Source organism: Phaethon aethereus, assembly GCF_964289735.1.
Source record: "Phaethon aethereus genome assembly, chromosome: W".
NCBI classification, from domain to species: domain Eukaryota; kingdom Metazoa; phylum Chordata; class Aves; order Phaethontiformes; family Phaethontidae; genus Phaethon; species Phaethon aethereus.
In genome coordinates, this window is record NC_138581.1 from 15892527 (window position 1) to 16173807 (window position 281281).

Below are 281281 nucleotides of genomic sequence, written 5' to 3' on the forward strand. Positions count from 1 at the left end.
ACTGAGGTGGCATCCAGATTGCGATGACACCTGATAGTGTCATGATGTGTCCAACGATGACGATGGTGACTGCCCCACCCATGGCCTCACCCACTTCGAGGCACCTGCAAAGTGGGTTACCCATGGTTTTACCCATGGTTTTAAACAGCCACCACCGTCAACCTCGTCCCCTGGTTAGCAGTTGAAAAGGTCCTTTCTCCTTCCGCAAATAATTTAACACATATAAGGCTTTATTCAAACGTTCTTAGGGTAATGTGGTAGCCTCTCCCCCTTTTTGTTTTGAGCGTGATTATCTAACAAAGCTCATTCATTGGGTGTGTAAGATACTTGTTTGAGTTATTAGCTAGCCAAGCATTCTTTACTACCTTTTGAACCATTCCTTGTAGACAATGCAATAAACATGGTACAATAAGCATTAGTATTAAGATAACAAGTACTATAACAACTGCCCCTTTTATTAAGTCTTGTAACCATCCACTTAGGCCCAAACTTGACAGCTATGATTCGAGGTTTAGTGAACTTGTCTGTAACCTGTCCGTTAAGTCCTTCAGTTTTTGTAATTGTTGAGTTACCGACTGTGATGTATCTGTTAAATTCATACAACACGTGCCATCAAACTCCTCACACCCGTGCCCTTGGGCCAAAAGTAGGAAGTCGATAGCTGCCCTATTTTGCAATGTCGCATGCCTTATTGAGTCAGTTTCCATTAACAAAGCACTGAGTGTTGCAGAAGTAGCATTGGTTTGTTTCGCTAGCCAACATCCCAATTTATTTAAAGTGGTTAAGCCTTGGGCAGCAGCGACCCCAGGGGCAAGGAAAGAGGTTAGTATGGTTTTGTCTGCAGTCCAAAAATCCAGTTGGTCATTGCACTCTTCCTGATATTTTCAAATCTGTCATCTTATTCTATGCCGTCGGGTAAGGTTCAATATCATAGAAGTGTTGGGAGTTAACAATGTTAGGTGCCCCAATGTGTAAGGACCACCTCTCAAATGGGAGGGAACACCTTGCCATGCACGATCACCACAAATCAAGAATATTCCTTTAGGGAGTCTCATTGGGACAATAGTAGAGCGTGAGATGTTGCTCGTTGTATAATTACACCAATTGGTAGCATTCTGAAAAATGGCTAACGTGGGGTTTACATCCTGTGACCTGGCTATCTTCTCAGTAATTTTCTGCAAAGCTTGGTGTTGATCCTCATTCAGTTGACGTCGCTCTGGAGCCTCCACCGAAGACTCCAGGAGCGGCATCAATGGCCTTAGATCATCATTAGTAATTCCGCAAATATTGCGAACCCACTGTATATCCCCCATTAATTTTTGGACATCAGAAAGATTTTCTCTTTTCGCCTTAATCTTTATTTTTTGTGAGTGGACCGCTGCCCTGGTAATAATCCAGCTCAAATATTGCCATGGTCCCTTCTTTTGCCTTTTTTTTTTTTTTTTTTTTGGTGCTATTTTTAAACCCCGTTTTCCTAAATAGTGCTCTAAGTGCTGTAAAATGTGGTCTGCATTCAATTGTGTCCCTGCTATTAATATATCAACTATATAATGATACATTATTAAATCTGGATACTTTTTCCACACCGGTTCTAGAGCCCATGCCACAAATGTCTGACACATCGTAGGTGAATTTTGCATTCCTTGTGGTAACACTACCCAATGATACTTTTTGCTAGCTCTCCTTTATTTACCGATGGTACCGTAAAGGCAAACTTCTCCGCATCCTCAGCTGCTAAGGGAATGGTAAAAAAGCAATTGAAATATACTCTTCGATTCCCTGCAAAAGAAATGATACATTTGTGACAATAATTACAACGACATAGAACAAACCCACAACACCGTTTTACAAATATGGCATATTGAAGTTCCTGCTCTTGACCGTCCGGGGAGAGCCGCTGAGACAGTCAACGAGCCATCATTCCGCATACAAAAGAGTGAAAGCATCAGCTGGTGGTACGACGGAGTTGACTGCGTCCGTGGGACGTGTGACAAGATCTTCAGGTCTTACTGCCGGCCGTACCGACCTGGCCGGTACCTGCTTCACTCCGTCCCCTCCCTCTCTGCCAAAGTCTCTTGTCTCATGCCTCGCCAATGTTGGGCAGGGTCGTATCTTGACTTGGGGGAAGGATCATCCCAGGCAGCCCCCTCCTGTTGCGGCACGGGTCAGGAGGCGGGGGCCAAGGAGGACTCGCCACCTCCGTTGGTTGCGTTAGCGGGGGGGCGGGGCGGGGGGGGGCGGGGGGGGCGGGCGGGGGTTGCTCGTTCTCACCATCCCCAGCTCGGCCTCCCTTCTCTCCCAAGGCTGTGGCAGCGGCAGCTGCTGCCGCCGTCCGCTCTGATTTTATCGTCTTTATAGAGTCTCTGACTAATCGCCAGGTTGTTAACACTTTCATAGCCGTATGATCCTCTTTAGAGGCTGCCTCAAACACCAATTTCCCTGCTTTCTCCCAGGTAGGTAACTCAAAAGCTGTTGCAGAGTCTGCTGCTAGCCCCTGGCTCTTCAAAACAGTCTCCAATAGCAATTGCCATGTTGTTGCTAGCTCCGCTGCTTGCCCATCTCCTTTCGAGACTCGCCCCATTGATCTTTCACATGGGCACACAGGGGAACACTGAGTACATTGTTCTGGGCAACGTTGTCCCGTCTTGCCCTCACATACATCATCGTAGATCTGTTTCTCTGACTTATCTATGCAGCCGGTTTACTCGGTGCATCTGGCACCTCAGGAGGTGCAGTCGGAGTCGCTGAAGGTCCTGGACCCTCTGACTCAGTTAAAAAGGGATTGGTTGAAGATGGTTTAACAGCCTCCTCCATATCAGCTGCAGCTTTTCTCTCTGCCTTTAAGGCTTTTAATGTGTTTAACATCAACTTCCATGTCGTCACTAACTCTGCGGTGGTTTTATCTCCATTCCCAATATGTTCCTATAACATTTTTCCTATCTCCTCCCACGTCTCTGCCTTAAACGCCACAGGCGCATCGGGGGGGTACCCTTTTTGGCACCAAATTAGAAGCCTTCTAAGTGTATATTCATCATATTTCAGTCCTCTCTTAGAGAGCATATGCAGCAGGAGTCTGACCATCGCCCCTTCTTCATGCGATGCGTTCTGCCTTTAGTTCTTTTAATGTCTCTAGGATCAACCTCTAGAGCGTCGTAGATTTTATACTGTCTTTGTTGCCTGTGCTATTCGCTTTTCAGTTTTATATCTTTTCATGCAATGAATAACATCTCTCCAAGATTTCATTAATTTTTTGCTGATTTTTCATCATCGATTACTAGATCCCACAAACAATCTCCATAAGAACGCCACTCGTCTACTTCAAACATACTTTCAGGGTCTTTAAAAAACCCTTTCGCTTTCCCTAACGCAATTAACCCAGCCAGATCTTTTAATTGGCTTACTCCCCGCTTTTCTAAAAAGCATTTTAAGATTTCGAATGCTACCTCTATTTCCATTGCGCGCTACGTTGACCTTCTTAATTATCCGGTCAATTATTTTTGCAGCCTTTTCCCTTGGTTAGCCTTCTTTCGGACGGCGAACCCCTTCTTAATTATCCTGGGTTCAAGCACGGATCAGGCGCGCCGCGGCAGCGTCCGCCGATCTTCTGCTCCCTGGTCGCTGCTACCAGTGCTTCTCCGATCTCGCTGTCCGGTGAAAAACAAGGATGGGGGTCCCTGTTCGGGCGCCACTTGCGACGAGCGAGGGAAGGCATGCAGTCGACTCAATATGAGTGATAAAGCAAGCTTCAACTTTATTGCAAAACCTTACACATATTTATACACTAAGTTCTACCTTATGCATACTTGTCTTACAATCATTGGCTTAGCTCTAAAGAGTGCATTATCATACTCCTCCTACTTGCGCTTACTGCTACGTGGTCCGGGTTCCATCCTGTTTTTCTTATACAGTGCTGCTTCTTAGCTGTTTACCACAGCTCCTTCTCCTCAAGGCCGAGCCCTGCAGATGTCCAGCTGTTTACCAGCTTCTCAATGCTGCAGCTCCTTCTCCTTAAGGTCGAGCCGTGCAGAATGATCCCAACAGGAAGGAGCAGAGCCCCAGTCTTGCTGCTCATCTGCAATGACTGCAAGGGAAAGTGAGGACCAGCAAGACAATTCCTTCCTAGCCCCTTCCTTGGAGGAGAGGGAGTGCAACGTTGCAATCTCGCAGTTCGGAGCGCGAGAGGGAGAAAAAGCAGACTGCCTGTTTGCAAGGCTAGGAAAGAGCAGAGCCCCAGTCTTGCTGTTTATCTGCAATGACTGCAAGGGATAGTGAGGAGCAGCAAGACAATTCCTTCCGAGCCCCTTCCTTGGAGGAGAGGGAGCGCAACGTTTCAATCTCGAAGTTCGGAGCGCGAGAGGGAGAAAAAGCAGAGTACTTGTTTGCAAGGCTAGGAAAGAGCAGAGCCCCAGTCTTGCTGTTTATCTGCAATGACTGCAAGGGCTAGTGAGGAGCAGCAAGACAATTCCTTCCTAGCCCCTTCCTTGGAGGAGAGGGAGTGCAACGTTTCAATCTCGCAGTTCGGACAGCGAGAGGGAGAAAAAGCAGAGTACTTGTTTGCAAGGCTAGGAAAAAGCAGAGCCCCAGTCTTGCTGTTTATCTGCAATGACTGCAAGGGCTAGTGAGGGCCACCAAGACAATTCCTTCCTAGCCCCTTCCTTGGAGGAGAGGGAGTGCAACGTTTCAATCTCGCAGTTCGGAGCGCAAGAGTGAGAAAAAGCAGAGTGCCTGTTTGCAAGGCTAGGAAAGAGCAGAGCCCCAGTCTTGCTGTTTATCTGCAATGACTGCAAGGGCTAGTGAGGACCAGCAAGACAATTCCTTCCTAGCCCCTTCCTTGGAGGAGAGGGAGTGCAACGTTTCAATCTCGCAGTTCGGAGCGCGAGAGGGAGAAAAATCAGAGTGCCTGTTTGCAAGGCTAGGAAAGAGCAGAGCCCCAGTCTAGCTGTTTATCTGCAATGACTGCAAGGGCTAGTGAGGACCAGCAAGAAAATTCCTTCCTATCCCCTTCCTTGGAGGAGAGAGAGTGCAACGTTTCAACCTCGCAGTTCGGACCGCGAGACGGAGAAAAAGCAGAGTGCCTGTTTGCAAGGCTAGGAAAGAGCAGAGCCCCAGTCTTGCTGCTCATCTGCAATGACTGCAAGGGATACTGAGGACCAGCAACACAATTCCTTCCTAGCCCCTTCCTTGGAGGAGAAAGAGTGCAACGTTTCAATCTCGCAGTTCGGAGCGCGAGAGGGGGAAAAAGCAGAGTGCCTGTTTGCAAGGCTAGGAAAGAGCAGAGCCCCAGTCTTGCTGTTTATCTGCAATGACTGCAAGGGCTAGTGAGGAGCAGCAAGACAATTCCTTCCTATACCCTTCCTTGGAGGAGAGAGAGTGCAACGTTTCAACCTCGCAGTTCGGAGCGCGAGAGGGGGAAAAAGCAGAGTGCCTGTTTGCAAGGCTAGGAAAGAGCAGAGCCCCAGTCTTGCTGTTTATCTGCAGTGACAGCAAGGGATAGTGAGGACCAGCAAGACAATTCCTTCCTATCCCCTTCCTTGGAAGAGAGGGAGTGCAACGTTTCAATCTCGCAGTTCGGAGCATGAGAGTGAGAAAAAGCAGAGTGCCTGTTTGCAAGGCTAGGAAAGAGCAGAGCCCCAGCCTTACTGTTTATCTGCAATGACTGCAAGGGCTAGTGAGGACCAGCAAGACAATTCCTTCCTAGCCCCTTCCTTGGAGGAGAGGGAGTGCAACGTTTCAATCTCGCAGTTCGGAGCGCGAGAGGGGGAAAAAGCAGACTGCGTGTTTGCAAGGCTAGGAAAGAGCAGAGCCCCAATCTTGCTGCTCATCTGCAATGACTGCAAGGGCTAGTGAGGACCAGCAAGACAATTCCTTTCTAGCCCTTTCCTTGGAGGAGAGGGAGTGCAACGTTTCAATCTCGCAGTTCGGAGCGCGAGAGGGGGAAAAAGCAGAGTGGCTGTTTGCAAGGCTAGGAAAGAGCAGAGCCCCAGTCTTGCTGCTCATCTGCAATGACTGCAAGGGCTAGTAAGGACCAGCAAGACAATTCCTTCCTATCCCCTTCCTTGGAGGAGAGAGAGTGCAACGTTTCAATCTCGCAGTTCGGAGCGCGAGAGGGGGAAAAAGCAGACTGCGTGTTTGCAAGGCTAGGAAAGAGCAGAGCCCCAGTCTTGCTGTTTATCTGCAATGACTGCAACGGATACTGAGCACCATCAAGAGAATTCCTTCCTAGCCCCTTCCTTGGAGGAGAGGGAGTGCAACGTTTCAATCTTGCAGATTGGAGCACGAGAGAGAGAAAAAGCAGAGTGCCTGTTTGCAAGGCTAGGAAAGAACATAGCCCCAGCCTTGCTGTTTATCTGCAATGACTGCAAGGGCTAGTGAGGAGCAGCAAGAAAATTCCTTTCTAGCCCCTTCCATGGAGGAGAGGGAGCGCAAGGTCACAATCTCGCAGTTCGAAGCACAAAAGTGAGAAAAAGCAGAGTGCCTGTTTGCAAGGCTAGGAAAGAGCAGAGCCCCAGTCTTGCTGTTTATCTGCAATGACTGCAAGGGCTAGTGAGCACCAGCAAGACAATTCCTTCCTAGCCCCTTCCTTGTAGGAGAGAGTGCAAAGTTTCAATCTCGCAGTTCGGAGCACGAGAGGGAGAAAAAGCAGAGTGCCTGTTTGCAAGGCTAGGAAAGAGCAGAGCCCCAGTCTTGCTGTTTATCTGCAATGACTGCAAGGGCTAGTGAGGACCAGCAAGACAATTCCTTCCTAGCCCCTTCCTTGGAGGAGAGAGAGTGCAAGGTCTCAATCTCGCAGTTCGAAGCACAAGAGTGAGAAAAAGGATTCGAGCCTGTTTGCAAGGCTAGGAAAGAGCAGAGCCCCAGTCTTGCTGTTTATCTGCAATGACTGCAAGGGCTAGTGAGGAGCAGCAAGACAATTCCTTCCTAGCCCCTTCCTTGGAGGAGCGGGAGCGCAAGGTCATAATCACGCTGTTCGGAGCACGAGAGGGAGAAAAAGCAGAGTGCCTATTTGCAAGGCTAGGAAAGAGCAGAGCCCCAGTCTTGCTGTTTATCTGCAATGACTGCAAGGGCTAGTGAGCACCAGCAAGACAATTCCTTCCTAGCCCCTTCCTTGGAGGAGAGGGAGTGCAACGTTTCAATCTCGCAGTTCGGAGCGCGAGAGGGGAAAAAGCAGACTGCCTGTTTGCAAGGCTAGGAAAGAGCAGAGCCCCAGTCTTGCTGTTTATCTGCAATGACTGCTAGGGCTAGTGAGGAGCAGCAAGACAATTCCTTCCTAGCCCCTTCCATGGAGGAGAGGGAGCGCAAGGTCACAATCTCGCAGTTCGAAGCACAAAAGTGAGAAAAAGCAGAGTGCCTGTTTCCAAGGCAAGGAAAGAGCAGAGCCCCAGTCTTGCTGTTTATCTGCAATGACTGCAAGGGCTAGTGAGGAGCATCAAGACAATTCCTTCCTAGCCCCTTCCTTGGAGGAGAGGGAGTGCAACGTTTCAATCTCGCAGTTCGGAGCGCAAGAGTGAGAAAAAGCAGAGTACTTGTTTGCAAGGCTAGGAAAGAGCAGAGCCCCAGTCTTGCTGCTCATCTGCAATGACTGCAAGGGCTAGTGAGGAGCATCAAGACAATTCCTTCCTAGCCCCTTCCTTGGAGGAGAGGGAGCGCAATGTCTCAATCTCGCAGTTCGGAGCTCAAGAGTGAGAAAAAGCAGAGTGCCTGTTTGCAAGGCTAGGAAAGAGCAGAGCCCCAGTCTTGCTGTTTATCTGCAATGACTGCAAGGGCTAGTGAGGACCATCAAGACAATTCCTTCCTAGCCCCTTCCTTGGAGGAGAGGGAGTGCAACGTTTCAATCTCGCAGATTGGAGCGCGAGAGAGAGAAAAAGCAGAGTGCCTGTTTGCAAGGCTAGGAAAGAACAGAGCCCCAGCCTTGCTGTTTATCTGCAATGACTGCAAGGGCTAGTGAGGACCAGCAAGACAATTCCTTCCTAGCCCCTTCCTTGGAGGAGAGAGAGTTCAACGTTTCAATCTCGCAGTTCGGAGCGCGAGAGGGGGAAAAAGCAGACTGCCTGTTTGCAAGGCTAGGAAAGAGAAGAGCCCCAGTCTTGCTGTTTATCTGCAGTGACTGCAAGGGCTAGTGAGGAGCATCAAGACAATTCCTTCCTAGCCCCTTCCTTGGAGGAGAAGGAGTGCAACGTTTCAATCTCGCCGTTCGGAGCACGAGAGTGAGAAAAAGCAGAGTGCCTGTTTGCAAGGCTAGGAAAGAGCAGAGCCCCAGTCTTGCTGTTTATCTGCAATGACTGCAAGGGCTAGTGAGGAGCAGCAAGACAATTCCTTCCTAGCCCCTTCCTTGGAGGAGAGGGAGCGCAATGTGTCAATCTCGCAGTTCGGAGCGCGAGAGGGAGAAAAAGCAGAGTGCCTGTTTGCAAGGCTAGGAAAGAGCAGAGCCCCAGTCTTGCTGTTTATCTGCAATGACTGCAAGGGCTAGTGAGGAGCAGCAAGACAATTCCTTCCTAGCCCCTTCCTTGGAGGAGAGGGAGTGCAACGTCTCAATCCCGCAGTTCAGAGCGTGAGAGTGAGAAAAAGATTGGAGCCTGTTTGCAAGGCTAGGAAAGAGCAGAGCCCCAGTCTTGCTGTTTATCTGCAATGACTGCAACGGATACTGAGAACCATCAAGACAATTCCTTCCTATCCCCTTCCTTGGAGGAGAGAGAGTGCAACGTCTCAATCCCGCAGTTCAGAGCGTGAGAGTGAGAAAAAGATTGGAGCCTGTTTGCAAGGCTAGGAAAGAGCAGAGCCCCAGTCTTGTTGTTTATCTGTAATGACTGCAAGGGCTAGTGAGGAGCAGCAAGACAATTCCTTCCTAGCCCCTTCCTTGGAGGAGAGAGAGAGCAACGTTTCAATCTCGCAGTTCAGAGCACGAGAGGGAGAAAAAGCAGAGTGCCGGTTTGCAAGGCTAGGACAGAGCAGAGCCCCAGTCTTGCACTTTATCTGCAATGACTGCAAGGGCTAGTGAGCACCAGCAAGACAATTCCTTCCTAGCCCCTTCCTTGGAGGAAAGAGTGCAAAGTTTCAATCTCGCAGTTCGGAGCACGAGAGGGAGAAAAAGCAGAGTGCCTGTTTGCAAGGCTAGGAAAGAGCAGAGCCCCAGTCTTGCTGTTTATGTGCAATGACTGCAAGGGCTAGTGAGGACCAGCAAGACAATTCCTTCCTAGCCCCTTCCTTGGAGGAGAGAGAGTGCAAGGTCTCAATCTCGCAGTTCGAAGCACAAGAGTGAGAAAAAGGATTGGAGCCTGTTTGCAAGGCTAGGAAAGAGCAGAGCCCCAGTCTTGCTGTTTATCTGCAATGACTGCAAGGGCTAGTGAGGAGCAGCAAGACAATTCCTTCCTAGCCCCTTCCTTGGAGGAGCGGGAGCGCAAGGTCATAATCACGCTGTTCGGAGCACGAGAGGGAGAAAAAGCAGAGTGCCTATTTGCAAGGCTAGGAAAGACCAGAGCCCCAGTCTTGCTGTTTATCTGCAATGACTGCAAGGGCTAGTGAGCACCATCAAGACAATTTCTTCCTAGCCCCTTCCTTGGAGGAGAGTTCAACGTTTCAATCTCGCAGTTCGGAGCGCGAGAGGGGGAAAAAGCAGACTGCCTGTTTGCAAGGCTAGGAAAGAGCAGAGCCCCAGTCTTGCTGTTTATCTGCAATGACTGCAAGGGCTAGTGAGGAGCAGCAAGACAATTCCTTCCTAGCCCCTTCCTTGGAGGAGAGGGAGTGCAAGGTCATAATCACGCTGTTCGGAGCACGAGAGGGAGAAAAAGCAGAGTGCCTATTTGCAAGGCTAGGAAAGAGCAGAGCCCCAGTCTTGCTGTTATCTGCAATGACTGCAAGGGCTACTGAGGACCAGCAAGACAATTCCTTCCTAGCCCCTTCCTTGGAGGAGAGAGAGTGCAAGGTCTCAATCTCGCAGTTCGAAGCACAAGAGTGAGAAAAAGCAGAGTGCCTGTTTGCAAGGCAAGGAAAGAGCAGAGCCCCAGTCTTGCTGTTTATCTGCAATGACTGCAAGGGCTAGTGAGCACCAGCAAGACAATTCCTTCCTAGCCCCTTCCTTGGAGGAGAGGGAGCGCAACCTTTCAATCTCGCAGTTCGGAGCGCGAGAGGGGGAAAAAGCAGAGTGCCTGTTTGCAAGGCTAGGAAAGAGCAGAGCCCCAGTCTTGCTGTTTATCTGCAATGACTGCAAGGGCTAGTGAGCACCAGCAAGACAATTCCTTCCTATACCCTTCCTTGGAGGAGAGAGAGTGCAACGTTTCAACCTCGCAGTTCGGAGCGCGAGAGGGGGAAAAAGCAGAGTGCCTGTTTGCAAGGCTAGGAAAGAGCAGAGCCCCAGTCTTGCTGCTTATCTGCAGTGACAGCAAGGGATAGTGAGGACCAGCAAGACAATTCCTTCCTATCCCCTTCCTTGGAAGAGAGGGAGTGCAACGTTTCAATCTCGCAGTTCGGAGCATGAGAGTGAGAAAAAGCAGAGTGCCTGTTTGCAAGGCTAGGAAAGAGCAGAGCCCCAGCCTTACTGTTTATCTGCAATGACTGCAAGGGCTAGTGAGGACCAGCAAGACAATTCCTTCCTAGCCCCTTCCTTGGAGGAGAGGGAGTGCAACGTTTCAATCTCGCAGTTCGGAGCGCGAGAGGGGGAAAAAGCAGACTGCGTGTTTGCAAGGCTAGGAAAGAGCAGAGCCCCAATCTTGCTGCTCATCTGCAATGACTGCAAGGGCTAGTGAGGACCAGCAAGACAATTCCTTTCTAGCCCCTTCCTTGGAGGAGAGGGAGTGCAACGTTTCAATCTCGCAGTTCGGAGCGCGAGAGGGGGAAAAAGCAGAGTGCCTGTTTGCAAGGCTAGGAAAGAGCAGAGCCCCAGTCTTGCTGATCATCTGCAATGACTGCAAGGGCTAGTAAGGACCAGCAAGACAATTCCTTCCTATCCCCTTCCTTGGAGGAGAGAGAGTGCAACGTTTCAATCTCGCAGTTCGGAGCGCGAGAGGGGGAAAAAGCAGACTGCGTGTTTGCAAGGCTAGGAAAGAGCAGAGCCCCAGTCTTGCTGTTTATCTGCAATGACTGCAACGGATACTGAGCACCATCAAGAGAATTCCTTCCTAGCCCCTTCCTTGGAGGAGAGGGAGTGCAACGTTTCAATCTTGCAGATTGGAGCACGAGAGAGAGAAAAAGCAGTGTGCCTGTTTGCAAGGCTAGGAAAGAACATAGCCCCAGCCTTGCTGTTTATCTGCAATGACTGCAAGGGCTAGTGAGGAGCAGCAAGACAATTCCTTTCTAGCCCCTTCCATGGAGGAGAGGGAGCGCAAGGTCACAATCTCGCAGTTCGAAGCACAAAAGTGAGAAAAAGCAGAGTGCCTGTTTGCAAGGCTAGGAAAGAGCAGAGCCCCAGTCTTGCTGTTTATCTGCAATGACTGCAAGGGCTAGTGAGCACCAGCAAGACAATTCCTTCCTAGCCCCTTCCTTGTAGGAGAGAGTGCAAAGTTTCAATCTCGCAGTTCGGAGCACGAGAGGGAGAAAAAGCAGAGTGCCTGTTTGCAAGGCTAGGAAAGAGCAGAGCCCCAGTCTTGCTGTTTATCTGCAATGACTGCAAGGGCTAGTGAGGACCAGCAAGACAATTCCTTCCTAGCCCCTTCCTTGGAGGAGAGAGAGTGCAAGGTCTCAATCTCGCAGTTCGAAGCACAAGAGTGAGAAAAAGGATTCGAGCCTGTTTGCAAGGCTAGGAAAGAGCAGAGCCCCAGTCTTGCTGTTTATCTGCAATGACTGCAAGGGATAGTGAGGAGCAGCAAGACAATTCCTTCCTAGCCCCTTCCTTGGAGGAGCGGGAGCGCAAGGTCATAATCACGCTGTTCGGAGCACGAGAGGGAGAAAAAGCAGAGTGCCTATTTGCAAGGCTAGGAAAGAGCAGAGCCCCAGTCTTGCTGTTTATCTGCAATGACTGCAAGGGCTAGTGAGCACCAGCAAGACAATTCCTTCCTAGCCCCTTCCTTGGAGGAGAGAGTTCAACGTTTCAATCTCGCAGTTCGGAGCGCGAGAGGGGAAAAAGCAGACTGCCTGTTTGCAAGGCTAGGAAAGAGCAGAGCCCCAGTCTTGCTGTTTATCTGCAATGACTGCAAGGGCTAGTGAGGAGCATCAAGACAATTCCTTCCTAACCCCTTCCTTGGAGGAGAAGGAGTGCAACGTTTCAATCTCGCCGTTCGGAGCGCGAGAGTGAGAAAAAGCAGATTACTTGTTTGCAAGGCTAGGAAAGAGCAGAGCCCCAGTCTTGCTGTTTATCTGCAATGACTGCAAGGGCTAGTGAGGAGCATCAAGACAATTCCTTCCTAGCCCCTTCCTTGGAGGAGAGGGAGTGCAACGTTTCAATCTCGCAGTTCGGAGCGCAAGAGTGAGAAAAAGCAGAGTACTTGTTTGCAAGGCTAGGAAAGAGCAGAGCCCCAGTCTTGCTGTTTATCTGCAATGACTGCAAGGGCTAGTGAGGAGCATCAAGACAATTCCTTCCTAGCCCCTTCCTTGGAGGAGAGGGAGTGCAACGTTTCAATCTCGCAGTTCGGAGCTCAAGAGTGAGAAAAAGCAGAGTGCCTGTTTGCAAGGCTAGGAAAGAGCAGAGCCCCAGTCTTGCTGTTTATCTGCAATGACTGCAAGGGCTAGTGAGGACCAGCAAGACAATTCCTTCCTAGCCCCTTCCTTGGAGGAGAGAGAGTGCAACGTTTCAATCTTGCAGTTTCGACAGCGAGAGGGAGAAAAAGCAGAGTACTTGTTTGCAAGGCTAGGAAAGAGCAGAGCCCCAGTCTTGCTGTTTATCTGCAATGACTGCAAGGGATAGTGAGCACCAGCAAGACAATTCCTTCCTAGCCCCTTCCTTGGAGGAGAGGGAGTGCAACGTTTCAATCTCGCAGATTGGAGCGCGAGAGAGAGAAAAAGCAGAGTGCCTGTTTGCAAGGCTAGGAAAGAACAGAGCCCCAGCCTTGCTGTTTATCTGCAATGACTGCAAGGGCTAGTGAGGACCAGCAAGACAATTCCTTCCTAGCCCCTTCCTTGGAGGAGAGAGAGTTCAACGTTTCAATCTCGCAGTTCGGAGCGCGAGAGGGGGAAAAAGCAGACTGCCTGTTTGCAAGGCTAGGAAAGAGAAGAGCCCCAGTCTTGCTGTTTATCTGCAGTGACTGCAAGGGCTAGTGAGGAGCATCAAGACAATTCCTTCCTAGCCCCTTCCTTGGAGGAGAAGGAGTGCAACGTTTCAATCTCGCCGTTCGGAGCACGAGAGTGAGAAAAAGCAGAGTGCCTGTTTGCAAGGCTAGGAAAGAGCAGAGCCCCAGTCTTGCTGTTTATCTGCAATGACTGCAAGGGCTAGTGAGGAGCAGCAAGACAATTCCTTCCTAGCCCCTTCCTTGGAGGAGAGGGAGCGCAATGTGTCAATCTCGCAGTTCGGAGCGCGAGAGGGAGAAAAAGCAGAGTGCCTGTTTGCAAGGCTAGGAAAGAGCAGAGCCCCAGTCTTGCTGTTTATCTGCAATGACTGCAAGGGCTAGTGAGGAGCAGCAAGACAATTCCTTCCTAGCCCCTTCCTTGGAGGAGAGGGAGTGCAACGTCTCAATCCCGCAGTTCAGAGCGTGAGAGTGAGAAAAAGATTGGAGCCTGTTTGCAAGGCTAGGAAAGAGCAGAGCCCCAGTCTTGCTGTTTATCTGCAATGACTGCAACGGATACTGAGAACCATCAAGACAATTCCTTCCTATCCCCTTCCTTGGAGGAGAGAGAGTGCAACGTCTCAATCCCGCAGTTCAGAGCGTGAGAGTGAGAAAAAGATTGGAGCCTGTTTGCAAGGCTAGGAAAGAGCAGAGCCCCAGTCTTGTTGTTTATCTGTAATGACTGCAAGGGCTAGTGAGGAGCAGCAAGACAATTCCTTCCTAGCCCCTTCCTTGGAGGAGAGAGAGAGCAACGTTTCAATCTCGCAGTTCAGAGCACGAGAGGGAGAAAAAGCAGAGTGCCGGTTTGCAAGGCTAGGACAGAGCAGAGCCCCAGTCTTGCACTTTATCTGCAATGACTGCAAGGGCTAGTGAGCACCAGCAAGACAATTCCTTCCTAGCCCCTTCCTTGGAGGAAAGAGTGCAAAGTTTCAATCTCGCAGTTCGGAGCACGAGAGGGAGAAAAAGCAGAGTACCTGTTTGCAAGGCTAGGAAAGAGCAGAGCCCCAGTCTTGCTGTTTATGTGCAATGACTGCAAGGGCTAGTGAGGACCAGCAAGACAATTCCTTCCTAGCCCCTTCCTTGGAGGAGAGAGAGTGCAAGGTCTCAATCTCGCAGTTCGAAGCACAAGAGTGAGAAAAAGGATTGGAGCCTGTTTGCAAGGCTAGGAAAGAGCAGAGCCCCAGTCTTGCTGTTTATCTGCAATGACTGCAAGGGCTAGTGAGGAGCAGCAAGACAATTCCTTCCTAGCCCCTTCCTTGGAGGAGCGGGAGCGCAAGGTCATAATCACGCTGTTCGGAGCACGAGAGGGAGAAAAAGCAGAGTGCCTATTTGCAAGGCTAGGAAAGAGCAGAGCCCCAGTCTTGCTGTTTATCTGCAATGACTGCAAGGGCTAGTGAGCACCATCAAGACAATTTCTTCCTAGCCCCTTCCTTGGAGGAGAGTTCAACGTTTCAATCTCGCAGTTCGGAGCGCGAGAGGGGGAAAAAGCAGACTGCCTGTTTGCAAGGCTAGGAAAGAGCAGAGCCCCAGTCTTGCTGTTTATCTGCAATGACTGCAAGGGCTAGTGAGGAGCAGCAAGACAATTCCTTCCTAGCCCCTTCCTTGGAGGAGAGGGAGTGCAAGGTCATAATCACGCTGTTCGGAGCACGAGAGGGAGAAAAAGCAGAGTGCCTATTTGCAAGGCTAGGAAAGAGCAGAGCCCCAGTCTTGCTGTTATCTGCAATGACTGCAAGGGCTACTGAGGACCAGCAAGACAATTCCTTCCTAGCCCCTTCCTTGGAGGAGAGAGAGTGCAAGGTCTCAATCTCGCAGTTCGAAGCACAAGAGTGAGAAAAAGCAGAGTGCCTGTTTGCAAGGCAAGGAAAGAGCAGAGCCCCAGTCTTGCTGTTTATCTGCAATGACTGCAAGGGCTAGTGAGCACCAGCAAGACAATTCCTTCCTAGCCCCTTCCTTGGAGGAGAGGGAGCGCAACCTTTCAATCTCGCAGTTCGGAGCGCGAGAGGGGGAAAAAGCAGAGTGCCTGTTTGCAAGGCTAGGAAAGAGCAGAGCCCCAGTCTTGCTGTTTATCTGCAATGACTGCAAGGGCTAGTGAGGAGCAGCAAGACAATTCCTTCCTATACCCTTCCTTGGAGGAGAGAGAGTGCAACGTTTCAACCTCGCAGTTCGGAGCGCGAGAGGGGGAAAAAGCAGAGTGCCTGTTTGCAAGGCTAGGAAAGAGCAGAGCCCCAGTCTTGCTGCTTATCTGCAGTGACAGCAAGGGATAGTGAGGACCAGCAAGACAATTCCTTCCTATCCCCTTCCTTGGAAGAGAGGGAGTGCAACGTTTCAATCTCGCAGTTCGGAGCATGAGAGTGAGAAAAAGCAGAGTGCCTGTTTGCAAGGCTAGGAAAGAGCAGAGCCCCAGCCTTACTGTTTATCTGCAATGACTGCAAGGGCTAGTGAGGACCAGCAAGACAATTCCTTCCTAGCCCCTTCCTTGGAGGAGAGGGAGTGCAACGTTTCAATCTCGCAGTTCGGAGCGCGAGAGGGGGAAAAAGCAGACTGCGTGTTTGCAAGGCTAGGAAAGAGCAGAGCCCCAATCTTGCTGCTCATCTGCAATGACTGCAAGGGCTAGTGAGGACCAGCAAGACAATTCCTTTCTAGCCCCTTCCTTGGAGGAGAGGGAGTGCAACGTTTCAATCTCGCAGTTCGGAGCGCGAGAGGGGGAAAAAGCAGAGTGCCTGTTTGCAAGGCTAGGAAAGAGCAGAGCCCCAGTCTTGCTGCTCATCTGCAATGACTGCAAGGGCTAGTAAGGACCAGCAAGACAATTCCTTCCTATCCCCTTCCTTGGAGGAGAGAGAGTGCAACGTTTCAATCTCGCAGTTCGGAGCGCGAGAGGGGGAAAAAGCAGACTGCGTGTTTGCAAGGCTAGGAAAGAGCAGAGCCCCAGTCTTGCTGTTTATCTGCAATGACTGCAACGGATACTGAGCACCATCAAGAGAATTCCTTCCTAGCCCCTTCCTTGGAGGAGAGGGAGTGCAACGTTTCAATCTTGCAGATTGGAGCACGAGAGAGAGAAAAAGCAGTGTGCCTGTTTGCAAGGCTAGGAAAGAACATAGCCCCAGCCTTGCTGTTTATCTGCAATGACTGCAAGGGCTAGTGAGGAGCAGCAAGACAATTCCTTTCTAGCCCCTTCCATGGAGGAGAGGGAGCGCAAGGTCACAATCTCGCAGTTCGAAGCACAAAAGTGAGAAAAAGCAGAGTGCCTGTTTGCAAGGCTAGGAAAGAGCAGAGCCCCAGTCTTGCTGTTTATCTGCAATGACTGCAAGGGCTAGTGAGCACCAGCAAGACAATTCCTTCCTAGCCCCTTCCTTGTAGGAGAGAGTGCAAAGTTTCAATCTCGCAGTTCGGAACACGAGAGGGAGAAAAAGCAGAGTGCCTGTTTGCAAGGCTAGGAAAGAGCAGAGCCCCAGTCTTGCTGTTTATCTGCAATGACTGCAAGGGCTAGTGAGGACCAGCAAGACAATTCCTTCCTAGCCCCTTCCTTGGAGGAGAGAGAGTGCAAGGTCTCAATCTCGCAGTTCGAAGCACAAGAGTGAGAAAAAGGATTCGAGCCTGTTTGCAAGGCTAGGAAAGAGCAGAGCCCCAGTCTTGCTGTTTATCTGCAATGACTGCAAGGGATAGTGAGGAGCAGCAAGACAATTCCTTCCTAGCCCCTTCCTTGGAGGAGCGGGAGCGCAAGGTCATAATCACGCTGTTCGGAGCACGAGAGGGAGAAAAAGCAGAGTGCCTATTTGCAAGGCTAGGAAAGAGCAGAGCCCCAGTCTTGCTGTTTATCTGCAATGACTGCAAGGGCTAGTGAGCACCAGCAAGACAATTCCTTCCTAGCCCCTTCCTTGGAGGAGAGAGTTCAACGTTTCAATCTCGCAGTTCGGAGCGCGAGAGGGGAAAAAGCAGACTGCCTGTTTGCAAGGCTAGGAAAGAGCAGAGCCCCAGTCTTGCTGTTTATCTGCAATGACTGCAAGGGCTAGTGAGGAGCATCAAGACAATTCCTTCCTAACCCCTTCCTTGGAGGAGAAGGAGTGCAACGTTTCAATCTCGCCGTTCGGAGCGCGAGAGTGAGAAAAAGCAGATTACTTGTTTGCAAGGCTAGGAAAGAGCAGAGCCCCAGTCTTGCTGTTTATCTGCAATGACTGCAAGGGCTAGTGAGGAGCATCAAGACAATTCCTTCCTAGCCCCTTCCTTGGAGGAGAGGGAGTGCAACGTTTCAATCTCGCAGTTCGGAGCGCAAGAGTGAGAAAAAGCAGAGTACTTGTTTGCAAGGCTAGGAAAGAGCAGAGCCCCAGTCTTGCTGTTTATCTGCAATGACTGCAAGGGCTAGTGAGGAGCATCAAGACAATTCCTTCCTAGCCCCTTCCTTGGAGGAGAGGGAGTGCAACGTTTCAATCTCGCTGTTCGGAGCGCGAGAGGGGGAAAAAGGAGAGTACCTGTTTGCAAGGCTAGGAAAGAGCAGAGTCCGAGTCTTGCTGCTCATCTGCAATGACTGCAAGGGCTAGTGAGGACCAGGAAGACAATTCCTTCCTAGCCCTTTCCTTGGAGGAGAGGGAGTGCAACGTTTCAATCTCGCAGTTCGGAGCACGAGAGTGAGAAAAAGCAGAGTGCCTGTTTGCAAGGCTAGGAAAGTGCGACGAGCGAGGGAAGGCATGCAGTCGACTCAATATGAGTGATAAAGCAAGCTTCAACTTTATTGCAAAACCTTACACATATTTATACACTAAGTTCTACCTTATGCATACTTGTCTTACAATCATTGGCTTAGCTCTAAAGAGTGCATTATCATACTCCTCCTACTTGCGCTTACTGCTACGTGGTCCGGGTTCCATCCTGTTTTTCTTATACAATGCTGCTTCTTAGCTGTTTACCACAGCTCCTTCTCCTCAAGGCCGAGCCCTGCAGATGTCCAGCTGTTTACCAGCTTCCCAGTGCCACAGCTCCCTCTTCTCAAGGCCGAGCCGTGCAGATATCTAGCTGTTTACCAGCTTCTCAATGCTGCAGCTCCTTCTCCTTAAGGTCGAGCCGTGCAGAATGATCCCAACATCTCCCCCTTTTTGTTTTTGTATAAACAAAACCTGATGGATCATTCGCAACCCGAGGACTGTGAGAAAGATGGACCCTCTGTACATTCTTGTATCATCCTGTGCCGCGAACTCAGCCCAGCAGTTGGTAGGTGCCAGCTTTACGTGGGCGTCCCCACGGAGGCAACGGTGGCCTTGCTGTACACCAGCCCACTGCCCTTCAGGAATTCCCGGTATTACACATTTGTAGAGGAACGAGTTTCGACACACGTGGCCAGCGAGTGTCGGAACTCACCTCAGTTGTCAGCTTTTAACACAGGGAGCCTATGGCGTATGCACCCGCTGGCCAGACGTGCTGCACGCGCCACAGCCATCCCGTCTATTGGTTCGTAGGCTTTGTTGACACGGCATTTTTTCATAACTCAGCAGTCACATATCAACTTATGCTTAAGTCAATAGCAGAATATTACAAAGCAAAACAATTCTAGCTGTACTACTTCTAGTGATATAAACTACTCCTAGTGATAGAAAAAAGGTACTTGTATAAGGCTATGAAGACCAATATTATATCTTACCAAAGCATTTGTAGTTATAGAACACTTTGCCTCAAAAGCTTTCCACGTTCATCTCATGATACTGCAAATTTCAGTGTGATTTACCCCTACATTTTCTTTTGACTGAGGTGGCATCCAGATTGCGATGACACCTGATAGTGTCATGATGTGTCCAACGATGACGATGGTGACTGCCCCACCCATGGCCTCACCCACTTCGAGGCACCTGCAAAGTGGGTTACCCATGGTTTTACCCATGGTTTTAAACAGCCACCACCGTCAACCTCGTCCCCTGGTTAGCAGTTGAAAAGGTCCTTTCTCCTTCCGCAAATAATTTAACACATATAAGGCTTTATTCAAACGTTCTTAGGGTAATGTGGTAGCCTCTCCCCCTTTTTGTTTTGAGCGTGATTATCTAACAAAGCTCATTCATTGGGTGTGTAAGATACTTGTTTGAGTTATTAGCTAGCCAAGCATTCTTTACTACCTTTTGAACCATTCCTTGTAGACAATGCAATAAACATGGTACAATAAGCATTAGTATTAAGATAACAAGTACTATAACAACTGCCCCTTTTATTAAGTCTTGTAACCATCCACTTAGGCCCAAACTTGACAGCTATGATTCGAGGTTTAGTGAACTTGTCTGTAACCTGTCCGTTAAGTCCTTCAGTTTTTGTAATTGTTGAGTTACCGACTGTGATGTATCTGTTAAATTCATACAACACGTGCCATCAAACTCCTCACACCCGTGCCCTTGGGCCAAAAGTAGGAAGTCGATAGCTGCCCTATTTTGCAATGTCGCATGCCTTATTGAGTCAGTTTCCATTAACAAAGCACTGAGTGTTGCAGAAGTAGCATTGGTTTGTTTCGCTAGCCAACATCCCAATTTATTTAAAGTGGTTAAGCCTTGGGCAGCAGCGACCCCAGGGGCAAGGAAAGAGGTTAGTATGGTTTTGTCTGCAGTCCAAAAATCCAGTTGGTCATTGCACTCTTCCTGATATTTTCAAATCTGTCATCTTATTCTATGCCGTCGGGTAAGGTTCAATATCATAGAAGTGTTGGGAGTTAACAATGTTAGGTGCCCCAATGTGTAAGGACCACCTCTCAAATGGGAGGGAACACCTTGCCATGCACGATCACCACAAATCAAGAATATTCCTTTAGGGAGTCTCATTGGGACAATAGTAGAGCGTGAGATGTTGCTCGTTGTATAATTACACCAATTGGTAGCATTCTGAAAAATGGCTAACGTGGGGTTTACATCCTGTGACCTGGCTATCTTCTCAGTAATTTTCTGCAAAGCTTGGTGTTGATCCTCATTCAGTTGACGTCGCTCTGGAGCCTCCACCGAAGACTCCAGGAGCGGCATCAATGGCCTTAGATCATCATTAGTAATTCCGCAAATATTGCGAACCCACTGTATATCCCCCATTAATTTTTGGACATCAGAAAGATTTTCTCTTTTCGCCTTAATCTTTATTTTTTGTGAGTGGACTGCTGCCCTGGTAATAATCCAGCTCAAATATTGCCATGGTCCCTTCTTTTGCCTTTTTTTTTTTTTTTTTTTTTTTGGTGCTATTTTTAAACCCCGTTTTCCTAAATAGTGCTCTAAGTGCTGTAAAATGTGGTCTGCATTCAATTGTGTCCCTGCTATTAATATATCAACTATATAATGATACATTATTAAATCTGGATACTTTTTCCACACCGGTTCTAGAGCCCATGCCACAAATGTCTGACACATCGTAGGTGAATTTTGCATTCCTTGTGGTAACACTACCCAATGATACTTTTTGCTAGCTCTCCTTTATTTACCGATGGTACCGTAAAGGCAAACTTCTCCGCATCCTCAGCTGCTAAGGGAATGGTAAAAAAGCAATTGAAATATACTCTTCGATTCCCTGCAAAAGAAATGATACATTTGTGACAATAATTACAACGACATAGAACAAACCCACAACACCGTTTTACAAATATGGCATATTGAAGTTCCTGCTCTTGACCGTCCGGGGAGAGCCGCTGAGACAGTCAACGAGCCATCATTCCGCATACAAAAGAGTGAAAGCATCAGCTGGTGGTACGACGGAGTTGACTGCGTCCGTGGGACGTGTGACAAGATCTTCAGGTCTTACTGCCGGCCGTACCGACCTGGCCGGTACCTGCTTCACTCCGTCCCCTCCCTCTCTGCCAAAGTCTCTTGTCTCATGCCTCGCCAATGTTGGGCAGGGTCGTATCTTGACTTGGGGGAAGGATCATCCCAGGCAGCCCCCTCCTGTTGCGGCACGGGTCAGGAGGCGGGGGCCAAGGAGGACTCGCCACCTCCGTTGGTTGCGTTAGCGGGGGGGCGGGGCGGGGGGGGCGGGGGGGGCGGGCGGGGGTTGCTCGTTCTCACCATCCCCAGCTCGGCCTCCCTTCTCTCCCAAGGCTGTGGCAGCGGCAGCTGCTGCCGCCGTCCGCTCTGATTTTATCGTCTTTATAGAGTCTCTGACTAATCGCCAGGTTGTTAACACTTTCATAGCCGTATGATCCTCTTTAGAGGCTGCCTCAAACACCAATTTCCCTGCTTTCTCCCAGGTAGGTAACTCAAAAGCTGTTGCAGAGTCTGCTGCTAGCCCCTGGCTCTTCAAAACAGTCTCCAATAGCAATTGCCATGTTGTTGCTAGCTCCGCTGCTTGCCCATCTCCTTTCGAGACTCGCCCCATTGATCTTTCACATGGGCACACAGGGGAACACTGAGTACATTGTTCTGGGCAACGTTGTCCCGTCTTGCCCTCACATACATCATCGTAGATCTGTTTCTCTGACTTATCTATGCAGCCGGTTTACTCGGTGCATCTGGCACCTCAGGAGGTGCAGTCGGAGTCGCTGAAGGTCCTGGACCCTCTGACTCAGTTAAAAAGGGATTGGTTGAAGATGGTTTAACAGCCTCCTCCATATCAGCTGCAGCTTTTCTCTCTGCCTTTAAGGCTTTTAATGTGTTTAACATCAACTTCCATGTCGTCACTAACTCTGCGGTGGTTTTATCTCCATTCCCAATATGTTCCTATAACATTTTTCCTATCTCCTCCCACGTCTCTGCCTTAAACGCCACAGGCGCATCGGGGGGGTACCCTTTTTGGCACCAAATTAGAAGCCTTCTAAGTGTATATTCATCATATTTCAGTCCTCTCTTAGAGAGCATATGCAGCAGGAGTCTGACCATCGCCCCTTCTTCATGCGATGCGTTCTGCCTTTAGTTCTTTTAATGTCTCTAGGATCAACCTCTAGAGCGTCGTAGATTTTATACTGTCTTTGTTGCCTGTGCTATTCGCTTTTCAGTTTTATATCTTTTCATGCAATGAATAACATCTCTCCAAGATTTCATTAATTTTTTGCTGATTTTTCATCATCGATTACTAGATCCCACAAACAATCTCCATAAGAACGCCACTCGTCTACTTCAAACATACTTTCAGGGTCTTTAAAAAACCCTTTCGCTTTCCCTAACGCAATTAACCCAGCCAGATCTTTTAATTGGCTTACTCCCCGCTTTTCTAAAAAGCATTTTAAGATTTCGAATGCTACCTCTATTTCCATTGCGCGCTACGTTGACCTTCTTAATTATCCGGTCAATTATTTTTGCAGCCTTTTCCCTTGGTTAGCCTTCTTTCGGACGGCGAACCCCTTCTTAATTATCCTGGGTTCAAGCACGGATCAGGCGCGCCGCGGCAGCGTCCGCCGATCTTCTGCTCCCTGGTCGCTGCTACCAGTGCTTCTCCGATCTCGCTGTCCGGTGAAAAACAAGGATGGGGGTCCCTGTTCGGGCGCCACTTGCGACGAGCGAGGGAAGGCATGCAGTCGACTCAATATGAGTGATAAAGCAAGCTTCAACTTTATTGCAAAACCTTACACATATTTATACACTAAGTTCTACCTTATGCATACTTGTCTTACAATCAATGGCTTAGCTCTAAAGAGTGCATTATCATACTCCTCCTACTTGCGCTTACTGCTACGTGGTCCGGGTTCCATCCTGTTTTTCTTATACAGTGCTGCTTCTTAGCTGTTTACCACAGCTCCTTCTCCTCAAGGCCGAGCCCTGCAGATGTCCAGCTGTTTACCAGCTTCCCAGTGCCACAGCTCCCTCTTCTCAAGGCCGAGCCGTGCAGATATCTAGCTGTTTACCAGCTTCTCAATGCTGCAGCTCCTTCTCCTTAAGGTCGAGCCGTGCAGAATGATCCCAACAGGAAAGAGCAGAGCCCCAGTCTTGCTGCTCATCTGCAATGACTGCAAGGGATAGTGAGGACCAGCAAGACAATTCCTTCCTATCCCCTTCCTTGGAGGAGAGGGAGCGCAACGTTGCAATCTCGCAGTTCGGAGCGCGAGAGGGAGAAAAAGCAGACTGCCTGTTTGCAAGGCTAGGAAAGAGCAGAGCCCCAGTCTTGCTGTTTATCTGCAATGACTGCAAGGGATAGTGAGGAGCAGCAAGACAATTCCTTCCGAGCCCCTTCCTTGGAGGAGAGGGAGCGCAACGTTTCAATCTCGAAGTTCGGAGCGCGAGAGGGAGAAAAAGCAGAGTACTTGTTTGCAAGGCTAGGAAAAAGCAGAGCCCCAGTCTTGCTGTTTATCTGCAATGACTGCAAGGGCTAGTGAGGAGCATCAAGACAATTCCTTCCTAGCCCCTTCCTTGGAGGAGAGGGAGTGCAACGTTTCAATCTCGCAGTTCGGAGCGCAAGAGTGAGAAAAAGCAGAGTGCCTGTTTGCAAGGCTAGGAAAGAGCAGAGCCCCAGTCTTGCTGTTTATCTGCAATTACTGCAAGGGCTAGTGAGGACCAGCAAGACAATTCCTTCCTAGCCCCTTCCTTGGAGGAGAGGGAGTGCAACGTTTCAATCTCGCACTTCGGAGCGCGAGAGTGAGAAAAAGCAGACTGCCTGTTTGCAAGGCTAGGAAAGAGCAGAGCCCCAGTCTTGCTGTTTATCTGCAATGACTGCAAGGGCTAGTGAGGACCAGCAAGAGAATTCCTTCCGAGCCCCTTCCTTGGAGGAGAGGGAGAGCAACGTTTCAATCTCGCAGTTCGGACCGCGAGACGGAGAAAAAGCAGAGTGCCTGTTTGCAAGGCTAGGAAAGAGCAGAGCCCCAGTCTTGCTGCTCATCTGCAATGACTGCAAGGGCTAGTGAGGAGCAGCAAGACAATTCCTTCCTATCCCCTTCCTTGGAGGAGAGGGAGTGCAACGTTTCAATCTCGCACTTCGGAGCGCGAGAGTGAGAAAAAGCAGACTGCCTGTTTGCAAGGCTAGGAAAGAGCAGAGCCCCAGTCTTGCCGCTCATCTGCAATGACTGCAAGGGCTAGTGAGGACCAGCAAGACAATTCCTTTCTAGCCCCTTCCTTGGAGGAGAGGGAGTGCAACGTTTCAATCTCGCAGTTCGGAGCGCGAGAGTGAGAAAAAGCAGAGTGCCTGTTTGCAAGTGTCCTGGTTTCAGCCAGATAGAGCTGGTTTTCTTCACAGAAGCCAGTGTGAGACTGTGTTTTGGATTTGGGATGAGAAACTCTTGATAATGTGCTGATGTTTTGGGTTGCTGCTGAGCAGTCAAGGACAGTCCAGCTTCTTGTGCTGGCCTGCCAGCGAGCAGGCTGGGGGTGCACGGGGAGCTGGGAGGGGACACAGCCGGGACAGCTGACCCAGACTGGCCAAAGAGATATTCCCTACCATACGACGTCATGCCCAGTACATAAACTGGAGTTGGCCGGGGGGCGGAAATCGCTGCTCGGGGACGGGCTGTCGATCGCCGGGTGGTGAGCAATTGCTGTATTGGGCATCACTTGTTCTTGTACATTCCTTTGTCGGTATTATCATTGTTGTTTCCTTCTTTCTTTCTGTCCTATTAAACTGTGTTTATCTCAACCCACAAGGTTTTTTTTCCTAATTCTCTCCCCCACCCTACTGTGGGAGGGGGAGTGAGCGAGCGGCTGCGTGGTGCTTAGTTGCCGGCTGGGGCTAAACCACGACAGTCCTTTTTGGCGCCCAACGTGGGGCCCGAGGCTTGAGATAATAACAGTTGCAGGTCACAATATCAGTTTATTTGATTTGCATGATGCTCTCGTCTTTGTTGTACATGTTAAGGATCGGTGTTGGTCTCTGCGGGCTGCTGTACTCGCCTGCGAGTTTTGTTTTTAGAGCACTGACCTTGAGCTTAATGTGGTATCATCTGAACTCTGTACTAAAGCCGTTACTGTATTTTGGCTACAGTCTTGTGGAGACGATTAGCAATTATACTTCTGCCTCTGAAAGGCTTTCTATGGAGGAAATGCAGAATGATACCTTTGCTACCCTCTATCATAACGTTTCCTCCTTCATCACAGTAATTTTTCCGTATTTTGAACACCCTTGGGTAGTTATAATACCTCTATTGCTACTTCTGGGGAACATTGTTTCGGTTTTGTCTAAGGTTGGCAAGCGATTTAAGAATATCACCCGGAGATCTGCCCCAAGGCTGGATAGTTATGAATGGCAGGGCGTGTGGAACAGCATGGGCAAATGCCTGGGGCGGTGGGCACCTCCGGTGTTTTGGAACTTCTCTCCCAAACAAGTGCAGAATCCTGATAAACTAGCAGAATATCTGGAAGAAGTATGCTGTCAGCCTGGCCGCTCCAAGGAGACACAAATCATTGCAATGTGCTGGGGCCTGGCCCATGCCTACCGAGCTCTATTTAACACTGTGCAAAGGGGAGAGAGGGTCTCTGGGTCTGATGGCAATGTGGCAGGCACTGTGACTACTCCAACCCCTGCAACAGGCACTGTAGCTACTCAAACCCCTGCGGCGGCCACTGTGACTACTCCAACCCCTGCAACAGGCACTGTAGCTACTCAGACTGTTGCAGCTGAACCAGAGAACCAGCCCATCCCAGTATCAGTTGCCCCTGTACAAAAGAAGAAATCTTGGAAGCGGAAGTCAGCTCGTTTAGTAAGGGAGGAGGAAGATTCTGCTAAGAGGGAGGCAGAGGAAGCGAGTGAGGAGGCAGAGTGCTCTGAAGCAGGGCCATCACAAGGACTGAAGAGGGAAGAGAGCAGGTCATCGCTTGAAGAGGAGGAAGAGGAAGAACTCATAAAAGAGACGGTAACTACCCGATCTCTATCACTGAGTGAACTGCGAGATATGCGAAAGGATTTCAGCCGTCGTCCAGGTGAGCACATTGTCACCTGGCTGCTCCGATGCTGGGATAATGGGGCCAGTAGCCTGGAATTAGAGGGTAGGGAAGCCAAGCAGCTGGGATCCCTTTCTAGGGAAGGGGGCATTGACAAAGCAATTGGAAAAGGTGCACGAGTCCTCAGCCTCTGGAGACGACTCCTGTCGGGTGTGAAGGAAAGGTACCCCTTCAAGGAAGATGTTCTATGTCACCCAGGCAAGTGGACCACCATGGAGAAAGGTATCCAGTACCTGAGGGAGCTAGCGGTGCTGGAAGTGATTTATGGTGACTTGGACAATGGACAATCATCCAAAGATCCAGATGAAGTCAATTGCACGCGACCTATGTGGCGGAAGTTTGTACGGAGTGCACCATCATCATATGCCAACTCATTAGCAATAATGGCCTGGAAAGACGGAGAGAGACCAACGGTGGATGAATTGGCTGGCCAACTCCGGCAATACGAAGAAAGTCTCTCTTCCTCCCTACGGGCCTGCGTCTCTGCTGTAGAGAAACTGTCCCAGGAGTTCCGGCAATTCAAAGAGGATATGCCCTACCCTCCACCCGTACGGACCAGTGTCTCAGCCATTAGGAGTAAGCACTCTTCTGTTCAAGAGAGAGGATATAGAGGATACACACCGCGAGCCACCCTGTGGTTTCAATTGCGTGACTACGGAGAGGACATGAGGAGGTGGGATGGAAAACCTACCTCGACCCTAGAGGCACGAGTACGTGAGCTGCAAGGGAAAATAATTACAAAAGGGCGTTCATGTTCCTCCAGAAAAATCGTCGCTCCACTTTCCAGTGGGCAGTTCCCCAGAAAGAATAGAAGAGCTGATCTCACCTCTGATCCTCTTGAGGGGACTTCTGATTCCTATTTACAAGAAGTGGGTAACGAGTACTATGAGCAGGATTAGAGGGGCCCTGCCTCCAGCCAGGCGGAGGAGAGGGATAACCGAGTTTATTGGACTGTGTGGATTAGATGGCCTGGCACATCAGACCCACAGGAATATAAGGCTTTAGTGGATACTGGTGCACAATGTACCTTAATGCCATCAAGCCATATAGGGGCAGAACCCATCTGTATTTCTGGAGTGACAGGGGGATCCCAACAGCTGACTGTGCTGGAGGCCGAAGTGAGCCTAACTGGGAATGAGTGGCAGAAGCACCCCATTGTGACTGGCCCAGAGGCTCCGTGCATCCTGGGCATAGACTATCTCAGGAGAGGGTATTTCAAGGACCCAAAAGGGTACCGGTGGGCTTTTGGTATAGCTGCCTTGGAGACGGAAGAAATTAAACAGCTGTCCACCTTGCCTGGTCTCTCAGAGGACCCTTCTGTGGTGGGGTTGCTCAGGGTCGAAGAACAACAGGTGCCGATCGCTACCACAACAGTGCACCGGCGGCAGTATCGCACCAACAGAGACTCCCTGATCCCCATCCATGAGCTGATTCGTCGGCTGGAGAGCCAAGGAGTGATCAGCAAGACTCGCTCACCCTTTAACAGCCCCATATGGCCAGTGCGAAAGTCTAATGGAGAGTGGAGACTGACAGTAGACTATCGTGGCCTGAATGAAGTCACGCCACCACTGAGTGCTGCCGTGCCAGACATGCTAGAACTTCAATATGAACTGGAGTCAAAGGCAGCCAAGTGGTACGCCACCATTGATATTGCTAACGCGTTTTTCTCGATCCCTTTGGCGGCAGAGTGCAGGCCACAGTTTGCTTTCACCTGGAGGGGTGTCCAATACACCTGGAATCGACTTCCCCAGGGGTGGAAACACAGCCCTACCATTTGCCATGGGCTGATACAAACTGCACTGGAACAGGGTGAAGCTCCAGAGCATCTGCAATACATTGACGACATCATCGTATGGGGCAACACAGCAGAAGAGGTTTTTGAGAAAGGGAAGAAAATAATTCAAATCCTTCTGAAAGCTGGTTTTGCTATAAAACAAAGTAAGGTCAAAGGACCTGCACAAGAGATCCAGTTTTTAGGAATAAAATGGCAAGATGGACGTCGACAGATCCCAACGGATGTGATCAACAAAATAACAGCTATGTCTCCACCAACTAGCAAAAAAGAAACACAAGCATTTCTGGGCGTTGTGGGTTTCTGGAGAATGCATATTCCAAATTACAGTCTGATTGTAAGCCCTCTTTATCAAGTGACCCGGAAGAAGAATGATTTTAAATGGGGCCCTGAGCAACGACAAGCCTTCGAGCAAATTAAGCAGGAGATAGTTCATGCTGTAGCCCTCGGGCCAGTCCGAGCAGGACAAGATGTTAAAAATGTGCTCTACACGGCAGCCGGGGAGAATGGCCCTACCTGGAGTCTCTGGCAGAAGGCACCAGGAGAGACTCGAGGTCGACCTCTCGGGTTTTGGAGTCGAGGATATAGGGGATCTGAGTCCCGCTATACTCCAACTGAAAAGGAGATACTGGCAGCATATGAAGGAGTTCGAGCTGCCTCAGAAGTGGTTGGCACTGAAGCACAGCTCCTCCTGGCACCCCGACTGCCGGTGCTGGGCTGGATGTTCAAAGGGAGGGTCCCCTCTACACATCATGCGACTGATGCTACGTGGAGTAAGTGGGTCGCGCTTATTACACAGCGGGCTCGAATAGGAAACCTTAATCGCCCGGGAATCTTGGAAGTGATCATGGACTGGCCAGAAGGCAAAGATTTTGGAATATCACCAGAAGAGGAGGTGGCGCGTGCTGAAGAGGCTCCACCATATAATGAACTGCCAGAGAATGAAAGGCAATATGCCCTATTTACTGATGGGTCCTGTCGTATTGTAGGCAAACATCGAAGGTGGAAAGCTGCTGTATGGAGCCCTACACGACGAGTCGCAGAAGCCGCTGAAGGACAAGGTGAATCAAGTCAGTTTGCAGAGGTGAAAGCCATCCAGCTGGCTTTAGATATTGCTGAACGAGAAAAATGGCCAGTACTCTATCTCTATACTGATTCATGGATGGTGGCAAATGCTCTATGGGGGTGGCTACAGCAATGGAAGCAGAGCAACTGGCAACGCAGAGGCAAGCCCATCTGGGCTGCTGAATTGTGGCAAGATATTGCTGCCCGACTAGAGAATCTGGTCATAAAAGTACGCCATGTAGATGCTCACGTACCCAAGAGTCGGGCCACCGAAGAACATCAAAACAACCATCAGGTGGATCAGGCTGCTAAGATTGAAGTGGCTCAGGTGGATCTGGACTGGCAACATAAGGGTGAATTATTTATAGCTCGGTGGGCCCATGACACCTCAGGCCATCAGGGAAGAGATGCAACATATAGATGGGCTCGGGATCGAGGGGTGGACCTGACCATGGACGCTATTGCACAGGTTATCCATGAATGTGAAACGTGTGCTGCGATCAAACAAGCCAAGCGGTTAAAGCCCCTCTGGTATGAAGGACGATGGTTGAAATATAAATATGGCGAGGCCTGGCAGATTGACTATATCACACTTCCACAAACTCGCCAAGGCAAGTGCTATGTGCTTACCATGGTGGAAGCAACCACCGGATGGCTGGAAACATACCCTGTGCCCCATGCCACCGCCCGGAACACTATCCTGGGCCTTGAAAAGCAAGTCTTATGGCGACATGGCACCCCCGAAAGAATTGAGTCGGACAACGGGACTCATTTCCGAAACAACCTCATAGACACCTGGGCCAAAGAGCACGGCATTGAGTGGGTGTATCACATCCCCTATCATGCACCAGCTTCCGGAAAAATTGAACGATACAACGGACTGTTAAAGACTACACTGAGAGCAATGGGTGATGGGACATTCAAACATTGGGATAAACATTTAGCAAAAGCCACCTGGTTAGTCAACACTAGGGGATCTACTAATAGAGCCGGCCCTGCCCAATCAAAACTTTTACGTACTGTAGAAGGGGATAAAGTCCCTGTGGTGCATGTGAGAAATATGCTGGGGAAGACAGTCTGGGTTACTCCTGCCTCAGGCAAAGGTAAACCCGTTCGTGGGATTGCCTTTGCCCAGGGACCTGGGTGCACTTGGTGGGTAATGCGGAAGGATGGGGAAGTCCGATGTGTACCTCAAGGAGACTTGATTTTGGGTGAAAATAGTCAATGATTTGAATTGTATTATGTTAATTGTTACACAATACAGTATGTCATTACTACTATGGTTGCTATCTACCATATCGATGGTATTACAGTAAGAATCACCCAGACTGATGAAGAATGAGCTTCACCGAAACCAAGCAACGTGCAGCAGTGATGGAACCAGAACTGGCTTCAGCAGCTTGCGCCCAACAATTCCCTCGAGACCGACATCTTCGACCTGCAGATCATGGACATGGACCGTGCCAGATAACGATCCAACACCACATACCATCTCCCCTACCCTGAGAGACTGCTATGATGGATGAAGCCCAGAGTCATGGACTGAATGAACTACACAGACATTTTAAAGTGATGGCCCATGGACTAAGAAAGTGATATCTGTGTGTATATATTAAAAGACAGGAAGAGTAATAATGAATAATTGGAATGTATTGAAAGTACAGGACCTGGGCATGACGTAAATGGTATGGAATAAGGGGTGGATACTGTCCTGGTTTCAGCCAGGATAGAGCTGGTTTTCTTCACAGAAGCCAGTGTGAGACTGTGTTTTGGATTTGGGATGAGAAACTGTTGATAATGTGCTGATGTTTTGGGTTGCTGCTGAGCAGTCAAGGACAGTCCAGCTTCTTGTGCTGGCCTGCCAGCGAGCAGGCTGGGGGTGCACGGGGAGCTGGGAGGGGACACAGCCGGGACAGCTGACCCAGACTGGCCAAAGAGATATTCCCTACCATACGACGTCATGCCCAGTACATAAACTGGAGTTGGCCGGGGGGCGGAAATCGCTGCTCGGGGACGGGCTGTCGATCGCCGGGTGGTGAGCAATTGCTGTATTGGGCATCACTTGTTCTTGTACATTCCTTTGTCGGTATTATCATTGTTGTTTCCTTCTTTCTTTCTGTCCTATTAAACTGTGTTTATCTCAACCCACAAGGTTTTTTTTTCCTAATTCTCTCCCCCACCCTACTGTGGGAGGGGGAGTGAGCGAGCGGCTGCGTGGTGCTTAGTTGCCGGCTGGGGCTAAACCACGACAGCAAGGCTAGGAAAGAGCAGAGCCCCAGTCTTGCTGTTTATCTGCAATGACAGCAAGGGATAGTGAGGACCAGCAAGACAATTCCTTCATAGCCCCTTCCTTGAAGGAGAGAGAGTGCAACGTTTCAATCTCGCAGTTCGGAGCGCGTGAGTGAGAAAAAGCAGAGTGACTGTATGCAAGGCTAGGAAAGAGCAGAGCCCCAGTCTTGCTGCTCATCTGCAATGACTGCAAGGGCTAGTGAGGACCAGCAAGACAATTCCTTCCTAGCCCCTTCCTTGGAGGAGAGGGAGTGCAACGTTTCAATCTCGCAGTTCGGAGCGCGAGAAGGGGAAAAAGCAGAGTGCCTGTTTGCAAGGATAGGAAAGAGCAGAGCCCCAATCTTGCTGCTCATCTGCAATGACTGCAAGGGATAGTGAGGAGCAGCAAGACAATTCCTTCCTAGCCCCTTCCTTGGAGGGGAGAGAGTGCAACGTTTCAATCTCGCAGTTCCGAGCGCAAGAGGTGGAAAAAGCAGAGCGCCTGTTTGCAAGGCTAGGAAAGAGCAGAGCCCCAGTCTTGCTGTTTTTCTGCAATGACTGCAAGGGATAGTGAGGAGCAGCAAGACAATTCCTTCCCAGCCCCTTCCTTGGAGGAGCGGGAGCGCAACGTCTCAATCTCGCAGTTCGAAGCAATAGAGTGAGAAAAAGCAGAGCGCCTGTTTGCAAGGCTAGGAAAGAGCAGAGCCCCAGTCTTGCTGTTTTTCTGCAATGACTGCAAGGGATAGTGAGGACCAGCAAGACAATTCCTTCCTAGCCCCTTCCTTAGAGGAGAGGGAGTGCGACGTTTCAATCTCACAGTTCGGAGCGTGAGAGGGAGAAAAAGCAGAGTGCCTGTTTGCAAGGCTAGGAAAGAGCAGAGCCCCAGTTTTGCTGTTTATCTGCAATGACTGCAAGGGCTAGTGAGGACCAGCAAGACAATTCCTTCCTAGCCCCTTCCTTGGAGGAGAGGGAGTGCAACGTTTCAATCTCGCACTTCGGAGCGCGAGGTTGAGAAAAAGCAGAGTACTTGTTTGCAAGGCTAGGAAAGAGCAGAGCCCCAGTCTTGCTGTTTAACTCAAATGACTGCAATGGATACTGAGCACCATCAAGACAATTCCTTCCTGGCCCCTTCCTTGGAGGAGCGGGAGCGCAACGTCTCAATCTCGCAGTTCGAAGCAATAGAGTGAGAAAAAGCAGAGTGCCTGTTTGCAAGGCTAGGAAAGAGCAGAGCCCCAGTCTTGCTGTTTATCGCAATGACTGCAAGGGATAGTGAGCACCAGCAAGACAATTCCTTCCTAGCCCCTTCCTTGGAAGAGAGAGAGTGCAACGTTTCAATCTCGCAGTTTGGAGCGCGAGAGGGAGAAAAAGCAGAGTGCCTGTTTGCAAGGCTAGGAAAGAGCAGAGCCCCAGTCTTTCTGCTCATCTGCAATGACAGCAAGGGATAGTGAGGAGCAGCAAGACAATTCCTTCCTAGCCCCTTCCTTGGAGGAGAGAGAGTGCAACGTTTCAATCTCGCAGTTCAGAGCGCGAGAGGGAGAAAAGGCAGAGCCTGGGGAAGGCAGGTGAGGCCAGTCCTGGGTGCTGGGGGAGGGTCTGCGCCAACGCTGGCCCCCTGTGCTCTCTCCAGCTCCTGGAGGACGGTGGCAGACTGGAGGAGCACCTGCAGCAGAGCCTGCAGTACCTGCAAAGCCCACAGGAGCCCTTGCGTGAGGCAGCCATCAGGTTCATTGGTGAGCCACAACCCCGCCGGGGGTGCGTCTCTGCCCCGCGACAGCTTATCCCCAGCCACAGTGGCTGCTGAATCCAGCGAGCGGCTGCAGAGCCCGGACTGCCCGATGCTTGAGCTCACGGGCTCCCTGGTGCCCTCTCACACCCCTGCCCGGTCGCAGTGACTGGTGGGAGCCTTCTTGGGTCCCTCGCAGCCGCCGTGGCCTTCACGCTCAGGGGACCGCCCTGGGCTCAGCCTTGCCCAGTGGGAGGAGGCCACGTGGCCTGGCCTGTGGGGCTGGTGGCAGGGAGCCGGGCTGCTGGGGCAGGCAGGCCAGTGGGATCTGTAACGGACTGTGTGTGCCTAGGGCTCGCCGAGCTGCAGCTGAGGGATGGGTACCCGGAGAAGCTCCATGTCATCTACAGGGGTGAGTGAGGGCAGTGGGGTGTCCGCAGGGGCTGGCGGAGAGGGGGAAAGACCCTGGGAGGAAATCTCCAACGCCTGCCCCAGCTGGGCAGGGCACTGCTCCCTGCACACATGAGGTGCGGCGTGGGCAGAGCAGAGAGAGATTTCAGGGGGATGTGGGGCATTGGTGGCAGCACCTTCCCGCTCATCCCGGCACCCCTGCCTCCCTCCTGGCCATGGGAAGAGCTGGGGGGTTGGGGGGGCGCTGGCCAGAGGGGCTCTGCAGATGCCCTGCAGATGCGGGCTCTGACCTCGGCTCTGCTCCTTTCCGTGCCAGCCCTTCAAGACAAGGCAAGAGACAGCAGCGCCTGCATCTCTTCCCTGGCAACTCAAACCCTGCTGGTCCTGGACGCTGCAGCGAAAAAGCCTCCCTCCGGATCCCACCTGCAAGCGCTGTGCTCCTGGCTCCGGAGGGCATGGAGGAGGAGGACCCCGGCCCCAGGAGGCGGCTGACTGTGCTGCTGGAGCTGTGGGCAGAGCTGATCCCGGGGTGCTCTGCGCACGGGCACCCCCTGAGCAGCTGGACCTGCCCCCTTGCCAGCAGCCCGGGGCCGTGCAGGACGCACCATGCCCTGCGTCGTGGCCCCAAGGCACCAGCTGCTCTGCCAGGCTGTGAAACCCAGAGGAACGGTGAAGGAAAGCTTTTGCCTGCTCTGCCCTCTCCAGGGAGATCCCAGCCTGGATGGTGCCCGCCCTCTGCACCGCTCCCATTTCGTGGCGAAGGGGACAGGTGGGCCGTGGCTCTAGTGGGCGTGCTGGCCATCAAGCCTGAAGAAGCAGCCAAAGGGCAGCGAGAGGATCGCTTCAGATGGCGACCCAGGATGGAAACGGGCGTTCTGCAGGCCGCAGGCAGAGGCCTTAGCACAGCCGGCCTGCCTGTGCCTCCCAGCCATCGATAAAGGCTGCAGAACTTGACGTGCTGTTTTGAGCTCTTCTTCCCCGCCCCGCGCTGCCCTGCTGCCCCTCAGACACCCGGAGGGTTCCTATTCTGACAGGCCCCCCACGCACCCCTGCGGACCCTGCCGCCCCCCAGGCAGCTGTGGGGGCCGCGTTGGGTCCCGCTTGCGCCCCTGGGGAGCCCTGCTGCCCCCCAGGCCCCCCCAAGGGCCCCGGGAGGGCCTGTACATAGCCCCGTGGAGCCTTGCTGTTCCCCAGACAGCTGGAGGGGCTCTGCTGCGCCCCGCGCGGAGCCCTGCTGCCCCCCAGGCCCCCCCAAGGGCCCCGGGAGGGCCTGTACATAGCCCCGTGGAGCCTTGCTGTTCCCCAGACAGCTGGAGGGGCTCTGCTGCGCCCCGCGCGGAGCCCCAGGTAGCCGTGCTGCTCCCCAGGCCTTCGCAGTGGCCCTACAGCGCCTTCCACGGTGCCCTGCGAGGCCCGGGAGAACCCCTGGGGCTCTCTGGAGGGGCTGCTTGGCCCCACGTGTGCCCCTGGGAGGCCTGTCAGAGGCCCTGGGGTTCTCTGGAGGGCAGCAGGGCCCTGCCCGGGCCCCGGCCAAGCCCGGCAGCTCTATCCGGGTAGGAAATGGGCCATGACGGAGCCTGTCCCTTCTCCACCTTCTGCTGCCCAGGGCGGCAGTTCCTCCTTCAATTTCAGTTGATCAGTTGAGCAGAATACAGATGGTCTTGGGTGGCCAGGGGCTGAACAAAGGGGGCACAAGGATAGCCTCAGAAGGCATGACGATGAGAGCTAAGAGTGAGAGACAGAAGACGACTCTGGGGCACAATGCAAAACTCAAAAGGGTGTCCCAGCAATGTACAGATGTCCTCATGGAATGAGTGACTGGATAGACTAGATGTCCTAGATGGCAGTGAATAAAGGTAAGAGAGCTCTGGGGCACAGAGAAAGCCCGAGGAATGGATCTGGCTGAATAAGAGAGAGACAAAGAGGGCTGCAGAGCTTGAAGGGTGCCATGGCACACCAGAACAGTCTCAGGAGGTATCATGACAGAGATGAGAGGACTCTGGGGGTGGGGGATGTTGGGGAAGAGGGAGACAAACAAAAGATTGGTGACACAATGAGGTGTTCAGGAGGGGATAGGAACAGAGTACAGATACCCTCAGGAGAGCAGGGACCAAACAAAGGCATTGTAGATGGCAGACAGGAAGGTAAGAGTGCTCTGGGGCACAATGAAAGCCTGAGGGCTTCTGGAGGAAGGAGAGCGCTACAAAGCTTGCTATAGACCCTGAAAAGAGCTGTGGGGCTATTGTGGTTTAGCCTCAGCTGGCAACTAAGCACCACGCAGCCGCTTACTTGCCTCCCGCCCATCCCAGGTGGGATGGGGGAGAGAGCTGGAAAAAAATACTCATGGGTTGGGTTAAAAACGGTTTAATAGGACAGCAAAGGCAGAGGAAATCATCATCATCATCATCATCATCATAATATTCCGTCTGGGCAGCTCTCCAGCCACTCCTCCCCAAGCCTGTAGCATTGCATGGAGTTGTTGTGACGGAATTGCAGGACCCGGCACATGGCCTTATTTTCGAGAGTTTTAGGAACTGCATTGGCTGTTTGCAAGGCTAGGAAAGAGCAGAACCCCAGTCTTTCCTTTTATCTGTAATGACTGCCGAGCTGCAGTACCTAAGTTCGCGCACAGGGAGGCAGCACCGAGCGCGGGGAGGAGGCGCGCCACCACGCATGCCTGGGAGGCCAGGTCGCAAAACCTACATCTCCCGGCATGCACTGGCAAGCACAGCATGGCCGCCCGCCAGCCCCCTGCCACAAGACTACGCTTCCCGGCATGCGCGGGGGAACGACCGTCGCCGGCCCTAAGCCCCGTGCCTCAGGGCTACGGCTCCCGCCGTGCCGCCAGGCGCAGCCTGCCCTGCTGGCTGACCCTGCGCAGACACCGGCTCCCCCTTTTCCCCCGCAAGACCCGCCGAGACGCGAGCGCTAAACCCGCGCTCCGCCGCGCGGCTCCGGGCAGCCCCCGCCGCCGGCTCCCACACGCCCCTGCTCCGTGCCTCCGACGCGGACCCCGCCGCCCCGCCTCGGGGCTTTCCCCGGCACCTGCTGGTCCATGGGGCGTACCTCGCTCACGTTCTTCCTCGCTGCAGCCGCAGCCCGGTCACACCGGGCGACCGCTCCGCCCCGCCTCTCTCCCTCTACCCGGCTCCCTTTCTCCGTTTTTTTGTTTGGTGTTTTTTGTTTGGTTCCCCTCCCCCCCCGTATTTCTCACACCCCACCGCTACCTAATTTCTCCTTCAACGATTCCCTTTATCCAGCTTCCCTTTCCCGTACTTTTAACTCCTCCCTTTTTTCCGTATACCCTGTCACTTTTTAAATTTTGTTTCAGTATTTCCTTCTATCCTCATTCCTGTTCCTATTTTTTTAATTCTTTCCTGCTTTTCTCGTAGCCTGTCGCTTCTTAAAACGTCCTTCCGTCCCTCTACCCGATTCCTTGCCCCTGTTTTTTATCTCCGCCTCTGTCCCGCACCCAGTCATATTAATAACTTTCTTTCTATGTCTCCATTTATTTAGCTTCCTGTCCGCCGTTTTATTTTTTTTTCCTGTCTGTATCATACTCCCTCCATTTTAACTTGTGTTTCGATGGCTACTTTTCTGCGGTTCGCTGCCTGCGTTTTGTAATTCTCCCCCGTCTGTCCTGTACCCTGGCGCTGCTTCAAGTTCCCATGTCTGCTTTTGTCGAGCTCCCTATCCGTGTCTTTTAACTCTTTCCCGTGTCGTGTACCCCGTTGCTTTTTACATTTTTATGTGTCTGTTTTTCCACAGTCTTATTTTTAATTTATTCTCGTCTTTGCTAAAGGCCGTCGCGTTTTAAATTAATTTTCTTTCTACATCAAAGTTTATCCACCTCACTGTCCCTGTTTTTTGTTTTCCCATCTACGCTGTACCCCATCGCTTCTAAAATTTTCTTTCCTTGTCTACTTTAACCAATTCGCTGTCTATATTTTTTATTTGTTTCTCATCCGTGCTGTACCCCGTCGCTTTTGAAATTTTCTTCCTATGTCTCTCTGTATTTTTCTGTCTGTTGTCATTTTTAACTTTTTCTTGTTTTTCCTCAATGCTTCCGCTTTTATAATTTTCTTCCTATGTCACTCTCCATCACCCTACACTTATTTTACTTTTTTTTTCCCTTGCCTTTCCTTAATGCCTTGGCTTTCAAAATTTCCTTTTTACATCAACTTTTATCCAGTTTTCTGTCCCCTTCCCCCCCCCCAGCTTCTCCTTTACCCAGCTGCTTTTTACATGCTCTCTCCATGTCCGCTTTAACCAATTCACCGTCTTTCATTTTTATTTTTATTCCTGTCTGTCCCGAGCCCTGTCGCTCTTTCAGTTTCTGTTCTAGGTCTACTTTTATCAAGCTCCCTATCCATATTTTTTAATTTATTCCTGTCCGTTGTGTACCCTGTCGCTTTTAGAACTGTATTTTCGTTTGTGGCTCTGTTATTTACCATCTCCTTGGGGTTTTTTAATTGTTTCTTGTCTTTTCTTAATGCCATTGCTTATTCCATTTTTCTTTCTCGACAACATTTGTGAGGTTTGCTGTCCCTAGTTTTTAGTGCTTTCCCGTACCCCGCTGCTTTTTAAATCTTCTTTCTATATCTCTCTTTATCTGGATTCCTGTCCCCAGTCTTAAATTTTTTCCCGCGTTTCTAGTACCGCGCTCAACTTTTTAAAACTGTATTCCCGCGCGCGCTAGTTTGGGCTCAGATGTAGAGTTAGTTTTATTTGCGGTAGCTGGCGCAGGGCTACGTGTTGGATTTGCGCCGACACCCGGCGTCGATGACGCGGGGACACGCGCCGGGTCTCGCCGAGCGGCGCTTGCGCGGCGTCAAGGGCTGTTCTGCTGCTCCCGCGGCCCCGCCAGCGAGTAGAGCGGGGGTGCGCGCGGGGTTGGGAGGGGACGCAGCCGGGACAGCTGACCCCCAGCTGCCCAAAGGGATGTTCCCGACCGTACGACATAGCGCTCGGCCAGCAAACCGGGGCTGGAGGTCGCGGGGGCGAGGGGGGCCTTAACGTCTTGACGTAACCCTGTCACGTACCACGTCGCTTTTAAAATTTTATTTCTACGTCTCCATTTATCCGGTTCCCTGTCCCGTGGTTTCGTTTTTTTGTTTTTCTTCCCCGTGTTTCCTGCCGCCCGTCGCTTTTTCTTTTCTCTTCCGCATCCCCCTCCGCATCGCTCCCTTTGACGGGGTTTTAATGCCCTGACTCTGCATCCTGTCCCCTTTCTATTCTTATGGCTCTGTCCAGCTGATGGTCTCTAATTTTTAATTCTTTCCCGTGTTTGTCCCTTTTCCCTTTCTCTTTCCATGACTGCCTCTATCTGCCTTCCTGTCCCTTCACACACACACCCCCCACCCCCTTTTTTTCTTAATTCCTTCTGCTCTGGTCCCCTCGTGCAGTTTTCTCTCTGTCTCCCGATACCCAGCTCCCTGTCGCGGTACCCGCCGCTCCCAGGCCGGGCGCCGCTCGTTCTCGCTGTCCCTCTCCGCTGTCCCTCTCCGCTGTCCCCGCTGCCCCGCTCGGTCCCACTCAGCTCTCTCCCCCGCTCCCTCCCCCTTTTCTTTATCGCTTCATCTCCCCCCTCCCCACGCTGCAGTTCTCCCTCTTCCTCCGCCTCGACACCCACGTCCGGCTCCCGCCCCCCCGGGCCTGGCTCCCCGTCCCTCGCCTCTTCTCTCCCCGCCTCTGCGCTTCCTCCCGCTTCCCTCTCCCCTCTTCCCCCTCCGCCCGGCCGCCGTCGGGCACCGAGCCTGGGCGGCAGCTCCCGGTGCGCCCGAGGGAACAAACCTGCGCTGCCCGCTTTGCGCGCCCGGGTGCGTTCCTCCGCTGCGGGGCCGGGCCCAGGCCCAGGGCAGGGGCTCCCGTGCCGTTGGGGGGGGTGGCGGCCGCCTGCTCCCGAGGGGTTGCAGCTGCGGGCCCGACGCTCGAAGCGGGCTGCAGGTGCGGCTGAGGCCGGCGCTGGCCCTGCGGTGCCCCGGGGGCGCCGCCCGGGCCCGCCCGCCGGCGGGAGCCGGCTGAGGAGCGGCGCGAGGGCCGTTCCGCAGGCAGCCGCCTGCAGCGAGGAAGGGCCGGGCCCCGCGGCGAGGCGGGAGTCCTCCCGCCCCCGCGGGAGCGCGACCCCAGCACGCGGCGCCGGGAGCGCGCGTGAGCGGCCGCGCGTCCCTATAGCCTCGCGGGACAGGCGCCGCGAGGTACCGCCCGGAGGGCGGGGGGGGGGGGGGGGCGCGCAGGCAGAGACGCCTCACGGCGCACGCGCGCGCCTCGCTCCGCCGGGTCTCTGCCCGCCTCCGGGGCGGGCCCCGTCCCCGCGGGGCGGTGCTGTTGTCCCACACACGGTTCTTCCGCCGGTGCGCGGGCAGGCGGCGAACGTGCGGAGCCGGGGTGTTGGCTTTTCTTCCGGCTGCGTGCAGAGCTGGGTGCGAGGTGGTAGCGCACAGAGCTCGCACCCCTCGGGCCACACTCGGACCGCGTGGCTACGCTCCGCGCAGCGGTTACCGGTGTTTTCAACAGTTGGCTCCGTCGCCCTTGTTCCCCTCGGTTCTCGCCAGCCTCGTCTCCGCTTAAAGTCGCAGCGTCCTTCTTTCTTCCCGGGCATGCTGAGCGAGGAGGGGGCTTTCCCCGCCCGGGGGCAGGTTGCTATTATGCCAATTAGATGTTAATTAGGACAGTTCCCTCAAGGTTCCGGAGCTGTGCTGCTTTTGTGATTATCTTGTTCCTCCCCTCAAGGTTGCACCTCGCAGTTAACTGCTCACAGAGACTAAACGATGCCCCCAGCTTCGTTACTCGCGCACCTCGAGCAGTGCGGGCGGGAGCGTTGCTGCCGCGGTGTCGGGTCAGAGCCGCGCTCTCGAACGGCGGCGCGTAAGTTCCGCCTGCCCGGCTCTGCCTCGAGCGCGTGATGGCGTGTGCTCTGCCTGAGCAGCCGGGAAAATGCCTCGGAAACGACCCGCTTGTTGCAGGCAAAGCAGATGTGACGCAAGTGGGGCGTTCGGGCGGCTTTTGTAGCCTGACGTCAGCCTGCGTTCTGAGTCACGCTTGCACGTGCGCGCGCAAAACGAACGCGTGCCTGTGCAACAAACTCCTGCTGCAGCAGAGGGATCGGGAGTCCGTGGCAGCGGTCAGCTGGGCCTGGGCGCGGCAGCTTCAGCCGGTGGTCGCGTACCGGTGTTCTTCCTGCCACCCTATGCCGGCGGGTTTCTTTAGACGTACGCGGTGCTTAGGCGTCCTCGGCCGTCACTTAGGCCGGGCTACCGGAGCAGGCGTCCCGAGTGACCCTTCCCCACACCGTTCCCTGCTCTCCCGCCCACGCCAGCGCTGCTGCGCCCGGTGTCCCTGTCCCCTGCTTCTACTTCTGCCTCTGCCCACCCCCGGCCCAGCGCGGGCGTCATCGGGCTCGTTAATCGTGGCTGCCTCGGGGCTCGCGAAACAGATCGCGTGCAGGAGCGCCCGGCCTTGCGGCGAGTCCCTGCAACCGCCTGGCTGCGGGGAGGGGCCGCTGCCTCGCGCCCGCCGTTCGAGTGCGCCGAGGGCTCCCCTCGTGCCTTCCGGTCCTAATCCGTCGCAGACGGCCAGGATCTTCTTTCCCAGGTGTGCTTCTAACGACAGGCCCAGGAAAGGACAGGGCCACGTGAGCGATGGACGCTGTCGCTCCCAGGTGCGCCGCACCTGACGTACACAGGCAGTCGAATGTGCAGGGTCTGCATGCATCACCGGAAGCGGCCGTGTGGCGCACGAGCGAGGCTACGTGCGTAGGGAGCCTCGTCTTGTACGAGCTGTAAGACACCCCGGTATTCTCTTGGGTGGAGGACAGCCAAGCGACAGGAGTTACAGAAGGCGAAGGGAGGAGAGGAGGAAGAAGCGTCTGAACTGGCAAACTCTCCCAGCAGTGCAGGGAGTGAAAGCTGCGGTGAGTCCCAGGCCCTCGGGGCCCTGTTGCCCCTATTCTGCATCCCGGGCCCTCGCTGCCCCTCCCCTGGCCCCCTCTCTTTCCCACGCTGATGTGGTATCCGTCCGTGTACCCCCATACCTCCTTTCTCCATCTCACTCTGACCAGCTCCCCGTCCCTGTCTTTTAGGTCCTCTCTCTCCCTAGCTTGTAGCCCGCGGCTATTTTTCCTTCCTCTGCCTCTCCCAGTCTGGCTCCCTGTCCCTGCTTTTCCATTCCTCCCTCTCTGCCGTGTAGCGTGTTGCTGCTCTTTTCTTTCGCAGTCTCTCTCTGTCTGGCTCCCAGCCACCATGTTTGCCTTCCTCCCGCTCTGTCCTGTAGCCCGTCGGTATTTTTGCTGTCTCTGGCGCTCTCTGCCCGGCCCCGTGTCCCTGGTGTTCAAAGTCTTCCTTCTTGGCCCTGTAGCACAGCACAAGTGTCTCTCTTCCTCTGTCTCCCTCTATCCTGCTCCCTGTCCCTGTTTTGCAATTTCGTCCTTGTCAGCCCTGAGCCACGCTGCAGTTTCATTTCTTTCGCCGTCTTGCCCTGTCCGGCTCCCTGCCGGGATCTTTCAATTCCTCTCTATCTGTCTTGAAGCCCGTCGCTGTTTTCTCTTTCTCTCTGTCTCTCTGTCCATCTCTCTGTCTCTGTCTTTACTTACACTTTTAAATTCCTCCCTCTCTGCCCAGCGGCCCATCGCTATTTTGCCGTTCTCTGTCCCGTGTCTTGAATCGCTCCCTCTCTGCCCTGTAGCCTGTCACAGTGGTGGTTTTTTTTCCTTCTCTGCCATTCGCTCTCTGTCTGGCTCCCTGTCCCTACTGCAGGGAAATGAAGTTGGTTAAGCAGGACTTTCCCCTCATGAACCTGTGCTGGCTATGACCAATGACTGCGTTGTCTCTCAAGTGTTTTTCAACAACTCCCAGAATAGCGTTCTCCATAATTTTACTGGGCTCTGAAGTGAGACTGACAGGCCTGTAATTACCAGGGTCTTCCTTCTTACCCTTCTCAAAAACTGGGACAACATTTGCCAGCTTCCAGTCAACTGGGACCTCTCCAGACTCCCAAGAGAGAGGTCCCGCAATGACATTGGCCAACGCTTTCAGTACCCTGGGATGAATCCCATCAGGCCCCATAGACTTATGTGCATCCAGCTGGAGCAGCAAGTCTCAAACCAGTTCAGAGTCAGCTGGGAGTTTATCATCCCTCCCAGTCACAGTCTTCCAACACAGGGCTCCAGGGGTCCCAGAGCCCATCATCAGTGTTGAAGACAGAGGCAAAGAAGGCATTATACGTCCCTGCTTTGTCTCTGTCCCTACTTGTGAGGTGACAACCTCGTCAAGCAACAGCCCAATGTTATCTCTGATCCTCCGTTTGCTGTTAAGATATTAAAAAAAGCCCTTTTTGTTGTCCTTCACAGTGCTGGCCAGCTTGAACTCTAATCAAGCTTTGGCTGCACAAATTCTCTCCCTACAAAGCGGACAGCATCTCTGTAGTCCTCCCATGTCACCTGTCCTTGCTTCCAATGTCTGTACACTTTCCTTTTCCACCTATTTTCTAGAAGAAGATCCCTGTTCAGCCAAGCCGGCCTTCTGCCCCACTTGCTTGACTTTCAACACTTTGGAATTACCTGCTCCTGTGCTCTTAAGAGATGGCTCTTAAAAAGTGACCAGCATTCGTGGATCCCAATACCTTCAAAAGCAGATTCCCAGGGAGCCTTACAAACTAGCTCCAGCAGCTCAAAGTCTGCTCTCCTCATATCCAGGGTTGAATTTTTGTTGTCAGTTTTTCTCCTATCGCCAACAATTTGAAACTCAACTACTTTATGGTCACTGTGACCAAGACAGCCACCAATCACCACTTCACCCGTGAGTCCCTCTGTCTACAAACAACAAGTCTAGGAGAGCACCTTTCCTAGTCAGCTCCCTTAGTACCTGCACCAAGAAGGTATCTTCAACATGCTTCAGGAATTTCATGGACCTGTTTGTGTCCACTGTATGATATTCCTAGTTAATGTCTGGGAAGTTAAAATCACCCGTAAGGACAAGGGCAACCGATCTAGAGATATTCCTTAATTCTTTGTAGAATAATTCATCAGTGTCATCATACTGGCTGTCTGGTCGATAGTAGATTCCCACAACAACTTGTCCAACAAATTGGACATACAACCCAAACCCTCTGGATAAATGAATTCAGCCTAAAACCAAGAAAGATTTAGTTCAAAAGCACTTGTTCTACAACAACCTTAAGCTTAATTAGATGGGTATATTAATATCTACATTATACGTCACATTTGTGATCTACTAAGACACTAAAAATAAAGGCCAACTAATCCCAGAATGGTTGAGGTTGGAAGGGACTTCTGGAGGTCATCTTGTCCACACACGCCCTGCTCAAGCACAGCCACCTAGAGTCAGTTGCCCAGGACCATGTCCAAATGGCTTTTGAATATTCACAAGGAGGGAGACTCAAAAAGCTCTTTGAGCAACCTGTTTGTGGTGGGTTGACCTTGGCTAACCATCAGGTGCCCACCAAGCTGCTCTGTCTCTCCCCCTGCTCAACAGGACATGCTCCTGAGCTTGGAAGAAGTGATCCTCAAATATTAACCAGCTTTCTTGGGCCCCTCTTCCCTCCAGGGCCTTATCCCACAGGATGCTTCCGAGGTCAGTCAGCTCTCCTCAAGTCCAGGGTTGTGAGCTTGCTTTTTGCCCTCCTTTCTCCCCTCAGGATCCCGAACTCCGCCACCTCATGGTCACTGTAGCCAAGGCTGCCTTTGACCTTCACATCCCCAACCAGCCCCTCCTTGTTGGTCAGTAGGAGGTCCAGCAGAGCACCTCTCCTCTATCACTTAGAGGAGGAAGTTGTCATTGATGCACTCCATGAATGTCCTGGATTGTTTATGCCATGCTATGTTGTCCCTCCAGCAGATATCAGGGTGGTTGAAGTTCCTCGTGAGGACCAGGGCCTGCGAACATGAGGCTGCTCCTATGTGTCTGTAGAGGTCCTGAACCACTTGTTCTTCCTGGACAGGTGGCCTATAGCAGACACCCACTATAAGGTCAGATACTAATGTTTTATATAGTGTATTTGCAATGCAAACTTTGCATAATGGAGCCTGATCCTGAAATTTTTTTTATGAAGAGTATATCCTACAGAAGTTTAGACACATTCCTAAGTAAACATGCTAGCCAGTTGATTTTATCTGTTTAAGTTTAAGTGCTTTCTATATTGAAGCCTTGAATGGCCCACTGCTCAGTTACTGGTGTGGCTATCAGTTAATACGACTAAATACTTTTATTTCTGAGATTACACGTGTCAAAATTTTGCAATTTTCCTTTTTGACTAAAGCATGTGAATTTTATTTTTCTAATTGAATTCAGGCATGAATTTGGAGAATTATCATTATTTTGGTGCATATTTGGCAGAATGACAAATATAAACAATGCAGTGCCCAAATATACTTCACAACTTGGACTTCAGCCTTGGTATTGTTGTGTAACATGAGCTGAGTTGGACACAATAGCAGAGACAAGAAATTATCTCCCTTCTTCCCCCACTACCTCTAAACATTTTCATGACATGAGGGAATGTTCATGCAATCAGTAGTGACAATATACAATGGAGACCCTGGTATACATATGCTACCCAAGAAAATCAGACTGCTGCTGCTTGTCAGCATATATTTGCATTTAATGCCAATGTTTTTTTTCATGTTGAAAGAATGCAATTAAACACTGATACGATCCTGATTTGAGATACCATCAGCTAGTTTGTGTCACAGAACTCCTTAATGAAAATAAATTTCCTTCATAGTGAGCCCTAAATATTAATCAAAACCCAGTTGACTATGGATGTGGATACCCTTCAAAATAATATGCTATCATCAGGATAAATAAGGACACTTCCATTTCTCAGTGTCAATGGAAAAGCGCTCAAAGCTTTTGGCTGTCTATTTATGAATTTTAATGAGACCTGGATTTGTCTCAGAAGGAGGCAGCCTTAATTTTCAAAGTGATTCAAACAAGTCAGTACAATATTAGAAAGCAGTACAAAAGCATGAGTGACAATGTAATAAAACACCTTGATGAAACTATATTGGGGAGGGGAAAACTGCTTATAGTAAACCACCCCCACTATTTCTCCTCATAAACTACAAAATTGACAACTTTGGAACTCAGTTTCCAATGTCATTTTCACCTTCTCTTGCTAAATATTTTGTGTTATGGAATGACCTGTTAAACTAGAGGCCGATTGTTATATTTTAGTTTCATACGGAGAACAACTGACACTTCTCAGCCATCAGACAGTGCACCGTAAGAAGGGTGGTGCAGTCTGCCGGTTATCTTCAGGATCTCTGAAGGCAGATTCCTATAATCCTAAATGCAACATCAGATGGGAATCCCAGGCTTGTTGGGAGCCTGTGTGAGTTTTCATGTGTTCAAAAATATCTCAGTTCCTCCTTTGCCCTCACTCCCAAGAACATATAAAAAAACCATACTGTTCTGAAAAAATAAATTTGAATCAAGTAAACTCAGTGCTGCTGCTGTTGTGATTTTCTTTTAATTTCTTTATCCTCATTTCCTTCCATCTCCTTGTTTTATTCTCAGTTTTGTTGGGATCACCCTGCAAGGGCTCGACCTTGAGGAGAAGGAGCTGTGGCATTGAGAAGCTGGTAAACAGCTGGACACCTGCAGGGCTCAACCTTGAGGAGAAGGAGCTGTGGTAAACAACTAAGAGGAAGCAAAGGAGCGCGTGGACATACAGAGGTGACCAATCCTGCCTCTGTGAGAGTCGCGTGGACTTAAAGCAATAGCCAACCGGGTAGCACTTCTAGGCGCGTGAACGGGCTGTATTTGTATAAAAAGCAAGCTTTGCTAACAATAAAGGTCTTTGGCTTGAATCCCCGCCAGAGTCCGTGCCTTATTACTCCACACATTTTTAAATACTGAATCGTTTTCTTCTCCAACTTCATTGTGTTTTCTCATATTCCTTTTTCATGTGTCTGTCTTAGGTTGCTTTTCCAAAACAACGTATTTGTTCTCATTTTCTTTTACCTTTCGTGTTCATTCTGCCACCTCTTTCTTCAAACTGCTTACCTATATTGGGGTCAAACTTTCTTTCAAATTACTTTTAATTCCTCTGCACTTTTTCTTAGCAACATCCTCAAGCTATTCTTTTTTGTCCTTGTTGCATTTCCATCACTGCTCCTATACTTTTGCTTGTGATGAAAGAGAAAGGAAGCAGTATTCTTAGCATGGCAAAGACGTAATAGAGCTTCCGTGCATTTGAAAAAATCAGTTCATTATAGCCAGGGATGGCAGACTTGAAGACAAGTTAAACATCCTTCAAAAATATGTGGTAAGTAGGTGGGAGAAATTCAGTTCAATCCCAAACTCATCACCAGTTACTGTTATATGAGAGCACATGATATGTTGTATTCATTAATCTCAGTTAATCAAATCAGTCGATTATATTGAAACAAGGATCTAAAACAATTATGAAGTTTTAGCATGCATCGCTAATCAACTGTAAGTTTTGCAAATTTCTTAACATATGGAAGGTTATTGATTACATGATTAGTTTAACTTCAGTATAGAATTCTTTAGCCTAATAACTGTGTGATTATGTTTAACGGCCTACTCTCATAGTCCTTAGGCTGTATTTGCCTCAATGCTAACATTGTAACTATGTGTAAACGGTTAATCACGAGGAAAGCAGGCCTCATGAAAATTAAAACACAAGTAGAAACGGAGAAGACAGGTGGAGAGAACCAATAGGAGAAGAGTTAAGAGCAAGGACTGAGAGATTAAAGAGAACAGAGAAGATATCTTAACCTTGAGCATAGAGACAGACTGGCAGGAGTGCTCAGACAAGGATGATAAGAAGGAACTGCTTGGCTGGACAACAGAAGGGGTGAACATTCAAGGAGAAGAATTATCCTCGAGAGACCTGTGACCATAAAAGGGAAAAAGGAGTAGGGGACTAACTCCCCAAACGACCACCGACGACCACCCGAGACCCCCGTGCATGCGTAGTGTAGTTTTGCAACACCAGCATTATGTAAATGTAGTAGATAAGCAAGGAGGCGGAGATTTCTTGGAAAATGTGTGAATATTCATGTCTTGAAGGTATATAAAGGATGAACTTTTGTTTCAGCGCACGCATGTTAGGAGGAGATATCCCCCATGCGTCCAGCGCTGCAATAAAGATGTCCGCTGAATAACACTTTCATGTTATTGAGTCTAAATTTCTTAAGTTTGGATTTCTTTGAATCATAACATTTCCCTGGAAGCGGCAGAAAATAGTCTGGAAGTCTGAAACTTTTCCCTGGTTAAGGGCTAAGGCATTGTTACAGGCACACACAGAATAAATCCAGATCGTTACCAAAAAAGCATGATCTCCCAAAGCCACAACACCTGTAACAGGAAAATAGATGCATTAGGACTCACCGAAGAACCACAAACTCAGTCACAAAGGTGTGAAGCATCATATCCAGTTATCAGCTGGACAATATCATGAAAAAGACACTTTTAGATGTAATCCAGTAGGTAGATGGACTTTATTTTATTTTCATTGCTGCTCACTTCCTTCTATAACCTTTGGCACTTTGGATTCTGTCAGAGAAATTAATTATTTTAACTTATCTTTTTTTTAAAGCAATTTTAGGGTAACTAGCAAATGCAAAGGTCTTGTAATACTTTGCAGCAGTGAGTCTTTCAACATGTAGTAGTGGGCCAGTCTTTCAGAAAGTGCAGAACCCTGGCACATTACTTCAGGACATCCAAAGAATAGGACTGAATTTCTTGAATTTGCAGTGTTCAGACTGTAGAGAATAGCCACATCTCTGCCACATTTTTAATTCCCATTATTATTTGCCTTACTCTGGTGCCTAGGAGTCACAGTCATGGAGTTGGGTCACCCACATGCTGGCTTGATGTCCCGGTTTAGGCTGGGATAGAGTTAATTTTCTTCCTGATGGCTGGTATAGTGCTGTGTTTTGGATTTCATATGAGAATAATGTGGATAACACACTGATGTTTTTAGTTGTTGCTAAGTAGTTGTAGTGCTTATACTAAGTCAAGGACTTTTCATCTTCGCATGCTCTGCCAGTGAGGAGCTGCACAAGAAGCTGGGAGGGGGCACAGTCAGGACAGCTGATCCAGACTGACCAAAAGGATATTCCCTACCTTTACCTGCAATAACTGCAAGCGATAGTGAGGACCAGCAAGACAATTCCTTCCTAGCCCCTTCCTTGGAGGAGAGGGAGTGCAACGTTTCAATCTCGCAGTTCGGAGCGTGAGAGCGAGAAAAAGATTAGTGCCTGTTTGCAAGGCTAGAAAAGAGCAGAGCCCCAGTCTTGCTGTTTATCTGCAATGACTGCAAGGGCTAGTGAGGAGCAGCAAGACAATTCCTTCCTAGCCCCTTCCTTGGAGGAGAGTGCAACGTCTCAATCTCACAGTTCGGAGCGCGAGAGGGGGAAAAAGCAGAGTGCCTGTTTGCAAGGCTAGGAAAGAGCAGAGTTCTAGTCTTGCTGTTTATCTGCAATGACTGCAAGGGATAGTGAGGACCAGCAAGACGATTCCTTCCTATCCCCTTCCTTGGAGGAGAGGGAGTGCAACGTTTCAATCTCGCAGTTCGGAGCGCGAGAGGGAGAAAAAGCAGAGTGCCTGTTTGCAAGGCTAGGAAAGAGCAGAGCCCCAGTCTTGCTGTTTATCTGCAATGACTGCAAGGGCTAGTGAGGACGAGCAAGACAATTCCTTCCTAGCCCCTTCCTTGGAGGAGAGGGAGCGCAACGTTTCAATCTCGCACTTCGGAGCGCGAGAGGGAGAAAAAGCAGAGTACTTGTTTGCAAGGCTAGGAAAGAGCAGAGCCCCAGTATTGCTGTTTATCTGCAATGACTGCAACGGATAGTGAGGAGCAGCAAGACAATTCCTTCCCAGTCCCTTCCTTGGAGGAGAGGGAGTGCAACGTTTCAATCTCGCAGTTCGGAGCGCGAGAGGGAGAAAAAGCAGAGTGCCTGTTTGCAAGGCTAGGAAAGAGCAGAGCCCCAGTCTTGCTGTTTAACTCAAATGACTGCAATGGATACTGAGCACCATCAAGACAATTCCTTCCTAGCCCCTTCCTTGGAGGAGAGGGAGTGCAATGTTTCAATCTCGCAGTTCGGAGCGTGAGAGCGAGAAAAAGATTAGTGCCTGTTTGCAAGGCTAGAAAAGAGCAGAGCCCCAGTCTTGCTGTTTATCTGCAATGACTGCAAGGGCTAGTGAGGAGCAGCAAGACAATTCCTTCCTAGCCCCTTCCTTGGAGGAGAGTGCAACGTCTCAATCTCACAGTTCGGAGCGCGAGAGGGGGAAAAAGCAGAGTGCCTGTTTGCAAGGCTAGGAAAGAGCAGAGTTCCAGTCTTGCTGTTTATCTGCAATGACTGCAAGGGATAGTGACGACCAGCAAGACGATTCCTTCCTATCCCCTTCCTTGGAGGAGAGGGAGTGCAACGTTTCAATCTCGCAGTTCGGAGCGCGAGAGGGAGAAAAAGCAGAGTGCCTGTTTGCAAGGCTAGGAAAGAGCAGAGCCCCAGTCTTGCTGTTTATCTGCAATGACTGCAAGCGATAGTGAGCACCAGCAAGACAATTCCTTCCTAGCCCCTTCCTTGGGGGAGAGGGAGTGCAACATTTCAATCTCGCAGTTCGGAGCGCGAGAGGGAGAAAAAGCAGAGTGCCTGTTTGCAAGGCTAGGAAAGAGCAGAGCCCCAGGCTTGCTGTTTATCTGCAATGACTGCAAGCGATAGTGAGCACCAGCAAGACAATTCCTTCCTAGCCCCTTCCTTGGAGGAGAGGGAGTGCAACGTTTCAATCTCGCAGATTGGAGCGCGAGAGAGAGAAAAAGCAGACTGCCTGTTTGCAAGGCTAGGAAAGAGCAGAGTCCCAGTCTTGCTGTTTATCTGCAATGACTGCAACGGATACTGAGCACCATCAAGACAATTTCTTCTTAGCCCCTTCCTTGGAGGAGAGAGAGCGCAAAGTCTCAATCTCGCAGTTCGGAGCGCAAGAGGGAGAAAAAGATTAGAGCCTGTTTGCAAGGCTAGGAAAGAGCAGAGCCCCAGTCTTGCTGTTTATCTGCAATGACTGCAAGGGCTAGTGAGGAGCAGCAAGACAGTTGCTTCCTAGCCCCTTCCTTGGAGGAGAGCGAGCGCAACGTTTCAATCTCGCAGTTCGGAGCGCGAGGGGGGAAAAAGCAGACTGCCTGTTTGCAAGGCTAGGAAAGAGCAGAGCCCCAGTCTTGCTGTTTATCTGCAATGACTGCAAGGGCTAGTGAGGACCAGCAAGACAATTCCTTCCTAGCCCCTTCCTTGGAGGAGAGGGAGTGCAACGTTTCAATCTCGCAGTTCGGAGCGCGAGAGGGAGAAAAAGCAGAGCGCCTGTTTGCAAGGCTAGGACAGAGCAGAGCCCCAGGCTTGCTGTTTATCTGCAATGACTGCAAGGGCTAGTGAGGACCATCAAGACAATTCCTTCCTAGCCCCTTCCTTGGAGGAGAGGGAGTGCAACGTTTCAATCTCGCAGTTCGGAGCGCGAGAGTGAGAAAAAGCAGAGTGCCTGTTTGCAAGGCTAGGAAAGAGCAGAGCCCGAGTCTTGCCTTTTATCTGTAATGACTGCAAGGGCTAGTGAGGACCAGCAAGACAATTCCTTCCTAGCCCCTTCCTTGGAGGGGAGAGAGTGCAACGTTTCAATCTCGCAGTTCGGAGCGCGAGGGGGGAAAAGCAGAGTGCCTGTTTGCAAGGCTAGGAAAGAGCAGAGCCCCAGTCTTGCTGCTCATCTGCAATGACTGCAAGGGATACTGAGGACCAGCAAGACAATTCCTTCCTAGCCCCTTCCTTGGAGGAGAGAGAGTGCAACGTTTCAATCTCGCAGTTCGGAGCGCGAGAGGGAGAAAAAGCAGAGTGCCTGTTTGCAAGGCTAGGAAAGAGCAGAGCCCCAGTCTTGCTGTTTATCTGCAATGACTGCAAGGGCTAGTGAGGAGCATCAAGACAATTCCTTCCTAGCCCCTTCCTTGGAGGAGAAGGAGTGCAACGTTTCAATCTCGCCGTTCGGAGCGCGAGAGTGAGAAAAAGCAGAGTGCCTGTTTGCAAGGCTAGGAAAGAGCAGAGCCCCAGTCTTGCTGTTTATCTGCAATGACTGCAAGGGCTAGTGAGCACCAGCAAGACAATTCCTTCCTAGCCCCTTCCTTGGAGGAGAGAGAGTGCAACGTTTCAATCTCGCAGTTCGGACCGCTAGAGTGAGAAAAAGATTGGAGCCTGTTTGCAAGGCTAGGAAAGAGCAGAGCCCCAGTCTTGCTGCTCATCTGCAATGACTGCAAGGGATACTGAGGACCAGCAAGACAATTCCTTCCTATCCCCTTCCTTGGAGGAGAGAGAGTGCAACGTTTCAATCTCGCAGTTCGGAGCGCGAGAGGGAGAAAAAGCAGAGTGCCTGTTTGCAAGGCTAGGAAAGAGCAGAGCCCCAGTCTTGCTGTTTATCTGCAATGACTGCAAGGGCTAGTGAGGAGCATCAAGACAATTCCTTCCTAGCCCCTTCCTTGGAGGAGGAGTGCAACGTTTCAATCTCGCCGTTCGGAGCGCGAGAGTGAGAAAAAGCAGAGTGCCTGTTTGCAAGGCTAGGAAAGAGCAGAGCCCCAGTCTTGCTGTTTATCTGCAATGACTGCAAGGGCTAGTGAGGAGCAGCAAGACAATTCCTTCCTAGCCCCTTCCTTGGAGGAGAGAGAGTGCAACATTTCAATCTCGCAGTTCAGAGCGCGAGTGGGGGAAAAAGCAGAGTGCCGGTTTGCAAGGCTAGGAAAGAGCAGAGCCCCAGTCTTGCTGTTTATCTGCAATGACTGCAAGGGCTAGTGAGCACCAGCAAGACAATTCGTACCTAGCCCCTTCCTTGGAGGAGAGAGAGTGCAACGTTTCAATCTCGCAGTTCGGAGCGCGAGAGGGAGAAAAAGCAGAGTGCCTGTTTGCAAGGCTAGGAAAGAGCAGAGCCCCAGTCTTGCTGTTTATCTGCAATGACTGCAAGGGCTAGTGAGGAGCATCAAGACAATTCCTTCCTAGCCCCTTCCTTGGAGGAGAGGGAGCGCAAGGTCTCAATCTCGCAGTTCGAAGCGCAAGAGTGAGAAAAAGCACAGTGCCTGTTTGCAAGGCTAGGAAAGAGCAGAGCCCCAGTCTTGCTGTTTATCTGCAATGACTGCAAGGGCTATTGAGGACCAGCAAGACAGTTCCTTCCTATCCCCTTCCTTGGAGGAGAGGGAGAGCAACGTTTCAATCTCGCAGTTCGGAGCGCGCAAGGGGGAAAAAGCAGACTGCCTGTTTGCAAGGCTAGGAAAGAGCAGAGCCCCAGCGTTGCTGTTTATCTGCAATGACTGCAAGCGATAGTGAGGAGCATCAGGACAATTCCTTCCTAGCCCCTTCCTTGGAGGAGAGAGAGTGCAACGTGTCAATATCGCAGTTCGGAGCGCGAGAGGGAGAAAAAGCAGAGTGCCTGTTTGCAAGGCTAGGAAAGAGCAGAGCCCCAGTCTTGCTGTTTATCTGCAATGACTGCAAGGGCTAGTGAGCACCAGCAAGACAATTCCTTCCTAGCCCCTTCCTTGGAGGAGAGAGAGTGCAACGTTTCAATCTCGCAGTTCGGAGCGCGAGAGGGGGAAAAAGCAGACTGCCTGTTTGCAAGGCTAGGAAAGAGCAGAGCCCCAGTCTTGCTGTTTATCTGCAATGACTGCAAGGGCTAGTGAGGAGCAGCAAGACAATTCCTTCCTAGCCCCTTCCTTGGAGGAGAGGGAGCGCAAGGTCTCAATCTCGCAGTTCGAAGCGCAAGAGTGAGAAAAAGCAGAGTGCCTGTTTGCAAGGCTAGGAAAGAGCAGAGCCCCAGTCTTGCTGTTTATCTGCAATGACTGCAAGGGCTAGTGAGGACCAGCAAGACAGTTCCTTCCTATCCCCTTCCTTGGAGGAGAGGGAGAGCAACGTTTCAATCTCGCAGTTCGGAGCGCGCAAGGGGGCAAAAGCAGAGTGCCTGTTTGGAAGGCTAGGAAAGAGCAGAGCCCCAGTCTTGCTGTTTATCTGCAATGACTGCAAGGGCTAGTGAGGAGCATCAGGACAATTCCTTCCTAGCCCCTTCCTTGGAGGAGAGGGAGTGCAACGTTTCAATCTCGCCGTTCGGAGCACGAGAGTCAGAAAAAGCAGAGTGCCTGTTTGCAAGGCTAGGAAAGAGCAGAGCCCCAGCCTTGCTGTTTATCTGCAATGACTGCAAGGGCTAGTGATCACCAGCAAGACAATTCCTTCCTAGCCCCTTCCTTGGAGGAGAAGGAGTGCAACGTTTCAATCTCGCAGTTCGGAGCGCGAGAGGGAGAAAAAGCAGACTGCCTGTTTGCAAGGCTAGGAAAGAGCAGAGCCCCAGTCTTGCTGTTTATCTGCAATGACTGCAAGGGCTAGTGAGCACCAGCAAGACAATTCCTTCCTAGCCCCTTCCTTGGAGGAGAGAGAGTGCAACGTTTCAATCTCGCAGTTCGGAGCGCTAGAGTGAGAAAAAGATTGGAGCCTGTTTGCAAGGCTAGGAAAGAGCAGAGCCCCAGTCTTGTTGTTTATCTGTAATGACTGCAAGGGCTAGTGAGGAGCAGCAAGACAATTCCTTCCTAGCCCCTTCCTTGGAGGAGAGAGAGTGCAACGTTTCAATCTCGCAGTTCAGACCGCGAGTGGGGGAAAAAGCAGAGTGCCGGTTTGCAAGGCTAGGAAAGAGCAGAGCCCCAGTCTTGCTGTTTATCTGCAATGACTGCAAGGGCTAGTGAGGAGCATCAAGACAATTCCTTCCTAGCCCCTTCCTTGGAGGAGAGGGAGCGCAAGGTCTCAATCTCGCAGTTCGAAGCACAAGAGTGAGAAAAAGCAGAGTGCCTGTTTGCAAGGCTAGGAAACAGCAGAGCCCCAGTCTTGCTGTTTATCTGCAATGACTGCAACGGATAGTGAGCACCAGCAAGACAATTCCTTCCTAGCCCCTTCCTTGGAGGAGAGAGAGTGCAACGTTTCAATCTCGCAGTTCGGAGCGCGAGAGGGAGAAAAATCAGAGTACTTGTTTGCAAGGCTAGGAAAGAGCAGAGCCCCAGCCTTGCTGTTTATCTGCAATGACTGCAAGGGCTAGTGAGCACCAGCAAGACAATTCCTACCTATCCCCTTCCTTGGAGGAGAGAGAGTGCAACGTTTCAATCTCGCAGTTCGGAGCGCGAGAGGGAGAAAAAGCAGAGTGCCTGTTTGCAAGGCTAGGAAAGAGCAGAGCCCCAGTCTTGCTGTTTATCTGCAATGACTGCAAGGGCTAGTGAGGAGCAGCAAGACAATTCCTTCCTAGCCCCTTCCTTGGAGGAGAGGGAGCGCAACGTTTCAATCTCGCAGTTCGGAGCGCGAGAGGGAGAAAAAGCAGACTGCCTGTTTGCAAGGCTAGGAAAGAGCAGAGCCCCAGTCTTGCTGTTTATCTGCAATGACTGCAAGGGCTAGTGAGGAGCATCAAGACAATTCCTTCCTAGCCCCTTCCTTGGAGGAGAGGGAGCGCAAGGTCACAATATCGCAGTTCGGAGCGCGAGAGGGAGAAAAAGCAGAGTGCCTGTTTGCAAGGCTAGGAAAGTGCGACGAGCGAGGGAAGGCATGCAGTCGACTCAATATGAGTGATAAAGCAAGCTTCAACTTTATTGCAAAACCTTACACATATTTATACACTAAGTTCTACCTTATGCATACTTGTCTTACAATCATTGGCTTAGCTCTAAAGAGTGCATTATCATACTCCTCCTACTTGCGCTTACTGCTACGTGGTCCGGGTTCCATCCTGTTTTTCTTATACAGTGCTGCTTCTTAGCTGTTTACCACAGCTCCTTCTCCTCCAGGCCGAGCCCTGCAGATGTCCAGCTGTTTACCAGCTTCCCAGTGCCACAGCTCCCTCTTCTCAAGGCCGAGCCGTGCAGATATCTAGCTGTTTACCAGCTTCTCAATGCTGCAGCTCCTTCTCCTTAAGGTCGAGCCGTGCAGAATGATCCCAACATCTCCCCCTTTTTGTTTTTGTATAAACAAAACCTGATGGATCATTCGCAACCCGAGGACTGTGAGAAAGATGGACCCTCTGTACATTCTTGTATCATCCTGTGCCGCGAACTCAGCCCAGCAGTTGGTAGGTGCCAGCTTTACGTGGGCGTCCCCACGGAGGCAACGGTGGCCTTGCTGTACACCAGCCCACTGCCCTTCAGGAATTCCCGGTATTACACATTTGTAGAGGAACGAGTTTCGACACACGTGGCCAGCGAGTGTCGGAACTCACCTCAGTTGTCAGCTTTTAACACAGGGAGCCTATGGCGTATGCACCCGCTGGCCAGACGTGCTGCACGCGCCACAGCCATCCCGTCTATTGGTTCGTAGGCTTTGTTGACACGGCATTTTTTCATAACTCAGCAGTCACATATCAACTTATGCTTAAGTCAATAGCAGAATATTACAAAGCAAAACAATTCTAGCTGTACTACTTCTAGTGATATAAACTACTCCTAGTGATAGAAAAAAGGTACTTGTATAAGGCTATGAAGACCAATATTATATCTTACCAAAGCATTTGTAGTTATAGAACACTTTGCCTCAAAAGCTTTCCACGTTCATCTCATGATACTGCAAATTTCAGTGTGATTTACCCCTACATTTTCTTTTGACTGAGGTGGCATCCAGATTGCGATGACACCTGATAGTGTCATGATGTGTCCAACGATGACGATGGTGACTGCCCCACCCATGGCCTCACCCACTTCGAGGCACCTGCAAAGTGGGTTACCCATGGTTTTACCCATGGTTTTAAACAGCCACCACCGTCAACCTCGTCCCCTGGTTAGCAGTTGAAAAGGTCCTTTCTCCTTCCGCAAATAATTTAACACATATAAGGCTTTATTCAAACGTTCTTAGGGTAATGTGGTAGCCTCTCCCCCTTTTTGTTTTGAGCGTGATTATCTAACAAAGCTCATTCATTGGGTGTGTAAGATACTTGTTTGAGTTATTAGCTAGCCAAGCATTCTTTACTACCTTTTGAACCATTCCTTGTAGACAATGCAATAAACATGGTACAATAAGCATTAGTATTAAGATAACAAGTACTATAACAACTGCCCCTTTTATTAAGTCTTGTAACCATCCACTTAGGCCCAAACTTGACAGCTATGATTCGAGGTTTAGTGAACTTGTCTGTAACCTGTCCGTTAAGTCCTTCAGTTTTTGTAATTGTTGAGTTACCGACTGTGATGTATCTGTTAAATTCATACAACACGTGCCATCAAACTCCTCACACCCGTGCCCTTGGGCCAAAAGTAGGAAGTCGATAGCTGCCCTATTTTGCAATGTCGCATGCCTTATTGAGTCAGTTTCCATTAACAAAGCACTGAGTGTTGCAGAAGTAGCATTGGTTTGTTTCGCTAGCCAACATCCCAATTTATTTAAAGTGGTTAAGCCTTGGGCAGCAGCGACCCCAGGGGCAAGGAAAGAGGTTAGTATGGTTTTGTCTGCAGTCCAAAAATCCAGTTGGTCATTGCACTCTTCCTGATATTTTCAAATCTGTCATCTTATTCTATGCCGTCGGGTAAGGTTCAATATCATAGAAGTGTTGGGAGTTAACAATGTTAGGTGCCCCAATGTGTAAGGACCACCTCTCAAATGGGAGGGAACACCTTGCCATGCACGATCACCACAAATCAAGAATATTCCTTTAGGGAGTCTCATTGGGACAATAGTAGAGCGTGAGATGTTGCTCGTTGTATAATTACACCAATTGGTAGCATTCTGAAAAATGGCTAACGTGGGGTTTACATCCTGTGACCTGGCTATCTTCTCAGTAATTTTCTGCAAAGCTTGGTGTTGATCCTCATTCAGTTGACGTCGCTCTGGAGCCTCCACCGAAGACTCCAGGAGCGGCATCAATGGCCTTAGATCATCATTAGTAATTCCGCAAATATTGCGAACCCACTGTATATCCCCCATTAATTTTTGGACATCAGAAAGATTTTCTCTTTTCGCCTTAATCCTTATTTTTTGTGAGTGGACCGCTGCCCTGGTAATAATCCAGCTCAAATATTGCCATGGTCCCTTCTTTTGCCTTTTTTTTTTTTTTTTTTTTTTGGTGCTATTTTTAAACCCCGTTTTCCTAAATAGTGCTCTAAGTGCTGTAAAATGTGGTCTGCATTCAATTGTGTCCCTGCTATTAATATATCAACTATATAATGATACATTATTAAATCTGGATACTTTTTCCACACCGGTTCTAGAGCCCATGCCACAAATGTCTGACACATCGTAGGTGAATTTTGCATTCCTTGTGGTAACACTACCCAATGATACTTTTTGCTAGCTCTCCTTTATTTACCGATGGTACCGTAAAGGCAAACTTCTCCGCATCCTCAGCTGCTAAGGGAATGGTAAAAAAGCAATTGAAATATACTCTTCGATTCCCTGCAAAAGAAATGATACATTTGTGACAATAATTACAACGACATAGAACAAACCCACAACACCGTTTTACAAATATGGCATATTGAAGTTCCTGCTCTTGACCGTCCGGGGAGAGCCGCTGAGACAGTCAACGAGCCATCATTCCGCATACAAAAGAGTGAAAGCATCAGCTGGTGGTACGACGGAGTTGACTGCGTCCGTGGGACGTGTGACAAGATCTTCAGGTCTTACTGCCGGCCGTACCGACCTGGCCGGTACCTGCTTCACTCCGTCCCCTCCCTCTCTGCCAAAGTCTCTTGTCTCATGCCTCGCCAATGTTGGGCAGGGTCGTATCTTGACTTGGGGGAAGGATCATCCCAGGCAGCCCCCTCCTGTTGCGGCACGGGTCAGGAGGCGGGGGCCAAGGAGGACTCGCCACCTCCGTTGGTTGCGTTAGCGGGGGGGCGGGGCGGGGGGGGCGGGGGGGGCGGGCGGGGGTTGCTCGTTCTCACCATCCCCAGCTCGGCCTCCCTTCTCTCCCAAGGCTGTGGCAGCGGCAGCTGCTGCCGCCGTCCGCTCTGATTTTATCGTCTTTATAGAGTCTCTGACTAATCGCCAGGTTGTTAACACTTTCATAGCCGTATGATCCTCTTTAGAGGCTGCCTCAAACACCAATTTCCCTGCTTTCTCCCAGGTAGGTAACTCAAAAGCTGTTGCAGAGTCTGCTGCTAGCCCCTGGCTCTTCAAAACAGTCTCCAATAGCAATTGCCATGTTGTTGCTAGCTCCGCTGCTTGCCCATCTCCTTTCGAGACTCGCCCCATTGATCTTTCACATGGGCACACAGGGGAACACTGAGTACATTGTTCTGGGCAACGTTGTCCCGTCTTGCCCTCACATACATCATCGTAGATCTGTTTCTCTGACTTATCTATGCAGCCGGTTTACTCGGTGCATCTGGCACCTCAGGAGGTGCAGTCGGAGTCGCTGAAGGTCCTGGACCCTCTGACTCAGTTAAAAAGGGATTGGTTGAAGATGGTTTAACAGCCTCCTCCATATCAGCTGCAGCTTTTCTCTCTGCCTTTAAGGCTTTTAATGTGTTTAACATCAACTTCCATGTCGTCACTAACTCTGCGGTGGTTTTATCTCCATTCCCAATATGTTCCTATAACATTTTTCCTATCTCCTCCCACGTCTCTGCCTTAAACGCCACAGGCGCATCGGGGGGGTACCCTTTTTGGCACCAAATTAGAAGCCTTCTAAGTGTATATTCATCATATTTCAGTCCTCTCTTAGAGAGCATATGCAGCAGGAGTCTGACCATCGCCCCTTCTTCATGCGATGCGTTCTGCCTTTAGTTCTTTTAATGTCTCTAGGATCAACCTCTAGAGCGTCGTAGATTTTATACTGTCTTTGTTGCCTGTGCTATTCGCTTTTCAGTTTTATATCTTTTCATGCAATGAATAACATCTCTCCAAGATTTCATTAATTTTTTGCTGATTTTTCATCATCGATTACTAGATCCCACAAACAATCTCCATAAGAACGCCACTCGTCTACTTCAAACATACTTTCAGGGTCTTTAAAAAACCCTTTCGCTTTCCCTAACGCAATTAACCCAGCCAGATCTTTTAATTGGCTTACTCCCCGCTTTTCTAAAAAGCATTTTAAGATTTCGAATGCTACCTCTATTTCCATTGCGCGCTACGTTGACCTTCTTAATTATCCGGTCAATTATTTTTGCAGCCTTTTCCCTTGGTTAGCCTTCTTTCGGACGGCGAACCCCTTCTTAATTATCCTGGGTTCAAGCACGGATCAGGCGCGCCGCGGCAGCGTCCGCCGATCTTCTGCTCCCTGGTCGCTGCTACCAGTGCTTCTCCGATCTCGCTGTCCGGTGAAAAACAAGGATGGGGGTCCCTGTTCGGGCGCCACTTGCGACGAGCGAGGGAAGGCATGCAGTCGACTCAATATGAGTGATAAAGCAAGCTTCAACTTTATTGCAAAACCTTACACATATTTATACACTAAGTTCTACCTTATGCATACTTGTCTTACAATCATTGGCTTAGCTCTAAAGAGTGCATTATCATACTCCTCCTACTTGCGCTTACTGCTACGTGGTCCGGGTTCCATCCTGTTTTTCTTATACAGTGCTGCTTCTTAGCTGTTTACCACAGCTCCTTCTCCTCCAGGCCGAGCCCTGCAGATGTCCAGCTGTTTACCAGCTTCCCAGTGCCACAGCTCCCTCTTCTCAAGGCCGAGCCGTGCAGATATCTAGCTGTTTACCAGCTTCTCAATGCTGCAGCTCCTTCTCCTTAAGGTCGAGCCGTGCAGAATGATCCCAACAGGAAAGAGCAGAGCCCCAGTCTTGCTGCTCATCTGCAATGACTGCAAGGGATAGTGAGGACCAGCAAGACAATTCCTTCCTAGCCCCTTCCTTGGAGGAGAGGGAGCGCAACGTTGCAATCTCGCAGTTCGGAGCGCGAGAGGGAGAAAAAGCAGACTGCCTGTTTGCAAGGCTAGGAAAGAGCAGAGCCCCAGTCTTGCTGTTTATCTGCAATGACTGCAAGGGATAGTGAGGACCAGCAAGACAATTCCTTCCGAGCCCCTTCCTTGGAGGAGAGGGAGCGCAACGTTTCAATCTCGCACTTCGGAGCGCGAGAGGGAGAAAAAGCAGACTGCCTGTTTGCAAGGCTAGGAAAGAGCAGAGCCCCAGTCTTGCTGTTTATCTGCAATGACTGCAAGGGCTAGTGAGGACCAGCAAGAGAATTCCTTCCTAGCCCCTTCCTTGGAGGAGAGGGAGTGCAACGTTTCAATCTCGCAGTTCGGACCGCGAGACGGAGAAAAAGCAGAGTGCCTGTTTGCAAGGCTAGGAAAGAGCAGAGCCCCAGTCTTGCTGTTTATCTGCAATGACTGCAACGGATAGTGAGCACCAGCAAGACAATTGCTTCCTAGCCCCTTCCTTGGAGGAGAGGGAGTGCAACGTTTCAATCTCACAGTTCGGAGCACGAGAGTGAGAAAAAGCAGAGTGCCTGTTTGCAAGGCTAGGAAAGAGCAGAGCCCCAGTCTTGCTGTTTATCTGCAATTACTGCAAGGGCTAGTGAGGACCAGCAAGACAATTCCTTCATAGCCCCTTCCTTGGAGGAGAGTGCAACGTCTCAATCTCACAGTTCGGAGCGCGAGAGGGGGAAAAAGCAGAGTGCCTGTTTGCAAGGCTAGGAAAGAGCAGAGTTCCAGTCTTGCTGTTTATCTGCAATGACTGCAAGGGATAGTGAGGACCAGCAAGACAATTCCTTCCTATCCCCTTCCTTGGAGGAGAGAGAGTGCAACGTTTCAATCTCGCAGTTCGGAGCGCGAGAGTGAGAAAAAGCAGAGTGCCTGTTTGCAAGGCTAGGAAAGAGCAGAGCCCCAGTCTTGCTGTTTATCTGCAATGACTGCAAGGGCTAGTGAGGACCAGCAAGACAATTCCTTGCTAGACCCTTCCTTGGAGGAGAGAGAGTGCAACGTTTCAATCTCGTAGTTCGGAGCACGAGAGGGAGAAAAAGCAGAGTGCCTGTTTGCAAGGCTAGGAAAGAGCAGAGCCCGAGTCTTGCTGTTTATCTGCAATGACTGCAAGGGATACTGAGCACCATCAAGACAATTCCTTCCTAGCCCCTTCCTTGGAGGAGAGGGAGTGCAACGTTTCAATCTCGCAGTTCGGAGCGCGAGAGGGGGAAAAAGCAGAGTGCCTGTTTGCAAGGCTAGGAAAGAGCAGAGCCCCAGTCTTGCTGTTTATCTGCAATGACTGCAAGGGCTAGTGAGGAGCAGCAAGACAATTCCTTCCTAGCCCCTTCCTTGGAGGAGAGGGAGTGCAACGTTTCAATCTCGCAGTTCGGAGCGCGAGAGGGAGAAAAAGCAGAGTGCCTGTTTGCAAGGCTAGGACAGAGCAGAGCCCCAGCCTTGCTGTTTATCTGCAATGACTGCAACGGATAGTGAGCACCAGCAAGACAATTCCTTCCTGGCCCCTTCCTTGGAGGAGAGGGAGTGCAACGTTTCAATCTCGCAGTTCGGAGCGTGAGAGGGAGAAAAAGATTAGTGCCTGTTTGCAAGGCTAGGAAAGAGCAGAGCCCCAGGCTTGCTGTTTATCTGCAATGACTGCAAGGGATAGTGAGCACCAGCAAGACAATTCCTTCCTAGCCCCTTCCTTGGAGGAGAGAGAGTGCAACGTGTCAATCTCGCAGTTCGGAGCGCGAGAGGGAGAAAAAGCAGAGTGCCTGTTTGCAAGGCTAGGAAAGAGCAGAGCCCCAGTCTTGCTGTTTATCTGCAATGACTGCAAGGGCTAGTGAGGACCAGCAAGACAATTCCTTCCTATCCTCTTCCTTGGAGGAGAGAGAGTGCAACGTTTCAACCTCGCAGTTCGGAGCGCGAGAGGGGGAAAAAGCAGAGTGCCTGTTTGCAAGGCTAGGAAAGAGCAGAGCCCCAGTCTTGCTGCTCATCTGCAATGACTGCAAGGGATACTGAGGACCAGCAACACAATTCCTTCCTAGCCCCTTCCTTGGAGGAGAGAGAGTGCAACGTTTCAATCTCGCAGTTCGGAGCGCGAGAGGGGGAAAAAGCAGAGTGCCTGTTTGCAAGGCTAGGAAAGAGCAGAGCCCCAGTCTTGCTGTTTATCTGCAATGACTGCAAGGGCTAGTGAGGAGCAGCAAGACAATTCCTTCCTATCCCCTTCCTTGGAGGAGAGAGAGTGCAACGTTTCAACCTCGCAGTTCGGAGCGCGAGAGGGGGAAAAAGCAGAGTGCCTGTTTGCAAGGCTAGGAAAGAGCAGAGCCCCAGTCTTGCTGTTTATCTGCAGTGACAGCAAGGGATAGTGAGGACCAGCAAGACAATTCCTTCCTATCCCCTTCCTTGGAGGAGAGGGAGTGCAACGTTTCAATCTCGCAGTTCGGAGCATGAGAGTGAGAATAAGCAGAGTGCCTGTTTGCAAGGCTAGGAAAGAGCAGAGCCCCAGCCTTACTGTTTATCTGCAATGACTGCAAGGGATAGTGAGGACCAGCAAGACAATTCCTTCCTAGCCCCTTCCTTGGAGGAGAGGGAGTGCAACGTTTCAATCTCGCAGTTCGGAGCGCGAGAGGGGGAAAAAGCAGACTGCGTGTTTGCAAGGCTAGGAAAGAGCAGAGCCCCAGTCTTGCTGCTCATCTGCAATGACTGCAAGGGCTAGTGAGGACCAGCAAGACAATTCCTTTCTAGCCCCTTCCTTGGAGGAGAGGGAGTGCAACGTTTCAATCTCGCAGTTCGGAGCGCGAGAGGGGGAAAAAGCAGAGTGGCTGTTTGCAAGGCTAGGAAAGAGCAGAGCCCCAGTCTTGCTGCTCATCTGCAATGACTGCAAGGGCTAGTGAGGACCAGCAAGACAATTCCTTCCGAGCCCCTTCCTTGGAGGAGAGAGAGTGCAACGTTTCAATCTCGCAGTTCGGAGCGCGAGAGGGGGAAAAAGCAGACTGCGTGTTTGCAAGGCTAGGAAAGAGCAGAGCCCCAGTCTTGCTGCTCATCTGGAATGACTGCAAGGGCTAGTGAGGACCAGCAAGACAATTCCTTCCTATCCCCTTCCTTGGAGGAGAGAGAGTGCAACGTTTCAATCTCGCAGTTCGGAGCGCGAGAGTGAGAAAAAGCAGAGTGCCTGTTTGCAAGGCTAGGAAAGAGCAGAGCCCCAGTCTTGCCGCTCATCTGCAATGACTGCAAGGGCTAGTGAGGACCAGCAAGACAATTCCTTTCTAGCCCCTTCCTTGGAGGAGAGGGAGTGCAACGTTTCAATCTCGCAGTTCGGAGCGCGAGAGTGAGAAAAAGCAGAGTGCCTGTTTGCAAGGCGAGGACAGAGCAGAGCCCCAGTCTTGCTGCTCATCTGCAATGACTGCAAGGGCTAGTGAGGACCAGCAAGACAATTCCTTTCTAGCCCCTTCCTTGGAGGAGAGGGAGTGCAACGTTTCAATCTCGCAGTTCGGAGCGCGAGAGTGAGAAAAAGCAGAGTGCCTGTTTGCAAGGCTAGGAAAGAGCAGAGCCCCAGTCTTGCCGCTCATCTGCAATGACTGCAAGGGCTAGTGAGGACCAGCAAGACAATTCCTTTCTAGCCCCTTCCTTGGAGGAGAGGGAGTGCAACGTTTCAATCTCGCAGTTCGGAGCGCGAAAGGGGGAAAAAGCAGAGTGCCTGTTTGCAAGGCTAGGAAAGAGCAGAGCCCCAGTCTTGCTGTTTATCTGCAATGACTGCAAGGCATAGTGAGGACCAGCAAGACAATTGCTTCCTAGCCCCTTCCTTGGAGGAGAGGGAGTGCAACGTTTCAATCTCGCAGTTCGGAGCATGAGAGTGAGAAAAAGCAGAGTGCCTGTTTGCAAGTGTCCTGGTTTCAGCCAGATAGAGCTGGTTTTCTTCACAGAAGCCAGTGTGAGACTGTGTTTTGGATTTGGGATGAGAAACTCTTGATAATGTGCTGATGTTTTGGGTTGCTGCTGAGCAGTCAAGGACAGTCCAGCTTCTTGTGCTGGCCTGCCAGCGAGCAGGCTGGGGGTGCACGGGGAGCTGGGAGGGGACACAGCCGGGACAGCTGACCCAGACTGGCCAAAGAGATATTCCCTACCATACGACGTCATGCCCAGTACATAAACTGGAGTTGGCCGGGGGGCGGAAATCGCTGCTCGGGGACGGGCTGTCGATCGCCGGGTGGTGAGCAATTGCTGTATTGGGCATCACTTGTTCTTGTACATTCCTTTGTCGGTATTATCATTGTTGTTTCCTTCTTTCTTTCTGTCCTATTAAACTGTGTTTATCTCAACCCACAAGGTTTTTTTTCCTAATTCTCTCCCCCACCCTACTGTGGGAGGGGGAGTGAGCGAGCGGCTGCGTGGTGCTTAGTTGCCGGCTGGGGCTAAACCACGACAGTCCTTTTTGGCGCCCAACGTGGGGCCCGAGGCTTGAGATAATAACAGTTGCAGGTCACAATATCAGTTTATTTGATTTGCATGATGCTCTCGTCTTTGTTGTACATGTTAAGGATCGGTGTTGGTCTCTGCGGGCTGCTGTACTCGCCTGCGAGTTTTGTTTTTAGAGCACTGACCTTGAGCTTAATGTGGTATCATCTGAACTCTGTACTAAAGCCGTTACTGTATTTTGGCTACAGTCTTGTGGAGACGATTAGCAATTATACTTCTGCCTCTGAAAGGCTTTCTATGGAGGAAATGCAGAATGATACCTTTGCTACCCTCTATCATAACGTTTCCTCCTTCATCACAGTAATTTTTCCGTATTTTGAACACCCTTGGGTAGTTATAATACCTCTATTGCTACTTCTGGGGAACATTGTTTCGGTTTTGTCTAAGGTTGGCAAGCGATTTAAGAATATCACCCGGAGATCTGCCCCAAGGCTGGATAGTTATGAATGGCAGGGCGTGTGGAACAGCATGGGCAAATGCCTGGGGCGGTGGGCACCTCCGGTGTTTTGGAACTTCTCTCCCGAACAAGTGCAGAATCCTGATAAACTAGCAGAATATCTGGAAGAAGTATGCTGTCAGCCTGGCCGCTCCAAGGAGACACAAATCATTGCAATGTGCTGGGGCCTGGCCCATGCCTACCGAGCTCTATTTAACACTGTGCAAAGGGGAGAGAGGGTCTCTGGGTCTGATGGCAATGTGGCAGGCACTGTGACTACTCCAACCCCTGCAACAGGCACTGTAGCTACTCAAACCCCTGCGGCGGCCACTGTGACTACTCCAACCCCTGCAACAGGCACTGTAGCTACTCAGACTGTTGCAGCTGAACCAGAGAACCAGCCCATCCCAGTATCAGTTGCCCCTGTACAAAAGAAGAAATCTTGGAAGCGGAAGTCAGCTCGTTTAGTAAGGGAGGAGGAAGATTCTGCTAAGAGGGAGGCAGAGGAAGCGAGTGAGGAGGCAGAGTGCTCTGAAGCAGGGCCATCACAAGGACTGAAGAGGGAAGAGAGCAGGTCATCGCTTGAAGAGGAGGAAGAGGAAGAACTCATAAAAGAGACAGTAACTACCCGATCTCTATCACTGAGTGAACTGCGAGATATGCGAAAGGATTTCAGCCGTCGTCCAGGTGAGCACATTGTCACCTGGCTGCTCCGATGCTGGGATAATGGGGCCAGTAGCCTGGAATTAGAGGGTAGGGAAGCCAAGCAGCTGGGATCCCTTTCTAGGGAAGGGGGCATTGACAAAGCAATTGGAAAAGGTGCACGAGTCCTCAGCCTCTGGAGACGACTCCTGTCGGGTGTGAAGGAAAGGTACCCCTTCAAGGAAGATGTTCTATGTCACCCAGGCAAGTGGACCACCATGGAGAAAGGTATCCAGTACCTGAGGGAGCTAGCGGTGCTGGAAGTGATTTATGGTGACTTGGACAATGGACAATCATCCAAAGATCCAGATGAAGTCAATTGCACGCGACCTATGTGGCGGAAGTTTGTACGGAGTGCACCATCATCATATGCCAACTCATTAGCAATAATGGCCTGGAAAGACGGAGAGAGACCAACGGTGGATGAATTGGCTGGCCAACTCCGGCAATACGAAGAAAGTCTCTCTTCCTCCCTACGGGCCTGCGTCTCTGCTGTAGAGAAACTGTCCCAGGAGTTCCGGCAATTCAAAGAGGATATGCCCTACCCTCCACCCGTACGGACCAGTGTCTCAGCCATTAGGAGTAAGCACTCTTCTGTTCAAGAGAGAGGATATAGAGGATACACACCGCGAGCCACCCTGTGGTTTCAATTGCGTGACTACGGAGAGGACATGAGGAGGTGGGATGGAAAACCTACCTCGACCCTAGAGGCACGAGTACGTGAGCTGCAAGGGAAAACAATTACAAAAGGGCGTTCATGTTCCTCCAGAAAAATCGTCGCTCCACTTTCCAGTGGGCAGTTCCCCAGAAAGAATAGAAGAGCTGATCTCACCTCTGATCCTCTTGAGGGGACTTCTGATTCCTATTTACAAGAAGTGGGTAACGAGTACTATGAGCAGGATTAGAGGGGCCCTGCCTCCAGCCAGGCGGAGGAGAGGGATAACCGAGTTTATTGGACTGTGTGGATTAGATGGCCTGGCACATCAGACCCACAGGAATATAAGGCTTTAGTGGATACTGGTGCACAATGTACCTTAATGCCATCAAGCCATATAGGGGCAGAACCCATCTGTATTTCTGGAGTGACAGGGGGATCCCAACAGCTGACTGTGCTGGAGGCCGAAGTGAGCCTAACTGGGAATGAGTGGCAGAAGCACCCCATTGTGACTGGCCCAGAGGCTCCGTGCATCCTGGGCATAGACTATCTCAGGAGAGGGTATTTCAAGGACCCAAAAGGGTACCGGTGGGCTTTTGGTATAGCTGCCTTGGAGACGGAAGAAATTAAACAGCTGTCCACCTTGCCTGGTCTCTCAGAGGACCCTTCTGTGGTGGGGTTGCTCAGGGTCGAAGAACAACAGGTGCCGATCGCTACCACAACAGTGCACCGGCGGCAGTATCGCACCAACAGAGACTCCCTGATCCCCATCCATGAGCTGATTCGTCGGCTGGAGAGCCAAGGAGTGATCAGCAAGACTCGCTCACCCTTTAACAGCCCCATATGGCCAGTGCGAAAGTCTAATGGAGAGTGGAGACTGACAGTAGACTATCGTGGCCTGAATGAAGTCACGCCACCACTGAGTGCTGCCGTGCCAGACATGCTAGAACTTCAATATGAACTGGAGTCAAAGGCAGCCAAGTGGTACGCCACCATTGATATTGCTAACGCGTTTTTCTCGATCCCTTTGGCGGCAGAGTGCAGGCCACAGTTTGCTTTCACCTGGAGGGGTGTCCAATACACCTGGAATCGACTTCCCCAGGGGTGGAAACACAGCCCTACCATTTGCCATGGGCTGATACAAACTGCACTGGAACAGGGTGAAGCTCCAGAGCATCTGCAATACATTGACGACATCATCGTATGGGGCAACACAGCAGAAGAGGTTTTTGAGAAAGGGAAGAAAATAATTCAAATCCTTCTGAAAGCTGGTTTTGCTATAAAACAAAGTAAGGTCAAAGGACCTGCACAAGAGATCCAGTTTTTAGGAATAAAATGGCAAGATGGACGTCGACAGATCCCAACGGATGTGATCAACAAAATAACAGCTACGTCTCCACCAACTAGCAAAAAAGAAACACAAGCATTTCTGGGCGTTGTGGGTTTCTGGAGAATGCATATTCCAAATTACAGTCTGATTGTAAGCCCTCTTTATCAAGTGACCCGGAAGAAGAATGATTTTAAATGGGGCCCTGAGCAACGACAAGCCTTCGAGCAAATTAAGCAGGAGATAGTTCATGCTGTAGCCCTCGGGCCAGTCCGAGCAGGACAAGATGTTAAAAATGTGCTCTACACGGCAGCCGGGGAGAATGGCCCTACCTGGAGTCTCTGGCAGAAGGCACCAGGAGAGACTCGAGGTCGACCTCTCGGGTTTTGGAGTCGAGGATATAGGGGATCTGAGTCCCGCTATACTCCAACTGAAAAGGAGATACTGGCAGCATATGAAGGAGTTCGAGCTGCCTCAGAAGTGGTTGGCACTGAAGCACAGCTCCTCCTGGCACCCCGACTGCCGGTGCTGGGCTGGATGTTCAAAGGGAGGGTCCCCTCTACACATCATGCGACTGATGCTACGTGGAGTAAGTGGGTCGCGCTTATTACACAGCGGGCTCGAATAGGAAACCTTAATCGCCCGGGAATCTTGGAAGTGATCATGGACTGGCCAGAAGGCAAAGATTTTGGAATATCACCAGAAGAGGAGGTGGCGTGTGCTGAAGAGGCTCCACCATATAATGAACTGCCAGAGAATGAAAGGCAATATGCCCTATTTACTGATGGGTCCTGTCGTATTGTAGGCAAACATCGAAGGTGGAAAGCTGCTGTATGGAGCCCTACACGACGAGTCGCAGAAGCCGCTGAAGGACAAGGTGAATCAAGTCAGTTTGCAGAGGTGAAAGCCATCCAGCTGGCTTTAGATATTGCTGAACGAGAAAAATGGCCAGTACTCTATCTCTATACTGATTCATGGATGGTGGCAAATGCTCTATGGGGGTGGCTACAGCAATGGAAGCAGAGCAACTGGCAACGCAGAGGCAAGCCCATCTGGGCTGCTGAATTGTGGCAAGATATTGCTGCCCGACTAGAGAATCTGGTCATAAAAGTACGCCATGTAGATGCTCACGTACCCAAGAGTCGGGCCACCGAAGAACATCAAAACAACCATCAGGTGGATCAGGCTGCTAAGATTGAAGTGGCTCAGGTGGATCTGGACTGGCAACATAAGGGTGAATTATTTATAGCTCGGTGGGCCCATGACACCTCAGGCCATCAGGGAAGAGATGCAACATATAGATGGGCTCGGGATCGAGGGGTGGACCTGACCATGGACGCTATTGCACAGGTTATCCATGAATGTGAAACGTGTGCTGCGATCAAACAAGCCAAGCGGTTAAAGCCCCTCTGGTATGAAGGACGATGGTTGAAATATAAATATGGCGAGGCCTGGCAGATTGACTATATCACACTTCCACAAACTCGCCAAGGCAAGTGCTATGTGCTTACCATGGTGGAAGCAACCACCGGATGGCTGGAAACATACCCTGTGCCCCATGCCACCGCCCGGAACACTATCCTGGGCCTTGAAAAGCAAGTCTTATGGCGACATGGCACCCCCGAAAGAATTGAGTCGGACAACGGGACTCATTTCCGAAACAACCTCATAGACACCTGGGCCAAAGAGCACGGCATTGAGTGGGTGTATCACATCCCCTATCATGCACCAGCTTCCGGAAAAATTGAACGATACAACGGACTGTTAAAGACTACACTGAGAGCAATGGGTGATGGGACATTCAAACATTGGGATAAACATTTAGCAAAAGCCACCTGGTTAGTCAACACTAGGGGATCTACTAATAGAGCCGGCCCTGCCCAATCAAAACTTTTACGTACTGTAGAAGGGGATAAAGTCCCTGTGGTGCATGTGAGAAATATGCTGGGGAAGACAGTCTGGGTTACTCCTGCCTCAGGCAAAGGTAAACCCGTTCGTGGGATTGCCTTTGCCCAGGGACCTGGGTGCACTTGGTGGGTAATGCGGAAGGATGGGGAAGTCCGATGTGTACCTCAAGGAGACTTGATTTTGGGTGAAAATAGTCAATGATTTGAATTGTATTATGTTAATTGTTACACAATACAGTATGTCATTACTACTATGGTTGCTATCTACCATATCGATGGTATTACAGTAAGAATCACCCAGACTGATGAAGAATGAGCTTCACCGAAACCAAGCAACGTGCAGCAGTGATGGAACCAGAACTGGCTTCAGCAGCTTGCGCCCAACAATTCCCTCGAGACCGACATCTTCGACCTGCAGATCATGGACATGGACCGTGCCAGATAACGATCCAACACCACATACCATCTCCCCTACCCTGAGAGACTGCTATGATGGATGAAGCCCAGAGTCATGGACTGAATGAACTACACAGATATTTTAAAGTGATGGCCCATGGACTAAGAAAGTGATATCTGTGTGTATATATTAAAAGACAGGAAGAGTAATAATGAATAATTGGAATGTATTGAAAGTACAGGACCTGGGCATGACGTAAATGGTATGGAATAAGGGGTGGATACTGTCCTGGTTTCAGCCAGGATAGAGCTGGTTTTCTTCACAGAAGCCAGTGTGAGACTGTGTTTTGGATTTGGGATGAGAAACTGTTGATAATGTGCTGATGTTTTGGGTTGCTGCTGAGCAGTCAAGGACAGTCCAGCTTCTTGTGCTGGCCTGCCAGCGAGCAGGCTGGGGGTGCACGGGGAGCTGGGAGGGGACACAGCCGGGACAGCTGACCCAGACTGGCCAAAGAGATATTCCCTACCATACGACGTCATGCCCAGTACATAAACTGGAGTTGGCCGGGGGGCGGAAATCGCTGCTCGGGGACGGGCTGTCGATCGCCGGGTGGTGAGCAATTGCTGTATTGGGCATCACTTGTTCTTGTACATTCCTTTGTCGGTATTATCGTTGTTGTTTCCTTCTTTCTTTCTGTCCTATTAAACTGTGTTTATCTCAACCCACAAGGTTTTTTTTTCCTAATTCTCTCCCCCACCCTACTGTGGGAGGGGGAGTGAGCGAGCGGCTGCGTGGTGCTTAGTTGCCGGCTGGGGCTAAACCACGACAGCAAGGCTAGGAAAGAGCAGAGCCCCAGTCTTGCTGTTTATCTGCAATGACAGCAAGGGATAGTGAGGACCAGCAAGACAATTCCTTCATAGCCCCTTCCTTGAAGGAGAGAGAGTGCAACGTTTCAATCTCGCAGTTCGGAGCGCGTGAGTGAGAAAAAGCAGAGTGACTGTATGCAAGGCTAGGAAAGAGCAGAGCCCCAGTCTTGCTGCTCATCTGCAATGACTGCAAGGGCTAGTGAGGACCAGCAAGACAATTGCTTCCTAGCCCCTTCCTTGGAGGAGAGGGAGTGCAACGTTTCAATCTCGCAGTTCGGAGCGCGAGAAGGGGAAAAAGCAGAGTGCCTGTTTGCAAGGATAGGAAAGAGCAGAGCCCCAATCTTGCTGCTCATCTGCAATGACTGCAAGGGATAGTGAGGAGCAGCAAGACAATTCCTTCCTAGCCCCTTCCTTGGAGGGGAGAGAGTGCAACGTTTCAATCTCGCAGTTCCGAGCGCAAGAGGTGGAAAAAGCAGAGCGCCTGTTTGCAAGGCTAGGAAAGAGCAGAGCCCCAGTCTTGCTGTTTTTCTGCAATGACTGCAAGGGATAGTGAGGACCAGCAAGACAATTCCTTCCTAGCCCCTTCCTTAGAGGAGAGGGAGTGCGACGTTTCAATCTCACAGTTCGGAGCGTGAGAGGGAGAAAAAGCAGAGTGCCTGTTTGCAAGGCTAGGAAAGAGCAGAGCCCCAGTTTTGCTGTTTATCTGCAATGACTGCAAGGGCTAGTGAGGACCAGCAAGACAATTCCTTCCTAGCCCCTTCCTTGGAGGAGAGGGAGCGCAACGTCTCAATCTCGCAGTTCGGAGCGCGATAGGGAGAAAAAGCAGACTGCCTGTTTGCAAGGCTAGGAAAGAGCAGAGCCCCAGTCTTGCTGTTTATCGCAATGACTGCAAGGGATAGTGAGCACCAGCAAGACAATTCCTTCCTAGCCCCTTCCTTGGAGGAGAGGGAGCGCAACGTTTCAATCTCGCAGTTCAGAGCGCGAGAGGGAGAAAAATCAGAGTGCCTGTTTGCAAGGCTAGGAAAGAGCAGAGCCCCAGTTTTGCTGTTTATCTGCAATGACTGCAAGGGCTAGTGAGGAGCATCAAGACAATTCCTTCCTAGCCCCTTCCTTGGAGGAGAGGGAGCGCAACGTCTCAATCTCGCAGTTCGAAGCAATAGAGTGAGAAAAAGCAGAGTGCCTGTTTGCAAGGCTAGGAAAGAGCAGAGCCCCAGTCTTGCTGTTTATCGGCAATGACTGCAAGGGATAGTGAGGACCAGCAAGACAATTCCTTCCTAGCCCCTTCCTTGGAGGAGAGGGAGTGCAACGTTTCAATCTCGCACTTCGGAGCGCGAGGGTGAGAAAAAGCAGAGTACTTGTTTGCAAGGCTAGGAAAGAGCAGAGCCCCAGTCTTGCTGTTTATCTGCAATGACTGCAAGGGCTAGTGAGGAGCAGCAAGACAATTCCTTCCTAGCCCCTTCCTTGGAGGAGAGGGAGCGCAACGTCTCAATCTCGCAGTTCGGAGCGCGAGAGTGAGAAAAAGCAGAGTGCCTGTTTGCAAGGCTAGGAAAGAGCAGAGCCCCAGTCTTTCTGCTCATCTGCAATGACAGCAAGGGATAGTGAGGAGCAGCAAGACAATTCCTTCCTAGCCCCTTCCTTGGAGGAGAGAGAGTGCAACGTTTCAATCTCGCAGTTCAGAGCGCGAGAGGGAGAAAAGGCAGAGCCTGGGGAAGGCAGGTGAGGCCAGTCCTGGGTGCTGGGGGAGGGTCTGCGCCAACGCTGGCCCCCTGTGCTCTCTCCAGCTCCTGGAGGACGGTGGCAGACTGGAGGAGCACCTGCAGCAGAGCCTGCAGTACCTGCAAAGCCCACAGGAGCCCTTGCGTGAGGCAGCCATCAGGTTCATTGGTGAGCCACAACCCCGCCGGGGGTGCGTCTCTGCCCCGCGACAGCTTATCCCCAGCCACAGTGGCTGCTGAATCCAGCGAGCGGCTGCAGAGCCCGGACTGCCCGATGCTTGAGCTCACGGGCTCCCTGGTGCCCTCTCACACCCCTGCCCGGTCGCAGTGACTGGTGGGAGCCTTCTTGGGTCCCTCGCAGCCGCCGTGGCCTTCACGCTCAGGGGACCGCCCTGGGCTCAGCCTTGCCCAGTGGGAGGAGGCCACGTGGCCTGGCCTGTGGGGCTGGTGGCAGGGAGCCGGGCTGCTGGGGCAGGCAGGCCAGTGGGATCTGTAACGGACTGTGTGTGCCTAGGGCTCGCCGAGCTGCAGCTGAGGGATGGGTACCCGGAGAAGCTCCATGTCATCTACAGGGGTGAGTGAGGGCAGTGGGGTGTCCGCAGGGGCTGGCGGAGAGGGGGAAAGACCCTGGGAGGAAATCTCCAACGCCTGCCCCAGCTGGGCAGGGCACTGCTCCCTGCACACATGAGGTGCGGCGTGGGCAGAGCAGAGAGAGATTTCAGGGGGATGTGGGGCATTGGTGGCAGCACCTTCCCGCTCATCCCGGCACCCCTGCCTCCCTCCTGGCCATGGGAAGAGCTGGGGGGTTGGGGGGGCGCTGGCCAGAGGGGCTCTGCAGATGCCCTGCAGATGCGGGCTCTGACCTCGGCTCTGCTCCTTTCCGTGCCAGCCCTTCAAGACAAGGCAAGAGACAGCAGCGCCTGCATCTCTTCCCTGGCAACTCAAACCCTGCTGGTCCTGGACGCTGCAGCGAAAAAGCCTCCCTCCGGATCCCACCTGCAAGCGCTGTGCTCCTGGCTCCGGAGGGCATGGAGGTGGAGGACCCCGGCCCCAGGAGGCGGCTGACTGTGCTGCTGGAGCTGTGGGCAGAGCTGATCCCGGGGTGCTCTGCGCACGGGCACCCCCTGAGCAGCTGGACCTGCCCCCTTGCCAGCAACCCGGGGCCGTGCAGGACGCACCACGCCCTGCGTCGTGGCCCCAAGGCACCAGCTGCTCTGCCAGGCTGTGAAACCCAGAGGAACGGTGAAGGAAAGCTTTTGCCTGCTCTGCCCTCTCCAGGGAGATCCCAGCCTGGATGGTGCCCGCCCTCTGCACCGCTCCCATTTCGTGGCGAAGGGGACAGGTGGGCCGTGGCTCTAGTGGGTGTGCTGGCCATCAAGCCTGAAGAAGCAGCCAAAGGGCAGCGAGAGGATCGCTTCAGATGGCGACCCAGGATGGAAACGGGCGTTCTGCAGGCCGCAGGCAGAGGCCTTAGCACAGCCGGACTGCCTGTGCCTCCCAGCCATCGATAAAGGCTGTGGAACTTGACGTGCTGTTTTGAGCTCTTCTTCCCCGCCCCGCGCTGCCCTGCTGCCCCTCAGACACCCGGAGGGTTCCTATTCTGACAGGCCCCCCACGCACCCCTGCGGACCCTGCCGCCCCCCAGGCAGCTGTGGGGGCCGCGTTGGGTCCCGCTTGCGCCCCTGGGGAGCCCTGCTGCCCCCCAGGCCCCCCCAAGGGCCCCGGGAGGGCCTGTACATAGCCCCGTGGAGCCTTGCTGTTCCCCAGACAGCTGGAGGGGCTCTGCTGCGCCCCGCGCGGAGCCCTGCTGCCCCCCAGGCCCCCCCAAGGGCCCCGGGAGGGCCTGTACATAGCCCCGTGGAGCCTTGCTGTTCCACAGACAGCTGGAGGGGCTCTGCTGCGCCCCGCGCGGAGCCCCAGGTAGCCGTGCTGCTCCCCAGGCCTTCGCAGCGGCCCTACAGCGCCTTCCACGGTGCCCTGCGAGGCCCGGGAGAGCCCCTGGGGCTCTCTGGAGGGGCTGCTTGGCCCCACGTGTGCCCCTGGGAGGCCTGTCAGAGGCCCTGGGGTTCTCTGGAGGGCAGCAGGGCCCTGCCCGGGCCCCGGCCAAGCCCGGCAGCTCTATCCGGGTAGGAAATGGGCCATGACGGAGCCTGTCCCTTCTCCACCTTCTGCTGCCCAGGGCGGCAGTTCCTCCTTCAATTTCAGTTGATCAGTTGAGCAGAATACAGATGGTCTTGGGTGGCCAGGGGCTGAACAAAGGGGGCACAAGGATGGCCTCAGAAGGCATGACGATGAGAGCTAAGAGTGAGAGACAGAAGACGACTCTGGGGCACAATGCAAAACTCAAAAGGGTGTCCCAGCAATGTACAGATGTCCTCATGGAATGAGTGACTGGATAGACTAGATGTCCTAGATGGCAGTGAATAAAGGTAAGAGAGCTCTGGGGCACAGAGAAAGCCCGAGGAATGGATCTGGCTGAATAAGAGAGAGACAAAGAGGGCTGCAGAGCTTGAAGGGTGCCATGGCACACCAGAACAGTCTCAGGAGGTATCATGACAGAGATGAGAGGACTCTGGGGGTGGGGGATGTTGGGGAAGAGGGAGACAAACAAAAGATTGGTGACACAATGAGGTGTTCAGGAGGGGATAGGAACAGAGTACAGATACCCTCAGGAGAGCAGGGACCAAACAAAGGCATTGTAGATGGCAGACAGGAAGGTAAGAGTGCTCTGGGGCACAATGAAAGCCTGAGGGCTTCTGGAGGAAGGAGAGCGCTACAAAGCTTGCTATAGACCCTGAAAAGAGCTGTGGGGCTATTGTGGTTTAGCCTCAGCTGGCAACTAAGCACCACGCAGCCGCTTACTTGCCTCCCGCCCATCCCAGGTGGGATGGGGGAGAGAGCTGGAAAAAAATACTCATGGGTTGGGTTAAAAACGGTTTAATAGGACAGCAAAGGCAGAGGAAATCATCATCATCATCATCATCATCATCATCATAATATTCCGTCTGGGCAGCTCTCCAGCCACTCCTCCCCAAGCCTGTAGCATTGCATGGAGTTGTTGTGATGGAATTGCAGGACCCGGCACATGGCCTTATTTTCGAGAGTTTTAGGAACTGCATTGGCTGTTTGCAAGGCTAGGAAAGAGCAGAACCCCAGTCTTTCCTTTTATCTGTAATGACTGCCGAGCTGCAGTACCTAAGTTCGCGCACAGGGAGGCAGCACCGAGCGCGGGGAGGAGGCGCGCCACCACGCATGCCTGGGAGGCCAGGTCGCAAAACCTACATCTCCCGGCATGCACTGGCAAGCACAGCATGGCCGCCCGCCAGCCCCCTGCCACAAGACTACGCTTCCCGGCATGCGCGGGGGAACGACCGTCGCCGGCCCTAAGCCCCGTGCCTCAGGGCTACGGCTCCCGCCGTGCCGCCAGGCGCAGCCTGCCCTGCTGGCTGACCCTGCGCAGACACCGGCTCCCCCTTTTCCCCCGCAAGACCCGCCGAGACGCGAGCGCTAAACCCGCGCTCCGCCGCGCGGCTCCGGGCAGCCCCCGCCGCCGGCTCCCACACGCCCCTGCTCCGTGCCTCCGACGCGGACCCCGCCGCCCCGCCTCGGGGCTTTCCCCGGCACCTGCTGGTCCATGGGGCGTACCCCGCTCACGTTCTTCCTCGCTGCAGCCGCAGCCCGGTCACACCGGGCGACCGCTCCGCCCCGCCTCTCTCCCTCTACCCGGCTCCCTTTCTCCGTTTTTTTGTTTGGTGTTTTTTGTTTGGTTCCCCTCCCCCCCCCGTATTTCTCGCACCCCACCGCTACCTAATTTCTCCTTCAACGATTCCCTTTATCCAGCTTCCCTTTCCCGTACTTTTAACTCCTCCCTTTTTTCCGTATACCCTGTCACTTTTTAAATTTTGTTTCAGTATTTCCTTCTATCCTCATTCCTGTTCCTATTTTTTTAATTCTTTCCTGCTTTTCTCGTAGCCTGTCGCTTCTTAAAACGTCCTTCCGTCCCTCTACCCGATTCCTTGCCCCTGTTTTTTATCTCCGCCTCTGTCCCGCACCCAGTCATATTAATAACTTTCTTTCTATGTCTCCATTTATTTAGCTTCCTGTCCGCCGTTTTATTTTTTTTTCCTGTCTGTATCATACTCCCTCCATTTTAACTTGTGTTTCGATGGCTACTTTTCTGCGGTTCGCTGCCTGCGTTTTGTAATTCTCCCCCGTCTGTCCTGTACCCTGGCGCTGCTTCAAGTTCCCATGTCTGCTTTTGTCGAGCTCCCTATCCGTGTCTTTTAACTCTTTCCCGTGTCGTGTACCCCGTTGCTTTTTACATTTTTATGTGTCTGTTTTTCCACAGTCTTATTTTTAATTTATTCTCATCTTTGCTAAAGGCCGTCGCGTTTTAAATTAATTTTCTTTCTACATCAAAGTTTATCCACCTCACTGTCCCTGTTTTTTGTTTTCCCATCTACGCTGTACCCCATCGCTTCTAAAATTTTCTTTCCGTGTCTACTTTAACCAATTCGCTGTCTATATTTTTTATTTGTTTCTCGTCCGTGCTGTACCCCGTCGCTTTTGAAATTTTCTTCCTATGTCTCTCTGTATTTTTCTGTCTGTTGTCATTTTTAACTTTTTCTTGTTTTTCCTCAATGCTTCCGCTTTTATAATTTTCTTCCTATGTCACTCTCCATCACCCTACGCTTATTTTACTTTTTTTTTCCCTTGCCTTTCCTTAATGCCTTGGCTTTCAAAATTTCCTTTTTACATCAACTTTTATCCAGTTTTCTGTCCCCTTCCCCCCCCCCAGCTTCTCCTTTACCCAGCTGCTTTTTACATGCTCTCTCCATGTCCGCTTTAACCAATTCACCGTCTTTCATTTTTATTTTTATTCCTGTCTGTCCCGAGCCCTGTCGCTCTTTCAGTTTCTGTTCTAGGTCTACTTTTATCAAGCTCCCTATCCATATTTTTTAATTTATTCCTGTCCGTTGTGTACCCTGTCGCTTTTAGAACTGTATTTTCGTTTGTGGCTCTGTTATTTACCATCTCCTTGGGGTTTTTTAATTGTTTCTTGTCTTTTCTTAATGCCATTGCTTATTCCATTTTTCTTTCTCGACAACATTTGTGAGGTTTGCTGTCCCTAGTTTTTAGTGCTTTCCCGTACCCCGCTGCTTTTTAAATCTTCTTTCTATGTCTCTCTTTATCTGGATTCCTGTCCCCAGTCTTAAATTTTTTCCCGCGTTTCTAGTACCGCGCTCAACTTTTTAAAACTGTATTCCCGCGCGCGCTAGTTTGGGCTCAGATGTAGAGTTAGTTTTATTCGCGGTAGCTGGCGCAGGGCTACGTGTTGGATTTGCGCCGACACCCGGCGTCGATGACGCGGGGACACGCGCCGGGTCTCGCCGAGCGGCGCTTGCGCGGCGTCGAGGGCTGTTCTGCTGCTCCCGCGGCCCCGCCAGCGAGTAGAGCGGGGGTGCGCGCGGGGTTGGGAGGGGACGCGGCCGGGACAGCTGACCCCCAGCTGCCCAAAGGGATGTTCCCGACCGTACGACATAGCGCTCAGCCAGCAAACCGGGGCTGGAGGTCGCGGGGGCGAGGGGGGCCTTAACGTCTTGACGTAACCCTGTCACGTACCACGTCGCTTTTAAAATTTTATTTCTACGTCTCCATTTATCCGGTTCCCTGTCCCGTGGTTTCGGTTTTTTGTTTTTCTTCCCCGTGTTTCCTGCCGCCCGTCGCTTTTTCTTTTCTCTTCCGCATCCCCCTCCGCATCGCTCCCTTTGACGGGGTTTTAATGCCCTGACTCTGCATCCTGTCCCCTTTCTATTCTTATGGCTCTGTCCAGCTGATGGTCTCTAATTTTTAATTCTTTCCCGTGTTTGTCCCTTTTCCCTTTCTCTTTCCATGACTGCCTCTATCTGCCTTCCTGTCCCTTCACACACACACCCCCCACCCCCTTTTTTTCTTAATTCCTTCTGCTCTGGTCCCCTCGTGCAGTTTTCTCTCTGTCTCCCGATACCCAGCTCCCTGTCGCGGTACCCGCCGCTCCCAGGCCGGGCGCCGCTCGTTCTCGCTGTCCCTCTCCGCTGTCCCCGCTGCCCCGCTCGGTCCCACTCAGCTCTCTCCCCCGCTCCCTCCCCCTTTTCTTTATCGCTTCATCTCCCCCCTCCCCACGCTGCAGTTCTCCCTCTTCCTCCGCCTCGACACCCACGTCCGGCTCCCGCCCCCCCGGGCCTGGCTCCCCGTCCCTCGCCTCTTCTCTCCCCGCCTCTGCGCTTCCTCCCGCTTCCCTCTCCCCTCTTCCCCCTCCGCCCGGCCGCCGTCGGGCACCGAGCCTGGGCGGCAGCTCCCGGTGCGCCCGAGGGAACAAACCTGCGCTGCCCGCTTTGCGCGCCCGGGTGCGTTCCTCCGCTGCGGGGCCGGGCCCAGGCCCAGGGCAGGGGCTCCCGTGCCGTTGGGGGGGGTGGCGGCCGCCTGCTCCCGAGGGGTTGCAGCTGCGGGCCCGACGCTCGAAGCGGGCTGCAGGTGCGGCTGAGGCCGGCGCTGGCCCTGCGGTGCCCCGGGGGCGCCGCCCGGGCCCGCCCGCCGGCGGGAGCCGGCTGAGGAGCGGCGCGAAGGCCGTTCCGCAGGCAGCCGCCTGCAGCGAGGAAGGGCCGGGCCCCGCGGCGAGGCGGGAGTCCTCCCGCCCCCGCGGGAGCGCGACCCCAGCACGCGGCGCCGGGAGCGCGCGTGAGCGGCCGCGCGTCCCTATAGCCTCGCGGGACAGGCGCCGCGAGGTACCTCCCGGAGGGCGGGGGGGGGGGGCGCGCAGGCAGAGACGCCTCACGGCGCACGCGCGCGCCTCGCTCCGCCGGGTCTCTGCCCGCCTCCGGGGCGGGCCCCGTCCCCGCGGGGCGGTGCTGTTGTCCCACACACGGTTCTTCCGCCGGTGCGCGGGCAGGCGGCGAACGTGCGGAGCCGGGGTGTTGGCTTTTCTTCCGGCTGCGTGCAGAGCTGGGTGCGAGGTGGTAGCGCACAGAGCTCGCACCCCTCGGGCCACACTCGGACCGCGTGGCTACGCTCCGCGCAGCGGTTACCGGTGTTTTCAACAGTTGGCTCCGTCGCCCTTGTTCCCCTCGGTTCTCGCCAGCCTCGTCTCCGCTTAAAGTCGCAGCGTCCTTCTTTCTTCCCGGGCATGCTGAGCGAGGAGGGGGCTTTCCCCGCCCGGGGGCAGGTTGCTATTATGACAATTAGATGTTAATTAGGACAGTTCCCTCAAGGTTCCGGAGCTGTGCTGCTTTTGTGATTATCTTGTTCCTCCCCTCAAGGTTGCACCTCGCAGTTAACTGCTCACAGAGACTAAACGATGCCCCCAGCTTCGTTACTCGCGCACCTCGAGCAGTGCGGGCGGGAGCGTTGCTGCCGCGGTGTCGGGTCAGAGCCGCGCTCTCGAACGGCGGCGCGTAAGTTCCGCCTGCCCGGCTCTGCCTCGAGCGCGTGATGGCGTGTGCTCTGCCTGAGCAGCCGGGAAAATGCCTCGGAAACGACCCGCTTGTTGCAGGCAAAGCAGATGTGACGCAAGTGGGGCGTTCGGGCGGCTTTTGTAGCCTGACGTCAGCCTGCGTTCTGAGTCACGCTTGCACGTGCGCGCGCAAAACGAACGCGTGCCTGTGCAACAAACTCCTGCTGCAGCAGAGGGATCGGGAGTCCGTGGCAGCGGTCAGCTGGGCCTGGGCGCGGCAGCTTCAGCCGGTGGTCGCGTACCGGTGTTCTTCCTGCCACCCTACGCCGGCGGGTTTCTTTAGACGTACGCGGTGCTTAGGCGTCCTCGGCCGTCACTTAGGCCGGGCTACCGGAGCAGGCGTCCCGAGTGACCCTTCCCCACACCGTTCCCTGCTCTCCCGCCCACGCCAGCGCTGCTGCGCCCGGTGTCCCTGTCCCCTGCTTCTACTTCTGCCTCTGCCCACCCCCGGCCCAGCGCGGGCGTCATCGGGCTCGTTAATCGTGGCTGCCTCGGGGCTCGCGAAACAGATCGCGTGCAGGAGCGCCCGGCCTTGCGGCGAGTCCCTGCAACCGCCTGGCTGCGGGGAGGGGCCGCTGCCTCGCGCCCGCCGTTCGAGTGCGCCGAGGGCTCCCCTCGTGCCTTCCGGTCCTAATCCGTCGCAGACGGCCAGGATCTTCTTTCCCAGGTGTGCTTCTAACGACAGGCCCAGGAAAGGACAGGGCCACGTGAGCGATGGACGCTGTCGCTCCCAGGTGCGCCGCACCTGACGTACACGGGCAGTCGAATGTGCAGGGTCTGCACGCATCACCGGAAGCGGCCGTGTGGCGCACGAGCGAGGCTACGTGCGTAGGGAGCCTCGTCTTGTACGAGCTGTAAGACACCCCGGTATTCTCTTGGGTGGAGGACAGCCAAGCGACAGGAGTTACAGAAGGCGAAGGGAGGAGAGGAGGAAGAAGCGTCTGAACTGGCAAACTCTCCCAGCAGTGCAGGGAGTGAAAGCTGCGGTGAGTCCCAGGCCCTCGGGGCCCTGTTGCCCCTATTCTGCATCCCGGGCCCTCGCTGCCCCTCCCCTGGCCCCCTCTCTTTCCCACGCTGATGTGGTATCCGTCCGTGTCCCCCCATACCTCCTTTCTCCATCTCACTCTGACCAGCTCCCCGTCCCTGTCTTTTAGGCCCTCTCTCTCCCTAGCTTGTAGCCCGCGGCTATTTTTCCTTCCTCTGCCTCTCCCAGTCTGGCTCCCTGTCCCTGCTTTTCCATTCCTCCCTCTCTGCCATGTAGCGTGTTGCTGCTCTTTTCTTTCGCAGTCTCTCTCTGTCTGGCTCCCAGCCACCATGTTTGCCTTCCTCCCGCTCTGTCCTGTAGCCCGTCGGTATTTTTGCTGTCTCTGGCGCTCTCTGCCCGGCCCCGTGTCCCTGGTGTTCAAAGTCTTCCTTCTTGGCCCTGTAGCACAGCACAAGTGTCTCTCTTCCTCTGTCTCCCTCTATCCTGCTCCCTGTCCCTGTTTTGCAATTTCGTCCTTGTCAGCCCTGAGCCACGCTGCAGTTTCATTTCTTTCGCCGTCTTGCCCTGTCCGGCTCCCTGCCGGGATCTTTCAATTCCTCTCTATCTGTCTTGAAGCCCGTCGCTGTTTTCTCTTTCTCTCTGTCTCTCTGTCCATCTCTCTGTCTCTGTCTTTACTTACACTTTTAAATTCCTCCCTCTCTGCCCAGCGGCCCATCGCTATTTTGCCGTTCTCTGTCCCGTGTCTTGAATCGCTCCCTCTCTGCCCTGTAGCCTGTCACAGTGGTGGTTTTTTTTCCTTCTCTGCCATTCGCTCTCTGTCTGGCTCCCTGTCCCTACTGCAGGGAAATGAAGTTGGTTAAGCAGGACTTTCCCCTCATGAACCTGTGCTGGCTATGACCAATGACTGCGTTGTCTCTCAAGTGTTTTTCAACAACTCCCAGAATAGCGTTCTCCATAATTTTACTGGGCTCTGAAGTGAGACTGACAGGCCTGTAATTACCAGGGTCTTCCTTCTTACCCTTCTCAAAAACTGGGACAACATTTGCCAGCTTCCAGTCAACTGGGACCTCTCCAGACTCCCAAGAGAGAGGTCCCGCAATGACATTGGCCAACGCTTTCAGTACCCTGGGATGAATCCCATCAGGCCCCATAGACTTATGTGCATCCAGCTGGAGCAGCAAGTCTCAAACCAGTTCAGAGTCAGCTGGGAGTTTATCATCCCTCCCAGTCACAGTCTTCCAACACAGGGCTCCAGGGGTCCCAGAGCCCATCATCAGTGTTGAAGACAGAGGCAAAGAAGGCATTATACGTCCCTGCTTTGTCTCTGTCCCTACTTGTGAGGTGACAACCTCGTCAAGCAACAGCCCAATGTTATCTCTGATCCTCCGTTTGCTGTTAAGATATTAAAAAAAGCCCTTTTTGTTGTCCTTCACAGTGCTGGCCAGCTTGAACTCTAATCAAGCTTTGGCTGCACAAATTCTCTCCCTACAAAGCGGACAGCATCTCTGTAGTCCTCCCATGTCACCTGTCCTTGCTTCCAATGTCTGTACACTTTCCTTTTCCACCTATTTTCTAGAAGAAGATCCCTGTTCAGCCAAGCCGGCCTTCTGCCCCACTTGCTTGACTTTCAACACTTTGGAATTACCTGCTCCTGTGCTCTTAAGAGATGGCTCTTAAAAAGTGACCAGCATTCGTGGATCCCAATACCTTCAAAAGCAGATTCCCAGGGAGCCTTACAAACTAGCTCCAGCAGCTCAAAGTCTGCTCTCCTCATATCCAGGGTTGAATTTTTGTTGTCAGTTTTTCTCCTATCGCCAACAATTTGAAACTCAACTACTTTATGGTCACTGTGACCAAGACAGCCACCAATCACCACTTCACCCGTGAGTCCCTCTGTCTACAAACAACAAGTCTAGGAGAGCACCTTTCCTAGTCAGCTCCCTTAGTACCTGCACCAAGAAGGTATCTTCAACATGCTTCAGGAATTTCATGGACCTGTTTGTGTCCACTGTATGATATTCCTAGTTAATGTCTGGGAAGTTAAAATCACCCGTAAGGACAAGGGCAACCGATCTAGAGATATTCCTTAATTCTTTGTAGAATAATTCATCAGTGTCATCATACTGGCTGTCTGGTCGATAGTAGATTCCCACAACAACTTGTCCAACAAATTGGACATACAACCCAAACCCTCTGGATAAATGAATTCAGCCTAAAACCAAGAAAGATTTAGTTCAAAAGCACTTGTTCTACAACAACCTTAAGCTTAATTAGATGGGTATATTAATATCTACATTATACGTCACATTTGTGATCTACTAAGACACTAAAAATAAAGGCCAACTAATCCCAGAATGGTTGAGGTTGGAAGGGACTTCTGGAGGTCATCTTGTCCACACACGCCCTGCTCAAGCACAGCCACCTAGAGTCAGTTGCCCAGGACCATGTCCAAATGGCTTTTGAATATTCACAAGGAGGGAGACTCAAAAAGCTCTTTGAGCAACCTGTTTGTGGTGGGTTGACCTTGGCTAACCATCAGGTGCCCACCAAGCTGCTCTGTCTCTCCCCCTGCTCAACAGGACATGCTCCTGAGCTTGGAAGAAGTGATCCTCAAATATTAACCAGCTTTCTTGGGCCCCTCTTCCCTCCAGGGCCTTATCCCACAGGATGCTTCCGAGGTCAGTCAGCTCTCCTCAAGTCCAGGGTTGTGAGCTTGCTTTTTGCCCTCCTTTCTCCCCTCAGGATCCCGAACTCCGCCACCTCATGGTCACTGTAGCCAAGGCTGCCTTTGACCTTCACATCCCCAACCAGCCCCTCCTTGTTGGTCAGTAGGAGGTCCAGCAGAGCACCTCTCCTCTATCACTTAGAGGAGGAAGTTGTCATTGATGCACTCCATGAATGTCCTGGATTGTTTATGCCATGCTATGTTGTCCCTCCAGCAGATATCAGGGTGGTTGAAGTTCCTCGTGAGGACCAGGGCCTGCGAACATGAGGCTGCTCCTATGTGTCTGTAGAGGTCCTGAACCACTTGTTCTTCCTGGACAGGTGGCCTATAGCAGACACCCACTATAAGGTCAGATACTAATGTTTTATATAGTGTATTTGCAATGCAAACTTTGCATAATGGAGCCTGATCCTGAAATTTTTTTTATGAAGAGTATATCCTACAGAAGTTTAGACACATTCCTAAGTAAACATGCTAGCCAGTTGATTTTATCTGTTTAAGTTTAAGTGCTTTCTATATTGAAGCCTTGAATGGCCCACTGCTCAGTTACTGGTGTGGCTATCAGTTAATACGACTAAATACTTTTATTTCTGAGATTACACGTGTCAAAATTTTGCAATTTTCCTTTTTGACTAAAGCATGTGAATTTTATTTTTCTAATTGAATTCAGGCATGAATTTGGAGAATTATCATTATTTTGGTGCATATTTGGCAGAATGACAAATATAAACAATGCAGTGCCCAAATATACTTCACAACTTGGACTTCAGCCTTGGTATTGTTGTGTAACATGAGCTGAGTTGGACACAATAGCAGAGACAAGAAATTATCTCCCTTCTTCCCCCACTACCTCTAAACATTTTCATGACATGAGGGAATGTTCATGCAATCAGTAGTGACAATATACAATGGAGACCCTGGTATACATATGCTACCCAAGAAAATCAGACTGCTGCTGCTTGTCAGCATATATTTGCATTTAATGCCAATGTTTTTTTTCATGTTGAAAGAATGCAATTAAACACTGATACGATCCTGATTTGAGATACCATCAGCTAGTTTGTGTCACAGAACTCCTTAATGAAAATAAATTTCCTTCATAGTGAGCCCTAAATATTAATCAAAACCCAGTTGACTATGGATGTGGATACCCTTCAAAATAATATGCTATCATCAGGATAAATAAGGACACTTCCATTTCTCAGTGTCAATGGAAAAGCGCTCAAAGCTTTTGGCTGTCTATTTATGAATTTTAATGAGACCTGGATTTGTCTCAGAAGGAGGCAGCCTTAATTTTCAAAGTGATTCAAACAAGTCAGTACAATATTAGAAAGCAGTACAAAAGCATGAGTGACAATGTAATAAAACACCTTGATGAAACTATATTGGGGAGGGGAAAACTGCTTATAGTAAACCACCCCCACTATTTCTCCTCATAAACTACAAAATTGACAACTTTGGAACTCAGTTTCCAATGTCATTTTCACCTTCTCTTGCTAAATATTTTGTGTTATGGAATGACCTGTTAAACTAGAGGCCGATTGTTATATTTTAGTTTCATACGGAGAACAACTGACACTTCTCAGCCATCAGACAGTGCACCGTAAGAAGGGTGGTGCAGTCTGCCGGTTATCTTCAGGATCTCTGAAGGCAGATTCCTATAATCCTAAATGCAACATCAGATGGGAATCCCAGGCTTGTTGGGAGCCTGTGTGAGTTTTCATGTGTTCAAAAATATCTCAGTTCCTCCTTTGCCCTCACTCCCAAGAACATATAAAAAAACCATACTGTTCTGAAAAAATAAATTTGAATCAAGTAAACTCAGTGCTGCTGCTGTTGTGATTTTCTTTTAATTTCTTTATCCTCATTTCCTTCCATCTCCTTGTTTTATTCTCAGTTTTGTTGGGATCACCCTGCAAGGGCTCGACCTTGAGGAGAAGGAGCTGTGGCATTGAGAAGCTGGTAAACAGCTGGACACCTGCAGGGCTCAACCTTGAGGAGAAGGAGCTGTGGTAAACAACTAAGAGGAAGCAAAGGAGCGCGTGGACATACAGAGGTGACCAATCCTGCCTCTGTGAGAGTCGCGTGGACTTAAAGCAATAGCCAACCGGGTAGCACTTCTAGGCGCGTGAACGGGCTGTATTTGTATAAAAAGCAAGCTTTGCTAACAATAAAGGTCTTTGGCTTGAATCCCCGCCAGAGTCCGTGCCTTATTACTCCACACATTTTTAAATACTGAATCGTTTTCTTCTCCAACTTCATTGTGTTTTCTCATATTCCTTTTTCATGTGTCTGTCTTAGGTTGCTTTTCCAAAACAACGTATTTGTTCTCATTTTCTTTTACCTTTCGTGTTCATTCTGCCACCTCTTTCTTCAAACTGCTTACCTATATTGGGGTCAAACTTTCTTTCAAATTACTTTTAATTCCTCTGCACTTTTTCTTAGCAACATCCTCAAGCTATTCTTTTTTGTCCTTGTTGCATTTCCATCACTGCTCCTATACTTTTGCTTGTGATGAAAGAGAAAGGAAGCAGTATTCTTAGCATGGCAAAGACGTAATAGAGCTTCCGTGCATTTGAAAAAATCAGTTCATTATAGCCAGGGATGGCAGACTTGAAGACAAGTTAAACATCCTTCAAAAATATGTGGTAAGTAGGTGGGAGAAATTCAGTTCAATCCCAAACTCATCACCAGTTACTGTTATATGAGAGCACATGATATGTTGTATTCATTAATCTCAGTTAATCAAATCAGTCGATTATATTGAAACAAGGATCTAAAACAATTATGAAGTTTTAGCATGCATCGCTAATCAACTGTAAGTTTTGCAAATTTCTTAACATATGGAAGGTTATTGATTACATGATTAGTTTAACTTCAGTATAGAATTCTTTAGCCTAATAACTGTGTGATTATGTTTAACGGCCTACTCTCATAGTCCTTAGGCTGTATTTGCCTCAATGCTAACATTGTAACTATGTGTAAACGGTTAATCACGAGGAAAGCAGGCCTCATGAAAATTAAAACACAAGTAGAAACGGAGAAGACAGGTGGAGAGAACCAATAGGAGAAGAGTTAAGAGCAAGGACTGAGAGATTAAAGAGAACAGAGAAGATATCTTAACCTTGAGCATAGAGACAGACTGGCAGGAGTGCTCAGACAAGGATGATAAGAAGGAACTGCTTGGCTGGACAACAGAAGGGGTGAACATTCAAGGAGAAGAATTATCCTCGAGAGACCTGTGACCATAAAAGGGAAAAAGGAGTAGGGGACTAACTCCCCAAACGACCACCGACGACCACCCGAGACCCCCGTGCATGCGTAGTGTAGTTTTGCAACACCAGCATTATGTAAATGTAGTAGATAAGCAAGGAGGCGGAGATTTCTTGGAAAATGTGTGAATATTCATGTCTTGAAGGTATATAAAGGATGAACTTTTGTTTCAGCGCACGCATGTTAGGAGGAGATATCCCCCATGCGTCCAGCGCTGCAATAAAGATGTCCGCTGAATAACACTTTCATGTTATTGAGTCTAAATTTCTTAAGTTTGGATTTCTTTGAATCATAACATTTCCCTGGAAGCGGCAGAAAATAGTCTGGAAGTCTGAAACTTTTCCCTGGTTAAGGGCTAAGGCATTGTTACAGGCACACACAGAATAAATCCAGATCGTTACCAAAAAAGCATGATCTCCCAAAGCCACAACACCTGTAACAGGAAAATAGATGCATTAGGACTCACCGAAGAACCACAAACTCAGTCACAAAGGTGTGAAGCATCATATCCAGTTATCAGCTGGACAATATCATGAAAAAGACACTTTTAGATGTAATCCAGTAGGTAGATGGACTTTATTTTATTTTCATTGCTGCTCACTTCCTTCTATAACCTTTGGCACTTTGGATTCTGTCAGAGAAATTAATTATTTTAACTTATCTTTTTTTTAAAGCAATTTTAGGGTAACTAGCAAATGCAAAGGTCTTGTAATACTTTGCAGCAGTGAGTCTTTCAACATGTAGTAGTGGGCCAGTCTTTCAGAAAGTGCAGAACCCTGGCACATTACTTCAGGACATCCAAAGAATAGGACTGAATTTCTTGAATTTGCAGTGTTCAGACTGTAGAGAATAGCCACATCTCTGCCACATTTTTAATTCCCATTATTATTTGCCTTACTCTGGTGCCTAGGAGTCACAGTCATGGAGTTGGGTCACCCACATGCTGGCTTGATGTCCCGGTTTAGGCTGGGATAGAGTTAATTTTCTTCCTGATGGCTGGTATAGTGCTGTGTTTTGGATTTCATATGAGAATAATGTGGATAACACACTGATGTTTTTAGTTGTTGCTAAGTAGTTGTAGTGCTTATACTAAGTCAAGGACTTTTCATCTTCGCATGCTCTGCCAGTGAGGAGCTGCACAAGAAGCTGGGAGGGGGCACAGTCAGGACAGCTGATCCAGACTGACCAAAAGGATATTCCCTACCTTTACCTGCAATGACTGCAAGCGATAGTGAGGACCAGCAAGACAATTCCTTCCTAGCCCCTTCCTTGGAGGAGAGGGAGTGCAACGTTTCAATCTCGCAGTTCGGAGCGCGAGAGGGAGAAAAAGCAGAGTACTTGTTTGCAAGGCTAGGAAAGAGCAGAGCCCCAGTCTTGCTGTTTATCTGCAATGACTGCAAGGGCTAGTGAGGAGCAGCAAGACAATTCCTTCCTAGCCCCTTCCTTGGAGGAGAGGGAGCGCAACGTTTCAATCTCGCAGTTCGGAGCGCGAGAGTGAGAAAAAGCAGAGTGCCTGTTTGCAAGGCTAGGAAAGAGCAGAGTCCGAGTCTTGCTGCTCATCTGCAATGACTGCAAGGGCTAGTGAGGACCAGGAAGACAATTCCTTCCTAGCCCTTTCCTTGGAGGAGAGGGAGTGCAACGTTTCAATCTCGCAGTTCGGAGCGCGAGAGTGAGAAAAAGCAGAGTGCTGTTTGCAAGGCTAGGAAAGTGCGACGAGCGAGGGAAGGCATGCAGTCGACTCAATATGAGTGATAAAGCAAGCTTCAACTTTATTGCAAAACCTTACACATATTTATACACTAAGTTCTACCTTATGCATACTTGTCTTACAATCATTGGCTTAGCTCTAAAGAGTGCATTATCATACTCCTCCTACTTGGCCTACTTCTCCTCAAGGCCGAGCCCTGCAGATGTCCAGCTGTTTACCAGCTTCCCAGTGCCACAGCTCCCTCTTCTCAAGGCCGAGCCGTGCAGAATGATCCCAACAGGAAAGAGCAGAGCCCCAGTCTTGCTGCTCATCTGCAATGACTGCAAGGGCTAGTGAGGAGCAGCAAGACAGTTTCTTCCTAGCCCCTTCCTTGGAGGAGAGGGAGCGCAACGTTTCAATCTCGCAGTTCGAAGCACAAGAGTGAGAAAAACCAGAGTGCCTGTTTGCAAGGCTAGGAAAGAGCAGAGCCCCAGTCTTGCTGTTTATCTGCAATGACTGCAAGGGCTAGTGAGGACCAGCAAGACAATTCCTTCCTAGCCCCTTCCTTGGAGGAGAGAGAGTGCAAGGTCTCAATCTCGCAGTTCGAAGCAGAAGAGTGAGAAAAAGCAGAGTGCCTGTTTGCAAGGCAAGGAAAGAGCAGAGCCCCAGTCTTGCTGTTTATCTGCAATGACTGCAAGGGCTAGTGAGGACCAGCAAGACAATTCCTTCCTAGCCCCTTCCTTGGAGGAGAGGGAGCGCAACGTTTCAATCTCGCAGTTCAGAGCGCGAGAGGGGGAAAAAGCAGACTGCCTGTTTGCAAGGCTAGGAAAGAGCAGAGCCCCAGTCTTGCTGTTTATCTGCAATGACTGCAAGGGCTAGTGAGGAGCAGCAAGACAATTCCTTCCTAGCCCCTTCCTTGGAGGAGAGGGAGTGCAACGTTTCAATCTTGCAGTTCGGACAGCGAGAGGGAGAAAAAGCAGAGTACTTGTTTGCAAGGCTAGGAAAGAGCAGAGCCCCAGTCTTGCTGTTTATCTGCAATGACTGCAAGGGATAGTGAGCACCAGCAAGACAATTCCTTCCTAGCCCCTTCCTTGGAGGAGAGAGAGTGCAACGTGTCAATATCGCAGTTCGGAGCGCGAGAGGGAGAAAAAGATTGGTGCCTGTTTGCAAGGCTAGGAAAGAGCAGAGCCCCAGTCTTGCTGTTTATCTGCAATGACTGCAACGGATACTGAGCACCATCAAGACAATTCCTTCCTAGCCCCTTCCTTGGAGGAGAGGGAGTGCAACGTTTCAATCTTGCAGATTGGAGCGCGAGAGAGAGAAAAAGCAGAGTGCCTGTTTGCAAGGCTAGGAAAGAACAGAGCCCCAGCCTTGCTGTTTATCTGCAATGACTGCAAGGGCTAGTGAGGACCAGCAAGACAATTCCTTCCTAGCCCCTTCCTTGGAGGAGAGAGAGTGCAACGTTTCAATCTCGCAGTTCGGAGAGCGAGAGGGGGAAAAAGCAGACTGCCTGTTTGCAAGGCTAGGAAAGAACAGAGCCCCAGTCTTGCTGTTTATCTGCAATGACTGCAAGGGCTAGTGAGGAGCATCAAGACAATTCCTTCCTAGCCCCTTCCTTGGATGAGAAGGAGTGCAACGTTTAAATCTCGCCGTTCGGAGAGTGAGAGGGAGAAAAAGCAGAGTGCCTGTTTGCAAGGCTAGGAAAGAGCAGAGCCCCAGTCTTGCTGTTTATCTGCAATGACTGCAAGGGCTAGTGAGGAGCATCAAGACAATTCCTTCCTAGCCCCTTCCTTGGAGGAGAGGGAGTGCAACGTTTCAATCTCGCAGTTCGGAGCTCAAGAGTGAGAAAAAGCAGAGTACTTGTTTGCAAGGCTAGGAAAGAGCAGAGCCCCAGTCTTGCTGTTTATCTGCAATGACTGCAAGGGCTAGTGAGGAGCAGCAAGACAATTCCTTCCTAGCCCCTTCCTTGGAGGAGAGGGAGTGCAACGTTTCAATCTCGCAGTTCGGAGCTCAAGAGTGAGAAAAAGCAGAGTGCCTGTTTGCAAGGCTAGGAAAGAGCAGAGCCCCAGTCTTGCTGTTTATCTGCAATGACTGCAAGGGATAGTGAGCTCCAGCAAGACAATTCCTTCCTAGCCCCTTCCTTGGAGGAGAGAGAGTGCAACGTGTCAATATCGCAGTTCGGAGCGCGAGAGGGAGAAAAAGATTGGTGCCTGTTTGCAAGGCTAGGAAAGAGCAGAGCCCCAGTCTTGCTGTTTATCTGCAATGACTGCAACGGATACTGAGCACCATCAAGACAATTCCTTCCTAGCCCCTTCCTTGGAGGAGAGAGAGTGCAACGTTTCAATCTCGCAGTTCTGAGCGCGAGAGTGAGAAAAAGCTGAGTGCCTGTTTGCAAGGGTAGGAAAGAGCAGAGCCCCAGTCTTGCTGTTTATCTGCAATGACTGCAAGGGCTAGTGAGGAACAGCAAGACAATTCCTTCCTAGCCCCTTCCTTGGAGGAGAGGGAGCGCAAGGTCACAATGTCGCTGTTCGGAGCACGAGAGGGAGAAAAAGCAGAGTGCCTGTTTGCAAGGCTAGGAAAGAGCAGAGCCCCAGTCTTGCTGTTTATCTGCAATGACTGCAAGGGCTAGTGAGGACCAGCAAGACAATTCCTTCCTAGCCCCTTCCTTGGAGGAGAGAGAGTGCAAGGTCTCAATCTCGCAGTTCGAAGCACAAGAGAAAAAGCAGAGTGCCTGTTTGCAAGGCAAGGAAAGAGCAGAGCCCCAGTCTTGCTGTTTATCTGCAATGACTGCAAGGGCTAGTGAGCACCAGCAAGACAATTCCTTCCTAGCCCCTTCCTTGGAGGAGAGGGAGCGCAACGTTTCAATCTCGCAGTTCAGAGCGCGAGAGGGGGAAAAAGCAGACTGCCTGTTTGCAAGGCTAGGAAAGAGCAGAGCCCCAGCCTTGCTGTTTATCTGCAATGACTGCAAGGGCTAGTGAGGAGCATCAAGACGATTCCTTCCTAGCCCCTTCCTTGGATGAGAAGGAGTGCAACGTTTCAATCTCGCCGTTCGGAGCGCGAGAGTGAGGAAAAGCAGAGTGCCTGTTTGCAAGGCTAGGAAAGAGCAGAGCCCCAGTCTTGCTGTTTATCTGCAATGACTGCAAGGGCTAGTGAGGAGCATCAAGACAATTCCTTCCTAGCCCCTTCCTTGGAGGAGAGGGAGTGCAACGTTTCAATCTCGCAGTTCGGAGCGCAAGAGTGAGAAAAAGCAGAGTACTTGTTTGCAAGGCTAGGAAAGAGCAGAGCCCCAGTCTTGCTGTTTATCTGCAATGACTGCAAGGGCTAGTGAGGAGCATCAAGACAATTCCTTCCTAGCCCCTTCCTTGGAGGAGAGAGAGTGCAACGTGTCAATATCGCAGTTCGGAGCGCGAGAGGGAGAAAAAGATTGGTGCCTGTTTGCAAGGCTAGGAAAGAGCAGAGCCCCAGTCTTGCTGTTTATCTGCAATGACTGCAACGGATACTGAGCACCATCAAGACAATTCCTTCCTAGCCCCTTCCTTGGAGGAGAGAGAGTGCAACGTTTCAATCTCGCAGTTCTGAGCGCGAGAGTGAGAAAAAGCAGAGTGCCTGTTTGCAAGGGTAGGAAAGAGCAGAGCCCCAGCCTTGCTGTTTATCTGCAATGACTGCAAGGGATAGTGAGGACCATCAAGACAATTCCTTCCTAGCCCCTTCCTTGGAGGAGAGGGAGTGCAACGTTTCAATCTCGCAGATTGGAGCGCGAGAGGGGGAAAAAGCAGACTGCCTGTTTGCAAGGCTAGGAAAGAGCAGAGCCCCAGTCTTGCTGTTTATCTGCAATGACTGCAAGGGCTAGTGAGGAGCAGCAAGACAATTCCTTCCTAGCCCCTTCCTTGGAGGAGAGGGAGTGCAACGTTTCAATCTCGCAGTTCGGAGCGCAAGAGTGAGAAAAAGCAGAGTACTTGTTTGCAAGGCTAGGAAAGAGCAGAGCCCCAGTCTTGCTGTTTATCTGCAATGACTGCAAGGGCTAGTGAGGAGCAGCAAGACAATTCCTTCCTAGCCCCTTCCTTGGAGGAGAGGGAGTGCAACGTTTCAATCTCGCAGATTGGAGCGCGAGAGAGAGAAAAAGCAGAGTGCCTGTTTGCAAGGCTAGGAAAGAGCAGAGCCCCAGTCTTGCTGTTTATCTGCAATGACTGCAAGGGCTAGTGAGGACCAGCAAGACAATTCCTTCCTAGCCCCTTCCTTGGAGGAGAGGGAGTGCAACGTTTCAATCTTGCAGTTCGGACAGCGAGAGGGAGAAAAAGCAGAGTACTTGTTTGCAAGGCTAGGAAAGAGCAGAGCCCCAGTCTTGCTGTTTATCTGCAATGACTGCAAGGGATAGTGAGCACCAGCAAGACAATTCCTTCCTAGCCCCTTCCTTGGAGGAGAGAGAGTGCAACGTGTCAATATCGCAGTTCTGAGCGCGAGAGTGAGAAAAAGCAGAGTGCCTGTTTGCAAGGGTAGGAAAGAGCAGAGCCCCAGCCTTGCTGTTTATCTGCAATGACTGCAAGGGCTAGTGAGGACCAGCAAGACAATTCCTTCCTAGCCCCTTCCTTGGAGGAGAGAGAGTTCAACGTTTCAATCTCGCAGTTCGGAGCGCGAGAGGGAGAAAAAGCAGACTGCCTGTTTGCAAGGCTAGGAAAGAGCAGAGCCCCAGTCTTGCTGTTTATCTGCAATGACTGCAAGGGCTAGTGAGGAGCAGCAAGACAATTCCTTCCTAGCCCCTTCCTTGGAGGAGAGGGAGTGCAACGTTTCAATCTCGCAGTTCGGAGCACGAGAGGGAGAAAAAGCAGAGTGCCTGTTTGCAAGGCTAGGAAAGAGCAGAGCCCCAGTCTTGCTGTTTATCTGCAATGACTGCAAGGGCTAGTGAGGAGCAGCAAGACAATTCCTTCCTAGCCCCTTCCTTGGAGGAGAGGGAGCGCAATGTGTCAATCTCGCAGTTCGGAGCGCGAGAGGGAGAAAAAGCAGAGTGCCTGTTTGCAAGGCTAGGAAAGAGCAGAGCCCCAGTCTTGCTGTTTATCTGCAATGACTGCAAGGGCTAGTGAGGAGCAGCAAGACAATTCCTTCCAAGCCCCTTCCTTGGAGGAGAGGGAGCGCAAGGTCACAATCTCGCAGTTCGGAGCACGAGAGGGAGAAAAAGCAGAGTGCCTGTTTGCAAGGCTAGGAAAGAGCAGAGCCCCAGTCTTGCTGTTTATCTGCAATGACTGCAACGGATACTGAGAACCATCAAGACAATTCCTTCCTATCCCCTTCCTTGGAGGAGAGAGAGTGCAACGTCTCAATCCCGCAGTTCAGAGCGTGAGAGTGAGAAAAAGATTGGAGCCTGTTTGCAAGGCTAGGAAAGAGCAGAGCCCCAGTCTTGTTGTTTATCTGTAATGACTGCAAGGGCTAGTGAGGAGCAGCAAGACAATTCCTTCCTAGCCCCTTCCTTGGAGGAGAGAGAGAGCAACGTTTCAATCTCGCAGTTCAGAGCACGAGAGGGAGAAAAAGCAGAGTGCCGGTTTGCAAGGCTAGGACAGAGCAGAGCCCCAGTCTTGCACTTTATCTGCAATGACTGCAAGGGCTAGTGAGCACCAGCAAGACAATTCCTTCCTAGCCCCTTCCTTGGAGGAGAGAGTGCAAAGTTTCAATCTCGCAGTTCGGAGCGTGAGAGGGAGAAAAAGATTAGAGCCTGTTTGCAAGGCTTGGAAAGAGGAGAGCCCCAGTCTTGCTGTTTATCTGCAATGACTGCAAGGGCTAGTGAGGAGCAGCAAGACAATTCCTTCCTAGCCCCTTCCTTGGAGGAGAGGGAGCGCAATGTGTCAATCTCGCAGTTCGGAGCGCGAGAGGGAGAAAAAGCAGAGTGCCTGTTTGCAAGGCTAGGAAAGAGCAGAGCCCCAGTCTTGCTGTTTATCTGCAATGACTGCAAGGGCTAGTGAGGAGCAGCAAGACAATTCCTTCCAAGCCCCTTCCTTGGAGGAGAGGGAGCGCAAGGTCACAATCTCGCAGTTCGGAGCACGAGAGGGAGAAAAAGCAGAGTGCCTGTTTGCAAGGCTAGGAAAGAGCAGAGCCCCAGTCTTGCTGTTTATCTGCAATGACTGCAACGGATACTGAGAACCATCAAGACAATTCCTTCCTATCCCCTTCCTTGGAGGAGAGAGAGTGCAACGTCTCAATCCCGCAGTTCAGAGCGTGAGAGTGAGAAAAAGATTGGAGCCTGTTTGCAAGGCTAGGAAAGAGCAGAGCCCCAGTCTTGTTGTTTATCTGTAATGACTGCAAGGGCTAGTGAGGAGCAGCAAGACAATTCCTTCCTAGCCCCTTCCTTGGAGGAGAGAGAGAGCAACGTTTCAATCTCGCAGTTCAGAGCACGAGAGGGAGAAAAAGCAGAGTGCCGGTTTGCAAGGCTAGGACAGAGCAGAGCCCCAGTCTTGCACTTTATCTGCAATGACTGCAAGGGCTAGTGAGCACCAGCAAGACAATTCCTTCCTAGCCCCTTCCTTGGAGGAGAGAGTGCAAAGTTTCAATCTCGCAGTTCGGAGCGTGAGAGGGAGAAAAAGATTAGAGCCTGTTTGCAAGGCTTGGAAAGAGCAGAGCCCCAGTCTTGCTGTTTATCTGCAATGACTGCAAGGGCTAGTGAGGACCAGCAAGACAATTCCTTCCTAGCCGCTTCCTTGGAGGAGAGAGAGTGCAAGGTCTCAATCTCGCAGTTCGGAGCGCGAGAGTGAGAAAAAGCAGACTGCCTGTTTGCAAGGCTAGGAAAGAGCAGAGCCCCAGTCTTGCTGTTTATCTGCAATGACTGCAAGGGCTAGTGAGGAGCAGCAAGACAATTCCTTCCTAGCCCCTTCCTTGGAGGAGCGGGAGGGCAAGGTCATAATCACGCTTTTCGGAGCACGAGAGGGAGAAAAAGCAGAGTGCCTATTTGCAAGGCTAGGAAAGAGCAGAGCCCCAGTCTTGCTGTTTATCTGCAATGACTGCAAGGGCTAGTGAGCACCATCAAGACAATTTCTTCCTAGCCCCTTCCTTGGAGGAGAGAGAGTTCAACGTTTCAATCTCGCAGTTCGGAGCGCGAGAGGGGGAAAAAGCAGACTGCCTGTTTGCAAGGCTAGGAAAGAGCAGAGCCCCAGTCTTGCTGTTTATCTGCAATGACTGCAAGGGCTAGTGAGGAGCAGCAAGACAATTCCTTCCTAGCCCCTTCCTTGGAGGAGAGGGAGTGCAAGGTCATAATCACGCTGTTCGGAGCACGAGAGGGAGAAAAAGCAGAGTGCCTATTTGCAAGGCTAGGAAAGAGCAGAGCCCCAGTCTTGCTGTTATCTGCAATGACTGCAAGGGCTACTGAGGACCAGCAAGACAATTCCTTCCTAGCCCCTTCCTTGGAGGAGAGGGAGCGCAATGTGTCAATCTCGCAGTTCGGAGCGCGAGAGGGAGAAAAAGCAGACTGCCTGTTTGCAAGGCAAGGAAAGAGCAGAGCCCCAGTCTTGCTGTTTATCTGCAATGACTGCAAGGGCTAGTGAGCACCAGCAAGACAATTCCTTCCTAGCCCCTTCCTTGGAGGAGAGAGTGCAAAGTTTCAATCTCGCAGTTCGGAGCGCGAGAGGGGGAAAAAGCAGAGTGCCTGTTTGCAAGGCTAGGAAAGAGCAGAGCCCCAGTCTTGCTGTTTATCTGCAATGACTGCAAGGGCTAGTGAGGAGCAGCAAGACAATTCCTTCCTAGCCCCTTCCTTGGAGGAGAGAGAGTGCAAGGTCTCAATCTCGCAGTTCGAAGCACAAGAGTGAGAAAAAGGATTGGAGCCTGTTTGCAAGGCTAGGAAAGAGCAGAGCCCCAGTCTTGCTGTTTATCTGCAATGACTGCAACGGATACTGAGCACCATCAAGACAATTCCTTCCTAGCCCCTTCCTTGGAGGAGAGAGAGTGCAACGTTTCAATCTCGCAGTTCTGAGCGCGAGAGTGAGAAAAAGCAGAGTGCCTGTTTGCAAGGCTAGGAAAGAACAGAGCCCCAGCCTTGCTGTTTATCTGCAATGACTGCAAGGGCTAGTGAGGACCAGCAAGACAATTCCTTCCTAGCCCCTTCCTTGGAGGAGAGAGAGTTTAACGTTTCAATCTCGCAGTTCGGAGCGCGAGAGGGGGAAAAAGCAGACTGCCTGTTTGCAAGGCTAGGAAAGAGCAGAGCCCCAGTCTTGCTGTTTATCTGCAATGACTGCAAGGGCTAGTGAGGAGCATCAAGACGATTCCTTCCTAGCCCCTTCCTTGGATGAGAAGGAGTGCAACGTTTCAATCTCGCCGTTCGGAGCGCGAGAGTGAGGAAAAGCAGAGTGCCTGTTTGCAAGGCTAGGAAAGAGCAGAGCCCCAGTCTTGCTGTTTATCTGCAATGACTGCAAGGGCTAGTGAGGAGCATCAAGACAATTCCTTCCTAGCCCCTTCCTTGGAGGAGAGGGAGTGCAACGTTTCAATCTCGCAGTTCGGAGCGCAAGAGTGAGAAAAAGCAGAGTACTTGTTTGCAAGGCTAGGAAAGAGCAGAGCCCCAGTCTTGCTGTTTATCTGCAATGACTGCAAGGGCTAGTGAGGAGCATCAAGACAATTCCTTCCTAGCCCCTTCCTTGGAGGAGAGAGAGTGCAACGTGTCAATATCGCAGTTCGGAGCGCGAGAGGGAGAAAAAGATTGGTGCCTGTTTGCAAGGCTAGGAAAGAGCAGAGCCCCAGGCTTGCTGTTTATCTGCAATGACTGCAACGGATACTGAGCACCATCAAGACAATTCCTTCCTAGCCCCTTCCTTGGAGGAGAGAGAGTGCAACGTTTCAATCTCGCAGTTCTGAGCGCGAGAGTGAGAAAAAGCAGAGTGCCTGTTTGCAAGGGTAGGAAAGAGCAGAGCCCCAGCCTTGCTGTTTATCTGCAATGACTGCAAGGGATAGTGAGGACCATCAAGACAATTCCTTCCTAGCCCCTTCCTTGGAGGAGAGGGAGTGCAACGTTTCAATCTCGCAGATTGGAGCGCGAGAGGGGGAAAAAGCAGACTGCCTGTTTGCAAGGCTAGGAAAGAGCAGAGCCCCAGTCTTGCTGTTTATCTGCAATGACTGCAAGGGCTAGTGAGGAGCAGCAAGACAATTCCTTCCTAGCCCCTTCCTTGGAGGAGAGGGAGCGCAATGTCTCAATCTCGCAGTTCGGAGCGCGAGAGGGAGAAAAAGCAGAGTGCCTGTTTGCAAGGCTAGGAAAGAGCAGAGCCCCAGTCTTGCTGTTTATCTGCAATGACTGCAAGGGATAGTGAGGACCATCAAGACAATTCCTTCCTAGCCCCTTCCTTGGAGGAGAGGGAGTGCAACGTTTCAATCTCGCAGATTGGAGCGCGAGAGGGAGAAAAAGCAGAGTGCCTGTTTGCAAGGCTAGGAAAGAACAGAGCCCCAGCCTTGCTGTTTATCTGCAATGACTGCAAGGGCTAGTGAGGACCAGCAAGACAATTCCTTCCTAGCCCCTTCCTTGGAGGAGAGAGAGTTCAACGTTTCAATCTCGCAGTTCGGAGAGCGAGAGGGGGAAAAAGCAGACTGCCTGTTTGCAAGGCTAGGAAAGAGCAGAGCCCCAGTCTTGCTGTTTATCTGCAATGACTGCAAGGGCTAGTGAGGACCAGCAAGAGAATTCCTTCCGAGCCCCTTCCTTGGAGGAGAGGGAGAGCAACGTTTCAATCTCGCAGTTCGGACCGCGAGACGGAGAAAAAGCAGAGTGCCTGTTTGCAAGGCTAGGAAAGAGCAGAGCCCCAGTCTTGCTGTTTATCTGCAATGACTGCAAGGGCTAGTGAGGAGCAGCAAGACAATTCCTTCCTAGCCCCTTCCTTGGAGGAGAGGGAGCGCAATGTGTCAATCTCGCAGTTCGGAGCGCGAGAGGGAGAAAAAGCAGAGTGCCTGTTTGCAAGGCTAGGAAAGAGCAGAGCCCCAGTCTTGCTGTTTATCTGCAATGACTGCAAGGGCTAGTGAGGAGCAGCAAGACAATTCCTTCCTAGCCCCTTCCTTGGAGGAGAGGGAGCGCAAGGTCACAATCTCGCAGTTCGGAGCACGAGAGGGAGAAAAAGCAGAGTGCCTGTTTGCAAGGCTAGGAAAGAGCAGAGCCCCAGTCTTGCTGTTTATCTGCAATGACTGCAACGGATACTGAGAACCATGAAGACAATTCCTTCCTATCCCCTTCCTTGGAGGAGAGAGAGTGCAACGTCTCAATCCCGCAGTTCAGAGCGTGAGAGTGAGAAAAAGATTGGAGCCTGTTTGCAAGGCTAGGAAAGAGCAGAGCCCAGTCTTGCTGTTTATCTGCAATGACTGCAAGGGCTAGTGAGGAGCAGCAAGACAATTCCTTCCTAGCCCCTTCCTTGGAGGAGCGGGAGCGCAAGGTCATAATCACGCTGTTCGGAGCACGAGAGGGAGAAAAAGCAGAGTGCCTATTTGCAAGGCTAGGAAAGAGCAGAGCCCCAGTCTTGCTGTTTATCTGCAATGACTGCAAGGGCTAGTGAGCACCATCAAGACAATTTCTTCCTAGCCCCTTCCTTGGAGGAGAGAGAGTTCAACGTTTCAATCTCGCAGTTCGGAGCGCGAGAGGGGGAAAAAGCAGACTGCCTGTTTGCAAGGCTAGGAAAGAGCAGAGCCCCAGTCTTGCTGTTTATCTGCAATGACTGCAAGGGCTAGTGAGGAGCAGCAAGACAATTCCTTCCTAGCCCCTTCCTTGGAGGAGAGGGAGTGCAAGGTCATAATCACGCTGTTCGGAGCACGAGAGGGAGAAAAAGCATAGTGCCTATTTGCAAGGCTAGGAAAGAGCAGAGCCCCAGTCTTGCTGTTATCTGCAATGACTGCAAGGGCTACTGAGGACCAGCAAGACAATTCCTTCCTAGCCCCTTCCTTGGAGGAGAGAGAGTGCAAGGTCTCAATCTCGCAGTTCGAAGCACAAGAGTGAGAAAAAGCAGAGTGCCTGTTTGCAAGGCAAGGAAAGAGCAGAGCCCCAGTCTTGCTGTTTATCTGCAATGACTGCAAGGGCTAGTGAGCACCATCAAGACAATTCCTTCCTAGCCCCTTCCTTGGAGGAGAGGGAGCGCAACCTTTCAATCTCGCAGTTCGGAGCGCGAGAGGGGGAAAAAGCAGAGTGCCTGTTTGCAAGGCTAGGAAAGAGCAGAGCCCCAGTCTTGCTGTTTATCTGCAATGACTGCAAGGGCTAGTGAGGACCAGCAAGACAATTCCTTCCTAGCCCCTTCCTTGGAGGAGAGAGAGTGCAAGGTCTCAATCTCGCAGTTCGAAGCACAAGAGTGAGAAAAAGCAGAGTGCCTGTTTGCAAGGCAAGGAAAGAGCAGAGCCCCAGTCTTGCTGTTTATCTGCAATGACTACAAGGGCTAGTGAGGAGCAGCAAGACAATTCCTTCCTAGCCCCTTCCTTGGAGGAGAGGGAGTGCAACGTTTCAATCTCACAGTTCGGAGAGCGAGAGGGGGAAAAAGCAGACTGCCTGTTTGCAAGGCTAGGAAAGAGCAGAGCCCCAGTCTTGCTGTTTATCTGCAATGACTGCAAGGGCTAGTGAGGAGCATCAAGACAATTCCTTCCTAGCCCCTTCCTTGGAGGAGAGGGAGTGCAACGTTTCAATCTCGCAGTTCGGAGCGCGCAAGGGGGAAAAAGCAGAGTGCCTGTTTGCAAGGCTAGGAAAGAGCAGAGCCCCAGTCTTGCTGTTTATCTGCAATGACTGCAACGGATACTGAGAACCATCAAGACAATTCCTTCCTATCCCCTTCCTTGGAGGAGAGAGAGTGCAACGTCTCAATCCCGCAGTTCGGAGCGTGAGAGTGAGAAAAAGATTGGAGCCTGTTTGCAAGGCTAGGAAAGAGCAGAGCCCCAGTCTTGTTGTTTATCTGTAATGACTGCAAGGGCTAGTGAGGAGCAGCAAGACAATTCCTTCCTAGCCCCTTCCTTGGAGGAGAGAGAGAGCAACGTTTCAATCTCGCAGTTCAGAGCACGAGAGGGAGAAAAAGCAGAGTGCCGGTTTGCAAGGCTAGGACAGAGCAGAGCCCCAGTCTTGCACTTTATCTGCAATGACTGCAAGGGCTAGTGAGCACCAGCAAGACAATTCCTTCCTAGCCCCTTCCTTGGAGGAGAGAGTGCAAAGTTTCAATCTCGCAGTTCGGAGCACGAGAGGGAGAAAAAGCAGAGTGCCTGTTTGCAAGGCTAGGAAAGAGCAGAGCCCCAGTCTTGCTGTTTATCTGCAATGACTGCAAGGGCTAGTGAGGACCAGCAAGACAATTCCTTCCTAGCCCCTTCCTTGGAGGAGAGAGAGTGCAAGGTCTCAATCTCGCAGTTCGGAGCGCAAGAGTGAGAAAAAGCAGAGTACTTGTTTGCAAGGCTAGGAAAGAGCAGAGCCCCAGTCTTGCTGTTTATCTGCAATGACTGCAAGGGCTAGTGAGGAGCATCAAGACAATTCCTTCCTAGCCCCTTCCTTGGAGGAGAGAGAGTGCAACGTGTCAATATCGCAGTTCGGAGCGCGAGAGGGAGAAAAAGATTGGTGCCTGTTTGCAAGGCTAGGAAAGAGCAGAGCCCCAGTCTTGCTGTTTATCTGCAATGACTGCAACGGATACTGAGCACCATCAAGACAATTCCTTCCTAGCCCCTTCCTTGGAGGAGAGAGAGTGCAACGTTTCAATCTCGCAGTTCTGAGCGCGAGAGTGAGAAAAAGCAGAGTGCCTGTTTGCAAGGCTAGGAAAGTGCGACGAGCGAGGGAAGACATGCAGTCGACTCAATATGAGTGATAAAGCAAGCTTCAACTTTATTGCAAAACCTTACACATATTTATACACTAAGTTCTACCTTATGCATACTTGTCTTACAATCATTGGCTTAGCTCTAAAGAGTGCATTATCATACTCCTCCTACTTGCGCTTACTGCTACGTGGTCCGGGTTCCATCCTGTTTTTCTTATACAGTGCTGCTTCTTAGCTGTTTACCACAGCTCCTTCTCCTCAAGGCCGAGCCCTGCAGATGTCCAGCTGTTTACCAGCTTCCCAGTGCCACAGCTCCCTCTTCTCAAGGCCGAGCCGTGCAGATATCTAGCTGTTTACCAGCTTCTCAATGCTGCAGCTCCTTCTCCTTAAGGTCGAGCCGTGCAGAATGATCCCAACATCTCCCCCTTTTTGTTTTTGTATAAAGAAAACCTGATGGATCATTCGCAACCCGAGGACTGTGAGAAAGATGGACCCTCTGTACATTCTTGTATCATCCTGTGCCGCGAACTCAGCCCAGCAGTTGGTAGGTGCCAGCTTTACGTGGGCGTCCCCACGGAGGCAACGGTGGCCTTGCTGTACACCAGCCCACTGCCCTTCAGGAATTCCCGGTATTACACATTTGTAGAGGAACGAGTTTCGACACACGTGGCCAGCGAGTGTCGGAACTCACCTCAGTTGTCAGCTTTTAACACAGGGAGCCTATGGCGTATGCACCCGCTGGCCAGACGTGCTGCACGCGCCACAGCCATCCCGTCTATTGGTTCGTAGGCTTTGTTGACACGGCATTTTTTCATAACTCAGCAGTCACATATCAACTTATGCTTAAGTCAATAGCAGAATATTACAAAGCAAAACAATTCTAGCTGTACTACTTCTAGTGATATAAACTACTCCTAGTGATAGAAAAAAGGTACTTGTATAAGGCTATGAAGACCAATATTATATCTTACCAAAGCATTTGTAGTTATAGAACACTTTGCCTCAAAAGCTTTCCACGTTCATCTCATGATACTGCAAATTTCAGTGTGATTTACCCCTACATTTTCTTTTGACTGAGGTGGCATCCAGATTGCGATGACACCTGATAGTGTCATGATGTGTCCAACGATGACGATGGTGACTGCCCCACCCATGGCCTCACCCACTTCGAGGCACCTGCAAAGTGGGTTACCCATGGTTTTACCCATGGTTTTAAACAGCCACCACCGTCAACCTCGTCCCCTGGTTAGCAGTTGAAAAGGTCCTTTCTCCTTCCGCAAATAATTTAACACATATAAGGCTTTATTCAAACGTTCTTAGGGTAATGTGGTAGCCTCTCCCCCTTTTTGTTTTGAGCGTGATTATCTAACAAAGCTCATTCATTGGGTGTGTAAGATACTTGTTTGAGTTATTAGCTAGCCAAGCATTCTTTACTACCTTTTGAACCATTCCTTGTAGACAATGCAATAAACATGGTACAATAAGCATTAGTATTAAGATAACAAGTACTATAACAACTGCCCCTTTTATTAAGTCTTGTAACCATCCACTTAGGCCCAAACTTGACAGCTATGATTCGAGGTTTAGTGAACTTGTCTGTAACCTGTCCGTTAAGTCCTTCAGTTTTTGTAATTGTTGAGTTACCGACTGTGATGTATCTGTTAAATTCATACAACACGTGCCATCAAACTCCTCACACCCGTGCCCTTGGGCCAAAAGTAGGAAGTCGATAGCTGCCCTATTTTGCAATGTCGCATGCCTTATTGAGTCAGTTTCCATTAACAAAGCACTGAGTGTTGCAGAAGTAGCATTGGTTTGTTTCGCTAGCCAACATCCCAATTTATTTAAAGTGGTTAAGCCTTGGGCAGCAGCGACCCCAGGGGCAAGGAAAGAGGTTAGTATGGTTTTGTCTGCAGTCCAAAAATCCAGTTGGTCATTGCACTCTTCCTGATATTTTCAAATCTGTCATCTTATTCTATGCCGTCGGGTAAGGTTCAATATCATAGAAGTGTTGGGAGTTAACAATGTTAGGTGCCCCAATGTGTAAGGACCACCTCTCAAATGGGAGGGAACACCTTGCCATGCACGATCACCACAAATCAAGAATATTCCTTTAGGGAGTCTCATTGGGACAATAGTAGAGCGTGAGATGTTGCTCGTTGTATAATTACACCAATTGGTAGCATTCTGAAAAATGGCTAACGTGGGGTTTACATCCTGTGACCTGGCTATCTTCTCAGTAATTTTCTGCAAAGCTTGGTGTTGATCCTCATTCAGTTGACGTCGCTCTGGAGCCTCCACCGAAGACTCCAGGAGCGGCATCAATGGCCTTAGATCATCATTAGTAATTCCGCAAATATTGCGAACCCACTGTATATCCCCCATTAATTTTTGGACATCAGAAAGATTTTCTCTTTTCGCCTTAATCTTTATTTTTTGTGAGTGGACTGCTGCCCTGGTAATAATCCAGCTCAAATATTGCCATGGTCCCTTCTTTTGCCTTTTTTTTTTTTTTTTTTTTTGGTGCTATTTTTAAACCCCGTTTTCCTAAATAGTGCTCTAAGTGCTGTAAAATGTGGTCTGCATTCAATTGTGTCCCTGCTATTAATATATCAACTATATAATGATACATTATTAAATCTGGATACTTTTTCCACACCGGTTCTAGAGCCCATGCCACAAATGTCTGACACATCGTAGGTGAATTTTGCATTCCTTGTGGTAACACTACCCAATGATACTTTTTGCTAGCTCTCCTTTATTTACCGATGGTACCGTAAAGGCAAACTTCTCCGCATCCTCAGCTGCTAAGGGAATGGTAAAAAAGCAATTGAAATATACTCTTCGATTCCCTGCAAAAGAAATGATACATTTGTGACAATAATTACAACGACATAGAACAAACCCACAACACCGTTTTACAAATATGGCATATTGAAGTTCCTGCTCTTGACCGTCCGGGGAGAGCCGCTGAGACAGTCAACGAGCCATCATTCCGCATACAAAAGAGTGAAAGCATCAGCTGGTGGTACGACGGAGTTGACTGCGTCCGTGGGACGTGTGACAAGATCTTCAGGTCTTACTGCCGGCCGTACCGACCTGGCCGGTACCTGCTTCACTCCGTCCCCTCCCTCTCTGCCAAAGTCTCTTGTCTCATGCCTCGCCAATGTTGGGCAGGGTCGTATCTTGACTTGGGGGAAGGATCATCCCAGGCAGCCCCCTCCTGTTGCGGCACGGGTCAGGAGGCGGGGGCCAAGGAGGACTCGCCACCTCCGTTGGTTGCGTTAGCGGGGGGGCGGGGCGGGGGGGGGCGGGCGGGGGTTGCTCGTTCTCACCATCCCCAGCTCGGCCTCCCTTCTCTCCCAAGGCTGTGGCAGCGGCAGCTGCTGCCGCCGTCCGCTCTGATTTTATCGTCTTTATAGAGTCTCTGACTAATCGCCAGGTTGTTAACACTTTCATAGCCGTATGATCCTCTTTAGAGGCTGCCTCAAACACCAATTTCCCTGCTTTCTCCCAGGTAGGTAACTCAAAAGCTGTTGCAGAGTCTGCTGCTAGCCCCTGGCTCTTCAAAACAGTCTCCAATAGCAATTGCCATGTTGTTGCTAGCTCCGCTGCTTGCCCATCTCCTTTCGAGACTCGCCCCATTGATCTTTCACATGGGCACACAGGGGAACACTGAGTACATTGTTCTGGGCAACGTTGTCCCGTCTTGCCCTCACATACATCATCGTAGATCTGTTTCTCTGACTTATCTATGCAGCCGGTTTACTCGGTGCATCTGGCACCTCAGGAGGTGCAGTCGGAGTCGCTGAAGGTCCTGGACCCTCTGACTCAGTTAAAAAGGGATTGGTTGAAGATGGTTTAACAGCCTCCTCCATATCAGCTGCAGCTTTTCTCTCTGCCTTTAAGGCTTTTAATGTGTTTAACATCAACTTCCATGTCGTCACTAACTCTGCGGTGGTTTTATCTCCATTCCCAATATGTTCCTATAACATTTTTCCTATCTCCTCCCACGTCTCTGCCTTAAACGCCACAGACGCATCGGGGGGGTACCCTTTTTGGCACCAAATTAGAAGCCTTCTAAGTGTATATTCATCATATTTCAGTCCTCTCTTAGAGAGCATATGCAGCAGGAGTCTGACCATCGCCCCTTCTTCATGCGATGCGTTCTGCCTTTAGTTCTTTTAATGTCTCTAGGATCAACCTCTAGAGCGTCGTAGATTTTATACTGTCTTTGTTGCCTGTGCTATTCGCTTTTCAGTTTTATATCTTTTCATGCAATGAATAACATCTCTCCAAGATTTCATTAATTTTTTGCTGATTTTTCATCATCGATTACTAGATCCCACAAACAATCTCCATAAGAACGCCACTCGTCTACTTCAAACATACTTTCAGGGTCTTTAAAAAACCCTTTCGCTTTCCCTAACGCAATTAACCCAGCCAGATCTTTTAATTGGCTTACTCCCCGCTTTTCTAAAAAGCATTTTAAGATTTCGAATGCTACCTCTATTTCCATTGCGCGCTACGTTGACCTTCTTAATTATCCGGTCAATTATTTTTGCAGCCTTTTCCCTTGGTTAGCCTTCTTTCGGACGGCGAACCCCTTCTTAATTATCCTGGGTTCAAGCACGGATCAGGCGCGCCGCGGCAGCGTCCGCCGATCTTCTGCTCCCTGGTCGCTGCTACCAGTGCTTCTCCGATCTCGCTGTCCGGTGAAAAACAAGGATGGGGGTCCCTGTTCGGGCGCCACTTGCGACGAGCGAGGGAAGGCATGCAGTCGACTCAATATGAGTGATAAAGCAAGCTTCAACTTTATTGCAAAACCTTACACATATTTATACACTAAGTTCTACCTTATGCATACTTGTCTTACAATCATTGGCTTAGCTCTAAAGAGTGCATTATCATACTCCTCCTACTTGCGCTTACTGCTACGTGGTCCGGGTTCCATCCTGTTTTTCTTATACAGTGCTGCTTCTTAGCTGTTTACCACAGCTCCTTCTCCTCAAGGCCGAGCCCTGCAGATGTCCAGCTGTTTACCAGCTTCCCAGTGCCACAGCTCCCTCTTCTCAAGGCCGAGCCGTGCAGATATCTAGCTGTTTACCAGCTTCTCAATGCTGCAGCTCCTTCTCCTTAAGGTCGAGCCGTGCAGAATGATCCCAACAGGAAAGAGCAGAGCCCCAGTCTTGCTGCTCATCTGCAATGACTGCAAGGGATAGTGAGGACCAGCAAGACAATTCCTTCCTATCCCCTTCCTTGGAGGAGAGGGAGCGCAACGTTGCAATCTCGCAGTTCGGAGCGCGAGAGGGAGAAAAAGCAGACTGCCTGTTTGCAAGGCTAGGAAAGAGCAGAGCCCCAGTCTTGCTGTTTATCTGCAATGACTGCAAGGGATAGTGAGGAGCAGCAAGACAATTCCTTCCGAGCCCCTTCCTTGGAGGAGAGGGAGCGCAACGTTTCAATCTCGAAGTTCGGAGCGCGAGAGGGAGAAAAAGCAGAGTACTTGTTTGCAAGGCTAGGAAAGAGCAGAGCCCCAGTCTTGCTGTTTATCTGCAATGACTGCAAGGGCTAGTGAGGAGCAGCAAGACAATTCCTTCCTAGCCCCTTCCTTGGAGGAGAGGGAGTGCAACGTTTCAATCTTGCAGTTCGGACAGCGAGAGGGAGAAAAAGCAGAGTACTTGTTTGCAAGGCTAGGAAAAAGCAGAGCCCCAGTCTTGCTGTTTATCTGCAATGACTGCAAGGGCTAGTGAGGAGCATCAAGACAATTCCTTCCTAGCCCCTTCCTTGGAGGAGAGGGAGTGCAACGTTTCAATCTCGCAGTTCGGAGCGCAAGAGTGAGAAAAAGCAGAGTGCCTGTTTGCAAGGCTAGGAAAGAGCAGAGCCCCAGTCTTGCTGTTTATCTGCAATTACTGCAAGGGCTAGTGAGGACCAGCAAGACAATTCCTTCATAGCCCCTTCCTTGGAGGAGAGGGAGTGCAACGTTTCAATCTCGCAGTTCGGAGCGCGAGAGGGGGAAAAAGCAGACTGCCTGTTTGCAAGGCTAGGAAAGAGCAGAGCCCCAGTCTTGCTGTTTATCTGCAATGACTGCAAGGGCTAGTGAGGACCAGCAAGAGAATTCCTTCCGAGCCCCTTCCTTGGAGGAGAGGGAGAGCAACGTTTCAATCTCGCAGTTCGGACCGCGAGACGGAGAAAAAGCAGAGTGCCTGTTTGCAAGGCTAGGAAAGAGCAGAGCCCCAGTCTTGCTGCTCATCTGCAATGACTGCAAGGGCTAGTGAGGAGCAGCAAGACAATTCCTTCCTATCCCCTTCCTTGGAGGAGAGGGAGTGCAACGTTTCAATCTCGCACTTCGGAGCGCGAGAGTGAGAAAAAGCAGACTGCCTGTTTGCAAGGCTAGGAAAGAGCAGAGCCCCAGTCTTGCCGCTCATCTGCAATGACTGCAAGGGCTAGTGAGGACCAGCAAGACAATTCCTTTCTAGCCCCTTCCTTGGAGGAGAGGGAGTGCAACGTTTCAATCTCGCAGTTCGGAGCGCGACAGTGAGAAAAAGCAGAGTGCCTGTTTGCAAGGCGAGGACAGAGCAGAGCCCCAGTCTTGCTGCTCATCTGCAATGACTGCAAGGGCTAGTGAGGACCAGCAAGACAATTCCTTTCTAGCCCCTTCCTTGGAGGAGAGGGAGTGCAACGTTTCAATCTCGCAGTTCGGAGCGCGAGAGTGAGAAAAAGCAGAGTGCCTGTTTGCAAGGCTAGGAAAGAGCAGAGCCCCAGTCTTGCCGCTCATCTGCAATGACTGCAAGGGATAGTGAGGACCAGCAAGACAATTCCTTTCTAGCCCCTTCCTTGGAGGAGAGGGAGTGCAACGTTTCAATCTCGCAGTTCGGAGCGCGAAAGGGGGAAAAAGCAGAGTGCCTGTTTGCAAGGCTAGGAAAGAGCAGAGCCCCAGTCTTGCTGTTTATCTGCAATGACTGCAAGGCATAGTGAGGACCAGCAAGACAATTGCTTCCTAGCCCCTTCCTTGGAGGAGAGGGAGTGCAACGTTTCAATCTCGCAGTTCGGAGCATGAGAGTGAGAAAAAGCAGAGTGCCTGTTTGCAAGTGTCCTGGTTTCAGCCAGATAGAGCTGGTTTTCTTCACAGAAGCCAGTGTGAGACTGTGTTTTGGATTTGGGATGAGAAACTCTTGATAATGTGCTGATGTTTTGGGTTGCTGCTGAGCAGTCAAGGACAGTCCAGCTTCTTGTGCTGGCCTGCCAGCGAGCAGGCTGGGGGTGCACGGGGAGCTGGGAGGGGACACAGCCGGGACAGCTGACCCAGACTGGCCAAAGAGATATTCCCTACCATACGACGTCATGCCCAGTACATAAACTGGAGTTGGCCGGGGGGCGGAAATCGCTGCTCGGGGACGGGCTGTCGATCGCCGGGTGGTGAGCAATTGCTGTATTGGGCATCACTTGTTCTTGTACATTCCTTTGTCGGTATTATCATTGTTGTTTCCTTCTTTCTTTCTGTCCTATTAAACTGTGTTTATCTCAACCCACAAGGTTTTTTTTCCTAATTCTCTCCCCCACCCTACTGTGGGAGGGGGAGTGAGCGAGCGGCTGCGTGGTGCTTAGTTGCCGGCTGGGGCTAAACCACGACAGTCCTTTTTGGCGCCCAACGTGGGGCCCGAGGCTTGAGATAATAACAGTTGCAGGTCACAATATCAGTTTATTTGATTTGCATGATGCTCTCGTCTTTGTTGTACATGTTAAGGATCGGTGTTGGTCTCTGCGGGCTGCTGTACTCGCCTGCGAGTTTTGTTTTTAGAGCACTGACCTTGAGCTTAATGTGGTATCATCTGAACTCTGTACTAAAGCCGTTACTGTATTTTGGCTACAGTCTTGTGGAGACGATTAGCAATTATACTTCTGCCTCTGAAAGGCTTTCTATGGAGGAAATGCAGTATGATACCTTTGCTACCCTCTATCATAACGTTTCCTCCTTCATCACAGTAATTTTTCCGTATTTTGAACACCCTTGGGTAGTTATAATACCTCTATTGCTACTTCTGGGGAACATTGTTTCGGTTTTGTCTAAGGTTGGCAAGCGATTTAAGAATATCACCCGGAGATCTGCCCCAAGGCTGGATAGTTATGAATGGCAGGGCGTGTGGAACAGCATGGGCAAATGCCTGGGGCGGTGGGCACCTCCGGTGTTTTGGAACTTCTCTCCCAAACAAGTGCAGAATCCTGATAAACTAGCAGAATATCTGGAAGAAGTATGCTGTCAGCCTGGCCGCTCCAAGGAGACACAAATCATTGCAATGTGCTGGGGCCTGGCCCATGCCTACCGAGCTCTATTTAACACTGTGCAAAGGGGAGAGAGGGTCTCTGGGTCTGATGGCAATGTGGCAGGCACTGTGACTACTCCAACCCCTGCAACAGGCACTGTAGCTACTCAAACCCCTGCGGCGGCCACTGTGACTACTCCAACCCCTGCAACAGGCACTGTAGCTACTCAGACTGTTGCAGCTGAACCAGAGAACCAGCCCATCCCAGTATCAGTTGCCCCTGTACAAAAGAAGAAATCTTGGAAGCGGAAGTCAGCTCGTTTAGTAAGGGAGGAGGAAGATTCTGCTAAGAGGGAGGCAGAGGAAGCGAGTGAGGAGGCAGAGTGCTCTGAAGCAGGGCCATCACAAGGACTGAAGAGGGAAGAGAGCAGGTCATCGCTTGAAGAGGAGGAAGAGGAAGAACTCATAAAAGAGACGGTAACTACCCGATCTCTATCACTGAGTGAACTGCGAGATATGCGAAAGGATTTCAGCCGTCGTCCAGGTGAGCACATTGTCACCTGGCTGCTCCGATGCTGGGATAATGGGGCCAGTAGCCTGGAATTAGAGGGTAGGGAAGCCAAGCAGCTGGGATCCCTTTCTAGGGAAGGGGGCATTGACAAAGCAATTGGAAAAGGTGCACGAGTCCTCAGCCTCTGGAGACGACTCCTGTCGGGTGTGAAGGAAAGGTACCCCTTCAAGGAAGATGTTCTATGTCACCCAGGCAAGTGGACCACCATGGAGAAAGGTATCCAGTACCTGAGGGAGCTAGCGGTGCTGGAAGTGATTTATGGTGACTTGGACAATGGACAATCATCCAAAGATCCAGATGAAGTCAATTGCACGCGACCTATGTGGCGGAAGTTTGTACGGAGTGCACCATCATCATATGCCAACTCATTAGCAATAATGGCCTGGAAAGACGGAGAGAGACCAACGGTGGATGAATTGGCTGGCCAACTCCGGCAATACGAAGAAAGTCTCTCTTCCTCCCTACGGGCCTGCGTCTCTGCTGTAGAGAAACTGTCCCAGGAGTTCCGGCAATTCAAAGAGGATATGCCCTACCCTCCACCCGTACGGACCAGTGTCTCAGCCATTAGGAGTAAGCACTCTTCTGTTCAAGAGAGAGGATATAGAGGATACACACCGCGAGCCACCCTGTGGTTTCAATTGCGTGACTACGGAGAGGACATGAGGAGGTGGGATGGAAAACCTACCTCGACCCTAGAGGCACGAGTACGTGAGCTGCAAGGGAAAACAATTACAAAAGGGCGTTCATGTTCCTCCAGAAAAATCGTCGCTCCACTTTCCAGTGGGCAGTTCCCCAGAAAGAATAGAAGAGCTGATCTCACCTCTGATCCTCTTGAGGGGACTTCTGATTCCTATTTACAAGAAGTGGGTAACGAGTACTATGAGCAGGATTAGAGGGGCCCTGCCTCCAGCCAGGCGGAGGAGAGGGATAACCGAGTTTATTGGACTGTGTGGATTAGATGGCCTGGCACATCAGACCCACAGGAATATAAGGCTTTAGTGGATACTGGTGCACAATGTACCTTAATGCCATCAAGCCATATAGGGGCAGAACCCATCTGTATTTCTGGAGTGACAGGGGGATCCCAACAGCTGACTGTGCTGGAGGCCGAAGTGAGCCTAACTGGGAATGAGTGGCAGAAGCACCCCATTGTGACTGGCCCAGAGGCTCCGTGCATCCTGGGCATAGACTATCTCAGGAGAGGGTATTTCAAGGACCCAAAAGGGTACCGGTGGGCTTTTGGTATAGCTGCCTTGGAGACGGAAGAAATTAAACAGCTGTCCACCTTGCCTGGTCTCTCAGAGGACCCTTCTGTGGTGGGGTTGCTCAGGGTCGAAGAACAACAGGTGCCGATCGCTACCACAACAGTGCACCGGCGGCAGTATCGCACCAACAGAGACTCCCTGATCCCCATCCATGAGCTGATTCGTCGGCTGGAGAGCCAAGGAGTGATCAGCAAGACTCGCTCACCCTTTAACAGCCCCATATGGCCAGTGCGAAAGTCTAATGGAGAGTGGAGACTGACAGTAGACTATCGTGGCCTGAATGAAGTCACGCCACCACTGAGTGCTGCCGTGCCAGACATGCTAGAACTTCAATATGAACTGGAGTCAAAGGCAGCCAAGTGGTACGCCACCATTGATATTGCTAACGCGTTTTTCTCGATCCCTTTGGCGGCAGAGTGCAGGCCACAGTTTGCTTTCACCTGGAGGGGTGTCCAATACACCTGGAATCGACTTCCCCAGGGGTGGAAACACAGCCCTACCATTTGCCATGGGCTGATACAAACTGCACTGGAACAGGGTGAAGCTCCAGAGCATCTGCAATACATTGACGACATCATCGTATGGGGCAACACAGCAGAAGAGGTTTTTGAGAAAGGGAAGAAAATAATTCAAATCCTTCTGAAAGCTGGTTTTGCTATAAAACAAAGTAAGGTCAAAGGACCTGCACAAGAGATCCAGTTTTTAGGAATAAAATGGCAAGATGGACGTCGACAGATCCCAACGGATGTGATCAACAAAATAACAGCTATGTCTCCACCAACTAGCAAAAAAGAAACACAAGCATTTCTGGGCGTTGTGGGTTTCTGGAGAATGCATATTCCAAATTACAGTCTGATTGTAAGCCCTCTTTATCAAGTGACCCGGAAGAAGAATGATTTTAAATGGGGCCCTGAGCAACGACAAGCCTTCGAGCAAATTAAGCAGGAGATAGTTCATGCTGTAGCCCTCGGGCCAGTCCGAGCAGGACAAGATGTTAAAAATGTGCTCTACACGGCAGCCGGGGAGAATGGCCCTACCTGGAGTCTCTGGCAGAAGGCACCAGGAGAGACTCGAGGTCGACCTCTCGGGTTTTGGAGTTGAGGATATAGGGGATCTGAGTCCCGCTATACTCCAACTGAAAAGGAGATACTGGCAGCATATGAAGGAGTTCGAGCTGCCTCAGAAGTGGTTGGCACTGAAGCACAGCTCCTCCTGGCACCCCGACTGCCGGTGCTGGGCTGGATGTTCAAAGGGAGGGTCCCCTCTACACATCATGCGACTGATGCTACGTGGAGTAAGTGGGTCGCGCTTATTACACAGCGGGCTCGAATAGGAAACCTTAATCGCCCGGGAATCTTGGAAGTGATCATGGACTGGCCAGAAGGCAAAGATTTTGGAATATCACCAGAAGAGGAGGTGGCGCGTGCTGAAGAGGCTCCACCATATAATGAACTGCCAGAGAATGAAAGGCAATATGCCCTATTTACTGATGGGTCCTGTCGTATTGTAGGCAAACATCGAAGGTGGAAAGCTGCTGTATGGAGCCCTACACGACGAGTCGCAGAAGCCGCTGAAGGACAAGGTGAATCAAGTCAGTTTGCAGAGGTGAAAGCCATCCAGCTGGCTTTAGATATTGCTGAACGAGAAAAATGGCCAGTACTCTATCTCTATACTGATTCATGGATGGTGGCAAATGCTCTATGGGGGTGGCTACAGCAATGGAAGCAGAGCAACTGGCAACGCAGAGGCAAGCCCATCTGGGCTGCTGAATTGTGGCAAGATATTGCTGCCCGACTAGAGAATCTGGTCATAAAAGTACGCCATGTAGATGCTCACGTACCCAAGAGTCGGGCCACCGAAGAACATCAAAACAACCATCAGGTGGATCAGGCTGCTAAGATTGAAGTGGCTCAGGTGGATCTGGACTGGCAACATAAGGGTGAATTATTTATAGCTCGGTGGGCCCATGACACCTCAGGCCATCAGGGAAGAGATGCAACATATAGATGGGCTCGGGATCGAGGGGTGGACCTGACCATGGACGCTATTGCACAGGTTATCCATGAATGTGAAACGTGTGCTGCGATCAAACAAGCCAAGCGGTTAAAGCCCCTCTGGTATGAAGGACGATGGTTGAAATATAAATATGGCGAGGCCTGGCAGATTGACTATATCACACTTCCACAAACTCGCCAAGGCAAGTGCTATGTGCTTACCATGGTGGAAGCAACCACCGGATGGCTGGAAACATACCCTGTGCCCCATGCCACCGCCCGGAACACTATCCTGGGCCTTGAAAAGCAAGTCTTATGGCGACATGGCACCCCCGAAAGAATTGAGTCGGACAACGGGACTCATTTCCGAAACAACCTCATAGACACCTGGGCCAAAGAGCACGGCATTGAGTGGGTGTATCACATCCCCTATCATGCACCAGCTTCCGGAAAAATTGAACGATACAACGGACTGTTAAAGACTACACTGAGAGCAATGGGTGATGGGACATTCAAACATTGGGATAAACATTTAGCAAAAGCCACCTGGTTAGTCAACACTAGGGGATCTACTAATAGAGCCGGCCCTGCCCAATCAAAACTTTTACGTACTGTAGAAGGGGATAAAGTCCCTGTGGTGCATGTGAGAAATATGCTGGGGAAGACAGTCTGGGTTACTCCTGCCTCAGGCAAAGGTAAACCCGTTCGTGGGATTGCCTTTGCCCAGGGACCTGGGTGCACTTGGTGGGTAATGCGGAAGGATGGGGAAGTCCGATGTGTACCTCAAGGAGACTTGATTTTGGGTGAAAATAGTCAATGATTTGAATTGTATTATGTTAATTGTTACACAATACAGTATGTCATTACTACTATGGTTGCTATCTACCATATCGATGGTATTACAGTAAGAATCACCCAGACTGATGAAGAATGAGCTTCACCGAAACCAAGCAACGTGCAGCAGTGATGGAACCAGAACTGGCTTCAGCAGCTTGCGCCCAACAATTCCCTCGAGACCGACATCTTCGACCTGCAGATCATGGACATGGACCGTGCCAGATAACGATCCAACACCACATACCATCTCCCCTACCCTGAGAGACTGCTATGATGGATGAAGCCCAGAGTCATGGACTGAATGAACTACACAGACATTTTAAAGTGATGGCCCATGGACTAAGAAAGTGATATCTGTGTGTATATATTAAAAGACAGGAAGAGTAATAATGAATAATTGGAATGTATTGAAAGTACAGGACCTGGGCATGACGTAAATGGTATGGAATAAGGGGTGGATACTGTCCTGGTTTCAGCCAGGATAGAGCTGGTTTTCTTCACAGAAGCCAGTGTGAGACTGTGTTTTGGATTTGGGATGAGAAACTGTTGATAATGTGCTGATGTTTTGGGTTGCTGCTGAGCAGTCAAGGACAGTCCAGCTTCTTGTGCTGGCCTGCCAGCGAGCAGGCTGGGGGTGCACGGGGAGCTGGGAGGGGACACAGCCGGGACAGCTGACCCAGACTGGCCAAAGAGATATTCCCTACCATACGACGTCATGCCCAGTACATAAACTGGAGTTGGCCGGGGGGCGGAAATCGCTGCTCGGGGACGGGCTGTCGATCGCCGGGTGGTGAGCAATTGCTGTATTGGGCATCACTTGTTCTTGTACATTCCTTTGTCGGTATTATCGTTGTTGTTTCCTTCTTTCTTTCTGTCCTATTAAACTGTGTTTATCTCAACCCACAAGGTTTTTTTTTCCTAATTCTCTCCCCCACCCTACTGTGGGAGGGGGAGTGAGCGAGCGGCTGCGTGGTGCTTAGTTGCCGGCTGGGGCTAAACCACGACAGCAAGGCTAGGAAAGAGCAGAGCCCCAGTCTTGCTGTTTATCTGCAATGACAGCAAGGGATAGTGAGGACCAGCAAGACAATTCCTTCCTAGCCCCTTCCTTGAAGGAAAGAGAGTGCAACGTTTCAATCTCGCAGTTCAGAGCGCGAGAGGGAGAAAAGGCAGAGCCTGGGGAAGGCAGGTGAGGCCAGTCCTGGGTGCTGGGGGAGGGTCTGCGCCAACGCTGGCCCCCTGTGCTCTCTCCAGCTCCTGGAGGACGGTGGCAGACTGGAGGAGCACCTGCAGCAGAGCCTGCAGTACCTGCAAAGCCCACAGGAGCCCTTGCGTGAGGCAGCCATCAGGTTCATTGGTGAGCCACAACCCCGCCGGGGGTGCGTCTCTGCCCCGCGACAGCTTATCCCCAGCCACAGTGGCTGCTGAATCCAGCGAGCGGCTGCAGAGCCCGGACTGCCCGATGCTTGAGCTCACGGGCTCCCTGGTGCCCTCTCACACCCCTGCCCGGTCGCAGTGACTGGTGGGAGCCTTCTTGGGTCCCTCGCAGCCGCCGTGGCCTTCACGCTCAGGGGACCGCCCTGGGCTCAGCCTTGCCCAGTGGGAGGAGGCCACGTGGCCTGGCCTGTGGGGCTGGTGGCAGGGAGCCGGGCTGCTGGGGCAGGCAGGCCAGTGGGATCTGTAACGGACTGTGTGTGCCTAGGGCTCGCCGAGCTGCAGCTGAGGGATGGGTACCCGGAGAAGCTCCATGTCATCTACAGGGGTGAGTGAGGGCAGTGGGGTGTCCGCAGGGGCTGGCGGAGAGGGGGAAAGACCCTGGGAGGAAATCTCCAACGCCTGCCCCAGCTGGGCAGGGCACTGCTCCCTGCACACATGAGGTGCGGCGTGGGCAGAGCAGAGAGAGATTTCAGGGGGATGTGGGGCATTGGTGGCAGCACCTTCCCGCTCATCCCGGCACCCCTGCCTCCCTCCTGGCCATGGGAAGAGCTGGGGGGTTGGGGGGGCGCTGGCCAGAGGGGCTCTGCAGATGCCCTGCAGATGCGGGCTCTGACCTCGGCTCTGCTCCTTTCCGTGCCAGCCCTTCAAGACAAGGCAAGAGACAGCAGCGCCTGCATCTCTTCCCTGGCAACTCAAACCCTGCTGGTCCTGGACGCTGCAGCGAAAAAGCCTCCCTCCGGATCCCACCTGCAAGCGCTGTGCTCCTGGCTCCGGAGGGCATGGAGGAGGAGGACCCCGGCCCCAGGAGGCGGCTGACTGTGCTGCTGGAGCTGTGGGCAGAGCTGATCCCGGGGTGCTCTGCGCACGGGCACCCCCTGAGCAGCTGGACCTGCCCCCTTGCCAGCAGCCCGGGGCCGTGCAGGACGCACCACGCCCTGCGTCGTGGCCCCAAGGCACCAGCTGCTCTGCCAGGCTGTGAAACCCAGAGGAACGGTGAAGGAAAGCTTTTGCCTGCTCTGCCCTCTCCAGGGAGATCCCAGCCTGGATGGTGCCCGCCCTCTGCACCGCTCCCATTTCGTGGCGAAGGGGACAGGTGGGCCGTGGCTCTAGTGGGCATGCTGGCCATCAAGCCTGAAGAAGCAGCCAAAGGGCAGCGAGAGGATCGCTTCAGATGGCGACCCAGGATGGAAACGGGCGTTCTGCAGGCCGCAGGCAGAGGCCTTAGCACAGCCGGCCTGCCTGTGCCTCCCAGCCATCGATAAAGGCTGCAGAACTTGACGTGCTGTTTTGAGCTCTTCTTCCCCGCCCCGCGCTGCCCTGCTGCCCCTCAGACACCCGGAGGGTTCCTATTCTGACAGGCCCCCCACGCACCCCTGCGGACCCTGCCGCCCCCCAGGCAGCTGTGGGGGCCGCGTTGGGTCCCGCTTGCGCCCCTGGGGAGCCCTGCTGCCCCCCAGGCCCCCCCAAGGGCCCCGGGAGGGCCTGTACATAGCCCCGTGGAGCCTTGCTGTTCCCCAGACAGCTGGAGGGGCTCTGCTGCGCCCCGCGCGGAGCCCTGCTGCCCCCCAGGCCCCCCCAAGGGCCCCGGGAGGGCCTGTACATAGCCCCGTGGAGCCTTGCTGTTCCCCAGACAGCTGGAGGGGCTCTGCTGCGCCCCGCGCGGAGCCCCAGGTAGCCGTGCTGCTCCCCAGGCCTTCGCAGTGGCCCTACAGCGCCTTCCACGGTGCCCTGCGAGGCCCGGGAGAGCCCCTGAGGCTCTCTGGAGGGGCTGCTTGGCCCCACGTGTGCCCCTGGGAGGCCTGTCAGAGGCCCTGGGGTTCTCTGGAGGGCAGCAGGGCCCTGCCCGGGCCCCGGCCAAGCCCGGCAGCTCTATCCGGGTAGGAAATGGGCCATGACGGAGCCTGTCTCCACCTTCTGCTGCCCAGGGCGGCAGTTCCTCCTTCAATTTCAGTTGATCAGTTGAGCAGAATACAGATGGTCTTGGGTGGCCAGGGGCTGAACAAAGGGGGCACAAGGATAGCCTCAGAAGGCATGACGATGAGAGCTAAGAGTGAGAGACAGAAGACGACTCTGGGGCACAATGCAAAACTCAAAAGGGTGTCCCAGCAATGTACAGATGTCCTCATGGAATGAGTGACTGGATAGACTAGATGTCCTAGATGGCAGTGAATAAAGGTAAGAGAGCTCTGGGGCACAGAGAAAGCCCGAGGAATGGATCTGGCTGAATAAGAGAGAGACAAAGAGGGCTGCAGAGCTTGAAGGGTGCCATGGCACACCAGAACAGTCTCAGGAGGTATCATGACAGAGATGAGAGGACTCTGGGGGTGGGGGATGTTGGGGAAGAGGGAGACAAACAAAAGATTGGTGACACAATGAGGTGTTCAGGAGGGGATAGGAACAGAGTACAGATACCCTCAGGAGAGCAGGGACCAAACAAAGGCATTGTAGATGGCAGACAGGAAGGTAAGAGTGCTCTGGGGCACAATGAAAGCCTGAGGGCTTCTGGAGGAAGGAGAGCGCTACAAAGCTTGCTATAGACCCTGAAAAGAGCTGTGGGGCTATTGTGGTTTAGCCTCAGCTGGCAACTAAGCACCACGCAGCCGCTTACTTGCCTCCCGCCCATCCCAGGTGGGATGGGGGAGAGAGCTGGAAAAAAATACTCATGGGTTGGGTTAAAAACGGTTTAATAGGACAGCAAAGGCAGAGGAAATCATCATCATCATCATCATCATCATCATAATATTCCGTCTGGGCAGCTCTCCAGCCACTCCTCCCCAAGCCTGTAGCATTGCATGGAGTTGTTGTGACGGAATTGCAGGACCCGGCACATGGCCTTATTTTCGAGAGTTTTAGGAACTGCATTGGCTGTTTGCAAGGCTAGGAAAGAGCAGAACCCCAGTCTTTCCTTTTATCTGTAATGACTGCCGAGCTGCAGTACCTAAGTTCGCGCACAGGGAGGCAGCACCGAGCGCGGGGAGGAGGCGCGCCACCACGCATGCCTGGGAGGCCAGGTCGCAAAACCTACATCTCCCGGCATGCACTGGCAAGCACAGCATGGCCGCCCGCCAGCCCCCTGCCACAAGACTACGCTTCCCGGCATGCGCGGGGGAACGACCGTCGCCGGCCCTAAGCCCCGTGCCTCAGGGCTACGGCTCCCGCCGTGCCGCCAGGCGCAGCCTGCCCTGCTGGCTGACCCTGCGCAGACACCGGCTCCCCCTTTTCCCCCGCAAGACCCGCCGAGACGCGAGCGCTAAACCCGCGCTCCGCCGCGCGGCTCCGGGCAGCCCCCGCCGCCGGCTCCCACACGCCCCTGCTCCGTGCCTCCGACGCGGACCCCGCCGCCCCGCCTCGGGGCTTTCCCCGGCACCTGCTGGTCCATGGGGCGTACCCCGCTCACGTTCTTCCTCGCTGCAGCCGCAGCCCGGTCACACCGGGCGACCGCTCCGCCCCGCCTCTCTCCCTCTACCCGGCTCCCTTTCTCCGTTTTTTTGTTTGGTGTTTTTTGTTTGGTTCCCCTCCCCCCCCGTATTTCTCACACCCCACCGCTACCTAATTTCTCCTTCAACGATTCCCTTTATCCAGCTTCCCTTTCCCGTACTTTTAACTCCTCCCTTTTTTCCGTATACCCTGTCACTTTTTAAATTTTGTTTCAGTATTTCCTTCTATCCTCATTCCTGTTCCTATTTTTTTAATTCTTTCCTGCTTTTCTCGTAGCCTGTCGCTTCTTAAAACGTCCTTCCGTCCCTCTACCCGATTCCTTGCCCCTGTTTTTTATCTCCGCCTCTGTCCCGCACCCAGTCATATTAATAACTTTCTTTCTATGTCTCCATTTATTTAGCTTCCTGTCCGCCGTTTTATTTTTTTTTCCTGTCTGTATCATACTCCCTCCATTTTAACTTGTGTTTCGATGGCTACTTTTCTGCGGTTCGCTGCCTGCGTTTTGTAATTCTCCCCCGTCTGTCCTGTACCCTGGCGCTGCTTCAAGTTCCCATGTCTGCTTTTGTCGAGCTCCCTATCCGTGTCTTTTAACTCTTTCCCGTGTCGTGTACCCCGTTGCTTTTTACATTTTTATGTGTCTGTTTTTCCACAGTCTTATTTTTAATTTATTCTCGTCTTTGCTAAAGGCCGTCGCGTTTTAAATTAATTTTCTTTCTACATCAAAGTTTATCCACCTCACTGTCCCTGTTTTTTGTTTTCCCATCTACGCTGTACCCCATCGCTTCTAAAATTTTCTTTCCTTGTCTACTTTAACCAATTCGCTGTCTATATTTTTTATTTGTTTCTCGTCCGTGCTGTACCCCGTCGCTTTTGAAATTTTCTTCCTATGTCTCTCTGTATTTTTCTGTCTGTTGTCATTTTTAACTTTTTCTTGTTTTTCCTCAATGCTTCCGCTTTTATAATTTTCTTCCTATGTCACTCTCCATCACCCTACACTTATTTTACTTTTTTTTTCCCTTGCCTTTCCTTAATGCCTTGGCTTTCAAAATTTCCTTTTTACATCAACTTTTATCCAGTTTTCTGTCCCCTTCCCCCCCCCAGCTTCTCCTTTACCCAGCTGCTTTTTACATGCTCTCTCCATGTCCGCTTTAACCAATTCACCGTCTTTCATTTTTATTTTTATTCCTGTCTGTCCCGAGCCCTGTCGCTCTTTCAGTTTCTGTTCTAGGTCTACTTTTATCAAGCTCCCTATCCATATTTTTTAATTTATTCCTGTCCGTTGTGTACCCTGTCGCTTTTAGAACTGTATTTTCGTTTGTGGCTCTGTTATTTACCATCTCCTTGGGGTTTTTTAATTGTTTCTTGTCTTTTCTTAATGCCATTGCTTATTCCATTTTTCTTTCTCGACAACATTTGTGAGGTTTGCTGTCCCTAGTTTTTAGTGCTTTCCCGTACCCCGCTGCTTTTTAAATCTTCTTTCTATATCTCTCTTTATCTGGATTCCTGTCCCCAGTCTTAAATTTTTTCCCGCGTTTCTAGTACCGCGCTCAACTTTTTAAAACTGTATTCCCGCGCGCGCTAGTTTGGGCTCAGATGTAGAGTTAGTTTTATTTGCGGTAGCTGGCGCAGGGCTACGTGTTGGATTTGCGCCGACACCCGGCGTCGATGACGCGGGGACACGCGCCGGGTCTCGCCGAGCGGCGCTTGCGCGGCGTCAAGGGCTGTTCTGCTGCTCCCGCGGCCCCGCCAGCGAGTAGAGCGGGGGTGCGCGCGGGGTTGGGAGGGGACGCGGCCGGGACAGCTGACCCCCAGCTGCCCAAAGGGATGTTCCCGACCGTACGACATAACGCTCGGCCAGCAAACCGGGGCTGGAGGTCGCGGGGGCGAGGGGGGCCTTAACGTCTTGACGTAACCCTGTCACGTACCACGTCGCTTTTAAAATTTTATTTCTACGTCTCCATTTATCCGGTTCCCTGTCCCGTGGTTTCGGTTTTTTGTTTTTCTTCCCCGTGTTTCCTGCCGCCCGTCGCTTTTTCTTTTCTCTTCCGCATCCCCCTCCGCATCGCTCCCTTTGACGGGGTTTTAATGCCCTGACTCTGCATCCTGTCCCCTTTCTATTCTTATGGCTCTGTCCAGCTGATGGTCTCTAATTTTTAATTCTTTCCCGTGTTTGTCCCTTTTCCCTTTCTCTTTCCATGACTGCCTCTATCTGCCTTCCTGTCCCTTCACACACACACCCCCCACCCCCTTTTTTTCTTAATTCCTTCTGCTCTGGTCCCCTCGTGCAGTTTTCTCTCTGTCTCCCGATACCCAGCTCCCTGTCGCGGTACCCGCCGCTCCCAGGCCGGGCGCCGCTCGTTCTCGCTGTCCCTCTCCGCTGTCCCTCTCCGCTGTCCCCGCTGCCCCGCTCGGTCCCACTCAGCTCTCTCCCCCGCTCCCTCCCCCTTTTCTTTATCGCTTCATCTCCCCCCTCCCCACGCTGCAGTTCTCCCTCTTCCTCCGCCTCGACACCCACGTCCGGCTCCCGCCCCCCCGGGCCTGGCTCCCCGTCCCTCGCCTCTTCTCTCCCCGCCTCTGCGCTTCCTCCCGCTTCCCTCTCCCCTCTTCCCCCTCCGCCCGGCCGCCGTCGGGCACCGAGCCTGGGCGGCAGCTCCCGGTGCGCCCGAGGGAACAAACCTGCGCTGCCCGCTTTGCGCGCCCGGGTGCGTTCCTCCGCTGCGGGGCCGGGCCCAGGCCCAGGGCAGGGGCTCCCGTGCCGTTGGGGGGGGTGGCGGCCGCCTGCTCCCGAGGGGTTGCAGCTGCGGGCCCGACGCTCGAAGCGGGCTGCAGGTGCGGCTGAGGCCGGCGCTGGCCCTGCGGTGCCCCGGGGGCGCCGCCCGGGCCCGCCCGCCGGCGGGAGCCGGCTGAGGAGCGGCGCGAGGGCCGTTCCGCAGGCAGCCGCCTGCAGCGAGGAAGGGCCGGGCCCCGCGGCGAGGCGGGAGTGCGACCCCAGCACGCGGCGCCGGGAGCGCGCGTGAGCGGCCGCGCGTCCCTATAGCCTCGCGGGACAGGCGCCGCGAGGTACCGCCCGGAGGGCGGGGGGGGGGGGCGCGCAGGCAGAGACGCCTCACGGCGCACGCGCGCGCCTCGCTCCGCCGGGTCTCTGCCCGCCTCCGGGGCGGGCCCCGTCCCCGCGGGGCGGTGCTGTTGTCCCACACACGGTTCTTCCGCCGGTGCGCGGGCAGGCGGCGAACGTGCGGAGCCGGGGTGTTGGCTTTTCTTCCGGCTGCGTGCAGAGCTGGGTGCGAGGTGGTAGCGCACAGAGCTCGCACCCCTCGGGCCACACTCGGACCGCGTGGCTACGCTCCGCGCAGCGGTTACCGGTGTTTTCAACAGTTGGCTCCGTCGCCCTTGTTCCCCTCGGTTCTCGCCAGCCTCGTCTCCGCTTAAAGTCGCAGCGTCCTTCTTTCTTCCCGGGCATGCTGAGCGAGGAGGGGGCTTTCCCCGCCCGGGGGCAGGTTGCTATTATGCCAATTAGATGTTAATTAGGACAGTTCCCTCAAGGTTCCGGAGCTGTGCTGCTTTTGTGATTATCTTGTTCCTCCCCTCAAGGTTGCACCTCGCAGTTAACTGCTCACAGAGACTAAACGATGCCCCCAGCTTCGTTACTCGCGCACCTCGAGCAGTGCGGGCGGGAGCGTTGCTGCCGCGGTGTCGGGTCAGAGCCGCGCTCTCGAACGGCGGCGCGTAAGTTCCGCCTGCCCGGCTCTGCCTCGAGCGCGTGATGGCGTGTGCTCTGCCTGAGCAGCCGGGAAAATGCCTCGGAAACGACCCGCTTGTTGCAGGCAAAGCAGATGTGACGCAAGTGGGGCGTTCGGGCGGCTTTTGTAGCCTGACGTCAGCCTGCGTTCTGAGTCACGCTTGCACGTGCGCGCGCAAAACGAACGCGTGCCTGTGCAACAAACTCCTGCTGCAGCAGAGGGATCGGGAGTCCGTGGCAGCGGTCAGCTGGGCCTGGGCGCGGCAGCTTCAGCCGGTGGTCGCGTACCGGTGTTCTTCCTGCCACCCTACGCCGGCGGGTTTCTTTAGACGTACGCGGTGCTTAGGCGTCCTCGGCCGTCACTTAGGCCGGGCTACCGGAGCAGGCGTCCCGAGTGACCCTTCCCCACACCGTTCCCTGCTCTCCCGCCCACGCCAGCGCTGCTGCGCCCGGTGTCCCTGTCCCCTGCTTCTACTTCTGCCTCTGCCCACCCCCGGCCCAGCGCGGGCGTCATCGGGCTCGTTAATCGTGGCTGCCTCGGGGCTCGCGAAACAGATCGCGTGCAGGAGCGCCCGGCCTTGCGGCGAGTCCCTGCAACCGCCTGGCTGCGGGGAGGGGCCGCTGCCTCGCGCCCGCCGTTCGAGTGCGCCGAGGGCTCCCCTCGTGCCTTCCGGTCCTAATCCGTCGCAGACGGCCAGGATCTTCTTTCCCAGGTGTGCTTCTAACGACAGGCCCAGGAAAGGACAGGGCCACGTGAGCGATGGACGCTGTCGCTCCCAGGTGCGCCGCACCTGACGTACACGGGCAGTCGAATGTGCAGGGTCTGCACGCATCACCGGAAGCGGCCGTGTGGCGCACGAGCGAGGCTACGTGCGTAGGGAGCCTCGTCTTGTACGAGCTGTAAGACACCCCGGTATTCTCTTGGGTGGAGGACAGCCAAGCGACAGGAGTTACAGAAGGCGAAGGGAGGAGAGGAGGAAGAAGCGTCTGAACTGGCAAACTCTCCCAGCAGTGCAGGGAGTGAAAGCTGCGGTGAGTCCCAGGCCCTCGGGGCCCTGTTGCCCCTATTCTGCATCCCGGGCCCTCGCTGCCCCTCCCCTGGCCCCCTCTCTTTCCCACGCTGATGTGGTATCCGTCCGTGTACCCCCATACCTCCTTTCTCCATCTCACTCTGACCAGCTCCCCTTCCCTGTCTTTTAGGTCCTCTCTCTCCCTAGCTTGTAGCCCGCGGCTATTTTTCCTTCCTCTGCCTCTCCCAGTCTGGCTCCCTGTCCCTGCTTTTCCATTCCTCCCTCTCTGCCGTGTAGCGTGTTGCTGCTCTTTTCTTTCGCAGTCTCTCTCTGTCTGGCTCCCAGCCACCATGTTTGCCTTCCTCCCGCTCTGTCCTGTAGCCCGTCGGTATTTTTGCTGTCTCTGGCGCTCTCTGCCCGGCCCCGTGTCCCTGGTGTTCAAAGTCTTCCTTCTTGGCCCTGTAGCACAGCACAAGTGTCTCTCTTCCTCTGTCTCCCTCTATCCTGCTCCCTGTCCCTGTTTTGCAATTTCGTCCTTGTCAGCCCTGAGCCACGCTGCAGTTTCATTTCTTTCGCCGTCTTGCCCTGTCCGGCTCCCTGCCGGGATCTTTCAATTCCTCTCTATCTGTCTTGAAGCCCGTCGCTGTTTTCTCTTTCTCTCTGTCTCTCTGTCCATCTCTCTGTCTCTGTCTTTACTTACACTTTTAAATTCCTCCCTCTCTGCCCAGCGGCCCATCGCTATTTTGCCGTTCTCTGTCCCGTGTCTTGAATCGCTCCCTCTCTGCCCTGTAGCCTGTCACAGTGGTGGTTTTTTTTCCTTCTCTGCCATTCGCTCTCTGTCTGGCTCCCTGTCCCTACTGCAGGGAAATGAAGTTGGTTAAGCAGGACTTTCCCCTCATGAACCTGTGCTGGCTATGACCAATGACTGCGTTGTCTCTCAAGTGTTTTTCAACAACTCCCAGAATAGCGTTCTCCATAATTTTACTGGGCTCTGAAGTGAGACTGACAGGCCTGTAATTACCAGGGTCTTCCTTCTTACCCTTCTCAAAAACTGGGACAACATTTGCCAGCTTCCAGTCAACTGGGACCTCTCCAGACTCCCAAGAGAGAGGTCCCGCAATGACATTGGCCAACGCTTTCAGTACCCTGGGATGAATCCCATCAGGCCCCATAGACTTATGTGCATCCAGCTGGAGCAGCAAGTCTCAAACCAGTTCAGAGTCAGCTGGGAGTTTATCATCCCTCCCAGTCACAGTCTTCCAACACAGGGCTCCAGGGGTCCCAGAGCCCATCATCAGTGTTGAAGACAGAGGCAAAGAAGGCATTATACGTCCCTGCTTTGTCTCTGTCCCTACTTGTGAGGTGACAACCTCGTCAAGCAACAGCCCAATGTTATCTCTGATCCTCCGTTTGCTGTTAAGATATTAAAAAAAGCCCTTTTTGTTGTCCTTCACAGTGCTGGCCAGCTTGAACTCTAATCAAGCTTTGGCTGCACAAATTCTCTCCCTACAAAGCGGACAGCATCTCTGTAGTCCTCCCATGTCACCTGTCCTTGCTTCCAATGTCTGTACACTTTCCTTTTCCACCTATTTTCTAGAAGAAGATCCCTGTTCAGCCAAGCCGGCCTTCTGCCCCACTTGCTTGACTTTCAACACTTTGGAATTACCTGCTCCTGTGCTCTTAAGAGATGGCTCTTAAAAAGTGACCAGCATTCGTGGATCCCAATACCTTCAAAAGCAGATTCCCAGGGAGCCTTACAAACTAGCTCCAGCAGCTCAAAGTCTGCTCTCCTCATATCCAGGGTTGAATTTTTGTTGTCAGTTTTTCTCCTATCGCCAACAATTTGAAACTCAACTACTTTATGGTCACTGTGACCAAGACAGCCACCAATCACCACTTCACCCGTGAGTCCCTCTGTCTACAAACAACAAGTCTAGGAGAGCACCTTTCCTAGTCAGCTCCCTTAGTACCTGCACCAAGAAGGTATCTTCAACATGCTTCAGGAATTTCATGGACCTGTTTGTGTCCACTGTATGATATTCCTAGTTAATGTCTGGGAAGTTAAAATCACCCGTAAGGACAAGGGCAACCGATCTAGAGATATTCCTTAATTCTTTGTAGAATAATTCATCAGTGTCATCATACTGGCTGTCTGGTCGATAGTAGATTCCCACAACAACTTGTCCAACAAATTGGACATACAACCCAAACCCTCTGGATAAATGAATTCAGCCTAAAACCAAGAAAGATTTAGTTCAAAAGCACTTGTTCTACAACAACCTTAAGCTTAATTAGATGGGTATATTAATATCTACATTATACGTCACATTTGTGATCTACTAAGACACTAAAAATAAAGGCCAACTAATCCCAGAATGGTTGAGGTTGGAAGGGACTTCTGGAGGTCATCTTGTCCACACACGCCCTGCTCAAGCACAGCCACCTAGAGTCAGTTGCCCAGGACCATGTCCAAATGGCTTTTGAATATTCACAAGGAGGGAGACTCAAAAAGCTCTTTGAGCAACCTGTTTGTGGTGGGTTGACCTTGGCTAACCATCAGGTGCCCACCAAGCTGCTCTGTCTCTCCCCCTGCTCAACAGGACATGCTCCTGAGCTTGGAAGAAGTGATCCTCAAATATTAACCAGCTTTCTTGGGCCCCTCTTCCCTCCAGGGCCTTATCCCACAGGATGCTTCCGAGGTCAGTCAGCTCTCCTCAAGTCCAGGGTTGTGAGCTTGCTTTTTGCCCTCCTTTCTCCCCTCAGGATCCCGAACTCCGCCACCTCATGGTCACTGTAGCCAAGGCTGCCTTTGACCTTCACATCCCCAACCAGCCCCTCCTTGTTGGTCAGTAGGAGGTCCAGCAGAGCACCTCTCCTCTATCACTTAGAGGAGGAAGTTGTCATTGATGCACTCCATGAATGTCCTGGATTGTTTATGCCATGCTATGTTGTCCCTCCAGCAGATATCAGGGTGGTTGAAGTTCCTCGTGAGGACCAGGGCCTGCGAACATGAGGCTGCTCCTATGTGTCTGTAGAGGTCCTGAACCACTTGTTCTTCCTGGACAGGTGGCCTATAGCAGACACCCACTATAAGGTCAGATACTAATGTTTTATATAGTGTATTTGCAATGCAAACTTTGCATAATGGAGCCTGATCCTGAAATTTTTTTTATGAAGAGTATATCCTACAGAAGTTTAGACACATTCCTAAGTAAACATGCTAGCCAGTTGATTTTATCTGTTTAAGTTTAAGTGCTTTCTATATTGAAGCCTTGAATGGCCCACTGCTCAGTTACTGGTGTGGCTATCAGTTAATACGACTAAATACTTTTATTTCTGAGATTACACGTGTCAAAATTTTGCAATTTTCCTTTTTGACTAAAGCATGTGAATTTTATTTTTCTAATTGAATTCAGGCATGAATTTGGAGAATTATCATTATTTTGGTGCATATTTGGCAGAATGACAAATATAAACAATGCAGTGCCCAAATATACTTCACAACTTGGACTTCAGCCTTGGTATTGTTGTGTAACATGAGCTGAGTTGGACACAATAGCAGAGACAAGAAATTATCTCCCTTCTTCCCCCACTACCTCTAAACATTTTCATGACATGAGGGAATGTTCATGCAATCAGTAGTGACAATATACAATGGAGACCCTGGTATACATATGCTACCCAAGAAAATCAGACTGCTGCTGCTTGTCAGCATATATTTGCATTTAATGCCAATGTTTTTTTTCATGTTGAAAGAATGCAATTAAACACTGATACGATCCTGATTTGAGATACCATCAGCTAGTTTGTGTCACAGAACTCCTTAATGAAAATAAATTTCCTTCATAGTGAGCCCTAAATATTAATCAAAACCCAGTTGACTATGGATGTGGATACCCTTCAAAATAATATGCTATCATCAGGATAAATAAGGACACTTCCATTTCTCAGTGTCAATGGAAAAGCGCTCAAAGCTTTTGGCTGTCTATTTATGAATTTTAATGAGACCTGGATTTGTCTCAGAAGGAGGCAGCCTTAATTTTCAAAGTGATTCAAACAAGTCAGTACAATATTAGAAAGCAGTACAAAAGCATGAGTGACAATGTAATAAAACACCTTGATGAAACTATATTGGGGAGGGGAAAACTGCTTATAGTAAACCACCCCCACTATTTCTCCTCATAAACTACAAAATTGACAACTTTGGAACTCAGTTTCCAATGTCATTTTCACCTTCTCTTGCTAAATATTTTGTGTTATGGAATGACCTGTTAAACTAGAGGCCGATTGTTATATTTTAGTTTCATACGGAGAACAACTGACACTTCTCAGCCATCAGACAGTGCACCGTAAGAAGGGTGGTGCAGTCTGCCGGTTATCTTCAGGATCTCTGAAGGCAGATTCCTATAATCCTAAATGCAACATCAGATGGGAATCCCAGGCTTGTTGGGAGCCTGTGTGAGTTTTCATGTGTTCAAAAATATCTCAGTTCCTCCTTTGCCCTCACTCCCAAGAACATATAAAAAAACCATACTGTTCTGAAAAAATAAATTTGAATCAAGTAAACTCAGTGCTGCTGCTGTTGTGATTTTCTTTTAATTTCTTTATCCTCATTTCCTTCCATCTCCTTGTTTTATTCTCAGTTTTGTTGGGATCACCCTGCAAGGGCTCGACCTTGAGGAGAAGGAGCTGTGGCATTGAGAAGCTGGTAAACAGCTGGACACCTGCAGGGCTCAACCTTGAGGAGAAGGAGCTGTGGTAAACAACTAAGAGGAAGCAAAGGAGCGCGTGGACATACAGAGGTGACCAATCCTGCCTCTGTGAGAGTCGCGTGGACTTAAAGCAATAGCCAACCGGGTAGCACTTCTAGGCGCGTGAACGGGCTGTATTTGTATAAAAAGCAAGCTTTGCTAACAATAAAGGTCTTTGGCTTGAATCCCCGCCAGAGTCCGTGCCTTATTACTCCACACATTTTTAAATACTGAATCGTTTTCTTCTCCAACTTCATTGTGTTTTCTCATATTCCTTTTTCATGTGTCTGTCTTAGGTTGCTTTTCCAAAACAACGTATTTGTTCTCATTTTCTTTTACCTTTCGTGTTCATTCTGCCACCTCTTTCTTCAAACTGCTTACCTATATTGGGGTCAAACTTTCTTTCAAATTACTTTTAATTCCTCTGCACTTTTTCTTAGCAACATCCTCAAGCTATTCTTTTTTGTCCTTGTTGCATTTCCATCACTGCTCCTATACTTTTGCTTGTGATGAAAGAGAAAGGAAGCAGTATTCTTAGCATGGCAAAGACGTAATAGAGCTTCCGTGCATTTGAAAAAATCAGTTCATTATAGCCAGGGATGGCAGACTTTAAGACAAGTTAAACATCCTTCAAAAATATGTGGTAAGTAGGTGGGAGAAATTCAGTTCAATCCCAAACTCATCACCAGTTACTGTTATATGAGAGCACATGATATGTTGTATTCATTAATCTCAGTTAATCAAATCAGTCGATTATATTGAAACAAGGATCTAAAACAATTATGAAGTTTTAGCATGCATCGCTAATCAACTGTAAGTTTTGCAAATTTCTTAACATATGGAAGGTTATTGATTACATGATTAGTTTAACTTCAGTATAGAATTCTTTAGCCTAATAACTGTGTGATTATGTTTAACGGCCTACTCTCATAGTCCTTAGGCTGTATTTGCCTCAATGCTAACATTGTAACTATGTGTAAACGGTTAATCACGAGGAAAGCAGGCCTCATGAAAATTAAAACACAAGTAGAAACGGAGAAGACAGGTGGAGAGAACCAATAGGAGAAGAGTTAAGAGCAAGGACTGAGAGATTAAAGAGAACAGAGAAGATATCTTAACCTTGAGCATAGAGACAGACTGGCAGGAGTGCTCAGACAAGGATGATAAGAAGGAACTGCTTGGCTGGACAACAGAAGGGGTGAACATTCAAGGAGAAGAATTATCCTCGAGAGACCTGTGACCATAAAAGGGAAAAAGGAGTAGGGGACTAACTCCCCAAACGACCACCGACGACCACCCGAGACCCCCGTGCATGCGTAGTGTAGTTTTGCAACACCAGCATTATGTAAATGTAGTAGATAAGCAAGGAGGCGGAGATTTCTTGGAAAATGTGTGAATATTCATGTCTTGAAGGTATATAAAGGATGAACTTTTGTTTCAGCGCACGCATGTTAGGAGGAGATATCCCCCATGCGTCCAGCGCTGCAATAAAGATGTCCGCTGAATAACACTTTCATGTTATTGAGTCTAAATTTCTTAAGTTTGGATTTCTTTGAATCATAACATTTCCCTGGAAGCGGCAGAAAATAGTCTGGAAGTCTGAAACTTTTCCCTGGTTAAGGGCTAAGGCATTGTTACAGGCACACACAGAATAAATCCAGATCATTACCAAAAAAGCATGATCTCCCAAAGCCACAACACCTGTAACAGGAAAATAGATGCATTAGGACTCACCGAAGAACCACAAACTCAGTCACAAAGGTGTGAAGCATCATATCCAGTTATCAGCTGGACAATATCATGAAAAAGACACTTTTAGATGTAATCCAGTAGGTAGATGGACTTTATTTTATTTTCATTGCTGCTCACTTCCTTCTATAACCTTTGGCACTTTGGATTCTGTCAGAGAAATTAATTATTTTAACTTATCTTTTTTTTAAAGCAATTTTAGGGTAACTAGCAAATGCAAAGGTCTTGTAATACTTTGCAGCAGTGAGTCTTTCAACATGTAGTAGTGGGCCAGTCTTTCAGAAAGTGCAGAACCCTGGCACATTACTTCAGGACATCCAAAGAATAGGACTGAATTTCTTGAATTTGCAGTGTTCAGACTGTAGAGAATAGCCACATCTCTGCCACATTTTTAATTCCCATTATTATTTGCCTTACTCTGGTGCCTAGGAGTCACAGTCATGGAGTTGGGTCACCCACATGCTGGCTTGATGTCCCGGTTTAGGCTGGGATAGAGTTAATTTTCTTCCTGATGGCTGGTATAGTGCTGTGTTTTGGATTTCATATGAGAATAATGTGGATAACACACTGATGTTTTTAGTTGTTGCTAAGTAGTTGTAGTGCTTATACTAAGTCAAGGACTTTTCATCTTCGCATGCTCTGCCAGTGAGGAGCTGCACAAGAAGCTGGGAGGGGGCACAGTCAGGACAGCTGATCCAGACTGACCAAAAGGATATTCCCTACCTTTACCTGCAATGACTGCAAGCGATAGTGAGGACCAGCAAGACAATTCCTTCCTAGCCCCTTCCTTGGAGGAGAGGGAGTGCAACGTTTCAATCTCGCAGTTCGGAGCGCGAGAGGGAGAAAAAGCAGAGTGCCTGTTTGCAAGGCTAGGAAAGAGCAGAGCCCCAGTCTTGCTGTTTATCTGCAATGACTGCAAGCGATAGTGAGGAGCATCAAGACAATTCCTTCCGAGCCCCTTCCTTGGAGGAGAGAGAGCGCAACGTTTCAATCTCGCAGTTCGGAGCGCGAGAGGGAGAAAAAGCAGAGTGCCTGTTTGCAAGGCTAGGAAAGAGCAGAGCCCCAGCCTTGCTGTTTATCTGCAATGACTGCAAGGGCTAGTGAGGAGCATCAAGACAATTCCTTCCGATCCCCTTCCTTGGAGGAGAGGGAGTGCAACGTTTCAATCTCGCAGTTCGGAGCGTGAGAGGGAGAAAAAGATTAGAGCCTGTTTGCAAGGCTAGGAAAGAGCAGAGCCCCAGTCTTGCTGTTTATCGGCAATGACTGCAAGGGCTAGTGAGGAGCAGCAAGACAATTCCTTCCGAGCCCCTTCCTTGGAGGAGAGGGAGTGCAACGTTTCAATCTTGCAGTTCGGACCGCAAGAGGGAGAAAAAGCAGAGTACTTGTTTGCAAGGCTAGGAAAGAGCAGAGTTCCAGTCTTGCTGTTTATCTGCAATGACTGCAAGGGCTAGTGAGGACCAGCAAGACAATTCCTTCCTAGCCCCTTCCTTGGAGGAGAGGGAGTGTAACGTTTCAATCTCGCAGTTCGGAGCGCGAGAGTGAGAAAAAGCAGAGTGCCTGTTTGCAAGGCTAGGAAAGAGCAGAGCCCCAGTCTTGCTGTTTATCTGCAATGACTGCAAGGGCTAGTGAGGACCAGCAAGACAATTCCTTCCTAGCCCATTCCTTGGAGGAGAGGGAGTGCAACGTTTCAATCTCGCACTTTGGAGCGCGAGAGTGAGAAAAAGCAGAGTGCCTGTTTGCAAGGCTAGGAAAGAGCAGAGCCCCAGTCTTGCTGTTTATCTGCAATGACTGCAAGGGCTAGTGAGGACCAGCAAGACAATTCCTTCCTATACCCTTCCTTGGAGGAGAGGGAGTGCAACGTTTCAATCTCGCACTTTGGAGCGCGAGAGTGAGAAAAAGCAGACTGCCTTTTTGCAAGGCTAGGAAAGAGCAGAGCCCCAGTCTTGCTGTTTATCTGCAATGACTGCAAGGGCTAGTGAGGACCAGCAAGACAATTCCTTCCTAGCCCCTTCCTTGGAGGAGAGGGAGTGGAACGTTTCAATCTCGCAGTTCGGAGCGCGAGAGGGAGAAAAAGATTAGTGCCTGTTTGCAAGGCTAGGAAAGAGCAGAGTTCCAGTCTTGCTGTTTATCTGCAATGACTGCAAGGGATAGTGAGGACCAGCAAGACAATTCCTTCCTAGCCCCTTCCTTGGAGGAGAGGGAGTGCAACGTTTCAATCTCGCAGTTCGGACCGCGAGAGGGAGAAAAAGCAGAGTGCCTGTTTGCAAGGCTAGGAAAGAGCAGAGCCCCAGTCTTGCTGTTTATCTGCAATGACTGCAAGGGCTAGTGAGGAGCATCAAGACAATTCCTTCCTATCCCCTTCTTTGGAGGAGAGGTAGTGCAACGTTTCAATCTCGCAGTTCGGAGCGTGAGAGGGAGAAAAAGATTAGAGCCTGTTTGCAAGGCTAGGAAAGAGCAGAGCCCCAGTCTTGCTGTTTATCTGCAATGACTGCAAGGGCTAGTGAGGACCAGCAAGACAATTCCTTCCTATACCCTTCCTTGGAGGAGAGGGAGTGCAACGTTTCAATCTCGCAGATCGGAGCGCGAGAGGGAGAAAAAGATTAGAGCCTGTTTGCAAGGCTAGGAAAGAGCAGAGCCCCAGTCTTGCTGTTTATCTGCAATGACTGCAAGGGCTAGTGAGGACCAGCAAGACAATTCCTTCCTATACCCTTCCTTGGAGGAGAGGGAGTGCAACGTTTCAATCTCGCAGATCGGAGCGCGAGAGGGAGAAAAAGCAGAGTGCCTGTTTGCAAGGCTAGGAAAGAGCAGAGCCCCAGTCTTGCTGTTTATCTGCAATGACTGCAAGGGCTAGTGAGGACCAGCAAGACAGTTCCTTCCTAGCCCCTTCCTTGGAGGAGAGGGAGTGCAACATTTCAATCTCGCAGTTCTGAGCGCGACAGAGAGAGAAAGCAGAGTGCCTGTTTGCAAGGCTAGGAAAGAGCAGAGCCCCAGTCTTGCTGTTTATATGCAATGACTGCAACGGATAGTGAGCACCAGCAAGACAATTCCTTCCTAGCCCCTTCCTTGGAGGAGAAGGAGTGCAACGTTTCAATCTCGCAGTTCGGAGCGTGAGAGGGAGAAAAAGATTAGAGCCTGTTTGCAAGGCTAGGAAAGAGCAGAGCCCCAGTCTTGCTGTTTATCTGCAATGACTGCAAGGGCTAGTCAGGAGCAGCAAGACAATTCCTTCCTAGCCCCTTCCTTGGAGGAGAGGGAGTGCAACGTTTCAATCTCGCAGTTCGGAGCGCGAGGGGGGAAAAAGCAGACTGCCTGTTTGCAAGGCTAGGAAAGAGCAGAGCCCCAGTCTTGCTGTTTATCTGCAATGACTGCAAGGGCTAGTGAGGACCAGCAAGACAATTCCTTCCTAGCCCCTTCCTTGGAGGAGAGGGAGTGCAACGTTTCAATCTCGAAGTTCGGAGCGCGAGAGGGAGAAAAAGCAGAGTGCCTGTTTGCAAGGCTAGGAAAGAGCAGAGCCCCAGGCTTGCTGTTTATCTGCAATGACTGCAAGGGCTAGTGAGGACCAGCAAGACAATTCCTTCCTATCCCCTTCCTTGGAGGAGAGGGAGTGCAACGTTTCAATCTCGCAGTTCGGAGCGCGAGAGGGAGAAAAAGCAGAGTGCCTGTTTGCAAGGCTAGGAAAGAGCAGAGCCCCAGTCTTGCTGTTTATCGGCAATGACTGCAAGGGCTAGTGAGGACCAGCAAGACAATACCTTCCTAGCCCCTTCCTTGGAGGAGAGGGAGCGCAACGTTTCAATCTCGCACTTCGGAGCGCGAGAGGGAGAAAAAGCAGAGTGCCTGTTTGCAAGGCTAGGAAAGAGCAGAGCCCCAGGCTTGCTGTTTATCTGCAATGACTGCAAGGGCTAGTGAGCACCAGCAAGACAATTCCTTCCTAGCCCCTTCCTTGGGGGAGAGGGAGTGCAACGTTTCAATCTCGCAGTTCGGAGCGCGAGAGGGGGAAAAAGCAGACTGCCTGTTTGCAAGGCTAGGAAAGAGCAGAGCCCCAGTCTTGCTGTTTATCTGCAATGACTGCAAGGGCTAGTCAGGAGCATAAAGACAATTCCTTCCTAGCCCCTTCCTTGGAGGAGAGGGAGTGCAATGTTTCAATCTTGCAGTTGGGAGCGCGAGAGTGAGAAAAAGCAGAGTACTTGTTTGCAAGGCTAGGAAAGAGCAGAGCCCCAGTCTTGCTGTTTATCTGCAATGACTGCAACGGATAGTGAGCACCAGCAAGACAATTCCTTCCTAGCCCCTTCCTTGGAGGAGAGGGAGTGCAACGTTTCAGTCTCGCAGTTCGGAGCGCGAGAGGGAGAAAAAGCAGAGTGCCTGTTTGCAAGGGTAGGAAAGAGCAGAGCCCCAGTCTTGCTGCTCATCTGCAATGACTGCAAGGGCTAGTGAGGAGCAGCAAGACAATTCCTTCCTAGCCCCTTCCTTGGAGGAGAGGGAGTGCAACGTTTCAATCTCGCAGATTGGAGCGCGAGAGAGAGAAAAAGCAGAGTGCCTGTTTGCAAGGCTAGGAAAGAGCAGAGCCCCAGCCTTGCTGTTTATCTGCAATGACTGCAACGGATACTGAGCACCATCAAGACAATTCCTTCCTAGCCCCTTCCTTGGAGGAGAGAGAGCGCAACGTTTCAATCTCGCAGTTCGGAGCGCGAGAGGGAGAAAAAGCAGAGTGCCTGTTTGCAAGGCTAGGAAAGAGCAGAGCCCCAGTCTTGCTGTTTATCTGCAATGACTACTATGGCTAGTGAGGAGCATCAAGACAATTCCTTCCTAGCCCCTTCCTTGGAGGAGAGAGAGTGCCATGTTTCAATCTCGCAGTTCGGAGCGCGAGAGGGGGAAAAAGCCGAGTGCCTGTTTGCAAGGCTAGGAAAGAGCAGAGCCCCAGTCTTGCTGTTTATCTGCAACGACTGCAAGGGCTAGTGAGGAGCAGCAAGACAGTTCCATCCTAGCCCCTTCCTTGGAGGAGAGGGAGCGCAACGTTTCAATCTCGCAGTTCGGAGCGCGAGAGGGAGAAAAAGCAGAGTGCCTGTTTGCAAGGCTAGGACAGAGCAGAGCCCCAGTCTTGCTGTTTATCTGCAATGACTGCAAGCGATAGTGAGGAGCATCAAGACAATTGCTTCCTAGCCCCTTCCTTGGAGGAGAGGGAGTGCAACGTTTCAATCTCGCAGTTCGGAGCGCGAGAGTGAGAAAAAGCAGAGTACTTGTTTGCAAGGCTAGGAAAGAGCAGAGCCCCAGGCTTGCTGTTTATCTGCAATGACTGCAAGGGCTAGTGAGCACCAGCAAGACAATTCCTTCCTAGCCGCTTCCTTGGGGGAGAGGGAGTGCAACATTTCAATCTCGCAGTTCGGAGCGCGAGAGGGGGAAAAAGCAGACTGCCTGTTTGCAAGGCTAGGAAAGAGCAGAGCCCCAGTCTTGCTGTTTATCTGCAATGACTGCAAGGGCTAGTCAGGAGCATAAAGACAATTCCTTCCTAGCCCCTTCCTGGGAGGAGAGGGAGTGCAATGTTTCAATCTTGCAGTTGGGAGCGCGAGAGTGAGAAAAAGCAGAGTACTTGTTTGCAAGGCTAGGAAAGAGCAGAGCCCCAGTCTTGCTGTTTATCTGCAATGACTGCAACGGATAGTGAGCACCAGCAAGACAATTCCTTCCTAGCCCCTTCCTTGGAGGAGAGGGAGTGCAACGTTTCAGTCTCGCAGTTCGGAGCGCGAGAGGGAGAAAAAGCAGAGTGCCTGTTTGCAAGGGTAGGAAAGAGCAGAGCCCCAGTCTTGCTGCTCATCTGCAATGACTGCAAGGGCTAGTGAGGAGCAGCAAGACAATTCCTTCCTAGCCCCTTCCTTGGAGGAGAGGGAGTGCAACGTTTCAATCTCGCAGATTGGAGCGCGAGAGAGAGAAAAAGCAGAGTGCCTGTTTGCAAGGCTAGGAAAGAGCAGAGCCCCAGCCTTGCTGTTTATCTGCAATGACTGCAACGGATACTGAGCACCATCAAGACAATTCCTTCCTAGCCCCTTCCTTGGAGGAGAGAGAGCGCAACGTTTCAATCTCGCAGTTCGGAGCGCGAGAGGGAGAAAAAGCAGAGTGCCTGTTTGCAAGGCTAGGAAAGAGCAGAGCCCCAGTCTTGCTGTTTATCTGCAATGACTACTATGGCTAGTGAGGAGCATCAAGACAATTCCTTCCTAGCCCCTTCCTTGGAGGAGAGAGAGTGCCATGTTTCAATCTCGCAGTTCGGAGCGCGAGAGGGAGAAAAAGCAGAGTGCCTGTTTGCAAGGCTAGGACAGAGCAGAGCCCCAGGCTTGCTGTTTATCTGCAATGACTGCAAGGGCTAGTGAGGACCAGCAAGACAATTCCTTCCTAGCCCATTCCTTGGAGGAGAGGGAGTACAACGTTTCAATCTCGCAGTTCGGAGCGCGAGAGTGAGAAAAAGCAGAGTGCCTGTTTGCAAGGCTAGGAAAGAGCAGAGCCCGAGTCTTGCCTTTTATCTGTAATGACTGCAAGGGCTAGTGAGGACCAGCAAGACAATTCCTTCCTAGCCCCTTCCTTGGAGGGGAGAGAGTGCAACGTTTCAATCTCGCAGTTCGGAGCGCGAGGGGGGAAAAAGCAGAGTGCCTGTTTGCAAGGCTAGGAAAGAGCAGAGCCCCAGTCTTGCTGCTCATCTGCAATGACTGCAAGGGATACTGAGGACCAGCAAGACAATTCCTTCCTATCCCCTTCCTTGGAGGAGAGGGAGTGCAACGTTTCAATCTCGCAGTTCGGAGCGCGAGAGGGAGAAAAAGCAGAGCGCCTGTTTGCAAGGCTAGGAAAGAGCAGAGCCCCAGTCTTGCTGTTTATCTGCAATGACTGCAAGGGATAGTGAGGAGCAGCAAGACAATTCCTTCCTATCCCCTTCCTTGGAGGAGAGAGGGTGCAACGTTTCAATCTCGAAGTTCGGAGCGCGAGAGTGAGAAAAAGCAGAGTGCCTGTTTGCAAGGCTAGGAACGAGCAGAGCCCCAGTCTTGCTGTTTTTCTGCAATGACTGCAAGGGATAGTGAGGACCAGCAAGACAATTCCTTCATAGCCCCTTCCTTGGAGGAGAGAGAGTGCAACGTTTCAATCTCGCAGTTCGGAGCGCGAGAGGGAGAAAAAGCAGAGTGCCTGTTTGCAAGGCTAGGAAAGAGCAGAGCCCCAGTCTTGCTGTTTAACTCAAATGACTGCAATGGATACTGAGCACCATCAAGACAATTCCTTCCTGGCCCCTTCCTTGGAGGAGAGGGAGTGCAATGTTTCAATCTCGCAGTTCGGAGCGTGAGAGCGAGAAAAAGATTAGTGCCTGTTTGCAAGGCTAGAAAAGAGCAGAGCCCCAGTCTTGCTGTTTATCTGCAATGACTGCAAGGGCTAGTGAGGAGCAGCAAGACAATTCCTTCCTAGCCCCTTCCTTGGAGGAGAGTGCAACGTCTCAATCTCACAGTTCGGAGCGCGAGAGGGGGAAAAAGCAGAGTGCCTGTTTGCAAGGCTAGGAAAGAGCAGAGTTTCAGTATTGCTGTTTATCTGCAATGACTGCAAGGGATAGTGAGGACTAGCAAGACGATTCCTTCCTATCCCCTTCCTTGGAGGAGAGGGAGTGCAACGTTTCAATCTCGCAGTTCGGAGCGCGAGAGGGAGAAAAAGCAGAGTGCCTGTTTGCAAGGCTAGGAAAGAGCAGAGCCCCAGTCTTGCTGTTTATCGGCAATGACTGCAAGGGCTAGTGAGGACCAGCAAGACAATTCCTTCCTAGCCCCTTCCTTGGAGGAGAGGGAGCGCAACGTTTCAATCTCGCACTTCGGAGCGCGAGAGGGAGAAAAAGCAGAGTGCCTGTTTGCAAGGCTAGGAAAGAGCAGAGCCCCAGGCTTCCTGTTTATCTGCAATGACTGCAAGCGATAGTGAGCACCAGCAAGACAATTCCTTCCTATCCCCTTCCTTGGAGGAGAGGGAGCGCAAGGTCGCAATCTCGCAGTTCGGAGCGCGAGAGGGAGAAAAAGCAGAGTGCCTGTTTGCAAGGCTAGGAAAGAGCAGAGCCCGAGTCTTGCCTTTTATCTGCAATGACTGCAAGCGATAGTGAGGACCAGCAAGACAATTCCTTCCTAGCCCCTTCCTTGGAGGGGAGAGAGTGCAAAGTTTCAATCTCGCAGTTCGGAGCGCGAGGGGGGAAAAAGCAGAGTGCCTGTTTGCAAGGCTAGGAAAGAGCAGAGCCCCAGTCTTGCTGCTCATCTGCAATGACTGCAAGGGATACTGAGGACCAGCAATACAATTCCTTCCTATCCCCTTCCTTGGAGGAGAGGGAGTGCAACGTTTCAATCTCGCAGTTCGGAGCGCGAGAGGGAGAAAAAGCAGAGCGCCTGTTTGCAAGGCTAGGAAAGAGCAGAGCCCCAGTCTTGCTGTTTATCTGCAAGGACTGCAAGGGATAGTGAGGAGCAGCAAGACAATTCCTTCCTATCCCCTTCCTTGGAGGAGAGAGAGTGCAACGTTTCAATCTCGAAGTTCGGAGCGCGAGAGTGAGAAAAAGCAGAGTGCCTGTTTGCAAGGCTAGGAACGAGCAGAGCCCCAGTCTTGCTGTTTTTCTGCAATGACTGCAAGGGATAGTGAGGACCAGCAAGACAATTCCTTCATAGCCCCTTCCTTGGAGGAGAGAGAGTGCAACGTTTCAATCTCACAGTTCGGAGCGCGAGAGGGAGAAAAAGCAGAGTGCCTGTTTGCAAGGCTAGGAAAGAGCAGAGCCCCAGTCTTGCTGTTTAACTCAAATGACTGCAATGGATACTGAGCACCATCAAGACAATTCCTTCCTAGCCCCTTCCTTGGAGGAGAGGGAGTGCAATGTTTCAATCTCGCAGTTCGGAGCGTGAGAGCTAGAAAAAGATTAGTGCCTGTTTGCAAGGCTAGAAAAGAGCAGAGCCCCAGTCTTGCTGTTTATCTGCAATGACTGCAAGGGCTAGTGAGGAGCAGCAAGACAATTCCTTCCTAGCCCCTTCCTTGGAGGAGAGTGCAAAGTTTCAATCTCGCAGTTCGGAGCGCGAGAGGGAGAAAAAGCAGAGTGCCTGTTTGCAAGGCTAGGAAAGAGCAGAGCCCCAGTCTTGCTGTTTATCGGCAATGACTGCAAGGGCTAGTGAGGACCAGCAAGACAATTCCTTCCTAGCCCCTTCCTTGGAGGAGAGGGAGCGCAAAGTTTCAATCTCGCACTTCGGAGCGCGAGAGGGAGAAAAAGATTAGTGCCTGTTTGCAAGGCTAGGAAAGAGCAGAGCCCCAGGCTTGCTGTTTATCTGCAATGACTGCAAGCGATAGTGAGCACCAGCAAGACAATTCCTTCCTAGCCCCTTCCTTGGGGGAGAGGGAGTGCAACATTTCAATCTCGCAGTTCGGAGCGCGAGAGGGAGAAAAAGCAGAGTGCCTGTTTGCAAGGCTAGGAAAGAGCAGAGCCCCAGGCTTCCTGTTTATCTGCAATGACTGCAAGCGATAGTGAGCACCAGCAAGACAATTCCTTCCTAGCCCCTTCCTTGGGGGAGAGGGAGTGCAACATTTCAATCTCGCAGTTCGGAGCGCGAGAGGGAGAAAAATCAGAGTGCCTGTTTGCAAGGCTAGGAAAGAGCAGAGCCCCAGCCTTGCTGTTTATCTGCAGTGACTGCAACGGATACTGAGCACCATCAAGACAATTCCTTCCGAGCCCCTTCCTTGGAGGAGAGAGAGTGCAACGTTTTAATCTCGCAGTTCGGAGCGCGAGAGGGAGAAAAAGCAGAGTGCCTGTTTGCAAGGCTAGGAAAGAGCAGAGCCCGAGTCTTGCCTTTTATCTGCAATGACTGCAAGGGCTAGTGAGGACCAGCAAGACAATTCCTTCCTAGCCCCTTCCTTGGAGGGGAGAGAGTGCAACGTTTCAATCTCGCAGTTCGGAGCGCGAGGGGGGAAAAAAGCAGAGTGCCTGTTTGCAAGGCTAAGAAAGAGCAGAGCCCCAGTCTTGCTGCTCATCTGCAATGACTGCAAGGGATACTGAGGACCAGCAAGACAATTCCTTCCTATCCCCTTCCTTGGAGGAGAGAGAGTGCAACGTTTCAATCTCGAAGTTCGGAGCGCGAGAGGGGGAAAAAGCAGAGTGCCTGTTTGCAAGGCTAGGAAAGAGCAGAGTTCCAGTATTGCTGTTTATCTGCAATGACTGCAAGGGATAGTGAGGACTAGCAAGACGATTCCTTCCTATCCCGTTCCTTGGAGGAGAGGGAGTGCAACGTTTCAATCTCGCAGTTCGGAGCGCGAGAGGGAGAAAAAGCAGAGTGCCTGTTTGCAAGGCTAGGAAAGAGCAGAGCCCCAGTCTTGCTGTTTATCGGCAATGACTGCAAGGGCTAGTGAGGACCAGCAAGACAATTCCTTCCTAGCCCCTTCCTTGGAGGAGAGGGAGCGCAACGTTTCAATCTCGCACTTCGGAGCGCGAGAGGGAGAAAAAGCAGAGTGCCTGTTTGCAAGGCTAGGACAGAGCAGAGCCCCAGGCTTGCTGTTTATCTGCAATGACTGCAAGGGCTAGTGAGGACCAGCAAGACAATTCCTTCCTAGCCCCTTCCTTGGAGGAGAGGGAGCGCAACATCTCAATCTCGCAGTTCGGAGCGCGAGAGTGAGAAAAAGCAGAGTGCCTGTTTGCAAGGCTAGGAAAGAGCAGAGCCCGAGTCTTGCCTTTTATCTGCAATGACTGCAAGGGCTAGTGAGGACCAGCAAGACAATTCCTTCCTAGCCCCTTCCTTGGAGGGGAGAGAGTGCAACGTTTCAATCTCGCAGTTCGGAGCGCGAGGGGGGAAAAAAGCAGAGTGCCTGTTTGCAAGGCTAGGAAAGAGCAGAGCCCCAGTCTTGCTGCTCATCTGCAATGACTGCAAGGGATACTGAGGACCAGCAAGACAATTCCTTCCTATCCCCTTCCTTGGAGGAGAGAGAGTGCAACGTTTCAATCTCGAAGTTCGGAGCGCGAGAGGGGGAAAAAGCAGAGTGCCTGTTTGCAAGGCTAGGAAAGAGCAGAGTTCCAGTATTGCTGTTTATCTGCAATGACTGCAAGGGATAGTGAGGACTAGCAAGACGATTCCTTCCTATCCCCTTCCTTGGAGGAGAGGGAGTGCAACGTTTCAATCTCGCAGTTCGGAGCGCGAGAGGGAGAAAAAGCAGAGTGCCTGTTTGCAAGGCTAGGAAAGAGCAGAGCCCCAGTCTTGCTGTTTATCGGCAATGACTGCAAGGGCTAGTGAGGACCAGCAAGACAATTCCTTCCTAGCCCCTTCCTTGGAGGAGAGGGAGCGCAACGTTTCAATCTCGCACTTCGGAGCGCGAGAGGGAGAAAAAGCAGAGTGCCTGTTTGCAAGGCTAGGAAAGAGCAGAGCCCCAGTCTTGCTGTTTATCTGCAATGACTGCAAGCGATAGTGAGCACCAGCAAGACAATTCCTTCCTAGCCCCTTCCTTGGGGGAGAGGGAGTGCAACATTTCAATCTCGCAGTTCGGAGCGCGAGAGGGAGAAAAAGCAGAGTGCCTGTTTGCAAGGCTAGGAAAGAGCAGAGCCCCAGTCTTGCTGTTTATCTGCAATGACTACTATGGCTAGTGAGGAGCATCAAGACAATTCCTTCCTAGCCCCTTCCTTGGAGGAGAGGGAGTGCAACGTTTCAATCTCGCAGTTCGGAGCGCGAGAGGGAGAAAAAGCAGAGTGCCTGTTTGCAACGCTAGGACAGAGCAGAGCCCCAGGCTTGCTGTTTATCTGCAATGACTGCAAGGGCTAGTGAGGACCAGCAAGACAATTCCTTCCTAGCCCCTTCCTTGGAGGAGAGGGAGCGCAACATCTCAATCTCGCAGTTCGGAGCGCGAGAGTGAGAAAAAGCAGAGTGCCTGTTTGCAAGGCTAGGAAAGAGCAGAGCCCGAGTCTTGCCTTTTATCTGCAATGACTGCAAGGGCTAGTGAGGACCAGCAAGACAATTCCTTCCTAGCCCCTTCCTTGGAGGGGAGAGAGTGCAACGTTTCAATCTCGCAGTTCGGAGCGCGAGGGGGGAAAAAAGCAGAGTGCCTGTTTGCAAGGCTAAGAAAGAGCAGAGCCCCAGTCTTGCTGCTCATCTGCAATGACTGCAAGGGATACTGAGGACCAGCAAGACAATTCCTTCCTATCCCCTTCCTTGGAGGAGAGAGAGTGCAACGTTTCAATCTCGAAGTTCGGAGCGCGAGAGGGGGAAAAAGCAGAGTGCCTGTTTGCAAGGCTAGGAAAGAGCAGAGTTCCAGTATTGCTGTTTATCTGCAATGACTGCAAGGGATAGTGAGGACTAGCAAGACGATTCCTTCCTATCCCGTTCCTTGGAGGAGAGGGAGTGCAACGTTTCAATCTCGCAGTTCGGAGCGCGAGAGGGAGAAAAAGCAGAGTGCCTGTTTGCAAGGCTAGGAAAGAGCAGAGCCCCAGTCTTGCTGTTTATCGGCAATGACTGCAAGGGCTAGTGAGGACCAGCAAGACAATTCCTTCCTAGCCCCTTCCTTGGAGGAGAGGGAGCGCAACGTTTCAATCTCGCACTTCGGAGCGCGAGAGGGAGAAAAAGCAGAGTGCCTGTTTGCAAGGCTAGGACAGAGCAGAGCCCCAGGCTTGCTGTTTATCTGCAATGACTGCAAGGGCTAGTGAGGACCAGCAAGACAATTCCTTCCTAGCCCCTTCCTTGGAGGAGAGGGAGCGCAACATCTCAATCTCGCAGTTCGGAGCGCGAGAGTGAGAAAAAGCAGAGTGCCTGTTTGCAAGGCTAGGAAAGAGCAGAGCCCGAGTCTTGCCTTTTATCTGCAATGACTGCAAGGGCTAGTGAGGACCAGCAAGACAATTCCTTCCTAGCCCCTTCCTTGGAGGGGAGAGAGTGCAACGTTTCAATCTCGCAGTTCGGAGCGCGAGGGGGGAAAAAAGCAGAGTGCCTGTTTGCAAGGCTAGGAAAGAGCAGAGCCCCAGTCTTGCTGCTCATCTGCAATGACTGCAAGGGATACTGAGGACCAGCAAGACAATTCCTTCCTATCCCCTTCCTTGGAGGAGAGGGAGTGCAACGTTTCAATCTCGCAGTTCGGAGCGCGAGAGGGAGAAAAAGCAGAGCGCCTGTTTGCAAGGCTAGGAAAGAGCAGAGCCCCAGTCTTGCTGTTTATCTGCAATGACTGCAAGGGATAGTGAGGAGCAGCAAGACAATTCCTTCCTATCCCCTTCCTTGGAGGAGAGAGAGTGCAACGTTTCAATCTCGAAGTTCGGAGCGCGAGAGGGGGAAAAAGCAGAGTGCCTGTTTGCAAGGCTAGGAAAGAGCAGAGTTCCAGTATTGCTGTTTATCTGCAATGACTGCAAGGGATAGTGAGGACTAGCAAGACGATTCCTTCCTATCCCCTTCCTTGGAGGAGAGAGAGTGCAACGTTTCAATCTCGCAGTTCGGAGCGCGAGAGGGAGAAAAAGCAGAGTGCCTGTTTGCAAGGCTAGGAAAGAGCAGAGCCCCAGTCTTGCTGTTTATCGGCAATGACTGCAAGGGATAGTGAGGAGCAGCAAGACAATTCCTTCCTAGCCCCTTCCTTGGAGGAGAGGGAGCGCAACGTTTCAATCTCGCACTTCGGAGCGCGAGAGGGAGAAAAAGCAGAGTGCCTGTTTGCAAGGCTAGGAAAGAGCAGAGCCCCAGTCTTGCTGTTTATCTGCAATGACTGCAAGCGATAGTGAGCACCAGCAAGACAATTCCTTCCTAGCCCCTTCCTTGGGGGAGAGGGAGTGCAACATTTCAATCTCGCAGTTCGGAGCGCGAGAGGGAGAAAAAGCAGAGTGCCTGTTTGCAAGGCTAGGAAAGAGCAGAGCCCCAGGCTTCCTGTTTATCTGCAATGACTGCAAGCGATAGTGAGCACCAGCAAGACAATTCCTTCCTAGCCCCTTCCTTGGGGGAGAGGGAGTGCAACATTTCAATCTCGCAGTTCGGAGCGCGAGAGGGGGAAAAAGCAGAGTGCCTGTTTGCAAGGCTAGGAAAGAGCAGAGCCCCAGTCTTGCTGTTTAACTCAAATGACTGCAATGGATACTGAGCACCATCAAGACAATTCCTTCCTGGCCCCTTCCTTGGAGGAGAGGGAGTGCAATGTTTCAATCTCGCAGTTCGGAGCGTGAGAGCGAGAAAAAGATTAGTGCCTGTTTGCAAGGCTAGAAAAGAGCAGAGCCCCAGTCTTGCTGTTTATCTGCAATGACTGCAAGGGCTAGTGAGGGGCAGCAAGACAATTCCTTCCTAGCCCCTTCCTTGGAGGAGAGTGCAACGTCTCAATCTCACAGTTCGGAGCGCGAGAGGGGGAAAAAGCAGAGTGCCTGTTTGCAAGGCTAGGAAAGAGCAGAGTTCCAGTATTGCTGTTTATCTGCAATGACTGCAAGGGATAGTGAGGACTAGCAAGACGATTCCTTCCTATCCCCTTCCTTGGAGGAGAGGGAGTGCAACGTTTCAATCTCGCAGTTCGGAGCGCGAGAGGGAGAAAAAGCAGAGTGCCTGTTTGCAAGGCTAGGAAAGAGCAGAGCCCCAGGCTTCCTGTTTATCTGCAATGACTGCAAGCGATAGTGAGCACCAGCAAGACAATTCCTTCCTAGCCCCTTCCTTGGGGGAGAGGGAGTGCAACATTTCAATCTCGCAGTTCGGAGCGCGAGAGGGAGAAAAATCAGAGTGCCTGTTTGCAAGGCTAGGAAAGAGCAGAGCCCCAGCCTTGCTGTTTATCTGCAGTGACTGCATCGGATACTGAGCACCATCAAGACAATTCCTTCCGAGCCCCTTCCTTGGAGGAGAGAGAGTGCAACGTTTTAATCTCGCAGTTCGGAGCGCGAGAGGGAGAAAAAGCAGAGTGCCTGTTTGCAAGGCTAGGAAAGAGCAGAGCCCCAGTCTTGCTGTTTATCTGCAATGACTACTATGGCTAGTGAGGAGCATCAAGACAATTCCTTCCTAGCCCCTTCCTTGGAGGAGAGGGAGTGCAACGTTTCAATCTCGCAGTTCGGAGCGCGAGAGGGAGAAAAAGCAGAGTGCCTGTTTGCAACGCTAGGACAGAGCAGAGCCCCAGGCTTGCTGTTTATCTGCAATGACTGCAAGGGCTAGTGAGGACCAGCAAGACAATTCCTTCCTAGCCCCTTCCTTGGAGGAGAGGGAGCGCAACATCTCAATCTCGCAGTTCGGAGCGCGAGAGTGAGAAAAAGCAGAGTGCCTGTTTGCAAGGCTAGGAAAGAGCAGAGCCCCAGTCTTGCTGCTCATCTGCAATGACTGCAAGGGATACTGAGGACCAGCAAGACAATTCCTTCCTATCCCCTTCCTTGGAGGAGAGGGAGTGCAACGTTTCAATCTCGCAGTTCGGAGCGCGAGAGGGAGAAAAAGCAGAGCGCCTGTTTGCAAGGCTAGGAAAGAGCAGAGCCCGAGTCTTGCTGTTTATCTGCAATGACTGCAAGGGATAGTGAGGAGCAGCAAGACAATTCCTTCCTATCCCCTTCCTTGGAGGAGAGAGAGTGCAACGTTTCAATCTCGAAGTTCGGAGCGCGAGAGTGAGAAAAAGCAGAGTGCCTGTTTGCAAGGCTAGGAACGAGCAGAGCCCCAGTCTTGCTGTTTTTCTGCAATGACTGCAAGGGATAGTGAGCACCAGCAAGACAATTCCTTCCTAACCCTTCCTTGGAGTGGAGGGAGTGCAACGTTTCAATCTCGCAGTTCGGAGCATGAGAGGGAGAAAAAGCAGAGTGCCTGTTTGCAAGGCTAGGAAAGAGCAGAGCCCCAGTCTTGCTGCTCATCTGCAATGACTGCAAGGGATAGTGAGGAGTAGCAAGACAGTTCCTTCCTAGCCCCTTCCTTGGAGGAGAGGGAGTGCAACGTTTCAATCTCGCAGTTTGGAGCGCGAGAGTGAGAAAAAGCAGAGTGCCTGTTTGCAAGGCTAGGAAAGAGCAGAGCCCCAGTCTTGCTGCTCATCTGCAATGACTGCAAGGGATAGTGAGGAGTAGCAAGACAGTTCCTTCCTAGCCCCTTCCTTGGAGGAGAGGGAGTGCAACGTTTCAATCTCGCAGTTCAGAGCGCGAGAGGGAGAAAAGGCAGAGCCTGGGGAAGGCAGGTGAGGCCAGTCCTGGGTGCTGGGGGAGGGTCTGCGCCAACGCTGGCCCCCTGTGCTCTCTCCAGCTCCTGGAGGACGGTGGCAGACTGGAGGAGCACCTGCAGCAGAGCCTGCAGTACCTGCAAAGCCCACAGGAGCCCTTGCGTGAGGCAGCCATCAGGTTCATTGGTGAGCCACAACCCCGCCGGGGGTGCGTTTCTGCCCCGCGACAGCTTATCCCCAGCCACAGTGGCTGCTGAATCCAGCGAGCGGCTGCAGAGCCCGGACTGCCCGATGCTTGAGCTCACGGGCTCCCTGGTGCCCTCTCACACCCCTGCCCGGTCGCAGTGACTGGTGGGAGCCTTCTTGGGTCCCTCGCAGCCGCCGTGGCCTTCACGCTCAGGGGACCGCCCTGGGCTCAGCCTTGCCCAGTGGGAGGAGGCCACGTGGCCTGGCCTGTGGGGCTGGTGGCAGGGAGCCGGGCTGCTGGGGCAGGCAGGCCAGTGGGATCTGTAACGGACTGTGTGTGCCTAGGGCTCGCCGAGCTGCAGCTGAGGGATGGGTACCTGGAGAAGCTCCATGTCATCTACAGGGGTGAGTGAGGGCAGTGGGGTGTCCGCAGGGGCTGGCGGAGAGGGGGAAAGACCCTGGGAGGAAATCTCCAACGCCTGCCCCAGCTGGGCAGGGCACTGCTCCCTGCACACATGAGGTGCGGCGTGGGCAGAGCAGAGAGAGATTTCAGGGGGATGTGGGGCATTGGTGGCAGCACCTTCCCGCTCATCCCGGCACCCCTGCCTCCCTCCTGGCCATGGGAAGAGCTGGGGGGTTGGGGGGGCGCTGGCCAGAGGGGCTCTGCAGATGCCCTGCAGATGCGGGCTCTGACCTCGGCTCTGCTCCTTTCCGTGCCAGCCCTTCAAGACAAGGCAAGAGACAGCAGCGCCTGCATCTCTTCCCTGGCAACTCAAACCCTGCTGGTCCTGGACGCTGCAGCGAAAAAGCCTCCCTCCGGATCCCACCTGCAAGCGCTGTGCTCCTGGCTCCGGAGGGCATGGAGGTGGAGGACCCCGGCCCCAGGAGGCGGCTGACTGTGCTGCTGGAGCTGTGGGCAGAGCTGATCCCGGGGTGCTCTGCGCACGGGCACCCCCTGAGCAGCTGGACCTGCCCCCTTGCCAGCAACCCGGGGCCGTGCAGGACGCACCACGCCCTGCGTCGTGGCCCCAAGGCACCAGCTGCTCTGCCAGGCTGTGAAACCCAGAGGAACGGTGAAGGAAAGCTTTTGCCTGCTCTGCCCTCTCCAGGGAGATCCCAGCCTGGATGGTGCCCGCCCTCTGCACCGCTCCCATTTCGTGGCGAAGGGGACAGGTGGGCCGTGGCTCTAGTGGGTGTGCTGGCCATCAAGCCTGAAGAAGCAGCCAAAGGGCAGCGAGAGGATCGCTTCAGATGGCGACCCAGGATGGAAACGGGCGTTCTGCAGGCCGCAGGCAGAGGCCTTAGCACAGCCGGCCTGCCTGTGCCTCCCAGCCATCGATAAAGGCTGCGGAACTTGACGTGCTGTTTTGAGCTCTTCTTCCCCGCCCCGCGCTGCCCTGCTGCCCCTCAGACACCCGGAGGGTTCCTATTATGACAGGCCCCCCACGCACCCCTGCGGACCCTGCCGCCCCCCAGGCAGCTGTGGGGGCCGCGTTGGGTCCCGCTTGCGCCCCTGGGGAGCCCTGCTGCCCCCCAGGCCCCCCCAAGGGCCCCGGGAGGGCCTGTACATAGCCCCGTGGAGCCTTGCTGTTCCCCAGACAGCTGGAGGGGCTCTGCTGCGCCCCGCGCGGAGCCCTGCTGCCCCCCAGGCCCCCCCAAGGGCCCCGGGAGGGCCTGTACATAGCCCCGTGGAGCCTTGCTGTTCCCCAGACAGCTGGAGGGGCTCTGCTGCGCCCCGCGCGGAGCCCCAGGTAGCCGTGCTGCTCCCCAGGCCTTCGCAGCGGCCCTACAGCGCCTTCCACGGTGCCCTGCGAGGCCCGGGAGAGCCCCTGGGGCTCTCTGGAGGGGCTGCTTGGCCCCACGTGTGCCCCTGGGAGGCCTGTCAGAGGCCCTGGGGTTCTCTGGAGGGCAGCAGGGCCCTGCCCGGGCCCCGGCCAAGCCCGGCAGCTCTATCCGGGTAGGAAATGGGCCATGACGGAGCCTGTCCCTTCTCCACCTTCTGCTGCCCAGGGCGGCAGTTCCTCCTTCAATTTCAGTTGATCAGTTGAGCAGAATACAGATGGTCTTGGGTGGCCAGGGGCTGAACAAAGGGGGCACAAGGATGGCCTCAGAAGGCATGACGATGAGAGCTAAGAGTGAGAGACAGAAGACGACTCTGGGGCACAATGCAAAACTCAAAAGGGTGTCCCAGCAATGTACAGATGTCCTCATGGAATGAGTGACTGGATAGACTAGATGTCCTAGATGGCAGTGAATAAAGGTAAGAGAGCTCTGGGGCACAGAGAAAGCCCGAGGAATGGATCTGGCTGAATAAGAGAGAGACAAAGAGGGCTGCAGAGCTTGAAGGGTGCCATGGCACACCAGAACAGTCTCAGGAGGTATCATGACAGAGATGAGAGGACTCTGGGGGTGGGGGATGTTGGGGAAGAGGGAGACAAACAAAAGATTGGTGACACAATGAGGTGTTCAGGAGGGGATAGGAACAGAGTACAGATACCCTCAGGAGAGCAGGGACCAAACAAAGGCATTGTAGATGGCAGACAGGAAGGTAAGAGTGCTCTGGGGCACAATGAAAGCCTGAGGGCTTCTGGAGGAAGGAGAGCGCTACAAAGCTTGCTATAGACCCTGAAAAGAGCTGTGGGGCTATTGTGGTTTAGCCTCAGCTGGCAACTAAGCACCACGCAGCCGCTTACTTGCCTCCCGCCCATCCCAGGTGGGATGGGGGAGAGAGCTGGAAAAAAATACTCATGGGTTGGGTTAAAAACGGTTTAATAGGACAGCAAAGGCAGAGGAAATCATCATCATCATCATCATCATCATCATCATAATATTCCGTCTGGGCAGCTCTCCAGCCACTCCTCCCCAAGCCTGTAGCATTGCATGGAGTTGTTGTGACGGAATTGCAGGACCCGGCACATGGCCTTATTTTCGAGAGTTTTAGGAACTGCATTGGCTGTTTGCAAGGCTAGGAAAGAGCAGAGCCCCAGTCTTTCCTTTTATCTGTAATGACTGCCGAGCTGCAGTACCTAAGTTCGCGCACAGGGAGGCAGCACCGAGCGCGGGGAGGAGGCGCGCCACCACGCATGCCTGGGAGGCCAGGTCGCAAAACCTACATCTCCCGGCATGCACTGGCAAGCACAGCATGGCCGCCCGCCAGCCCCCTGCCACAAGACTACGCTTCCCGGCATGCGCGGGGGAACGACCGTCGCCGGCCCTAAGCCCCGTGCCTCAGGGCTACGGCTCCCGCCGTGCCGCCAGGCGCAGCCTGCCCTGCTGGCTGACCCTGCGCAGACACCGGCTCCCCCTTTTCCCCCGCAAGACCCGCCGAGACGCGAGCGCTAAACCCGCGCTCCGCCGCGCGGCTCCGGGCAGCCCCCGCCGCCGGCTCCCACACGCCCCTGCTCCGTGCCTCCGACGCGGACCCCGCCGCCCCGCCTCGGGGCTTTCCCCGGCACCTGCTGGTCCATGGGGCGTACCCCGCTCACGTTCTTCCTCGCTGCAGCCGCAGCCCGGTCACACCGGGCGACCGCTCCGCCCCGCCTCTCTCCCTCTACCCGGCTCCCTTTCTCCGTTTTTTTGTTTGGTGTTTTTTGTTTGGTTCCCCTCCCCCCCCCGTATTTCTCGCACCCCACCGCTACCTAATTTCTCCTTCAACGATTCCCTTTATCCAGCTTCCCTTTCCCGTACTTTTAACTCCTCCCTTTTTTCCGTATACCCTGTCACTTTTTAAATTTTGTTTCAGTATTTCCTTCTATCCTCATTCCTGTTCCTATTTTTTTAATTCTTTCCTGCTTTTCTCGTAGCCTGTCGCTTCTTAAAACGTCCTTCCGTCCCTCTACCCGATTCCTTGCCCCTGTTTTTTATCTCCGCCTCTGTCCCGCACCCAGTCATATTAATAACTTTCTTTCTATGTCTCCATTTATTTAGCTTCCTGTCCGCCGTTTTATTTTTTTTTCCTGTCTGTATCATACTCCCTCCATTTTAACTTGTGTTTCGATGGCTACTTTTCTGCGGTTCGCTGCCTGCGTTTTGTAATTCTCCCCCGTCTGTCCTGTACCCTGGCGCTGCTTCAAGTTCCCATGTCTGCTTTTGTCGAGCTCCCTATCCGTGTCTTTTAACTCTTTCCCGTGTCGTGTACCCCGTTGCTTTTTACATTTTTATGTGTCTGTTTTTCCACAGTCTTATTTTTAATTTATTCTCATCTTTGCTAAAGGCCGTCGCGTTTTAAATTAATTTTCTTTCTACATCAAAGTTTATCCACCTCACTGTCCCTGTTTTTTGTTTTCCCATCTACGCTGTACCCCATCGCTTCTAAAATTTTCTTTCCGTGTCTACTTTAACCAATTCGCTGTCTATATTTTTTATTTGTTTCTCATCCGTGCTGTACCCCGTCGCTTTTGAAATTTTCTTCCTATGTCTCTCTGTATTTTTCTGTCTGTTGTCATTTTTAACTTTTTCTTGTTTTTCCTCAATGCTTCCGCTTTTATAATTTTCTTCCTATGTCACTCTCCATCACCCTACGCGTATTTTACTTTTTTTTTCCCTTGCCTTTCCTTAATGCCTTGGCTTTCAAAATTTCCTTTTTACATCAACTTTTATCCAGTTTTCTGTCCCCTTCCCCCCCCCCAGCTTCTCCTTTACCCAGCTGCTTTTTACGTGCTCTCTCCATGTCCGCTTTAACCAATTCACCGTCTTTCATTTTTATTTTTATTCCTGTCTGTCCCGAGCCCTGTCGCTCTTTCAGTTTCTGTTCTAGGTCTACTTTTATCAAGCTCCCTATCCATATTTTTTAATTTATTCCTGTCCGTTGTGTACCCTGTCGCTTTTAGAACTGTATTTTCGTTTGTGGCTCTGTTATTTACCATCTCCTTGGGGTTTTTTAATTGTTTCTTGTCTTTTCTTAATGCCATTGCTTATTCCATTTTTCTTTCTCGACAACATTTGTGAGGTTTGCTGTCCCTAGTTTTTAGTGCTTTCCCGTACCCCGCTGCTTTTTAAATCTTCTTTCTATGTCTCTCTTTATCTGGATTCCTGTCCCCAGTCTTAAATTTTTTCCCGCGTTTCTAGTACCGCGCTCAACTTTTTAAAACTGTATTCCCGCGCGCGCTAGTTTGGGCTCAGATGTAGAGTTAGTTTTATTCGCGGTAGCTGGCGCAGGGCTACGTGTTGGATTTGCGCCGACACCCGGCGTCGATGACGCGGGGACACGCGCCGGGTCTCGCCGAGCGGCGCTTGCGCGGCGTCAAGGGCTGTTCTGCTGCTCCCGCGGCCCCGCCAGCGAGTAGAGCGGGGGTGCGCGCGGGGTTGGGAGGGGACGCGGCCGGGACAGCTGACCCCCAGCTGCCCAAAGGGATGTTCCCGACCGTACGACATAGCGCTCGGCCAGCAAACCGGGGCTGGAGGTCGCGGGGGCGAGGGGGGCCTTAACGTCTTGACGTAACCCTGTCACGTACCACGTCGCTTTTAAAATTTTATTTCTACGTCTCCATTTATCCGGTTCCCTGTCCCGTGGTTTCGGTTTTTTGTTTTTCTTCCCCGTGTTTCCTGCCGCCCGTCGCTTTTTCTTTTCTCTTCCGCATCCCCCTCCGCATCGCTCCCTTTGACGGGGTTTTAATGCCCTGACTCTGCATCCTGTCCCCTTTCTATTCTTATGGCTCTGTCCAGCTGATGGTCTCTAATTTTTAATTCTTTCCCGTGTTTGTCCCTTTTCCCTTTCTCTTTCCATGACTGCCTCTATCTGCCTTCCTGTCCCTTCACACACACACCCCCCACCCCCTTTTTTTCTTAATTCCTTCTGCTCTGGTCCCCTCGTGCAGTTTTCTCTCTGTCTCCCGATACCCAGCTCCCTGTCGCGGTACCCGCCGCTCCCAGGCCGGGCGCCGCTCGTTCTCGCTGTCCCTCTCCGCTGTCCCCGCTGCCCCGCTCGGTCCCACTCAGCTCTCTCCCCCGCTCCCTCCCCCTTTTCTTTATCGCTTCATCTCCCCCCTCCCCACGCTGCAGTTCTCCCTCTTCCTCCGCCTCGACGCCCACGTCCGGCTCCCGCCCCCCCGGGCCTGGCTCCCCGTCCCTCGCCTCTTCTCTCCCCGCCTCTGCGCTTCCTCCCGCTTCCCTCTCCCCTCTTCCCCCTCCGCCCGGCCGCCGTCGGGCACCGAGCCTGGGCGGCAGCTCCCGGTGCGCCCGAGGGAACAAACCTGCGCTGCCCGCTTTGCGCGCCCGGGTGCGTTCCTCCGCTGCGGGGCCGGGCCCAGGCCCAGGGCAGGGGCTCCCGTGCCGTTGGGGGGGGTGGCGGCCGCCTGCTCCCGAGGGGTTGCAGCTGCGGGCCCGACGCTCGAAGCGGGCTGCAGGTGCGGCTGAGGCCGGCGCTGGCCCTGCGGTGCCCCGGGGGCGCCGCCCGGGCCCGCCCGCCGGCGGGAGCCGGCTGAGGAGCGGCGCGAAGGCCGTTCCGCAGGCAGCCGCCTGCAGCGAGGAAGGGCCGGGCCCCGCGGCGAGGCGGGAGTCCTCCCGCCCCCGCGGGAGCGCGACCCCAGCACGCGGCGCCGGGAGCGCGCGTGAGCGGCCGCGCGTCCCTATAGCCTCGCGGGACAGGCGCCGCGAGGTACCTCCCGGAGGGCGGGGGGGGGGGGCGCGCAGGCAGAGACGCCTCACGGCGCACGCGCGCGCCTCGCTCCGCCGGGTCTCTGCCCGCCTCCGGGGCGGGCCCCGTCCCCGCGGGGCGGTGCTGTTGTCCCACACACGGTTCTTCCGCCGGTGCGCGGGCAGGCGGCGAACGTGCGGAGCCGGGGTGTTGGCTTTTCTTCCGGCTGCGTGCAGAGCTGGGTGCGAGGTGGTAGCGCACAGAGCTCGCACCCCTCGGGCCACACTCGGACCGCGTGGCTACGCTCCGCGCAGCGGTTACCGGTGTTTTCAACAGTTGGCTCCGTCGCCCTTGTTCCCCTCGGTTCTCGCCAGCCTCGTCTCCGCTTAAAGTCGCAGCGTCCTTCTTTCTTCCCGGGCATGCTGAGCGAGGAGGGGGCTTTCCCCGCCCGGGGGCAGGTTGCTATTATGCCAATTAGATGTTAATTAGGACAGTTCCCTCAAGGTTCCGGAGCTGTGCTGCTTTTGTGATTATCTTGTTCCTCCCCTCAAGGTTGCACCTCGCAGTTAACTGCTCACAGAGACTAAACGATGCCCCCAGCTTCGTTACTCGCGCACCTCGAGCAGTGCGGGCGGGAGCGTTGCTGCCGCGGTGTCGGGTCAGAGCCGCGCTCTCGAACGGCGGCGCGTAAGTTCCGCCTGCCCGGCTCTGCCTCGAGCGCGTGATGGCGTGTGCTCTGCCTGAGCAGCCGGGAAAATGCCTCGGAAACGACCCGCTTGTTGCAGGCAAAGCAGATGTGACGCAAGTGGGGCGTTCGGGCGGCTTTTGTAGCCTGACGTCAGCCTGCGTTCTGAGTCACGCTTGCACGTGCGCGCGCAAAACGAACGCGTGCCTGTGCAACAAACTCCTGCTGCAGCAGAGGGATCGGGAGTCCGTGGCAGCGGTCAGCTGGGCCTGGGCACGGCAGCTTCAGCCGGTGGTCGCGTACCGGTGTTCTTCCTGCCACCCTACGCCGGCGGGTTTCTTTAGACGTACGCGGTGCTTAGGCGTCCTCGGCCGTCACTTAGGCCGGGCTACCGGAGCAGGCGTCCCGAGTGACCCTTCCCCACACCGTTCCCTGCTCTCCCGCCCACGCCAGCGCTGCTGCGCCCGGTGTCCCTGTCCCCTGCTTCTACTTCTGCCTCTGCCCACCCCCGGCCCAGCGCGGGCGTCATCGGGCTCGTTAATCGTGGCTGCCTCGGGGCTCGCGAAACAGATCGCGTGCAGGAGCGCCCGGCCTTGCGGCGAGTCCCTGCAACCGCCTGGCTGCGGGGAGGGGCCGCTGCCTCGCGCCCGCCGTTCGAGTGCGCCGAGGGCTCCCCTCGTGCCTTCCGGTCCTAATCCGTCGCAGACGGCCAGGATCTTCTTTCCCAGGTGTGCTTCTAACGACAGGCCCAGGAAAGGACAGGGCCACGTGAGCGATGGACGCTGTCGCTCCCAGGTGCGCCGCACCTGACGTACACGGGCAGTCGAATGTGCAGGGTCTGCACGCATCACCGGAAGCGGCCGTGTGGCGCACGAGCGAGGCTACGTGCGTAGGGAGCCTCGTCTTGTACAAGCTGTAAGACACCCCGGTATTCTCTTGGGTGGAGGACAGCCAAGCGACAGGAGTTACAGAAGGCGAAGGGAGGAGAGGAGGAAGAAGCGTCTGAACTGGCAAACTCTCCCAGCAGTGCAGGGAGTGAAAGCTGCGGTGAGTCCCAGGCCCTCGGGGCCCTGTTGCCCCTATTCTGCATCCCGGGCCCTCGCTGCCCCTCCCCTGGCCCCCTCTCTTTCCCACGCTGATGTGGTATCCGTCCGTGTCCCCCCATACCTCCTTTCTCCATCTCACTCTGACCAGCTCCCCGTCCCTGTCTTTTAGGTCCTCTCTCTCCCTAGCTTGTAGCCCGCGGCTATTTTTCCTTCCTCTGCCTCTCCCAGTCTGGCTCCCTGTCCCTGCTTTTCCATTCCTCCCTCTCTGCCGTGTAGCGTGTTGCTGCTCTTTTCTTTCGCAGTCTCTCTCTGTCTGGCTCCCAGCCACCATGTTTGCCTTCCTCCCGCTCTGTCCTGTAGCCCGTCGGTATTTTTGCTGTCTCTGGCGCTCTCTGCCCGGCCCCGTGTCCCTGGTGTTCAAAGTCTTCCTTCTTGGCCCTGTAGCACAGCACAAGTGTCTCTCTTCCTCTGTCTCCCTCTATCCTGCTCCCTGTCCCTGTTTTGCAATTTCGTCCTTGTCAGCCCTGAGCCACGCTGCAGTTTCATTTCTTTCGCCGTCTTGCCCTGTCCGGCTCCCTGCCGGGATCTTTCAATTCCTCTCTATCTGTCTTGAAGCCCGTCGCTGTTTTCTCTTTCTCTCTGTCTCTCTGTCCATCTCTCTGTCTCTGTCTTTACTTACACTTTTAAATTCCTCCCTCTCTGCCCAGCGGCCCATCGCTATTTTGCCGTTCTCTGTCCCGTGTCTTGAATCGCTCCCTCTCTGCCCTGTAGCCTGTCACAGTGGTGTTTTTTTTTCCTTCTCTGCCATTCGCTCTCTGTCTGGCTCCCTGTCCCTACTGCAGGGAAATGAAGTTGGTTAAGCAGGACTTTCCCCTCATGAACCTGTGCTGGCTATGACCAATGACTGCGTTGTCTCTCAAGTGTTTTTCAACAACTCCCAGAATAGCGTTCTCCATAATTTTACTGGGCTCTGAAGTGAGACTGACAGGCCTGTAATTACCAGGGTCTTCCTTCTTACCCTTCTCAAAAACTGGGACAACATTTGCCAGCTTCCAGTCAACTGGGACCTCTCCAGACTCCCAAGAGAGAGGTCCCGCAATGACATTGGCCAACGCTTTCAGTACCCTGGGATGAATCCCATCAGGCCCCATAGACTTATGTGCATCCAGCTGGAGCAGCAAGTCTCAAACCAGTTCAGAGTCAGCTGGGAGTTTATCATCCCTCCCAGTCACAGTCTTCCAACACAGGGCTCCAGGGGTCCCAGAGCCCATCATCAGTGTTGAAGACAGAGGCAAAGAAGGCATTATACGTCCCTGCTTTGTCTCTGTCCCTACTTGTGAGGTGACAACCTCGTCAAGCAACAGCCCAATGTTATCTCTGATCCTCCGTTTGCTGTTAAGATATTAAAAAAAGCCCTTTTTGTTGTCCTTCACAGTGCTGGCCAGCTTGAACTCTAATCAAGCTTTGGCTGCACAAATTCTCTCCCTACAAAGCGGACAGCATCTCTGTAGTCCTCCCATGTCACCTGTCCTTGCTTCCAATGTCTGTACACTTTCCTTTTCCACCTATTTTCTAGAAGAAGATCCCTGTTCAGCCAAGCCGGCCTTCTGCCCCACTTGCTTGACTTTCAACACTTTGGAATTACCTGCTCCTGTGCTCTTAAGAGATGGCTCTTAAAAAGTGACCAGCATTCGTGGATCCCAATACCTTCAAAAGCAGATTCCCAGGGAGCCTTACAAACTAGCTCCAGCAGCTCAAAGTCTGCTCTCCTCATATCCAGGGTTGAATTTTTGTTGTCAGTTTTTCTCCTATCGCCAACAATTTGAAACTCAACTACTTTATGGTCACTGTGACCAAGACAGCCACCAATCACCACTTCACCCGTGAGTCCCTCTGTCTACAAACAACAAGTCTAGGAGAGCACCTTTCCTAGTCAGCTCCCTTAGTACCTGCACCAAGAAGGTATCTTCAACATGCTTCAGGAATTTCATGGACCTGTTTGTGTCCACTGTATGATATTCCTAGTTAATGTCTGGGAAGTTAAAATCACCCGTAAGGACAAGGGCAACCGATCTAGAGATATTCCTTAATTCTTTGTAGAATAATTCATCAGTGTCATCATACTGGCTGTCTGGTCGATAGTAGATTCCCACAACAACTTGTCCAACAAATTGGACATACAACCCAAACCCTCTGGATAAATGAATTCAGCCTAAAACCAAGAAAGATTTAGTTCAAAAGCACTTGTTCTACAACAACCTTAAGCTTAATTAGATGGGTATATTAATATCTACATTATACGTCACATTTGTGATCTACTAAGACACTAAAAATAAAGGCCAACTAATCCCAGAATGGTTGAGGTTGGAAGGGACTTCTGGAGGTCATCTTGTCCACACACGCCCTGCTCAAGCACAGCCACCTAGAGTCAGTTGCCCAGGACCATGTCCAAATGGCTTTTGAATATTCACAAGGAGGGAGACTCAAAAAGCTCTTTGAGCAACCTGTTTGTGGTGGGTTGACCTTGGCTAACCATCAGGTGCCCACCAAGCTGCTCTGTCTCTCCCCCTGCTCAACAGGACATGCTCCTGAGCTTGGAAGAAGTGATCCTCAAATATTAACCAGCTTTCTTGGGCCCCTCTTCCCTCCAGGGCCTTATCCCACAGGATGCTTCCGAGGTCGGTCAGCTCTCCTCAAGTCCAGGGTTGTGAGCTTGCTTTTTGCCCTCCTTTCTCCCCTCAGGATCCCGAACTCCGCCACCTCACGGTCACTGTAGCCAAGGCTGCCTTTGACCTTCACATCCCCAACCAGCCCCTCCTTGTTGGTCAGTAGGAGGTCCAGCAGAGCACCTCTCCTCTATCACTTAGAGGAGGAAGTTGTCATTGATGCACTCCATGAATGTCCTGGATTGTTTATGCCATGCTATGTTGTCCCTCCAGCAGATATCAGGGTGGTTGAAGTTCCTCGTGAGGACCAGGGCCTGCGAACATGAGGCTGCTCCTATGTGTCTGTAGAGGTCCTGAACCACTTGTTCTTCCTGGACAGGTGGCCTATAGCAGACACCCACTATAAGGTCAGATACTAATGTTTTATATAGTGTATTTGCAATGCAAACTTTGCATAATGGAGCCTGATCCTGAAATTTTTTTTATGAAGAGTATATCCTACAGAAGTTTAGACACATTCCTAAGTAAACATGCTAGCCAGTTGATTTTATCTGTTTAAGTTTAAGTGCTTTCTATATTGAAGCCTTGAATGGCCCACTGCTCAGTTACTGGTGTGGCTATCAGTTAATACGACTAAATACTTTTATTTCTGAGATTACACGTGTCAAATTTTTGCAATTTTCCTTTTTGACTAAAGCATGTGAATTTTATTTTTCTAATTGAATTCAGGCATGAATTTGGAGAATTATCATTATTTTGGTGCATATTTGGCAGAATGACAAATATAAACAATGCAGTGCCCAAATATACTTCACAACTTGGACTTCAGCCTTGGTATTGTTGTGTAACATGAGCTGAGTTGGACACAATAGCAGAGACAAGAAATTATCTCCCTTCTTCCCCCACTACCTCTAAACATTTTCATGACATGAGGGAATGTTCATGCAATCAGTAGTGACAATATACAATGGAGACCCTGGTATACATATGCTACCCAAGAAAATCAGACTGCTGCTGCTTGTCAGCATATATTTGCATTTAATGCCAATGTTTTTTTTCATGTTGAAAGAATGCAATTAAACACTGATACGATCCTGATTTGAGATACCATCAGCTAGTTTGTGTCACAGAACTCCTTAATGAAAATAAATTTCCTTCATAGTGAGCCCTAAATATTAATCAAAACCCAGTTGACTATGGATGTGGATACCCTTCAAAATAATATGCTATCATCAGGATAAATAAGGACACTTCCATTTCTCAGTGTCAATGGAAAAGCGCTCAAAGCTTTTGGCTGTCTATTTATGAATTTTAATGAGACCTGGATTTGTCTCAGAAGGAGGCAGCCTTAATTTTCAAAGTGATTCAAACAAGTCAGTACAATATTAGAAAGCAGTACAAAAGCATGAGTGACAATGTAATAAAACACCTTGATGAAACTATATTGGGGAGGGGAAAACTGCTTATAGTAAACCACCCCCACTATTTCTCCTCATAAACTACAAAATTGACAACTTTGGAACTCAGTTTCCAATGTCATTTTCACCTTCTCTTGCTAAATATTTTGTGTTATGGAATGACCTGTTAAACTAGAGGCCGATTGTTATATTTTAGTTTCATACGGAGAACAACTGACACTTCTCAGCCATCAGACAGTGCACCGTAAGAAGGGTGGTGCAGTCTGCCGGTTATCTTCAGGATCTCTGAAGGCAGATTCCTATAATCCTAAATGCAACATCAGATGGGAATCCCAGGCTTGTTGGGAGCCTGTGTGAGTTTTCATGTGTTCAAAAATATCTCAGTTCCTCCTTTGCCCTCACTCCCAAGAACATATAAAAAAACCATACTGTTCTGAAAAAATAAATTTGAATCAAGTAAACTCAGTGCTGCTGCTGTTGTGATTTTCTTTTAATTTCTTTATCCTCATTTCCTTCCATCTCCTTGTTTTATTCTCAGTTTTGTTGGGATCACCCTGCAAGGGCTCGACCTTGAGGAGAAGGAGCTGTGGCATTGAGAAGCTGGTAAACAGCTGGACACCTGCAGGGCTCAACCTTGAGGAGAAGGAGCTGTGGTAAACAACTAAGAGGAAGCAAAGGAGCGCGTGGACATACAGAGGTGACCAATCCTGCCTCTGTGAGAGTCGCGTGGACTTAAAGCAATAGCCAACCGGGTAGCACTTCTAGGCGCGTGAACGGGCTGTATTTGTATAAAAAGCAAGCTTTGCTAACAATAAAGGTCTTTGGCTTGAATCCCCGCCAGAGTCCGTGCCTTATTACTCCACACATTTTTAAATACTGAATCGTTTTCTTCTCCAACTTCATTGTGTTTTCTCATATTCCTTTTTCATGTGTCTGTCTTAGGTTGCTTTTCCAAAACAACGTATTTGTTCTCATTTTCTTTTACCTTTCGTGTTCATTCTGCCACCTCTTTCTTCAAACTGCTTACCTATATTGGGGTCAAACTTTCTTTCAAATTACTTTTAATTCCTCTGCACTTTTTCTTAGCAACATCCTCAAGCTATTCTTTTTTGTCCTTGTTGCATTTCCATCACTGCTCCTATACTTTTGCTTGTGATGAAAGAGAAAGGAAGCAGTATTCTTAGCATGGCAAAGACGTAATAGAGCTTCCGTGCATTTGAAAAAATCAGTTCATTATAGCCAGGGATGGCAGACTTGAAGACAAGTTAAACATCCTTCAAAAATATGTGGTAAGTAGGTGGGAGAAATTCAGTTCAATCCCAAACTCATCACCAGTTACTGTTATATGAGAGCACATGATATGTTGTATTCATTAATCTCAGTTAATCAAATCAGTCGATTATATTGAAACAAGGATCTAAAACAATTATGAAGTTTTAGCATGCATCGCTAATCAACTGTAAGTTTTGCAAATTTCTTAACATATGGAAGGTTATTGATTACATGATTAGTTTAACTTCAGTATAGAATTCTTTAGCCTAATAACTGTGTGATTATGTTTAACGGCCTACTCTCATAGTCCTTAGGCTGTATTTGCCTCAATGCTAACATTGTAACTATGTGTAAACGGTTAATCACGAGGAAAGCAGGCCTCATGAAAATTAAAACACAAGTAGAAACGGAGAAGACAGGTGGAGAGAACCAATAGGAGAAGAGTTAAGAGCAAGGACTGAGAGATTAAAGAGAACAGAGAAGATATCTTAACCTTGAGCATAGAGACAGACTGGCAGGAGTGCTCAGACAAGGATGATAAGAAGGAACTGCTTGGCTGGACAACAGAAGGGGTGAACATTCAAGGAGAAGAATTATCCTCGAGAGACCTGTGACCATAAAAGGGAAAAAGGAGTAGGGGACTAACTCCCCAAACGACCACCGACGACCACCCGAGACCCCCGTGCATGCGTAGTGTAGTTTTGCAACACCAGCATTATGTAAATGTAGTAGATAAGCAAGGAGGCGGAGATTTCTTGGAAAATGTGTGAATATTCATGTCTTGAAGGTATATAAAGGATGAACTTTTGTTTCAGCGCACGCATGTTAGGAGGAGATATCCCCCATGCGTCCAGCGCTGCAATAAAGATGTCCGCTGAATAACACTTTCATGTTATTGAGTCTAAATTTCTTAAGTTTGGATTTCTTTGAATCATAACATTTCCCTGGAAGCGGCAGAAAATAGTCTGGAAGTCTGAAACTTTTCCCTGGTTAAGGGCTAAGGCATTGTTACAGGCACACACAGAATAAATCCAGATCGTTACCAAAAAAGCATGATCTCCCAAAGCCACAACACCTGTAACAGGAAAATAGATGCATTAGGACTCACCGAAGAACCACAAACTCAGTCACAAAGGTGTGAAGCATCATATCCAGTTATCAGCTGGACAATATCATGAAAAAGACACTTTTAGATGTAATCCAGTAGGTAGATGGACTTTATTTTATTTTCATTGCTGCTCACTTCCTTCTATAACCTTTGGCACTTTGGATTCTGTCAGAGAAATTAATTATTTTAACTTATCTTTTTTTTAAAGCAATTTTAGGGTAACTAGCAAATGCAAAGGTCTTGTAATACTTTGCAGCAGTGAGTCTTTCAACATGTAGTAGTGGGCCAGTCTTTCAGAAAGTGCAGAACCCTGGCACATTACTTCAGGACATCCAAAGAATAGGACTGAATTTCTTGAATTTGCAGTGTTCAGACTGTAGAGAATAGCCACATCTCTGCCACATTTTTAATTCCCATTATTATTTGCCTTACTCTGGTGCCTAGGAGTCACAGTCATGGAGTTGGGTCACCCACATGCTGGCTTGATGTCCCGGTTTAGGCTGGGATAGAGTTAATTTTCTTCCTGATGGCTGGTATAGTGCTGTGTTTTGGATTTCATATGAGAATAATGTGGATAACACACTGATGTTTTTAGTTGTTGCTAAGTAGTTGTAGTGCTTATACTAAGTCAAGGACTTTTCATCTTCGCATGCTCTGCCAGTGAGGAGCTGCACAAGAAGCTGGGAGGGGGCACAGTCAGGACAGCTGATCCAGACTGACCAAAAGGATATTCCCTACCTTTACCTGCAATGACTGCAAGCGATAGTGAGGACCAGCAAGACAATTCCTTCCTAGCCCCTTCCTTGGAGGAGAGGGAGTGCAACGTTTCAATCTCGCAGTTCGGAGCGCGAGAGGGAGAAAAAGCAGAGTGCCTGTTTGCAAGGCTAGGAAAGAGCAGAGCCCCAGTCTTGCTGTTTATCTGCAATGACTGCAAGGGATAGTGAGGACCAGCAAGACAATTCCTTCCTAGCCCCTTCCTTGGAGGAGAAGGAGTGCAACGTTTCAATCTCGCAGTTCGGAGCGCGAGAGGGAGAAAAAGCAGAGTGCCTGTTTGCAAGGCTAGGAAAGAGCAGAGCCCCAGTCTTGCTGTTTATCTGCAATGACTGCAAGGGCTAGTGAGGACCAGGAAGACAATTCCTTCCTAGCCCTTTCCTTGGAGGAGAGGGAGTGCAACGTTTCAATCTCGCAGTTCGGAGCACGAGAGGGAGAAAAAGCAGAGTGCCTGTTTGCAAGGCTAGGAAAGATCAGAGCCCCAGTCTTGCTGTTTATCTGCAATGACTGCAAGGGCTAGTGAGGAGCAGCAAGACAATTCCTTCCTAGCCCCTTCCTTGGAGGAGAGGGAGCGCAACGTTTCAATCTCGCAGTTCGGAGCGCGAGGGGGGAAAATGATTAGAGCCTGTTTGCAAGGCTAGGAAAGAGCAGAGCCCCAGTCTTGCTGTTTATCTGCAATGACTGCAAGGGCTAGTGAGCACCAGCAAGACAATTCCTTCCTAGCCCCTTCCTTGGAGGAGAGAGAGTGCAACGTTTCAATCTCGCTGTTCGGAGCGCTAGAGTGAGAAAAAGATTGGAGCCTGTTTGCAAGGCTAGGAAAGAGCAGAGCCCCAGGCTTGCTGTTTATCTGCAATGAATGCAAGGGCTAGTGAGGACCAGCAAGACAATTCCTTCCTATCCCCTTCCTTGGAGGAGAGGGAGCGCAAGGTCGCAATCTCGCAGTTCGGAGCGCGCAAGGGGGAAAAAGCAGAGTGCCTGTTTGCAAGGCTAGGAAAGAGCAGAGCCCCAGTCTTGCTGTTTATCTGCAATGACTGCAAGGGCTAGTGAGGAGCATCAGGACAATTCCTTCCTAGCCCCTTCCTTGGAGGAGAAGGAGTGCAACGTTTCAATCTCGCCGTTCGGAGCGCGAGAGGGGGAAAAAGCAGACTGCCTGTTTGCAAGGCTAGGAAAGAGCAGAGCCCCAGGCTTGCTGTTTATCTGCAATGACTGCAAGGGCTAGTGAGGAGCATCAAGACAATTCCTTCCTAGCCCCTTCCTTGGAGGAGAGGGAGCGCAAGGTCTCAATCTCGCAGTTCGAAGCGCAAGAGTGAGAAAAAGCAGAGTGCCTGTTTGCAAGGCTAGGAAAGAGCAGAGCCCCAGTCTTCCTGTTTATCTGCAATGACTGCAAGGGCTAGTGAGGACCAGCAAGACAGTTCCTTCCTATCCCCTTCCTTGGAGGAGAGGGAGAGCAACATTTCAATCTCGCAGTTCGGAGCGCGCAAGGGGGAAAAAGCAGAGTGCCTGTTTGCAAGGCTAGGAAAGAGCAGAGCCCCAGTCTTGCTGTTTATCTGCAATGACTGCAAGGGCTAGTGAGGAGCATCAGGACAATTCCTTCCTAGCCCCTTCCTTGGACGAGAGGGAGTGCAACGTTTCAATCTCGCAGTTCGGAGCGCGAGAGTGAGAAAAAGCAGAGTGCCTGTTTGCAAGGCTAGGAAAGAGCAGAGCCCCAGCCTTGCTGTTTATCTGCAATGACTGCAAGGGCTAGTGAGGACCAGCAAGACAGTTCCTTCCTAGCCCCTTCCTTGGAGGAGAAGGAGTGCAACGTTTCAATCTCGCAGTTCGGAGCGCGAGAGGGAGAAAAAGCAGACTGCCTGTTTGCAAGGCTAGGACAGAGCAGAGCCCCAGTCTTGCTGTTTATCTGCAATGACTGCAAGGGCTAGTGAGCACCAGCAAGACAATTCCTTCCTAGCCCCTTCCTTGGAGGAGAGAGAGTGCAACGTTTCAATCTCGCAGTTCGGAGCGCTAGAGTGAGAAAAAGATTGGAGCCTGTTTGCAAGGCTAGGAAAGAGCAGAGCCCCAGTCTTGTTGTTTATCTGTAATGACTGCAAGGGCTAGTGAGGAGCAGCAAGACAATTCCTTCCTAGCCCCTTCCTTGGAGGAGAGAGAGTGCAACGTTTCAATCTCGCAGTTCAGAGCGCGAGTGGGGGAAAAAGCAGAGTGCCGGTTTGCAAGGCTAGGAAAGAGCAGAGCCCCAGTCTTGCTGTTTATCTGCAATGACTGCAAGGGCTAGTGAGCACCAGCAAGACAATTCCTTCCTAGCCCCTTCCTTGGAGGAGAGGGAGTGCAACGTTTCAATCTCGCAGTTCGGAGCGCGAGAGGGGGAAAAGCAGAGTGCCTGTTTGCAAGGCTAGGAAAGAGCAGAGCCCCAGTCTTGCTGTTTATCTGCAATGACTGCAAGGGCTAGTGAGGACCAGCAAGACAGTTCCTTCCTAGCCCCTTCCTTGGAGGAGAGGGAGTGCAACGTTTCAATCTCGCAGTTCGGAGCGCGAGAGGGAGAAAAAGCAGAGTACTTCTTTGCAAGGCTAGGAAAGAGGAGAGCCCCAGCCTTGCTGTTTATCTGCAATGACTGCAACGGATAGTGAGCACCAGCAAGACAATTCCCTCCTAGCCCCTTCCTTGGAGGAGAGAGAGTGCAACGTTTCAATCTCGCTGTTCAGAGCGCGAGAGGGAGAAAAAGATTAGTGCCTGTTTGCAAGGCTAGGAAAGAGCAGAGCCCCAAGCTTGCTGTTTATCTGCAATGAATGCAAGGGCTAGTGAGGAGCAGCAAGACAATTCCTTCCTAGCCCCTTCCTTGGAGGAGAGGGAGTGCAACGTTTCAATCTCGCAGTTCGGAGCGCGAGAGGGAGAAAAAGCAGAGTGCCTGTTTGCAAGGCTAGGAAAGAGCAGAGCCCCAGTCTTGCTGTTTATCTGCAATGACTGCAAGGGCTACTGAGCACCAGCAAGACAATTCGTACCTAGCCCCTTCCTTGGAGGAGAGAGAGTGCAACGTTTCAATCTCGCAGTTCGGAGCGCGCAAGGGGGAAAAAGCAGACTGCGTGTTTGCAAGGCTAGGAAAGAGCAGAGCCCCAGTCTTGCTGTTTATCTGCAATGACTGCAAGGGCTAGTGAGGAGCAGCAAGACAATTCCTTCCTATCCCCTTCCTTGGAGGAGAAGGAGTGCAACGTTTCAATCTCGCCGTTCGGAGCGCGAGAGTGAGAAAAAGCAGAGTGCCTGTTTGCAAGGCTAGGAAAGAGCAGAGCCCCAGTCTTGCTGTTTATCTGCAATGACTGCAAGGGCTAGTGAGGAGCAGCAAGACAATTCCTTCCGATCCCCTTCCTTGGAGGAGAGGGAGCGCAAGGTCACAATCTCGCAGTTCGAAGTACAAGAGTGAGAAAAAGCAGAGTGCCTGTTTGCAAGGCTAGGAAAGAGCAGAGCCCCAGTCTTGCTGCTTATCTGCAATGACTGCAAGGGCTAGTGAGGAGCAGCAAGACAGTTCCTTCCTATCCCCTTCCTTGGAGGAGAGGGAGAGCAACGTTTCAATCTCGCAGTTCGGAGCGCGCAAGGGGGAAAAAGCAGACTGCCTGCTTGCAAGGCTAGGAAAGAGCAGAGCCCCAGTCTTGCTGTTTATCTGCAATGACTGCAAGGGCTAGTGAGGAGCATCAGGACAATTCCTTCCTAGCCCCTTCCTTGGAGGAGAAGGAGTGCAACGTTTCAATCTCGCCGTTCGGAGCGCGAGAGTGAGAAAAAGCAGAGTGCCTGTTTGCAAGACTAGGAAAGAGCAGAGCCCCAAGCTTGCTGTTTATCTGCAATGACTGCAAGGGCTAGTGAGCACCAGCAAGACAATTCCTTCCTAGCCCCTTCCTTGGAGGAGAGAGAGTGCAACGTTTCAATCTCGCAGTTCGGAGCGCGAGAGGGAGAAAAAGCAGAGTGCCTGTTTGCAAGGCTAGGAAAGAGCAGAGCCCCAGTCTTGCTGTTTATCTGCAATGACTGCAAGGGCTACTGAGCACCAGCAAGACAATTCGTACCTAGCCCCTTCCTTGGAGGAGAGAGAGTGCAACGTTTCAATCTCGCAGTTCGGAGCGCGCAAGGGGGAAAAAGCAGACTGCGTGTTTGCAAGGCTAGGAAAGAGCAGAGCCCCAGTCTTGCTGTTTATCTGCAATGACTGCAAGGGCTAGTGAGGAGCAGCAAGACAATTCCTTCCTAGCCCCTTCCTTGGAGGAGAAGGAGTGCAACGTTTCAATCTCGCCGTTCGGAGCGCGAGAGTGAGAAAAAGCAGAGTGCCTGTTTGCAAGGCTAGGAAAGAGCAGAGCCCCAGTCTTGCTGTTTATCTGCAATGACTGCAAGGGCTAGTGAGGAGCAGCAAGACAATTCCTTCCGATCCCCTTCCTTGGAGGAGAGGGAGCGCAAGGTCACAATCTCGCAGTTCGAAGTACAAGAGTGAGAAAAAGCAGAGTGCCTGTTTGCAAGGCTAGGAAAGAGCAGAGCCCCAGTCTTGCTGCTTATCTGCAATGACTGCAAGGGCTAGTGAGGAGCAGCAAGACAGTTCCTTCCTATCCCCTTCCTTGGAGGAGAGGGAGAGCAACGTTTCAATCTCGCAGTTCGGAGCGCGCAAGGGGGAAAAAGCAGACTGCCTGCTTGCAAGGCTAGGAAAGAGCAGAGCCCCAGTCTTGCTGTTTATCTGCAATGACTGCAAGGGCTAGTGAGGAGCATCAGGACAATTCCTTCCTAGCCCCTTCCTTGGAGGAGAAGGAGTGCAACGTTTCAATCTCGCCGTTCGGAGCGCGAGAGTGAGAAAAAGCAGAGTGCCTGTTTGCAAGGCTAGGAAAGAGCAGAGCCCCAAGCTTGCTGTTTATCTGCAATGACTGCAAGGGCTAGTGAGCACCAGCAAGACAATTCCTTCCTAGCCCCTTCCTTGGAGGAGAGAGAGTGCAACGTTTCAATCTCGCTGTTCGGAGCGCTAGAGTGAGAAAAAGATTGGAGCCTGTTTGCAAGGCTAGGAAAGAGCAGAGCCCCAGGCTTGCTGTTGATCTGCAATGAATGCAAGGGCTAGTGAGGAGCAGCAAGACAATTCCTTCCTAGCCCCTTCCTTGGAGGAGAGGGAGCGCAAGGTCACAATCTCGCAGTTCGAAGTGCAAGAGTGAGAAAAAGCAGAGTGCCTGTTTGCAAGGCTAGGAAAGAGCAGAGCCCCAGTCTTGCTGTTTATCTGCAATGACTGCAAGGGGTAGTGAGCACCAGCAAGACAATTCGTACTTAGCCCCTTCCTTGGAGGAGAGAGAGTGCAACGTTTCAATCTCGCAGTTCGGAGCGCGAGAGGGAGAAAAAGCAGAGTGCCTGTTTGCAAGGCTAGGAAAGAGCAGAGCCCCAGTCTTGCTGTTTATCTGCAATGACTGCAAGGGCTAGTGAGGAGCAGCAAGACAATTCCTTCCTAGCCCCTTCCTTGGAGGAGAGGGAGCGCAAGGTCATAATCACGCTGTTCGGAGCACGAGAGGGAGAAAAAGCAGAGTGCCTATTTGCAAGGCTAGGAAAGAGCAGAGCCCCAGTCTTGCTGTTTATCTGCAATGACTGCAAGGGCTAGTGAGCACCAGCAAGACAATTCCTTCCTAGCCCCTTCCTTGGAGGAGAGAGAGTGCAACGTTTCAATCTCGCAGTTCGGTGCGCGAGAGGGGGAAAAAGCAGACTGCCTGATTGCAAGGCTAGGAAAGAGCAGAGCCCCAGTCTTGCTGTTTATCTGCAATGACTGCAAGGGCTAGTGAGGAGCATCAAGACAATTCCTTCCTAGCCCCTTCCTTGGAGGAGAGGGAGCGCAAGGTCTCAATCTCGCAGTTCGAAGCGCAAGAGTGAGAAAAAGCAGAGTGCCTGTTTGCAAGGCTAGGAAAGAGCAGAGCCCCAGTCTTGCTGTTTATCTGCAATGACTGCAAGGGCTAGTGAGGACCAGCAAGACAGTTCCTTCCTATCCCCTTCCTTGGAGGAGAGGGAGAGCAACGTTTCAATCTCGCAGTTCGGAGCGCGCAAGGGGGAAAAAGCAGAGTGCCTGTTTGCAAGGCTAGGAAAGAGCAGAGCCCCAGTCTTGCTGTTTATCTGCAATGACTGCAAGGGCTAGTGAGGAGCATCAGGACAATTCCTTCCTAGCCCCTTCCTTGGAGGAGAGGGAGTGCAACGTTTCAATCTCGCCGTTCGGAGCGCGAGAGTGAGAAAAAGCAGAGTGCCTGTTTGCAAGGCTAGGAAAGAGCAGAGCCCCAGCCTTGCTGTTTATCTGCAATGACTGCAAGGGCTAGTGAGCACCAGCAAGACAATTCCTTCCTAGCCCCTTCCTTGGAGGAGAAGGAGTGCAACGTTTCAATCTCGCAGTTCGGAGCGCGAGAGGGAGAAAAAGCAGACTGCCTGTTTGCAAGGCTAGGACAGAGCAGAGCCCCAGTCTTGCTGTTTATCTGCAATGACTGCAAGGGCTAGTGAGCACCAGCAAGACAATTCCTTCCTAGCCCCTTCCTTGGAGGAGAGAGTGCAAAGTTTCAATCTCGCAGTTCGGAGCGCGAGGGGGGAAAAGATAAGTGCCTGTTTGTAAGGCTAGGAAAGAGCAGAGCCCCAGTCTTGCTGTTTATCTGCAATGACTGCAAGGGCTAGTGAGGAGCATCAAGACAATTCCTTCCTAGCCCCTTCCTTGGAGGAGAGGGAGCGCAAGGTCTCAATCTCGCAGTTCGAAGTGCAAGAGTGAGAAAAAGCAGAGTGCCTGTTTGCAAGGCTAGGAAAGAGCAGAGCCCCAGCCTTGCTGTTTATCTGCAATGACTGCAAGGGCTAGTGAGCACCAGCAAGACAATTCCTTCCTAGCCCCTTCCTTGGAGGAGAAGGAGTGCAACGTTTCAATCTCGCAGTTCGGAGCGCGAGAGGGAGAAAAAGCAGACTGCCTGTTTGCAAGGCTAGGACAGAGCAGAGCCCCAGTCTTGCTGTTTATCTGCAATGACTGCAAGGGCTAGTGAGCACCAGCAAGACAATTCCTTCCTAGCCCCTTCCTTGGAGGAGAGAGTGCAAAGTTTCAATCTCGCAGTTCGGAGCGCGAGGGGGGAAAAGATAAGTGCCTGTTTGTAAGGCTAGGAAAGAGCAGAGCCCCAGTCTTGCTGTTTATCTGCAATGACTGCAAGGGCTAGTGAGGAGCATCAAGACAATTCCTTCCTAGCCCCTTCCTTGGAGGAGAGGGAGCGCAAGGTCTCAATCTCGCAGTTCGAAGTGCAAGAGTGAGAAAAAGCAGAGTGCCTGTTTGCAAGGCTAGGAAAGAGCAGAGCCCCAGTCTTGCTGTTTATCTGCAATGACTGCAAGGGCTAGTGAGGACCAGCAAGACAGTTCCTTCCTATCCCCTTCCTTGGAGGAGAGGGAGAGCAACGTTTCAATCTCGCAGTTCGGAGCGCGCAAGGGGGAAAAAGCAGACTGCGTGTTTGCAAGGCTAGGAAAGAGCAGAGCCCCAGTCTTGCTGTTTATCTGCAATGACTGCAAGGGCTAGTGAGGAGCAGCAAGACAATTCCTTCCTAGCCCCTTCCTTGGAGGAGAAGGAGTGCAACGTTTCAATCTCGCCGTTCGGAGCGCGAGAGTGAGAAAAAGCAGAGTGCCTGTTTGCAAGGCTAGGAAAGAGCAGAGCCCCAGTCTTGCTGTTTATCTGCAATGACTGCAAGGGCTAGTGAGCACCAGCAAGACAATTCCTTCCTAGCCCCTTCCTTGGAGGAGAGAGAGTGCAACGTTTCAATCTCGCTGTTCGGAGCGCTAGAGTGAGAAAAAGATTGGAGCCTGTTTGCAAGGCTAGGAAAGAGCAGAGCCCCAGGCTTGCTGTTGATCTGCAATGACTGCAAGGGGTAGTGAGCACCAGCAAGACAATTCGTACCCAGCCCCTTCCTTGGAGGAGAGAGAGTGCAACGTTTCAATCTCGCAGTTCGGAGCGCGAGAGGGAGAAAAAGCAGAGTGCCTGTTTGCAAGGCTAGGAAAGAGCAGAGCCCCAGTCTTGCTGTTTATCTGCAATGACTGCAAGGGATAGTGAGGAGCAGCAAGACAATTCCTTCCTAGCCCCTTCCTTGGAGGAGAGGGAGCGCAAGGTCATAATCACGCTGTTCGGAGCACGAGAGGCAGAAAAAGCAGAGTGCCTATTTGCAAGGCTAGGAAAGAGCAGAGCCCCAGTCTTGCTGTTTATCTGCAATGACTGCAAGGGCTAGTGAGCACCAGCAAGACAATTCGTACCTAGCCCCTTCCTTGGAGGAGAGAGAGTGCAACGTTTCAATCTCGCAGTTCGGAGCGCGAGAGGGGGAAAAAGCAGAGTGCGTGTTTGCAAGGCTAGGAAAGAGCAGAGCCCCAGTCTTGCTGTTTATCTGCAATGACTGCAAGGGCTAGTGAGCACCAGCAAGACAATTCCTACCTATCCCCTTCGTTGGAGGAGAGAGAGTGCAACGTTTCAATCTCGCAGTTCGGAGCGCGAGAGGGAGAAAAAGCAGAGTGCCTGTTTGCAAGGCTAGGAAAGATCAGAGCCCCAGTCTTGCTGTTTATCTGCAATGACTGCAAGGGCTAGTGAGGAGCAGCAAGACAATTCCTTCCTAGCCCCTTCCTTGGAGGAGAGGGAGCGCAACGTTTCAATCTCGCAGTTCGGAGCGCGAGGGGGGAAAAAGATTAGAGCCTGTTTGCAAGGCTAGGAAAGAGCAGAGCCCCAGTCTTGCTGTTTATCTGCAATGACTGCAAGGGCTAGTGAGCACCAGCAAGACAGTTCCTTCCTAGCCCCTTCCTTGGAGGAGAGGGAGTGCAACGTTTCAATCTCGCAGTTCGGAGCGCGAGAGGGAGAAAAAGCAGAGTACTTCTTTGCAAGGCTAGGAAAGAGGAGAGCCCCAGCCTTGCTGTTTATCTGCAATGACTGCAACGGATAGTGAGCACCAGCAAGACAATTCCCTCCTAGCCCCTTCCTTGGAGGAGAGGGAGTGCAACGTTTCAATCTCGCAGTTCGGAGCGTGAGAGGGAGAAAAAGATTAGTGCCTGTTTGCAAGGCTAGGAAAAAGCAGAGCCCCAGGCTTGCTGTTTATCTGCAATGACTGCAAGGGCTAGTGAGGACCAGCAACAGAATTCCTTCCTAGCCCCTTCCTTGGAGGAGAGGGAGTACAACGTTTCAACCTCGCAGTTCGGAGCGTGAGAGTGAGAAAAAGCAGAGTGCCTGTTTGCAAGGCTAGGAAAGAGCAGAGCCCCAGCCTTGCTGTTTATCTGCAATGACTGCAACGGATACTGAGCACCATCAAGACAATTCCTTCCTAGCCCCTTCCTTGGAGGAGAGAGAGTGCAACGTTTCAATCTCGCAGTTCGGAGCGCGAGAGTGAGAAAAAGCAGAGTGCCTGTTTGCAAGGCTAGGAAAGAGCAGAGCCCCAGTCTTGCTGTTTATCTGCAATGACTGCAAGGGCTAGTGAGGAGCAGCAAGACAGTTCCTTCCTAGCCCCTTCCTTGGAGGAGAGGGAGCGCAACGTTTCAATCTCGCAGTTCGGAGCGCGAGAGGGAGAAAAATCAGAGTGCCTGTTTGCAAGGCTAGGAAAGAGCAGAGCCCCAGTCTTGCTGTTTATCTGCAATGACTGCAAGGGCTAGTGAGGACCAGCAACACAATTCCTTCCTATCCCCTTCCTTGGAGGAGAGAGAGTGCAACGTTTCAACCTCGCAGTTCGGAGCGCGAGAGGGGGAAAAAGCAGAGTGCCTGTTTGCAAGGCTAGGAAAGAGCAGAGCCCCAGTCTTGCTGCTCATCTGCAATGACTGCAAGGGATACTGAGGACCAGCAAGACAATTCCTTCCTATCCCCTTCCTTGGAGGAGAGAGAGTGCAACGTTTCAATCTCGCAGTTCGGAGCGCGAGAGGGGGAAAAAGCAGAGTGCCTGTTTGCAAGGCTAGGAAAGAGCAGAGCCCCAGTCTTGCTGTTTATCTGCAATGACTGCAAGGGATACTGAGGACCAGCAAGACAATTCCTTCCTAGCCCCTTCCTTGGAGGAGAGAGAGTGCAATGTTTCAACATCGCAGTTCGGAGCGCGAGAGGGGGAAAAAGCAGAGTGCCTGTTTGCAAGGCTAGGAAAGAGCAGAGCCCCAGTCTTGCTGTTTATCTGCAGTGACAGCAAGGGATAGTGAGGACCAGCAAGACAATTGCTTCCTAGCCCCTTCCTTGGAGGAGAGGGAGTGCAACGTTTCAATCTCGCAGTTCGGAGCGCGAGAAGGGGAAAAAGCAGAGTGCCTGTTTGCAAGGCTAGGAAAGAGCAGAGCCCCAGTCTTGCTGCTCATCTGCAATGACTGCAAGGGATAGTGAGGACCAGCAAGACAATTGCTTCCTAGCCCCTTCCTTGGAGGAGAGAGAGTGCAACGTTTCAATCTCGCAGTTCGGAGCGCGAGAGGGAGAAAAAGCAGAGTGCCTGTTTGCAAGGCTAGGAAAGAGCAGAGCCCCAGTCTTGCTGCTCATCTGCAATGACTGCAAGGGCTAGTGAGGAGCAGCAAGACAATTGCTTCCTAGCCCCTTCCTTGGAGGGGAGAGAGTGCAACGTTTCAATCTCGCACTTCGGAGCGCGAGGTTGAGAAAAAGCAGAGTGCCTGTTTGCAAGGCTAGGAAAGAGCAGAGCCCCAGTCTTGCTTTTTAACTCAAATGACTGCAATGGATACTGAGCACCATCAAGACAATTCCTTCCTGGCCCCTTCCTTGGAGGAGCGGGAGCGCAACGTCTCAATCTCGCAGTTCGAAGCAATAGAGTGAGAAAAAGCAGAGTGCCTGTTTGCAAGGCTAGGAAAGAGCAGAGCCCCAGTCTTGCTGTTTATCGCAATGACTGCAAGGGATAGTGAGCACCAGCAAGACAATTCCTTCCTAGCCCCTTCCTTGGAGGAGACGGAGTGCAACGTTTCAATCTCGCAGTTCGGAGCGCGAGAGTGAGAAAAAGCAGAGTGCCTGTTTGCAAGGCTAGGAAAGAGCAGAGCCCCAGCCTTGCTGTTTATCTGCAATGACTGCTAGGGCGAGTGAGGAGCATCAAGACAATTCCTTCCTAGCCCCTTCCTTGGAGGAGAGGGAGTGCAACGTTTCAATCTCGCACTTCGGAGCGCGAGAGGGAGAAAAAGATTAGTGCCTGTTTGCAAGGCTAGGAAAGAGCAGAGTCCGAGTCTTTCTGCTCATCTGCAATGACTGCAAGGGCTAGTGAGGACCAGGAAGACAATTCCTTCCTAGCCCTTTCCTTGGAGGAGAGGGAGTGCAACGTTTCAATCTCGCAGTTCGGAGCGCGAGAGTGAGAAAAAGCAGAGTGCTGTTTGCAAGGCTAGGAAAGTGCGACGAGCGAGGGAAGGCATGCAGTCGACTCAATATGAGTGATAAAGCAAGCTTCAACTTTATTGCAAAACCTTACACATATTTATACACTAAGTTCTACCTTATGCATACTTGTCTTACAATCATTGGCTTAGCTCTAAAGAGTGCATTATCATACTCCTCCTACTTGCGCTTACTGCTACGTGGTCCGGGTTCCATCCTGTTTTTCTTATACAGTGCTGCTTCTTAGCTGTTTACCACAGCTCCTTCTCCTCAAGGCTGAGCCCTGCAGATGTCCAGCTGTTTACCAGCTTCCCAGTGCCACAGCTCCCTCTTCTCAAGGCCGAGCCGTGCAGATATCTAGCTGTTTACCAGCTTCTCAATGCTGCAGCTCCTTCTCCTTAAGGTCGAGCCGTGCAGAATGATCCCAACATCTCCCCCTTTTTGTTTTTGTATAAACAAAACCTGATGGATCATTCGCAACCCGAGGACTGTGAGAAAGATGGACCCTCTGTACATTCTTGTATCATCCTGTGCCGCGAACTCAGCCCAGCAGTTGGTAGGTGCCAGCTTTACGTGGGCGTCCCCACGGAGGCAACGGTGGCCTTGCTGTACACCAGCCCACTGCCCTTCAGGAATTCCCGGTATTACACATTTGTAGAGGAACGAGTTTCGACACACGTGGCCAGCGAGTGTCGGAACTCACCTCAGTTGTCAGCTTTTAACACAGGGAGCCTATGGCGTATGCACCCGCTGGCCAGACGTGCTGCACGCGCCACAGCCATCCCGTCTATTGGTTCGTAGGCTTTGTTGACACGGCATTTTTTCATAACTCAGCAGTCACATATCAACTTATGCTTAAGTCAATAGCAGAATATTACAAAGCAAAACAATTCTAGCTGTACTACTTCTAGTGATATAAACTACTCCTAGTGATAGAAAAAAGGTACTTGTATAAGGCTATGAAGACCAATATTATATCTTACCAAAGCATTTGTAGTTATAGAACACTTTGCCTCAAAAGCTTTCCACGTTCATCTCATGATACTGCAAATTTCAGTGTGATTTACCCCTACATTTTCTTTTGACTGAGGTGGCATCCAGATTGCGATGACACCTGATAGTGTCATGATGTGTCCAACGATGACGATGGTGACTGCCCCACCCATGGCCTCACCCACTTCGAGGCACCTGCAAAGTGGGTTACCCATGGTTTTACCCATGGTTTTAAACAGCCACCACCGTCAACCTCGTCCCCTGGTTAGCAGTTGAAAAGGTCCTTTCTCCTTCCGCAAATAATTTAACACATATAAGGCTTTATTCAAACGTTCTTAGGGTAATGTGGTAGCCTCTCCCCCTTTTTGTTTTGAGCGTGATTATCTAACAAAGCTCATTCATTGGGTGTGTAAGATACTTGTTTGAGTTATTAGCTAGCCAAGCATTCTTTACTACCTTTTGAACCATTCCTTGTAGACAATGCAATAAACATGGTACAATAAGCATTAGTATTAAGATAACAAGTACTATAACAACTGCCCCTTTTATTAAGTCTTGTAACCATCCACTTAGGCCCAAACTTGACAGCTATGATTCGAGGTTTAGTGAACTTGTCTGTAACCTGTCCGTTAAGTCCTTCAGTTTTTGTAATTGTTGAGTTACCGACTGTGATGTATCTGTTAAATTCATACAACACGTGCCATCAAACTCCTCACACCCGTGCCCTTGGGCCAAAAGTAGGAAGTCGATAGCTGCCCTATTTTGCAATGTCGCATGCCTTATTGAGTCAGTTTCCATTAACAAAGCACTGAGTGTTGCAGAAGTAGCATTGGTTTGTTTCGCTAGCCAACATCCCAATTTATTTAAAGTGGTTAAGCCTTGGGCAGCAGCGACCCCAGGGGCAAGGAAAGAGGTTAGTATGGTTTTGTCTGCAGTCCAAAAATCCAGTTGGTCATTGCACTCTTCCTGATATTTTCAAATCTGTCATCTTATTCTATGCCGTCGGGTAAGGTTCAATATCATAGAAGTGTTGGGAGTTAACAATGTTAGGTGCCCCAATGTGTAAGGACCACCTCTCAAATGGGAGGGAACACCTTGCCATGCACGATCACCACAAATCAAGAATATTCCTTTAGGGAGTCTCATTGGGACAATAGTAGAGCGTGAGATGTTGCTCGTTGTATAATTACACCAATTGGTAGCATTCTGAAAAATGGCTAACGTGGGGTTTACATCCTGTGACCTGGCTATCTTCTCAGTAATTTTCTGCAAAGCTTGGTGTTGATCCTCATTCAGTTGACGTCGCTCTGGAGCCTCCACCGAAGACTCCAGGAGCGGCATCAATGGCCTTAGATCATCATTAGTAATTCCGCAAATATTGCGAACCCACTGTATATCCCCCATTAATTTTTGGACATCAGAAAGATTTTCTCTTTTCGCCTTAATCTTTATTTTTTGTGAGTGGACCGCTGCCCTGGTAATAATCCAGCTCAAATATTGCCATGGTCCCTTCTTTTGCCTTTTTTTTTTTTTTTTTTTGGGTGCTATTTTTAAACCCCGTTTTCCTAAATAGTGCTCTAAGTGCTGTAAAATGTGGTCTGCATTCAATTGTGTCCCTGCTATTAATATATCAACTATATAATGATACATTATTAAATCTGGATACTTTTTCCACACCGGTTCTAGAGCCCATGCCACAAATGTCTGACACATCGTAGGTGAATTTTGCATTCCTTGTGGTAACACTACCCAATGATACTTTTTGCTAGCTCTCCTTTATTTACCGATGGTACCGTAAAGGCAAACTTCTCCGCATCCTCAGCTGCTAAGGGAATGGTAAAAAAGCAATTGAAATATACTCTTCGATTCCCTGCAAAAGAAATGATACATTTGTGACAATAATTACAACGACATAGAACAAACCCACAACACCGTTTTACAAATATGGCATATTGAAGTTCCTGCTCTTGACCGTCCGGGGAGAGCCGCTGAGACAGTCAACGAGCCATCATTCCGCATACAAAAGAGTGAAAGCATCAGCTGGTGGTACGACGGAGTTGACTGCGTCCGTGGGACGTGTGACAAGATCTTCAGGTCTTACTGCCGGCCGTACCGACCTGGCCGGTACCTGCTTCACTCCGTCCCCTCCCTCTCTGCCAAAGTCTCTTGTCTCATGCCTCGCCAATGTTGGGCAGGGTCGTATCTTGACTTGGGGGAAGGATCATCCCAGGCAGCCCCCTCCTGTTGCGGCACGGGTCAGGAGGCGGGGGCCAAGGAGGACTCGCCACCTCCGTTGGTTGCGTTAGCGGGGGGGCGGGGCGGGGGGGGCGGGGGGGCGGGCGGGGGTTGCTCGTTCTCACCATCCCCAGCTCGGCCTCCCTTCTCTCCCAAGGCTGTGGCAGCGGCAGCTGCTGCCGCCGTCCGCTCTGATTTTATCGTCTTTATAGAGTCTCTGACTAATCGCCAGGTTGTTAACACTTTCATAGCCGTATGATCCTCTTTAGAGGCTGCCTCAAACACCAATTTCCCTGCTTTCTCCCAGGTAGGTAACTCAAAAGCTGTTGCAGAGTCTGCTGCTAGCCCCTGGCTCTTCAAAACAGTCTCCAATAGCAATTGCCATGTTGTTGCTAGCTCCGCTGCTTGCCCATCTCCTTTCGAGACTCGCCCCATTGATCTTTCACATGGGCACACAGGGGAACACTGAGTACATTGTTCTGGGCAACGTTGTCCCGTCTTGCCCTCACATACATCATCGTAGATCTGTTTCTCTGACTTATCTATGCAGCCGGTTTACTCGGTGCATCTGGCACCTCAGGAGGTGCAGTCGGAGTCGCTGAAGGTCCTGGACCCTCTGACTCAGTTAAAAAGGGATTGGTTGAAGATGGTTTAACAGCCTCCTCCATATCAGCTGCAGCTTTTCTCTCTGCCTTTAAGGCTTTTAATGTGTTTAACATCAACTTCCATGTCGTCACTAACTCTGCGGTGGTTTTATCTCCATTCCCAATATGTTCCTATAACATTTTTCCTATCTCCTCCCACGTCTCTGCCTTAAACGCCACAGGCGCATCGGGGGGGTACCCTTTTTGGCACCAAATTAGAAGCCTTCTAAGTGTATATTCATCATATTTCAGTCCTCTCTTAGAGAGCATATGCAGCAGGAGTCTGACCATCGCCCCTTCTTCATGCGATGCGTTCTGCCTTTAGTTCTTTTAATGTCTCTAGGATCAACCTCTAGAGCGTCGTAGATTTTATACTGTCTTTGTTGCCTGTGCTATTCGCTTTTCAGTTTTATATCTTTTCATGCAATGAATAACATCTCTCCAAGATTTCATTAATTTTTTGCTGATTTTTCATCATCGATTACTAGATCCCACAAACAATCTCCATAAGAACGCCACTCGTCTACTTCAAACATACTTTCAGGGTCTTTAAAAAACCCTTTCGCTTTCCCTAACGCAATTAACCCAGCCAGATCTTTTAATTGGCTTACTCCCCGCTTTTCTAAAAAGCATTTTAAGATTTCGAATGCTACCTCTATTTCCATTGCGCGCTACGTTGACCTTCTTAATTATCCGGTCAATTATTTTTGCAGCCTTTTCCCTTGGGTAGCCTTCTTTCGGACGGCGAACCCCTTCTTAATTATCCTGGGTTCAAGCACGGATCAGGCGCGCCGCGGCAGCGTCCGCCGATCTTCTGCTCCCTGGTCGCTGCTACCAGTGCTTCTCCGATCTCGCTGTCCGGTGAAAAACAAGGATGGGGGTCCCTGTTCGGGCGCCACTTAGGACGAGCGAGGGAAGGCATGCAGTCGACTCAATATGAGTGATAAAGCAAGCTTCAACTTTATTGCAAAACCTTACACATATTTATACACTAAGTTCTACCTTATGCATACTTGTCTTACAATCATTGGCTTAGCTCTAAAGAGTGCATTATCATACTCCTCCTACTTGCGCTTACTGCTACGTGGTCCGGGTTCCATCCTGTTTTTCTTATACAGTGCTGCTTCTTAGCTGTTTACCACAGCTCCTTCTCCTCAAGGCCGAGCCCTGCAGATGTCCAGCTGTTTACCAGCTTCCCAGTGCCACAGCTCCCTCTTCTCAAGGCCGAGCCGTGCAGATATCTAGCTGTTTACCAGCTTCTCAATGCTGCAGCTCCTTCTCCTTAAGGTCGAGCCGTGCAGAATGATCCCAACATCTCCCCCTTTTTGTTTTTGTATAAACAAAACCTGATGGATCATTCGCAACCCGAGGACTGTGAGAAAGATGGACCCTCTGTACATTCTTGTATCATCCTGTGCCGCGAACTCAGCCCAGCAGTTGGTAGGTGCCAGCTTTACGTGGGCGTCCCCACGGAGGCAACGGTGGCCTTGCTGTACACCAGCCCACTGCCCTTCAGGAATTCCCGGTATTACACATTTGTAGAGGAACGAGTTTCGACACACGTGGCCAGCGAGTGTCGGAACTCACCTCAGTTGTCAGCTTTTAACACAGGGAGCCTATGGCGTATGCACCCGCTGGCCAGACGTGCTGCACGCGCCACAGCCATCCCGTCTATTGGTTCGTAGGCTTTGTTGACACGGCATTTTTTCATAACTCAGCAGTCACATATCAACTTATGCTTAAGTCAATAGCAGAATATTACAAAGCAAAACAATTCTAGCTGTACTACTTCTAGTGATATAAACTACTCCTAGTGATAGAAAAAAGGTACTTGTATAAGGCTATGAAGACCAATATTATATCTTACCAAAGCATTTGTAGTTATAGAACACTTTGCCTCAAAAGCTTTCCACGTTCATCTCATGATACTGCAAATTTCAGTGTGATTTACCCCTACATTTTCTTTTGACTGAGGTGGCATCCAGATTGCGATGACACCTGATAGTGTCATGATGTGTCCAACGATGACGATGGTGACTGCCCCACCCATGGCCTCACCCACTTCGAGGCACCTGCAAAGTGGGTTACCCATGGTTTTACCCATGGTTTTAAACAGCCACCACCGTCAACCTCGTCCCCTGGTTAGCAGTTGAAAAGGTCCTTTCTCCTTCCGCAAATAATTTAACACATATAAGGCTTTATTCAAACGTTCTTAGGGTAATGTGGTAGCCTCTCCCCCTTTTTGTTTTGAGCGTGATTATCTAACAAAGCTCATTCATTGGGTGTGTAAGATACTTGTTTGAGTTATTAGCTAGCCAAGCATTCTTTACTACCTTTTGAACCATTCCTTGTAGACAATGCAATAAACATGGTACAATAAGCATTAGTATTAAGATAACAAGTACTATAACAACTGCCCCTTTTATTAAGTCTTGTAACCATCCACTTAGGCCCAAACTTGACAGCTATGATTCGAGGTTTAGTGAACTTGTCTGTAACCTGTCCGTTAAGTCCTTCAGTTTTTGTAATTGTTGAGTTACCGACTGTGATGTATCTGTTAAATTCATACAACACGTGCCATCAAACTCCTCACACCCGTGCCCTTGGGCCAAAAGTAGGAAGTCGATAGCTGCCCTATTTTGCAATGTCGCATGCCTTATTGAGTCAGTTTCCATTAACAAAGCACTGAGTGTTGCAGAAGTAGCATTGGTTTGTTTCGCTAGCCAACATCCCAATTTATTTAAAGTGGTTAAGCCTTGGGCAGCAGCGACCCCAGGGGCAAGGAAAGAGGTTAGTATGGTTTTGTCTGCAGTCCAAAAATCCAGTTGGTCATTGCACTCTTCCTGATATTTTCAAATCTGTCATCTTATTCTATGCCGTCGGGTAAGGTTCAATATCATAGAAGTGTTGGGAGTTAACAATGTTAGGTGCCCCAATGTGTAAGGACCACCTCTCAAATGGGAGGGAACACCTTGCCATGCACGATCACCACAAATCAAGAATATTCCTTTAGGGAGTCTCATTGGGACAATAGTAGAGCGTGAGATGTTGCTCGTTGTATAATTACACCAATTGGTAGCATTCTGAAAAATGGCTAACGTGGGGTTTACATCCTGTGACCTGGCTATCTTCTCAGTAATTTTCTGCAAAGCTTGGTGTTGATCCTCATTCAGTTGACGTCGCTCTGGAGCCTCCACCGAAGACTCCAGGAGCGGCATCAATGGCCTTAGATCATCATTAGTAATTCCGCAAATATTGCGAACCCACTGTATATCCCCCATTAATTTTTGGACATCAGAAAGATTTTCTCTTTTCGCCTTAATCTTTATTTTTTGTGAGTGGACCGCTGCCCTGGTAATAATCCAGCTCAAATATTGCCATGGTCCCTTCTTTTGCCTTTTTTTTTTTTTTTTTTGGGTGCTATTTTTAAACCCCGTTTTCCTAAATAGTGCTCTAAGTGCTGTAAAATGTGGTCTGCATTCAATTGTGTCCCTGCTATTAATATATCAACTATATAATGATACATTATTAAATCTGGATACTTTTTCCACACCGGTTCTAGAGCCCATGCCACAAATGTCTGACACATCGTAGGTGAATTTTGCATTCCTTGTGGTAACACTACCCAATGATACTTTTTGCTAGCTCTCCTTTATTTACCGATGGTACCGTAAAGGCAAACTTCTCCGCATCCTCAGCTGCTAAGGGAATGGTAAAAAAGCAATTGAAATATACTCTTCGATTCCCTGCAAAAGAAATGATACATTTGTGACAATAATTACAACGACATAGAACAAACCCACAACACCGTTTTACAAATATGGCATATTGAAGTTCCTGCTCTTGACCGTCCGGGGAGAGCCGCTGAGACAGTCAACGAGCCATCATTCCGCATACAAAAGAGTGAAAGCATCAGCTGGTGGTACGACGGAGTTGACTGCGTCCGTGGGACGTGTGACAAGATCTTCAGGTCTTACTGCCGGCCGTACCGACCTGGCCGGTACCTGCTTCACTCCGTCCCCTCCCTCTCTGCCAAAGTCTCTTGTCTCATGCCTCGCCAATGTTGGGCAGGGTCGTATCTTGACTTGGGGGAAGGATCATCCCAGGCAGCCCCCTCCTGTTGCGGCACGGGTCAGGAGGCGGGGGCCAAGGAGGACTCGCCACCTCCGTTGGTTGCGTTAGCGGGGGGGCGGGGCGGGGGGGGCGGGGGGGCGGGCGGGGGTTGCTCGTTCTCACCATCCCCAGCTCGGCCTCCCTTCTCTCCCAAGGCTGTGGCAGCGGCAGCTGCTGCCGCCGTCCGCTCTGATTTTATCGTCTTTATAGAGTCTCTGACTAATCGCCAGGTTGTTAACACTTTCATAGCCGTATGATCCTCTTTAGAGGCTGCCTCAAACACCAATTTCCCTGCTTTCTCCCAGGTAGGTAACTCAAAAGCTGTTGCAGAGTCTGCTGCTAGCCCCTGGCTCTTCAAAACAGTCTCCAATAGCAATTGCCATGTTGTTGCTAGCTCCGCTGCTTGCCCATCTCCTTTCGAGACTCGCCCCATTGATCTTTCACATGGGCACACAGGGGAACACTGAGTACATTGTTCTGGGCAACGTTGTCCCGTCTTGCCCTCACATACATCATCGTAGATCTGTTTCTCTGACTTATCTATGCAGCCGGTTTACTCGGTGCATCTGGCACCTCAGGAGGTGCAGTCGGAGTCGCTGAAGGTCCTGGACCCTCTGACTCAGTTAAAAAGGGATTGGTTGAAGATGGTTTAACAGCCTCCTCCATATCAGCTGCAGCTTTTCTCTCTGCCTTTAAGGCTTTTAATGTGTTTAACATCAACTTCCATGTCGTCACTAACTCTGCGGTGGTTTTATCTCCATTCCCAATATGTTCCTATAACATTTTTCCTATCTCCTCCCACGTCTCTGCCTTAAACGCCACAGGCGCATCGGGGGGGTACCCTTTTTGGCACCAAATTAGAAGCCTTCTAAGTGTATATTCATCATATTTCAGTCCTCTCTTAGAGAGCATATGCAGCAGGAGTCTGACCATCGCCCCTTCTTCATGCGATGCGTTCTGCCTTTAGTTCTTTTAATGTCTCTAGGATCAACCTCTAGAGCGTCGTAGATTTTATACTGTCTTTGTTGCCTGTGCTATTCGCTTTTCAGTTTTATATCTTTTCATGCAATGAATAACATCTCTCCAAGATTTCATTAATTTTTTGCTGATTTTTCATCATCGATTACTAGATCCCACAAACAATCTCCATAAGAACGCCACTCGTCTACTTCAAACATACTTTCAGGGTCTTTAAAAAACCCTTTCGCTTTCCCTAACGCAATTAACCCAGCCAGATCTTTTAATTGGCTTACTCCCCGCTTTTCTAAAAAGCATTTTAAGATTTCGAATGCTACCTCTATTTCCATTGCGCGCTACGTTGACCTTCTTAATTATCCGGTCAATTATTTTTGCAGCCTTTTCCCTTGGGTAGCCTTCTTTCGGACGGCGAACCCCTTCTTAATTATCCTGGGTTCAAGCACGGATCAGGCGCGCCGCGGCAGCGTCCGCCGATCTTCTGCTCCCTGGTCGCTGCTACCAGTGCTTCTCCGATCTCGCTGTCCGGTGAAAAACAAGGATGGGGGTCCCTGTTCGGGCGCCACTTGCGACGAGCGAGGGAAGGCATGCAGTCGACTCAATATGAGTGATAAAGCAAGCTTCAACTTTATTGCAAAACCTTACACATATTTATACACTAAGTTCTACCTTATGCATACTTGTCTTACAATCATTGGCTTAGCTCTAAAGAGTGCATTATCATACTCCTCCTACTTGCGCTTACTGCTACGTGGTCCGGGTTCCATCCTGTTTTTCTTATACAGTGCTGCTTCTTAGCTGTTTACCACAGCTCCTTCTCCTCAAGGCCGAGCCCTGCAGATGTCCAGCTGTTTACCAGCTTCCCAGTGCCACAGCTCCCTCTTCTCAAGGCCGAGCCGTGCAGATATCTAGCTGTTTACCAGCTTCTCAATGCTGCAGCTCCTTCTCCTTAAGGTCGAGCCGTGCAGAATGATCCCAACAGGAAAGAGCAGAGCCCCAGTCTTGCTGCTCATCTGCAATGACTGCAACGGATAGTGAGCACCAGCAAGACAATTCCTTCCTAGCCCCTTCCTTGGAGGAGAGGGAGTGCAACGTTTCAATCTCGCACTTCGGAGCGCGAGAGGGAGAAAAAGCAGACTGCCTGTTTGCAAGGCTAGGAAAGAGCAGAGCCCCAGCCTTGCTGTTTATCTGCAATGACTGCAAGGGCTAGTGAGGAGCTGCAAGACAGTTCCTTCCGAGGCCCTTCCTTGGAGGAGACGGAGTGCAACATTTCAATCTATCTCGCAGTTCGGAGCGCGAGAGTCAGAAAAAGCAGAGTACTTGTTTGCAAGGCTAGGAAAGAGCAGAGCCCCAGTCTTGCTGTTTATCTGCAATGACTGCAAGGGATAGTGAGCACCAGCAAGACAATTCCTTCCTAGCCCCTTCCTTGGAGGAGAGGGAGTGCAACGTTTCAATCTCGCAGTTCGGAGCGCGAGAGGGGGAAAAAGCAGAGTACCTGTTTGCAAGGCTAGGAAAGAGCAGAGCCCCAGCCTTGCTGTTTATCTGCAATGACTGCAACGGATAGTGAGCACCAGCAAGACAATTCCTTCCTAGCCCCTTCCTTGGAGGAGAGAGAGTGCAACGTTTCAATCTCGCAGTTCGGAGCGCGAGAGGGGGAAAAAGCAGAGTGCCTGTTTGCAAGGCTAGGAAAGAGCAGAGCCCCAGTCTTGCTGTTTATCTGCAATGACTGCAAGGGCTAGTGAGGAGCAGCAAGACAGTTCCTTCCGAGCCCCTTCCTTGGAGGAGAGGGAGTGCAACGTTTCAATCTCGCAGTTCGGAGCGCGAGAGTGAGAAAAAGCAGACTGCCTGTTTGCAAGGCTAGGAAAGAGCAGAGCCCCAGTCTTGCTGTTTATCTGCAATGATTGCAAGGGATAGTGAGGAGCAGCAAGACAATTCCTTCCTAGCCCCTTCCTTGGAGGAGAGGGAGTGCAACGTTTCAATCTCGCCGTTCGGAGCGCGAGAGGGGGAAAAAGGAGAGTACCTGTTTGCAAGGCTAGGAAAGAGCAGAGCCCCAGTCTTGCTATTTATCTGCAATGACAGCAACGGATAGTGAGCACCAGCAAGACAATTCCTTCCTAGCCCCTTCCTTGGAGGAGAGGGAGTGCAACGTTTCAATCTCGCAGTTCGGAGCGCGAGAGTGAGAAAAAGCAGAGTGCCTGTTTGCAAGGTTAGGAAAGAGCAGAGCCCGAGTCTTGCAGCTCATCTGCAATGACTGCAAGGGATAGTGAGGACCAGCAAGACAGTTCCTTCCGAGCCCCTTCCTTGGAGGAGACGGAGTGCAACGTTTCAATCTCGCAGTTCGGAGCGCGAGAGTGAGAAAAAGCAGAGTACTTGCTTGCAAGGCTAGGAAAGAGCAGAGCCCCAGCCTTGCTGTTTATCTGCAATTACTGCAAGAGCTAGTGAGGACCAGCAAGACAATTCCTTCATAGCCCCTTCCTTGGAGGAGAGTGCAACGTCTCAATCTCACAGTTCGGAGCGCGAGAGGGGAAAAAGCAGAGTGCCTGTTTGCAAGGCTAGGAAAGAGCAGAGTTCCAGTCTTGCTGTTTATCTGCAATGACTGCAAGGGATAGTGAGGACCAGCAAGACAATTCCTTCCTATACCCTTCCTTGGAGGAGAGAGAGTGCAACGTTTCAATCTCGCAGTTCGGAGCGCGAGAGTGAGAAAAAGCAGAGTGCCTGTTTGCAAGGCTAGGAAAGAGCAGAGCCCGAGTCTTGCTGTTTATCTGCAATGACTGCAAGGGATAGTGAGGAGCAGCAAGACAATTCCTTCCTAGCCCCTTCCTTGGAGGAGAGGGAGTGCAACGTTTCAATCTCGCACTTCGGAGCGCGAGAGGGGGAAAAAGCAGAGTGCCTGTTTGCAAGGCTAGAAAAGAGCAGAGTCCGAGTCTTGCTGCTCATCTGCAATGACAGCAAGGGCTAGTGAGGACCAGCAAGACAATTCCTTCATAGCCCCTTCCTTGGAGGAGAGAGAGTGCAACGTTTCAATCTCGCAGTTCGGAGCGCGTGAGTGAGAAAAAGCAGAGTGACTGTATGCAAGGCTAGGAAAGAGCAGAGCCCCAGTCTTGCTGTTTATCTGCAATGACTGCAAGGGATAGTGAGCACCAGCAAGACAATTCCTTCCTAGCCCCTTCCTTGGAGGAGAGAGCGTGCAACGTTTCAATCTCGCAGTTCGGAGCGTGAGAGGGAGAAAAAGATTAGAGCCTGTTTGCAAGGCTAGGAAAGAGCAGAGCCCCAGTCTTGCTGTTTATCTGCAGTGACTGCAAGGGATAGTGAGCACCAGCAAGACAATTCCTTCCTAGCCCCTTCCTTGGAGGAGAGGGAGTGCAACGTTTCAATCTCGCAGTTCGGAGCGCGAGAGGGGGAAAAAGCAGAGTGCCTGCTTGCAAGGCTAGGAAAGAGCAGAGCCCCAGTCTTGCTGTTTATCTGCAATGACTGCAAGGGATAGTGAGCACCAGCAAGACAATTCCTTCCTAGCCCCTTCCTTGGAGGAGAGGGAGTGCAACGTTTCAATCTCGCAGTTCGGAGCGCGAGAGGGAGAAAAAGCAGAGTGCCTGTTTGCAAGGCTAGGAAAGAGCAGAGCCCCAGGCTTGCTGTTTATCTGCAATTACTGCAAGGGCTAGTGAGGAGCAGCAAGACAATTCCTTCCTAGCCCCTTCCTTGGAGGAGAGTGCAACGTCTCAATCTCACAGTTCGGAGCACGAGAGGGGGAAAAAGCAGAGTGCCTGTTTGCAAGGCTAGGAAAGAGCAGAGCCCCAGTCTTGCTGTTTATCTGCAATGACTGCAACGGATAGTGAGCACCAGCAAGACAATTCCTTCCTAGCCCCTTCCTTGGAGGAGAGAGAGTGCAACGTTTCAGTCTCGCAGTTCGGAGCGCGAGAGGGAGAAAAAGATTAGTGCCTGTTTGCAAGGCTAGGAAAGAGCAGAGCCCCAGGCTTGCTGTTTATCTGCAATGACTGCAAGGGCTAGTGAGGACCAGCAAGACAATTCCTTCCTAGCCCCTTCCTTGGAGGAGAGGGAGTGCAACGTTTCAATCTCGCAGTTCGGAGCGCGAGAGGGAGAAAAAGCAGAGTGCCTGTTTGCAAGGCTAGGAAAGAGCAGAGCCCCAGTCTTGCTGCTCATCTGCAATGACTGCAAGGGATAGTGAGGACCAGCAAGACAATTCCTTCCTAGCGCCTTCCTTGGAGGAGAGGGAGTGCAACGTTTCAATCTCGCAGTTTGGAGCGCGAGAGGGGGAAAAACAGAGTGCCTGTTTGCAAGGCTAGGAAAGAGCAGAGCCCCAGTCTTGCTGTTTATCTGCAATGACTGCAAGGGATAGTGAGGAGCAGCAAGACAATTCCTTCCTAGCCCCTTCCTTGGAGGAGAGGGAGTGCAACGTTTCAATCTCGCAGTTCGGAGCGCGTGAGTGAGAAAAAGCAGAGTGACTGTATGCAAGGCTAGGAAAGAGCAGAGCCCCAGTCTTGCTGCTCATCTGCAATGACTGCAAGGGCTAGTGAGGACCAGCAAGACAATTGCTTCCTAGCTCCTTCCTTGGAGGAGAGGGAGTGCAACGTTTCAATCTCGCAGTTCCGAGCGCGAGAGGGGGAAAAAGCAGAGCGCCTGTTTGCAAGGCTAGGAAAGAGCAGAGCCCCAGTCTTGCTGTTTTTCTGCAATGACTGCAAGGGATAGTGAGCACCAGCAAGACAATTCCTTCCTAACCCTTCCTTGGAGTGGAGGGAGTGCAACGTTTCAATCTCGCAGTTCGGAGCATGAGAGGGAGAAAAAGCAGAGTGCCTGTTTGCAAGGCTAGGAAAGAGCAGAGCCCCAGTCTTGCTGCTCATCTGCAATGACTGCAAGGGATAGTGAGGAGCAGCAAGACAGTTCCTTCCTAGCCCCTTCCTTGGAGGAGAGGGAGTGCAACGTTTCAATCTCGCAGTTCGGAGCGCGAGAGTGAGAAAAAGCAGAGTGCCTGTTTGCAAGGCTAGGACAGAGCAGAGCCCCAGTCTTGCTGTTTATCTGCAATGACTGCAAGGGCTAGTGAGGACCAGCAAGACAATTCCTTCCTATACCCTTCCTTGGAGGAGAGAGAGCGCAACGTTTCATTCTCGCAGTTCGGAGAGCGAGAGTGAGAAAAAGCAGAGTGCCTGTTTGCAAGGCTAGGACAGAGCAGAGCCCCAGTCTTGCTGTGTATCTGCAATGACTGCAAGGGATAGTGAAGAGCAGCAAGACAATTCCTTCCTAGCCCCTTCCTTGGAGGAGAGGGAGTGCAACGTTTCAATCTCGCAGTTCAGAGCGCGAGAGGGAGAAAAGGCAGAGCCTGGGGAAGGCAGGTGAGGCCAGTCCTGGGTGCTGGGGGAGGGTCTGCGCCAACGCTGGCCCCCTGTGCTCTCTCCAGCTCCTGGAGGACGGTGGCAGACTGGAGGAGCACCTGCAGCAGAGCCTGCAGTACCTGCAAAGCCCACAGGAGCCCTTGCGTGAGGCAGCCATCAGGTTCATTGGTGAGCCACAACCCCGCCGGGGGTGCGTCTCTGCCCCGCGACAGCTTATCCCCAGCCACAGTGGCTGCTGAATCCAGCGAGCGGCTGCAGAGCCCGGACTGCCCGATGCTTGAGCTCACGGGCTCCCTGGTGCCCTCTCACACCCCTGCCCGGTCGCAGTGACTGGTGGGAGCCTTCTTGGGTCCCTCGCAGCTGCCGTGGCCTTCACACTCAGGGGACCGCCCTGGGCTCAGCCTTGCCCAGTGGGAGGAGGCCACGTGGCCTGGCCTGCGGGGCTGGTGGCAGGGAGCCGGGCTGCTGGGGCAGGCAGGCCAGTGGGATCTGTAACGGACTGTGTGTGCCTAGGGCTCGCCGAGCTGCAGCTGAGGGATGGGTACCCGGAGAAGCTCCATGTCATCTACAGGGGTGAGTGAGGGCAGTGGGGTGTCCGCAGGGGCTGGCGGAGAGGGGGAAAGACCCTGGGAGGAAATCTCCAACGCCTGCCCCAGCTGGGCAGGGCACTGCTCCCTGCACACATGAGGTGCGGCGTGGGCAGAGCAGAGAGAGATTTCAGGGGGATGTGGGGCATTGGTGGCAGCACCTTCCCGCTCATCCCGGCACCCCTGCCTCCCTCCTGGCCATGGGAAGAGCTGGGGGGTTGGGGGGGCGCTGGCCAGAGGGGCTCTGCAGATGCCCTGCAGATGCGGGCTCTGACCTCGGCTCTGCTCCTTTCCGTGCCAGCCCTTCAAGACAAGGCAAGAGACAGCAGCGCCTGCATCTCTTCCCTGGCAACTCAAACCCTGCTGGTCCTGGACGCTGCAGCGAAAAAGCCTCCCTCCGGATCCCACCTGCAAGCGCTGTGCTCCTGGCTCCGGAGGGCATGGAGGAGGAGGACCCCGGCCCCAGGAGGCGGCTGACTGTGCTGCTGGAGCTGTGGGCAGAGCTGATCCCGGGGTGCTCTGCGCACGGGCACCCCCTGAGCAGCTGGACCTGCCCCCTTGCCAGCAGCCCGGGGCCGTGCAGGACGCACCACGCCCTGCGTCGTGGCCCCAAGGCACCAGCTGCTCTGCCAGGCTGTGAAACCCAGAGGAACGGTGAAGGAAAGCTTTTGCCTGCTCTGCCCTCTCCAGGGAGATCCCAGCCTGGATGGTGCCCGCCCTCTGCACCGCTCCCATTTCGTGGCGAAGGGGACAGGTGGGCCGTGGCTCTAGTGGGTGTGCTGGCCATCAAGCCTGAAGAAGCAGCCAAAGGGCAGCGAGAGGATCGCTTCAGATGGCGACCCAGGATGGAAACGGGCGTTCTGCAGGCCGCAGGCAGAGGCCTTAGCACAGCCGGCCTGCCTGTGCCTCCCAGCCATCGATAAAGGCTGTGGAACTTGACGTGCTGTTTTGAGCTCTTCTTCCCCGCCCCGCGCTGCCCTGCTGCCCCTCAGACACCCGGAGGGTTCCTATTCTGACAGGCCCCCCACGCACCCCTGCGGACCCTGCCGCCCCCCAGGCAGCTGTGGGGGCCGCGTTGGGTCCCGCTTGCGCCCCTGGGGAGCCCTGCTGCCCCCCAGGCCCCCGGGAGGGCCTGTACATAGCCCCATGGAGCCTTGCTGTTCCCCAGACAGCTGGAGGGGCTCTGCTGCGCCCCGCACGGAGCCCTGCTGCCCCCCAGGCCCCCCCAAGGGCCCCGGGAGGGCCTGTACATAGCCCCGTGGAGCCTTGCTGTTCCCCAGACAGCTGGAGGGGCTCTGCTGCGCCCCGCGCGGAGCCCCAGGTAGCCGTACTGCTCCCCAGGCCTTCGCAGCGGCCCTACAGCGCCTTCCACGGTGCCCTGCGAGGCCCGGGAGAGCCCCTGGGGCTCTCTGGAGGGGCTGCTTGGCCCCACGTGTGCCCCTGGGAGGCCTGTCAGAGGCCCTGGGGTTCTCTGGAGGGCAGCAGAGCCCTGCCCGGGCCCCGGCCAAGCCCGGCAGCTCTATCCGGGTAGGAAATGGGCCATGACGGAGCCTGTCCCTTCTCCACCTTCTGCTGCCCAGGGCGGCAGTTCCTCCTTCAATTTCAGTTGATCAGTTGAGCAGAATACAGATGGTCTTGGGTGGCCAGGGGCTGAACAAAGGGGGCACAAGGATGGCCTCAGAAGGCATGACGATGAGAGCTAAGAGTGAGAGACAGAAGACGACTCTGGGGCACAATGCAAAACTCAAAAGGGTGTCCCAGCAATGTACAGATGTCCTCATGGAATGAGTGACTGGATAGACTAGATGTCCTAGATGGCAGTGAATAAAGGTAAGAGAGCTCTGGGGCACAGAGAAAGCCCGAGGAATGGATCTGGCTGAATAAGAGAGAGACAAAGAGGGCTGCAGAGCTTGAAGGGTGCCATGGCACACCAGAACAGTCTCAGGAGGTATCATGACAGAGATGAGAGGACTCTGGGGGTGGGGGATGTTGGGGAAGAGGGAGACAAACAAAAGATTGGTGACACAATGAGGTGTTCAGGAGGGGATAGGAACAGAGTACAGATACCCTCAGGAGAGCAGGGACCAAACAAAGGCATTGTAGATGGCAGACAGGAAGGTAAGAGTGCTCTGGGGCACAATGAAAGCCTGAGGGCTTCTGGAGGAAGGAGAGCGCTACAAAGCTTGCTATAGACCCTGAAAAGAGCTGTGGGGCTATTGTGGTTTAGCCTCAGCTGGCAACTAAGCACCACGCAGCCGCTTACTTGCCTCCCGCCCATCCCAGGTGGGATGGGGGAGAGAGCTGGAAAAAAATACTCATGGGTTGGGTTAAAAACGGTTTAATAGGACAGCAAAGGCAGAGGAAATCATCATCATCATCATCATCATCATCATCATAATATTCCGTCTGGGCAGCTCTCCAGCCACTCCTCCCCAAGCCTGTAGCATTGCATGGAGTTGTTGTGACGGAATTGCAGGACCCGGCACATGGCCTTATTTTCGAGAGTTTTAGGAACTGCATTGGCTGTTTGCAAGGCTAGGAAAGAGCAGAGCCCCAGTCTTTCCTTTTATCTGTAATGACTGCCGAGCTGCAGTACCTAAGTTCGCGCACAGGGAGGCAGCACCGAGCGCGGGGAGGAGGCGCGCCACCACGCATGCCTGGGAGGCCAGGTCGCAAAACCTACATCTCCCGGCATGCACTGGCAAGCACAGCATGGCCGCCCGCCAGCCCCCTGCCACAAGACTACGCTTCCCGGCATGCGCGGGGGAACGACCGTCGCCGGCCCTAAGCCCCGTGCCTCAGGGCTACGGCTCCCGCCGTGCCGCCAGGCGCAGCCTGCCCTGCTGGCTGACCCTGCGCAGACACCGGCTCCCCCTTTTCCCCCGCAAGACCCGCCGAGACGCGAGCGCTAAACCCGCGCTCCGCCGCGCGGCTCCGGGCAGCCCCCGCCGCCGGCTCCCACACGCCCCTGCTCCGTGCCTCCGACGCGGACCCCGCCGCCCCGCCTCGGGGCTTTCCCCGGCACCTGCTGGTCCATGGGGCGTACCCCGCTCACGTTCTTCCTCGCTGCAGCCGCAGCCCGGTCACACCGGGCGACCGCTCCGCCCCGCCTCTCTCCCTCTACCCGGCTCCCTTTCTCCGTTTTTTTGTTTGGTGTTTTTTGTTTGGTTCCCCTCCCCCCCCGTATTTCTCACACCCCACCGCTACCTAATTTCTCCTTCAACGATTCCCTTTATCCAGCTTCCCTTTCCCGTACTTTTAACTCCTCCCTTTTTTCCGTATACCCTGTCACTTTTTAAATTTTGTTTCAGTATTTCCTTCTATCCTCATTCCTGTTCCTATTTTTTTAATTCTTTCCTGCTTTTCTCGTAGCCTGTCGCTTCTTAAAACGTCCTTCCGTCCCTCTACCCGATTCCTTGCCCCTGTTTTTTATCTCCGCCTCTGTCCCGCACCCAGTCATATTAATAACTTTCTTTCTATGTCTCCATTTATTTAGCTTCCTGTCCGCCGTTTTATTTTTTTTTCCTGTCTGTATCATACTCCCTCCATTTTAACTTGTGTTTCGATGGCTACTTTTCTGCGGTTCGCTGCCTGCGTTTTGTAATTCTCCCCCGTCTGTCCTGTACCCTGGCGCTGCTTCAAGTTCCCATGTCTGCTTTTGTCGAGCTCCCTATCCGTGTCTTTTAACTCTTTCCCGTGTCGTGTACCCCGTTGCTTTTTACATTTTTATGTGTCTGTTTTTCCACAGTCTTATTTTTAATTTATTCTCGTCTTTGCTAAAGGCCGTCGCGTTTTAAATTAATTTTCTTTCTACATCGAAGTTTATCCACCTCACTGTCCCTGTTTTTTGTTTTCCCATCTACGCTGTACCCCATCGCTTCTAAAATTTTCTTTCCGTGTCTACTTTAACCAATTCGCTGTCTATATTTTTTATTTGTTTCTCGTCCGTGCTGTACCCCGTCGCTTTTGAAATTTTCTTCCTATGTCTCTCTGTATTTTTCTGTCTGTTGTCATTTTTAACTTTTTCTTGTTTTTCCTCAATGCTTCCGCTTTTATAATTTTCTTCCTATGTCACTCTCCATCACCCTACGCTTATTTTACTTTTTTTTTCCCTTGCCTTTCCTTAATGCCTTGGCTTTCAAAATTTCCTTTTTACATCAACTTTTATCCAGTTTTCTGTCCCCTTCCCCCCCCCAGCTTCTCCTTTACCCAGCTGCTTTTTACATGCTCTCTCCATGTCCGCTTTAACCAATTCACCGTCTTTCATTTTTATTTTTATTCCTGTCTGTCCCGAGCCCTGTCGCTCTTTCAGTTTCTGTTCTAGGTCTACTTTTATCAAGCTCCCTATCCATATTTTTTAATTTATTCCTGTCCGTTGTGTACCCTGTCGCTTTTAGAACTGTATTTTCGTTTGTGGCTCTGTTATTTACCATCTCCTTGGGGTTTTTTAATTGTTTCTTGTCTTTTCTTAATGCCATTGCTTATTCCATTTTTCTTTCTCGACAACATTTGTGAGGTTTGCTGTCCCTAGTTTTTAGTGCTTTCCCGTACCCCGCTGCTTTTTAAATCTTCTTTCTATGTCTCTCTTTATCTGGATTCCTGTCCCCAGTCTTAAATTTTTTCCCGCGTTTCTAGTACCGCGCTCAACTTTTTAAAACTGTATTCCCGCGCGCGCTAGTTTGGGCTCAGATGTAGAGTTAGTTTTATTTGCGGTAGCTGGCGCAGGGCTACGTGTTGGATTTGCGCCGACACCCGGCGTCGATGACGCGGGGACACGCGCCGGGTCTCGCCGAGCGGCGCTTGCGCGGCGTCAAGGGCTGTTCTGCTGCTCCCGCGGCCCCGCCAGCGAGTAGAGCGGGGGTGCGCGCGGGGTTGGGAGGGGACGCGGCCGGGACAGCTGACCCCCAGCTGCCCAAAGGGATGTTCCCGACCGTACGACATAGCGCTCGGCCAGCAAACCGGGGCTGGAGGTCGCGGGGGCGAGGGGGGCCTTAACGTCTTGACGTAACCCTGTCACGTACCACGTCGCTTTTAAAATTTTATTTCTACGTCTCCATTTATCCGGTTCCCTGTCCCGTGGTTTCGGTTTTTTGTTTTTCTTCCCCGTGTTTCCTGCCGCCCGTCGCTTTTTCTTTTCTCTTCCGCATCCCCCTCCGCATCGCTCCCTTTGACGGGGTTTTAATGCCCTGACTCTGCATCCTGTCCCCTTTCTATTCTTATGGCTCTGTCCAGCTGATGGTCTCTAATTTTTAATTCTTTCCCGTGTTTGTCCCTTTTCCCTTTCTCTTTCCATGACTGCCTCTATCTGCCTTCCTGTCCCTTCACACACACACCCCCCACCCCCTTTTTTTCTTAATTCCTTCTGCTCTGGTCCCCTCGTGCAGTTTTCTCTCTGTCTCCCGATACCCAGCTCCCTGTCGCGGTACCCGCCGCTCCCAGGCCGGGCGCCGCTCGTTCTCGCTGTCCCTCTCCGCTGTCCCCGCTGCCCCGCTCGGTCCCACTCAGCTCTCTCCCCCGCTCCCTCCCCCTTTTCTTTATCGCTTCATCTCCCCCCTCCCCACGCTGCAGTTCTCCCTCTTCCTCCGCCTCGACACCCACGTCCGGCTCCCGCCCCCCCGGGCCTGGCTCCCCGTCCCTCGCCTCTTCTCTCCCCGCCTCTGCGCTTCCTCCCGCTTCCCTCTCCCCTCTTCCCCCTCCGCCCGGCCGCCGTCGGGCACCGAGCCTGGGCGGCAGCTCCCGGTGCGCCCGAGGGAACAAACCTGCGCTGCCCGCTTTGCGCGCCCGGGTGCGTTCCTCCGCTGCGGGGCCGGGCCCAGGCCCAGGGCAGGGGCTCCCGTGCCGTTGGGGGGGGTGGCGGCCGCCTGCTCCCGAGGGGTTGCAGCTGCGGGCCCGACGCTCGAAGCGGGCTGCAGGTGCGGCTGAGGCCGGCGCTGGCCCTGCGGTGCCCCGGGGGCGCCGCCCGGGCCCGCCCGCCGGCGGGAGCCGGCTGAGGAGCGGCGCGAAGGCCGTTCCGCAGGCAGCCGCCTGCAGCGAGGAAGGGCCGGGCCCCGCGGCGAGGCGGGAGTCCTCCCGCCCCCGCGGGAGCGCGACCCCAGCACGCGGCGCCGGGAGCGCGCGTGAGCGGCCGCGCGTCCCTATAGCCTCGCGGGACAGGCGCCGCGAGGTACCTCCCGGAGGGCGGGGGGGGGGGGCGCGCAGGCAGAGACGCCTCACGGCGCACGCGCGCGCCTCGCTCCGCCGGGTCTCTGCCCGCCTCCGGGGCGGGCCCCGTCCCCGCGGGGCGGTGCTGTTGTCCCACACACGGTTCTTCCGCCGGTGCGCGGGCAGGCGGCGAACGTGCGGAGCCGGGGTGTTGGCTTTTCTTCCGGCTGCGTGCAGAGCTGGGTGCGAGGTGGTAGCGCACAGAGCTCGCACCCCTCGGGCCACACTCGGACCGCGTGGCTACGCTCCGCGCAGCGGTTACCGGTGTTTTCAACAGTTGGCTCCGTCGCCCTTGTTCCCCTCGGTTCTCGCCAGCCTCGTCTCCGCTTAAAGTCGCAGCGTCCTTCTTTCTTCCCGGGCATGCTGAGCGAGGAGGGGGCTTTCCCCGCCCGGGGGCAGGTTGCTATTATGCCAATTAGATGTTAATTAGGACAGTTCCCTCAAGGTTCCGGAGCTGTGCTGCTTTTGTGATTATCTTGTTCCTCCCCTCAAGGTTGCACCTCGCAGTTAACTGCTCACAGAGACTAAACGATGCCCCCAGCTTCGTTACTCGCGCACCTCGAGCAGTGCGGGCGGGAGCGTTGCTGCCGCGGTGTCGGGTCAGAGCCGCGCTCTCGAACGGCGGCGCGTAAGTTCCGCCTGCCCGGCTCTGCCTCGAGCGCGTGATGGCGTGTGCTCTGCCTGAGCAGCCGGGAAAATGCCTCGGAAACGACCCGCTTGTTGCAGGCAAAGCAGATGTGACGCAAGTGGGGCGTTCGGGCGGCTTTTGTAGCCTGACGTCAGCCTGCGTTCTGAGTCACGCTTGCACGTGCGCGCGCAAAACGAACGCGTGCCTGTGCAACAAACTCCTGCTGCAGCAGAGGGATCGGGAGTCCGTGGCAGCGGTCAGCTGGGCCTGGGCGCGGCAGCTTCAGCCGGTGGTCGCGTACCGGTGTTCTTCCTGCCACCCTACGCCGGCGGGTTTCTTTAGACGTACGCGGTGCTTAGGCGTCCTCGGCCGTCACTTAGGCCGGGCTACCGGAGCAGGCGTCCCGAGTGACCCTTCCCCACACCGTTCCCTGCTCTCCCGCCCACGCCAGCGCTGCTGCGCCCGGTGTCCCTGTCCCCTGCTTCTACTTCTGCCTCTGCCCACCCCCGGCCCAGCGCGGGCGTCATCGGGCTCGTTAATCGTGGCTGCCTCGGGGCTCGCGAAACAGATCGCGTGCAGGAGCGCCCGGCCTTGCGGCGAGTCCCTGCAACCGCCTGGCTGCGGGGAGGGGCCGCTGCCTCGCGCCCGCCGTTCAAGTGCGCCGAGGGCTCCCCTCGTGCCTTCCGGTCCTAATCCGTCGCAGACGGCCAGGATCTTCTTTCCCAGGTGTGCTTCTAACGACAGGCCCAGGAAAGGACAGGGCCACGTGAGCGATGGACGCTGTCGCTCCCAGGTGCGCCGCACCTGACGTACACGGGCAGTCGAATGTGCAGGGTCTGCACGCATCACCGGAAGCGGCCGTGTGGCGCACGAGCGAGGCTACGTGTGTAGGGAGCCTCGTCTTGTACGAGCTGTAAGACACCCCGGTATTCTCTTGGGTGGAGGACAGCCAAGCGACAGGAGTTACAGAAGGCGAAGGGAGGAGAGGAGGAAGAAGCGTCTGAACTGGCAAACTCTCCCAGCAGTGCAGGGAGTGAAAGCTGCGGTGAGTCCCAGGCCCTCGGGGCCCTGTTGCCCCTATTCTGCATCCCGGGCCCTCGCTGCCCCTCCCCTGGCCCCCTCTCTTTCCCACGCTGATGTGGTATCCGTCCGTGTCCCCCCATACCTCCTTTCTCCATCTCACTCTGACCAGCTCCCCGTCCCTGTCTTTTAGGCCCTCTCTCTCCCTAGCTTGTAGCCCGCGGCTATTTTTCCTTCCTCTGCCTCTCCCAGTCTGGCTCCCTGTCCCTGCTTTTCCATTCCTCCCTCTCTGCCGTGTAGCGTGTTGCTGCTCTTTTCTTTCGCAGTCTCTCTCTGTCTGGCTCCCAGCCACCATGTTTGCCTTCCTCCCGCTCTGTCCTGTAGCCCGTCGGTATTTTTGCTGTCTCTGGCGCTCTCTGCCCGGCCCCGTGTCCCTGGTGTTCAAAGTCTTCCTTCTTGGCCCTGTAGCACAGCACAAGTGTCTCTCTTCCTCTGTCTCCCTCTATCCTGCTCCCTGTCCCTGTTTTGCAATTTCGTCCTTGTCAGCCCTGAGCCACGCTGCAGTTTCATTTCTTTCGCCGTCTTGCCCTGTCCGGCTCCCTGCCGGGATCTTTCAATTCCTCTCTATCTGTCTTGAAGCCCGTCGCTGTTTTCTCTTTCTCTCTGTCTCTCTGTCCATCTCTCTGTCTCTGTCTTTACTTACACTTTTAAATTCCTCCCTCTCTGCCCAGCGGCCCATCGCTATTTTGCCGTTCTCTGTCCCGTGTCTTGAATCGCTCCCTCTCTGCCCTGTAGCCTGTCACAGTGGTGGTTTTTTTTCCTTCTCTGCCATTCGCTCTCTGTCTGGCTCCCTGTCCCTACTGCAGGGAAATGAAGTTGGTTAAGCAGGACTTTCCCCTCATGAACCTGTGCTGGCTATGACCAATGACTGCGTTGTCTCTCAAGTGTTTTTCAACAACTCCCAGAATAGCGTTCTCCATAATTTTACTGGGCTCTGAAGTGAGACTGACAGGCCTGTAATTACCAGGGTCTTCCTTCTTACCCTTCTCAAAAACTGGGACAACATTTGCCAGCTTCCAGTCAACTGGGACCTCTCCAGACTCCCAAGAGAGAGGTCCCGCAATGACATTGGCCAACGCTTTCAGTACCCTGGGATGAATCCCATCAGGCCCCATAGACTTATGTGCATCCAGCTGGAGCAGCAAGTCTCAAACCAGTTCAGAGTCAGCTGGGAGTTTATCATCCCTCCCAGTCACAGTCTTCCAACACAGGGCTCCAGGGGTCCCAGAGCCCATCATCAGTGTTGAAGACAGAGGCAAAGAAGGCATTATACGTCCCTGCTTTGTCTCTGTCCCTACTTGTGAGGTGACAACCTCGTCAAGCAACAGCCCAATGTTATCTCTGATCCTCCGTTTGCTGTTAAGATATTAAAAAAAGCCCTTTTTGTTGTCCTTCACAGTGCTGGCCAGCTTGAACTCTAATCAAGCTTTGGCTGCACAAATTCTCTCCCTACAAAGCGGACAGCATCTCTGTAGTCCTCCCATGTCACCTGTCCTTGCTTCCAATGTCTGTACACTTTCCTTTTCCACCTATTTTCTAGAAGAAGATCCCTGTTCAGCCAAGCCGGCCTTCTGCCCCACTTGCTTGACTTTCAACACTTTGGAATTACCTGCTCCTGTGCTCTTAAGAGATGGCTCTTAAAAAGTGACCAGCATTCGTGGATCCCAATACCTTCAAAAGCAGATTCCCAGGGAGCCTTACAAACTAGCTCCAGCAGCTCAAAGTCTGCTCTCCTCATATCCAGGGTTGAATTTTTGTTGTCAGTTTTTCTCCTATCGCCAACAATTTGAAACTCAACTACTTTATGGTCACTGTGACCAAGACAGCCACCAATCACCACTTCACCCGTGAGTCCCTCTGTCTACAAACAACAAGTCTAGGAGAGCACCTTTCCTAGTCAGCTCCCTTAGTACCTGCACCAAGAAGGTATCTTCAACATGCTTCAGGAATTTCATGGACCTGTTTGTGTCCACTGTATGATATTCCTAGTTAATGTCTGGGAAGTTAAAATCACCCGTAAGGACAAGGGCAACCGATCTAGAGATATTCCTTAATTCTTTGTAGAATAATTCATCAGTGTCATCATACTGGCTGTCTGGTCGATAGTAGATTCCCACAACAACTTGTCCAACAAATTGGACATACAACCCAAACCCTCTGGATAAATGAATTCAGCCTAAAACCAAGAAAGATTTAGTTCAAAAGCACTTGTTCTACAACAACCTTAAGCTTAATTAGATGGGTATATTAATATCTACATTATACGTCACATTTGTGATCTACTAAGACACTAAAAATAAAGGCCAACTAATCCCAGAATGGTTGAGGTTGGAAGGGACTTCTGGAGGTCATCTTGTCCACACACGCCCTGCTCAAGCACAGCCACCTAGAGTCAGTTGCCCAGGACCATGTCCAAATGGCTTTTGAATATTCACAAGGAGGGAGACTCAAAAAGCTCTTTGAGCAACCTGTTTGTGGTGGGTTGACCTTGGCTAACCATCAGGTGCCCACCAAGCTGCTCTGTCTCTCCCCCTGCTCAACAGGACATGCTCCTGAGCTTGGAAGAAGTGATCCTCAAATATTAACCAGCTTTCTTGGGCCCCTCTTCCCTCCAGGGCCTTATCCCACAGGATGCTTCCGAGGTCGGTCAGCTCTCCTCAAGTCCAGGGTTGTGAGCTTGCTTTTTGCCCTCCTTTCTCCCCTCAGGATCCCGAACTCCGCCACCTCATGGTCACTGTAGCCAAGGCTGCCTTTGACCTTCACATCCCCAACCAGCCCCTCCTTGTTGGTCAGTAGGAGGTCCAGCAGAGCACCTCTCCTCTATCACTTAGAGGAGGAAGTTGTCATTGATGCACTCCATGAATGTCCTGGATTGTTTATGCCATGCTATGTTGTCCCTCCAGCAGATATCAGGGTGGTTGAAGTTCCTCGTGAGGACCAGGGCCTGCGAACATGAGGCTGCTCCTATGTGTCTGTAGAGGTCCTGAACCACTTGTTCTTCCTGGACAGGTGGCCTATAGCAGACACCCACTATAAGGTCAGATACTAATGTTTTATATAGTGTATTTGCAATGCAAACTTTGCATAATGGAGCCTGATCCTGAAATTTTTTTTATGAAGAGTATATCCTACAGAAGTTTAGACACATTCCTAAGTAAACATGCTAGCCAGTTGATTTTATCTGTTTAAGTTTAAGTGCTTTCTATATTGAAGCCTTGAATGGCCCACTGCTCAGTTACTGGTGTGGCTATCAGTTAATACGACTAAATACTTTTATTTCTGAGATTACACGTGTCAAAATTTTGCAATTTTCCTTTTTGACTAAAGCATGTGAATTTTATTTTTCTAATTGAATTCAGGCATGAATTTGGAGAATTATCATTATTTTGGTGCATATTTGGCAGAATGACAAATATAAACAATGCAGTGCCCAAATATACTTCACAACTTGGACTTCAGCCTTGGTATTGTTGTGTAACATGAGCTGAGTTGGACACAATAGCAGAGACAAGAAATTATCTCCCTTCTTCCCCCACTACCTCTAAACATTTTCATGACATGAGGGAATGTTCATGCAATCAGTAGTGACAATATACAATGGAGACCCTGGTATACATATGCTACCCAAGAAAATCAGACTGCTGCTGCTTGTCAGCATATATTTGCATTTAATGCCAATGTTTTTTTTCATGTTGAAAGAATGCAATTAAACACTGATACGATCCTGATTTGAGATACCATCAGCTAGTTTGTGTCACAGAACTCCTTAATGAAAATAAATTTCCTTCATAGTGAGCCCTAAATATTAATCAAAACCCAGTTGACTATGGATGTGGATACCCTTCAAAATAATATGCTATCATCAGGATAAATAAGGACACTTCCATTTCTCAGTGTCAATGGAAAAGCGCTCAAAGCTTTTGGCTGTCTATTTATGAATTTTAATGAGACCTGGATTTGTCTCAGAAGGAGGCAGCCTTAATTTTCAAAGTGATTCAAACAAGTCAGTACAATATTAGAAAGCAGTACAAAAGCATGAGTGACAATGTAATAAAACACCTTGATGAAACTATATTGGGGAGGGGAAAACTGCTTATAGTAAACCACCCCCACTATTTCTCCTCATAAACTACAAAATTGACAACTTTGGAACTCAGTTTCCAATGTCATTTTCACCTTCTCTTGCTAAATATTTTGTGTTATGGAATGACCTGTTAAACTAGAGGCCGATTGTTATATTTTAGTTTCATACGGAGAACAACTGACACTTCTCAGCCATCAGACAGTGCACCGTAAGAAGGGTGGTGCAGTCTGCCGGTTATCTTCAGGATCTCTGAAGGCAGATTCCTATAATCCTAAATGCAACATCAGATGGGAATCCCAGGCTTGTTGGGAGCCTGTGTGAGTTTTCATGTGTTCAAAAATATCTCAGTTCCTCCTTTGCCCTCACTCCCAAGAACATATAAAAAAACCATACTGTTCTGAAAAAATAAATTTGAATCAAGTAAACTCAGTGCTGCTGCTGTTGTGATTTTCTTTTAATTTCTTTATCCTCATTTCCTTCCATCTCCTTGTTTTATTCTCAGTTTTGTTGGGATCACCCTGCAAGGGCTCGACCTTGAGGAGAAGGAGCTGTGGCATTGAGAAGCTGGTAAACAGCTGGACACCTGCAGGGCTCAACCTTGAGGAGAAGGAGCTGTGGTAAACAACTAAGAGGAAGCAAAGGAGCGCGTGGACATACAGAGGTGACCAATCCTGCCTCTGTGAGAGTCGCGTGGACTTAAAGCAATAGCCAACCGGGTAGCACTTCTAGGCGCGTGAACGGGCTGTATTTGTATAAAAAGCAAGCTTTGCTAACAATAAAGGTCTTTGGCTTGAATCCCCGCCAGAGTCCGTGCCTTATTACTCCACACATTTTTAAATACTGAATCGTTTTCTTCTCCAACTTCATTGTGTTTTCTCATATTCCTTTTTCATGTGTCTGTCTTAGGTTGCTTTTCCAAAACAACGTATTTGTTCTCATTTTCTTTTACCTTTCGTGTTCATTCTGCCACCTCTTTCTTCAAACTGCTTACCTATATTGGGGTCAAACTTTCTTTCAAATTACTTTTAATTCCTCTGCACTTTTTCTTAGCAACATCCTCAAGCTATTCTTTTTTGTCCTTGTTGCATTTCCATCACTGCTCCTATACTTTTGCTTGTGATGAAAGAGAAAGGAAGCAGTATTCTTAGCATGGCAAAGACGTAATAGAGCTTCCGTGCATTTGAAAAAATCAGTTCATTATAGCCAGGGATGGCAGACTTTAAGACAAGTTAAACATCCTTCAAAAATATGTGGTAAGTAGGTGGGAGAAATTCAGTTCAATCCCAAACTCATCACCAGTTACTGTTATATGAGAGCACATGATATGTTGTATTCATTAATCTCAGTTAATCAAATCAGTCGATTATATTGAAACAAGGATCTAAAACAATTATGAAGTTTTAGCATGCATCGCTAATCAACTGTAAGTTTTGCAAATTTCTTAACATATGGAAGGTTATTGATTACATGATTAGTTTAACTTCAGTATAGAATTCTTTAGCCTAATAACTGTGTGATTATGTTTAACGGCCTACTCTCATAGTCCTTAGGCTGTATTTGCCTCAATGCTAACATTGTAACTATGTGTAAACGGTTAATCACGAGGAAAGCAGGCCTCATGAAAATTAAAACACAAGTAGAAACGGAGAAGACAGGTGGAGAGAACCAATAGGAGAAGAGTTAAGAGCAAGGACTGAGAGATTAAAGAGAACAGAGAAGATATCTTAACCTTGAGCATAGAGACAGACTGGCAGGAGTGCTCAGACAAGGATGATAAGAAGGAACTGCTTGGCTGGACAACAGAAGGGGTGAACATTCAAGGAGAAGAATTATCCTCGAGAGACCTGTGACCATAAAAGGGAAAAAGGAGTAGGGGACTAACTCCCCAAACGACCACCGACGACCACCCGAGACCCCCGTGCATGCGTAGTGTAGTTTTGCAACACCAGCATTATGTAAATGTAGTAGATAAGCAAGGAGGCGGAGATTTCTTGGAAAATGTGTGAATATTCATGTCTTGAAGGTATATAAAGGATGAACTTTTGTTTCAGCGCACGCATGTTAGGAGGAGATATCCCCCATGCGTCCAGCGCTGCAATAAAGATGTCCGCTGAATAACACTTTCATGTTATTGAGTCTAAATTTCTTAAGTTTGGATTTCTTTGAATCATAACATTTCCCTGGAAGCGGCAGAAAATAGTCTGGAAGTCTGAAACTTTTCCCTGGTTAAGGGCTAAGGCATTGTTACAGGCACACACAGAATAAATCCAGATCGTTACCAAAAAAGCATGATCTCCCAAAGCCACAACACCTGTAACAGGAAAATAGATGCATTAGGACTCACCGAAGAACCACAAACTCAGTCACAAAGGTGTGAAGCATCATATCCAGTTATCAGCTGGACAATATCATGAAAAAGACACTTTTAGATGTAATCCAGTAGGTAGATGGACTTTATTTTATTTTCATTGCTGCTCACTTCCTTCTATAACCTTTGGCACTTTGGATTCTGTCAGAGAAATTAATTATTTTAACTTATCTTTTTTTTAAAGCAATTTTAGGGTAACTAGCAAATGCAAAGGTCTTGTAATACTTTGCAGCAGTGAGTCTTTCAACATGTAGTAGTGGGCCAGTCTTTCAGAAAGTGCAGAACCCTGGCACATTACTTCAGGACATCCAAAGAATAGGACTGAATTTCTTGAATTTGCAGTGTTCAGACTGTAGAGAATAGCCACATCTCTGCCACATTTTTAATTCCCATTATTATTTGCCTTACTCTGGTGCCTAGGAGTCACAGTCATGGAGTTGGGTCACCCACATGCTGGCTTGATGTCCCGGTTTAGGCTGGGATAGAGTTAATTTTCTTCCTGATGGCTGGTATAGTGCTGTGTTTTGGATTTCATATGAGAATAATGTGGATAACACACTGATGTTTTTAGTTGTTGCTAAGTAGTTGTAGTGCTTATACTAAGTCAAGGACTTTTCATCTTCGCATGCTCTGCCAGTGAGGAGCTGCACAAGAAGCTGGGAGGGGGCACAGTCAGGACAGCTGATCCAGACTGACCAAAAGGATATTCCCTACCTTTACCTGCAATGACTGCAAGCGATAGTGAGGACCAGCAAGACAATTCCTTCCTAGCCCCTTCCTTGGAGGAGAGGGAGTGCAACGTTTCAATCTCGCAGTTCGGAGCGCGAGAGGGAGAAAAAGCAGAGTGCCTGTTTGCAAGGCTAGGAAAGAGCAGAGCCCCAGTCTTGCTGTTTATCTGCAATGACTGCAAGCGATAGTGAGGAGCATCAAGACAATTCCTTCCGAGCCCCTTCCTTGGAGGAGAGAGAGCGCAACGTTTCAATCTCGCAGTTCGGAGCGCGAGAGGGAGAAAAAGCAGAGTGCCTGTTTGCAAGGCTAGGAAAGAGCAGAGCCCCAGCCTTGCTGTTTATCTGCAATGACTGCAAGGGCTAGTGAGGAGCATCAAGACAATTCCTTCCGATCCCCTTCCTTGGAGGAGAGGGAGTGCAACGTTTCAATCTCGCAGTTCGGAGCGTGAGAGGGAGAAAAAGATTAGAGCCTGTTTGCAAGGCTAGGAAAGAGCAGAGCCCCAGTCTTGCTGTTTATCTGCAATGACTGCAAGGGCTAGTGAGGAGCAGCAAGACAATTCCTTCCGAGCCCCTTCCTTGGAGGAGAGGGAGTGCAACGTTTCAATCTTGCAGTTCGGACCGCAAGAGGGAGAAAAAGCAGAGTACTTGTTTGCAAGGCTAGGAAAGAGCAGAGTTCCAGTCTTGCTGTTTATCTGCAATGACTGCAAGGGCTAGTGAGGACCAGCAAGACAATTCCTTCCTAGCCCCTTCCTTGGAGGAGAGGGAGTGTAACGTTTCAATCTCGCAGTTCGGAGCGCGAGAGTGAGAAAAAGCAGAGTGCCTGTTTGCAAGGCTAGGAAAGAGCAGAGCCCCAGTCTTGCTGTTTATCTGCAATGACTGCAAGGGCTAGTGAGGACCAGCAAGACAATTCCTTCCTATACCCTTCCTTGGAGGAGAGGGAGTGCAACGTTTCAATCTCGCACTTTGGAGCGCGAGAGTGAGAAAAAGCAGAGTGCCTGTTTGCAAGGCTAGGAAAGAGCAGAGCCCCAGTCTTGCTGTTTATCTGCAATGACTGCAAGGGCTAGTGAGGACCAGCAAGACAATTCCTTCCTATACCCTTCCTTGGAGGAGAGGGAGTGCAACGTTTCAATCTCGCACTTTGGAGCGCGAGAGTGAGAAAAAGCAGACTGCCTTTTTGCAAGGCTAGGAAAGAGCAGAGCCCCAGTCTTGCTGTTTATCTGCAATGACTGCAAGGGCTAGTGAGGACCAGCAAGACAATTCCTTCCTAGCCCCTTCCTTGGAGGAGAGGGAGTGGAACGTTTCAATCTCGCAGTTCGGAGCGCGAGAGGGAGAAAAAGATTAGTGCCTGTTTGCAAGGCTAGGAAAGAGCAGAGTTCCAGTCTTGCTGTTTATCTGCAATGACTGCAAGGGATAGTGAGGACCAGCAAGACAATTCCTTCCTAGCCCCTTCCTTGGAGGAGAGGGAGTGCAACGTTTCAATCTCGCAGTTCGGACCGCGAGAGGGAGAAAAAGCAGAGTGCCTGTTTGCAAGGCTAGGAAAGAGCAGAGCCCCAGTCTTGCTGTTTATCTGCAATGACTGCAAGGGCTAGTGAGGAGCATCAAGACAATTCCTTCCTATCCCCTTCTTTGGAGGAGAGGTAGTGCAACGTTTCAATCTCGCAGTTCGGAGCGTGAGAGGGAGAAAAAGATTAGAGCCTGTTTGCAAGGCTAGGAAAGAGCAGAGCCCCAGTCTTGCTGTTTATCTGCAATGACTGCAAGGGCTAGTGAGGACCAGCAAGACAATTCCTTCCTATACCCTTCCTTGGAGGAGAGGGAGTGCAACGTTTCAATCTCGCAGATCGGAGCGCGAGAGGGAGAAAAAGCAGAGTGCCTGTTTGCAAGGCTAGGAAAGAGCAGAGCCCCAGTCTTGCTGTTTATCTGCAATGACTGCAAGGGCTAGTGAGGACCAGCAAGACAGTTCCTTCCTAGCCCCTTCCTTGGAGGAGAGGGAGTGCAACATTTCAATCTCGCAGTTCTGAGCGCGACAGAGAGAGAAAGCAGAGTGCCTGTTTGCAAGGCTAGGAAAGAGCAGAGCCCGAGTCTTGCTGTTTATATGCAATGACTGCAACGGATAGTGAGCACCAGCAAGACAATTCCTTCCTAGCCCCTTCCTTGGAGGAGAAGGAGTGCAACGTTTCAATCTCGCAGTTCGGAGCGTGAGAGGGAGAAAAAGATTAGAGCCTGTTTGCAAGGCTAGGAAAGAGCAGAGCCCCAGTCTTGCTGTTTATCTGCAATGACTGCAAGGGCTAGTCAGGAGCAGCAAGACAATTCCTTCCTAGCCCCTTCCTTGGAGGAGAGGGAGTGCAACGTTTCAATCTCGCAGTTCGGAGCGCGAGGGGGGAAAAAGCAGACTGCCTGTTTGCAAGGCTAGGAAAGAGCAGAGCCCCAGTCTTGCTGTTTATCTGCAATGACTGCAAGGGCTAGTGAGGACCAGCAAGACAATTCCTTCCTAGCCCCTTCCTTGGAGGAGAGGGAGTGCAACGTTTCAATCTCGAAGTTCGGAGCGCGAGAGGGAGAAAAAGCAGAGTGCCTGTTTGCAAGGCTAGGAAAGAGCAGAGCCCCAGGCTTGCTGTTTATCTGCAATGACTGCAAGGGCTAGTGAGGACCAGCAAGACAATTCCTTCCTATCCCCTTCCTTGGAGGAGAGGGAGTGCAACGTTTCAATCTCGCAGTTCGGAGCGCGAGAGGGAGAAAAAGCAGAGTGCCTGTTTGCAAGGCTAGGAAAGAGCAGAGCCCCAGTCTTGCTGTTTATCGGCAATGACTGCAAGGGCTAGTGAGGACCAGCAAGACAATACCTTCCTAGCCCCTTCCTTGGAGGAGAGGGAGCGCAACGTTTCAATCTCGCACTTCGGAGCGCGAGAGGGAGAAAAAGCAGAGTGCCTGTTTGCAAGGCTAGGAAAGAGCAGAGCCCCAGGCTTGCTGTTTATCTGCAATGACTGCAAGGGCTAGTGAGCACCAGCAAGACAATTCCTTCCTAGCCCCTTCCTTGGGGGAGAGGGAGTGCAACGTTTCAATCTCGCAGTTCGGAGCGCGAGAGGGGGAAAAAGCAGACTGCCTGTTTGCAAGGCTAGGAAAGAGCAGAGCCCCAGTCTTGCTGTTTATCTGCAATGACTGCAAGGGCTAGTCAGGAGCATAAAGACAATTCCTTCCTAGCCCCTTCCTTGGAGGAGAGGGAGTGCAATGTTTCAATCTTGCAGTTGGGAGCGCGAGAGTGAGAAAAAGCAGAGTACTTGTTTGCAAGGCTAGGAAAGAGCAGAGCCCCAGTCTTGCTGTTTATCTGCAATGACTGCAACGGATAGTGAGCACCAGCAAGACAATTCCTTCCTAGCCCCTTCCTTGGAGGAGAGGGAGTGCAACGTTTCAGTCTCGCAGTTCGGAGCGCGAGAGGGAGAAAAAGCAGAGTGCCTGTTTGCAAGGGTAGGAAAGAGCAGAGCCCCAGTCTTGCTGCTCATCTGCAATGACTGCAAGGGCTAGTGAGGAGCAGCAAGACAATTCCTTCCTAGCCCCTTCCTTGGAGGAGAGGGAGTGCAACGTTTCAATCTCGCAGATTGGAGCGCGAGAGAGAGAAAAAGCAGAGTGCCTGTTTGCAAGGCTAGGAAAGAGCAGAGCCCCAGCCTTGCTGTTTATCTGCAATGACTGCAACGGATACTGAGCACCATCAAGACAATTCCTTCCTAGCCCCTTCCTTGGAGGAGAGAGAGCGCAACGTTTCAATCTCGCAGTTCGGAGCGCGAGAGGGAGAAAAAGCAGAGTGCCTGTTTGCAAGGCTAGGAAAGAGCAGAGCCCCAGTCTTGCTGTTTATCTGCAATGACTACTATGGCTAGTGAGGAGCATCAAGACAATTCCTTCCTAGCCCCTTCCTTGGAGGAGAGAGAGTGCCATGTTTCAATCTCGCAGTTCGGAGCGCGAGAGGGGGAAAAAGCCGAGTGCCTGTTTGCAAGGCTAGGAAAGAGCAGAGCCCCAGTCTTGCTGTTTATCTGCAACGACTGCAAGGGCTAGTGAGGAGCAGCAAGACAGTTCCATCCTAGCCCCTTCCTTGGAGGAGAGGGAGCGCAACGTTTCAATCTCGCAGTTCGGAGCGCGAGAGGGAGAAAAAGCAGAGTGCCTGTTTGCAAGGCTAGGACAGAGCAGAGCCCCAGTCTTGCTGTTTATCTGCAATGACTGCAAGCGATAGTGAGGAGCATCAAGACAATTGCTTCCTAGCCCCTTCCTTGGAGGAGAGGGAGTGCAACGTTTCAATCTCGCAGTTCGGAGCGCGAGAGTGAGAAAAAGCAGAGTACTTGTTTGCAAGGCTAGGAAAGAGCAGAGCCCCAGGCTTGCTGTTTATCTGCAATGACTGCAAGGGCTAGTGAGCACCAGCAAGACAATTCCTTCCTAGCCGCTTCCTTGGGGGAGAGGGAGTGCAACATTTCAATCTCGCAGTTCGGAGCGCGAGAGGGGGAAAAAGCAGACTGCCTGTTTGCAAGGCTAGGAAAGAGCAGAGCCCCAGTCTTGCTGTTTATCTGCAATGACTGCAAGGGCTAGTCAGGAGCATAAAGACAATTCCTTCCTAGCCCCTTCCTGGGAGGAGAGGGAGTGCAATGTTTCAATCTTGCAGTTGGGAGCGCGAGAGTGAGAAAAAGCAGAGTACTTGTTTGCAAGGCTAGGAAAGAGCAGAGCCCCAGTCTTGCTGTTTATCTGCAATGACTGCAACGGATAGTGAGCACCAGCAAGACAATTCCTTCCTAGCCCCTTCCTTGGAGGAGAGGGAGTGCAACGTTTCAGTCTCGCAGTTCGGAGCGCGAGAGGGAGAAAAAGCAGAGTGCCTGTTTGCAAGGGTAGGAAAGAGCAGAGCCCCAGTCTTGCTGCTCATCTGCAATGACTGCAAGGGCTAGTGAGGAGCAGCAAGACAATTCCTTCCTAGCCCCTTCCTTGGAGGAGAGGGAGTGCAACGTTTCAATCTCGCAGATTGGAGCGCGAGAGAGAGAAAAAGCAGAGTGCCTGTTTGCAAGGCTAGGAAAGAGCAGAGCCCCAGCCTTGCTGTTTATCTGCAATGACTGCAACGGATACTGAGCACCATCAAGACAATTCCTTCCTAGCCCCTTCCTTGGAGGAGAGAGAGCGCAACGTTTCAATCTCGCAGTTCGGAGCGCGAGAGGGAGAAAAAGCAGAGTGCCTGTTTGCAAGGCTAGGAAAGAGCAGAGCCCCAGTCTTGCTGTTTATCTGCAATGACTACTATGGCTAGTGAGGAGCATCAAGACAATTCCTTCCTAGCCCCTTCCTTGGAGGAGAGGGAGTGCAACGTTTCAATCTCGAAGTTCGGAGCGCGAGAGGGAGAAAAAGCAGAGTGCCTGTTTGCAAGGCTAGGAAAGAGCAGAGCCCCAGTCTTGCTGTTTATCGGCAATGACTGCAAGGGCTAGTGAGGACCAGCAAGACAATTCCTTCCTAGCCCCTTCCTTGGAGGGGAGAGAGTGCAAAGTTTCAATCTCGCAGTTCGGAGCGCGAGGGGGGAAAAAGCAGAGTGCCTGTTTGCAAGGCTAGGAAAGAGCAGAGCCCCAGTCTTGCTGCTCATCTGCAATGACTGCAAGGGATACTGAGGACCAGCAAGACAATTCCTTCCTATCCCCTTCCTTGGAGGAGAGGGAGTGCAACGTTTCAATCTCGCAGTTCGGAGCGCGAGAGGGAGAAAAAGCAGAGCGCCTGTTTGCAAGGCTAGGAAAGAGCAGAGCCCCAGTCTTGCTGTTTATCTGCAAGGACTGCAAGGGATAGTGAGGAGCAGCAAGACAATTCCTTCCTATCCCCTTCCTTGGAGGAGAGAGAGTGCAACGTTTCAATCTCGAAGTTCGGAGCGCGAGAGTGAGAAAAAGCAGAGTGCCTGTTTGCAAGGCTAGGAACGAGCAGAGCCCCAGTCTTGCTGTTTTTCTGCAATGACTGCAAGGGATAGTGAGGACCAGCAAGACAATTCCTTCCTAGCCCCTTCCTTGGAGGAGAGGGAGCGCAAAGTTTCAATCTCGCAGTTCGGAGCGCGAGAGGGAGAAAAAGCAGAGTGCCTGTTTGCAAGGCTAGGAAAGAGCAGAGCCCCAGTCTTGCTGTTTAACTCAAATGACTGCAATGGATACTGAGCACCATCAAGACAATTCCTTCCTGGCCCCTTCCTTGGAGGAGAGGGAGTGCAATGTTTCAATCTCGCAGTTCGGAGCGTGAGAGCTAGAAAAAGATTAGTGCCTGTTTGCAAGGCTAGAAAAGAGCAGAGCCCCAGTCTTGCTGTTTATCTGCAATGACTGCAAGGGCTAGTGAGGAGCAGCAAGACAATTCCTTCCTAGCCCCTTCCTTGGAGGAGAGTGCAAAGTTTCAATCTCGCAGTTCGGAGCGCGAGAGGGAGAAAAAGCAGAGTGCCTGTTTGCAAGGCTAGGAAAGAGCAGAGCCCCAGTCTTGCTGTTTATCGGCAATGACTGCAAGGGCTAGTGAGGACCAGCAAGACAATTCCTTCCTAGCCCCTTCCTTGGAGGAGAGGGAGCGCAAAGTTTCAATCTCGCACTTCGGAGCGCGAGAGGGAGAAAAAGCAGAGTGCCTGTTTGCAAGGCTAGGAAAGAGCAGAGCCCCAGGCTTGCTGTTTATCTGCAATGACTGCAAGCGATAGTGAGCACCAGCAAGACAATTCCTTCCTAGCCCCTTCCTTGGGGGAGAGGGAGTGCAACATTTCAATCTCGCAGTTCGGAGCGCGAGAGGGAGAAAAAGCAGAGTGCCTGTTTGCAAGGCTAGGAAAGAGCAGAGCCCCAGGCTTCCTGTTTATCTGCAATGACTGCAAGCGATAGTGAGCACCAGCAAGACAATTCCTTCCTAGCCCCTTCCTTGGGGGAGAGGGAGTGCAACATTTCAATCTCGCAGTTCGGAGCGCGAGAGGGAGAAAAATCAGAGTGCCTGTTTGCAAGGCTAGGAAAGAGCAGAGCCCCAGCCTTGCTGTTTATCTGCAGTGACTGCAACGGATACTGAGCACCATCAAGACAATTCCTTCCGAGCCCCTTCCTTGGAGGAGAGAGAGTGCAACGTTTCAATCTCGCAGTTCGGAGCGCGAGGGGGGAAAAAAGCAGAGTGCCTGTTTGCAAGGCTAGGAAAGAGCAGAGCCCCAGTCTTGCTGCTCATCTGCAATGACTGCAAGGGATACTGAGGACCAGCAAGACAATTCCTTCCTATCCCCTTCCTTGGAGGAGAGGGAGTGCAACGTTTCAATCTCGCAGTTCGGAGCGCGAGAGGGAGAAAAAGCAGAGCGCCTGTTTGCAAGGCTAGGAAAGAGCAGAGCCCCAGTCTTGCTGTTTATCTGCAATGACTGCAAGGGATAGTGAGGAGCAGCAAGACAATTCCTTCCTATCCCCTTCCTTGGAGGAGAGAGAGTGCAACGTTTCAATCTCGAAGTTCGGAGCGCGAGAGGGGGAAAAAGCAGAGTGCCTGTTTGCAAGGCTAGGAAAGAGCAGAGTTCCAGTATTGCTGTTTATCTGCAATGACTGCAAGGGATAGTGAGGACTAGCAAGACGATTCCTTCCTATCCCCTTCCTTGGAGGAGAGGGAGTGCAACGTTTCAATCTCGCAGTTCGGAGCGCGAGAGGGAGAAAAAGCAGAGTGCCTGTTTGCAAGGCTAGGAAAGAGCAGAGCCCCAGTCTTGCTGTTTATCTGCAATGACTACTATGGCTAGTGAGGAGCATCAAGACAATTCCTTCCTAGCCCCTTCCTTGGAGGAGAGGGAGTGCAACGTTTCAATCTCGCAGTTCGGAGCGCGAGAGGGAGAAAAAGCAGAGTGCCTGTTTGCAACGCTAGGACAGAGCAGAGCCCCAGGCTTGCTGTTTATCTGCAATGACTGCAAGGGCTAGTGAGGACCAGCAAGACAATTCCTTCCTAGCCCCTTCCTTGGAGGAGAGGGAGCGCAACATCTCAATCTCGCAGTTCGGAGCGCGAGAGTGAGAAAAAGCAGAGTGCCTGTTTGCAAGGCTAGGAAAGAGCAGAGCCCGAGTCTTGCCTTTTATCTGCAATGACTGCAAGGGCTAGTGAGGACCAGCAAGACAATTCCTTCCTAGCCCCTTCCTTGGAGGGGAGAGAGTGCAACGTTTCAATCTCGCAGTTCGGAGCGCGAGGGGGGAAAAAAGCAGAGTGCCTGTTTGCAAGGCTAAGAAAGAGCAGAGCCCCAGTCTTGCTGCTCATCTGCAATGACTGCAAGGGATACTGAGGACCAGCAAGACAATTCCTTCCTCTCCCCTTCCTTGGAGGAGAGAGAGTGCAACGTTTCAATCTCGAAGTTCGGAGCGCGAGAGGGGGAAAAAGCAGAGTGCCTGTTTGCAAGGCTAGGATAGAGCAGAGTTCCAGTATTGCTGTTTATCTGCAATGACTGCAAGGGATAGTGAGGACTAGCAAGACGATTCCTTCCTATCCCGTTCCTTGGAGGAGAGGGAGTGCAACGTTTCAATCTCGCAGTTCGGAGCGCGAGAGGGAGAAAAAGCAGAGTGCCTGTTTGCAAGGCTAGGAAAGAGCAGAGCCCCAGTCTTGCTGTTTATCGGCAATGACTGCAAGGGCTAGTGAGGACCAGCAAGACAATTCCTTCCTAGCCCCTTCCTTGGAGGAGAGGGAGCGCAACGTTTCAATCTCGCACTTCGGAGCGCGAGAGGGAGAAAAAGCAGAGTGCCTGTTTGCAAGGCTAGGACAGAGCAGAGCCCCAGGCTTGCTGTTTATCTGCAATGACTGCAAGGGCTAGTGAGGACCAGCAAGACAATTCCTTCCTAGCCCCTTCCTTGGAGGAGAGGGAGCGCAACATCTCAATCTCGCAGTTCGGAGCGCGAGAGTGAGAAAAAGCAGAGTGCCTGTTTGCAAGGCTAGGAAAGAGCAGAGCCCGAGTCTTGCCTTTTATCTGCAATGACTGCAAGGGCTAGTGAGGACCAGCAAGACAATTCCTTCCTAGCCCCTTCCTTGGAGGGGAGAGAGTACAACGTTTCAATCTCGCAGTTCGGAGCGCGAGGGGGGAAAAAAGCAGAGTGCCTGTTTGCAAGGCTAGGAAAGAGCAGAGCCCCAGTCTTGCTGCTCATCTGCAATGACTGCAAGGGATACTGAGGACCAGCAAGACAATTCCTTCCTATCCCCTTCCTTGGAGGAGAGGGAGTGCAACGTTTCAATCTCGCAGTTCGGAGCGCGAGAGGGAGAAAAAGCAGAGCGCCTGTTTGCAAGGCTAGGAAAGAGCAGAGCCCCAGTCTTGCTGTTTATCTGCAATGACTGCAAGGGATAGTGAGGAGCAGCAAGACAATTCCTTCCTATCCCCTTCCTTGGAGGAGAGAGAGTGCAACGTTTCAATCTCGAAGTTCGGAGCGCGAGAGGGGGAAAAAGCAGAGTGCCTGTTTGCAAGGCTAGGAAAGAGCAGAGTTCCAGTATTGCTGTTTATCTGCAATGACTGCAAGGGATAGTGAGGACTAGCAAGACGATTCCTTCCTATCCCCTTCCTTGGAGGAGAGGGAGTGCAACGTTTCAATCTCGCAGTTCGGAGCGCGAGAGGGAGAAAAAGCAGAGTGCCTGTTTGCAAGGCTAGGAAAGAGCAGAGCCCCAGTCTTGCTGTTTATCGGCAATGACTGCAAGGGCTAGTGAGGACCAGCAAGACAATTCCTTCCTAGCCCCTTCCTTGGAGGAGAGGGAGCGCAACGTTTCAATCTCGCACTTCGGAGCGAGAGAGGGAGAAAAAGCAGAGTGCCTGTTTGCAAGGCTAGGAAAGAGCAGAGCCCCAGTCTTGCTGTTTATCTGCAATGACTGCAAGCGATAGTGAGCACCAGCAAGACAATTCCTTCCTAGCCCCTTCCTTGGGGGAGAGGGAGTGCAACATTTCAATCTCGCAGTTCGGAGCGCGAGAGGGAGAAAAAGCAGAGTGCCTGTTTGCAAGGCTAGGAAAGAGCAGAGCCCCAGGCTTCCTGTTTATCTGCAATGACTGCAAGCGATAGTGAGCACCAGCAAGACAATTCCTTCCTAGCCCCTTCCTTGGGGGAGAGGGAGTGCAACATTTCAATCTCGCAGTTCGGAGCGCGAGAGGGGGAAAAAGCAGAGTGCCTGTTTGCAAGGCTAGGAAAGAGCAGAGCCCCAGTCTTGCTGTTTAACTCAAATGACTGCAATGGATACTGAGCACCATCAAGACAATTCCTTCCTGGCCCCTTCCTTGGAGGAGAGGGAGTGCAATGTTTCAATCTCGCAGTTCGGAGCGTGAGAGCGAGAAAAAGATTAGTGCCTGTTTGCAAGGCTAGAAAAGAGCAGAGCCCCAGTCTTGCTGTTTATCTGCAATGACTGCAAGGGCTAGTGAGGGGCAGCAAGACAATTCCTTCCTAGCCCCTTCCTTGGAGGAGAGTGCAACGTCTCAATCTCACAGTTCGGAGCGCGAGAGGGGGAAAAAGCAGAGTGCCTGTTTGCAAGGCTAGGAAAGAGCAGAGTTCCAGTATTGCTGTTTATCTGCAATGACTGCAAGGGATAGTGAGGACTAGCAAGACGATTCCTTCCTATCCCCTTCCTTGGAGGAGAGGGAGTGCAACGTTTCAATCTCGCAGTTCGGAGCGCGAGAGGGAGAAAAAGCAGAGTGCCTGTTTGCAAGGCTAGGAAAGAGCAGAGCCCCAGGCTTCCTGTTTATCTGCAATGACTGCAAGCGATAGTGAGCACCAGCAAGACAATTCCTTCCTAGCCCCTTCCTTGGGGGAGAGGGAGTGCAACATTTCAATCTCGCAGTTCGGAGCGCGAGAGGGAGAAAAATCAGAGTGCCTGTTTGCAAGGCTAGGAAAGAGCAGAGCCCCAGCCTTGCTGTTTATCTGCAGTGACTGCATCGGATACTGAGCACCATCAAGACAATTCCTTCCGAGCCCCTTCCTTGGAGGAGAGAGAGTGCAACGTTTTAATCTCGCAGTTCGGAGCGCGAGAGGGAGAAAAAGCAGAGTGCCTGTTTGCAAGGCTAGGAAAGAGCAGAGCCCCAGTCTTGCTGTTTATCTGCAATGACTACTATGGCTAGTGAGGAGCATCAAGACAATTCCTTCCTAGCCCCTTCCTTGGAGGAGAGGGAGTGCAACGTTTCAATCTCGCAGTTCGGAGCGCGAGAGGGAGAAAAAGCAGAGTGCCTGTTTGCAACGCTAGGACAGAGCAGAGCCCCAGGCTTGCTGTTTATCTGCAATGACTGCAAGGGCTAGTGAGGACCAGCAAGACAATTCCTTCCTAGCCCCTTCCTTGGAGGAGAGGGAGCGCAACATCTCAATCTCGCAGTTCGGAGCGCGAGAGTGAGAAAAAGCAGAGTGCCTGTTTGCAAGGCTAGGAAAGAGCAGAGCCCCAGTCTTGCTGCTCATCTGCAATGACTGCAAGGGATACTGAGGACCAGCAAGACAATTCCTTCCTATCCCCTTCCTTGGAGGAGAGGGAGTGCAACGTTTCAATCTCGCAGTTCGGAGCGCGAGAGGGAGAAAAAGCAGAGCGCCTGTTTGCAAGGCTAGGAAAGAGCAGAGCCCGAGTCTTGCTGTTTATCTGCAATGACTGCAAGGGATAGTGAGGAGCAGCAAGACAATTCCTTCCTATCCCCTTCCTTGGAGGAGAGAGAGTGCAACGTTTCAATCTCGAAGTTCGGAGCGCGAGAGTGAGAAAAAGCAGAGTGCCTGTTTGCAAGGCTAGGAACGAGCAGAGCCCCAGTCTTGCTGTTTTTCTGCAATGACTGCAAGGGATAGTGAGCACCAGCAAGACAATTCCTTCCTAACCCTTCCTTGGAGTGGAGGGAGTGCAACGTTTCAATCTCGCAGTTCGGAGCATGAGAGGGAGAAAAAGCAGAGTGCCTGTTTGCAAGGCTAGGAAAGAGCAGAGCCCCAGTCTTGCTGCTCATCTGCAATGACTGCAAGGGATAGTGAGGAGTAGCAAGACAGTTCCTTCCTAGCCCCTTCCTTGGAGGAGAGGGAGTGCAACGTTTCAATCTCGCAGTTCGGAGCGCGAGAGTGAGAAAAAGCAGAGTGCCTGTTTGCAAGGCTAGGAAAGAGCAGAGCCCCAGTCTTGCTGTTTTTCTGCAATGACTGCAAGGGATAGTGAGGAGCAGCAAGACAATTCCTTCCCAGCCCCTTCCTTGGAGGAGAGAGAGTGCAACGTTTCAATCTCGCAGTTCGGAGCGCGAGAGGGAGAAAAAGCAGAGTGCCTGTTTGCAAGGCTAGGACAGAGCAGAGTCCCAGTCTTGCTGTTTATCTGCAATGACTGCAAGGGATAGTGAGCACCAGCAAGACAATTCCTTCCTAACCCTTCCTTGGAGTGGAGGGAGTGCAACGTTTCAATCTCGCAGTTCGGAGCGCGAGAGTAAGAAAAAGTAGAGTGCCTGTTTGCAAGGCTAGGAAAGAGCAGAGCCCCAGTCTTGCTGTTTTTCTGCAATGACTGCAAGGGATAGTGAGGAGCAGCAAGACAATTCCTTCCCAGCCCCTTCCTTGGAGGAGAGAGAGTGCAACGTTTCAATCTCGCAGTTCGGAGCGCGAGAGTGAGAAAAAGCAGAGTGCCTGTTTGCAAGGCTAGGACAGAGCAGAGCCCCAGTCTTGCTGTTTATCTGCAATGACTGCAAGGGATAGTGAGGACCAGCAAGACAATTCCTTCCTAGCCCCTTCCTTAGAGGAGAGGGAGTGCGACGTTTCAATCTCACAGTTCGGAGCGTGAGAGGGAGAAAAAGCAGAGTGCCTGTTTGCAAGGCTAGGAAAGAGCAGAGCCCCAGTTTTGCTGTTTATCTGCAATGACTGCAAGGGCTAGTGAGCAGCATCAAGACAATTCCTTCCTAGCCCCTTCCTTGGAGGAGCGGGAGCGCAACGTCTCAATCTCGCAGTTCGAAGCAATAGAGTGAGAAAAAGCAGAGTGCCTGTTTGCAAGGCTAGGAAAGAGCAGAGCCCCAGTCTTGCTGTTTATCGGCAATGACTGCAAGGGATAGTGAGGACCAGCAAGACAATTCCTTCCTAGCCCCTTCCTTGGAGGAGAGGGAGTGCAACGTTTCAATCTCGCAGTTCAGAGCGCGAGAGGGAGAAAAGGCAGAGCCTGGGGAAGGCAGGTGAGGCCAGTCCTGGGTGCTGGGGGAGGGTCTGCGCCAACGCTGGCCCCCTGTGCTCTCTCCAGCTCCTGGAGGACGGTGGCAGACTGGAGGAGCACCTGCAGCAGAGCCTGCAGTACCTGCAAAGCCCACAGGAGCCCTTGCGTGAGGCAGCCATCAGGTTCATTGGTGAGCCACAACCCCGCCGGGGGTGCGTTTCTGCCCCGCGACAGCTTATCCCCAGCCACAGTGGCTGCTGAATCCAGCGAGCGGCTGCAGAGCCCGGACTGCCCGATGCTTGAGCTCACGGGCTCCCTGGTGCCCTCTCACACCCCTGCCCGGTCGCAGTGACTGGTGGGAGCCTTCTTGGGTCCCTCGCAGCCGCCGTGGCCTTCACGCTCAGGGGACCGCCCTGGGCTCAGCCTTGCCCAGTGGGAGGAGGCCACGTGGCCTGGCCTGTGGGGCTGGTGGCAGGGAGCCGGGCTGCTGGGGCAGGCAGGCCAGTGGGATCTGTAACGGACTGTGTGTGCCTAGGGCTCGCCGAGCTGCAGCTGAGGGATGGGTACCTGGAGAAGCTCCATGTCATCTACAGGGGTGAGTGAGGGCAGTGGGGTGTCCGCAGGGGCTGGCGGAGAGGGGGAAAGACCCTGGGAGGAAATCTCCAACGCCTGCCCCAGCTGGGCAGGGCACTGCTCCCTGCACACATGAGGTGCGGCGTGGGCAGAGCAGAGAGAGATTTCAGGGGGATGTGGGGCATTGGTGGCAGCACCTTCCCGCTCATCCCGGCACCCCTGCCTCCCTCCTGGCCATGGGAAGAGCTGGGGGGTTGGGGGGGCGCTGGCCAGAGGGGCTCTGCAGATGCCCTGCAGATGCGGGCTCTGACCTCGGCTCTGCTCCTTTCCGTGCCAGCCCTTCAAGACAAGGCAAGAGACAGCAGCGCCTGCATCTCTTCCCTGGCAACTCAAACCCTGCTGGTCCTGGACGCTGCAGCGAAAAAGCCTCCCTCCGGATCCCACCTGCAAGCGCTGTGCTCCTGGCTCCGGAGGGCATGGAGGTGGAGGACCCCGGCCCCAGGAGGCGGCTGACTGTGCTGCTGGAGCTGTGGGCAGAGCTGATCCCGGGGTGCTCTGCGCACGGGCACCCCCTGAGCAGCTGGACCTGCCCCCTTGCCAGCAACCCGGGGCCGTGCAGGACGCACCACGCCCTGCGTCGTGGCCCCAAGGCACCAGCTGCTCTGCCAGGCTGTGAAACCCAGAGGAACGGTGAAGGAAAGCTTTTGCCTGCTCTGCCCTCTCCAGGGAGATCCCAGCCTGGATGGTGCCCGCCCTCTGCACCGCTCCCATTTCGTGGCGAAGGGGACAGGTGGGCCGTGGCTCTAGTGGGTGTGCTGGCCATCAAGCCTGAAGAAGCAGCCAAAGGGCAGCGAGAGGATCGCTTCAGATGGCGACCCAGGATGGAAACGGGCGTTCTGCAGGCCGCAGGCAGAGGCCTTAGCACAGCCGGCCTGCCTGTGCCTCCCAGCCATCGATAAAGGCTGCAGAACTTGACGTGCTGTTTTGAGCTCTTCTTCCCCGCCCCGCGCTGCCCTGCTGCCCCTCAGACACCCGGAGGGTTCCTATTATGACAGGCCCCCCACGCACCCCTGCGGACCCTGCCGCCCCCCAGGCAGCTGTGGGGGCCGCGTTGGGTCCCGCTTGCGCCCCTGGGGAGCCCTGCTGCCCCCCAGGCCCCCCCAAGGGCCCCGGGAGGGCCTGTACATAGCCCCGTGGAGCCTTGCTGTTCCCCAGACAGCTGGAGGGGCTCTGCTGCGCCCCGCGCGGAGCCCTGCTGCCCCCCAGGCCCCCCCAAGGGCCCCGGGAGGGCCTGTACATAGCCCCGTGGAGCCTTGCTGTTCCCCAGACAGCTGGAGGGGCTCTGCTGCGCCCCGCGCGGAGCCCCAGGTAGCCGTGCTGCTCCCCAGGCCTTCGCAGCGGCCCTACAGCGCCTTCCACGGTGCCCTGCGAGGCCCGGGAGAGCCCCTGGGGCTCTCTGGAGGGGCTGCTTGGCCCCACGTGTGCCCCTGGGAGGCCTGTCAGAGGCCCTGGGGTTCTCTGGAGGGCAGCAGGGCCCTGCCCGGGCCCCGGCCAAGCCCGGCAGCTCTATCCGGGTAGGAAATGGGCCATGACGGAGCCTGTCCCTTCTCCACCTTCTGCTGCCCAGGGCGGCAGTTCCTCCTTCAATTTCAGTTGATCAGTTGAGCAGAATACAGATGGTCTTGGGTGGCCAGGGGCTGAACAAAGGGGGCACAAGGATGGCCTCAGAAGGCATGACGATGAGAGCTAAGAGTGAGAGACAGAAGACGACTCTGGGGCACAATGCAAAACTCAAAAGGGTGTCCCAGCAATGTACAGATGTCCTCATGGAATGAGTGACTGGATAGACTAGATGTCCTAGATGGCAGTGAATAAAGGTAAGAGAGCTCTGGGGCACAGAGAAAGCCCGAGGAATGGATCTGGCTGAATAAGAGAGAGACAAAGAGGGCTGCAGAGCTTGAAGGGTGCCATGGCACACCAGAACAGTCTCAGGAGGTATCATGACAGAGATGAGAGGACTCTGGGGGTGGGGGATGTTGGGGAAGAGGGAGACAAACAAAAGATTGGTGACACAATGAGGTGTTCAGGAGGGGATAGGAACAGAGTACAGATACCCTCAGGAGAGCAGGGACCAAACAAAGGCATTGTAGATGGCAGACAGGAAGGTAAGAGTGCTCTGGGGCACAATGAAAGCCTGAGGGCTTCTGGAGGAAGGAGAGCGCTACAAAGCTTGCTATAGACCCTGAAAAGAGCTGTGGGGCTATTGTGGTTTAGCCTCAGCTGGCAACTAAGCACCACGCAGCCGCTTACTTGCCTCCCGCCCATCCCAGGTGGGATGGGGGAGAGAGCTGGAAAAAAATACTCATGGGTTGGGTTAAAAACGGTTTAATAGGACAGCAAAGGCAGAGGAAATCATCATCATCATCATCATCATCATCATCATAATATTCCGTCTGGGCAGCTCTCCAGCCACTCCTCCCCAAGCCTGTAGCATTGCATGGAGTTGTTGTGACGGAATTGCAGGACCCGGCACATGGCCTTATTTTCGAGAGTTTTAGGAACTGCATTGGCTGTTTGCAAGGCTAGGAAAGAGCAGAGCCCCAGTCTTTCCTTTTATCTGTAATGACTGCCGAGCTGCAGTACCTAAGTTCGCGCACAGGGAGGCAGCACCGAGCGCGGGGAGGAGGCGCGCCACCACGCATGCCTGGGAGGCCAGGTCGCAAAACCTACATCTCCCGGCATGCACTGGCAAGCACAGCATGGCCGCCCGCCAGCCCCCTGCCACAAGACTACGCTTCCCGGCATGCGCGGGGGAACGACCGTCGCCGGCCCTAAGCCCCGTGCCTCAGGGCTACGGCTCCCGCCGTGCCGCCAGGCGCAGCCTGCCCTGCTGGCTGACCCTGCGCAGACACCGGCTCCCCCTTTTCCCCCGCAAGACCCGCCGAGACGCGAGCGCTAAACCCGCGCTCCGCCGCGCGGCTCCGGGCAGCCCCCGCCGCCGGCTCCCACACGCCCCTGCTCCGTGCCTCCGACGCGGACCCCGCCGCCCCGCCTCGGGGCTTTCCCCGGCACCTGCTGGTCCATGGGGCGTACCCCGCTCACGTTCTTCCTCGCTGCAGCCGCAGCCCGGTCACACCGGGCGACCGCTCCGCCCCGCCTCTCTCCCTCTACCCGGCTCCCTTTCTCCGTTTTTTTGTTTGGTGTTTTTTGTTTGGTTCCCCTCCCCCCCCCGTATTTCTCGCACCCCACCGCTACCTAATTTCTCCTTCAACGATTCCCTTTATCCAGCTTCCCTTTCCCGTACTTTTAACTCCTCCCTTTTTTCCGTATACCCTGTCACTTTTTAAATTTTGTTTCAGTATTTCCTTCTATCCTCATTCCTGTTCCTATTTTTTTAATTCTTTCCTGCTTTTCTCGTAGCCTGTCGCTTCTTAAAACGTCCTTCCGTCCCTCTACCCGATTCCTTGCCCCTGTTTTTTATCTCCGCCTCTGTCCCGCACCCAGTCATATTAATAACTTTCTTTCTATGTCTCCATTTATTTAGCTTCCTGTCCGCCGTTTTATTTTTTTTTCCTGTCTGTATCATACTCCCTCCATTTTAACTTGTGTTTCGATGGCTACTTTTCTGCGGTTCGCTGCCTGCGTTTTGTAATTCTCCCCCGTCTGTCCTGTACCCTGGCGCTGCTTCAAGTTCCCATGTCTGCTTTTGTCGAGCTCCCTATCCGTGTCTTTTAACTCTTTCCCGTGTCGTGTACCCCGTTGCTTTTTACATTTTTATGTGTCTGTTTTTCCACAGTCTTATTTTTAATTTATTCTCATCTTTGCTAAAGGCCGTCGCGTTTTAAATTAATTTTCTTTCTACATCAAAGTTTATCCACCTCACTGTCCCTGTTTTTTGTTTTCCCATCTACGCTGTACCCCATCGCTTCTAAAATTTTCTTTCCGTGTCTACTTTAACCAATTCGCTGTCTATATTTTTTATTTGTTTCTCATCCGTGCTGTACCCCGTCGCTTTTGAAATTTTCTTCCTATGTCTCTCTGTATTTTTCTGTCTGTTGTCATTTTTAACTTTTTCTTGTTTTTCCTCAATGCTTCCGCTTTTATAATTTTCTTCCTATGTCACTCTCCATCACCCTACGCTTATTTTACTTTTTTTTTCCCTTGCCTTTCCTTAATGCCTTGGCTTTCAAAATTTCCTTTTTACATCAACTTTTATCCAGTTTTCTGTCCCCTTCCCCCCCCCCAGCTTCTCCTTTACCCAGCTGCTTTTTACGTGCTCTCTCCATGTCCGCTTTAACCAATTCACCGTCTTTCATTTTTATTTTTATTCCTGTCTGTCCCGAGCCCTGTCGCTCTTTCAGTTTCTGTTCTAGGTCTACTTTTATCAAGCTCCCTATCCATATTTTTTAATTTATTCCTGTCCGTTGTGTACCCTGTCGCTTTTAGAACTGTATTTTCGTTTGTGGCTCTGTTATTTACCATCTCCTTGGGGTTTTTTAATTGTTTCTTGTCTTTTCTTAATGCCATTGCTTATTCCATTTTTCTTTCTCGACAACATTTGTGAGGTTTGCTGTCCCTAGTTTTTAGTGCTTTCCCGTACCCCGCTGCTTTTTAAATCTTCTTTCTATGTCTCTCTTTATCTGGATTCCTGTCCCCAGTCTTAAATTTTTTCCCGCGTTTCTAGTACCGCGCTCAACTTTTTAAAACTGTATTCCCGCGCGCGCTAGTTTGGGCTCAGATGTAGAGTTAGTTTTATTCGCGGTAGCTGGCGCAGGGCTACGTGTTGGATTTGCGCCGACACCCGGCGTCGATGACGCGGGGACACGCGCCGGGTCTCGCCGAGCGGCGCTTGCGCGGCGTCAAGGGCTGTTCTGCTGCTCCCGCGGCCCCGCCAGCGAGTAGAGCGGGGGTGCGCGCGGGGTTGGGAGGGGACGCGGCCGGGACAGCTGACCCCCAGCTGCCCAAAGGGATGTTCCCGACCGTACGACATAGCGCTCGGCCAGCAAACCGGGGCTGGAGGTCGCGGGGGCGAGGGGGGCCTTAACGTCTTGACGTAACCCTGTCACGTACCACGTCGCTTTTAAAATTTTATTTCTACGTCTCCATTTATCCGGTTCCCTGTCCCGTGGTTTCGGTTTTTTGTTTTTCTTCCCCGTGTTTCCTGCCGCCCGTCGCTTTTTCTTTTCTCTTCCGCATCCCCCTCCGCATCGCTCCCTTTGACGGGGTTTTAATGCCCTGACTCTGCATCCTGTCCCCTTTCTATTCTTATGGCTCTGTCCAGCTGATGGTCTCTAATTTTTAATTCTTTCCCGTGTTTGTCCCTTTTCCCTTTCTCTTTCCATGACTGCCTCTATCTGCCTTCCTGTCCCTTCACACACACACCCCCCACCCCCTTTTTTTCTTAATTCCTTCTGCTCTGGTCCCCTCGTGCAGTTTTCTCTCTGTCTCCCGATACCCAGCTCCCTGTCGCGGTACCCGCCGCTCCCAGGCCGGGCGCCGCTCGTTCTCGCTGTCCCTCTCCGCTGTCCCCGCTGCCCCGCTCGGTCCCACTCAGCTCTCTCCCCCGCTCCCTCCCCCTTTTCTTTATCGCTTCATCTCCCCCCTCCCCACGCTGCAGTTCTCCCTCTTCCTCCGCCTCGACGCCCACGTCCGGCTCCCGCCCCCCCGGGCCTGGCTCCCCGTCCCTCGCCTCTTCTCTCCCCGCCTCTGCGCTTCCTCCCGCTTCCCTCTCCCCTCTTCCCCCTCCGCCCGGCCGCCGTCGGGCACCGAGCCTGGGCGGCAGCTCCCGGTGCGCCCGAGGGAACAAACCTGCGCTGCCCGCTTTGCGCGCCCGGGTGCGTTCCTCCGCTGCGGGGCCGGGCCCAGGCCCAGGGCAGGGGCTCCCGTGCCGTTGGGGGGGGTGGCGGCCGCCTGCTCCCGAGGGGTTGCAGCTGCGGGCCCGACGCTCGAAGCGGGCTGCAGGTGCGGCTGAGGCCGGCGCTGGCCCTGCGGTGCCCCGGGGGCGCCGCCCGGGCCCGCCCGCCGGCGGGAGCCGGCTGAGGAGCGGCGCGAAGGCCGTTCCGCAGGCAGCCGCCTGCAGCGAGGAAGGGCCGGGCCCCGCGGCGAGGCGGGAGTCCTCCCGCCCCCGCGGGAGCGCGACCCCAGCACGCGGCGCCGGGAGCGCGCGTGAGCGGCCGCGCGTCCCTATAGCCTCGCGGGACAGGCGCCGCGAGGTACCTCCCGGAGGGCGGGGGGGGGGGGCGCGCAGGCAGAGACGCCTCACGGCGCACGCGCGCGCCTCGCTCCGCCGGGTCTCTGCCCGCCTCCGGGGCGGGCCCCGTCCCCGCGGGGCGGTGCTGTTGTCCCACACACGGTTCTTCCGCCGGTGCGCGGGCAGGCGGCGAACGTGCGGAGCCGGGGTGTTGGCTTTTCTTCCGGCTGCGTGCAGAGCTGGGTGCGAGGTGGTAGCGCACAGAGCTCGCACCCCTCGGGCCACACTCGGACCGCGTGGCTACGCTCCGCGCAGCGGTTACCGGTGTTTTCAACAGTTGGCTCCGTCGCCCTTGTTCCCCTCGGTTCTCGCCAGCCTCGTCTCCGCTTAAAGTCGCAGCGTCCTTCTTTCTTCCCGGGCATGCTGAGCGAGGAGGGGGCTTTCCCCGCCCGGGGGCAGGTTGCTATTATGCCAATTAGATGTTAATTAGGACAGTTCCCTCAAGGTTCCGGAGCTGTGCTGCTTTTGTGATTATCTTGTTCCTCCCCTCAAGGTTGCACCTCGCAGTTAACTGCTCACAGAGACTAAACGATGCCCCCAGCTTCGTTACTCGCGCACCTCGAGCAGTGCGGGCGGGAGCGTTGCTGCCGCGGTGTCGGGTCAGAGCCGCGCTCTCGAACGGCGGCGCGTAAGTTCCGCCTGCCCGGCTCTGCCTCGAGCGCGTGATGGCGTGTGCTCTGCCTGAGCAGCCGGGAAAATGCCTCGGAAACGACCCGCTTGTTGCAGGCAAAGCAGATGTGACGCAAGTGGGGCGTTCGGGCGGCTTTTGTAGCCTGACGTCAGCCTGCGTTCTGAGTCACGCTTGCACGTGCGCGCGCAAAACGAACGCGTGCCTGTGCAACAAACTCCTGCTGCAGCAGAGGGATCGGGAGTCCGTGGCAGCGGTCAGCTGGGCCTGGGCGCGGCAGCTTCAGCCGGTGGTCGCGTACCGGTGTTCTTCCTGCCACCCTACGCCGGCGGGTTTCTTTAGACGTACGCGGTGCTTAGGCGTCCTCGGCCGTCACTTAGGCCGGGCTACCGGAGCAGGCGTCCCGAGTGACCCTTCCCCACACCGTTCCCTGCTCTCCCGCCCACGCCAGCGCTGCTGCGCCCGGTGTCCCTGTCCCCTGCTTCTACTTCTGCCTCTGCCCACCCCCGGCCCAGCGCGGGCGTCATCGGGCTCGTTAATCGTGGCTGCCTCGGGGCTCGCGAAACAGATCGCGTGCAGGAGCGCCCGGCCTTGCGGCGAGTCCCTGCAACCGCCTGGCTGCGGGGAGGGGCCGCTGCCTCGCGCCCGCCGTTCGAGTGCGCCGAGGGCTCCCCTCGTGCCTTCCGGTCCTAATCCGTCGCAGACGGCCAGGATCTTCTTTCCCAGGTGTGCTTCTAACGACAGGCCCAGGAAAGGACAGGGCCACGTGAGCGATGGACGCTGTCGCTCCCAGGTGCGCCGCACCTGACGTACACGGGCAGTCGAATGTGCAGGGTCTGCACGCATCACCGGAAGCGGCCGTGTGGCGCACGAGCGAGGCTACGTGCGTAGGGAGCCTCGTCTTGTACGAGCTGTAAGACACCCCGGTATTCTCTTGGGTGGAGGACAGCCAAGCGACAGGAGTTACAGAAGGCGAAGGGAGGAGAGGAGGAAGAAGCGTCTGAACTGGCAAACTCTCCCAGCAGTGCAGGGAGTGAAAGCTGCGGTGAGTCCCAGGCCCTCGGGGCCCTGTTGCCCCTATTCTGCATCCCGGGCCCTCGCTGCCCCTCCCCTGGCCCCCTCTCTTTCCCACGCTGATGTGGTATCCGTCCGTGTCCCCCCATACCTCCTTTCTCCATCTCACTCTGACCAGCTCCCCGTCCCTGTCTTTTAGGTCCTCTCTCTCCCTAGCTTGTAGCCCGCGGCTATTTTTCCTTCCTCTGCCTCTCCCAGTCTGGCTCCCTGTCCCTGCTTTTCCATTCCTCCCTCTCTGCCGTGTAGCGTGTTGCTGCTCTTTTCTTTCGCAGTCTCTCTCTGTCTGGCTCCCAGCCACCATGTTTGCCTTCCTCCCGCTCTGTCCTGTAGCCCGTCGGTATTTTTGCTGTCTCTGGCGCTCTCTGCCCGGCCCCGTGTCCCTGGTGTTCAAAGTCTTCCTTCTTGGCCCTGTAGCACAGCACAAGTGTCTCTCTTCCTCTGTCTCCCTCTATCCTGCTCCCTGTCCCTGTTTTGCAATTTCGTCCTTGTCAGCCCTGAGCCACGCTGCAGTTTCATTTCTTTCGCCGTCTTGCCCTGTCCGGCTCCCTGCCGGGATCTTTCAATTCCTCTCTATCTGTCTTGAAGCCCGTCGCTGTTTTCTCTTTCTCTCTGTCTCTCTGTCCATCTCTCTGTCTCTGTCTTTACTTACACTTTTAAATTCCTCCCTCTCTGCCCAGCGGCCCATCGCTATTTTGCCGTTCTCTGTCCCGTGTCTTGAATCGCTCCCTCTCTGCCCTGTAGCCTGTCACAGTGGTGTTTTTTTTTCCTTCTCTGCCATTCGCTCTCTGTCTGGCTCCCTGTCCCTACTGCAGGGAAATGAAGTTGGTTAAGCAGGACTTTCCCCTCATGAACCTGTGCTGGCTATGACCAATGACTGCGTTGTCTCTCAAGTGTTTTTCAACAACTCCCAGAATAGCGTTCTCCATAATTTTACTGGGCTCTGAAGTGAGACTGACAGGCCTGTAATTACCAGGGTCTTCCTTCTTACCCTTCTCAAAAACTGGGACAACATTTGCCAGCTTCCAGTCAACTGGGACCTCTCCAGACTCCCAAGAGAGAGGTCCCGCAATGACATTGGCCAACGCTTTCAGTACCCTGGGATGAATCCCATCAGGCCCCATAGACTTATGTGCATCCAGCTGGAGCAGCAAGTCTCAAACCAGTTCAGAGTCAGCTGGGAGTTTATCATCCCTCCCAGTCACAGTCTTCCAACACAGGGCTCCAGGGGTCCCAGAGCCCATCATCAGTGTTGAAGACAGAGGCAAAGAAGGCATTATACGTCCCTGCTTTGTCTCTGTCCCTACTTGTGAGGTGACAACCTCGTCAAGCAACAGCCCAATGTTATCTCTGATCCTCCGTTTGCTGTTAAGATATTAAAAAAAGCCCTTTTTGTTGTCCTTCACAGTGCTGGCCAGCTTGAACTCTAATCAAGCTTTGGCTGCACAAATTCTCTCCCTACAAAGCGGACAGCATCTCTGTAGTCCTCCCATGTCACCTGTCCTTGCTTCCAATGTCTGTACACTTTCCTTTTCCACCTATTTTCTAGAAGAAGATCCCTGTTCAGCCAAGCCGGCCTTCTGCCCCACTTGCTTGACTTTCAACACTTTGGAATTACCTGCTCCTGTGCTCTTAAGAGATGGCTCTTAAAAAGTGACCAGCATTCGTGGATCCCAATACCTTCAAAAGCAGATTCCCAGGGAGCCTTACAAACTAGCTCCAGCAGCTCAAAGTCTGCTCTCCTCATATCCAGGGTTGAATTTTTGTTGTCAGTTTTTCTCCTATCGCCAACAATTTGAAACTCAACTACTTTATGGTCACTGTGACCAAGACAGCCACCAATCACCACTTCACCCGTGAGTCCCTCTGTCTACAAACAACAAGTCTAGGAGAGCACCTTTCCTAGTCAGCTCCCTTAGTACCTGCACCAAGAAGGTATCTTCAACATGCTTCAGGAATTTCATGGACCTGTTTGTGTCCACTGTATGATATTCCTAGTTAATGTCTGGGAAGTTAAAATCACCCGTAAGGACAAGGGCAACCGATCTAGAGATATTCCTTAATTCTTTGTAGAATAATTCATCAGTGTCATCATACTGGCTGTCTGGTCGATAGTAGATTCCCACAACAACTTGTCCAACAAATTGGACATACAACCCAAACCCTCTGGATAAATGAATTCAGCCTAAAACCAAGAAAGATTTAGTTCAAAAGCACTTGTTCTACAACAACCTTAAGCTTAATTAGATGGGTATATTAATATCTACATTATACGTCACATTTGTGATCTACTAAGACACTAAAAATAAAGGCCAACTAATCCCAGAATGGTTGAGGTTGGAAGGGACTTCTGGAGGTCATCTTGTCCACACACGCCCTGCTCAAGCACAGCCACCTAGAGTCAGTTGCCCAGGACCATGTCCAAATGGCTTTTGAATATTCACAAGGAGGGAGACTCAAAAAGCTCTTTGAGCAACCTGTTTGTGGTGGGTTGACCTTGGCTAACCATCAGGTGCCCACCAAGCTGCTCTGTCTCTCCCCCTGCTCAACAGGACATGCTCCTGAGCTTGGAAGAAGTGATCCTCAAATATTAACCAGCTTTCTTGGGCCCCTCTTCCCTCCAGGGCCTTATCCCACAGGATGCTTCCGAGGTCGGTCAGCTCTCCTCAAGTCCAGGGTTGTGAGCTTGCTTTTTGCCCTCCTTTCTCCCCTCAGGATCCCGAACTCCGCCACCTCACGGTCACTGTAGCCAAGGCTGCCTTTGACCTTCACATCCCCAACCAGCCCCTCCTTGTTGGTCAGTACGAGGTCCAGCAGAGCACCTCTCCTCTATCACTTAGAGGAGGAAGTTGTCATTGATGCACTCCATGAATGTCCTGGATTGTTTATGCCATGCTATGTTGTCCCTCCAGCAGATATCAGGGTGGTTGAAGTTCCTCGTGAGGACCAGGGCCTGCGAACATGAGGCTGCTCCTATGTGTCTGTAGAGGTCCTGAACCACTTGTTCTTCCTGGACAGGTGGCCTATAGCAGACACCCACTATAAGGTCAGATACTAATGTTTTATATAGTGTATTTGCAATGCAAACTTTGCATAATGGAGCCTGATCCTGAAATTTTTTTTATGAAGAGTATATCCTACAGAAGTTTAGACACATTCCTAAGTAAACATGCTAGCCAGTTGATTTTATCTGTTTAAGTTTAAGTGCTTTCTATATTGAAGCCTTGAATGGCCCACTGCTCAGTTACTGGTGTGGCTATCAGTTAATACGACTAAATACTTTTATTTCTGAGATTACACGTGTCAAAATTTTGCAATTTTCCTTTTTGACTAAAGCATGTGAATTTTATTTTTCTAATTGAATTCAGGCATGAATTTGGAGAATTATCATTATTTTGGTGCATATTTGGCAGAATGACAAATATAAACAATGCAGTGCCCAAATATACTTCACAACTTGGACTTCAGCCTTGGTATTGTTGTGTAACATGAGCTGAGTTGGACACAATAGCAGAGACAAGAAATTATCTCCCTTCTTCCCCCACTACCTCTAAACATTTTCATGACATGAGGGAATGTTCATGCAATCAGTAGTGACAATATACAATGGAGACCCTGGTATACATATGCTACCCAAGAAAATCAGACTGCTGCTGCTTGTCAGCATATATTTGCATTTAATGCCAATGTTTTTTTTCATGTTGAAAGAATGCAATTAAACACTGATACGATCCTGATTTGAGATACCATCAGCTAGTTTGTGTCACAGAACTCCTTAATGAAAATAAATTTCCTTCATAGTGAGCCCTAAATATTAATCAAAACCCAGTTGACTATGGATGTGGATACCCTTCAAAATAATATGCTATCATCAGGATAAATAAGGACACTTCCATTTCTCAGTGTCAATGGAAAAGCGCTCAAAGCTTTTGGCTGTCTATTTATGAATTTTAATGAGACCTGGATTTGTCTCAGAAGGAGGCAGCCTTAATTTTCAAAGTGATTCAAACAAGTCAGTACAATATTAGAAAGCAGTACAAAAGCATGAGTGACAATGTAATAAAACACCTTGATGAAACTATATTGGGGAGGGGAAAACTGCTTATAGTAAACCACCCCCACTATTTCTCCTCATAAACTACAAAATTGACAACTTTGGAACTCAGTTTCCAATGTCATTTTCACCTTCTCTTGCTAAATATTTTGTGTTATGGAATGACCTGTTAAACTAGAGGCCGATTGTTATATTTTAGTTTCATACGGAGAACAACTGACACTTCTCAGCCATCAGACAGTGCACCGTAAGAAGGGTGGTGCAGTCTGCCGGTTATCTTCAGGATCTCTGAAGGCAGATTCCTATAATCCTAAATGCAACATCAGATGGGAATCCCAGGCTTGTTGGGAGCCTGTGTGAGTTTTCATGTGTTCAAAAATATCTCAGTTCCTCCTTTGCCCTCACTCCCAAGAACATATAAAAAAACCATACTGTTCTGAAAAAATAAATTTGAATCAAGTAAACTCAGTGCTGCTGCTGTTGTGATTTTCTTTTAATTTCTTTATCCTCATTTCCTTCTATCTCCTTGTTTTATTCTCAGTTTTGTTGGGATCACCCTGCAAGGGCTCGACCTTGAGGAGAAGGAGCTGTGGCATTGAGAAGCTGGTAAACAGCTGGACACCTGCAGGGCTCAACCTTGAGGAGAAGGAGCTGTGGTAAACAACTAAGAGGAAGCAAAGGAGCGCGTGGACATACAGAGGTGACCAATCCTGCCTCTGTGAGAGTCGCGTGGACTTAAAGCAATAGCCAACCGGGTAGCACTTCTAGGCGCGTGAACGGGCTGTATTTGTATAAAAAGCAAGCTTTGCTAACAATAAAGGTCTTTGGCTTGAATCCCCGCCAGAGTCCGTGCCTTATTACTCCACACATTTTTAAATACTGAATCGTTTTCTTCTCCAACTTCATTGTGTTTTCTCATATTCCTTTTTCATGTGTCTGTCTTAGGTTGCTTTTCCAAAACAACGTATTTGTTCTCATTTTCTTTTACCTTTCGTGTTCATTCTGCCACCTCTTTCTTCAAACTGCTTACCTATATTGGGGTCAAACTTTCTTTCAAATTACTTTTAATTCCTCTGCACTTTTTCTTAGCAACATCCTCAAGCTATTCTTTTTTGTCCTTGTTGCATTTCCATCACTGCTCCTATACTTTTGCTTGTGATGAAAGAGAAAGGAAGCAGTATTCTTAGCATGGCAAAGACGTAATAGAGCTTCCGTGCATTTGAAAAAATCAGTTCATTATAGCCAGGGATGGCAGACTTGAAGACAAGTTAAACATCCTTCAAAAATATGTGGTAAGTAGGTGGGAGAAATTCAGTTCAATCCCAAACTCATCACCAGTTACTGTTATATGAGAGCACATGATATGTTGTATTCATTAATCTCAGTTAATCAAATCAGTCGATTATATTGAAACAAGGATCTAAAACAATTATGAAGTTTTAGCATGCATCGCTAATCAACTGTAAGTTTTGCAAATTTCTTAACATATGGAAGGTTATTGATTAAATGATTAGTTTAACTTCAGTATAGAATTCTTTAGCCTAATAACTGTGTGATTATGTTTAACGGCCTACTCTCATAGTCCTTAGGCTGTATTTGCCTCAATGCTAACATTGTAACTATGTGTAAACGGTTAATCACGAGGAAAGCAGGCCTCATGAAAATTAAAACACAAGTAGAAACGGAGAAGACAGGTGGAGAGAACCAATAGGAGAAGAGTTAAGAGCAAGGACTGAGAGATTAAAGAGAACAGAGAAGATATCTTAACCTTGAGCATAGAGACAGACTGGCAGGAGTGCTCAGACAAGGATGATAAGAAGGAACTGCTTGGCTGGACAACAGAAGGGGTGAACATTCAAGGAGAAGAATTATCCTCGAGAGACCTGTGACCATAAAAGGGAAAAAGGAGTAGGGGACTAACTCCCCAAACGACCACCGACGACCACCCGAGACCCCCGTGCATGCGTAGTGTAGTTTTGCAACACCAGCATTATGTAAATGTAGTAGATAAGCAAGGAGGCGGAGATTTCTTGGAAAATGTGTGAATATTCATGTCTTGAAGGTATATAAAGGATGAACTTTTGTTTCAGCGCACGCATGTTAGGAGGAGATATCCCCCATGCGTCCAGCGCTGCAATAAAGATGTCCGCTGAATAACACTTTCATGTTATTGAGTCTAAATTTCTTAAGTTTGGATTTCTTTGAATCATAACATTTCCCTGGAAGCGGCAGAAAATAGTCTGGAAGTCTGAAACTTTTCCCTGGTTAAGGGCTAAGGCATTGTTACAGGCACACACAGAATAAATCCAGATCGTTACCAAAAAAGCATGATCTCCCAAAGCCACAACACCTGTAACAGGAAAATAGATGCATTAGGACTCACCGAAGAACCACAAACTCAGTCACAAAGGTGTGAAGCATCATATCCAGTTATCAGCTGGACAATATCATGAAAAAGACACTTTTAGATGTAATCCAGTAGGTAGATGGACTTTATTTTATTTTCATTGCTGCTCACTTCCTTCTATAACCTTTGGCACTTTGGATTCTGTCAGAGAAATTAATTATTTTAACTTATCTTTTTTTTAAAGCAATTTTAGGGTGACTAGCAAATGCAAAGGTCTTGTAATACTTTGCAGCAGTGAGTCTTTCAACATGTAGTAGTGGGCCAGTCTTTCAGAAAGTGCAGAACCCTGGCACATTACTTCAGGACATCCAAAGAATAGGACTGAATTTCTTGAATTTGCAGTGTTCAGACTGTAGAGAATAGCCACATCTCTGCCACATTTTTAATTCCCATTATTATTTGCCTTACTCTGGTGCCTAGGAGTCACAGTCATGGAGTTGGGTCACCCACATGCTGGCTTGATGTCCCGGTTTAGGCTGGGATAGAGTTAATTTTCTTCCTGATGGCTGGTATAGTGCTGTGTTTTGGATTTCATATGAGAATAATGTGGATAACACACTGATGTTTTTAGTTGTTGCTAAGTAGTTGTAGTGCTTATACTAAGTCAAGGACTTTTCATCTTCGCATGCTCTGCCAGTGAGGAGCTGCACAAGAAGCTGGGAGGGGGCACAGTCAGGACAGCTGATCCAGACTGACCAAAAGGATATTCCCTACCTTTACCTGCAATGACTGCAAGCGATAGTGAGGACCAGCAAGACAATTCCTTCCTAGCCCCTTCCTTGGAGGAGAGGGAGTGCAACGTTTCAATCTCGCAGTTCGGAGCGCGAGAGGGAGAAAAAGCAGAGTGCCTGTTTGCAAGGCTAGGAAAGAGCAGAGCCCCAGTCTTGCTGTTTATCTGCAATGACTGCAAGGGATAGTGAGGACCAGCAAGACAATTCCTTCCTAGCCCCTTCCTTGGAGGAGAGGGAGTGCAACGTTTCAATCTCGCAGTTCGGAGCGCGAGAGGGAGAAAAAGCAGAGTGCCTGTTTGCAAGGCTAGGAAAGAGCAGAGCCCCAGTCTTGCTGTTTATCTGCAAGGACTGCAAGGGCTAGTGAGGACCAGGAAGACAATTCCTTCCTAGCCCTTTCCTTGGAGGAGAGGGAGTGCAACGTTTCAATCTCGCAGTTCGGAGCGCGAGAGGGAGAAAAAGCAGAGTGCTATTTGCAAGGCTAGGAAAGAGGAGAGCCCCAGCCTTGCTGTTTATCTGCAATGACTGCAACGGATAGTGAGCACCAGCAAGACAATTCCCTCCTAGCCCCTTCCTTGGAGGAGAGAGAGTGCAACGTTTCAATCTCGCTGTTCAGAGCGCGAGAGGGAGAAAAAGATTAGTGCCTGTTTGCAAGGCTAGGAAAGAGCAGAGCCCCAGTCTTGCTGTTTATCTGCAATGACTGCAAGGGCTAGTGAGGAGCAGCAAGACAATTCCTTCCTAGCCCCTTCCTTGGAGGAGAGGGAGCGCAAGGTCATAATCACGCTGTTCGGAGCACGAGAGGGAGAAAAAGATTAGTGCCTATTTGCAAGGCTAGGAAAGAGCAGAGCCCCAGTCTTGCTGTTTATCTGCAATGACTGCAAGGGCTAGTGAGCACCAGCAAGACAATTCGTACCTAGCCCCTTCCTTGGAGGAGAGAGAGTGCAACGTTTCAATCTCGCAGTTCGGAGCGCGAGAGAGGGAAAAAGCAGAGTGCCGGTTTGCAAGGCTAGGAAAGAGCAGAGCCCCAGTCTTGCTGTTTATCTGCAATGACTGCAAGGGCTAGTGAGGAGCATCAAGACAATTCCTTCCTAGCCCCTTCCTTGGAGGAGAGGGAGCGCAAGGTCTCAATCTCGCAGTTCGAAGCGCAAGAGTGAGAAAAAGCAGAGTGCCTGTTTGCAAGGCTAGGAAAGAGCAGAGCCCCAGTCTTGCTGTTTATCTGCAATGACTGCAAGGGCTAGTGAGCACCAGCAAGACAATTCCTTCCTAGCCCCTTCCTTGGAGGAGAGAGAGTGCAACGTTTCAATCTCGCTGTTCGGAGCGCTAGAGTGAGAAAAAGATTGGAGCCTGTTTGCAAGGCTAGGAAAGAGCAGAGCCCCAGGCTTGCTGTTTATCTGCAATGAATGCAAGGGCTAGTGAGCACCAGCAAGACAATTCCTTCCTATCCCCTTCCTTGGAGGAGAGGGAGCGCAAGGTCGCAATCTCGCAGTTCGGAGCGCGCAAGGGGGAAAAAGCAGAGTGCCTGTTTGCAAGGGTAGGAAAGAGCAGAGCCCCAGTCTTGCTGTTTATCTGCAATGACTGCAAGGGCTAGTGAGGAGCATCAGGACAATTCCTTCCTAGCCCCTTCCTTGGAGGAGAAGGAGTGCAACGTTTCAATCTCGCCGTTCGGAGCGCGAGAGGGGGAAAAAGCAGACTGCCTGTTTGCAAGGCTAGGAAAGAGCAGAGCCCCAGGCTTGCTGTTTATCTGCAATGACTGCAAGGGCTAGTGAGGAGCATCAAGACAATTCCTTCCTAGCCCCTTCCTTGGAGGAGAGGGAGCGCAAGGTCTCAATCTCGCAGTTCGAAGCGCAAGAGTGAGAAAAAGCAGAGTGCCTGTTTGCAAGGCTAGGAAAGAGCAGAGCCCCAGGCTTGCTGTTTATCTGCAATGACTGCAAGGGCTAGTGAGCACCAGCAAGACAATTCCTTCCTATCCCCTTCCTTGGAGGAGAGAGAGTGCAACGTTTCAATCTCGCAGTTCGGAGCGCGAGAGGGGGAAAAAGCAGACTGCCTGTTTGCAAGGCTAGGAAAGAGCAGAGCCCCAGTCTTGCTGTTTATCTGCAATGACTGCAAGGGCTAGTGAGGAGCATCAAGACAATTCCTTCCTAGCCCCTTCCTTGGAGGAGAGGGAGCGCAAGGTCTCAATCTCGCAGTTCGAAGCACGAGTGAGAAAAAGCAGAGTGCCTGTTTGCAAGGCTAGGAAAGAGCAGAGCCCCAGTTTTGCTGTTTATCTGCAATGTCTGCAACGGAAACTGAGCACCATCAAGAAAATTCCTTCCTAGCCCCTTCCTTGGAGGAGAGAGAGTGCAACGTTTCAATCTCGCAGTTCGGAGCGCGCAAGGGGGAAAAAGCAGAGTGCCTGTTTGCAACGCTAGGAAAGAGCAGAGCCCCAGTCTTGCTGTTTATCTGCAATGACTGCAAGGGCTAGTGAGGAGCATCAGGACAATTCCTTCCTAGCCCCTTCCTTGGAGGAGAAGGAGTGCAACGTTTCAATCTCGCCGTTCGGAGCGCGAGAGTGAGAAAAAGCAGAGTGCCTGTTTGCAAGGCTAGGAAAGAGCAGAGCCCCAGTCTTGCTGTTTATCTGCAATGACTGCAAGGGCTAGTGAGCACCAGCAAGACAATTCCTTCCTAGCCCCTTCCTTGGAGGAGAGAGAGTGCAACGTTTCAATCTCGCTGTTCGGAGCGCTAGAGTGAGAAAAAGATTGGAGCCTGTTTGCAAGGCTAGGAAAGAGCAGAGCCCCAGGCTTGCTGTTTATCTGCAATGACTGCAAGGGCTAGTGAGGAGCATCAAGACAATTCCTTCCTAGCCCCTTCCTTGGAGGAGAGGGAGCGCAAGGTCTCAATCTCGCAGTTCGAAGCGCAAGAGTGAGAAAAAGCAGAGTGCCTGTTTGCAAGGCTAGGAAAGAGCAGAGCCCCAGGCTTGCTGTTTATCTGCAATGACTGCAAGGGCTAGTGAGCACCAGCAAGACAATTCCTTCCTATCCCCTTCCTTGGAGGAGAGAGAGTGCAACGTTTCAATCTCGCAGTTCGGAGCGCGAGAGGGGGAAAAAGCAGACTGCCTGTTTGCAAGGCTAGGAAAGAGCAGAGCCCCAGTCTTGCTGTTTATCTGCAATGACTGCAAGGGCTAGTGAGGAGCATCAAGACAATTCCTTCCTAGCCCCTTCCTTGGAGGAGAGGGAGCGCAAGGTCTCAATCTCGCAGTTCGAAGCACAAGAGTGAGAAAAAGCAGAGTGCCTGTTTGCAAGGCTAGGAAAGAGCAGAGCCCCAGTTTTGCTGTTTATCTGCAATGTCTGCAACGGAAACTGAGCACCATCAAGAAAATTCCTTCCTAGCCCCTTCCTTGGAGGAGAGAGAGTGCAACGTTTCAATCTCGCAGTTCGGAGCGCGCAAGGGGGAAAAAGCAGAGTGCCTGTTTGCAACGCTAGGAAAGAGCAGAGCCCCAGTCTTGCTGTTTATCTGCAATGACTGCAAGGGCTAGTGAGGAGCATCAGGACAATTCCTTCCTAGCCCCTTCCTTGGAGGAGAAGGTGTGCAACGTTTCAATCTCGCCGTTCGGAGCGCGAGAGTGAGAAAAAGCAGAGTGCCTGTTTGCAAGGCTAGGAAAGAGCAGAGCCCCAGTCTTGCTGTTTATCTGCAATGACTGCAAGGGCTAGTGAGCACCAGCAAGACAATTCCTTCCTAGCCCCTTCCTTGGAGGAGAGAGAGTGCAACGTTTCAATCTCGCTGTTCGGAGCGCTAGAGTGAGAAAAAGATTGGAGCCTGTTTGCAAGGCTAGGAAAGAGCAGAGCCCCAGTCTTGTTGTTTATCTGTAATGACTGCAAGGGCTAGTGAGGACCAGCAAGACAATTCCTTCCTAGCCCCTTCCTTGGAGGAGAGAGAGTGCAACGTTTCAATCTCGCAGTTCAGAGCGCGAGTGGGGGAAAAAGCAGAGTGCCGGTTTGCAAGGCTAGGAAAGAGCAGAGCCCCAGTCTTGCTGTTTATCTGCAATGACTGCAAGGGCTAGTGAGGAGCATCAAGACAATTCCTTCCTAGCCCCTTCCTTGGAGGAGAGGGAGCGCAAGGTCTCAATCTCGCAGTTCGAAGCACAAGAGTGAGAAAAAGCAGAGTGCTTGTTTGCAAGGCTAGGAAAGAGCAGAGCCCCAGTCTTCCTGTTTATCTGCAATGACTGCAACGGATAGTGAGCACCAGCAAGACAATTCCTTCCTAGCCCCTTCCTTGGAGGAGAGGGAGTGCAACGTTTCAATCTCGCAGTTCGGAGCGCGAGAGGGAGAAAAAGCAGAGTACTTCTTTGCAAGGCTAGGAAAGAGGAGAGCCCCAGCCTTGCTGTTTATCTGCAATGACTGCAACGGATAGTGAGCACCAGCAAGACAATTCCCTCCTAGCCCCTTCCTTGGAGGAGAGAGAGTGCAACGTTTCAATCTCGCTGTTCAGAGCGTGAGAGGGAGAAAAAGATTAGTGCCTGTTTGCAAGGCTAGGAAAGAGCAGAGCCCCAAGCTTGCTGTTTATCTGCAATGAATGCAAGGGCTAGTGAGGAGCAGCAAGACAATTCCTTCCTAGCCCCTTCCTTGGAGGAGAGGGAGCGCAAGGTCATAATCACGCTGTTCGGAGCACGAGAGGGAGAAAAAGCAGAGTGCCTATTTGCAAGGCTGGGAAAGAGCAGAGCCCCAGTCTTGCTGTTTATCTGCAATGACTGCAAGGGCTAGTGAGCACCAGCAAGACAATTCGTACCTAGCCCCTTCCTTGGAGGAGAGAGAGTGCAACGTTTCAATCTCGCAGTTCGGAGCGCGAGAGGGAGAAAAAGCAGAGTGCCTGTTTGCAAGGCTAAGAAAGAGCAGAGCCCCAGTCTTGCTGTTTATCTGCAATGACTGCAAGGGCTAGTGAGCACCAGCAAGACAATTCCTACCTATCCCCTTCCTTGGAGGAGAGATAGTGCAACGTTTCAATCTCGCAGTTCGGAGCGCGAGAGGGAGAAAAAGCAGAGTGCCTGTTTGCAAGGCTAGGAAAGATCAGAGCCCCGGTCTTGCTGTTTATCTGCAATGACTGCAAGGGCTAGTGAGGAGCAGCAAGACAATTCCTTCCTAGCCCCTTCCTTGGAGGAGAGGGAGCGCAACGTTTCAATCTCGCAGTTCGGAGCGCGAGGGGGGAAAATGATTAGAGCCTGTTTGCAAGGCTAGGAAAGAGCAGAGCCCCAGTCTTGCTGTTTATCTGCAATGACTGCAAGGGCTAGTGAGGAGCAGCAAGACAATTCCTTCCTAGCCCCTTCCTTGGAGGAGAGGGAGCGCAAGGTCATAATCACGCAGTTCGAAGCGCAAGAGTGAGAAAAAGCAGAGTGCCTGTTTGCAAGGCTAGGAAAGAGCAGAGCCCCAGTCTTGCTGTTTATCTGCAATGACTGCAAGGGCTAGTGAGGACCAGCAAGACAGTTCCTTCCTATCCCCTTCCTTGGAGGAGAGGGAGAGCAACGTTTCAATCTCGCAGTTCGGAGCGCGCAAGGGGGAAAAAGCAGACTGCCTGTTTGCAAGGCTAGGAAAGAGCAGAGCCCCAGTCTTGCTGTTTATCTGCAATGACTGCAAGGGCTAGTGAGGAGCATCAAGACAATTCCTTCCTAGCCCCTTCCTTGGAGGAGAAGGAGTGCAACGTTTCAATCTCGCCGTTCGGAGCGCGAGAGTGAGAAAAAGCAGAGTGCCTGTTTGCAAGGGTAGGAAAGAGCAGAGCCCCAGTCTTGCTGTTTATCTGCAATGACTGCAAGGGCTAGTGAGCACCAGCAAGACAATTCCTTCCTAGCCCCTTCCTTGGAGGAGAGAGAGTGCAACGTTTCAATCTCGCTGTTCGGAGCGCTAGAGTGAGAAAAAGATTGGAGCCTGTTTGCAAGGCTAGGAAAGAGCAGAGCCCCAGGCTTGCTGTTTATCTGCAATGAATGCAAGGGCTAGTGAGGACCAGCAAGACAATTCCTTCCTATCCCCTTCCTTGGAGGAGAGGGAGCGCAAGGTCGCAATCTCGCAGTTCGGAGCGCGCAAGGGGGAAAAAGCAGAGTGCCTGTTTGCAAGGCTAGGAAAGAGCAGAGCCCCAGTCTTGCTGTTTATCTGCAATGACTGCAAGGGCTAGTGAGGAGCATCAGGACAATTCCTTCCTAGCCCCTTCCTTGGAGGAGAAGGAGTGCAACGTTTCAATCTCGCTGTTCGGAGCGCGAGAGGGGGAAAAAGCAGACTGCCTGTTTGCAAGGCTAGGAAAGAGCAGAGCCCCAGGCTTGCTGTTTATCTGCAATGACTGCAAGGGCTAGTGAGGAGCATCAAGACAATTCCTTCCTAGCCCCTTCCTTGGAGGAGAGGGAGCGCAAGGTCTCAATCTCGCAGTTCGAAGCGCAAGAGTGAGAAAAAGCAGAGTGCCTGTTTGCAAGGCTAGGAAAGAGCAGAGCCCCAGCCTTGCTGTTTATCTGCAATGACTGCAAGGGGTCGTGAGGACCAGCAAGACAGTTCCTTCCTAGCCCCTTCCTTGGAGGAGAAGGAGTGCAACGTTTCAATCTCGCAGTTCGGAGCGCGAGAGGGAGAAAAAGCAGACTGCCTGTTTGCAAGGCTAGGACAGAGCAGAGCCCCAGTCTTGCTGTTTATCTGCAATGACTGCAAGGGCTAGTGAGAACCAGCAAGACAATTCCTTCCTAGCCCCTTCCTTGGAGGAGAGAGAGTGCAACGTTTCAATCTCGCAGTTCGGAGCGCTAGAGTGAGAAAAAGATTGGAGCCTGTTTGCAAGGCTAGGAAAGAGCAGAGCCCCAGTCTTGTTGTTTATCTGTAATGACTGCAAGGGCTAGCGAGGAGCAGCAAGACAATTCCTTCCTAGCCCCTTCCTTGGAGGAGAGAGAGTGCAACGTTTCAATCTCGCAGTTCAGAGCGCGAGTGGGGGAAAAAGCAGAGTGCCGGTTTGCAAGGCTAGGAAAGAGCAGAGCCCCAGTCTTGCTGTTTATCTGCAATGACTGCAAGGGCTAGTGAGCACCAGCAAGAGAATTCCTTCCTAGCCCCTTCCTTGGAGGAGAGGGAGTGCAACGTTTCAATCTCGCAGTTCGGAGCGCGAGAGGGGGAAAAGCAGAGTGCCTGTTTGCAAGGCTAGGAAAGAGCAGAGCCCCAGTCTTGCTGTTTATCTGCAATGACTGCAAGGGCTAGTGAGGACCAGCAAGACAGTTCCTTCCTAGCCCCTTCCTTGGAGGAGAGGGAGTGCAACGTTTCAATCTCGCAGTTCGGAGCGCGAGAGGGAGAAAAAGCAGAGTACTTCTTTGCAAGGCTAGGAAAGAGGAGAGCCCCAGCCTTGCTGTTTATCTGCAATGACTGCAACGGATAGTGAGCACCAGCAAGACAATTCCCTCCTAGCCCCTTCCTTGGAGGAGAGAGAGTGCAACGTTTCAATCTCGCTGTTCAGAGCGCGAGAGGGAGAAAAAGATTGGAGCCTGTTTGCAAGGCTAGGAAAGAGCAGAGCCCCAGGCTTGCTGTTGATCTGCAATGAATGCAAAGGCTAGTGAGGAGCAGCAAGACAATTCCTTCCGATCCCCTTCCTTGGAGGAGAGGGAGCGCAAGGTCACAATCTCGCAGTTCGAAGTACAAGAGTGAGAAAAAGCAGAGTGCCTGTTTGCAAGGCTAGGAAAGAGCAGAGCCCCAGTCTTGCTGTTTATCTGCAATTACTGCAAGGGCTAGTGAGGAGCAGCAAGACAGTTCCTTCCTATCCCCTTCCTTGGAGGAGAGGGAGAGCAACGTTTCAATCTCGCAGTTCGGAGCGCGCAAGGGGGAAAAAGCAGACTGCCTGTTTGCAAGGCTAGGAAAGAGCAGAGCCCCAGTCTTGCTGTTTATCTGCAATGACTGCAAGGGCTAGTGAGAACCAGCAAGACAATTCCTTCCTAGCCCCTTCCTTGGAGGAGAGAGAGTGCAACGTTTCAATCTCGCAGTTCGGAGCGCTAGAGTGAGAAAAAGATTGGAGCCTGTTTGCAAGGCTAGGAAAGAGCAGAGCCCCAGTCTTGTTGTTTATGTGTAATGACTGCAAGGGCTAGCGAGGAGCAGCAAGACAATTCCTTCCTAGCCCCTTCCTTGGAGGAGAGAGAGTGCAACGTTTCAATCTCGCAGTTCAGAGCGCGAGTGGGGGAAAAAGCAGAGTGCCGGTTTGCAAGGCTAGGAAAGAGCAGAGCCCCAGTCTTGCTGTTTATCTGCAATGACTGCAAGGGCTAGTGAGCACCAGCAAGACAATTCCTTCCTAGCCCCTTCCTTGGAGGAGAGGGAGTGCAACGTTTCAATCTCGCAGTTCGGAGCGCGAGAGGGGGAAAAGCAGAGTGCCTGTTTGCAAGGCTAGGAAAGAGCAGAGCCCCAGTCTTGCTGTTTATCTGCAATGACTGCAAGGGCTAGTGAGGACCAGCAAGACAGTTCCTTCCTAGCCCCTTCCTTGGAGGAGAGGGAGTGCAACGTTTCAATCTCGCAGTTCGGAGCGCGAGAGGGAGAAAAAGCAGAGTACTTCTTTGCAAGGCTAGGAAAGAGGAGAGCCCCAGCCTTGCTGTTTATCTGCAATGACTGCAACGGATAGTGAGCACCAGCAAGACAATTCCCTCCTAGCCCCTTCCTTGGAGGAGAGAGAGTGCAACGTTTCAATCTCGCTGTTCAGAGCGCGAGAGGGAGAAAAAGATTGGAGCCTGTTTGCAAGGCTAGGAAAGAGCAGAGCCCCAGGCTTGCTGTTGATCTGCAATGAATGCAAAGGCTAGTGAGGAGCAGCAAGACAATTCCTTCCGATCCCCTTCCTTGGAGGAGAGGGAGCGCAAGGTCACAATCTCGCAGTTCGAAGTACAAGAGTGAGAAAAAGCAGAGTGCCTGTTTGCAAGGCTAGGAAAGAGCAGAGCCCCAGTCTTGCTGTTTATCTGCAATTACTGCAAGGGCTAGTGAGGAGCAGCAAGACAGTTCCTTCCTATCCCCTTCCTTGGAGGAGAGGGAGAGCAACGTTTCAATCTCGCAGTTCGGAGCGCGCAAGGGGGAAAAAGCAGACTGCCTGTTTGCAAGGCTAGGAAAGAGCAGAGCCCCAGTCTTGCTGTTTATCTGCAATGACTGCAAGGGCTAGTGAGGAGCATCAGGACAATTCCTTCCTAGCCCCTTCCTTGGAGGAGAAGGAGTGCAACGTTTCAATCTCGCCGTTCGGAGCGCGAGAGTGAGAAAAAGCAGAGTGCCTGTTTGCAAGGCTAGGACAGAGCAGAGCCCCAAGCTTGCTGTTTATCTGCAATGACTGCAAGGGCTAGTGAGCACCAGCAAGACAATTCCTTCCTAGCCCCTTCCTTGGAGGAGAGAGAGTGCAACGTTTCAATCTCGCTGTTCGGAGCGCTAGAGTGAGAAAAAGATTGGAGCCTGTTTGCAAGGCTAGGAAAGAGCAGAGCCCCAGGCTTGCTGTTGATCTGCAATGAATGCAAGGGCTAGTGAGGAGCAGCAAGACAATTCCTTCCTAGCCCCTTCCTTGGAGGAGAGGGAGCGCAAGGTCACAATCTCGCAGTTCGAAGTACAAGAGTGAGAAAAAGCAGAGTGCCTGTTTGCAAGGCTAGGAAAGAGCAGAGCCCCAGTCTTGCTGTTTATCTGCAATGACTGCAAGGGGTAGTGAGCACCAGCAAGACAATTCGTACCTAGCCCCTTCCTTGGAGGAGAGAGAGTGCAACGTTTCAATCTCGCAGTTCGGAGCGCGAGAGGGAGAAAAAGCAGAGTGCCTGTTTGCAAGGCTAGGAAAGAGCAGAGCCCCAGTCTTGCTGTTTATCTGCAATGACTGCAAGGGCTAGTGAGGAGCAGCAAGACAATTCCTTCCTAGCCCCTTCCTTGGAGGAGAGGGAGCGCAAGGTCATAATCACGCTGTTCGGAGCACGAGAGGGAGAAAAAGCAGAGTGCCTATTTGCAAGGCTAGGAAAGAGCAGAGCCCCAGTCTTGCTGTTTATCTGCAATGACTGCAAGGGCTAGTGAGCACCAGCAAGACAATTCCTTCCTAGCCCCTTCCTTGGAGGAGAGAGAGTGCAACGTTTCAATCTCGCAGTTCGGTGCGCGAGAGGGGGAAAAAGCAGACTGCCTGATTGCAAGGCTAGGAAAGAGCAGAGCCCCAGTCTTGCTGTTTATCTGCAATGACTGCAAGGGCTAGTGAGGAGCATCAAGACAATTCCTTCCTAGCCCCTTCCTTGGAGGAGAGGGAGCGCAAGGTCTCAATCTCGCAGTTCGAAGCGCAAGAGTGAGAAAAAGCAGAGTGCCTGTTTGCAAGGCTAGGAAAGAGCAGAGCCCCAGTCTTGCTGTTTATCTGCAATGACTGCAAGGGCTAGTGAGGACCAGCAAGACAGTTCCTTCCTATCCCCTTCCTTGGAGGAGAGGGAGAGCAACGTTTCAATCTCGCAGTTCGGAGCGCGCAAGGGGGAAAAAGCAGAGTGCCTGTTTGCAAGGCTAGGAAAGAGCAGAGCCCCAGTCTTGCTGTTTATCTGCAATGACTGCAAGGGCTAGTGAGGAGCATCAGGACAATTCCTTCCTAGCCCCTTCCTTGGAGGAGAGGGAGTGCAACGTTTCAATCTCGCCGTTCGGAGCGCGAGAGTGAGAAAAAGCAGAGTGCCTGTTTGCAAGGCTAGGAAAGAGCAGAGCCCCAGCCTTGCTGTTTATCTGCAATGACTGCAAGGGCTAGTGAGCACCAGCAAGACAATTCCTTCCTAGCCCCTTCCTTGGAGGAGAAGGAGTGCAACGTTTCAATCTCGCAGTTCGGAGCGCGAGAGGGAGAAAAAGCAGACTGCCTGTTTGCAAGGCTAGGACAGAGCAGAGCCCCAGTCTTGCTGTTTATCTGCAATGACTGCAAGGGCTAGTGAGCACCAGCAAGACAATTCCTTCCTAGCCCCTTCCTTGGAGGAGAGAGAGTGCAACGTTTCAATCTCGCAGTTCGGAGCGCTAGAGTGAGAAAAAGATTGGAGCCTGTTTGCAAGGCTAGGAAAGAGCAGAGCCCCAGTCTTGTTTTTTATCTGTAATGACTGCAAGGGCTAGTGAGGAGCAGCAAGACAATTCCTTCCTAGCCCCTTCCTTGGAGGAGAGGGAGCGCAACGTTTCAATCTCGCAGTTCGGAGCGCGAGGGGGGAAAAGATAAGTGCCTGTTTGTAAGGCTAGGAAAGAGCAGAGCCCCAGTCTTGCTGTTTATCTGCAATGACTGCAAGGGCTAGTGAGGAGCATCAAGACAATTCCTTCCTAGCCCCTTCCTTGGAGGAGAGGGAGCGCAAGGTCTCAATCTCGCAGTTCGAAGTGCAAGAGTGAGAAAAAGCAGAGTGCCTGTTTGCAAGGCTAGGAAAGAGCAGAGCCCCAGTCTTGCTGTTTATCTGCAATGACTGCAAGGGCTAGTGAGGACCAGCAAGACAGTTCCTTCCTATCCTCTTCCTTGGAGGAGAGGGAGAGCAACGTTTCAATCTCGCAGTTCGGAGCGCGAGAGGGAGAAAAAGCAGAGTGCCTGTTTGCAAGGCTAGGAAAGAGCAGAGCCCCAGTCTTGCTGTTTATCTGCAATGACTGCAAGGGCTAGTGAGGAGCAGCAAGACAATTCCTTCCTAGCCCCTTCCTTGGAGGAGAAGGAGTGCAACGTTTCAATCTCGCCGTTCGGAGCGCGAGAGTGAGAAAAAGCAGAGTGCCTGTTTGCAAGGCTAGGAAAGAGCAGAGCCCCAGTCTTGCTGTTTATCTGCAATGACTGCAAGGGCTAGTGAGCACCAGCAAGACAATTCCTTCCTAGCCCCTTCCTTGGAGGAGAGAGAGTGCAACGTTTCAATCTCGCTGTTCGGAGCGCTAGAGTGAGAAAAAGATTGGAGCCTGTTTGCAAGGCTAGGAAAGAGCAGAGCCCCAGGCTTGCTGTTGATCTGCAATGAATGCAAAGGCTAGTGAGGAGCAGCAAGACAATTCCTTCCGATCCCCTTCCTTGGAGGAGAGGGAGCGCAAGGTCACAATCTCGCAGTTCGAAGTACAAGAGTGAGAAAAAGCAGAGTGCCTGTTTGCAAGGCTAGGAAAGAGCAGAGCCCCAGTCTTGCTGCTTATCTGCAATGACTGCAAGGGCTAGTGAGGAACAGCAAGACAGTTCCTTCCTATCCCCTTCCTTGGAGGAGAGGGAGAGCAACGTTTCAATCTCGCAGTTCGGAGCGCGCAAGGGGGAAAAAGCAGAGTGCCTGTTTGCAACGCTAGGAAAGAGCAGAGCCCCAGTCTTGCTGTTTATCTGCAATGACTGCAAGGGCTAGTGAGGAGCATCAGGACAATTCCTTCCTAGCCCCTTCCTTGGAGGAGAAGGAGTGCAACGTTTCAATCTCGCCGTTCGGAGCGCGAGAGTGAGAAAAAGCAGAGTGCCTGTTTGCAAGGCTAGGAAAGAGCAGAGCCCCAAGCTTGCTGTTTATCTGCAATGACTGCAAGGGCTAGTGAGCACCAGCAAGACAATTCCTTCCTAGCCCCTTCCTTGGAGGAGAGAGAGTGCAACGTTTCAATCTCGCTGTTCGGAGCGCTAGAGTGAGAAAAAGATTGGAGCCTGTTTGCAAGGCTAGGAAAGAGCAGAGCCCCAGGCTTGCTGTTGATCTGCAATGAATGCAAGGGCTAGTGAGGAGCAGCAAGACAATTCCTTCCTAGCCCCTTCCTTGGAGGAGAGGGAGCGCAAGGTCACAATCTCGCAGTTCGAAGTACAAGAGTGAGAAAAAGCAGAGTGCCTGTTTGCAAGGCTAGGAAAGAGCAGAGCCCCAGTCTTGCTGTTTATCTGCAATGACTGCAAGGGGTAGTGAGCACCAGCAAGACAATTCGTACCTAGCCCCTTCCTTGGAGGAGAGAGAGTGCAACGTTTCAATCTCGCAGTTCGGAGCGCGAGAGGGAGAAAAAGCAGAGTGCCTGTTTGCAAGGCTAGGAAAGAGCAGAGCCCCAGTCTTGCTGTTTATCTGCAATGACTGCAAGGGCTAGTGAGGAGCAGCAAGACAATTCCTTCCTAGCCCCTTCCTTGGAGGAGAGGGAGCGCAAGGTCATAATCACGCTGTTCGGAGCACGAGAGGGAGAAAAAGCAGAGTGCCTATTTGCAAGGCTAGGAAAGAGCAGAGCCCCAGTCTTGCTGTTTATCTGCAATGACTGCAAGGGCTAGTGAGGACCAGCAAGACAGTTCCTTCCTATCCCCTTCCTTGGAGGAGAGGGAGAGCAACGTTTCAATCTCGCAGTTCGGAGCGCGCAAGGGGGAAAAAGCAGAGTGCCTGTTTGCAAGGCTAGGAAAGAGCAGAGCCCCAGTCTTGCTGTTTATCTGCAATGACTGCAAGGGCTAGTGAGGAGCATCAGGACAATTTCTTCCTAGCCCCTTCCTTGGAGGAGAGGGAGTGCAACGTTTCAATCTCGCCGTTCGGAGCGCGAGAGTGAGAAAAAGCAGAGTGCCTGTTTGCAAGGCTAGGAAAGAGCAGAGCCCCAGCCTTGCTGTTTATCTGCAATGACTGCAAGGGCTAGTGAGCACCAGCAAGACAATTCCTTCCTAGCCGCTTCCTTGGAGGAGAAGGAGTGCAACGTTTCAATCTCGCAGTTCGGAGCGCGAGAGGGAGAAAAAGCAGAGTGCCTGTTTGCAAGGCTAGGAAAGAGCAGAGCCCCAGTCTTGCTGTTTATCTGCAATGACTGCAAGGGCTAGTGAGCACCAGCAAGACAATTCCTACCTATCCCCTTCCTTGGAGGAGAGAGAGTGCAACGTTTCAATCTCGCAGTTCGGAGCGCGAGAGGGAGAAAAAGCAGAGTGCCTGTTTGCAAGGCTAGGAAAGATCAGAGCCCCAGTCTTGCTGTTTATCTGCAATGACTGCAAGGGCTAGTGAGGAGCAGCAAGACAATTCCTTCCTAGCCCCTTCCTTGGAGGAGAGGGAGGGCAACGTTTCAATCTCGCAGTTCGGAGCGCGAGGGGGGAAAAAGATTAGAGCCTGTTTGCAAGGCTAGGAAAGAGCAGAGCCCCAGTCTTGCTGTTTATCTGCAATGACTGCAAGGGCTAGTGAGCACCAGCAAGACAGTTCCTTCCTAGCCCCTTCCTTGGAGGAGAGGGAGTGCAACGTTTCAATCTCGCAGTTCGGAGCGCGAGAGGGAGAAAAAGCAGAGTACTTCTTTGCAAGGCTAGGAAAGAGGAGAGCCCCAGCCTTGCTGTTTATCTGCAATGACTGCAACGGATAGTGAGCACCAGCAAGACAATTCCCTCCTAGCCCCTTCCTTGGAGGAGAGAGAGTGCAACGTTTCAATCTCGCTGTTCAGAGCGCGAGAGGGAGAAAAAGATTAGTGCCTGTTTGCAAGGCTAGGAAAGAGCAGAGCCCCAGTCTTGCTGTTTATCTGCAATGACTGCAAGGGCTAGTGAGCACCAGCAAGACAATTCGTACCTAGCCCCTTCCTTGGAGGAGAGAGAGTGCAACGTTTCAATCTCGCAGTTCGGAGCGCGAGAGGGAGAAAAAGCAGAGTGCCTGTTTGCAAGGCTAGGAAAGAGCAGAGCCCCAGTCTTGCTGTTTATCTGCAATGACTGCAAGGGATAGTGAGCACCAGCAAGACAATTCCTACCTATCCCCTTCCTTGGAGGAGAGAGAGTGCAACGTTTCAATCTCGCAGTTCGGAGCGCGAGAGGGAGAAAAAGCAGAGTGCCTGTTTGCAAGGCTAGGAAAGATCAGAGCCCCAGTCTTGCTGTTTATCTGCAATGACTGCAAGGGCTAGTGAGGAGCAGCAAGACAATTCCTTCCTAGCCCCTTCCTTGGAGGAGAGGGAGCGCAACGTTTCAATCTCGCAGTTCGGAGCGCGAGGGGGAAAAGATTAGTGCCTGTTTGCAAGGCTAGGAAAGAGCAGAGCCCAAGTCTTGCTGTTTATCTGCAATGACTGCAAGGGCTAGTGAGGAGCATCAAGACAATTCCTTCCTAGCCCCTTCCTTGGAGGAGAGGGAGCGCAACGTCTCAATCTCGCAGTTCGAAGTGCAAGAGTGAGAAAAAGCAGAGTGCCTGTTTGCAACGCTAGGAAAGAGCAGAGCCCCAGTCTTGCTGTTTATCTGCAATGACTGCAAGGGCTAGTGAGGACCAGCAAGACAGTTCCTTCCTATCCCCTTCCTTGGAGGAGAGGGAGAGCAACGTTTCAATCTCGCAGTTCGGAGCGCGCAAGGGGGAAAAAGCAGACTGCCTGTTTGCAAGGCTAGGAAAGAGCAGAGCCCCAGTCTTGCTGTTTATCTGCAATGACTGCAAGGGCTAGTGAGGAGCATCAGGACAATTCCTTCCTAGCCCCTTCCTTGGAGGAGAGGGAGTGCAACGTTTCAATCTCGCAGTTCGGAGCGTGAGAGGGAGAAAAAGATTAGTGCCTGTTTGCAAGGCTAGGAAAGAGCAGAGCCCCAGGCTTGCTGTTTATCTGCAATGACTGCAAGGGCTAGTGAGGACCAGCAACACAATTCCTTCCTAGCCCCTTCCTTGGAGGAGAGGGAGTACAACGTTTCAATCTCGCAGTTCGGAGCGTGAGAGTGAGAAAAAGCAGAGTGCCTGTTTGCAAGGCTAGGAAAGAGCAGAGCCCCAGCCTTGCTGTTTATCTGCAATGACTGCAACGGATACTGAGCACCATCAAGACAATTCCTTCCTAGCCCCTTCCTTGGAGGAGAGAGAGTGCAACGTTTCAATCTCGCAGTTCGGAGCGCGAGAGTGAGAAAAAGCAGAGTGCCTGTTTGCAAGGCTAGGAAAGAGCAGAGCCCCAGTCTTGCTGTTTATCTGCAATGACTGCAAGGGCTAGTGAGGAGCAGCAAGACAGTTCCTTCCTAGCCCCTTCCTTGGAGGAGAGGGAGCGCAACGTTTCAATCTCGCAGTTCGGAGCGCGAGAGGGAGAAAAATCAGAGTGCCTGTTTGCAAGGCTAGGAAAGAGCAGAGCCCCAGTCTTGCTGTTTATCTGCAATGACTGCAAGGGCTAGTGAGGACCAGCAACACAATTCCTTCCTATCCCCTTCCTTGGAGGAGAGAGAGTGCAACGTTTCAACCTCGCAGTTCGGAGCGCGAGAGGGGGAAAAAGCAGAGTGCCTGTTTGCAAGGCTAGGAAAGAGCAGAGCCCCAGTCTTGCTGCTCATCTGCAATGACTGCAAGGGATACTGAGGACCAGCAAGACAATTCCTTCCTATCCCCTTCCTTGGAGGAGAGAGAGTGCAACGTTTCAATCTCGCAGTTCGGAGCGCGAGAGGGGGAAAAAGCAGAGTGCCTGTTTGCAAGGCTAGGAAAGAGCAGAGCCCCAGTCTTGCTGTTTATCTGCAATGACTGCAAGGGATACTGAGGACCAGCAAGACAATTCCTTCCTAGCCCCTTCCTTGGAGGAGAGAGAGTGCAATGTTTCAACATCGCAGTTCGGAGCGCGAGAGGGGGAAAAAGCAGAGTGCCTGTTTGCAAGGCTAGGAAAGAGCAGAGCCCCAGTCTTGCTGTTTATCTGCAGTGACAGCAAGGGATAGTGAGGACCAGCAAGACAATTGCTTCCTAGCCCCTTCCTTGGAGGAGAGGGAGTGCAACGTTTCAATCTCGCAGTTCGGAGCGCGAGAAGGGGAAAAAGCAGAGTGCCTGTTTGCAAGGCTAGGAAAGAGCAGAGCCCCAGTCTTGCTGCTCATCTGCAATGACTGCAAGGGATAGTGAGGACCAGCAAGACAATTGCTTCCTAGCCCCTTCCTTGGAGGAGAGAGAGTGCAACGTTTCAATCTCGCAGTTCGGAGCGCGAGAGGGAGAAAAAGCAGAGTGCCTGTTTGCAAGGCTAGGAAAGAGCAGAGCCCCAGTCTTGCTGCTCATCTGCAATGACTGCAAGGGCTAGTGAGGAGCAGCAAGACAATTGCTTCCTAGCCCCTTCCTTGGAGGGGAGAGAGTGCAACGTTTCAATCTCGCACTTCGGAGCGCGAGGTTGAGAAAAAGCAGAGTGCCTGTTTGCAAGGCTAGGAAAGAGCAGAGCCCCAGTCTTGCTGTTTAACTCAAATGACTGCAATGGATACTGAGCACCATCAAGACAATTCCTTCCTGGCCCCTTCCTTGGAGGAGCGGGAGCGCAACGTCTCAATCTCGCAGTTCGAAGCAATAGAGTGAGAAAAAGCAGAGTGCCTGTTTGCAAGGCTAGGAAAGAGCAGAGCCCCAGTCTTGCTGTTTATCGCAATGACTGCAAGGGATAGTGAGCACCAGCAAGACAATTCCTTCCGAGCCCCTTCCTTGGAGGAGACGGAGTGCAACGTTTCAATCTCGCAGTTCGGAGCGCGAGAGTGAGAAAAAGCAGAGTGCCTGTTTGCAAGGCTAGGAAAGAGCAGAGCCCCAGCCTTGCTGTTTATCTGCAATGACTGCTAGGGCGAGTGAGGAGCATCAAGACAATTCCTTCCTAGCCCCTTCCTTGGAGGAGAGGGAGTGCAACGTTTCAATCTCGCAGTTCGGAGCGCGAGAGGGAGAAAAAGCAGAGTACTTGTTTGCAAGGCTAGGAAAGAGCAGAGCCCCAGTCTTGCTGTTTATCTGCAATGACTGCAAGGGCTAGTGAGGAGCAGCAAGACAATTCCTTCCTAGCCCCTTCCTTGGAGGAGAGGGAGCGCAACGTTTCAATCTCGCAGTTCGGAGCGCGAGAGTGAGAAAAAGCAGAGTGCCTGTTTGCAAGGCTAGGAAAGAGCAGAGTCCGAGTCTTGCTGCTCATCTGCAATGACTGCAAGGGCTAGTGAGGACCAGGAAGACAATTCCTTCCTAGCCCTTTCCTTGGAGGAGAGGGAGTGCAACGTTTCAATCTCGCAGTTCGGAGCGCGAGAGTGAGAAAAAGCAGAGTGCTGTTTGCAAGGCTAGGAAAGTGCGACGAGCGAGGGAAGGCATGCAGTCGACTCAATATGAGTGATAAAGCAAGCTTCAACTTTATTGCAAAACCTTACACATATTTATACACTAAGTTCTACCTTATGCATACTTGTCTTACAATCATTGGCTTAGCTCTAAAGAGTGCATTATCATACTCCTCCTACTTGCGCTTACTGCTACGTGGTCCGGGTTCCATCCTGTTTTTCTTATACAGTGCTGCTTCTTAGCTGTTTACCACAGCTCCTTCTCCTCAAGGCCGAGCCCTGCAGATGTCCAGCTGTTTACCAGCTTCCCAGTGCCACAGCTCCCTCTTCTCAAGGCCGAGCCGTGCAGATATCTAGCTGTTTACCAGCTTCTCAATGCTGCAGCTCCTTCTCCTTAAGGTCGAGCCGTGCAGAATGATCCCAACATCTCCCCCTTTTTGTTTTTGTATAAACAAAACCTGATGGATCATTCGCAACCCGAGGACTGTGAGAAAGATGGACCCTCTGTACATTCTTGTATCATCCTGTGCCGCGAACTCAGCCCAGCAGTTGGTAGGTGCCAGCTTTACGTGGGCGTCCCCACGGAGGCAACGGTGGCCTTGCTGTACACCAGCCCACTGCCCTTCAGGAATTCCCGGTATTACACATTTGTAGAGGAACGAGTTTCGACACACGTGGCCAGCGAGTGTCGGAACTCACCTCAGTTGTCAGCTTTTAACACAGGGAGCCTATGGCGTATGCACCCGCTGGCCAGACGTGCTGCACGCGCCACAGCCATCCCGTCTATTGGTTCGTAGGCTTTGTTGACACGGCATTTTTTCATAACTCAGCAGTCACATATCAACTTATGCTTAAGTCAATAGCAGAATATTACAAAGCAAAACAATTCTAGCTGTACTACTTCTAGTGATATAAACTACTCCTAGTGATAGAAAAAAGGTACTTGTATAAGGCTATGAAGACCAATATTATATCTTACCAAAGCATTTGTAGTTATAGAACACTTTGCCTCAAAAGCTTTCCACGTTCATCTCATGATACTGCAAATTTCAGTGTGATTTACCCCTACATTTTCTTTTGACTGAGGTGGCATCCAGATTGCGATGACACCTGATAGTGTCATGATGTGTCCAACGATGACGATGGTGACTGCCCCACCCATGGCCTCACCCACTTCGAGGCACCTGCAAAGTGGGTTACCCATGGTTTTACCCATGGTTTTAAACAGCCACCACCGTCAACCTCGTCCCCTGGTTAGCAGTTGAAAAGGTCCTTTCTCCTTCCGCAAATAATTTAACACATATAAGGCTTTATTCAAACGTTCTTAGGGTAATGTGGTAGCCTCTCCCCCTTTTTGTTTTGAGCGTGATTATCTAACAAAGCTCATTCATTGGGTGTGTAAGATACTTGTTTGAGTTATTAGCTAGCCAAGCATTCTTTACTACCTTTTGAACCATTCCTTGTAGACAATGCAATAAACATGGTACAATAAGCATTAGTATTAAGATAACAAGTACTATAACAACTGCCCCTTTTATTAAGTCTTGTAACCATCCACTTAGGCCCAAACTTGACAGCTATGATTCGAGGTTTAGTGAACTTGTCTGTAACCTGTCCGTTAAGTCCTTCAGTTTTTGTAATTGTTGAGTTACCGACTGTGATGTATCTGTTAAATTCATACAACACGTGCCATCAAACTCCTCACACCCGTGCCCTTGGGCCAAAAGTAGGAAGTCGATAGCTGCCCTATTTTGCAATGTCGCATGCCTTATTGAGTCAGTTTCCATTAACAAAGCACTGAGTGTTGCAGAAGTAGCATTGGTTTGTTTCGCTAGCCAACATCCCAATTTATTTAAAGTGGTTAAGCCTTGGGCAGCAGCGACCCCAGGGGCAAGGAAAGAGGTTAGTATGGTTTTGTCTGCAGTCCAAAAATCCAGTTGGTCATTGCACTCTTCCTGATATTTTCAAATCTGTCATCTTATTCTATGCCGTCGGGTAAGGTTCAATATCATAGAAGTGTTGGGAGTTAACAATGTTAGGTGCCCCAATGTGTAAGGACCACCTCTCAAATGGGAGGGAACACCTTGCCATGCACGATCACCACAAATCAAGAATATTCCTTTAGGGAGTCTCATTGGGACAATAGTAGAGCGTGAGATGTTGCTCGTTGTATAATTACACCAATTGGTAGCATTCTGAAAAATGGCTAACGTGGGGTTTACATCCTGTGACCTGGCTATCTTCTCAGTAATTTTCTGCAAAGCTTGGTGTTGATCCTCATTCAGTTGACGTCGCTCTGGAGCCTCCACCGAAGACTCCAGGAGCGGCATCAATGGCCTTAGATCATCATTAGTAATTCCGCAAATATTGCGAACCCACTGTATATCCCCCATTAATTTTTGGACATCAGAAAGATTTTCTCTTTTCGCCTTAATCTTTATTTTTTGTGAGTGGACCGCTGCCCTGGTAATAATCCAGCTCAAATATTGCCATGGTCCCTTCTTTTGCCTTTTTTTTTTTTTTTTTTTTTTTTGGTGCTATTTTTAAACCCCGTTTTCCTAAATAGTGCTCTAAGTGCTGTAAAATGTGGTCTGCATTCAATTGTGTCCCTGCTATTAATATATCAACTATATAATGATACATTATTAAATCTGGATACTTTTTCCACACCGGTTCTAGAGCCCATGCCACAAATGTCTGACACATCGTAGGTGAATTTTGCATTCCTTGTGGTAACACTACCCAATGATACTTTTTGCTAGCTCTCCTTTATTTACCGATGGTACCGTAAAGGCAAACTTCTCCGCATCCTCAGCTGCTAAGGGAATGGTAAAAAAGCAATTGAAATATACTCTTCGATTCCCTGCAAAAGAAATGATACATTTGTGACAATAATTACAACGACATAGAACAAACCCACAACACCGTTTTACAAATATGGCATATTGAAGTTCCTGCTCTTGACCGTCCGGGGAGAGCCGCTGAGACAGTCAACGAGCCATCATTCCGCATACAAAAGAGTGAAAGCATCAGCTGGTGGTACGACGGAGTTGACTGCGTCCGTGGGACGTGTGACAAGATCTTCAGGTCTTACTGCCGGCCGTACCGACCTGGCCGGTACCTGCTTCACTCCGTCCCCTCCCTCTCTGCCAAAGTCTCTTGTCTCATGCCTCGCCAATGTTGGGCAGGGTCGTATCTTGACTTGGGGGAAGGATCATCCCAGGCAGCCCCCTCCTGTTGCGGCACGGGTCAGGAGGCGGGGGCCAAGGAGGACTCGCCACCTCCGTTGGTTGCGTTAGCGGGGGGGCGGGGCGGGGGGGGCGGGGGGGCGGGCGGGGGTTGCTCGTTCTCACCATCCCCAGCTCGGCCTCCCTTCTCTCCCAAGGCTGTGGCAGCGGCAGCTGCTGCCGCCGTCCGCTCTGATTTTATCGTCTTTATAGAGTCTCTGACTAATCGCCAGGTTGTTAACACTTTCATAGCCGTATGATCCTCTTTAGAGGCTGCCTCAAACACCAATTTCCCTGCTTTCTCCCAGGTAGGTAACTCAAAAGCTGTTGCAGAGTCTGCTGCTAGCCCCTGGCTCTTCAAAACAGTCTCCAATAGCAATTGCCATGTTGTTGCTAGCTCCGCTGCTTGCCCATCTCCTTTCGAGACTCGCCCCATTGATCTTTCACATGGGCACACAGGGGAACACTGAGTACATTGTTCTGGGCAACGTTGTCCCGTCTTGCCCTCACATACATCATCGTAGATCTGTTTCTCTGACTTATCTATGCAGCCGGTTTACTCGGTGCATCTGGCACCTCAGGAGGTGCAGTCGGAGTCGCTGAAGGTCCTGGACCCTCTGACTCAGTTAAAAAGGGATTGGTTGAAGATGGTTTAACAGCCTCCTCCATATCAGCTGCAGCTTTTCTCTCTGCCTTTAAGGCTTTTAATGTGTTTAACATCAACTTCCATGTCGTCACTAACTCTGCGGTGGTTTTATCTCCATTCCCAATATGTTCCTATAACATTTTTCCTATCTCCTCCCACGTCTCTGCCTTAAACGCCACAGACGCATCGGGGGGGTACCCTTTTTGGCACCAAATTAGAAGCCTTCTAAGTGTATATTCATCATATTTCAGTCCTCTCTTAGAGAGCATATGCAGCAGGAGTCTGACCATCGCCCCTTCTTCATGCGATGCGTTCTGCCTTTAGTTCTTTTAATGTCTCTAGGATCAACCTCTAGAGCGTCGTAGATTTTATACTGTCTTTGTTGCCTGTGCTATTCGCTTTTCAGTTTTATATCTTTTCATGCAATGAATAACATCTCTCCAAGATTTCATTAATTTTTTGCTGATTTTTCATCATCGATTACTAGATCCCACAAACAATCTCCATAAGAACGCCACTCGTCTACTTCAAACATACTTTCAGGGTCTTTAAAAAACCCTTTCGCTTTCCCTAACGCAATTAACCCAGCCAGATCTTTTAATTGGCTTACTCCCCGCTTTTCTAAAAAGCATTTTAAGATTTCGAATGCTACCTCTATTTCCATTGCGTGCTACGTTGACCTTCTTAATTATCCGGTCAATTATTTTTGCAGCCTTTTCCCTTGGGTAGCCTTCTTTCGGACGGCGAACCCCTTCTTAATTATCCTGGGTTCAAGCACGGATCAGGCGCGCCGCGGCAGCGTCCGCCGATCTTCTGCTCCCTGGTCGCTGCTACCAGTGCTTCTCCGATCTCGCTGTCCGGTGAAAAACAAGGATGGGGGTCCCTGTTCGGGCGCCACTTGCGACGAGCGAGGGAAGGCATGCAGTCGACTCAATATGAGTGATAAAGCAAGCTTCAACTTTATTGCAAAACCTTACACATATTTATACACTAAGTTCTACCTTATGCATACTTGTCTTACAATCATTGGCTTAGCTCTAAAGAGTGCATTATCATACTCCTCCTACTTGCGCTTACTGCTACGTGGTCCGGGTTCCATCCTGTTTTTCTTATACAGTGCTGCTTCTTAGCTGTTTACCACAGCTCCTTCTCCTCAAGGCCGAGCCCTGCAGATGTCCAGCTGTTTACCAGCTTCCCAGTGCCACAGCTCCCTCTTCTCAAGGCCGAGCCGTGCAGATATCTAGCTGTTTACCAGCTTCTCAATGCTGCAGCTCCTTCTCCTTAAGGTCGAGCCGTGCAGAATGATCCCAACAGGAAAGAGCAGAGCCCCAGTCTTGCTGCTCATCTGCAATGACTGCAACGGATAGTGAGCACCAGCAAGACAATTCCTTCCTAGCCCCTTCCTTGGAGGAGAGGGAGTGCAACGTTTCAATCTCGCACTTTGGAGCGCGAGAGGGAGAAAAAGCAGACTGCCTGTTTGCAAGGCTAGGAAAGAGCAGAGCCCCAGTCTTGCTGTTTATCTGCAATGACTGCAAGGGATAGTGAGGAGCAGCAAGACAATTCCTTCCTAGCCCCTTCCTTGGAGGAGAGGGAGTGCAACGTTTCAATCTCGAAGTTCGGAGCGCGAGAGGGGGAAAAAGCAGAGTGCCTGTTTGCAAGGCTAGGAAAGAGCAGAGCCCGAGTCTTGCTGTTTATCTGCAATGACTGCAAGGGATAGTGAGGAGCAGCAAGACAATTCCTTCCTAGCCCCTTCCTTGGAGGAGAGGGAGTGCAACGTTTCAATCTCGCAGTTCGGAGCGCGAGAGGGAGAAAAAGCAGAGTGCCTGTTTGCAAGGCTAGGAAAGAGCAGAGCCCCAGCCTTGCTGTTTATCTGCAATGACTGCAAGGGCTAGTGAGGACCAGCAAGACAATTCCTTCCTAGCCCCTTCCTTGGAGGAGAGAGAGCGCAACGTCTCAATCTCGCAGTTCGGAGCGCGAGAGGGAGAAAAAGATTAGTGCCTGTTTGCAAGGCTAGGAAAGAGCAGAGCCCCAGTCTTGCTGTTTATCTGCAATGACTGCAAGGGCTAGTGAGGAGCAGCAAGACAGTTCCTTCCTAGCCCCTTCCTTGGAGGAGAGGGAGCGCAACGTTTCAATCTCGCAGTTCAGAGCGCGAGAGGGAGAAAAATCAGAGTGCCTGTTTGCAAGGCTAGGAAAGAGCAGAGCCCCAGTTTTGCTGTTTATCTGCAATGACTGCAAGGGCTAGTGAGGAGCATCAAGACAATTCCTTCCTAGCCCCTTCCTTGGAGGAGAGGGAGCGCAACGTCTCAATCTCGCAGTTCGAAGCAATAGAGTGAGAAAAAGCAGAGTGCCTGTTTGCAAGGCTAGGAAAGAGCAGAGCCCCAGTCTTGCTGTTTATCGGCAATGACTGCAAGGGATAGTGAGGACCAGCAAGACAATTCCTTCCTAGCCCCTTCCTTGGAGGAGAGGGAGTGCAACGTTTCAATCTCGCACTTCGGAGCGCGAGGGTGAGAAAAAGCAGAGTACTTGTTTGCAAGGCTAGGAAAGAGCAGAGCCCCAGTCTTGCTGTTTATCTGCAATGACTGCAAGGGCTAGTGAGGAGCAGCAAGACAATTCCTTCCTAGCCCCTTCCTTGGAGGAGAGGGAGCGCAACGTCTCAATCTCGCAGTTCGGAGCGCGATAGGGAGAAAAAGCAGACTGCCTGTTTGCAAGGCTAGGAAAGAGCAGAGCCCCAGTCTTGCTGTTTATCGCAATGACTGCAAGGGATAGTGAGCACCAGCAAGACAATTCCTTCCTAGCCCCTTCCTTGGAGGAGAGGGAGCGCAACGTTTCAATCTCGCAGTTCGGAGCGCGAGAGTGAGAAAAAGCAGAGTGCCTGTTTGCAAGGCTAGGAAAGAGCAGAGCCCCAGTCTTTCTGCTCATCTGCAATGACAGCAAGGGATAGTGAGGAGCAGCAAGACAATTCCTTCCTAGCCCCTTCCTTGGAGGAGAGAGAGTGCAACGTTTCAATCTCGCAGTTCAGAGCGCGAGAGGGAGAAAAGGCAGAGCCTGGGGAAGGCAGGTGAGGCCAGTCCTGGGTGCTGGGGGAGGGTCTGCGCCAACGCTGGCCCCCTGTGCTCTCTCCAGCTCCTGGAGGACGGTGGCAGACTGGAGGAGCACCTGCAGCAGAGCCTGCAGTACCTGCAAAGCCCACAGGAGCCCTTGCGTGAGGCAGCCATCAGGTTCATTGGTGAGCCACAACCCCGCCGGGGGTGCGTCTCTGCCCCGCGACAGCTTATCCCCAGCCACAGTGGCTGCTGAATCCAGCGAGCGGCTGCAGAGCCCGGACTGCCCGATGCTTGAGCTCACGGGCTCCCTGGTGCCCTCTCACACCCCTGCCCGGTCGCAGTGACTGGTGGGAGCCTTCTTGGGTCCCTCGCAGCCGCCGTGGCCTTCACGCTCAGGGGACCGCCCTGGGCTCAGCCTTGCCCAGTGGGAGGAGGCCACGTGGCCTGGCCTGTGGGGCTGGTGGCAGGGAGCCGGGCTGCTGGGGCAGGCAGGCCAGTGGGATCTGTAACGGACTGTGTGTGCCTAGGGCTCGCCGAGCTGCAGCTGAGGGATGGGTACCCGGAGAAGCTCCATGTCATCTACAGGGGTGAGTGAGGGCAGTGGGGTGTCCGCAGGGGCTGGCGGAGAGGGGGAAAGACCCTGGGAGGAAATCTCCAACGCCTGCCCCAGCTGGGCAGGGCACTGCTCCCTGCACACATGAGGTGCGGCGTGGGCAGAGCAGAGAGAGATTTCAGGGGGATGTGGGGCATTGGTGGCAGCACCTTCCCGCTCATCCCGGCACCCCTGCCTCCCTCCTGGCCATGGGAAGAGCTGGGGGGTTGGGGGGGCGCTGGCCAGAGGGGCTCTGCAGATGCCCTGCAGATGCGGGCTCTGACCTCGGCTCTGCTCCTTTCCGTGCCAGCCCTTCAAGACAAGGCAAGAGACAGCAGCGCCTGCATCTCTTCCCTGGCAACTCAAACCCTGCTGGTCCTGGACGCTGCAGCGAAAAAGCCTCCCTCCGGATCCCACCTGCAAGCGCTGTGCTCCTGGCTCCGGAGGGCATGGAGGTGGAGGACCCCGGCCCCAGGAGGCGGCTGACTGTGCTGCTGGAGCTGTGGGCAGAGCTGATCCCGGGGTGCTCTGCGCACGGGCACCCCCTGAGCAGCTGGACCTGCCCCCTTGCCAGCAACCCGGGGCCGTGCAGGACGCACCACGCCCTGCGTCGTGGCCCCAAGGCACCAGCTGCTCTGCCAGGCTGTGAAACCCAGAGGAACGGTGAAGGAAAGCTTTTGCCTGCTCTGCCCTCTCCAGGGAGATCCCAGCCTGGATGGTGCCCGCCCTCTGCACCGCTCCCATTTCGTGGCGAAGGGGACAGGTGGGCCGTGGCTCTAGTGGGTGTGCTGGCCATCAAGCCTGAAGAAGCAGCCAAAGGGCAGCGAGAGGATCGCTTCAGATGGCGACCCAGGATGGAAACGGGCGTTCTGCAGGCCGCAGGCAGAGGCCTTAGCACAGCCGGACTGCCTGTGCCTCCCAGCCATCGATAAAGGCTGTGGAACTTGACGTGCTGTTTTGAGCTCTTCTTCCCCGCCCCGCGCTGCCCTGCTGCCCCTCAGACACCCGGAGGGTTCCTATTCTGACAGGCCCCCCACGCACCCCTGCGGACCCTGCCGCCCCCCAGGCAGCTGTGGGGGCCGCGTTGGGTCCCGCTTGCGCCCCTGGGGAGCCCTGCTGCCCCCCAGGCCCCCCCAAGGGCCCCGGGAGGGCCTGTACATAGCCCCGTGGAGCCTTGCTGTTCCCCAGACAGCTGGAGGGGCTCTGCTGCGCCCCGCGCGGAGCCCCAGGTAGCCGTGCTGCTCCCCAGGCCTTCGCAGCGGCCCTACAGCGCCTTCCACGGTGCCCTGCGAGGCCCGGGAGAGCCCCTGGGGCTCTCTGGAGGGGCTGCTTGGCCCCACGTGTGCCCCTGGGAGGCCTGTCAGAGGCCCTGGGGTTCTCTGGAGGGCAGCAGGGCCCTGCCCGGGCCCCGGCCAAGCCCGGCAGCTCTATCCGGGTAGGAAATGGGCCATGACGGAGCCTGTCCCTTCTCCACCTTCTGCTGCCCAGGGCGGCAGTTCCTCCTTCAATTTCAGTTGATCAGTTGAGCAGAATACAGATGGTCTTGGGTGGCCAGGGGCTGAACAAAGGGGGCACAAGGATGGCCTCAGAAGGCATGACGATGAGAGCTAAGAGTGAGAGACAGAAGACGACTCTGGGGCACAATGCAAAACTCAAAAGGGTGTCCCAGCAATGTACAGATGTCCTCATGGAATGAGTGACTGGATAGACTAGATGTCCTAGATGGCAGTGAATAAAGGTAAGAGAGCTCTGGGGCACAGAGAAAGCCCGAGGAATGGATCTGGCTGAATAAGAGAGAGACAAAGAGGGCTGCAGAGCTTGAAGGGTGCCATGGCACACCAGAACAGTCTCAGGAGGTATCATGACAGAGATGAGAGGACTCTGGGGGTGGGGGATGTTGGGGAAGAGGGAGACAAACAAAAGATTGGTGACACAATGAGGTGTTCAGGAGGGGATAGGAACAGAGTACAGATACCCTCAGGAGAGCAGGGACCAAACAAAGGCATTGTAGATGGCAGACAGGAAGGTAAGAGTGCTCTGGGGCACAATGAAAGCCTGAGGGCTTCTGGAGGAAGGAGAGCGCTACAAAGCTTGCTATAGACCCTGAAAAGAGCTGTGGGGCTATTGTGGTTTAGCCTCAGCTGGCAACTAAGCACCACGCAGCCGCTTACTTGCCTCCCGCCCATCCCAGGTGGGATGGGGGAGAGAGCTGGAAAAAAATACTCATGGGTTGGGTTAAAAACGGTTTAATAGGACAGCAAAGGCAGAGGAAATCATCATCATCATCATCATCATCATCATCATCATAATATTCCGTCTGGGCAGCTCTCCAGCCACTCCTCCCCAAGCCTGTAGCATTGCATGGAGTTGTTGTGATGGAATTGCAGGACCCGGCACATGGCCTTATTTTCGAGAGTTTTAGGAACTGCATTGGCTGTTTGCAAGGCTAGGAAAGAGCAGAGCCCCAGTCTTTCCTTTTATCTGTAATGACTGCCGAGCTGCAGTACCTAAGTTCGCGCACAGGGAGGCAGCACCGAGCGCGGGGAGGAGGCGCGCCACCACGCATGCCTGGGAGGCCAGGTCGCAAAACCTACATCTCCCGGCATGCACTGGCAAGCACAGCATGGCCGCCCGCCAGCCCCCTGCCACAAGACTACGCTTCCCGGCATGCGCGGGGGAACGACCGTCGCCGGCCCTAAGCCCCGTGCCTCAGGGCTACGGCTCCCGCCGTGCCGCCAGGCGCAGCCTGCCCTGCTGGCTGACCCTGCGCAGACACCGGCTCCCCCTTTTCCCCCGCAAGACCCGCCGAGACGCGAGCGCTAAACCCGCGCTCCGCCGCGCGGCTCCGGGCAGCCCCCGCCGCCGGCTCCCACACGCCCCTGCTCCGTGCCTCCGACGCGGACCCCGCCGCCCCGCCTCGGGGCTTTCCCCGGCACCTGCTGGTCCATGGGGCGTACCCCGCTCACGTTCTTCCTCGCTGCAGCCGCAGCCCGGTCACACCGGGCGACCGCTCCGCCCCGCCTCTCTCCCTCTACCCGGCTCCCTTTCTCCGTTTTTTTGTTTGGTGTTTTTTGTTTGGTTCCCCTCCCCCCCCCCGTATTTCTCACACCCCACCGCTACCTAATTTCTCCTTCAACGATTCCCTTTATCCAGCTTCCCTTTCCCGTACTTTTAACTCCTCCCTTTTTTCCGTATACCCTGTCACTTTTTAAATTTTGTTTCAGTATTTCCTTCTATCCTCATTCCTGTTCCTATTTTTTTAATTCTTTCCTGCTTTTCTCGTAGCCTGTCGCTTCTTAAAACGTCCTTCCGTCCCTCTACCCGATTCCTTGCCCCTGTTTTTTATCTCCGCCTCTGTCCCGCACCCAGTCATATTAATAACTTTCTTTCTATGTCTCCATTTATTTAGCTTCCTGTCCGCCGTTTTATTTTTTTTTCCTGTCTGTATCATACTCCCTCCATTTTAACTTGTGTTTCGATGGCTACTTTTCTGCGGTTCGCTGCCTGCGTTTTGTAATTCTCCCCCGTCTGTCCTGTACCCTGGCGCTGCTTCAAGTTCCCATGTCTGCTTTTGTCGAGCTCCCTATCCGTGTCTTTTAACTCTTTCCCGTGTCGTGTACCCCGTTGCTTTTTACATTTTTATGTGTCTGTTTTTCCACAGTCTTATTTTTAATTTATTCTCATCTTTGCTAAAGGCCGTCGCGTTTTAAATTAATTTTCTTTCTACATCAAAGTTTATCCACCTCACTGTCCCTGTTTTTTGTTTTCCCATCTACGCTGTACCCCATCGCTTCTAAAATTTTCTTTCCGTGTCTACTTTAACCAATTCGCTGTCTATATTTTTTATTTGTTTCTCATCCGTGCTGTACCCCGTCGCTTTTGAAATTTTCTTCCTATGTCTCTCTGTATTTTTCTGTCTGTTGTCATTTTTAACTTTTTCTTGTTTTTCCTCAATGCTTCCGCTTTTATAATTTTCTTCCTATGTCACTCTCCATCACCCTACGCTTATTTTACTTTTTTTTTCCCTTGCCTTTCCTTAATGCCTTGGCTTTCAAAATTTCCTTTTTACATCAACTTTTATCCAGTTTTCTGTCCCCTTCCCCCCCCCCAGCTTCTCCTTTACCCAGCTGCTTTTTACGTGCTCTCTCCATGTCCGCTTTAACCAATTCACCGTCTTTCATTTTTATTTTTATTCCTGTCTGTCCCGAGCCCTGTCGCTCTTTCAGTTTCTGTTCTAGGTCTACTTTTATCAAGCTCCCTATCCATATTTTTTAATTTATTCCTGTCCGTTGTGTACCCTGTCGCTTTTAGAACTGTATTTTCGTTTGTGGCTCTGTTATTTACCATCTCCTTGGGGTTTTTTAATTGTTTCTTGTCTTTTCTTAATGCCATTGCTTATTCCATTTTTCTTTCTCGACAACATTTGTGAGGTTTGCTGTCCCTAGTTTTTAGTGCTTTCCCGTACCCCGCTGCTTTTTAAATCTTCTTTCTATGTCTCTCTTTATCTGGATTCCTGTCCCCAGTCTTAAATTTTTTCCCGCGTTTCTAGTACCGCGCTCAACTTTTTAAAACTGTATTCCCGCGCGCGCTAGTTTGGGCTCAGATGTAGAGTTAGTTTTATTCGCGGTAGCTGGCGCAGGGCTACGTGTTGGATTTGCGCCGACACCCGGCGTCGATGACGCGGGGACACGCGCCGGGTCTCGCCGAGCGGCGCTTGTGCGGCGTCGAGGGCTGTTCTGCTGCTCCCGCGGCCCCGCCAGCGAGTAGAGCGGGGGTGCGCGCGGGGTTGGGAGGGGACGCGGCCGGGACAGCTGACCCCCAGCTGCCCAAAGGGATGTTCCCGACCGTACGACATAGCGCTCGGCCAGCAAACCGGGGCTGGAGGTCGCGGGGGCGAGGGGGGCCTTAACGTCTTGACGTAACCCTGTCACGTACCACGTCGCTTTTAAAATTTTATTTCTACGTCTCCATTTATCATTTATCCGGTTCCCTGTCCCGTGGTTTCGGTTTTTTGTTTTTCTTCCCCGTGTTTCCTGCCGCCCGTCGCTTTTTCTTTTCTCTTCCGCATCCCCCTCCGCATCGCTCCCTTTGACGGGGTTTTAATGCCCTGACTCTGCATCCCATCCCCTTTCTATTCTTATGGCTCTGTCCAGCTGATGGTCTCTAATTTTTAATTCTTTCCCGTGTTTGTCCCTTTTCCCTTTCTCTTTCCATGACTGCCTCTATCTGCCTTCCTGTCCCTTCACACACACACCCCCCACCCCCTTTTTTTCTTAATTCCTTCTGCTCTGGTCCCCTCGTGCAGTTTTCTCTCTGTCTCCCGATACCCAGCTCCCTGTCGTGGTACCCGCCGCTCCCAGGCCGGGCGCCGCTCGTTCTCGCTGTCCCTCTCCGCTGTCCCCGCTGCCCCGCTCGGTCCCACTCAGCTCTCTCCCCCGCTCCCTCCCCCTTTTCTTTATCGCTTCATCTCCCCCCTCCCCACGCTGCAGTTCTCCCTCTTCCTCCGCCTCGACACCCACGTCCGGCTCCCGCCCCCCCGGGCCTGGCTCCCCGTCCCTCGCCTCTTCTCTCCCCGCCTCTGCGCTTCCTCCCGCTTCCCTCTCCCCTCTTCCCCCTCCGCCCGGCCGCCGTCGGGCACCGAGCCTGGGCGGCAGCTCCCGGTGCGCCCGAGGGAACAAACCTGCGCTGCCCGCTTTGCGCGCCCGGGTGCGTTCCTCCGCTGCGGGGCCGGGCCCAGGCCCAGGGCAGGGGCTCCCGTGCCGTTGGGGGGGGTGGCGGCCGCCTGCTCCCGAGGGGTTGCAGCTGCGGGCCCGACGCTCGAAGCGGGCTGCAGGTGCGGCTGAGGCCGGCGCTGGCCCTGCGGTGCCCCGGGGGCGCCGCCCGGGCCCGCCCGCCGGCGGGAGCCGGCTGAGGAGCGGCGCGAAGGCCGTTCCGCAGGCAGCCGCCTGCAGCGAGGAAGGGCCGGGCCCCGCGGCGAGGCGGGAGTCCTCCCGCCCCCGCGGGAGCGCGACCCCAGCACGCGGCGCCGGGAGCGCGCGTGAGCGGCCGCGCGTCCCTATAGCCTCGCGGGACAGGCGCCGCGAGGTACCTCCCGGAGGGCGGGGGGGGGGGGCGCGCAGGCAGAGACGCCTCACGGCGCACGCGCGCGCCTCGCTCCGCCGGGTCTCTGCCCGCCTCCGGGGCGGGCCCCGTCCCCGCGGGGCGGTGCTGTTGTCCCACACACGGTTCTTCCGCCGGTGCGCGGGCAGGCGGCGAACGTGCGGAGCCGGGGTGTTGGCTTTTCTTCCGGCTGCGTGCAGAGCTGGGTGCGAGGTGGTAGCGCACAGAGCTCGCACCCCTCGGGCCACACTCGGACCGCGTGGCTACGCTCCGCGCAGCGGTTACCGGTGTTTTCAACAGTTGGCTCCGTCGCCCTTGTTCCCCTCGGTTCTCGCCAGCCTCGTCTCCGCTTAAAGTCGCAGCGTCCTTCTTTCTTCCCGGGCATGCTGAGCGAGGAGGGGGCTTTCCCCGCCCGGGGGCAGGTTGCTATTATGCCAATTAGATGTTAATTAGGACAGTTCCCTCAAGGTTCCGGAGCTGTGCTGCTTTTGTGATTATCTTGTTCCTCCCCTCAAGGTTGCACCTCGCAGTTAACTGCTCACAGAGACTAAACGATGCCCCCAGCTTCGTTACTCGCGCACCTCGAGCAGTGCGGGCGGGAGCGTTGCTGCCGCGGTGTCGGGTCAGAGCCGCGCTCTCGAACGGCGGCGCGTAAGTTCCGCCTGCCCGGCTCTGCCTCGAGCGCGTGATGGCGTGTGCTCTGCCTGAGCAGCCGGGAAAATGCCTCGGAAACGACCCGCTTGTTGCAGGCAAAGCAGATGTGACGCAAGTGGGGCGTTCGGGCGGCTTTTGTAGCCTGACGTCAGCCTGCGTTCTGAGTCACGCTTGCACGTGCGCGCGCAAAACGAACGCGTGCCTGTGCAACAAACTCCTGCTGCAGCAGAGGGATCGGGAGTCCGTGGCAGCGGTCAGCTGGGCCTGGGCGCGGCAGCTTCAGCCGGTGGTCGCGTACCGGTGTTCTTCCTGCCACCCTACGCCGGCGGGTTTCTTTAGACGTACGCGGTGCTTAGGCGTCCTCGGCCGTCACTTAGGCCGGGCTACCGGAGCAGGCGTCCCGAGTGACCCTTCCCCACACCGTTCCCTGCTCTCCCGCCCACGCCAGCGCTGCTGCGCCCGGTGTCCCTGTCCCCTGCTTCTACTTCTGCCTCTGCCCACCCCCGGCCCAGCGCGGGCGTCATCGGGCTCGTTAATCGTGGCTGCCTCGGGGCTCGCGAAACAGATCGCGTGCAGGAGCGCCCGGCCTTGCGGCGAGTCCCTGCAACCGCCTGGCTGCGGGGAGGGGCCGCTGCCTCGCGCCCGCCGTTCGAGTGCGCCGAGGGCTCCCCTCGTGCCTTCCGGTCCTAATCCGTCGCAGACGGCCAGGATCTTCTTTCCCAGGTGTGCTTCTAACGACAGGCCCAGGAAAGGACAGGGCCACGTGAGCGATGGACGCTGTCGCTCCCAGGTGCGCCGCACCTGACGTACACGGGCAGTCGAATGTGCAGGGTCTGCACGCATCACCGGAAGCGGCCGTGTGGCGCACGAGCGAGGCTACGTGCGTAGGGAGCCTCGTCTTGTACGAGCTGTAAGACACCCCGGTATTCTCTTGGGTGGAGGACAGCCAAGCGACAGGAGTTACAGAAGGCGAAGGGAGGAGAGGAGGAAGAAGCGTCTGAACTGGCAAACTCTCCCAGCAGTGCAGGGAGTGAAAGCTGCGGTGAGTCCCAGGCCCTCGGGGCCCTGTTGCCCCTATTCTGCATCCCGGGCCCTCGCTGCCCCTCCCCTGGCCCCCTCTCTTTCCCACGCTGATGTGGTATCCGTCCGTGTCCCCCCATACCTCCTTTCTCCATCTCACTCTGACCAGCTCCCCTTCCCTGTCTTTTAGGTCCTCTCTCTCCCTAGCTTGTAGCCCGCGGCTATTTTTCCTTCCTCTGCCTCTCCCAGTCTGGCTCCCTGTCCCTGCTTTTCCATTCCTCCCTCTCTGCCGTGTAGCGTGTTGCTGCTCTTTTCTTTCGCAGTCTCTCTCTGTCTGGCTCCCAGCCACCATGTTTGCCTTCCTCCCGCTCTGTCCTGTAGCCCGTCGGTATTTTTGCTGTCTCTGGCGCTCTCTGCCCGGCCCCGTGTCCCTGGTGTTCAAAGTCTTCCTTCTTGGCCCTGTAGCACAGCACAAGTGTCTCTCTTCCTCTGTCTCCCTCTATCCTGCTCCCTGTCCCTGTTTTGCAATTTCGTCCTTGTCAGCCCTGAGCCACGCTGCAGTTTCATTTCTTTCGCCGTCTTGCCCTGTCCGGCTCCCTGCCGGGATCTTTCAATTCCTCTCTATCTGTCTTGAAGCCCGTCGCTGTTTTCTCTTTCTCTCTGTCTCTCTGTCCATCTCTCTGTCTCTGTCTTTACTTACACTTTTAAATTCCTCCCTCTCTGCCCAGCGGCCCATCGCTATTTTGCCGTTCTCTGTCCCGTGTCTTGAATCGCTCCCTCTCTGCCCTGTAGCCTGTCACAGTGGTGGTTTTTTTTCCTTCTCTGCCATTCGCTCTCTGTCTGGCTCCCTGTCCCTACTGCAGGGAAATGAAGTTGGTTAAGCAGGACTTTCCCCTCATGAACCTGTGCTGGCTATGACCAATGACTGCGTTGTCTCTCAAGTGTTTTTCAACAACTCCCAGAATAGCGTTCTCCATAATTTTACTGGGCTCTGAAGTGAGACTGACAGGCCTGTAATTACCAGGGTCTTCCTTCTTACCCTTCTCAAAAACTGGGACAACATTTGCCAGCTTCCAGTCAACTGGGACCTCTCCAGACTCCCAAGAGAGAGGTCCCGCAATGACATTGGCCAACGCTTTCAGTACCCTGGGATGAATCCCATCAGGCCCCATAGACTTATGTGCATCCAGCTGGAGCAGCAAGTCTCAAACCAGTTCAGAGTCAGCTGGGAGTTTATCATCCCTCCCAGTCACAGTCTTCCAACACAGGGCTCCAGGGGTCCCAGAGCCCATCATCAGTGTTGAAGACAGAGGCAAAGAAGGCATTATACGTCCCTGCTTTGTCTCTGTCCCTACTTGTGAGGTGACAACCTCGTCAAGCAACAGCCCAATGTTATCTCTGATCCTCCGTTTGCTGTTAAGATATTAAAAAAAGCCCTTTTTGTTGTCCTTCACAGTGCTGGCCAGCTTGAACTCTAATCAAGCTTTGGCTGCACAAATTCTCTCCCTACAAAGCGGACAGCATCTCTGTAGTCCTCCCATGTCACCTGTCCTTGCTTCCAATGTCTGTACACTTTCCTTTTCCACCTATTTTCTAGAAGAAGATCCCTGTTCAGCCAAGCCGGCCTTCTGCCCCACTTGCTTGACTTTCAACACTTTGGAATTACCTGCTCCTGTGCTCTTAAGAGATGGCTCTTAAAAAGTGACCAGCATTCGTGGATCCCAATACCTTCAAAAGCAGATTCCCAGGGAGCCTTACAAACTAGCTCCAGCAGCTCAAAGTCTGCTCTCCTCATATCCAGGGTTGAATTTTTGTTGTCAGTTTTTCTCCTATCGCCAACAATTTGAAAGTCAACTACTTTATGGTCACTGTGACCAAGACAGCCACCAATCACCACTTCACCCGTGAGTCCCTCTGTCTACAAACAACAAGTCTAGGAGAGCACCTTTCCTAGTCAGCTCCCTTAGTACCTGCACCAAGAAGGTATCTTCAACATGCTTCAGGAATTTCATGGACCTGTTTGTGTCCACTGTATGATATTCCTAGTTAATGTCTGGGAAGTTAAAATCACCCGTAAGGACAAGGGCAACCGATCTAGAGATATTCCTTAATTCTTTGTAGAATAATTCATCAGTGTCATCATACTGGCTGTCTGGTCGATAGTAGATTCCCACAACAACTTGTCCAACAAATTGGACATACAACCCAAACCCTCTGGATAAATGAATTCAGCCTAAAACCAAGAAAGATTTAGTTCAAAAGCACTTGTTCTACAACAACCTTAAGCTTAATTAGATGGGTATATTAATATCTACATTATACGTCACATTTGTGATCTACTAAGACACTAAAAATAAAGGCCAACTAATCCCAGAATGGTTGAGGTTGGAAGGGACTTCTGGAGGTCATCTTGTCCACACACGCCCTGCTCAAGCACAGCCACCTAGAGTCAGTTGCCCAGGACCATGTCCAAATGGCTTTTGAATATTCACAAGGAGGGAGACTCAAAAAGCTCTTTGAGCAACCTGTTTGTGGTGGGTTGACCTTGGCTAACCATCAGGTGCCCACCAAGCTGCTCTGTCTCTCCCCCTGCTCAACAGGACATGCTCCTGAGCTTGGAAGAAGTGATCCTCAAATATTAACCAGCTTTCTTGGGCCCCTCTTCCCTCCAGGGCCTTATCCCACAGGATGCTTCCGAGGTCAGTCAGCTCTCCTCAAGTCCAGGGTTGTGAGCTTGCTTTTTGCCCTCCTTTCTCCCCTCAGGATCCCGAACTCCGCCACCTCATGGTCACTGTAGCCAAGGCTGCCTTTGACCTTCACATCCCCAACCAGCCCCTCCTTGTTGGTCAGTAGGAGGTCCAGCAGAGCACCTCTCCTCTATCACTTAGAGGAGGAAGTTGTCATTGATGCACTCCATGAATGTCCTGGATTGTTTATGCCATGCTATGTTGTCCCTCCAGCAGATATCAGGGTGGTTGAAGTTCCTCGTGAGGACCAGGGCCTGCGAACATGAGGCTGCTCCTATGTGTCTGTAGAGGTCCTGAACCACTTGTTCTTCCTGGACAGGTGGCCTATAGCAGACACCCACTATAAGGTCAGATACTAATGTTTTATATAGTGTATTTGCAATGCAAACTTTGCATAATGGAGCCTGATCCTGAAATTTTTTTTATGAAGAGTATATCCTACAGAAGTTTAGACACATTCCTAAGTAAACATGCTAGCCAGTTGATTTTATCTGTTTAAGTTTAAGTGCTTTCTATATTGAAGCCTTGAATGGCCCACTGCTCAGTTACTGGTGTGGCTATCAGTTAATACGACTAAATACTTTTATTTCTGAGATTACACGTGTCAAATTTTTGCAATTTTCCTTTTTGACTAAAGCATGTGAATTTTATTTTTCTAATTGAATTCAGGCATGAATTTGGAGAATTATCATTATTTTGGTGCATATTTGGCAGAATGACAAATATAAACAATGCAGTGCCCAAATATACTTCACAACTTGGACTTCAGCCTTGGTATTGTTGTGTAACATGAGCTGAGTTGGACACAATAGCAGAGACAAGAAATTATCTCCCTTCTTCCCCCACTACCTCTAAACATTTTCATGACATGAGGGAATGTTCATGCAATCAGTAGTGACAATATACAATGGAGACCCTGGTATACATATGCTACCCAAGAAAATCAGACTGCTGCTGCTTGTCAGCATATATTTGCATTTAATGCCAATGTTTTTTTTCATGTTGAAAGAATGCAATTAAACACTGATACGATCCTGATTTGAGATACCATCAGCTAGTTTGTGTCACAGAACTCCTTAATGAAAATAAATTTCCTTCATAGTGAGCCCTAAATATTAATCAAAACCCAGTTGACTATGGATGTGGATACCCTTCAAAATAATATGCTATCATCAGGATAAATAAGGACACTTCCATTTCTCAGTGTCAATGGAAAAGCGCTCAAAGCTTTTGGCTGTCTATTTATGAATTTTAATGAGACCTGGATTTGTCTCAGAAGGAGGCAGCCTTAATTTTCAAAGTGATTCAAACAAGTCAGTACAATATTAGAAAGCAGTACAAAAGCATGAGTGACAATGTAATAAAACACCTTGATGAAACTATATTGGGGAGGGGAAAACTGCTTATAGTAAACCACCCCCACTATTTCTCCTCATAAACTACAAAATTGACAACTTTGGAACTCAGTTTCCAATGTCATTTTCACCTTCTCTTGCTAAATATTTTGTGTTATGGAATGACCTGTTAAACTAGAGGCCGATTGTTATATTTTAGTTTCATACGGAGAACAACTGACACTTCTCAGCCATCAGACAGTGCACCGTAAGAAGGGTGGTGCAGTCTGCCGGTTATCTTCAGGATCTCTGAAGGCAGATTCCTATAATCCTAAATGCAACATCAGATGGGAATCCCAGGCTTGTTGGGAGCCTGTGTGAGTTTTCATGTGTTCAAAAATATCTCAGTTCCTCCTTTGCCCTCACTCCCAAGAACATATAAAAAAACCATACTGTTCTGAAAAAATAAATTTGAATCAAGTAAACTCAGTGCTGCTGCTGTTGTGATTTTCTTTTAATTTCTTTATCCTCATTTCCTTCCATCTCCTTGTTTTATTCTCAGTTTTGTTGGGATCACCCTGCAAGGGCTCGACCTTGAGGAGAAGGAGCTGTGGTAAACAACTAAGAGGAAGCAAAGGAGCGCGTGGACATACAGAGGTGACCAATCCTGCCTCTGTGAGAGTCGCGTGGACTTAAAGCAATAGCCAACCGGGTAGCACTTCTAGGCGCGTGAACGGGCTGTATTTGTATAAAAAGCAAGCTTTGCTAACAATAAAGGTCTTTGGCTTGAATCCCCGCCAGAGTCCGTGCCTTATTACTCCACACATTTTTAAATACTGAATCGTTTTCTTCTCCAACTTCATTGTGTTTTCTCATATTCCTTTTTCATGTGTCTGTCTTAGGTTGCTTTTCCAAAACAACGTATTTGTTCTCATTTTCTTTTACCTTTCGTGTTCATTCTGCCACCTCTTTCTTCAAACTGCTTACCTATATTGGGGTCAAACTTTCTTTCAAATTACTTTTAATTCCTCTGCACTTTTTCTTAGCAACATCCTCAAGCTATTCTTTTTTGTCCTTGTTGCATTTCCATCACTGCTCCTATACTTTTGCTTGTGATGAAAGAGAAAGGAAGCAGTATTCTTAGCATGGCAAAGACGTAATAGAGCTTCCGTGCATTTGAAAAAATCAGTTCATTATAGCCAGGGATGGCAGACTTGAAGACAAGTTAAACATCCTTCAAAAATATGTGGTAAGTAGGTGGGAGAAATTCAGTTCAATCCCAAACTCATCACCAGTTACTGTTATATGAGAGCACATGATATGTTGTATTCATTAATCTCAGTTAATCAAATCAGTCGATTATATTGAAACAAGGATCTAAAACAATTATGAAGTTTTAGCATGCATCGCTAATCAACTGTAAGTTTTGCAAATTTCTTAACATATGGAAGGTTATTGATTACATGATTAGTTTAACTTCAGTATAGAATTCTTTAGCCTAATAACTGTGTGATTATGTTTAACGGCCTACTCTCATAGTCCTTAGGCTGTATTTGCCTCAATGCTAACATTGTAACTATGTGTAAACGGTTAATCACGAGGAAAGCAGGCCTCATGAAAATTAAAACACAAGTAGAAACGGAGAAGACAGGTGGAGAGAACCAATAGGAGAAGAGTTAAGAGCAAGGACTGAGAGATTAAAGAGAACAGAGAAGATATCTTAACCTTGAGCATAGAGACAGACTGGCAGGAGTGCTCAGACAAGGATGATAAGAAGGAACTGCTTGGCTGGACAACAGAAGGGGTGAACATTCAAGGAGAAGAATTATCCTCGAGAGACCTGTGACCATAAAAGGGAAAAAGGAGTAGGGGACTAACTCCCCAAACGACCACCGACGACCACCCGAGACCCCCGTGCATGCGTAGTGTAGTTTTGCAACACCAGCATTATGTAAATGTAGTAGATAAGCAAGGAGGCGGAGATTTCTTGGAAAATGTGTGAATATTCATGTCTTGAAGGTATATAAAGGATGAACTTTTGTTTCAGCGCACGCATGTTAGGAGGAGATATCCCCCATGCGTCCAGCGCTGCAATAAAGATGTCCGCTGAATAACACTTTCATGTTATTGAGTCTAAATTTCTTAAGTTTGGATTTCTTTGAATCATAACATTTCCCTGGAAGCGGCAGAAAATAGTCTGGAAGTCTGAAACTTTTCCCTGGTTAAGGGCTAAGGCATTGTTACAGGCACACACAGAATAAATCCAGATCGTTACCAAAAAAGCATGATCTCCCAAAGCCACAACACCTGTAACAGGAAAATAGATGCATTAGGACTCACCGAAGAACCACAAACTCAGTCACAAAGGTGTGAAGCATCATATCCAGTTATCAGCTGGACAATATCATGAAAAAGACACTTTTAGATGTAATCCAGTAGGTAGATGGACTTTATTTTATTTTCATTGCTGCTCACTTCCTTCTATAACCTTTGGCACTTTGGATTCTGTCAGAGAAATTAATTATTTTAACTTATCTTTTTTTTAAAGCAATTTTAGGGTAACTAGCAAATGCAAAGGTCTTGTAATACTTTGCAGCAGTGAGTCTTTCAACATGTAGTAGTGGGCCAGTCTTTCAGAAAGTGCAGAACCCTGGCACATTACTTCAGGACATCCAAAGAATAGGACTGAATTTCTTGAATTTGCAGTGTTCAGACTGTAGAGAATAGCCACATCTCTGCCACATTTTTAATTCCCATTATTATTTGCCTTACTCTGGTGCCTAGGAGTCACAGTCATGGAGTTGGGTCACCCACATGCTGGCTTGATGTCCCGGTTTAGGCTGGGATAGAGTTAATTTTCTTCCTGATGGCTGGTATAGTGCTGTGTTTTGGATTTCATATGAGAATAATGTGGATAACACACTGATGTTTTTAGTTGTTGCTAAGTAGTTGTAGTGCTTATACTAAGTCAAGGACTTTTCATCTTCGCATGCTCTGCCAGTGAGGAGCTGCACAAGAAGCTGGGAGGGGGCACAGTCAGGACAGCTGATCCAGACTGACCAAAAGGATATTCCCTACCTTTACCTGCAATGACTGCAAGCGATAGTGAGGACCAGCAAGACAATTCCTTCCTAGCCCCTTCCTTGGAGGGGAGAGAGTGCAACGTTTCAATCTCGCAGTTCGGACCGCGAGAGGGAGAAAAAGCAGAGTGCCTGTTTGCAAGGCTAGGAAAGAGCAGAGCCCCAGTCTTGCTGTTTAACTCAAATGACTGCAATGGATACTGAGCACCATCAAGACAATTCCTTCCTGGCCCCTTCCTTGGAGGAGCGGGAGCGCAACGTCTCAATCTCGCAGTTCGAAGCAATAGAGTGAGAAAAAGCAGAGTGCCTGTTTGCAAGGCTAGGAAAGAGCAGAGCCCCAGTCTTGCTGTTTATCGCAATGACTGCAAGGGATAGTGAGCACCAGCAAGACAATTCCTTCCGAGCCCCTTCCTTGGAGGAGACGGAGTGCAACGTTTCAATCTCGCAGTTCGGAGCGCGAGAGTGAGAAAAAGCAGAGTGCCTGTTTGCAAGGCTAGGAAAGAGCAGAGCCCCAGCCTTGCTGTTTATCTGCAATGACTGCTAGGGCGAGTGAGGAGCATCAAGACAATTCCTTCCTAGCCCCTTCCTTGGAGGAGAGGGAGTGCAACGTTTCAATCTCGCAGTTCGGAGCGCGAGAGGGAGAAAAAGCAGAGTACTTGTTTGCAAGGCTAGGAAAGAGCAGAGCCCCAGTCTTGCTGTTTATCTGCAATGACTGCAAGGGCTAGTGAGGAGCAGCAAGACAATTCCTTCCTAGCCCCTTCCTTGGAGGAGAGGGAGCGCAACGTTTCAATCTCGCAGTTCGGAGCGCGAGAGTGAGAAAAAGCAGAGTGCCTGTTTGCAAGGCTAGGAAAGAGCAGAGTCCGAGTCTTGCTGCTCATCTGCAATGACTGCAAGGGCTAGTGAGGACCAGGAAGACAATTCCTTCCTAGCCCTTTCCTTGGAGGAGAGGGAGTGCAACGTTTCAATCTCGCAGTTCGGAGCGCGAGAGTGAGAAAAAGCAGAGTGCTGTTTGCAAGGCTAGGAAAGTGCGACGAGCGAGGGAAGGCATGCAGTCGACTCAATATGAGTGATAAAGCAAGCTTCAACTTTATTGCAAAACCTTACACATATTTATACACTAAGTTCTACCTTATGCATACTTGTCTTACAATCATTGGCTTAGCTCTAAAGAGTGCATTATCATACTCCTCCTACTTGCGCTTACTGCTACGTGGTCCGGGTTCCATCCTGTTTTTCTTATACAGTGCTGCTTCTTAGCTGTTTACCACAGCTCCTTCTCCTCAAGGCCGAGCCCTGCAGATGTCCAGCTGTTTACCAGCTTCCCAGTGCCACAGCTCCCTCTTCTCAAGGCCGAGCCGTGCAGATATCTAGCTGTTTACCAGCTTCTCAATGCTGCAGCTCCTTCTCCTTAAGGTCGAGCCGTGCAGAATGATCCCAACATCTCCCCCTTTTTGTTTTTGTATAAACAAAACCTGATGGATCATTCGCAACCCGAGGACTGTGAGAAAGATGGACCCTCTGTACATTCTTGTATCATCCTGTGCCGCGAACTCAGCCCAGCAGTTGGTAGGTGCCAGCTTTACGTGGGCGTCCCCACGGAGGCAACGGTGGCCTTGCTGTACACCAGCCCACTGCCCTTCAGGAATTCCCGGTATTACACATTTGTAGAGGAACGAGTTTCGACACACGTGGCCAGCGAGTGTCGGAACTCACCTCAGTTGTCAGCTTTTAACACAGGGAGCCTATGGCGTATGCACCCGCTGGCCAGACGTGCTGCACGCGCCACAGCCATCCCGTCTATTGGTTCGTAGGCTTTGTTGACACGGCATTTTTTCATAACTCAGCAGTCACATATCAACTTATGCTTAAGTCAATAGCAGAATATTACAAAGCAAAACAATTCTAGCTGTACTACTTCTAGTGATATAAACTACTCCTAGTGATAGAAAAAAGGTACTTGTATAAGGCTATGAAGACCAATATTATATCTTACCAAAGCATTTGTAGTTATAGAACACTTTGCCTCAAAAGCTTTCCACGTTCATCTCATGATACTGCAAATTTCAGTGTGATTTACCCCTACATTTTCTTTTGACTGAGGTGGCATCCAGATTGCGATGACACCTGATAGTGTCATGATGTGTCCAACGATGACGATGGTGACTGCCCCACCCATGGCCTCACCCACTTCGAGGCACCTGCAAAGTGGGTTACCCATGGTTTTACCCATGGTTTTAAACAGCCACCACCGTCAACCTCGTCCCCTGGTTAGCAGTTGAAAAGGTCCTTTCTCCTTCCGCAAATAATTTAACACATATAAGGCTTTATTCAAACGTTCTTAGGGTAATGTGGTAGCCTCTCCCCCTTTTTGTTTTGAGCGTGATTATCTAACAAAGCTCATTCATTGGGTGTGTAAGATACTTGTTTGAGTTATTAGCTAGCCAAGCATTCTTTACTACCTTTTGAACCATTCCTTGTAGACAATGCAATAAACATGGTACAATAAGCATTAGTATTAAGATAACAAGTACTATAACAACTGCCCCTTTTATTAAGTCTTGTAACCATCCACTTAGGCCCAAACTTGACAGCTATGATTCGAGGTTTAGTGAACTTGTCTGTAACCTGTCCGTTAAGTCCTTCAGTTTTTGTAATTGTTGAGTTACCGACTGTGATGTATCTGTTAAATTCATACAACACGTGCCATCAAACTCCTCACACCCGTGCCCTTGGGCCAAAAGTAGGAAGTCGATAGCTGCCCTATTTTGCAATGTCGCATGCCTTATTGAGTCAGTTTCCATTAACAAAGCACTGAGTGTTGCAGAAGTAGCATTGGTTTGTTTCGCTAGCCAACATCCCAATTTATTTAAAGTGGTTAAGCCTTGGGCAGCAGCGACCCCAGGGGCAAGGAAAGAGGTTAGTATGGTTTTGTCTGCAGTCCAAAAATCCAGTTGGTCATTGCACTCTTCCTGATATTTTCAAATCTGTCATCTTATTCTATGCCGTCGGGTAAGGTTCAATATCATAGAAGTGTTGGGAGTTAACAATGTTAGGTGCCCCAATGTGTAAGGACCACCTCTCAAATGGGAGGGAACACCTTGCCATGCACGATCACCACAAATCAAGAATATTCCTTTAGGGAGTCTCATTGGGACAATAGTAGAGCGTGAGATGTTGCTCGTTGTATAATTACACCAATTGGTAGCATTCTGAAAAATGGCTAACGTGGGGTTTACATCCTGTGACCTGGCTATCTTCTCAGTAATTTTCTGCAAAGCTTGGTGTTGATCCTCATTCAGTTGACGTCGCTCTGGAGCCTCCACCGAAGACTCCAGGAGCGGCATCAATGGCCTTAGATCATCATTAGTAATTCCGCAAATATTGCGAACCCACTGTATATCCCCCATTAATTTTTGGACATCAGAAAGATTTTCTCTTTTCGCCTTAATCTTTATTTTTTGTGAGTGGACCGCTGCCCTGGTAATAATCCAGCTCAAATATTGCCATGGTCCCTTCTTTTGCCTTTTTTTTTTTTTTTTTTTGGGTGCTATTTTTAAACCCCGTTTTCCTAAATAGTGCTCTAAGTGCTGTAAAATGTGGTCTGCATTCAATTGTGTCCCTGCTATTAATATATCAACTATATAATGATACATTATTAAATCTGGATACTTTTTCCACACCGGTTCTAGAGCCCATGCCACAAATGTCTGACACATCGTAGGTGAATTTTGCATTCCTTGTGGTAACACTACCCAATGATACTTTTTGCTAGCTCTCCTTTATTTACCGATGGTACCGTAAAGGCAAACTTCTCCGCATCCTCAGCTGCTAAGGGAATGGTAAAAAAGCAATTGAAATATACTCTTCGATTCCCTGCAAAAGAAATGATACATTTGTGACAATAATTACAACGACATAGAACAAACCCACAACACCGTTTTACAAATATGGCATATTGAAGTTCCTGCTCTTGACCGTCCGGGGAGAGCCGCTGAGACAGTCAACGAGCCATCATTCCGCATACAAAAGAGTGAAAGCATCAGCTGGTGGTACGACGGAGTTGACTGCGTCCGTGGGACGTGTGACAAGATCTTCAGGTCTTACTGCCGGCCGTACCGACCTGGCCGGTACCTGCTTCACTCCGTCCCCTCCCTCTCTGCCAAAGTCTCTTGTCTCATGCCTCGCCAATGTTGGGCAGGGTCGTATCTTGACTTGGGGGAAGGATCATCCCAGGCAGCCCCCTCCTGTTGCGGCACGGGTCAGGAGGCGGGGGCCAAGGAGGACTCGCCACCTCCGTTGGTTGCGTTAGCGGGGGGGCGGGGCGGGGGGGGCGGGGGGGCGGGCGGGGGTTGCTCGTTCTCACCATCCCCAGCTCGGCCTCCCTTCTCTCCCAAGGCTGTGGCAGCGGCAGCTGCTGCCGCCGTCCGCTCTGATTTTATCGTCTTTATAGAGTCTCTGACTAATCGCCAGGTTGTTAACACTTTCATAGCCGTATGATCCTCTTTAGAGGCTGCCTCAAACACCAATTTCCCTGCTTTCTCCCAGGTAGGTAACTCAAAAGCTGTTGCAGAGTCTGCTGCTAGCCCCTGGCTCTTCAAAACAGTCTCCAATAGCAATTGCCATGTTGTTGCTAGCTCCGCTGCTTGCCCATCTCCTTTCGAGACTCGCCCCATTGATCTTTCACATGGGCACACAGGGGAACACTGAGTACATTGTTCTGGGCAACGTTGTCCCGTCTTGCCCTCACATACATCATCGTAGATCTGTTTCTCTGACTTATCTATGCAGCCGGTTTACTCGGTGCATCTGGCACCTCAGGAGGTGCAGTCGGAGTCGCTGAAGGTCCTGGACCCTCTGACTCAGTTAAAAAGGGATTGGTTGAAGATGGTTTAACAGCCTCCTCCATATCAGCTGCAGCTTTTCTCTCTGCCTTTAAGGCTTTTAATGTGTTTAACATCAACTTCCATGTCGTCACTAACTCTGCGGTGGTTTTATCTCCATTCCCAATATGTTCCTATAACATTTTTCCTATCTCCTCCCACGTCTCTGCCTTAAACGCCACAGGCGCATCGGGGGGGTACCCTTTTTGGCACCAAATTAGAAGCCTTCTAAGTGTATATTCATCATATTTCAGTCCTCTCTTAGAGAGCATATGCAGCAGGAGTCTGACCATCGCCCCTTCTTCATGCGATGCGTTCTGCCTTTAGTTCTTTTAATGTCTCTAGGATCAACCTCTAGAGCGTCGTAGATTTTATACTGTCTTTGTTGCCTGTGCTATTCGCTTTTCAGTTTTATATCTTTTCATGCAATGAATAACATCTCTCCAAGATTTCATTAATTTTTTGCTGATTTTTCATCATCGATTACTAGATCCCACAAACAATCTCCATAAGAACGCCACTCGTCTACTTCAAACATACTTTCAGGGTCTTTAAAAAACCCTTTCGCTTTCCCTAACGCAATTAACCCAGCCAGATCTTTTAATTGGCTTACTCCCCGCTTTTCTAAAAAGCATTTTAAGATTTCGAATGCTACCTCTATTTCCATTGCGCGCTACGTTGACCTTCTTAATTATCCGGTCAATTATTTTTGCAGCCTTTTCCCTTGGGTAGCCTTCTTTCGGACGGCGAACCCCTTCTTAATTATCCTGGGTTCAAGCACGGATCAGGCGCGCCGCGGCAGCGTCCGCCGATCTTCTGCTCCCTGGTCGCTGCTACCAGTGCTTCTCCGATCTCGCTGTCCGGTGAAAAACAAGGATGGGGGTCCCTGTTCGGGCGCCACTTAGGACGAGCGAGGGAAGGCATGCAGTCGACTCAATATGAGTGATAAAGCAAGCTTCAACTTTATTGCAAAACCTTACACATATTTATACACTAAGTTCTACCTTATGCATACTTGTCTTACAATCATTGGCTTAGCTCTAAAGAGTGCATTATCATACTCCTCCTACTTGCGCTTACTGCTACGTGGTCCGGGTTCCATCCTGTTTTTCTTATACAGTGCTGCTTCTTAGCTGTTTACCACAGCTCCTTCTCCTCAAGGCCGAGCCCTGCAGATGTCCAGCTGTTTACCAGCTTCCCAGTGCCACAGCTCCCTCTTCTCAAGGCCGAGCCGTGCAGATATCTAGCTGTTTACCAGCTTCTCAATGCTGCAGCTCCTTCTCCTTAAGGTCGAGCCGTGCAGAATGATCCCAACAGGAAAGAGCAGAGCCCCAGTCTTGCTGCTCATCTGCAATGACTGCAACGGATAGTGAGCACCAGCAAGACAATTCCTTCCTAGCCCCTTCCTTGGAGGAGAGGGAGTGCAACGTTTCAATCTCGCACTTCGGAGCGCGAGAGGGAGAAAAAGCAGACTGCCTGTTTGCAAGGCTAGGAAAGAGCAGAGCCCCAGCCTTGCTGTTTATCTGCAATGACTGCAAGGGCTAGTGAGGAGCTGCAAGACAGTTCCTTCCGAGGCCCTTCCTTGGAGGAGACGGAGTGCAACATTTCAATCTATCTCGCAGTTCGGAGCGCGAGAGTCAGAAAAAGCAGAGTACTTGTTTGCAAGGCTAGGAAAGAGCAGAGCCCCAGTCTTGCTGTTTATCTGCAATGACTGCAAGGGATAGTGAGCACCAGCAAGACAATTCCTTCCTAGCCCCTTCCTTGGAGGAGAGGGAGTGCAACGTTTCAATCTCGCAGTTCGGAGCGCGAGAGGGGGAAAAAGCAGAGTACCTGTTTGCAAGGCTAGGAAAGAGCAGAGCCCCAGCCTTGCTGTTTATCTGCAATGACTGCAACGGACAGTGAGCACCAGCAAGACAATTCCTTCCTAGCCCCTTCCTTGGAGGAGAGAGAGTGCAACGTTTCAATCTCGCAGTTCGGAGCGCGAGAGTGAGAAAAAGCAGACTGCCTGTTTGCAAGGCTAGGAAAGAGCAGAGCCCCAGTCTTGCTGTTTATCTGCAATGATTGCAAGGGATAGTGAGGAGCAGCAAGACAATTCCTTCCTAGCCCCTTCCTTGGAGGAGAGGGAGTGCAACGTTTCAATCTCGCCGTTCGGAGCGCGAGAGGGGGAAAAAGGAGAGTACCTGTTTGCAAGGCTAGGAAAGAGCAGAGCCCCAGTCTTGCTATTTATCTGCAATGACAGCAACGGATAGTGAGCACCAGCAAGACAATTCCTTCCTAGCCCCTTCCTTGGAGGAGAGGGAGTGCAACGTTTCAATCTCGCAGTTCGGAGCGCGAGAGTGAGAAAAAGCAGAGTGCCTGTTTGCAAGGTTAGGAAAGAGCAGAGCCCGAGTCTTGCAGCTCATCTGCAATGACTGCAAGGGATAGTGAGGACCAGCAAGACAGTTCCTTCCGAGCCCCTTCCTTGGAGGAGACGGAGTGCAACGTTTCAATCTCGCAGTTCGGAGCGCGAGAGTGAGAAAAAGCAGAGTACTTGCTTGCAAGGCTAGGAAAGAGCAGAGCCCCAGCCTTGCTGTTTATCTGCAATTACTGCAAGAGCTAGTGAGGACCAGCAAGACAATTCCTTCATAGCCCCTTCCTTGGAGGAGAGTGCAACGTCTCAATCTCACAGTTCGGAGCGCGAGAGGGGAAAAAGCAGAGTGCCTGTTTGCAAGGCTAGGAAAGAGCAGAGTTCCAGTCTTGCTGTTTATCTGCAATGACTGCAAGGGATAGTGAGGACCAGCAAGACAATTCCTTCCTATACCCTTCCTTGGAGGAGAGAGAGTGCAACGTTTCAATCTCGCAGTTCGGAGCGCGAGAGTGAGAAAAAGCAGAGTGCCTGTTTGCAAGGCTAGGAAAGAGCAGAGCCCGAGTCTTGCTGTTTATCTGCAATGACTGCAAGGGATAGTGAGGAGCAGCAAGACAATTCCTTCCTAGCCCCTTCCTTGGAGGAGAGGGAGTGCAACGTTTCAATCTCGCACTTCGGAGCGCGAGAGGGGGAAAAAGCAGAGTGCCTGTTTGCAAGGCTAGAAAAGAGCAGAGTCCGAGTCTTGCTGCTCATCTGCAATGACTGCAAGGGTTATTGAGGACCAGCAAGACAATTCCTTCCTAGCCCCTTCCTTGGAGGAGAGGGAGTGCAACGTTTCAATCTCGCAGTTCGGAGCGTGAGAGGGAAAAAAAGCAGAGTGCCTGTTTGCAAGGTTAGGAAAGAGCAGAGCCCGAGTCTTGCAGCTCATCTGCAATGACTGCAAGGGATAGTGAGGACCAGCAAGACAATTCCTTCCTAGCCCCTTCCTTGGAGGAGAGAGAGTGCAACGTTTCAATCTCGCAGATTGGAGCGCGAGAGTGAGAAAAAGCAGAGTACTTGCTTGCAAGGCTAGTAAAGAGCAGAGCCCCAGCCTTGCTGTTTATCTGCAATTACTGCAAGAGCTAGTGAGGACCAGCAAGACAATTCCTTCATAGCCCCTTCCTTGGAGGAGAGTGCAACGTCTCAACCTCACAGTTCGGAGCGCGAGAGGGGGAAAAAGCAGAGTGCCTGTTTGCAAGGCTAGGAAAGAGCAGAGCCCCACTCTTGCTGTTTATCTGCAATGACTGCAACGGATAGTGAGGACCAGCAAGACAATTCCTTCCTATACCCTTCCTTGGAGGAGAGAGAGTGCAACGTTTCAATCTCGCAGTTCGGAGCGCGAGAGTGAGAAAAAGCAGAGTGCCTGTTTGCAAGGCTAGGAAAGAGCAGAGCCCGAGTCTTGCTGTTTATCTGCAATGACTGCAAGGGATAGTGAGGAGCAGCAAGACAATTCCTTCGTAGCCCC